This window comes from Anabas testudineus, chromosome 3, assembly GCF_900324465.2.
Source record: "Anabas testudineus chromosome 3, fAnaTes1.2, whole genome shotgun sequence".
NCBI classification, from domain to species: Eukaryota; Metazoa; Chordata; class Actinopteri; order Anabantiformes; family Anabantidae; genus Anabas; species Anabas testudineus.
In genome coordinates, this window is record NC_046612.1 from 22,214,641 (window position 1) to 22,494,005 (window position 279,365).

At 39.7% G+C, this 279,365-nt stretch overlaps 1 protein-coding gene across 2 annotated transcripts; it reads right to left on the bottom strand.

Moving 5' to 3' along the window:
* Window positions 1-45,587: 45,587 nt before the first annotated feature.
* On the bottom strand, window positions 45,588-198,756 carry ntrk3b (neurotrophic tyrosine kinase, receptor, type 3b). Of its 2 annotated transcripts, XM_026377627.1 has the most exons (17): window positions 198,279-198,756; window positions 171,549-171,623; window positions 168,755-168,826; window positions 138,446-138,514; window positions 127,295-127,449; window positions 126,522-126,664; window positions 125,024-125,165; window positions 119,468-119,764; window positions 119,008-119,022; window positions 115,570-115,625; window positions 110,671-110,773; window positions 78,227-78,415; window positions 67,606-67,736; window positions 65,164-65,336; window positions 62,945-63,188; window positions 51,717-51,875; window positions 45,588-48,644 (listed from the first exon to the last, which is right to left on the bottom strand). In XM_026377627.1, the coding sequence occupies exons 1-17, from the start codon at window positions 198,518-198,520 to the stop codon at window positions 48,459-48,461; spliced, it is 2,451 nt and encodes an 816-aa protein (XP_026233412.1). In that variant the 5' UTR covers window positions 198,521-198,756; the 3' UTR covers window positions 45,588-48,458. The 2 variants fall into 2 exon arrangements, with proteins under 2 accessions (XP_026233412.1, XP_026233413.1); XM_026377628.1 differs by lacking the exon at window positions 119,008-119,022.
* Window positions 198,757-279,365: the final 80,609 nt, after the last annotated feature.

Below are 279,365 nucleotides of genomic sequence, written 5' to 3' on the forward strand. Positions count from 1 at the left end.
AACAGCTGCCTTCTCTGACAGATCACCTGTGATCCCTGAGAGATACAGGAGCCTTTCAGCCCCAGTTTGAGATGTCACAGGAGGTGGCTCTGGCTGACTTTTTCACTGATAGATAGATTTTTTTACAAAGAGATGAAAGATTGAGCATGACCTGTGCCTTAAAATAGCCCTCTGACAGTATCTACAGCTCTATGATGAATCAAGAGAATTGTAGTAGAAAACAAAAATTATGTTTTGCAACTCCTTCATTTCATACAAGTATAACGTATGCATGCTTTGATCAGTTTGTTCCATATATTCATACATGTAGTGAGTGTTTACCTTTGTTACTGTTGCTATCCTGGTCCAGCTTTTACATTCTTGCACAAATGCAATTTCCAAAGAAAAGTACCAGAGAAAATACTTCTCGTCCTTGTGTGTGGCTGCTGTTTGGGGACAAGGGTTTAGCTAACTGGCTTCACTGATGGTTTCACTATGTTTTATGACAGTTAATGAAGAACCCCAGTCATGTTTTTTGTAGGTACAACAGTGTGATAGAGGCAAATCTGGCCCCCTCTTGTTGTCTTGAAGGTTATCCACCAAGGGAAGTGTCACAGCCAATCAGATCCGCTCCGTGCTCTCAGCACAGGTGACAGATCATTACAGTTCCTTACAATGACACCTCACCATCCTGCTACCGTTACTTAATTAGGTAAAAACAAATTACGCGCTGAGAGCTGTTCACTGAGCAGGAGAAAAACAAGCTGAAGCATTGTGGCTTTTCCCCTTTTATGCATTGTGTCTGCTTCTCTTTATTTCTGTTAAGCATGTCTGAGTTGGTTATGAACCGCTTATGACCAGTGTGTGTATCTTGAAGACATGAATTCAGCAAGCAGCTGTTTAACTGAGATCATTTTATTGTCTCTATATATATGTAGATAGATAGATAGATAGATAGATAGATAGATAGATAGATAGATAGATAGATAGATAGATAGATAGATAGATAGATAGATAGATAGATAGATAGATAGATAGACAGACAGATAGATAGATAGATAGATAGATAGATAGATAGATAGATAGATAGATAGACAGACAGATAGATAGATAGATAGATAGATAGATAGATAGATAGATAGACAGATAGATAGACAGACAGATAGATAGATAGATAGATAGATAGACAGACAGACAGACAGACAGACAGACAGATAGATAGATAGATAGATAGACAGACAGATAGATAGATAGATAGATAGATAGACAGACAGACAGACAGACAGATAGATAGATAGATAGATAGATAGACAGACAGATAGATAGATAGACAGATAGATAGATAGATAGATAGACAGATAGATAGATAGATAGATTTCAGCACATTCTGCAAACATCCTGTTCCACTTAATCCCAGAGGAACTCTAGATGTGGGTACTAAAATGAAGTTACGTACTTATGTGAAACATCTTTATCTTGCCTGCAAGAAATCTCAATTTGAACACAGAGTAGACTGGAAATGAAGGCGAACAATGCAGTTTAAGTTTTTAGACTGAGCTCTATTGGCGCCAATATCAAATTATGTGTGTGTTGCACTTGTGTTGCCTGAAGAACCCAGCTCTGGTGAAAAGAGAATCTCGGTGTATATACAGAGAGAAGAACAGAGAGACAGGCTCTGCAGGGGGAAGCAACGGCTGTGGAGCTTATTGAATTGAATAGTGACACACACATACAACAACTGCACAGGCCCCTAGAGGTGATCAAAGCACTCGCATTATTGATCAATGCGCCACATCAAATCTCTTCAAAGCAGATTGCTCACAATCAAGATTTATCACAAGGTATCCAATAATATTATCTCGTCAAGGAAGCTATCACAGGCCTTGCTGTGTGGATTAGCTAAGGTTGAGTTCATAACAACCTGCACACAAGTGGGTAAAACGACTGCGGCTGACAATTTTAAGAGACTGAGCCACAGGGTCTGGGTGAAACTAGCATTCATCTGTAGCACATCCAAGAAAAGAGACATTTATAGAGAGCACAGCATAAAATATATGACAGATTCCCTAAGCATGTATTTAGGCCAGGCATTCAGCAGTGTGACACGGATGAGATGAGAGGGAGGAATAAACAAAAGGAAGGTTGAGCGTAGCGCTGCTTGTGATGTCTGCAGGCAGAGCCGTGCTGCTCTTGAGATAAGTATCTTGAATGCCGGTTTCATTATGGTAGCAGGCTACTCTGAGAGACACCGTACGGCATGTATAGAGCTGTTCTCCACGTCAAGCCATCTAAATGTACCAAGATAGTGTTTCCATACTAAAAGGCGGCCATTTCCTCCACCCACCAGTGTGCCAGAGCTTTCTTGAGCTTGACAGCTTGAGGCTGAATATGCAGAAAGATGGCACTGGGCCTGTTTGGGCTGTAGTTTGGACAGCTGCCCCGACAGACGCTCTGCAGCCCATGCAGGTTTTGAACAGGAAGCTGGCCAAGCACTGTACAAGCTTCCTGAAAAGGCCTGTCTGACAAAGTTCTCCTCATATGGACGTCTGTCCTTATATTTAGCATATTTATTGTTTAGTTTGTGGCTCCAGAGCCTCAGACTGTGCCCTTGAACTTGGGAAACATTTTCGAATCATGCTTGAAATAGAATGGTTTATTGGATTTTGCAAGGTAATATTTGATATTCCATTGTCATCAGTCTTGAAATTGTAATCAACATTGATTAAGGACATGGGCCTGTAATTATGTTACCCCCTACCTCCATGGTTATAATATCCTTACTAATGGTGGCACAACATTAAGCAGAAGTATCATCTATTCTTCAAGACATTCCCAACATCTCTCATACATCCTTTTGAAAGGTAATCTTGTGCAGAAGTTTGATTTAGATCTACAGGGGCAATCATCCTGGTCACCTTCTGCAATCACAAGGCTGTGTCATTTTTCTGCTTTGAAGGGAGGTGAGGGATGTAGCGAGCAAGTCAGTGGAGCCTGCAGCCATTCTGCCCTGCATTATAGCAGCAGATATTAACAGGCCGCTGGTACCAATAACACCGAGTGTGAACTGTCAGTGACACGTTAAAAAGAGCAAATGAGCCAGCGATTAGTGTCACCTGAGGCTGTGGTGAAAGCACAAACACCCGGCAGGAAAACACTCGAGCGCCACAGATTTGATTACTGGAAACTGTTTTATTTTTTTGCCTCCACTATTCTATTGATGGATCCTAGTCAGGAGCATTGACATTTTTCAAAGTGTGTTTTTTAAAATGCTCAGTGAGCAAGGTAAAGGCCAAATAGCAAAGTTCTGCCAGGTGAGATGAATCAAAGAGCTGAGACGCTGCCAGATGTTCTCGGAGAACATTAAGGAGCCGATTGGATTAGTGAACGGAGCAGCTGGTTGCCCAGATGTTTCAGGCATGTGTTTTAAGGTGGAGCCATGGGCCTCAGTGTCTTTGATTAAAAAGTCAGTAGTTATTTACTCAAAACTCTTCAGACGGCTGACACTGCAGTAGACCATCGGACTGTAAAAGGGAAAAATGAAGTCAAGTCATGTTTAGCTGTAAAGTGCCTTCAGCAAGCCAGACAATCACTCCATGTTTTCAAAAGGACTCAAGCTGACAACAAAAAACACAAGAAAGTGCTGCAGAAGAAACAAAAATCACAAACGGAGAGAGCCGTAGCCTCGCAGTTTGAGAATGTGAGTTTGATTTCTCCCAGTTTGTTATTTTAATCCAAAGCTATGTGAGATATCTGTGATACCTGACGTGGACAGATTAACCTTTATCACATCCACGCAGCTGAATGGGCAAACTTAGACAGCTCACCAATACAGAACAAGCAGAAAGGGCATTTAAAGTGCTGTCTCAAATACCACCATCCTGGTGATTAAGCCCTTGCCTGTTGAGCCTTGCGGCTAGCCTTTTCAAATCAAGGCAATGTTAGTTAAATATTTTGCACTCCTTTTCTTTCTACTTCTGTTAGTCTAAGTGCCTTCGTAAGCCCACAGGACTTGACAATACTTCAAACACGGCAGCAAAGCAGCTGTGAAGGTCAGTCTCTTTGCAAGCAGGTTCTTTTTCATACAATATTCATCAAAGCCTAATTTCAAATGAAAGAGACATGACATGTAGAGCTTAAAATAGGGGATGTCAAATGTAAGAGGGTGAACGAAGAATGCTTCACCAGGGAGATGATGAATAATTCCTGTAAATGATATTATATTGTGTCACATAGAAAGACCTGTACACAAACCTGTATGTATATAGATGTTTACAGTATAAGTGAGATTTATACATGGTGAGAAATCCAGTTTGACTCAAATCAAAATGATCTGTAGCTAAGATACGGTTTGTCCTTCAGAGACAATGAGGTTATTCTGGTGCTTTACACTCTGGATTGAAAACATTTTCTATGATAATATGTCTTGTACCTTTCTAAAAAGAGCTGTACGCTCCCTCCTATTGGCTCCTTCCTGGCGATAAGGGAACTGAGGCTTATTTTATTGCACACTCTCTGGAGGTCTCCCTGGAATGCCAGCTAAATGCGTAAACTCTCAAGTTGTGTTTGAACTGGATTAGCTACGTTTGTGTTTGCAGTCCCATCCATATGCAGTGTGCCAGTAATTTTTACAGTCACACCAACAGAAATTCACTCCCTTTTTCTACCTTCTCTTAAATACCCAGTAAAAATAACCTCAGATGAAACTAGACCTGCACAAACCAACGTCCCCGAGGTTGTTGGCAAACTTCTTCCCTCCCAAAGCATATGGTTGCGAGCCATCTGCTCAAACTGCACCTGAAAGTGCAGAAACATTCAGTTCACCTCAAACTGAGATCTCAGTCTTTGCTTTAGTTCACCTGCATGTGTGTGTGTGTGTGTGTGTTTTCACCATCCACAGCTGTACAGTTTGCTATTGTTCAAGAGTGTCAGGATCAAACTCTGAAGCTAATGCTACATTATTTGGGACATTTTGGTGTAATATCGTTGCTTTAAAGGAATAAACTGGTGTAAAAAGTGTTTTTTATTTTGTGTTGCAGTTACAACATATTTACTCTATCCAAGTGAAGTAGGGTCATAACATAAAGGAGGCTTTATGTGTAGCTGTGTCTACTAGACTGATCAATATACACTTTAAATCCCCACAACCATAAGTATATACTACTCATACAAGTGTGTAAAAGTAAATATGTTTTAATTATATAGTGTCACTATGTTTTAAACATATCAGTTGTGTAACAGGTGTGTTAATGGCTACAGGGTGAGAGGGTGTAGGGTGCAGGTTACATCATATAGAACATTAACAGGGGCTGATTGTTACCCCCCCTGTTCTGTGAAGTTACAGCGTAATTACAAAACAAAGTGCTGATCTGGTTTCAGAACAATAACCCTTCAATGATGATACTGTAAGTTAGAAAAACAAAAGTTCATTCCTCATTTCCTGAATTACTTAAGTGGGTGCTTAATGTCATCATAATGTAACATAACGTGGTTTTGTATCTATAAAACTCCACCAACACAGTCTAATAAAGTCTTTTGTTTTCAGTGTTTTAGCTGTAATGAGCTGTATACAAGCGTCTGAAACTATAACGTTCAGTCCCGTCTGTTCTGCTGTTACTGCGCCTCTTCTGTTGAGCTATGACGTTTAGCCCTCGAATGTCCAGGCACAAGGCTGCTACAACACTAAATATTGGAGAAATAGCATTATTAGATTAAATTTCTAGTACCTACTGTATTTATTCTTTTATACTGCACACTGAATAGACGCCCCTGTTGGCTTTAAAGATGACTTACTTTATGACATCAAGGTCATCATCAAGTTTGCGTCCATTAACTTGGATCTACAGCAAGTAGCAGAGGTTGTTTCTGAGATTATACTGATTGAAATGTTCAGCTGCTCTAAATGGGTGAGTATTGGATTTCAGCCCTCTGTGCTTTTATTCTGTCTTTTCTGCAGCATTATCATAGCTTGCTAGCTAATAGCTAATAAATTAGCTATTGCACGCCATTTAAAAACATTCGCTCAGACAAGAAATAAAAAGCAACAAAATCAATTTAGACACATCCAAACACACAGCTGAGGGTGTTAAAGGAAAAATGAAGGGATGCATTCAGTGAAATGGCATTTAAAACATTACAAACTTCTAAATAGATCAAAGAAACCCCATCAGGTCCATAAATAATGGAATCAGCAGTCGTCCTATGAATTTTAAGTTGATATTGGTGAATCATATTGTCTCAGGAGACTTATCTGCATCAAACTTCATACAAAATATCACAAAAATGCTGATAATGAACATACGGTGGCAAGAAAAAGTATGTAAACCTTTTGGAAAGTATCAACAGTATTAACAAATATAATGTGTCTAAAGTAATAACACAAACAAATTCTGTTCTTTATTGAGAACAACCATAAAAACCTCACAGTGCGAGTGGAAAACATTTGTGAACCATTGCAATAATAACCTCTAAAAACCTCATTCGAGTCAGGTGTTGGGCTAAAATTCCTCCTGAATAATGTGCAGGGCTGCTCCACAGCTACAGGAAGCACCAGGTTGAGGTTATTGCTGCCGAGGGGGGCTGGGGGGGTGGGCAACCAGTTATTAATTCCAAAGGTTCACAAACTTTGTCCACTATCACCATGAGGTTTTTAATGGTTGTTCTCACTAAAGACAAGAAAGATCTGATTTTTTTGTGTTATTATTTTAGGCACATTATATATGTTAATACATAATTAGACTAAGATGAAGATCAGGGTTAGGGAAAACCATGGTTCACATACTTTTTCTTAACACTTTCATAAATATTTTAGATTTTCACTACATCTACATCAACATCTAGTTCAGAAACTCACAGCACTTGGTATAGATCAGGGAAAGCTTGTGGTCTGCCATAACAGAGAGAAGAATGTACAATTAAATTAGTCTCTTCACATGCAATGTGCTTATTAAACTTTAAACAACGTGACGATCTATCTCCAACTTTAGCTAAAGTGCTTTTCTTGCCTTAACCCAACCACACACTGGAGTCTGGAGTCAGGATGGTGTGCCAGTCCCCTGCATTACACGCTCTCCTTCCACCCCAACCAACTGTTGGCGCCCCACGTTCTGTAGCTGTAATAAATGACTGTAACACAAATCGTTGGGTAACAAGTGAGCATCTTTACAAGCTTGAAAAGGTTAGGCAAAGTGTTATCCCACCCACACGTCTGATTTAAATAGATTGGCGTGTTTGGTTACCTAATGTAGCTCTAGAAAATAGATCGTAATGAGCAGAACACATAGTAACTGCTTATTCATCAGTGCGGTTTCACTACCATGACCCACATGCAGTGCAGCTTCTTCTTTCTGTTCCTTTTGTCGTTCTGCTTGCATGGATCTAGTGGCAGCACCGCTGATCTGTCAGTCACTGACCTACTTTGAATGTTACCATACCATTCAGTGGTAATTATCAGGTGTAACTGGGCCAGTGAATGTGGGTCAGTAGAGTCTCCACTACTACCCCCCACCCCCCAATCCTCAGCTGCATACACATTTAAATGAGCAAATATTAGCAAGTAAGCATGTTAACATCACCATGCTAAAATTGATACCGGGCAGCAGCATGTCTGTGACTCTCTGTTAATCAGCATGTTCCAAGTTAAGCCAAATATTTCCAATGACCAAACCTGGACACCACTCAAACCAGTGCTGCGGGTCCAGTTTGGATCAAGCATCGATTTTAAAACCAGATGCTCATCTGGATCAAGACTCAAGGATGACATTTGTGTCTGGGCTCCGCATCAGTCATTTCGTCTGTGACCATGTAGCTCTGTGTTCTGTGTAAAAGACGACTGAGAGACAGAAACCTGGATTCAAATAATGAAGGAAACAGACATTAACAGAAGAACGACTACCTGAATGACAATGACATCACAGGCCAAAGAGAATTTATATAATTGAGGCTCGGTTGATTCAACACACAAACTCTGTGCCAGCAGGAAATAGGGCCCAGAGGCTGCGTACTGTTGGTTCAGGTCTGGGTTTGAGCAGAGCAGAAGAGAGGGGAAGCTGAGTTAATGCGCTTCCTAGTCTATGTAGAGCATCGCTCATTGATAAACATGGTCTGCATTCACTGTCTCAGAAAATGTCACAAATCGACGAGAGAGCTGACTCAGGAGCCCCGGCCACACAAAACCTCAGGTAGCAAAAGGACACGTAATCCATTTTAACACAGGGATTCAGAACTTCTGCATTTGGAAGACAGAACTGCTGCTTCTTTGGTTCCCATTACATTTCATTACCTTCCTGTGGCTGCTGATTCAAGAGTTCAGCCCGAGCAACGCTTAGTGCAAAGAATAAAGGGGAGAACAAAGGAGGAACGGGTGGATTCCTTTTTAAAGTCGTACTGCACTCGCAGTTTCTGCTTCTGGAAGTTTTGTGAAAGAAGAGAAGTCCAGACACTTACAGGACTGATGTACGGAGTGTGCTGACAATTAGACACAGTGGAGATGGCGGTGATGAAATAGTGACATAATACTGAAGCTGTAACGAGCTAGATTCTCATGAATATCAGTGTGTGTGTGTGTGTGTGTGTGTGTGGAAATTTTATTTAATGTGTAACTGATACCTAGAGTGTTTTTTCTACTGATTATAAATAATATGAAAGAACCCTAAATGTACCATTTTCCCCGCATTTACTCCAAAAGCTCATATTTTTGTAGTTTGTGAGAAATATGATTTTCAAAAAGTTGTTTACTGGAGGATGGTGTGTTGTTTTGTGCTCTACTAAACTGCAGTGTTTACCCAAGATTTGCAGTCAGAAGTGTTTCTGTTTGTTTGCTCTGGCAGCGCTGCTCAGCATTAGTTCTCTGGTTATCACAGTGACTCTGCAGAGTTCATTAATTGTTCCACACCAGAGGCCTTTGAATCACGTTGTCATTTTCTAATTTGGTTTAGCCTGTGTCGCTGCTTTTAGCCATACTTCCCCACTTTGTTTTCCAAATCTAATTAGAGATTGCATAATGAGCAAATGTAACAAATGACTCATTCAAATACATAATGAAACTGACAAAGAGGTGAAAGTCCTGTTCCTGGCACATTTAACAGAACACACTGAACAGGTTTTGACTGTTACCTAAGCTGCAAATATAACAGGGCAAACACACACCAATACACGATAAAAAAAGACACGTGCCTGTATAAACACGTCTGAAAAAGAAGTAACGAAAGAATAGTAGTTAGTTTTCAAACACTCACAACTTTTACACATGAAGACACATAAACTCACCATTTGGATTAAAGTTCCTGTAATAATGATACTGAAATGCCAAACTGGATTATTAATTATTATCTTTATATAATTATTAACTAATTATTATTGTTTTTGACACATCTGTAAAAGCTGACACAATAATTAACCCTTTGATAGTGGTGGTTAATGAAAAAGTTGCCACTGAATTTGTTAGCGGCGGCAAGTTTAATTAAAATTAATTAATTAAATTATGGAGTAAACACAACTCGTGCTCGATGTGCAAACTATTGCAAAACTATAGCAAAAATAAATCTGACTAATGTGTATTAAATCTGACCATTATAACATCAGGGGGACTATTATTTATTCAGGATTTATATATTAAAACATGTATGTTAAAGGGCTCATGGTTGGGGATCCAATTCACCCACAGACAAGCATTGATTGCCTCTGTAGTTTTACTAATCTTGCCTATGGTTGGCTCACCTACTCTCCTTTATTTATTTACTCACCTTTATATGACTGTACGCTGCAGCATCTACCCAACACCAAACCTCAGGCAGACGAAGCAGCAGAACACCACATTTAGCAGATGTTTTACTGTTTGAGACCAAAGACAAGGCTAAAAGATGAGTAAAAGTATAATAGATAACAAATACAGAAATCATTTAAAATAAGGTATACAGGTTTGTCATATGACCTGATCATGATGGTTGCAGATGAATCCAACATGTACGTTATTATTTCTTGAACACAGAGTCTGACTACAGTCCTGTATGTGTCCGTAGTCCTCACATGCTTTTGGAGTATGAAATAATATGGCCTTTACCAATGCCTAATAAAATGAGTCATTATATCCAATAAGCTCTTATTTCACTCTGTGTGCTTGGCATTTGAGTGGATCTGAAGAGGGATGGAGAAGCCCAGATATAATATGTAATAACACAGCATTATAGCAATTGGCGCTTTTAGCCATAATGACTTACGGTACGGAGACATTTTTGGCCAGTCTGTGGAAGCGTCCTGGTTCTACAGGGCTGCAAAGTAAGAATAACACCTTTTGGTGGATCAGGAGAAATGTGCTAGAGATGGAGCAGATTTTTTTTTTTTACATGTATGCACTTCTCTGTATAACTGTTATAGCACTTTAGAGTTAACTGCCTGGCTTGAGTACCTTGCTCAAGGGCATTTTGATGCTAGGAATTGAAAGCACTCCTCATTCACTTTCCGCTCCCAGATTTCCCCATCTGCTATTCCTCATTCAAACCTATGACCCTCCAATCATGCGCCTGCTCCTCTAACCTCTACTGCACAGCTGCCCCAATTTAGATTAAACATAATGTCCAAAATTGTCCCCTGCTGGGAGATAATCTAAAGTAAATTACCACTATCATCTCTATCAGTCTTAATGTGGTTTCATCCACACTACTGAGTGATATTATAGCTGTTGTTAAACGTTACAGTCATTAATGACAGGCCGTAACTCTCATTGTGCTGCTTTGGAAGCGCATGTATCGAACTAGATCATTTGTTATGCTCATCATCTCATCTATCACTTCCTTCCCGGAGCCACATGGCATTAGTGTGGGCTGTCTCGGCTTCAGAACAGCCAATTTAACACAGGCCGGGGAGACGGCTGACTGATACACCTTTATTCAATCACTGACTGACTGACTGACTGACTGACTAGTTGACATGCAGATGGAGTGCCTGACTGGCAAGCTGTCTAACTGGCTGACTAACTTTTTAAACTCCTTGTTAAGTGGCTGCCTGGCTGGTTTACTGTCTGACAGTCACAGCTGTCGTGCTAGCGGACTTTCTGTATGGTTGAGCATCCCACTGACTTACTGACTGGTTTGGTTAAGGACAGCAGCAGTTTGCTCTGGTAGGGAGCTGAGCCCAGACTAATTACCATCACAAGGCCAGGATACATGTTTTGGTTGGGTATCTCGATTCTTCGGGTCTCTCTGAATACTGATTACATTCCGGTGCGGGAGCAGACCTTCTCGCTGGCTTACAGATGAGCCTCAAGCCTCCTCTGTTTTGTTCCAACATCCCAATCCTCAGAGAGTGCAGGGATGAAAGACAGATAGGAAGGGGAGTAATGGAGCTGTTGACTTTGTTGTAATTAAAGAAGACAATGACTGAAGTTGTTAATCAGGCAGATGAATGTCTCCCGCTCTTTCCTTTGTGTATGGATAGGAATGCAGAACGCACTAAGCTGATGAGAGAATTACAGTTCTCTCACTGTATTAAATAAGATAATACAACATGCATCTTCTATCAGGATTATACGTCTCTGTGAAAAAATATCAATACGATTTGTGAGTCTACGACCAAAGAGTTAATAAACTATCTTGTTTTTATGGAATCTTGAAACGTTCCTCCACATGTTCATCAAGGCCCCTTCATATGGTCTGAAACGTAAGCACATGGTGTTTGCTCATTTGACATTTTTCTTTGGGGTGTGATCGATGCGCGAGAGTGTAGTGATTAACTGTCAGACATTTGCATTGTGTCCTTTCAGTATATCCCTCCAAAGAGAGTGGAGCCTGAAGCCTTGTTAACAGGAGATGGCTTAATTAGAGAGCAGAACCGGAGAGGGAATGCGATGATTTTTCATTTCAGCTCTTTCCACCTAGGTTTGCTCTGAGGGTTACCTCTGTCTTTCTCCTCCCTTCTGTAATTGATGCTTTTGCCCTTTCCAGCACCAGCATGGCTGCTCTCATCCAACGGGAGCCTGAACTTCTGTGTCTACCTGGGCTCCAGTAGCCAATTCCTCCCCTGCTGGTTTGAGCAAATGGTATCTAAAACTTGTAATGGTCACGATATTTGTATGTCTTAAGCGAGCTACTGTTAAGAATAATTGTTTAGGTTGAATGACATTAAGTGAAACCCAATATTATGAAGACTCACTGTGTTCAATATGAAATGAACTTCACCTGTTGACTGGATTTACCACAGAGAAGGACTTAGTTCTGCTCACTGGCTTGTGTGCGTTCCTCTGCCGACCATATTTAGAATCAAAATGTAACTCAGATAACTCTGAATTGCATTTGTGCATTGATCTAACCACTAAATTGTACGTACTGCAGATCACTGAGAAGTAGAACAAACAGAAGCAGTGAGGAGAGAGCTGAGTAGATACTGTAAGCCACAAATATGTCAAAAATAAGAAAGGCTGTGTACACAAGAGGCTCGGCTTTAGTTCCTCCTCATTAGGCAGCAACCTCCTCACAACAAGCACATCTGTATTTGGCTTTACAAAGACTTGTTGTTTGTTGCTGGTGGTTTTGGTGACCGCTATGGTATCGCTGGGGTTTAATATGTGCTGGAAACATTACCAGTAACAGCTGATCCAAGCCTTTACACTGTTCTACATATACAGTACGTGTCATTTAGAATCTGGGCTCGTGCACATATTAATCAGCAAAATCCTTTAATAGCTCCCATTCCCTTTGCTCGGCTGTTTTTGACCTCGGGTTACTGTAACATTTGGGTCAAGAAGTCAACAAGTGCCCTCATCAATATTAAGATACAGATCAGGTCTTGGCCTTGAAAAACAAATAGGCAGTACAGATGGAGAAGACGTCAGACATGACATTTGTGGAGGTCGAGGTGGACAGACATTTTACTGACAATGAAATTTTGCAATGACAGTAAACCATCTGTAAGACTAATCATTGATTTGAGATAAGGCAATGACATTATGTCTTGGACAAATGATATGCTTCAATCAAATATATCTAATCACTGGTTTAAAGACACAATCTCTGCTTTGCTCATGGAATATGTCGTAGCCCAATAATTTGCTATTACTGTAAAAAGAAAGAGAAACATCAAACACGCTGAGCTGAGAGACGCAGCACAGCACGGTGACGTGGACAAAATGAAGATTGTGGTGAGAGGAGAGGACGAGCGAAAAGGAGGAAGAGAGCAGGAGAGAGATAGGAATTGAGGAGATGTACTGAATCAATGTGCTTGTCACATCTTCATCCCTTGGGATCCATGTTTTTTAATCTAATTAGCCAGCCGGGTCTTTGTGCCTGTCTATCAGCTGTAGCGTCTCAAGGTCAGATCCTCCTTCAGAGGTCTGAGTAGAACACACTGCTCCTGTTGGTATTCAATTACAGCTTAGCCTCAGACTCTCACCCTCCACATCAGACCTCTCTGTTCAGCAAAGCATCCAGTCGAAGCTTTCAGTGTGTGTTCATATGCATTTGAGCTTCAAACACACACACACACACGCGCGCGCGGCTCACACTCTGATTACGCTAATGCACACTCAGTCACAGTTTGCAGGGAAATTTCAGTGTTGCACAGAGCTCTGCATGTAAATCTCAGTCAGGGAGTCAGTCAATTAGTAAAAGTATGATCATAAAATATGTCTATCTACATAAATCTGCATGTATGTCTGTCTGTCGCCGTAAGAAAGATGAATACATTAACAATTGATCAGCTTGAAAATAAAATAATGAATCACTGAGTTGATGTTTAAGGTCACGAGCTGTTTCGTCTGTGGCCTTGTTTTCCTGATCTTTGTATGTAAATCCATCCTTTCAGTAACATTGATCCACAGTAGCTGCTACTGACAGCGTTAAGACGACGACGGAGGGTTGACGTCCCATGTATAGTGAACGTGTGACTGCTTATTGTACTTTAGGACACATTAGCTCAGCCTCGGCGTTGCTAAATGAAGGATCACCTATTCTATCGATTTCACAGGGGCAAGGAGAGCAGCCAAACATCAACGCTGGCTCCAGTCTGGACTGGCACATCGATTTTACAAGTACTTCATACAACGACCCCCGCGGCCCCCCCACCACTACCCCTCTTTGCCAAGCTTGAAATGCATCATAAAACTGTTGCATGGAAGGGGCATTTTCTGCTTCATAAAATAGCCAAACAGAGAGAAGCCCCGTTAAACCAGACGGCTGCCACTGCTGGAGATGTGAGGCCTGTCACTGAAAGAGGTTGGCACCCTCAACCCTCACCAGGTTGGGAAAGATCCGCTATTACAGCCCACTAAAACACAATGAAATACGCTTAGTGGATCATCATGCAGCCCTTCACTCAGAAAATTTAATTAAACAGTAATCTCTGGAAAGAAAACGAGTTGCTACATTGTCAGACGGACATATGGGCACTTGTGAACAAAGAAGAAAGAAATAGTACATATAAACATGGCAGAAGAAAAATACATGGCACAAATAAAAAGTATAAATATGATAAATAAAGCAGAGCATCATATGGAAAATATACTAATGAGTAATTCAAATAGTTTCACATGTTTTCTACAGTATATCTTAAATACTGTATATAAAAATGCATCATTTACTGTTAAAATTAAAGAAATAAATGACTTAAGATCAATGAAATAATCATTTTATTAATTACATCCTAATCATTTCCTCTCAAGCTTTTAATCGCATCTCTTGATCTTTATTAACGGACCGTGTTTGCTGGGTTGTCGCAACAACTCATGACAATGCGTCTCATAAACAAAAGGTCGAAAGTTCAGTCCCTGCAGTAGTCGTTCAACAGCAGCGTGCTAAGTGTCCTTGAGAAAAACACTGAACCTGTTCACTGCTGTGACGTTTGTACATTTGAATTTATCGCGTCTGCTCTGTGTTAATATGGATCTCATCCGGTCACAGTCAAGTGTCGAGCTAATTTTTGTTTTTCTCCACCTCAGGCAGCAAAGTCCTTATCTATTATTCTTTCATCCTAACTTGAAAAATGCATTTCTGTATTAAATATGGGATGTCCTTTTCTCCTCTGAATTATAAATCTTCTTTCCTTGCATCTTTTTCTTTCGTCTGCTGGGTTCATAGCATCACTTTAACCATAACATTTTGTCTACTATCCTGTTCCCATTAATATTCCACTGTGAGTAATTTATCAGTTCTGACCTCTAATTATTCTTATCTTCGCCACTAGCTGCTCATAATAAACTAAATAATGTAAATATATGCAGTAATTAATATTGCATATATTACTATAATTAAATTATGTTTTTCCTGTTGTGACACTGGATGTTTTTTTTTGCAACAATAGCCTGGATTTATGGGGGTGGTGCTGAGTTGTGCTACTCCCACCCAAAGTTCAACCCCTCCCATACATGAACCAAAGGAAACATGTGTGCAAGCAAAAATAAAGAGAATTGTAAATGTAGAATAAATAATAAGGGAGTTGTTATGCAACACTTGCAGGAAGTTGCAAGACAGGACATGAGCAGAATTCTGTTGCATGTAGCTAAAGGGGCTAGTCGGCGAGAGCCAGTGGTCTAGCTGCTGCAGGAAATACTGACGGGAAGTTTCAAAGCTGCATGAGACATGAAGGGAGAACAGGGACTAGATTACAGGAGGAGAACAAGTGGAAACTGGCTTCATCAAAGTACAGTAGTTCACCTCTGGGATGCTACTTCTACATTTTGAGGCTGCACACGCTTTGTCACCGCACTGAATTTATATACATTCATACACACAGGATGAGTGTGGTGACGCATGGAGCAGCAAGTGGAGTTTACAACAGCGTGCAAACAGCAGAGAGAAGGAGACCAATAAAATGACTAAATTCTATCTCTGTATCTCTTGAAGTTATTTAACATTTTGAAATTTCTGCCTCAGCAGTGAGCGGTTGGGAAATGTGGCCCGGTAGGATGTTAAATCAGACGCACAAGGGTGAACGTTTATACCCGATCACTCTTTGCTTGTGTTGAAGGCTGCGCTAAAGTCACAACGTACAGCGCTCATTTAGCTCAAGTGATCAATTATCAGCCGCAGAGAAGCAGTTTTCAAATAATAAGGGACACAAACATTAAACGGAGAATTGTTATGAACAGAAAGCAAATAATAAATTCAAAATCTAAATCTGTGTTGGAATTATATCAAGAGGGTTAGGATCTCGTATCTCAGATGAGATACTGTTTCTAAAAGTTCAGGCTGGGTAAAAAAAGAAAACACTGGCCACAACAGAGGAAGTGGCACTGGGGTAGCACCGGCTCTTATTGATTCCACCTTATCAGTAAAATAAAGTAGAAACTTTTCACTATCAGCACCACTTTCAGATAAATTTACCAACAGTTGTAAACAAAACAAATTGGGGTTATGCAGAAATGAGATGGTTTTCACATCCTTAACCATGTTTTATAAAGTGGGATAAAAACTCTTTCACAAGCTCATAACGTACTCGAGGAAACCTGATTTCGTCCACCTCTACTCTGCTTTCCTACATTTGCTTTTACAGCTGTGAATATCATCATCTATCCATGGATGCTTTGCTTTTGTGGACTTAGACCTGACCTTAAGACGTGCAATAAAGTTTTACAGGGAAGCAGACCCATTCGCTGATATGGGAAACCGCAGACGGTTTACCTAGCATCAGTGTCTTTTTTTAACCCGTTTACTTTATCGTGCGGTACAACCCAGCAGCAAGATCACTGTACAACAAACGGGCCCAGAAAACAGAGAGGAGGACTCGCAGTATAGCAGTATATACTTAAGACATACACACAGTTTGTTCCACTCTGATCACATTATTGTCAAAAATACAATTACAGCCCTGATTATGACATTTCTTTATTTCATTAGTTCATTTCTGGCATCCATAATTATTTGCTCCACTGGCATATTCAGTCTTTGTAAGCAGCGCTCTCTACCTCTAAGGAGGTAGAGAACTCCAGTTGTTAGAACAGGAGCACACAAAGTGAAGCCTGAACAGCTGTGAATCACTTTCCCACAGTTGGTGATGAACGTCACCATAGCTACTTGCTATCTGGATGTTGCCTGGCAGTGCCAAAGGTCTCACCGGTGGTCTGTCTGACTCTAGCTGAGCTTCTTCAGACTCCTCTGTGTTGTATTTGTACTGTACTGAGACTCTGGCACTGAGGGGTGGAGAGGCTGGTGTTCCCAGGGTGCTTCCCAGTGCTTCTCCTCCTTTAATTTGATCCATCGTGTGAAAAACTTCTGCTTCTGGAGCTTCTTCTATCTCTGAGCAGGTCTCAAGGAACCAAGACAAGATAGAGTCGATCACTTTGATGCAGATTTGTCATCACCTGTTGAATATTTGCCGAGGTTTCGTACTGGTCCTACGGCCTCTTTTCTCCACTGTGTCTGTACAGCGCCGCTTCACAACTCTATCAGCTCCATTATTATGCCATTGGGTTCTGGCTTCTTTTTTTATATTTCTTTTCCTGCTTTGATATTTCGTCCCTTGATTTCATTCTAATTTGTAGCTTGTCCTGGCAACGTGTGCTGTGAAAGATTAGTGTAAACTCTTTGCCCTATTCTCCCCGTCAGTAGTTTTTGAATCAGCTAGTAGTGCAGCATCCCTCCTGACTGTGACAATCCTAAACGCTTTATCTGATTGTTGGGGGGCGGCCAGGTAACGGTGGTAGCAGTGACTTAATCTGAATGCTACAAGCATGGCCACGTTCACACATGACTGAATTTCTTAATTAGTGTCTCATTCAGATGCCTGTGCCTCTTTTCTCCACAGGATCAAATCACAGTGTTATTATGAGGTAAACCACAGGGAGCGAGGAGGGCTGGGATGTGCGGCCGGTCTCTAAGTGCTCTGAAAGTTACCGGCGCTTGATTGTTGTGGAACTTTCAAAGCTAACAGAAAATGGGTTGTTAAAAAAAATGGGTGAATAATTAAAGGGCCGAGCTTTCTTTCTGTAATCCATCCTGGTATTGTAGACCCAACTCCTGTACTGACTGTGTGCGGCTGAATAGGAGAGCGTCAGTATTTACCTCATGTTTTGACACAGTGGAGTAAATGAGAAGTGCTGCTGTGTGTTGTTGGGGTAGATCTGGTCTCTGCAGAGCTTTAAAATAAAAACCCTTCTCCTGAACTTGCTGGCTGACAGGTGTGACAACGTGAGCCAGAAACTGGATACATATTCATTTGCTCAGCGTTGAGTGCTGAAATTCTGAGTAGAAAAAAAAGAAAAGGAATAAACTTGTGTCTCCATTAATTTCTCATGGTAACTAAATATACCAGCAGCGTATATCCGTTCCTTTTTTTTTTTTTTTTTTGCAGGCAGCACTCTTCCTCGACCATTTCACAGATGACAAGTTCCACTTTAAAAACCATACTTGCTCAGAATGGGCATGTAAAATATATATATAGCGAGTCCACAGGTTACGCGTGCATCGCCATCAATGAAATATTAAAAACCTTTTTAGGTATAAAATCAGCTGCTTCACCTGTGGGCTTTTACGGCCACAGTGATCTCGGCTGGCTGTCAGAGCAGAGAAGCTAATGGAGATCGCACACGCAACACTACACACTGGCTTACGTACTCTCACGTTCTTCACGAACATTTCCTCCCTCTCTCTCTCTCTCTCTCCCTCTCTCTCTCCCTCTCTCTCTCTCTCTCTGCTGAAGCAGGTGGATTTTCTTTATTCCACTCAGATTGTCCTGCTTCCCAAAGATCCGGTGCCTGTTAATCTGGGTAACATCTGAGCCAGCACGACTCTCTTAGTTTGTGTGATAGACAGGGTGAAGCTCCTGCTCGAGGTATAGACCACAGCCTGGTGCTGAAACTTATCCCACTGAATGGAATGAACACTGTACACTGAGAAAGTAAATGAGGTTTTGTCTCTTGTTCCCAAGTTGTACTTACTGGTTGTGCTGACTGTACCAAACATACACAGTCAAATATTGCAATTAAAAGGGTTTGTTGACAGCCCATAATCAAACCAGAGATGACTAATGCAGCTGTTTAGGCAATCTGGTGTTCTAGATGACAATGCCGGGCCACTTTGTTTCTGTACACAAAGGCCGGGTAGTAGGTACAAAAACAACAACACACTGGAGGAGGCATCTGTAATTGCAGTATACTTACAAAATGCTACACTACAACACACTGACAGAATGAACTGAGGTGGCTGTGGAAACTTTCTGTTGGAGTGGGCAGACTCAGATTTATACTTTTAACTTCACATTTAATGTGTATTACTTCTTTCACATTTCTTTGGGATCATCACAGAATTATACTTTACTACATGTTAAAAATAGGTTCATTAGAATCGTGCTGTGATATTAAAATTACTTAACAATTTTCAAATCCTTATCTTTCCATTTTGCCTATACAGCACTTCATATAAACTACGCTATATGAATATAATAGTAAGTACAGTCCTTCCAGAACAAAATAAAAGATTTGCAGGCTGACTGGTACAGTAAGCAGCAGTGCGAGTTCAGACGAAGAGGCCTAGTGCTCACAACAAGTCCAGAAAGCCCTGAGGTGCCCTGGATGATAACTGACGGCTCGTGGTGAAGACGAAAAAACGCTCTTCAGGCAGATATTATATATATTGTATAATAAAAAGGTTCATTTAGTTGGGTTTATGAGTTTAAACACATCGTTAATCACTGGTCTACACCATGGCAGATTGTTTATGCATGTTTAACAGTCACGGCAATAAGGTAATCTAGATTTTTACTGCTCATGACATGTAAATATTGCCTCAGTCTGTCTTCCAGGCGTCTTTTTGTACGTTCACTGTAGGAGGTGAGATACTGTAGTAAGTGCTATCTGTGCTTTTGCAGTTGATAAATTAATGATTTTTGTATATTTTACCTGCTTAAAAATCTGAGAAATCATCTTCTGCGGTGCACTGGGAAAATGCATCCCATCCCTTGTAATCGTTTTATCTTTTAGTGTTTAGTGTTTGTATGCACGTCATATTTAGTGTATTCAGCAGCTATTGTATTTTTGAAGCTGAATCCATTTCATCAGTCACATCATATGAATACACATTTTCTGCTATGGAGGGCGCTCTCCACTAGAGCTATAAATAAACAAGTATTGCAATATGTGGGATGTAAATGTCCATGTCATCATGAATAATATGTTAAAACCTCTGCGTGAACAAGCAAAAACAAACTTTAGATGGACAGGGAGACGATTTTGTGGCTAGGATAGGATTCCTCCTTGTCACTGAGGTAAAAACCATGAGTCTGACCTCTGAACTGCACGAGGAGAAAGTGACTCCGCAAAGAGAGCAGGTCGCTCTCGCTGTGGGGCCCTGATGAGGCAAAATTATAATTTGCTTAAAAATTCAAAACCCTTATGTCGTATGTTCCTGCGATCCACTGTGGTTGTGTGTATTGATGTTGCACTTGTGTGTCCAGCGTGCACACAAAGTCCCTATTAGGGGCGATGACATCTTTAGCTTGACAGCCTTCAGTGATAGTCACCTGCTTCAGTTCACATGGGATTGGAGGTCACCTGTGGTCCATAAAAGACACAGCAGCAGAAAAACATGCCGATAAACCGGACTGTAGGGTTCTGTGGGAGGACAGGGACGGATCGCTGCGGCAGGGTTTGCTTTTATGTGGAGTTTAAAAAAGAGAGCTGAGCAAACAGGACGTTAGACAGAAACCTAATGACACGATGAATACAAGCTGATAAATAATACATTTCTAACACAGAGTGGTAGATTTATGTGTCATTGGGAGTCATTCGCAACATTCACACAATGTTAATGTAATCATACTTTATGAAAGATCCTTTTTACTGTATCTCAGAGTACGGCACGATTGATTAATTCACCTGTCACTCTTCACCAACGAGTCACTTTCGATTACTAATATTACAAGCATCCAGTAGTAAAAGGCGTCCAGACGCAGGCACTGTTCAAACTGCGTTCTGTGACTTGAAGCCACGCTCAGCGCTTGCTGTTGTGTTTTGTTTGTAACATTTGTGCAGATAATTGCAAAGAAAAAGCGGAGCGAAGGAACAAGTCAGACAGTATTTTCCTAATAAGGCTCTCTATCAGCCAGAGGGAGCTGAATCTGCAGCGGAAGAGAGTTCACGTTTTTATCTAAGAAGCGCATCTAATGACTCTTGGTATTTGCCTCGCGGCGTCATAGCAAATGTACGCCTCCCAATTCAATTTCAAGCACACTAAGCACATTTCATTCAATGATAATGCACATCAATAATCATTAGGGTGTGATACAGACCTAAATTATCCTCCGAAATCGGAGGAAGCCTATTGGTATGTGTGTAAGACAGAATAAAAATATTGTTTTTTTCTATTTATTTATTTAATTGAATTTATTTCTAATTATTTCTAAGACTGTTTACACTGTGGACATATAGTATACTGTACCTGACACACACACACACACACACACACACATCAGATCCAATTAAGGGTGAGCAGGCCTGGCATGACAACGCCTTGCTCAAGGACAGTTTGAAAGGAAAAGTTAATGGCGTTAAACAAAGCGCCAAAAAAAAAAAAAAAAAAAAAATAGAGAAAGGTGATAAATTTAATCTGCTTAATTGGTTCACAGATGTAATTTTATTTAGGCTGTCTATTAGCTTGATCAAACCAGAGGGTATTTTTCATGGGGTTCAATCACACACCACAGTAACAGGCAGCGGAAAGTTACATTGATACTTTACAACATTACAACACTTCATAACACAACATTAGACAAAAGGAATGATAATAAATCAAATAATAAATTAAAAAGCAGATACCTCGTGTGTCAGTAAAGGAGATGTTTGAATCCAACTCAACACCAGGTACAACTTCAACAATTGTGTGTGTGAATTAAATCACACATGTAAATACATACCAGCTATATTAAGTTAGAGGGGGCCACAGTCCTCACATCAAAGCATTGTTCAGCTGTCCCCCGTCTCTGTCCTCACTGCTTCCTTTCCAGAAGCACAGGCGAAGCCTGATTTTACCAAACAGAAGCACGATACTTCATGACAGCTCCTTTTTTAGGGACCAGTTGTTATGATTGCTTTATTCATTTTTAAGTCTAGACTAGAGCTGCGATATTTTGTAAAGAGTCATGTTGCACTTATTGTTTTTCGACACTATCGCAATTTGCTATTGTTAGATAATGAACAGAGCAATGAGTCTTCTTATTAAGGCAAAGGCACAAATGAATTGCAATTTTCAAATGTGTATTTCTATACTCAAACAAGGTATTAAGTCTAAAACTACTTTTAATTTCAGAAGCTTTTAGTGTGAATTGTTCTACAGGCAGACTGAATCCAAACAATGGAATTAACTCATTTACTAAACTCTGTGTGTTTTGAGAAAATACAAAAATAGTCAAGTTAAATTTTACTTTAATTTAGGTTTACCTAAAACAAAACAGTTTAATTAAAGTAATTTACAGGGTCAGACAACAAGGATGGATAATTGGTTGTTTTAGCCCCTTCATGTTTTATTCTGGTTACTGCGCTTCCCCACACACTGAATATGAGTTGTCAAGAAGGCGCCCTAAGAGTCAAATAACCTATACGTAAATCCACAGTTTACTGACTAAAAGAATGGGTTAATTACATTTTTGATTCAGGGCCAAAGTCAGAAAACCGTCTATCTATAATGTAACTGTCTTCACAACGTGTACTAAATTTCATGACCAGTAGTTGTTAAAGCTAAAAAAAAGTAAATAATGTTTTCCATTATGTGGAAACAATGAGTCAAATATAAAATATATACACATGTAAAATTAAAATAAAGTTTGTAAGACACTCCAAAAGCTCCATCACTTCCTCACCTCTGTCTCACAGTCAGTGTTTGTGTTCGTATCTTTATCAGCAATAAAAGGTGAGGCGACGTCACATGACTGCACAATATTAAAGCAGCACAGCAGACAGTCCAGTCCACGTCCCACTGATCGGGCTTTACTACATCAAGCAGTAGACAGAAGACAACAAGAAGCTAATGTGAGTTTATTTAGCAGGATAATAGTATGTAGCTGCATTTTCTAATTAGCTAATTAAAGCACTCAAAGTGCTGGATTGTCCAATTTGAATTCTAACCTCACTCGCAATAACCTTAGTAGTTGTAGTAGTTATAAAGAGAGTAAACAGAAGAATCAATATAAAACATGACTAGTCTATGTAGTTATACTTAGATATCAGAAACATTATATATGAACTAACGGAGCTGTGACATGGACTGATACTCTATGATCTGACTTATCAAAGAAATAATCCACGTCTTCATTTAAAGGCAATGGATTATTGTTAAAGCTGTGTCAGGTTATAGATCATAAGTCTTAAACCTTATCACAGATTTACAATTAAAGACTCCGAGTCTGAACTGCCCTTGTTGAAGTAAGACCTACAGTTCCTACAACACTACATCACCATTAGGTTAAGTATTAACGGATATGTACTGTAAGGAAAACGTGCTTCTTTAAATAACTCTCTCACGCCCTCAAAACATCTGGTACATCATGAAAAGGAGAATCACACGATGGTGACCATAAGCTGCTAAACTGTGAGAGTCTTGAGTCCAGCAGATATTACACTTACAAACTGCAAACAGTTAGTCCCTCAGTTCCCAAATGATTGAAAACTGTAGTACAAAGAAAGGTATAACCCAGTGGTAAACATGACTCTGTCAGGTGTAGACTTCGGTTTTACAGATGTGAATATGTTCAAATACATTTAATATCAATCAAATAAATAAATCACATATTTTAGCTTTTATAGTTTAGTTTATATTTGATATTGTGACACAACAAGACGAAAAGTCAGGGGTCACCGAGGTCAACAGAGTTCATCTTCTGGCCACCATGAACATCTGTGGTGAAATTCATGACATTGCTTAAAAAAAGCATAAACCTCATTCCAGAAAAATCAGGATATGATGAACATTTCTTCACCTCCACAGTCTGACTCTGTACAAATATCTGAGTGCAGAACATGTGGACGTGCAAGAAAACGTCCATCACAGGGCAATCAGTAACTACCTTCTCTCTGTGGGAACACAAAGGTGCAAGATTAGCATTGCTTCAAATAATTGTTGATATTTTAGCTTGGACCAAAGTGGATAACCAACAGAGAGACAATGTGACTCCTGCAGCCGCGCTGCCAGTGTGGTTAAAACGGTACAGTGCTGTCTCTCAAAACATTACTACTGCTAGTGCCGTGTATTCAGAGACAAAGGGTCATTTTCTGACTTGCCAACATTAGAAGCAATCAAATGTAAGTAGGTCATGGGTCAGAGGTGTTATCCACAACACTCAGAAACAACAAAGAAAGAATATTTTCCTGATTAACAAAGCAGGATGTGGATGACATTCCAGAAATTCAAGGAACACGGAGCGGGAAGAGATGTGATTTGAAGGAGAGTGGGGCTTGACTTCCCAGGGAATGAGGGAAGATTGGCTGACTAAACAAAATAAACAGTCATCTGAAAGGGTGAGATTCATAATAACAGAGGGAACCATACAATCCTAATATGAATTTACAACAGCGAGCAGACGGTGGGGGGGGAGTGTTTTGCTTCAGGATGCTTTGCCTGAGCACACAGCTGCTGACGGACACACTGCCGTGGGAAAAGAGGCAGTGAATGCAGAGGAAAAAAAAGTAAAGACGTCCACGCACCAAGACGAGCATAATGTGAGACGATTACTAGTTTCCCAACGTGTCTGTTATTTCTCTTTGAGTTCATTTTCCTACAATTGACATCCTAATTAATTGCAGCCGAGCTGATAGTAATAATTTGCCTCTTTCAAGACTGGGATTGTTTGAAATGTCTCTGGACAAATGTTTGATGCCTTATCAAGATCTGAGCTTTATGGCTGAAAATAATCCATTGTGTGGTGATGAAAGAGCGGCTAAAACTAGCGACTAAATAAATGGTGAGAAAGTGGCGCCGGGATGAATGGGATCGTTAATTGCGGGATTTTGTACGAAAATCCTTTTAATGTTTCGAGGGGAAATAATCAGTGCTCTAAGTGGAGCTCAGTACTTTTAGCTATATTTTCTTGCCTTTGCTGAAGTGCCTCTTCGCTCACCTTTAAAGATGTGATCATTGAATTTTGGTTACAAATATCAGATCTTCTCTTGGTTGTATAAAACCGCATCGACCTTGTCCTCCTCTCTCCACAGAATCATATCCCCTTATCTTCTCGTGCTCGCTCTAATATGCTCTTATCAGGGTAGAATAACTCATTTTCCTTTCTCACTACTTCAGTTTTCTTTTTTTTTTTTTCATTCACGGCCCTCAGTGCAATACAATAATGAAATGTATTATGAAATGAAGTCCCTGATTATGACAGTAATGTTCTTGGTGAAGAAGTGAAGCTTGTTGTACTCAAACGCTATAGATATGATACACATACAGGTTCAGTATGTATATGTTGACCAAAGACAAGCACTTAGGAAACAGACTTGAATTTTTATTAACTGTCACTGACTTCTAAAAAATGCCTTTTTGCATTTTAGATCACAGTAAGAAACGTCAACACTGCCTTTCCCTGTTTCTTGTGACGTCTTATCATATTCCTGCCGCTCTGAGACAGGTGTGTCACCCTGAATCAACGGGTCGCGCAGATCTCAAAGAAGCTTCTGCAGGATCTGTACTGTTCACTTGGTCTCTGTGAATCTAAAGCCCTTAAGCTGAGGTAAACATAGAAACTGAAGTGTGTAGAATATGGGGAAAAGGCCGCGGCTTGAAGTGCAGCATATTCTCTAAATCTCCAGTTTTATGATGATTTGCTATCAAAGACTTCGGCCACAGTCGTGTTGTTGTTTGTGCTTCAGTATCAGGTTATCTTAAAGAATAGATACGATTCTTGCAGATAGGTTGAAGTATGTCTAACGATTGGAAACAGAGGGGCACAGCTAGACTGGCTCTGTAAAAACCTAAAGTACATACGTTCACCGTATATCCCAGAACTCTTCAGATTTCTGGGCAGAACACTCTAAATGAAGGGGTGCATGAGAGACAAGCAATAAAGACATGAATTATAAATTAGAATACACACGATGAAATGTCCGAACATCTGCAGTGACTAGAAGAACAGTAGGTGACAGTGAAGTAGGTGGCAGAAGAATCGGTGAGAGGCTTGAGCGTAGAGGTTTGAATGAACGTGGCTCAGTCTCATCGTTGAACTACAGTAAAACTTCAATAAACTCATTTCATCTCATCTCAATACCAATTATACGTCATGACAGCTTACTTTACACTGTACTGAACAAACGAAGCGCTTGAAGACAACAGTTGGTAAAAACTCTAAACTGACTGAGCGTTGGCTTCATCAGCGGTCACAGCAGAAGATTTATGAATAAAGCATGGCAGGGTTAGCGACCCTCATTTCCATGACTACTGTTCCTACTGGCAGCGGCTGCCCTCGCTGGGCGGTGAGGGTGCAAAGTGTGTGTGTGTTTCGTGACAGAGTCATTCATCTCACTGACACTTGTCAGAACCCAGCTGACCTACACCCATACAAAGGTTTTAATGAGTGAATCTATAATGTGGCCAACCTCTGCCAAGGGCTGCTGACTGATTGGATGACCCCTCAGATATTTAGTCACATGACCGGTAATCATCAGGTTGGAGCTGTGGTCAAACAAGCCTGTCTTTCTTATGAAATCCAAATCCTTATTGAAGTCTTTATTACTACAGCTGAAACATTTCCCAGCCTTGTCCAGATCTTCTTTTTTCAGCACACAGTAAAGCCCAGTATACAGTAATGTGACACCTGTGTCGTCCCCCCCCCCGTCTGCAATAAAAATAGCTGTACTGTATGTGTGACTACATGAAAGCAAGAATCAATGGCTGTAAAATCTGAGTGTCACGGGGCCATCAGTGAGTCACATTTCTGTTTTATTTTGTGTTTTGTCACAAATATTCCCACTTGTTCGTTTTTTTGTTCCCATCACAATGAAATCTGTGAGAGGTGAGGAAATTCAGTCAGCTATTTCAGCCTAGCCAGAAAGGTCCTGGGGACTGAGAGACTGGCTGCCTCTTTGAGCTCTGAGTTGAAGTAATTTCAGTACGGTAATTTTCCCTTTTCTCTGCAAGCAGGTTACCTAGAACCATTCTGTCAGCTTTCTGAAAAATCCTCGGCGGGGGATTGCCAGCTATAAAGTGTGCATTAAAGAGATCTATCACGGAGTCACATCATTGACTGGGACTGGCACTGGTGTCCAATAATACAGTCTGCTTTCTCCAATTTCAAATGACAGACAGGGAGATGGGGACAATAAACACATTCTGCCTGCTCGCACACTCCCTCTCTCTCTATCTAAGTCCCACTCAGGCCGAGGCTCTCTCTTGTTCCAGTTTGATCAACAGATATATCGCTTCCACATCGAACACTGAAGGTTTTCAATTTAGCCGAGCTATGATTATATTTCTATTGTCATTCCTTTTTTTTTCTTTAAATCATAAATGTTGATGGCCTGTTTTGTTCTTTATTATAACTCTGCACTGTCCATAACCTCACTGCTGCTACTGATTTGCGAATGAATGTTTTTTTTTTTTTTTTTCACCATTTTAATCTTGCAGCAGGGAAACCTTCTGAAATGGGCCTGTGGAACATTTGTACGTGTGCTTCTATTCTGAAAAATTGATTTGCACAGGAAAGCACCAAAGAAAGGGCTCTTCCTTTCAGGTGAAAGGAAGCAGGCTTTTAGAGACAGGGTTTCTCTGAGAGCTGTGGGATTATTCCAGTGTTTCATGTTGAACGTTATCATGGGTCAGCAGACTGATGTGCTCTAAAGCCACCAATGCATCACAACACCTAAGCAAGGTCAAGCGCTTTCTCTGTGTCTTACCTACCTCCCCGTCTCTCTCTCTCTCTCTCTCTCAGCCCGTCTTCTCCAGTTGTAGGGAAATTTGTTCAGGAAAAAGCGAGATGAAATGTCAAGAGCAGAGTGATTGTCTGGGATAGGAAGATCCTAATTAACTCTCCTCTGGAGGAGATCTCCCACTACTCCTCTCACACTGCTTGTGCCTGTATGAATCTTTCATCTCATCCTCCTTGCCTTGCCTCCGAGGACACGGCTCTGCTTGCAAAACCAACCAAAGGACAGACGGATACAACAAATGCAAAGGTCAAAAAATAAACAGTTCAGCTATGAATGACAGACTCTCTCTTGGGTAGGGAAGCAGCCAGCAAAGCAATCCCTGCAAGACTAAATTCAAAACACAAATGAGTAGCACAGTAGAAGAACTGACAATAGCTTGTGGGCTGTTATTGAAACCAACCTGTTATTGAACAAATACTATAATGTGGTTTGTCTGGGTCCTGATTTATTGTATAATTAATATAGTATTTTGGGAATAGTGCTCATAATTCATATGATACATTTTAAATTTACTTTTCTCTCTGCAGACAAGAAATGCAACCTGAAGACATTATTAGCTGAAGACACATTATGAATTGTATTAAAATTAAATTGTCACAAGTGTAATTTTACTTATTTCTCTTGTCTGCGTCGGGCACAATGTGCCCTAGTTTTGTCTCTGGCCTCATCCAAATGGGTGACTCCCCACTCTCTGTGTTTCTCCTGCATGTTTGAGGGTCACAGCACTTATGTGCCAATGGGTCACCATTTCTTTTAGATCTAGGGTGATCACCTCAAAGGTGTTGTGTGTGGCTTGTACATTGGAAATTCCCTGCTCAAAGGGCCATTTTGTCCATTATCTACCTTTTTTCACCAGCACGTCTATCACATCGGGTCTCTGATACCATATACCAGGTTTTTTCTCGTCTCTGAGAGAGAGCCCCTGGATCACATCTGCAGGGAAATGGCTACCTCTGTAGCCTCTCCGACAAACATCAGTGGAGGACGCATTATTTGCAGCATCATGGGCCTCCCCATGTTGTTTTGTCCATTTTTATTCATGGGATGTGTTGTGTTACTCCCTAAGCCATGCCATGTTGGGTGCATTACAGGTGTAACAGGTTGCCCTTTATCTGCTGAGGACCTGCTTTGAACACCCGGCTGGCTGGGTTTCTGTTTTTGATTGTGCTGTGTTACCATCTGGAGTCTCCTGTGAAGTCAGAAGTAAACTCTCGGGTTCCCGCTTTTTGTGCCCAGTTCACAAAACCTTGGGTAACATTATATATAACCAATATAAGAGTTACATAATGTCTGTTGTTACTTTGCATTATTGCAAAAATAGACAGTGGGCACTAAAACAGAGTGATGGATCCTGTTCTAGCTTAGTTAAATGTTCTGCTCTTCTCAGACTGCTAGTTAAGATGTAATTTAGTTATTGAGGATATATGATGGCAGCTGACAGTGGAAGTTGGGAGAATTGTCTCTAAGCTAAATTAAGTGAATTGGTACCTACAGTAGTTGTAAAGCAATAATTAGTATTAGCTAAGAACCTAAAGTGCCGAGTAGATTAATGTTTAATGAGCCATGAGACACTAAACTTGAACATGTGACTTCATCAAGTTCTTATTGCTTTCACAAAACAACACAGTCGATAACTTACAAAACCAAATGATTGTGTTTATTATCAGCCAACTATGTAGTCATTCAATAGTACATCATAGCGCCATGTTTAAATGTTTCTAGGTGAACATCAGTGATGTTAATTATAATGCTAATGTAATACCATTAAAGTTTCCTTTCTTAGACCAGAAGCAAGTAAAGGTTGTTGTGTTATCCTTAGTGGGATAGGCCAGCTTCAGTTATTGACCTTCAGATGTGAGTGAAACCCTTACATCAGAAAGAACTGCCAAGTGTGTTGTTTTCGATAATGGAAAATGATGAGAACCAGGAGGTTTTGGATGCATTGAGGGCCCACAGAGGAGGTTTCCCCAAGGACAGATCATAAGCAGCCTCCTGCAGAGTTCAGAGATCAAACGCAGGCAGAACAAAACTTAGCACCTTCTGTATTCATGCACTGCACTGGACAACTGTAGCTACACCGTTACTACAGTATTTTTATAAGTGCACTGTTCATTTATTTCTTAATTAAAGAGGTTTGAATCCTCATTTTGATGTAGTCTCCCAGACAGATTATCTGACAGTTTGTCTAAATAAAAGCGTGGGTTAAAATCACTTAACTGCATTTATTGTGGGTGTCAGTGTTAATGTTTTATTCATGTTTTGCTGTTCAACATTCTATTCATCTTAAGAGTTCATTTAATTTCATTCATTTAGCAACATGTTAGTCACATAAATCCAAACAGATCTTTGCTTGCCGCAGGCTTTTGATAAAACCAATCATGTATTAACTTGAAAGAGCCCTTCATTGCTCAGTATATTGAAGTGGGCTGTATCGATAAAGGTCAAGTGCTTCACTGAAATGTACTGAGGTGCCAAGAAGTTATCCATCAAACAAGACATGGATGTGACATGCATGGTTAATCAAGGGAGGCCAGCCATCACATGTATCTTCTGGGTATTGTGTGTTGATGGATGGGAGCTGTACAGATTCCTATGAAACATATATCTAATATTATGATCATCATTTTTTTATTCGTATTTTCATCATCAGTTGTAGAAATAGTACATTGGATGGTATTAGAAAGACAGTGGAGTGGAAGAAAACAGTCTTATATGCAAGATTAAATGTAGTTCTTTTTCAGTGTCATAGGATTTGGGATGGTCTAGTGTGGATCTGCACCTGCTGGTAATTATTCTAAAAATATGCCGAGATGAGTCCTGATGAATGAGTCAGTTTTCCCTTGCACATGTTGTTTGATTCACATTAAGACAAAATAAACAGTAAAAACTGAGTAATTTACTCCTCAGCCTCTGGTCTGAGGTAGCACTTGATCGAATGAGATGCCGTCTGGAAAGCGAAGAGTCCTACACTGATGTTTATCGAGGAGGAGGATATTGAAACGGGAATAGGTTCTGTATTATTTGATTTTCTGACTGAGCCACAATTCCCCTCCATGGTAAAATTGCATTTCCTGCAAGTATGCATACTTTATCGAAATCTTGCCTTTCAATTTGTGTCAATGTCCATTTTTAAAGCAAACAAAGTTTGTACACTTACAATAAATGAAATGAAATGTCACATTTACAAATAAAGCTGGTATGGCAACGGATATTTAACAAATCATATTGTACAAAAAAAAAAAAAAAAAACACACAGACCAAACGTACGCAGAAGATGATATTGTGTAATATATAACTGTACAGTTTAATCACGTAGTTGTTTACCAAAAGAATTTCAATGCATGTTTTCCTACATTGTCGTCCATCATCAAAGTTCCTTACAACAAAGTTTTTGATTCAAATTTGAACCTGCACTTACCTTTTACTTTATCCCATGCAACCCCAGTAATTATTAGCATAAACCCTGTTTTCATACTTGGGCTGAGGAGGGATGTAAACAACTAATCTTATGGTGGCCTAAGACTTTTTGCACAGAATTTAACACAAACACAAAATCAACAAGAAAAAGAAAATATTTCTAATCTGGTAGGATATGCTTTAGATTGGAGAAATACATTTAAAAAAAATATATGCTAACATGCTTTTTTGTCTTCTAACACAGTGCCGAGTGCTTTTATGCTTGAGAAAACACACACTGCTTATGCTTAAGTAAAAAGGGATCAATCTGGGCCAATCCTGACTGTGGTTAGCTCTCAGTTTGAGAGATTCCCAATTGTCTCTGTGTCTGTATTCATTTATCTTAGTGAAATACCATCTCCAATTGGGACTAACTGCAGATGCAGTTATTTTGGCACTGTGCCTTACACTTCATCATGCTGGTTGAGCCCAGTTTAAATTAACTCGACTGTGGTGTATTTGGTCTGTTGGTGGCTTTTAGATTAGAGAGCTGCACAGGTGAGAATCTACCCAATTACCATCCACAGTCCAGCTGGACAAATGTGGATAGAAAAAAACTGTGTTCTCCCACTTTTCCTCACATACTGTCATTAAAGTGAGAGGACTAACACTACCTTATTGACTTAAATGCATCTGCTCCTGTGGTTTGTGTGTCTGTCAGAGATGTTCTGACCAAGTCAGGTCAATGTGATAGTAACAGAAGATATGCAGCGTTAAGTTAATATATGTACAGTGGCAAGAAGCAGTATGTCAACCTACTTACTTACCTGCCACACATGATGTTTTATGACAAATTTATGCAGAAAACCACAACATTTCAAAAGGTTCCCATACTGTTTCTTAAAAAAAGGAAAGTGTTATACCAGAATGGAAACTGATGTTTTAGTTTTGTTAAATGAAATTGAAATGCAGACTGTGCTAGTCTAAGCAGAGTTGTGCTAATGTTCCCACCCCTCCTGTTTCTGCCATCACTGGGGATCACTGTTAAGAATCTGCAGCCATGTTTCCTCTCATCTTTCTACCTCTATTTAATCTCGACCTGAGTGTTTGGTTTTTACAGTGAGTGAAGTGTGTCTTCTAAGCCTTTGTGAAGGAGAGACAAGGTTCTTTGGGTCCCGGCAGATCTGAAATGTTTGACGAGACCCGTTAACAAACTACACCTGAAGTCAGATCCTGATATGTGCAGGAAATGAAAAGAAATATGCTTCTCCATACATTTTGTAAAAGTTTTTTGCACTTATTTTGATTGTTTGTATCTGTATATGTATCACGATTAATTATAATAATGAACTGTTACTGAAAATACATTTCTATAAACCTTAGGCCCACACATACAGTAAGTCATGACCACTATATACCACTACTCAAAAACGCTGAAAGACATTAAAGTCTTCAGAGCAGAGGAAATGGGTGGTACTTTAAACAGAGGAAGAGGAAGTAAGGTAAAGCTTTCTCTGGGTGGGTAGCTCACTCACTGCTGATTAGAAAAACATTTGCATTTCACTCCTAATTATTGTCAATTCCTGTGGGGAGCAGATTTCCTGCTGCATCGGTGTCCATACCTGAATTCAAAGTGTAAATCAATGACATCTCAGTCAGAGGTATTGAAATGTTTATTTTTTTTCCTGTTGCAGTCCATCTTTTTACTTAATGAGAAAGGTGCTTTTATACATATAAACTTGTTTTAGTGCTGCTTTAAATTCCATTAATAATATAAAAGCAGTCTTGAAAAGTAGCTTTGGTGTGACAGTGATCATTTTGACATGGTCAGACAGCATGACATTGGCAACATGTTTTCCTAGTAGATCTGTTAGAGAACAATCCCTTGGGGGTCTGCTGATGTCCCTCTAACACTATCTGCTACACTACAGTCAGACAAGCAGACTAAGAAATCAACCAGGAGTATTTTCCCCCCTGATATCATCTCTCTGCTGCTCTGCTAGCCGCTGTAGCATTCAGCTCCTATTCAATACTCCATACTGCACATGCACAAACCACAAAGGACAAGAGACAGACGTGTGCGCTACATGCACGTGAAAGCAGCTGAATGTGAGACTCATCTGATAATCTGCTCAGAATGGTTTCTGAAAAATGTCCCCATGCAACTAACTTTAACCACAACGATGGGTTTGTTAGAAACGTAATAACTAACTGGCTAATGTTACAATGCAATTTATATTACAAAGGAATGACATGCTGAGTCTCAAAGAGGAGGTTGGGGAGAATGGCAGGTGTACAAAGCACACAGCTGCCACTCCACAGAGCTGAGTTAAGCTGCTTTCACATATGCACTCCGGACGATGTCTGAAGACTTGGCTCCAAACATTGTCCGGAGTTGCTTGTTCACACATCACAGGAGAAAGTCCCGCTGAGACATGTTCTCACTTGGGGGAATAGTCTGTTTGACTTTAGTGTTGGGTGACCCCTGGGCAGAGGGTGCAGGGGTACGTACACCATGAAACATGTCAGCTGTGTTTTGTTTACAGCACATCGAGGAAAAGCCAGTGACATGGTTACATGCAGCTGACCCAGGTCCACCTGATGGTTGCTGAGTCCATCTCAATGACCCAGAAGTTGGACATCGAATGTTGTCTTCGATCTGCCTGCACAGCCAGGTTACCATTACCAATAACAGCTCTAAGCAGGTTAGTCATTGTTAGCAATACCAGTTTATGGTATTTAAGGAAAATAGCAACTTGGTGCACAGATAGAAGTTGGACAGTGCTGCGTGTACAACTGTTAACCGAGACAGAATTTCTGGTAAACATTAAAAAGTGTCCAACAAACAGCTAAATGTAAATGACATGCAGAGCTGGTAGGAGTCAACACATCATTCAATTATTGTTTGGAGGTAGGAGATTAGTGAATGGTACATAACAGAAGTGCACACATGCTCAGCCAAATCACCCTGAAAAGAAAACAAAATGCTAACACAACCCCAGACAGAGAGAGTGATGAGGCTAACATTTAGGGATTATCACTTGTGTGTGTTGCTCTGGGTACTTCAACATCAACACACTTAGTCTCTTAATCTTCAGTCTGTACTCTGTCACCATTAGTGTCCAGTGCCCTGAAGACTGCACTGGTATAGAGAACATGCACAGGTATTTGGCCTCGTGCGCTGACGTCTGAGTTTTTTTGGGTTTTTTTTTTGACAACAGCCCCCAATTGCTGCCAAAAGCTTCACTTGAAAGCACCATCTCTCTTTTTTTTCCCCCCCAGATTATTTCTGAACTTAAGAAGGTATTGTTGCTTGTTCCTCACAATGCTGAGAGCTCAGCGTGTCTTTACCACTCGGAGAGCCAAGTTCTAGAAGTTAACGATATTTTAACTTTTAGAAAAGGAGTGCTACAAACAGGATTTCAGTAATCGCAGAGCAACAGCAGGAGCCACAACCAGAGTTTCCCGCAAGCATGTTGCAACAATTGCTAGACATTAAAAAAAAAAAAGAAAAAGAAAAAGGAAATGTGGATGCAGCTTGGCTTTTTATTTGGGTTCCATGACCCTGTCACTCCCCTTTCTGCAAACCCTCCCTTTCAAACACATGTAAACTGTCTATCTCATCTCCAACCAACACTCATCCCTTTGTACATCAGCATGTTTATTCATGACATGACTCTCACTGTGGCACATCAAGAGGTTGCTAGAGGAAGAGTGGCAGGGCGCTGCGAATTTCCACGCTGACAACATGTCAAAGGCAAGCAGACACAAAGGAATAAAAAATGCCCAAATTCAATTGCTGTACAAGGCCTGGGACCGTGCTATGAAATGAACACTCAAGGTATTATACTTGATATGTGCGGCGGCAGTACATACAAATCACCTCATCCAGGTGACAGCTGGAGCACTGCACATTTCGGAGAAATAAACACGCGCTTTTTCTCCGTCGCTGATTCGCAGAGACAAGCCAACATAAAAAGACAAGGCAGATAAAAGACGTGCAGAGCAACAATGTCACATCCTGTAGACAAATATGGCGAACCCTGGGACTCCACTGCCTGTGGCAGTGCATGCTGTCTGTAGCTTTAAGCTATGAAATCTTGCCTTAATTTGCCAAAGCAGGGCAGAGCAGGAGGCAGAACATACAGAGAGGGAGGACATATGACTCACAGTGGGTTTCAAGCTCCTGCCTTTACTGCATGTTGGTCCTGTGTTTGAACACGTAGAGTGGAGGAAATCGCTCTACCTTTCCAATGCTAATGGGGCCTAAGGTTAGACATGCTGAATAAATAATATGAAGAAAGTAACACCACCATGGCTAGGGAGTTTCTTCTAAGCTTCTATACATAATTCAACCCAAAAAGGAAAAAAAAAAAAAAGAGTCTCTTTTCTGGAGCAGAAGGAGCTGTCAGGTTGTTGCATATTTTCTTATTCAGCTCATTTTGGCAGTGGCAGAAAGCAGTATTATCTTTTCAACAAAGGGGAAGTTGGATTGTAAATTTCAATCTCTGAAAGAAGAGGGCAGTTGAGGATAAAAGATAAAGAATCTGCCTGAGTGTGTGTGTGTGTGTGTGTGTGTGTGTGTGTGTGTGTGTGTGTGTGTGTGTGTGTGAGTGTGAGTGGCGGGGGTGTTTTGGCACCGAGGAGGATGGCCGGCTCTGTGAGTCTGATGTGCTACTGTATCTCTACGGAAGGATTTACAATAATGTCACAGCCAAGTCTGAGAGTCACAGGAAAAAAGGGAAATTTGTAGTTAATGCAAAATCGTATTATTATGCTGATACATATAAACATATGTGCTCATGCACACACACACACACACACTCACACACACACACACACACACACATGCAAAATGAATGCGGGTAAAATGCTGGATTTACTGAGCTGTGAGGCTATTTGAATTTAGAGCATGTCTAATCTGTATATCACCCAAAGTATGAACCAGTGTCTTCACACCCATACAAAGTGGGCAGTTTGCATTGAACAAACACACACATACACACAGCAGGCAGAATATCTACCAAATGTCTGCGAGCTGTCTGAGGAATGATTGGTTGAAAATCCTGCTCTTAATGGACTATAGATCTTTAAAATATTTGCACTAAGACATATGAGCAACGACGCTCCACTCCAAAGAGGCTGAAGAAAGAGAAGAAAAGTCTTCAAACATAATCATCATTCACAGCCCTCAAGTTAATTGGGTCTTAATCCTTCCATCACACATCCATAATCCCAGATCAAAATGCTTTTATAGGTTGAAGGCCTAGACTTCTGCACAGCAATAAAGTTGAGCGGACATTAAAGACCGGCGTGATTAGACTGCAAAGTTTAAGGTCTGGTTCAGGTACATATATTAAAACACCAAAACAAAGGGAATAGTCTCTTGACATGACCCTACAAGTCAAAACGGTACAGTCTGAGGGCTGCAAGACTGATACGTAATCTACCCATCGTCCAACACTGACGGCAGATATTCACAGTAAACCCTTCCTTTTAGTCACCGCTAGAGTTCCTAACATAAAATGGGTTCAGTGTTGCTCGGGGGATTTAGTGTGACACTTCAGCTGCATGTCATTCACAGCGTGCGAGCAGCCAGTCAGCAGGTTCACACTCGAGTAAATGTAACACTGTTGTAAGATACCGAGTTCGAATTAGAACAGAGGCGCGCCCATGCAGAAATGTTAAAAGCAACAGCAGCGCAAAGTGGGACTACGCCAACGGTCTTCAACACAGTGTTGGAGAGCCCACATCAAATGTATGATTAGTTGATATGACTGCTTTGACTTCAGCCAATCAATCCACGACTCCACAGTAAATCACCCCAAATCACCAGAGCCTCTCGCATTGGCAGGCTGAGCAGCCGATCCCTGTGCCTGTGGTGTTTTGGCACAGTATAATCTCCATTCAGCTAATCAGGGTTCAGGCAGCATACTGTAGTGACAGAGCGCTTGCTGCTCACACAAGCTTCAGTGAGAGCCAAATGCTTAATTAACGACAGCACATCAACTAATACACGTACCAGTAAAAAAAAAAAAAACACAAGCAAAGCCAGGAGTCTAATTTTAGCATTTCCTTGTCAGGTGGGCCACCAGTATCACTGCCAACGACAATAATACATAATGCCCTCTGATATGAGTACATGTGTTGCAGTATTTGAGTGTATCTTCATTTAAAGTTGTGAAAGGCAGCACTAGCACTAGTTTTTGTTTCGCACATATTCAAAACAATACTATTATTTTTGTATTTGTTCAGTTGTAACACCACCAAACACCTCAGAAGAGAAAATCGTTGTGTTTGTTCTGCACTAGATTTAATAAATAAATAAATTATGTATTGCCAAAATGACCAAAGTCTAAGTAAAGTTAACTATTTGAACACTTAGATCCAGGAAAGGTTTGATTTTTTTGTGTTTTCTTGTTAAAATGAGGAGAGAAATCTGAAGGGAGGCCTTCCTCTGCACTGATCAATATAAAAAAAAAACCCGATATGCCTGATGTTGCAGGGCCTTTCCAGACCGCTTCCACAGAATCTTATAGACCTGAACAAAAAGTTTCAAACTCATCTCAAAATGTGTGAGGTTCAGCAATGTCAGCAAACCCACCTTGGTCAATAAGAAACAAATCAACTGGGTGTCCAACATAAAATGTAGACTCCAAACATAGATTTCTGAGATCTGGCTCTGGGATGATTGCTCATCACCATATTGACAGCTGAGAGTTATTTCATGGAATCTCATTGCCAGATTTAATACAGCAGTATTTGCAGAGTAAAGCCTTACAAGAATATAAACCATTAAAACAAACTGCAAAGATGTATGAAGTAGCTGCAACAGTGTCATTTGCACCTGATTTAACCAGTGAGGTCTGGCATGGCACATCTCAAATCTGAGGTTGTAGATTAACTCTGAAGTTGCATTAAGAAACCCAGATTTAATGAATTAAGGGAGGAGTGTTTCCAGTATTTCTGTACAGTTGCTGCTAGAATTTAATTTGCTCTTGTTGATAAAAATCACCAAAGCACCAGCAGAGAGATGGAAGAACAGATCAAACCAATCAACGTCTCCCTACACACTACAATGGTAAGCCTATGGGCAATTGAATGAAATGAGCTTATTAGAAAAATGTATTTTTTGCTCAATTCATCCAATAATGTGTCTGCAGCAGGAAACCATGAGGCAATGAGATAGAGGCCCACAACACTGTATGTCTAACAAGGTTTACATAACATAAGGTCCTGTAATCAGCAAGAGACATGACTAAAGGACCTCAGTTGAGTCGAGTACTCTGGATCCCACATTTCCTATACTACAACCAAAGCCTCCCAGTTGGTAATACAGGTTAGAAAATAGCTTTAAAGATGCTCACTACACATTTGGTGTGCAGCTTTGATGAAGAACTTACTGTAGGTGGTGACAGGTGCTGGTGCAATGTGTCCAGAGCTACGTAGACTGATGTGTCTGTGAAGCCCTATAATATTCATGCGGTCAAAGGGTTATGATCGGAAAAGTGCTGTAATCTAAATGTGGACTTGACCCTGTAAATGGTTATTGTGCAGGTATTGACTCGCAGCTGCATCCGCTCGATTCTTTTTCCATGTTGCACTTACACAAATCCTCCCCACATGTTGCGTTTTTCTAACTGTTGCTTCATTTATTCGAACCATAACCTGCAGATTTGAGCTTTTATGTAACACACTCTGTAACCTTGTTTTTAAAAGCACAGGACAATATTGTCATGATGTTTTATTCATGCTCATCCTGCTGAATGACAGATTGTACACTGTCCGTACTCAACATCCCCTCCTGAAATATCATTTTTGCAGCGTTGCTATGGCAACATGTTGTGCAACTTCCACTGTTGGACTCATGAGTAACTGAGAATATTAATTCAGTTTTGCATGTTAACATGCATGTTGTCTGTTGTAGGAAAATGGTATTTGGTGCACGGGTTAATTACCAGACATATGGTTACACTATGGAGAAAAACAAAGCCGTTCGTCTCCACGGAAATGTCTGACATGTTGCTCAACAAGCCTGTCACAGATGTGGGTGAGAGACATGGAGAGGGCTCCACGTCTGCCTGCACTCTGCCTTGTTTACAATAAAACAGAGGCCAGGTAGTCATCACACACACACACACACACACACACACACACACACACACACACACACACACACACACACACACTCCTTTCTGTTCTGATGATGGAAGAAAGAGGAATCATTCTTTTTATTGTTATCATGTAAGATATTATTCACTACAATAATACACCTCAACTACTCATTGGTTTTTGTAGTTAATCCCTTAATGTTCGGCTGTTCCTCATAATGGTCCTCTACCACCACCAGGTCAAAACTGTAATTAAACATTTTGATAGTTGACTGAGCCTCAGTTGTGCCTAGAGTTTAGTGGTAATAAGCAAATGTTACTGATGTTTTTGTTTTTAAAATTCTCAAACATTTAAATTTGAGGTTGTAAATGTATCAAAAACCACAAACTCAGCTGAGAAGCCCAATTATAGTATCACGCTGCTACCACCATGCTTCACTACAGGGATGATATTAGCCAAATAATGAGCAGTGGCTGGTGCTTGGTACACACAGTGCTTGGGGTTTTGTCCACAGCGTAGTGTAATGTGTGATATCATCAGACAACAGAATCTTTGTCCTCATACATTTAAAGACTGTTTGGCAAACTCCAAACAGGCTGTGACTTCCATCTAATCGCTTTACCATAAAGGTCTGATTGATGGAGTGTGTTTACCCAGATGTTCGGCCTTCTCCCATCTCTACAGAGGATTTCTGAAGCTCTGTTAGATTAGTTGTTGGGTTCCTCTTCACCTCCCTGACCAAGGTCATTCTGAACAGATAGGTAGAGTCCTGATGGTTCCAGATTACTTCTATTTTTACAATTACTGAGGCCACTATGCTTGTGGAACACTGTATTATATAAATGCATCTCAAGACGTTTTCATTTTGTCATTTTGTCATTGGTCGTGGCTCGCTGTGTAGACTGATGATGGAAAGAACTAAATTTACGACCCAGTAAAATGTGCAGACAGTAAAGTCGTGTAAATAGAGTATATTTCAGAGTGACTGTACAGTAAATGATGGGGTCAGAGCCAGAGCAATGTACTGAATGTCCTACACGCTTTTACCGTGTGACAAGAATGAAAATGAAATGAAAAGCTCCTACAGGAGCAGTCGAGGTAACATGAATTAGGAAAGAGTCTTTGTTCGGTCGAAAGTCTCAGCCAGCTTCCAAGCTTTCCACGTTCCTGCAGCAATGCTCCGATGACCATTTGATTGATGGGCCATGAAGAGCACTACCTGGGAGCTTTAGCAACCAGGGATTGGGTACAAGCTCTCTGTGTGCATTCTAATAAGACATCGACTTCCAGAGGAATTGAACTTACACCAGTGCAAGGTTAATCTAGATGTCAACACCTGCTGAGTCTGCAGCATATTGCCATGGGGCGACATCCCCATCTTTCCATCCACCGTGGAAACGTAATGTGGAAAGTGATCCCTCTCTCTAGAAGGAAATGTGGAGGTTGGTATTTCGGTGCTGCTCTGCATGTCTGTTCCTCCCGGCACTTTGGCTGCTGACCTGATTACTTGCTTGCTTCCAATCCACCGTGGCCACACTGCCAAACTCCCATCTGACATTCCCAGAAGCACTTGAAGAGTTCATCATTTAGAGGGGTATGAAATAGTTTGTTGAAAACATAAACATGTTACATTTATACTCTTTGTTAAAATAAAACAGTAGCCTCGACTCTGTGATTTTTTTCCTTATTTTTATAGTGCTTTGGATTGACACCTGTGCTTATTGGTGTTGATAATAATGACACATTTATTGATCGCTGTGGGTAAAAAACACTCTTTTTGTTGTTTTCTTTTCTCTGGTTGTGATGGAAATTTCCAAAATTCTACATTTCGTCCAGTACGTGCATGTGTCTTTTTCACTAAATCTCTTCCAGCACGTGACGACTCACACACAGTAGAAAGGTGAAACAAGGGTTTGAAGATTTAAGTGCTTCAGCAGAAGAGATGGGATACATGAAGGACTTCAGGTTTCATACAATAATGTAAAATAAGTCATCTTTAAGGTTGATTGGTGTCCACTACTATATTACTAACCCTTAGGACATCCACGGGGTCATAATTAATTAATTTTCAAAAAATAAATTATTTAACCAAAGTCTAATGTTATATTAACCACGTTCTGTCAGTTACTGTATTCACATCCAAAGGATGCACCAAACAACAACATGATTTCCTTAACCAGACTCTATGGAATTAGATCAAAAGTTTAGCTACAAAATGTTAAAGAGATAAAAACGAAGCTCGAAAAAACTAAAAGATGTCAAACGATCACAGTGGAATTGTCCTTTGTTCAAAGGCAGAGGAGAGATTCCTATGCAGACTCATCAATCTGATTTTTAAAGCCAGTTTGGTTTGGTGTGGTTAGTACTAAGCACTGGCACTTACCCTACGTAGCACTAGAGCGCTGCCATCGTTTAGCTTTCATGAGGGATTCAGTGAGGGAATTAATTTGTAATATACACGAGCAGTTGACATGCAGTGTGAAGTAGTAGTACATGTGCTTTTAATACTGTACACACAGTCGGAAATGCAGGCACTCAAGAGATGCAAAAACCAGCTAAAGCACCGCCAATGAGTATCACCCACTTGACCCTGAACAATTACTTTGACCAAACACCGTATTTAGGAGGCACCTGAAGCCACAAAATCTCATTTCAGTGGTAATTGCCACCCATTCCCCAACAGCGGATTCACTTAACCCCCAGAAACCTTCTGATTTCGCTCCCCTCTTCCCGTCACACTCTGTCTAATCCTTCCACCACACCACCTCTTTTGCATTTTGTCAAAATTCATTTATTTTCTACGCTGATCAACCTAATTAGAAGGAAGGCTCGTGGTGAAAATATGTCTTTATTGCTGTCATCATCAATATCACACTCCTTATCTGGGTCACTGCACACTGATTGGCTGTAAGGAAAACGGAGTGGAAATTTTCCATTTTGTTCAGAGCCTTTCATGTTTCAAATGTGCGCCCACTGGGGAATCGATGTGCATATTGCAGGGGTAAACAGTTAACAGGTCTTCTCTTCCCACTAACAACTTGTTGCGTAGAGAAAAAAAAAACAGATGCAGAAATAGAAAGTGGGCAAGATAAAGGTTAGGCTGTCTTCTGGGAAATGATGGCTCTATTCAATCACACTTGATAAGAAAGCCTGGGGGATTAGTCAAAGACATTCTCCCTGGGTGGTGAGAAGGGAGCTCTGGGTTCATGTACTCAACAAAAAACACTGTTTACAGTGCAACAGCACAGGAGACTGCTTTGAGGCAGAACAGATTATGATTTTGCAACTTATCATAGAGAACGAGGCATTTTTGATCAAACAGTGGAGAGTTTTGCATTCAAGGTCAAAACATTTGCTTACGTGTCTGCGGAAAAGAAAACAGAGAGGTATTGGATTATGTAACGAGCATCGGCGTCAGCGTAGCTCCTTATTTTGTTTGTAGAAACTCTTGATCAAACACGAGTTTGCCAACTCACCAAAGAGAAGGAGCAGACAACCCTCCGCCCCCTCTTCCTGTCCTTGTGTTTTCTATGAAGCTGCCACAGTTGCTGATGAAGTTCAATACCTTCTCATTCAGGGCGAGCTGACACAGCTGAATACAGTTCAGGATTATTTTGACAAAAGAAGACAAAACGTCTCCAGAGCAGAAAGTGAATCATTTCCTTGTAGTCACTTTATGTTTTTTAAAGACAGAGATACGGGTGAGTCAGATAGCCTGACTGAAGTAGTTGAAAGCAACTGCACTTTTAAAAGCAATTTATAAATGGTTTCGGTATATGTTTGGATTGTCACTCAAATGGTTGTGTTGAAGCACTTGATGCTGACAGGCACTACTGGACTACCGAGAAGCAATCAGCCTGAAAAGCAAAATGTATACAGAATATAAAGCAAGAGCTTTCACATCACAAACATGTGGGCCTGAGAAGGAAATGGAAATCAACATGAAGTTCGCTAAATGAATGCTGTTTGGCATCTGCAGAATGTATTATTAACAACATAACGATTTCCATCACATGGGTTTTCAAAGTTTGACACCCCACACAGGGAATCAATAAAGTTAATATAATCGGTTTCATTATTGTCTTTTATCTACTTCGCTTTGGGAAATAATCGAGCCCAGAGCCTTGACGCTACAGAAAGTACAAGATTTCCATGGGCAACATCCTGAGCGCTGTTTCCACATATTTTGGCACCATTAAAAGAATGAATAATTAACCAGCCGGAGTTCCTGTTTGGAAAAAAGACCTACAGACAACAATGAATGGAACTTGACACTGAGCCAACTCTAAAATCAGTCAGGTTCTAAAGTGTCTTTTCTCTTTTCTCTGACATGTTTATCCAGTTTTTTATTACAGGAAAGAGTGAGTCAGAGAGAATCTAAAAATATGTGCATGTGTGTTTGATCAGCTTTAACAGAGTTTTGACTATTTTAGCAATCACACTCTAATGGTTTTAAAGTACCTTATTTGTCTCTGTGAGCTGTGTGTCACAGCTCCAAATGCTAACTGCGACAAATTAACAGGTCAAACAGCAACAACTAACTTCCTGTTGTTTCCAGAACCCCTGAATACACCTGTCTGACGTCTCTGCCCCCACACTTCCTCTACAATGACTAACATTTGATAAACTTCTAGTCTACATCAACCATAATGTGTATACATTTAGCTTTTTCTTCTAGAGCTCAGTTAGTTGTCTCTTATCAAATATCCAAAAACTAGAATAACAAAATTCTCAGGGCTCTTCAGTAGCTGCCAGACGCAGCTCCAGTAATTCAGATTTACAGTAGTTCTCTGCCTATTCGTACTCATGTAACTGTTTGTGATGTGTTTACATTTTATCTAAGCTCTGTACATTTGTCAAGATGATGTTACAGTCCGCACTAACAGCACAGGGGAGTTGAAACTGGACACTCGACACACCCCAGACTAGACCACAAAAACAACACGTGCACACACACACACACACACGTAAAGCTCACAGGGGGAACCTCAACTCACAAAACACAGCGTAATTGCAAATCAATAAACAATTACAGTACCACCATCATAACACACTGCTCACTGACCTTAAATCCCTCGGCAGAGGGCAGCTAAGACAATAATGTGTCGGATGTGGTTTAACGTGGAGACTTGCCAATGAAGTATGCAGCAGTTGCAAAACTAAAAATGATTCTTTTGTGTGTTGACAAATGGCGTAAAAGTCGTTTACATTTCGTATTCACTCTAAAACCTGTGAGCACAAATTAGAGTACAATTTATTGGCATCTCACAGGAAGATGGGCATGAATTAGGTTGTGGGGCATCCTGAATGGTTAAAACAAAAATGCAATATCAGTCACAGGTAACATCCTCACATGTACAAGTCACATGCAAGTTCCTGGAACTGGAAACAGCACTACCTCGGCAGGGGTGATATCTTATTTTTAATATAGACTGAATCAGTCACTTTTGTGGACAACAGTGACAGTTTTGAGTTAAAACACAAACAAAAAAACTTAAAAAAGATGTTGATATTACCCCTTTGTAGCCCAGGATTGTGAAACATAAGCATCACATCCCCCTTCCTCCTCATAACGGGTGGAAATCAACACCTGCTAATTCTCCTGTTTGCCTGGCACGTGTTATGAGAAAGGATCAAGTTATTGCTGGTGCAATAACTTTCAAGGGAGCGACAAAATCCTGCTTTAAACAAGCATTTGGTGCTGTGCCTTATTAATTTGGATCACAGGTCTTTTGGCTTGTTATTTTGTAAGCAAGAATGTTTTTGTTATGAAACATGATGCTGCATTAGGTACCTAAGGTTTCTGTTTGCACTGTAACCATGAGTGACATAAATTAGCTGGATTACTTTCAATACTAAGAAAATGCCAAAACCATGGCGATTATGAAGAAAGATTTTGAAGTTAAAGACAGTGTGTGTGTGTTTTTGGATGATTTTTCTGGACCTTTTATCCTAAACGTTCTAAGACTAAGAATATGTGTAAATGACTTGTATGTTCATAACTGTTCAGTCACAATAAAAAAACACAACAGTCTTTCAAATTGTGATGCTGTCCTTCTAAAGCAGAAAACCACTGAATCGGTACATCTGTTGATCTGTAGCTGGTCCGAACCACTGACCTTAGAGAAATCTCTTGAGTTCATACATGAAGAGCACATAACACAAACTCACAGTGCAATTCACGCTGCTCAGCTTTCTAAGACATTTAGATGAAGACAAGATTTAGTCAAATTCACACACCTTTATAAGACAGGACAAAATGGAAAAAGGAGATTGTCTGATTGTTTGAAGACATTTTCTTAAGAGAGTCACATTAATACAAAGATCTATCATGGAATACCAGTATTTTATATACTGCAGTTGTTATACCACATTTTTATAATCTGTAACATGTGTACATGGTAATATGCCAACTTTGCTTCAAAAAGTGTTCAGTTAGTTTCATCCAAGGAAAGAAAAACAAAAGAAATCTTTTAAAACAATATTCAACTCACCATGAAAAGGATTACAATACCCTGCAAATGCTCACGGTCTGTGTCATAATGTCTTTAAGCGTTTATCTTTACCACAAGAGAATACACAAAAACTCAGTGCTCTGGGTAACTCATTGGATTAGATCCTGCCTTTCATATAAAATACTTGAAGTAACTGAATACTCATTAATGATTTACATAGTCCCAAGGAGAACAGAGACAACACTGTGGAAGTGGGAGAATTCATGTTGAGATAATGAAGAAAAGACGTGAAGAGTTCCACTCCAAAACGTTACATATCCACATACGACATAAAATAAAATTGTTGCCTGAGGTTTGTCATTCAGTGTCTGAGACATCTACAGGATCCACTCTGTAAAAATGTAATCATTTTCTCAACTGAGCACTTCATTACAAATGATTCTTTAGTAATATCATTTGGTTATTTTGCTCTGAAGCTTTTTGGGGGTCACGTTTTACTGTCACATTTTGAACCAAAACTCTTCAGGTTTTCCAGTTCATTAAATACTGTAATTACCAAAAAAAAAAAATGGGATGTGTAATACCACACAATTAACTGAACCTCTTCAATGACTATTATTTTTGATGTACCGTCCATAAATGAACACAGTTATTTACTTGCTTCAGTGGCTCCTCTCTGGTTGTAACGGAAGAGGTTTTTATCAAAGCAATAGACGGGTGGAAAACCTCGTCAGTGCCAAACATGCAAAGGCCACAAGTGCGAGGAAGAAGAGTGACTGTGTGTCATGTACAGCTGATGAGAATGAAATTGGAATAATTAAAAAAAAAAAAACACGCAATGTTTTTATTTTGTTCTAAATTAAATGTGAGGGAAGAAGCAACTATGTTTCTTTTCATGGTTTGTGAAGGGGTGAAGAAAAAACCTAAAGCAATTCTTCAACATTTTGGAAAATGCACCTGTTTACTCTCTTGCTAAGAGTTAGATAAGAAGATAGATACCACTTTCATGTCGGTTCAGTAAATATAAAAGGTGCTGTCAGCATCTGGTTAGCTTAGCTTAGCATAAAGACCCCAAACAGTGAAGTAGATAGTCTGGCTATGTACAAAGGCAACAGCTCACTAATTAAAATGTTTAGGGAACAAGAACGTTGTCTGGAAAACCTCATGCTGACTTTTTTATACTCATCATACTTTTTTATTTCTAGCAAATCTGTCACAAAATGCCTGCCAGTTGCTTCCGCTCTCTAACTATTTTAGAGATGCTTTAGATGTGTTGGTATAGTAGATGGATTTTGATCCACACTAGCTCTTTTCTTCTCGTCTTTATGCGAAGCTAACCATGTGCTGGCTGCAGCTTCATATTTAGCTGACAGCTAAATGGCGTCTAACTCCCAGAAAGAAAGAAACGCATTCTACCAAAGTCTTGTACCATTTTTTATAGTTTCTAAGCCTGTTTATGTAGCATACACATGTGTGACTAACAAATGATTTATATTCTAAGTTACATTTTTATTTATTTTTTTTTTTTTGTGAGTGAAAAAGCAGTTTCACACCAGAAAGCCTGAATATGACATAAAAGCGTCTCAAAGCGTGTGTATGTGTTTCAGAGGTGTGGTGTAAGACATTATATATCAACGCATTATTCTCGCCATAAAAAGCAAATGAACTGAAAAGTAAATCTGAGGTTTCGTTACCTCTTTGGAAAAGTGTCGAAAGTGTTGAACTATGGCTCCGAGTCGTCCCCCCATTCTCCATAGTCTCTGTGATTCGGTGTCAGTGGGCTTTTTGAACTGCATTCACTGCCATTCACCTTCACCACATAAGACAACTTACCAGCACTGACACAGATAATTCCCCAAAGAAATCATCTCTAGATTAGGATGAAAACAAATACCATAGCTTTATACTTTAGCCAACCACATCACAGTCAGAAAATGAACCAAAATAATGTCGGAAAAAATAAGTTAACATAATTCTGACACATAGAATTTTACAATATGTACATTATTTTTTAAATTAAAATAGATTTGTCGGTTGTCTGATTGGGTAAGTCCTCTATAGAGTGCTCCTTTTTTCCCCCCAACCATCCAGTGTTATTCCACAGGAGCAGAGTTTCCATTAAAAGCTCAGTGCCATTGCAAGTAAGGCTTCCATCGTCAAGTCCCTGCCAATAGTTTGTAGGTGACGTCTTCAGACAGGGCCGAGCCCTTAGCAACGCACATGGCAGGCCCTCCAACACCTTGACAAAAAGAAATAAATATAAAATATATGTAATATTTCTATATATATTCATAAAACCAAACCCAGGATAGATTTTAACTCTGACGTGTTCTCTCTGTAATATAATCACTGTGGCCATTTTCCTATTGCCAGCCCAGTCCACTTAGCTTCCCTTTTTTGTCACCACGTTTGTGTATTTTTGCAGTTCTTCAAGGAAAAAAAACATCTTCTTCAAATCTGTACATCTTATACCCAAGTAAACAAAATGTAAAAGTGCATGTTTTTTTTTTTTTTTTTTTTTTTTTTTTTAATACGGATTATCCACTATATCCAAAAGTGTTGCAGGCACTTAAGTCCTTCCCAAACGTTGTAGGTGTTTTTCAACAGTGGAGCAGGTTGGTTTGGTTATTCCTGGATTCCTGTGGGTCAATCGGTCTGTCTGGCGAGGAATGGGCCACTGAGGGCCACTGCTAGCCCAGGATGTCCAGGTAGACCGGTGTGGCTTTTCCCATGGCGAACAGGACCTTCTGGATGTCCTTAATGTTCAGTCGCTGCTGCGGTTCCCTCTGCCAGCAGCCCAGCATGATGTCGTACACCTCCTTAGGACAAATCCGTGGCCTCTCCAGAACCCGACCCTGGGTTATGCACTCAATAACCTGCGGAGTAGAGAGGGCAGTGGAGTGAGACAGTGAGACTGATTGCTTTCGTTTGTTTATAATGAGAAACCAGTGACACTGAGCAGACTGTCCTTTGAGGTTTGAACTAATGAAACTGAGATGAAAGAAATAAACAGAATGCATTCGCTCTTAAATTTGTGCAATATTAAAGGGGAAACAAGACTTTTTTCTGTTCTATCCCACAGCAAAAAACGACAATAATATTGAATATGTGAGGGGTGGATGTTTGAGATGTTGTTAACAGTGTGATTTGTTGGACTTGGATTTGTTGGCTCTAATTAACCAGATGACTCACAGCTGTTCTGACTATTCTGACTTTATTATTTGTGTCAATTTCAGCCCACTGTAGCTTGAAAATAGATATGGGTATATTCATGTCTAACAACTTGCTGCACAGAACCAATGTTTTTGGCATTGACTTTATACACAAGGCATTAATACCAGTAAAGGAAAACAACAACAACAACAAACATAGAAAGTCTTCCAGTAAGACATATTAAAAGACAGAGGAAGCACATATATTTGGTAAATGTGCTTCCCAATTGAGAAATGGGTTTAATAAAGGGCTAGGTTATGCAAAAAACCTGACAGACACACAAGCATCTGTAACATTGCTTGCTGCTTATCCAAACAGAGCCCACCACTCCCTGCAGCATCCCTGTGCTCTTTCACTGTAGTGATTGTTTTTTGCATGTGCTATTTGTATGCATATTTATATGTATTTGTTGTTTTTCTAGATTTGGAAGATTTCCTGTAATGTTTGTGCTTTCACTCTTGTATTTGCTTTGTCCTGCTAATGTAGGCTATGAAGGAGCAAATGCACATTTCTTTTTTTGCCACAAGTCTTTCTACAGTTTTCCCACGCAGCAAAACTTCCTTTTGTCTATCTTCCAGTAGCTGCAACACCACAAAGGAAATACTTTAAGCACCAAGCACAGTTATAGAGCATATGAATATGATTTGCATTCATAGTACTGTGTTTCTCAGCTGGGGTATTTCATTACTCTCTGCTGCAGATTGAAAACATGCCATTAGTTCAGCTATTAGAGCTGTTAAAGATGGCAGGAAGCTTCCAGAACCTTAGGAGAACAACAGGTTAAATGACTAACTTTGGCTTTTAATTAAAACTAATCTGGCTTTGCTTCAGGTTTAATTCTGTCCCTGACTGTGTGACTTCTGCTGACTGTGATCACTGAAGCACTATACAGCAAGGCAGCAATCAACTAACTTACATGACAATGTGATAAACAGCAACTGCTGAATAAGATTTGTGACTTTAAAGTTGACATTTTAAACAGCTGCAAATCTAAACTACCTACTCTACTGCACAATGTTTAACTGTACAGCAGATGATTTTTGGCTTTAACCATTAAGGATAGTTTTAAGATGAGATATGCTGGAGGTAAAAAGTACATATTAAAGAGATCTAGAGTGTAATTTGTATCATTTGTCTATACCATTTGTAACAGCAAATATTAATACATTTGCTAATAAACAAGGGAACATAATAATAAGATCACAGTTGGAGCCTGTGATCAACTACTTCTGTCTACCCACTAAACAACAGCAGGATGCTCAGCTGCAAGCAGATGTCTGGATTAAGATCATCTGCTTCTAAGGAGAAAGATGAAAAACACGCTTGACCACAAGTAGAGCAGTACTGAAGCAAATTACCTTATTAATTATACAGTTTCACCCTTTTGTATCCTCTGAAGTACAGACGCTTTGAGGTTGTTTATATCATACTGTACAATTTCGCTCTTTTCGTTTTATTCTGAACCTGTCTGTTCCAACTCATGGAAGCAACAATATACAATGTTAACTTCCACATATAAAAACTACGTTGTTATGGCTGCACCAAAGTGTGTACGCATCTTTTTATACACGTTGCCCCATAATTCATACATATTTTGTGGAAAGTCCATTAAAATATGATAACATTTTATGGGGTTTGCCAGTGTTTGTTACTATAGCACATTGCTTATAAACAGCAGCTGTGCAGCTTTCTATAGAAGAGAGGTGGAGCCTGTACAGCCCAGTGGAAAATGATACCTGTTTGAAACATGCGTCTGCTGCACACAGGTAAGAATTAGTTACTTTCACTGATGCCTTTTTATAATTATTGCTGCAATGAATCATTGCGCGATGTGTTAAAAATCTTAATAATATGCACAATGCTACAATCTAACACTCCTTGAAGACAGAATTACATTAACAGAGAACAAATGGTTGAGTTTTATCTTTTGACCATCACATAACAGTGCTCATCTGATTACACTGTCATAAGGTTACGGCAATGTAGTATAATCAGCTGAGCTTTTAATTTAGAGTGTCTCAAAACTCCTTCTGTACAAGATATATAGAAAAGTGGAAATCCCAATTTGTGTCAAGCTCAAGAACATATTGATCTTTCAATTGAAATACTTATAAGTGCAATGCACGCCACATGCCAGGTTATTCTTTTAGGTCAATTTAATTTTCTCAATATGCTCGCTTTACAAGAGTAATCCTAATTGAATTTTATTGATTCAAGCCTGAGCCTCCAATGAAAAAACAAACCAATCATGGGTGTTATGTAATGCAGCATCTTGTCTGGTGGGAAAGCGGCATCAATTTATCACCTCGTTGGGCCAGCGTGAGTCGCAGTGAGAGAAAAGAAACAACATCAGGCAGTAGATTAAGATTCAAAATGGCAATGTTCATTTAAATCTTCTATTAGAAAACTCATGCTTTCACTTTCGCTGCAGTAAAGGGGAGTGTTTCCCCACCCTCTGTGCTCTGTGAGTTAATTTCATCCTATTTCTTTCCTCTTTAATACCAGCTCCAGATCAATTAAATATACCATTTTTATGTGTTTTGTAAAAGACACCTGTGCTTGATTTTCTAAAATAGAAAAGCAGACATAAACATTTACCGCAGAATAACCTGGAGCTATAATTTTGTGTTTGCATGAAAGCCTGCGCCAAAGCCTTTGATAATATAAACACAATATACAGTTATGCGTGCTGTTATCTTGTGGAGCATTATCTACACGCTTCAGGCTGTTTGTACCTCGTTGTTACCCAGTTGAAACCAAGGCTGCTTCCCATAGGTAAAGATCTCCCACAGGATAACTCCAAAGCTCCAGACATCGCTTTCAGTGGAGAATTTCCTGTACATGATGCTCTCTGGGGGCATCCAGCGAATAGGTAGCATGGTATGTCCTCCAACCTGAGGAGAAGAGAACAATAGAGAGAGGAGGTGTTTTAATGCAAATGCAAATATGGCTAAAAGTCAGATTAGAAAATTGAATCATGAACAAAAAAACTCCCGTGTGTCTGGGGATTAACTGTCCTTGCATGTAATTGATACGATGGATTTACCTCATCTCATGAATGTCTGCTGTGCTGCTTGGGTTTTGACACTGGTGTAAGACAGGAAAACACTGACAAATCTACCACCTGCTCTGTACGTACTGAATCACAGGATGTGAAATGTTTTAGGCTACAACATTAATTTGATGAAAAATGGCTCTTTGCAGTCCCTTCTTCGCAACAACAGAAGATCAAAGTCTCAAAGCTGGGAAGCAAATATGTTCTAATCAGCTTCTAGTTAAGTTGGTTTCTACCAAAAGAACTTCACATGGCTGCTAATGTGACAGGACATTCGATGCTACATATCAACATGCTAACGCCTTGCATTCATTAAAAGGTTTGCATGAGCCAGGGTAACATCTCAAGCGAATATATCAGAACATGGAGTAAAGTCTCCCTTGCTATAAATCCTCAGAGGCTGGAAATTAATTGATTAAAAAAAATCATCCATTTATCATCCTTGCTCTCAACTTCCATTAGCAGACATTGTTTTAAGATCTATTTCCCATTCATGTCAGTGGCTGCGCTTTAATCATGTCTCTGATGAGCAGAAAGAGACTCATGGAAATGAGAAGAAAAGGTTTCAGCTCAAAATCATCTGCTGTGATTTGATGTGAAGCCCGCAGGTGCTGGAGCCAGTGTAGGTGGCACAGATGTTACTGTCTGCTAAACTGTTAATGTTCTTTATTTTCCACCGCCCAAACAATGACATATATAAGACAACATATCTTATATCAAAGGACGGTTGCTGTACTTTTTCCAGAGCCATGTGACTACTTTCTAAGCTGTTATCACATGAATGTAGTGGTCTTAATTCCCCAGTGAACAAAGATGAAAGAGTACAATTTACTATTGCATTTATTCATCTTGTATAAGTGTAGACTAATTGTAGCTGATCATGAAAACTCATTTACAACAATATGCTGTGTGTTTAATTGCCTGTCTGAATGTGTTCTTCTACAACACTGGAAATATAATTCAACATTTATGATATTTATCATATGGAATTTGCTGTACTGTCACTTAATACTGTCATTCAGCTTTTGTTATCAGTTTTTTGGCTTTGCTGATGTTATCTTGACAAAATCGCCAAGATAACAACAAGGTAGATTTTGAAGCTCCTTTGAGGCTTTTATCTCTAAATCAGTGGATTTAGAGCATAGACACACATCTACCATCCACCCATGCATCATTCTGAGCTCATTTTCTGTGATTAAGAACAACGACATACCAAAACCAGCAAACAACAACAACAACAAAAACAACAACAACAACATAAGCGTTTGAAAACCTCTTAGCTTGTAGCTGCTTTCAGTCTCATGCGGTTCCTCTGCTCTGCTCTGTACCTCTGAGTTACAACACAATCAGTTTCATTTAATTATAATCAGATCTTCTTCCAACTCCATTTACCAGCTCCAACATCTGTGTTCCTTCAGCTGTGACAGCAGGGTGGCATTTTAAGTATTGGGGGGGATTTCTAACTGATTACTTCCTAGTTCCTTAGCATGCTCATCGCACATTTCCTTTGAAAGTCAAACACAATGTGTTGGCTTGACACAGCAGATGGATTTTCTAGATGTTTTATATGGAAACACGACATTTGTCAATCTGCCAAAATGATCAGAACGCCCTCTAGTTTATGCACTTCATCAAATTTAGTTGCTGAATATGAGGCCTTTAGTTGTTACTTGTCCTTCATCCGTAACGTTCTCTCCTGGATTCTGTTACACCTGCTCTTCATAAATCCATTTGCAGGTTTCTGTTGGTCCTTTCTAAGTTTTTAGCTTAGAACTACCAGTAAATCAGGTTGAATCATTAAAACTACTCTGTCAGAATTTGATAGGAAAATTGGTATGATTTCCATAACTGTGCAGTAAATATAAACCTAGTGCTGACACTTAGCTTAGCTCAACACAAGACCAAGACCGGAAAAGAAGAAACAGCCAGAGACTGGGTCTGAATAAAATGGTCTCCAAGAAAAATCAACATGTTGATATAGGGGGTCACTTCCCTCCAAAATTATTGGAACAGTGAGGACATTTCCTTTGAAAAATGGTTGGGTTCATACCAAAGGTGCTATCTTCTAAGTTGTCTATTAGATTCAGACTTAAACACCTGAAAACAAAAGCTAACATTATGGTCTATTGTCTCATATTCATCATTTGATGTTAAATGATGAATTAGACTTTTCTGTGTACAGCAAAATTAAACTGGCCTCACTGTTTCAATAATTTTGGAGGGAAGTGTATGTAAGAACTGGCTGGCAGGGGCTTTTCTGTGAGAGCTATTCACAATCAACCCTGTGCTGGCCTGGGTTTTCTCTGGGTACTCTAAAGATTAGGTTGAATTACTGGTGGTTCTAAATTGCCCATAGGTGTAAATGTGAGTGTGAATGGTTGTCTGTTTCTACTTTTCTACTTGTCCAGGATGTACAATGCTTTTCGCCCAATGACAGCTGGGTTTGGCTCCAACTCCCAGGATAAGCAGTTAAGCTAATGAATGTACTGTATATGTAAGATCTAGCTTGTATGGTGCAATGGGTATTGATCAGTGATGTGCAAAATGCCACTTGAAAAAGATATATGTTGTTCTAGGGTACTTGAAGATTAATGCGAATTACTAAAGGGTTCCCTCACACAAACAAATCCACTCACAGGTTTTACTTAATGTGGTTATCGCCCAATGTTTACAGACTTTAGAAAGACTTTGCTTTGTATATGTTGTGTAGGGGCAGTTTGTAGCCCTATAAATGGTTCTCAGCCCCTGGCAGTATTTGCCCAGAAGCAAATGTTCTTCACAGAACCAAAGCATCTGGCAAGGTAGAACCTCATGTAGTTTAAAATTTCTTTCTTCACTTAGCCCTACAGTATAGACTGTTTGCTGCCAAGTGATATCACAAAACTGTATGCCTTTCCTACATTAAACATAAATCGATTTTTGTACACAAGCCTGGAGGTCAACTAGACCATTAGAGACAGTTTTCTACAACACCTATATGCTGACTGTGAATCAAAATCACACTCCATTAACCTCCATAATGTCCAACTTTTGGTCTTAGTGGTGTTTCAGCAAAACAAATGGAGGGTATCCATTCTCTTCTATTTCTCCCCTACCAATGTAATTTAATACAGTAGTTAGACTTTTTGTCTTTAACTCATTCATCTCTTTGAAAAAAATTGGAACTAAATAAATTGAATGCTTTTTAGAAATATGTCAGAGGGAATTTAAGATAATTAGAAATTGTATTTTATTTTAATATGTGTTATGACAAACCTGCAAATTAGTACAGTGCAAAGCTGAATGGTAAAAAATTAGGATAGAACTCTTTGAGTCATTCACTCTGAATCCTCCTGTCACTATTTAGCTTTGGTTTCCTGCCCAAGGGTATCTGAGGTATTACTGTAGGTATTACTGTAATTTTTTCAAACTACTACTTGTGGCTGGTGTTTTTATACTCAGTGGCAAGAAAGATAAAATTGTAATTAAGGTAAACAAAAATGTAGGTGTAGAGGTGTTTCAGTTAAGGTGCCCTTTCTCTACTTTGTCAACATACACAGTATTTATCGACAGTCTCAAGATAATTCTGTGGCAGCAAGGAAGCCTGGCAGTAGTTTTCTCTTGAGTGCTCACCTTCAACCTCACATGCCAGATCTCTACTGCAAGCTAATGGCAAAATGAACACAGAGTTACACCCCACCTGGTCTCATTAGACATGACATGCTTTAGTATTGTACACAACATTAAGCCAATATCGATGCTGGGACCAGTCGCCTCCGCTGTGTAAAATCTGTGGGCTGAGCCAAGCTAGGTGGGCTGAAAGTGAGGTGAAGGAGGTGGTGAGTTGTATACCAATCTGTACCCCTGTGGAGCTTTATAAGGATTAAACAGAATTAATTAAGTTCCTGTTAGTCTAAATGACTTATCTGAGGTCCACCCTGCCCATTGCACACAAGGCCAAACCTCATCAGATGCATACTAATGATTCCACCAATGCTTTCGCAAGGGACATTGAAACAGCTTGAGTCTGGCCGACTGTATGCTATCACCTTGGGTTTTTGTGACAAGTCCAGGGCAATTAGCTTGGAACATGGGAAAAAAAAATAGGCTGAACACATAATAAAAATAAAACAATTGTCCCTATAATTATCCTCATCTTTCTCACTCAATGTCATATCGAGAAGCTGGCAATGCTCTGCAGGGAGTGAGGAATGAGTCTGGGGCTTTTTTTTTTGTTGCTGTGTAAACTGGATTAGCGCTCTGCCTGTCCCACCGTGGCAGGGGAGTGATTGGATTAACGGCGTGGAGAGCACAGCAGCATGGCGGGGGGATAGATTACTGGCCCAGTTGGGCTCTTCGATGGGCGCTCTGTGGGCTGCAGTGAGCCCTGGGAGGCCCCAGACATCTTTAAGGGCCCTGATAACCATCTAGACACACTCTCTCCCTGCTCTAACCACGTTGCTATCTCTTCTCTCCCAGCTCAAACAGCAGCAAACACAAGTTCACTTTTAGAGGCTATGACGTCCATTAGGTTTCTACCTGCTGCGCTGCTGCCAAGTGGAGATAAAGTGGTATCTGCTCTCGCCGCTCCATGCTGGTGGGTGGTGAAAGTTTCTGAAGGTTTTCAAATCACACACACATACATTGCACTGTTGATATCACTAAATTTTTCTTTCATATTTTAAGTATTTAGCTCTCAAGAATGACTTGGACAATGCCATGCGTAGCTAGGCAGCTTCTTAGAACTGGTGCTGCAGCCTTTGCAACAGTCTGAATATGAAATTGTTAGCAGAAGACACCTGCAATGCTGCTAAATGATGTGTCTTCAAGGATAGTATATTTGGGACAACATTGTAGATGGGTGCAAACCTCATTATATCTGTAGTGCACATAAAATTACAGCTAGAATTCTACATTTTGGTAAATGTGTATTTGCTTTCTTGCTGAAAGTTGGATGACTGCTGGCTGCTATTTGCAAAGCTGTTACATAAAACACCATCAGCTGTTAGCTGAGTTTAGCAATAAGACTTTATTTAGAGGAAAAAGGCAAGCATAAGAAAATCAGTGTTATCTAATTTAAACAATATTTCATATTTACCTTTACAAAGATACAGTAAATATGAAATATTATTTATAAAGGTAAAAATAACATTGTCTGATTGTAAAGAACAATAGAGAGAGAAAGTACACTTGACCCAGTTAGCCTCTCTTGGGTAAATGAAGCCCACAACAATTACAATCATATTAACCTCATAGTTTCCCCCAAACATTTGAGCAGAAAATAGAAACAGTTTTAAGGACACCACCTTCAGCTTTGCGTAACCAAACAAGGACGTTCTCTTCCGCTGATGACCAGATCTGACTTAGTGTCGGGCATGTCTGACACATATCAGCACACACACTTAGTCAGTCACATTCTGTTTTTCTGTACAAATGAAACAAACAGGATGTAACAGATTTATTATGGAGGTTTAGAAGTGCACCTCCACCTTCCTTCCTTTTTAGGAAAATCATGGCTAGCTATTTGCAGTAAGCTAACCTAAAAGTCTGCTGAAAGCACCCTCATATTCACCAAATGTAGGCAAAGGTCTCAAACCTCTCAACAAAAAATCAACTAATCATATTTCTCAAAATGTTAAACTAGCTGCAAAGAATGCAGAAACTACTTTTCCTGGGCCCTCTAAAGTCACAATTGTCCCATGAGGTCTATGTTATCATCACCACCATTTCTGAGATTTATGACCTGATAAGAGAGTGATCATGTTAGAAAGGAATTCTAGGCTAGGAGTGAAAAAACAAGACCCATAGGGAAAGGCGAAACAGTTTTTTCATTCCTCCATCCAGCAGTAATAAATATGGCCTGTGCACTCATTAGCACCAGGCTGCATACAGTTTTAAGGAGCTTGTGCTTGATAAATAATGCAGCAGAGGAGTGTCTGTTTGATCCTTGAAACAGCAGAAACCTTGGGACCATTTTGCTTCAAAGCAAAGAAGTGCAGGTAAGCAGAGGCTTCCTGGCACAAAACGCCCTAAGTCCTTAAAAGTGAGTTATTGTAACATTGTTGGAGTGTTTGCTAGCCATTATTCAAAAATGTAAATTCTGGTTTCCCTACCCAAATGCTAAAGGTAAGACTATAATAATGATTTGACATTATATGTATAGTATATTACATTATTCACCCAACGGGATGGGTGGGACACCAGTACACCACATAGTGGATCTTTTCTGCCAAAACATACAGATGTCATTTCTGCCTAAATATCCAATCTTGCACTAAAACATTCAGCTTTGTCACTACAGTGTTATAAAGTTATCTGGAAGTTGAATCATGACAGCTGGACCTTTTTCATGTTGGGCTGATGCTATCAACATAGGCCTAACAAGAAAGAAGTCCATTTGCCGTGGGTCAACTTCTAGATAACTTTAATAACACTGGTATTGCTGGATGACTGAGGATCATCACAGACAGAGTGTTATTAAAGGTTTTTATGGTTGGGTTCAGACACTCACAGCACTTGATTAAGGTGTGAGAAAGATTATGGACTGGAATCAGCAAAGAAAATATACTTCCCATAAACTGTATTTAAACTACAATCTATCTCCAACTTGAACCAAAAATACCTTTCCTGCCTAAACCCAATCTGACACAGGGTTCTGGACTTCTGATCCCAGGTTTGTCGTTTGTCCGTCATTTTATAGACCATTCACCCCACTAAAGATCTCATTGTGACGTGCTTTCTGTTAATAAAACAGATTGACAGTGTTTGCAGTTTAGCTACATAGAAAATCATTTTTTGCTGGACAGATTCTTTTTCTTGACACAGGTCTATTTTACATTCAGACAATATTCTCACTCATCACAACCTCATTGAAATGACAAATAATGCTGTGTTATTGCTGAATGAAAACACTAAGGATGTGAGGAAGCCTCTGGAGAAAAGCCTAAAGACATTTTATATTGTCTAGCAAAAAAGTAAAAACTGTAAGCCTCTAAATATTACCCTCTGGCAGAAACCTATATCTGTTTAGCAGTTTTGTTGCCAGTTTTCTCTTAGAGGAACCAATGTCCCATGACAGAGTACCTGCAGCATTCAGAAAACTGAAATGGAAACTCTTCCAGAACTTTTTTCCTGACACCAGAAAATAGGATTTTACACAAATTACTAAAATTCAATTAATTACTTGATTAAATAGCAGATCAAACATCTGACTCCCAATTCTACATAGCCAGTGAATAATGTACAAATGTAACACAGCTTGATAAAAAAAATGACAGAAGGAAATGAGCTGTCAAGGGCCATCAAATATACTGCATATCGCATATTGTAGTACCAACTTTGTCCTGTATTACACAGGACATGCAATACAAAGAAACCTGTCATTACACAGTGAAAAAATAATAATAGACCTACAACTAATAATGGTATTTGAGACCTACGCTTGGCAGAGCCCCTGCATGAGCTACTCCATATGTTCCTGAAACATTTGTAGTAAAAATACACTGAGTCAGTTTCCATTCTCCCATCTTTAATGCATACGTGCCTTTAGAGCATTCACAGTCATTTACACCAACCTAAACATGCATAATTCAGTGCTTCACTCTCTGAACTCAGGAAAACATTACCTGATATATTGTGAGGCAGTGGTATAAAACACCTACATAGCAGGCACCAGTGCTGCTGTGCAGGTTCTGCAGTTGTCTCTTTTGAAACAACACAAAAGCATATTCAGTACAGACGGAGCAGGAGGATGTCACAGATGGATGTGATTTAGGACAATAGTCATTTCTTTCTTGAAGTTGTTCCCTCCTGCTGCAAAGTGTCTTGGGAGTCAGTGAGGGCAACAATCATCAATACGACTAGTCAGCAATGGGATGGCTGTGTTTTTGGCTTCTATTTATACTCTCTCAACACAGGGAAAGTGTCCAATGCTGTTAGGAGCTCCTTATCTCTGGGCGCTATCAATATTCCTCTGTGTAGGCGGGCAGTGATGCTATCAAAATGCCCAAACAGCAGCTTAACAATAAAGCGGAACTCACACACATACACATACAACACAACACGTCAAATTCAAACTGACCATGGTCTCTTTACAAACAGTTTTTCTGCTTTCTGCCTAATCCATACATATTTGCAAGAACCTTTCTCTCTTTCTTACTACAGTGTGTGATTGTGTGTGTGTGCCTAATCAGTAAATTATTCAGCCATCTAGAAATCCTTCAATAAATTCAACACTGACTTTGATAGAAGAAACCAACATTTGGGTTAAACAGTTTCCTGAGATTGACATATAGCTGAGTTGAACACTACTGCTGCAAGTTATATTGAATATTTTCTCCCCATGTTTTTATTTAGATTTAATCACACACATTGTTTTTGGATGTTGAGAACATGACCACACATGAACACCTCATCTGTTAAGTAAATAAGCAATTTAAAGAGCTCTTTTGATTCTGAATTTTTCATTTCTAATTTGGACTGGCCATGTTGATATCTCATCGTGTGCCTTTTCACTGCTAACTCTTTTGCTAGCCTGGGCAGGTTGTAGCATCACATGGAGTCACCAGCTGCTTCTTTTCATCTGTCAGTGTGGAGCATAATGTGCTTGGAGGTTCACATTATCATCCCCAGGGCCACCCTCTTCACACAGGCACCATGAGCAACCAGTAGGATTCTCTGATATCTGATATAGTGTCAAGGACATGATCCCTCATCAGCTTCCCACTTCTGAATTTGGTCTGTGGGGGCAATTGAAGCTAGATCCCTGCAGAGGTAGGTTAATAATTTTACCCCATACCACCCTAAGGGCATAGACACACATAAGTACAATACAAAACCCATCTTAATCTGCACATATATGTTGTGTTAGGTGTTACTGTATATTAAACTATTAAACTAAAACTATTGCAGCTTCCCTCTCTCTGTCTGCCTTTTAACAGAACGGTTAACTCACAGGAGTTATATATATATAAGACCTATAATTGTTCAGACAAGAACAATCAGCTGAACCATTTAATCTTCCAGCTGAGCTGTATCTGCCTGCTAAATTAGCTGTGACTTAGCCTTCAGAGACAATTAGCTAAAACTGTTCTTTGGGCCAAAACAAGGAACAACACTGAGTTTATGCTTTATTTGTCCAGGGAGGCACACCTAAACTGCTCAGCACATCCACAATCATACTGGTTTTCATCAAATTAAAAAGTAACTTGCTTTTGTTATTAAATATTGTAGAAGCCGTACGATTTGGGTGAAATATTTTTAGAATTAGTATAACATTCTCCAAAATTTACAAAAATTAGACAAATCAAAATCCAGGGCTCGAAAGGCAGAGTGCAGACATTAAAGCACACACCTGTATCTGAATCTGTGTGAAGTGGCTTGGTAATACTGTACTGTATGTGTGCAGCTGTTATCTTTCTCCTCTTTTATTAATTTTCGTACGCAGTTTTTGGTATAAAATATTATGTATCATTATGTAATGGAAATCAGTGTAATCATTCATTCATGTATTTGTTCATTAGGGGTCTATTGATGGCTGCCTCTGGACAACGTGCAGGGAGACAAACATTAGAAAAATATTGTCTGCAAAGAAACAATTACTACTTCCCCTCTGCAAATGTCTGACACTGCTAAAACAACATAACTATGTTATTTACCTCGACACAAATGCTCAGTCAAGTCAATTTAGAAATTAAGACAAGAATCTACTATTCATAAGTAAAATTGGACCTGAAGCCAACTTACTGTTCGTATGAAATGTACTAATATTTATGTTGCTTTAAGTTGCGACTCTGCTGTGATCAGAGATCTTTAAACAGAATAATGCATGACTGCTTTTAATAGAGTCAAGTTACTGATTTACTGTTTCCTCTGAAACATCTCCACCTCACTGCCAAGCTGACATTTTTCCATCCACTGAGGGCCAAAACTGTAAGTTGGTTATATTAATATTCACTCAACCATATCACCAACCTGCACCAAGGAACACATAGCACTGGCAGATAATTTTTCTTTCACAAATGAAACAGAATATTCAGGTTTTAGTGATACATACACCACACAGATGGTGTGCACGGTGGAGTAATGTACCGAACTACACTACTACAAACATCTCGTTCAAACCTCCTTACAAATTATTTTATGTGTGCAGGGCTGCGCGCCCAGCAGGCAAGTACTTCATGACTGCTGGCGTTGCCCCTAGCAAAGTCTGAACTGGGCCAGCTGTCACGCTGGTGAAAATAGAATCAGGTGCACCTAAAGTCATTTCACAAGACCAAGCTGTTTAAACAAGCCACATTTGTAGCAGCTATCACCCCATAATATCCACTTATTTATTCAGCAAAACAATTCTTCAATCTTAAGCCCAACTGCTACCACCTGATTTGTGGTGTTCAGAGTTGCTAACTGTATTAAACAGAGAAGACATGCATCTGAAGCTACATAAACAAGTCTCTAAGCTTCAGACTGGAGCCTCATCTCCTGCCAAATTACTAAACCTCTCTATTCTCGTCTGAATAAATGAGGGGTGATGTGGGGAGCTGGGGTAGCACTGAGGAGGGAGAACTATAAAAAAATAGAGGAGAGAGCAGCTCCCCAAATTACCTTTAGGATTGTTTTGGACCCAATTACCAAGTAAAACACATGTACAACTAAAGTCTGCCTTTTGTGATGAGACATGGTCTTTCATGTCTGTTTCAGGCGGAATCACTAATACTAATACTTGTGCCTTGTGTTACAATATGTGGGAAGAAACAAAGTGATGAAAACCCAAGGACAGAAAACTTGACTGTATTTGTTATTGACAGTATGCAAGTTGATTGTAGAAGAATAATGTCCAGTGTGGCAGTTGTTGTACTGTCTACATTTTACTGCTTAGAAACACAAAAACGCAAATCATATTAATGGAAAATAAGAGTCCTGAAGTCTTACCCTGTAGTAGTCACTGCTGTAGATGTCTCTGGACATGCCGAAGTCTCCAATTTTAACCAGCAGGCCATTGCCCACCAGACAATTGCGGGTTGCCAGATCTCTGTGGACAAAGTGCTGAGAGGCTAGATAGACCATGCCTGAGGCAATCTGGGTGGCAATGTGCAGCATCTGGGAAAGGCCCAGCTCTCCGTTGGACTGCAGGGGCTGGCCGTCAACCAGGATCATGGCATCTGGGCCGTGGGCTCTGTGTTACAAAGAATAATACTGATTCATTTAATGAACTAAAATTAATAACTTCCCTCATGTTTATTTTCAAGTGAAAATGCATACTTTTCTCTGATTAATTACTGTGTCTAGAAGTGGTACTGATAGGAAAATCAAACGTTTAACTGTGACACAAGAGAGTGGAGACATTAGCCACAAATGATCACACCAGACATAGTAAGGCTGCAGCAGGAATAGCCTTTAGTGTATTGAATTAAACAAGTGTATTTTTACTGTTTCTTAACGAATGACAACCTTTCAAGAAGAAGAGGGTGTACGTTTTTCTTTAAATGTCTCTCTTTGTGAATTTAGGAACCTTTAATGTTTGTTCAGCAGCGAAGACTACAACCTCATTACCCTTTTAATAAGTAACCCAAAGCTCCTTATGGAACCAATAAACCCTTATCCTGGCAGTATTGATGCCATTTTTTATACCTATTGAGAATAACTAGAATAATAAAAATAGAGTGTTAAAAATATTAAATTAATTGTAACCTGCAACCACTCTGGCAGCATTAATTGCAATGATAAACTGTGAAATGTCTGGACTTCTCTTACAATTAATTCTACTAATGTTATGAGACTTGCTTTTAAAGCTGTGATTTTGAAACATCCATCCTGTCAGGAATTTTAACCAAGTTTCAGGTATTTCATCACAGTACAGTAAGTCAGAAATTTGCCAGAACAAGTGAGAGCTCTTTCCCTACTTAGCATTTCTGGGTGACGATGATGAACTCATTTCCTGTGTAATTCCTGCTGTTCTCATCACCTTCTCGTCAGTGTGATTACAGACCAGGCACCACGCAGGGAAGACTACTGCTCACTCTCTCTCAGGCTGTCTTTCGTTTTCCACTTCTCAATTTTAGTGCACTTCAATGTTCTCTGCTTCAACTGCGTATATATTAATTCAGCTCCACTCCATAAGTAGTACTTTTTCTTACTGCGTGTCTTTTAGTCTCTCTACCTTTATTTGAATTCACGTGCATCTAGTAGCGGCTGAATGAGTACATGTTGCCCTCCGTTTATCTGAGGGTTGAGCTGGACCCTCATATCAGATCCTCTATTCACTCCTATCGATTCCTTGCACATTTCATCTGTTAAATGTGACCAACAGGGCCAATAGACCAAAATCCGTCACATCTTGCACCTTGCATGAAAGAATTTCATCATTCGCGACGCTGCCTTTCATTTCAGGAATGATTTCCCAACAGAAAGTCTTCATGCACTCTTGAATCTACACACATATTCACATTCAATCGTAACATGTCATCTTTTCAACTATTGCTCAAACTTCAACAATGAGATAGACCACACACATACACACACAAGCACACGCACACACACACACACACACACACACACACACACACACACACACACACACACACACACACACACACACACACACACACCGAGCTGCTGTTGTCAACGCACTTGAAATAGCACACTTCTATCCCAAACTCCTCCTGTGCACACTGACATCAACTCCAGTGAAGCTTCCCATTACAAAAGCATTTGCTGTGTCGGCATAGTGTTGCTTTTTGTTCAGGCTTATCAGAGGTCACTTCCCTGGGTACAGTCTGACATTACTGAACAAAAGCACTAAAGCATTCATGTTTGCTAAACCAGAAAACTGTGAAGTTGCTTAGATATCGGATCGGTAGCAGGAAGTTGACAAAAGAAGTTTAGTTTTCTTGGACTATTACTGAAGTGTTATTTTTACAGTACATGTCATCAGCGAGTTGGTGAACACTTCCTCCTAACAAGTCCAACCACTACCCAGAGTGCAAATGCTCCTAATAGAGCTGGCACACATACATATTCACACTGCAATTAGGCTTTCACCCACTATAGTTTGCTCGTGTCTGTTGACATGATGAATCTCTAATTTGCTCAGCTAGCACAAGGCTGGTACAGTAAGGTTAAATTGAGTGGACCTTCAGCGAGAAACTGACCTGAGGAATTTGTTGAGGTCTCCATGCTTCATGTATTCAAACACCATGATGAGAGGGTCTCCGTCTACACACACACCATAGAATTTAACAATGTGGTCGTGCTGCAGGTTAGTCAGCAATTCTGCCTCCCTCTGGAAGTCCTTCCTTGCTGAGAGATTGGGATCCTTCAGTGTCTGAAAGGAGAAACAGTGTGTGAGATTTACATATTTAACTGAAAATGTAGAGTCCAACCAATGTATGCTTCGCAGCCCACTACACAGTACAGTATGCCAGTCATTTGCATGACAGTATGTTCTAGTGATTCTAAATGTCAGGCAACCCCATGGTTTGTTTTTGTTATCATTATAAACAAAATAATAATTATGAATGGAAATTAATTTATTAACTCCTACTTTTTTATTCATCACTCCCTCTAACCCTTATTATGCCATTAGTAATGCCATCCTTTGTCCTCTCTCTTGTTTTTCTTTATGATCTAGTATTTGTTTTTGGCTTGAAACACTAACAAAGTATGTTCATTAGGTCCTCCAAATTTTCTCTGTGGTAGCCAAATAGATAGTAGTAGGCAATCCTGGTTAGTCATTTGGTTAGTCCACTGCTTTGGCCTAGTAAGTAAGTAACTCCTGGATAGATTGCATTGAAATTTTGTACAGAAATGTACGACCCCCAGAGGGTGAATCACCTGCTTTTCCTCTAGTGGCACCATGACCTTAACTGGATGGATGGATGTATTACCATGAAAATTGTTACACTATATTATGGTGAAGAAAATAAATTCACTATTGCTAATGAACAAGTACTGGCAACCTAAAATGAAGAACAAGCTTAAAGCTAACAAAGGAAAATGCTGGTTATGTGAGTAATCAGAGATGAACAGCTGATGGCTTTTTATTGTCCTGGTTGTGGATGATCCAACCATTATTTTATGCTTGTTTTATAGACCCAAACTGTCCTTTTTAGTTACTGCCTCAGGCTGTTGAAATGGCTGTCTGCCCACCTCCACGCCCACCCTAACCCACCATCCCCAGCACATGACAGAGTCAACACAGGAATAAAAGAGCTAAATGGGCAGTTTCAATAGCAGTTTTGAATTTGTCTAGATTAAACAACCCTTTTTCTATTGTTTTTTTATTATATTATACAGTAGGTGGATATGCATTATATCCACCTCATAATCCTGTATAAAGGCTAGGCTAATCAGAACTCTCTGCTTGCTAGATCAACTGTACACAACAATTGATCAGATTGATAATAGGATAAGCAGTGAGTGGCTTGAACTCTTTTGAGGTAGAGCACTTGTGAAATATCAAATCTTGATGGGATATCAGTTAACGCTGCAGGTATTAGAGAAAAAAAACAATAGCAGCGAAATTGCGCCTTATTGCTGCCTCTACAGTAGCAGGGGGAAAAAAGGCTCTTGACATTTCATCAGCAACAGGAAAATACAACAAGTTGCTTCTCTTGATCTCCTTGGCCTTGGGTCCTGCTTTCCCAGCCTGCTGCTGATGTTATTACAGATGGAAAGACCTTGGGATGGAAATCCATTTACTCATATGTGCTCCACTTGCAGTGAAGTGCTGGCAGTGGTTGAGATGTACGGCAGAGTAGGTAAAATGACCATAAAATTCTATTACCAAATCAAACCGCATTCCTACAGAAATGTTTCTTGTCTGGGAATCCATCCAAAACAATACTTTTAATGCTGAACTACAATAAATTGAGGAAAAGCACTGCAATGAATTTTCCTTTCGTTGACCTTTAAGTGGATTCAGCCTCTTCCTCCTTTATCACAGACAGGAGCATGGTCAGCTGAGAATGCATATTATACTGTGTTTTGAAAAGAAAGAGGTCACTGTAGAGGAAGCTTATTCTAAAAAACGTTAAATCTTTTGTTATACTTGTAACACTAAAGGGAGTCGAGCACTCCAACAGCTCTTCCACTACTCCTGTTGTCAAAATCAGGCTGGTTTTCTGATTTGTTGACTCTGTAACTTAGTGTTCATAATCATACAGTTTTTCATACTCACACTGGAAGCTGCCAAGCAGCGAGAGCGGCCACACACTGGTGCAGTGGTCCTAATTTTTTTTATGTTTTAAAACAAAGCACTAAGCACACAGGAGCAGAATTTAATACTCATCACTTACGTCGTATGTTAGTTCTAGGTAGGTATAGCACAGAGAAAAGCAGGAGCACCCGGCCCCAGGTATTGTAATAGAGCTCTTACCCACCAAACACGACACCCTCACTCTGTCTCTGTTAACTACAGTAGCTTGCAGAAAGTGACGACCACATTTTTAGCTGAACTAGGCCTATATGAAACTGGAACCAACCAAGCAAGAAAGCAAAAAAGCTCAGTTCCCAAAATGCTGAATAATTCCCTTAATGCTATTTATAACACACATTTGTACATGTGCACACACAACCACACAGTAAAGATGCACCTTGACAGCCACCAGCATCTTGTCCTTGGTGGGACTCAGGTTGTAACACTCTGCCAGGAAGACTTTGCCGAAAGCGCCTTCACCCAACTCCCTCTTCAGAATGATGTCCCTGCGCTTTATATGCTGGACAACTAAAACACAGACAAAGAGAGAAAGCGGGTAAAAAGAGAAGCAGTGAGTCATTTTTAAACCATTTGTCAGACATTAAGCTGTAGTACATTTCATGAGATAAAAGAAATTGTCTCAGTGTATGTTTTCAGAAAACCTCCACCCCTAAATGACCATTTTGTTATCTCTTAAATGTAAAAAGCACAGAGGAAGGAGACACTGAAGTAGGGCAATACAGATACAAGCAAAGAGAAAGAGAGAAATACAATGTATCGCTGTTACATTGCTAATAAATACAGCAGTGTGTGCTGCGCAGCGGTTGCAGCCTCTTTGTAGTATTTTAAATTCCAGTCAATATACAGTACCAAACATGCCATGCTGAATTAGAAGGAAGTGTGTACAAAATGATGCAGACATCTTAAATTCTCTGTTTGATGTAATGGTGAATCCATAAGAAAGCAGCATGAATATTTGAATACTTCTCTCAATGTAAGTGTGATACAACTGCAGCGAAGTGCTGAAAAAAGCAGTTACAGAATATGCAGCGTTGTCAAACGGTGTAAAAAATGTTTTATCTGACTTTGAAGCTACTTAAGAGAGAATGTGGGGAACATTAGGGTTCAAATGGTTTCAAATCTCTGAAGTGCAAATAAACTGTGAGATGACACTGGACCTGCCGCGCTGCTTATCTGGATTCCTTGTTTTTACTGCTGGCATTGAAACAACACAGGAGGACGTTTTCTAATGAGAACAGAATTGTAAAATGTCTATTTCTGAAAATCTCTGCAAGGAAAATAAAACAACTAGCAGAGCCGGGTGAGAAAAATAGTCTCTCTGTCTATCTCTATACTTCTTATTCAATTTTATCCTAATAACTCTCTCTATTTAGATTTGCAAGGTAATAAAGTCTGACCATTTTAACTCTCTTGCCTGCAGTGTTTGTGATCACAGAGCTGAATTGTATTCTTCTATTGATAAGCCAAACTAAACTGGCCAATCTCGGACGTTGGCCACACTCTTAAGAGACAGAGAGATTAAAAAAAAAGAAATAAAAGTGAGAAAAACAGAGGTAGAGGGGAAAAGAAACAGTATGTAGCCTGGTAGATATCATGGGTAATCTTTTCCCCCTGATACCTGCCAGGCTTGGTATAAAACACCTGAGGAGGTATAGGAGTTGTTGGCTGTTGAACAAAACCGCTTTGAATAAATAATGACAGCTTATAGGTTTACCATGAAAAATGTACACACAAACACACAACTATGGTACACAATTTCCAGCATCACATTTAGATAAGACAGCCCATGAATGACATGACACTAGAGAACACGTAGGCGGGCATCATAGCTGGAGCTCTACTGTATCTCTTTTAAAAATATGAATGAACTATAGTGTGAGGCATGTCACATGCTCAGCAACAGGACGACGTTATTACGGGTTAAATTAAATTAAAAAATTGGAATTAGATTAAAGGTGGATGTTTAATCTAATTGTTGTCCAATTCACCAAGTTTAATGTGTCCTTGGTAGACAAGTATGCTTTCTTTATCCAATCTCCATCTGTGCATTCTTTGTCTTTTTTTTTTAAAATCTCATTGCTGGTTGTATAAGTATCATAAATATGTCTCTGGGGACTCAAGGGCAAACAACACTATAGGCTATACTGTACACTGAAAACACTGATGTGTCTGCAGCTAGTGCTCAATGCTCACAGCTGCTGTCAATTCAAGCTCATCAGCAAACACAACTAGGTGGCAGCCTGAAGCTCACAGGCAGGTCACGGCTTCTTCAGTTTCTCCCAAAGGTTGATGCTGTTTAAACTCTTTCTGAAACTACTGTCTTACTATTTCCAAGTGACTAGTAACACCATGAGGAAGGTAAAGCTCATTATTAGGCAAGCTTTCCTCTGAATAAATGTGTTAGACTTTTCTATTGTTTTTGATAATTTAAGGAAGGCACCGACTAAACTCCTTACACACTTAATGGAGGATCACTCTTACTAAACCTTCATGCACACTGCTTCAATATGTGGGTAAATACAGAGCTTGACATGTCCGGTTTTGGTTGTTAAGCTGAGATCAGACAATTTCTGTTCAGTGGAGGGTTTTCCCAACAGTAAATTTAATTGATGTGCTATATCCAAGGTGTGATTGGTTGGTAATTTTCCTCTCCCTCCAGGTCACAGTTCATGCCTCTCTGCAGTCCCTCTCTCACTTTAATGCAACATGAACATTTGTTTGTTTATTTCTCCATGTTCACAAGGCCATCAACATGTTGAGAAGGTGATTCATTAAAAATGCCACCTGCTCCACTGGTGTTTCTGTCAGATAGTAACATAACCACTGTCTCTGAAAAGAGTGTTAAATTTGAAGAAATGTTCCAGTTTTAAAGTAGATCAGAAGTGTCTGCTGAAACCGGCAGCCAGTTTGCTGCTTGAGAGCCCCACCAGGGACATTAACACATCACAGCTGTCAACGCTTCATCCTCTAAAAATCCCCTTTCCAAGACTTAAGAAAAAAACATATTTAAGTTGATATACATACATTTTAATTCAAAATGTCTTCTGACTGAATTCCGTAGGCCAAATGTCTGTGACACTTTCTCAGTTGATAAAGAAAGTGATTTTTTTTCCCCCCTTGGGTCTGAAGAGTTTCCAGACTTACCTAACATCTATTCCCAGCTGAACCCTACTTCTCTACTATTGTTCTTTCTTAAAGAAATAAGAATAATCTTTAATTCTTTTCTATGCACTCCATCTGTCATGATCATCCAAGAATCAGTGTTGGACCTACTGTCGGTTACCTGTCATGCTGTTGATCCAGCTATTGAAGCTTATTCTACTGCTGCATCCGTCATTAAGTTTCTCTGGATGAGGTAGTTGGTGAAATGCTGAAGATTTTAAAATGTGAAGGTTGTCATCAATCAGATAAAGGCTCAGGAACAGTTTTAACCACATAATGCCAGAAAAGTAAAATATTTATTTTCACACTTTTTCCCAGAAGTTAGAATTTGATTCTTGGTAATATGTGATATTTCATAGGCAGATTTTGGAAATTGGAAAATGGCATCTGTTTTAATCCTATTTATCAGTTTTATCAGAATACCTTCACTATTTTATCTATTCATGTTTTCCTACTTCATGTTGTACTGATCACATACTATATAATGCAGGTATTGCGAACTGCTTGTAAAATCTCTTTAAAAGGTGTCAGTAGTTGAACACTATCTGGTATATTGCATGATACGTTACTGTCAGAAAGCTTTCAACATGTGCCTTAATTAAAGATGTCAAAATGTATCAAGAATAAAATAATAATTAAATGTAACTGAGTAGAATAATTGATGAACCAGACTAAACTACCTCATGCTCAACAATCTATGGACTCATCAGGCAGCAGAACTCTAGTGACATATTTGCATAAAGATGAACATTGCTGCCAACTTAGCAACTTTCACTAGATTTGGCAACTTTTCAAATTCATTTAGGATCCTTGTTTTAAAATGTGGCTATAGCATTAACAGACTGATACACTGGACCACACTGACAGACAGTACATCAACTTATTATGGTATAAGACTGCACAGGGATGTATTTTATATTGTCAGAGCAAGACCAACGCCAATATAAAACAGATCTATCCATCATTACATTGTGACTACACCTAGATGTTTACTTAGAAATAGATGTAAGTTGAGGGCTGAAGCAGACAACCGTTATTGCAGTGGAGAATCACTTTGAAACCTGCAGCAATAGAATTAAAGAAAATACTTCCTGTAAGTTCCTGTAAACTTAGTTGCACTAACATAATGCTATTAAAATAACATTTATAACAACATTGATCTACTGTTCTACGTCTCTTCCTGGGCAAAATTCATATTTAAAATATGTCATGTGTTTCAGATGTTAAAAAGTGAAGTACTGAATTTAAATTCATAATAATGCTATGTGACTGCGAAAGTGTGAGCCTTACTGCCATGATTAACAAAACAATTCTGCTTATCTCTTCAATTCTAAATTACCACAGAGCCGGCAGAGTCATCTACTGATCTCAGTATTTACATTGTATTTGACTAAGAAAAAGTGTAAAAATAAATTTAAGATGAATCATCCTGGAGAACTAAATCTATTTAATTTTACTGTATTTTACTGTCCCACATGACACTGACATTGACTGAATCACTTGAGATGCATTTCTCAGATTTCACACAGGCACAAATGGCTTAATACAACCTCTTTACATACTGTATGCAACAATACTCCCCAAGACCTGTAATGAGATTTTGATGTGTATAATTAATGAAAACATTAATGGAAGATTAAAATGTTCTTTTATGCCTGTCATTATGTTTTTCATACTCTCTTGCAGCTGATATAAACCTGTTTAACTTACTGTAGTGTGTCTATAATGAAAAAGGAAAAAGGTATTTGCAGCAAGTCAATGAAAGAAAATGGGGAGCTCTCCAGAGGATACCACTAAATCCACTACTGACGTTTCAACACTGAAAACCTGTTTACGTTTACATTTATACCAGTTTGCCTCTTCTTCCTTATTTTCTGGATGTAAATATTTTATCTGAGTGCACTTCATTCAGCTGCTAAATAACTTCTGACCACCTAATTCTCCCCACTGATGGGAATGAAGCAGCTATTATGGAGCGAGCCAATCAACACTGGTGTGGACAAGTTACTTTAACCTTCAGTTTCCTCTGCAGGCAGACTCAGGCTGCATCTTGCAGCCTATTTTCTCAGAGTGGCACACTGAAAAGCCCTGAGATTAAATCTCTATCCCGCAGCTCAGCATCATTCATTTGTCCTGACTCACCTGAGGCCTCGATGCCAGCAAACATTCTCCCTGGAGACACAGAGACAACACAACACCAAGATTTACTCAGCTAGTCTGGTCAGGCTGCTGGGGAGCACAGATGTTTGAAGGCTTTGTTCTCTACCTGTGTATGTATACGCATTTTACCCCAACTACCTGCCAACTTCCTCCAGTCAGAGCATGTGTGTGTAAGTGCACGTCTGTGAGCTTTTCTCAAGCTACCTGCCAACTTTGTGCTTTCATGTGCATGTTTCTTCCTCACAGGTGTGTATGAGAGTATTTTTTCTGCCTGAAAGCTTCCCTGAGCGTGTGTGAGGTGGGTCAATCGATTTCTCCACTGGTCACTGACAACGTGTCTTTTGTAGGCTTAAAGTTTTAACACTGCAGTGACACAATTGAATATAATGACATCGACACAATTAGTTCTATGTTTACTTTGTACATGAGTTATGATATTTCAGTCAAAGTCTACTCAGATTTTTCAGGTATGTTCGAAAACATAACACTACCACATTAGGTCAGTACTATGTAATATTGCCACTATTAATTAAAGCTGACTAAAACTCATAAATATCATACAAATGTTTACAATTGTTAAAAAAAGAAAATCTAAGTAGAACTATAAACACAAGGGATAATGTTAAAAAGATATTGATTTTAAAAGCAATACTATGCCCACACTCACTTGCAAATATTACAGGTTTTATCCTCTCCACTGAGATATTATATCACCGTGACTTACAAAGAAATCAAGAGAAAAATATGACAAAAAGTACTTGTATTTCTGCCTGTCTACAAAAAGAGCACCACAGGATGTTAATGGTTAGGTGAGAGGTAATCATCCAGCAGCTGATAGCATACAAAAAGCTCTCTGCTATTAAATTCAATGCAGCACAGAGGCTCTATGTCAGTTGGCATCGTTGAACAACTGTGACATGAACACCAGCATTTACTGTTGACTCTCAGTGGGTATCTCCTTCTAACCTGCTGGGACTGGCTCACTGCCGGATTGTGTTTCTGCAGCAGCGGCCATGTCTCCTACAATCTAGAGTCCCAAAATATTCAATATTAAAGCTGCACTATGTAATTTGTTTCTAGCATTTTCTAATAGTAGAAATATGCTCAAAATCTCTTTTTATGGTGCAGTCAAAGGTACTTTACTAGTAACACGTAACTTTAATACTGTCACCTTTTTCAGTAATGAATAATATAAGGCATTACAATTTTTTAAAATTGTAATATTATTACAGTTACTAATCTAAATTATGCCATGTTAGTACACTACCTCAGTGAAATGTTATTTCTTTCCTGGCAGAGCAGGTTTACACCGGCAAAGCCAAAAAGCTAAATGTAAGATGGATGAGGAGGAGACAGATACGGGGGTGTACAAAGAGAAGAACTGTGTTTGCTTGCTGCCTGAAGCAACGTGGTTATGTACTATAATAAAAAAGCCAAGGCAGACTAAATATTGTTTCCACCTGTCACTTGAGTTAAAGTTGTGGAAAGATGTGTAATCCTCATTGTTCTAATAAGCTGTAATCTGGTTGCAATTAATGTTACAGTGCAGTCCTTACAAAAACCTACTTGCTGTTGCAGTTCAGTTGTATAAAAACATAATAATTAGGAGACATGGTTGACAGTTGACATCTGGATAAAACTAGAAGATTTTTACATATAATACAAAATAATAACAAAATAATAATTGTTAATATATAACAATTAGTTACACTTCTGATCACAATGAAAGTCAGCCTTAACAAGGGTCACTATTACCTAATGTGTATGATTAAAGAAAACTAAAATGGCAGAATGATGAAGTAACATGTTGAAATAAATATTATTTGTTTACAGGTGTATTTAAATACGTTCTACTTTAATCAATATGTTATTTAATTTATAGTGTCTTATTTAATATTGAACACTAGAAGTGGCTCCATATTACAACACATACTTTAAACATACTGTAAAAATAAAAATCTATTTCCTTTTGACAGTGGTTTCTAACACAAAACCTTAGTGTTATTGCTGTTTTAAAGTTTAAGCATTAAATACACATTAGCATTAGGTACTTCACATTTGCTGCTCGGGGAAGGTTCTTTAAAGTCCTATTTGACATCTTTGAAGAGCTGTGTGCTATTCATCCTGAGCTGTTAGTCTCTGTAGATACATTATAAAATATGTTTTATTAAAGCTGAAAAGTACATTTATGTAAGTTTGCTTATGCTAAATGTAAATGTTCAGGATTTGTTTTATTCGCTTCTGAAAATGTGCAGCTGGATTCTCAGTGATAAGCATGACATTTTTTTTTAAGGCTCCATGAAAACGTGGTTTTCAAATCCAACTATAACAAGTCTTTATTGCCATGTTAATGCTTAAGTCATATTGGTTATCTGCTGTACGTGCACGCTTACCTCGACATACGTTCTTTATTTGTAATAAAAGGTTACATTGCTATCTTTCTTATTTCAAAGTTCTAGCAACAAAGAAAGGTATAACAGTTTTAATTGAGCATGGTCTATTTTTAGCTTTTAGCCACCTCTTTGGTTTGCAAACCAATTAAATGTGTCTGCAGAAGTATACATTTATGATGTACTCTTTTCATTGCTTACTCGTCAGTTTGTGCAGTTAAACTTTATGTGGAATGAGAAAGGCAGTGCTTGAGCATTGTCAGATGGGATTGTCTGTGAATTTTAATGTGGTTTTAGTCTATTTGTAGTTTTCATATTCCAGATTCCACCTGGAATCAACAAGCATCTTTTTAGAGTTCCTCTTCTGCTCGTTTCTGTGGTGAGGTGACTTGGGCCTCTTGAGTAAGAAAGTAAAGTAGGCAGTTTGAATTCACAACGAATGGCCAGTGAGGCCATTTCATACTACAATTCATGGAATCATAGCCTTGGAACATGATAACTGCCTTTCAGTCAATCTGCTCTGCACTTCCATGAACATGCCGAGCTCTTAAGCTGCCAAATTAGTCACTTCTGTCTCTGCTGGAAACATGCAAATCTTCAAAAACATCACCTTGAGCATAATTATGTCAGGTATACCAAAAGCAAAGGGGTATAGAGTAGTGGTTTGTCCAAGCCATGCCCACATGTGATATCCCTAATATCATGGATATAATGAAAGGCCACGTGCTATACTCCAACATCAAAAGCTATTGTCTAATTTTGGCCAGCGGGATGTGACAAATCCGTAATTAAAATAGCAAGCTGAGTGATAAAACAAAGCCACTCGCTGGGAGACAGCGGATCCAGCCAGATATGGATCTGTCATTAGGCTAAAGAATTGTCCTTTGCCTTTTCTGCCTTTATCTCCCTAATGCGGCTACATTTCCCCAGCATTGGCCTTTTTCAGCTCAGCCTGAAGAAAAAAAACCTGATCTCAACGTACATCGTAATGTTTAAGTTGAGCTCGTTTGTTTACTGCAGCTAAAAGTCAAGGCCACAATGTGCACTGTGTTTTTAAAAATGCCACTAGACTGACAACTATGTCAACACTTTTCTTGTAATGCCCTCAATCTTTCCACCATAGTTACGGATGCATGTGTACCGCTCTCTGGTTCAGCTAGAGGTCAAACTGCAATTGGATGATTTTTACTTTTTTTTTTTCCTGCAGTGAGATAATTGCAGAAACACCGTGTTCACAGCCAAAATACTGTGTTCCATTTTGCGTGACTGATGGTACAATATACATTTAGGATTAACATGAAGATCAAATACTCATGAATAATAGATCCAGTAAAGCACACTAGAATCACTGGTGGGCTTTCAGCAGCAGGCTATTTCCCATTACATGCTGCTGTTTTAACAGAAGCCAGCATGGCACAGAGCAGCAACATGCTGTCCTCCTCCTCACTGTTACTGTTGGAGCTGATTTCAGAATGCACACAGCCAGGCAGCAAGGAACACCATAAATTATCAAGAAGGCTGGTAGTGGCTGACCATCACATTAGTGAACTCCTGATGGACATAGGTTAGGAGAAGTGTGGCTGTGTTTAAATTTATGTATTTGTGTGCTGGTGACTCCTGCTGGACTGAACTAAGGAAGTGCGTGTGTGTGTGTGGCGCCGTGCCAGCAAGCTATTCTCTTGGAAAAGAAGCTTTCAAGTAAATGAATGAATACATTACAGATTGGTGGCCGAGCATCAATAACGCAGCCTTGCTGTATCTGGGCTGAGTGAAGCCCTTTGGTTGACATGTGAGGCTGCAAAAATGTCAGGCTGAGCAAGACTAGCAGGACAGTAGGGACCGAAAGGGACCCCAGGGCCACAAAAGGGGCACTTGTCTTAGGACACTTATAAAACCACAGAGGAGATGGAAGACAGTGAAATGACATATCAGCCAGTTCATTCTACCCACAAATCAAACTAAAGCCTGCATCCACATTTTCATTTTCACTGTTGTACACCTACACATACTCTAGATATACACAGACTTTTCCTTTCTGTGTGTGTGTGTGTGTGTGTCCTGAGGGTAAAGAATACATTCATATTCAGTGAATGATCGGCAGAGGCAGAAGCCGTTTGGAGCCATTTTGTTTTTCCAGCCAATGGCAGAAAACAGTGGCCATTATGACCTTGTGATGAATTCAAGGTTCATTTCCTACATTTTTCTTTTTCATGCATGCACACAGAATTAAATGTAAAAAAAGACTGAGAGGGAGAACATTATGTAAAGCCTCTATCAAAGCTGTCATCATGGACATGCATGGTCTGACTTTCAATTCCAGGTGCTCAGTAATCAGGAGAAAGTTTCATTTGTGCCTGCTGTCATTTATTCATTAGCTTGCAATCAGATCTCGTGTGCAAGGCATGAGACGTTATAAATCAGTCACCGACTGGTCATTAACTATTCATGTAATTCATAATACATAAGATCCGTCATTTATTTATCACCTCTAAATGGGATTTCCTTCATTTTCAGTGGCTCCTACTCAGAAATGTGTGCTAGCCTGACCTACGACCATCTTGGGAGTCAGCCCAGATGTAAACAAACTGAAGCTCAACTGACCAGGAGAGCCTGATGCAGAGTGCTGCCATTCAGATAGCAGACTACATGTGGGAGCTTTGACTAGAATCGTCTGGAAGGGAGGCAGCAGGCACTGGGCTGCGGCTGATTGCTGGCACAGTTGTTTTCCACTGATTCTCTTGAGCAGTTGTAGTAATTGTGAGTAATTAGGCCTTAAAGTGCTCATGTCTTTCTCCAACCTGGAACATGAGTCCCACGGGAGAGTGAGTAAGAAGGGGAGCGGGGTGTCTGCTTGAGCACCAGTAGCTGGTATACAGAATGCATCTTTTGTCTAAGCTGATCCTATATGAGGAACCTGGAACTTTGCCACCAGATGCTAAAACCTTATGATCACAATGATGTTGGAGATGACGCTAAATTATACTGTTGCCCTGAGGGGCCCAGCATTGTTAATTGTTAAAATGAAATAGCAAATTACACTGGAAATGAAATAGTAGGAATCGACCTCATAAAGTCCTTCTTTTGGTATGTTGCTATCTCATCAGATGTTGCACTTTTCTTTATATATCGTGGGAATTTCTGAAATGTATTGCAGTTTTAGTATGTAGCACATGCTTTGTAAAAAGGTCACTTTTTCCTTTCCAAAAAAAAGAAGGTCAAATAATGATCTCATGACGTAGTGAAGGTCACCAGTAGATATGAGCGTGCTAACAATAAGACACTTACGGGTGGCTGGCTTGTTGCAGTTGTGTCCATGTCTGAAGTATTGGGGATTTTCCACCACAGGAATACGAGTCATCCCTATGACAACCGCATCAGGACCTGCATCCAGAGTACAGGGGGTAATGATACCATGGTTGACATGATGAAGAGGACTGGCAGAGTCTTCCTCACCACTGATCACAGCTACTGGACCTGGAGGAAGTACAGAAGAAAGATGACTTAATTTAAAGTGTAAAAGTGAAGTTAACATGACTGTAACTGGTTGTAATGTAACGCAGTCCTGTTAATACAGTATGTGATCTCACAAGTTTAAAACCAATTGTAGTATGAGGTGGAAACTTGAGGCCCATGGTGCACATACTAAGAATGTACTTTATACTGTGATTTTCCAATGAGGAAAAATAATGCTAATTTAATTTAATTTTTAAATTTTCGAAGAGAACTTGTTTTTACTTCAACTTTTAAGTTGGTAATGGCACTTACAGTATTAACACTGTACGGTGCTGTAAATGACTGTGTTTCTATCTAAATGTACTAATACAAATACAATAATGATGATGAAACAACATACAACATTTCTGAGGGTGGGTGAAGGTAGTTACTGTACCTGCCTGCAGATAAACCGAAACAAAATAATAAAAACATAATGTACACTGATTTATACTAATCATCATAATATCAAAAGAACTTATTCTGAAATAGCAGCCACAGCCACACTTCTGGACAGTTTTGACATTTCTGTCCATAAGGAACAGCATAGCATTTAATTTTTAAAATATTATGTATTGAAGTTCTGCTGTAGCTCATGTTCACACTGTCTTTTCATAAATGAACTCAGAGTTGAACATGAAGATATACAGACTGACAGGAACTAATTGATGACACTTTTGGTGACTGTCAGCCTGCATCACCAGGGCTACATGGAGCCACATGGTAAAATCGAATTCTCGTGTCTGACAGTAGATCACGCTGCTCTTTACTGCGCCTAATGCATCTGCCAGTCTGTCTGGTGTCACAAAGAGCTTGCAAAGGAATGAATGTTTATTAGAGTTGTTAGCTGAGACAGCAACTAGAGAGCACAAATATTGATAACCAGATAGAAACATACAAAAAAAAAAAAAAAAACAACAGGCATGGTTATTACATTTTGGGTATTTCTTAATGAGAACCTTCTAAAATTCATGCTAGCATCACAAAACATAGCTAGCTGCCTGCGCTCACATGGTGACACATATGTTACCCATAGTTTGTTTTGATTAGCATAATTATAAATCCTTGTTATTTAACAGTTTATCTAACATTGTATCTCTAACCTTTTAGCATCTGCGCGGTTGTTTGAGTTAAATAAACCCAGCAAACCAGGAAGTTGTCTTGAACCAATTCAGTATTATATTATAGTATAGATATTAGTGTGAAAACAAGTCAGAAATCAAGTGGAGCTTGATTCTTTTTTTTAATCAATTCATTTACTGAACATGGGTAGTCACCCATTCTTTATTCACGCAGCTGAAAAACCAAATAACCAAATCAAAATACTAGTACAGGTTTAAATCATCCAGAGCAGCAGGGCCAAGATCTATACTGCGTAGATTTATGGTACCATACAGCACATACCTGTCAATAGCAACCGTACGTTCCTATCTTTAATTAAAATTCAACAAATGACAGGATTTTTACTGTCAGACAACGTGATCCAGTTTGCCTTTCTATCGCTGCTGTGTCAAAAGCAACACGGAGCTCTGACAACTGCAATCTTTAGAGAGGAGGGAGGAAACAAGGAGGGAGAGAGGGGAAACAGCAAGTGGATATAAAGTCAACAGTAGCTGAATCAGTGAAGCGCTGACAGTGAATCTGTTTACCCACAAAGTTCAGTCTCTCACACACCTTGACAACACAGTAAATAGTAATCAAGATCTAGTCATATCAAATTATAGACCCTCAGCCACAAGGGGGTTGGGGCAGAGGTGGGTGATGAACTGACAAATGTGAGCAGCAATTTATTTACAACATTTGAGTCATGCAGGAGTTTCAAATGTGAGCACCTGCTTTATTGGAAAAATACGCACAGCAGATCACAGGTCTTCACCGGGTCACTACCTGCCCAACCACTAGGGACAAATGGCACAACATAGCACTAAATCTCTGTTGACGCTGCTGACCCTCCACTCCACAGACACAAAGACATGCAGTATGTGCAATATAATATAACTTAAAACACACCTATATTTGAAATAAAATCATTACATAGAAAATCATGATAAGAAAAACTGTTAGGGAAAAGATACCTCAAAAGGATCCTAGCATTATGCTCTGCTTTTAATACAATATAAAATGGAATGAAAACCCATCTGATCAGACTCCAGTGCCAGATCGATGAGGCCTTGGGGGAACACCTGGCATCGCTCCAAACCACAGCACTCAAAACTACACAAAAAGCTGCCTCTTGATTCCTTGGGAGATAAAGTTGTTCTGAGGAGTGAAGGGGAAATTGGACTTCTTGACTTGAGAACAACCTAAAAATTGCATTTATGTTACCTGAGTGATGAAAAGGCCCAGCAGCCTCTGAGAGGGGTTTTTATCATCTGAGACATTGCCTGTGCACTGAACAGAGTTCAGCACTGGACTTTCCCCCTCCCCAAAGTCTGTCTGAACGTAAAGTTCCTCTCTATTAAACCAACTCTGATTTATTTATAGTACAATAAAATGAAATGGGCCAACTTTTGACTACTTTTCCACTCTGTTCATGTCTCATTCCTTTCACAACTTTTCTTTTAGTAGTAATATGGTTGATTATTGTAAAAGTCAGCCAGGTGCTCTGACTGGCCACTGAGTCTGACACAGGCCTTAGCAACAAACCTTTTCCTTTCTCACTAATATTCCTACTGCTCAAAACATTACTGGTGTGAAAATAAGCATCCAATTTAGATATTGGTACCTAAGTGTAACAGTAATTTTAAGAATACTAGCCATTTTGTCCCTTCTAGATTATTTTTTGGAGAACATTTTAAAAATCATTGTTTTACAAAGTGCTTTGCACATGTAAACAGAACACATAACAAATTAATTAATACGTTAATAATTGATGCATTAAACTAGAGTGGTAAAGCTAACAATCACACCTGGAGGCAAAGGACAATAAAAATAGGGAAAATTAAATCCATGACTGCTGAAGGATAAAAAAACAATAAAATTATATCACATAAAACTAGACCTGTAAATCATTTTTACGAGGCAGAAAGTTTGTACTAGTGCACAGATCCTAATAGAAATGGACTATGGCACAGCTGGGCTTTTATAGGTGAGCATCAGCACCCGTCCGTCTGCACACAACCTCCACACTACTACTGACAAATATTGTGGACAAAGCAGAAAAAGAATGTAATGTGTGCAGTCTTAATGCATTTTGAGTTTTCTCCTTGTCATAAAGTAGCCAGAGCTTCAAAGCTCATTTTCCAGTTGCTTCTTCTGCTACAGTTTGATTGGCAGAAAGTTGCACCTTTGTGACTAATCAAAATAAAACTGCCAATAAAGTAAGGAGAGCTAAACAACATTTCCAGTATTGTCTGTAGCTGAAATTGTTTGCATTTTTTTTTTTTACCTTCAGTGTGTTTCACTGCAGCAGAGAGTAAATTATCCGAGCACATTAATACTTGTCTGTACTCATATGAAGCTATCACCAGCAGCAGATTAGCATTGCTTAGCACATAGCTTAACTTAGACAGGAAACAGGGAAATAGTGTGTTTCTGGCCAAAGATAACATACGGGTCCCGTAAAGCTCATTAAAAACACATTATATTTCATTTGTTTAATCTGTACAAAATGTAAAACCTAAAACATTAGTGGATTTTGTTGGAGTGAGGCAGCTATGCCAGCTGTTACAAACCTTTATGCAAAGCTAGAGTACACTAACTAGGTGTACTAAATACCTTCATATAAACTTTATTTTATCAGGTAGTGTCCAGGTAGTGCCATTGAGAGTATAATCTCTTCTTCAAGTCATGGTCATTGCAGTGAAAAGGTAATAGTACCTAAAGCATTCCTGCTAAAGTGCGAATACATAGAAAGCTAAGTAGTTGTTGTATTGTGTATTGTAGGCAAGAAATTTAAAAAGAGAGAAGAGAGAAATGACATGATCTTTTCATTTAAGCCTCAGAAAGAAAGTGAAATGTACCTTTATAGACACACTGGTTCCTCACTTAATCTATAACCAGCCTCCAACACAACTGAAGAAATAAAGAATGTAAAGTTTCAACGGACACTGCACTACAAGCAAACAGTTCAGAGTAACACACACCAGTTTGTTCAGGGATTCTTTCTGGAAGTCTTCACTTCACTGTGGTGTGCCATCGGTTTAAGATTAGTTAAATGTCAATGCTCACATCCTTCCATGTTGTGCCAACCAATATATTTCAGCCAACATCCTTCTATTTTTTTCGGAAATATGTCACTACAGCTAAGATGAGTCTTCAGGAGACATGTCACTGAAGCTGGCATTACTCAACGTTCCCTCATATTCTGCAGTTCCAGATCCCGGCAGTGCAGCACATGTTTTATGTTTATATAAGGTGCAGATTGCAGGTGCATTAGCTAATTCAGGTAAATCAGTTGATCAAGTGTGACATTTGCATCATCTCTTTCTCAGAGTTTAGAAGTCAATCTAATTTACTCTACGGGAGCAGACACAGTGCGGCCTTCCCCTCCAGCGTTTTAAAATGGACTCGTTCATTAAGATATTGTTGAAGTGATGGGCCAGCTGATTCAATCTGTGATCCAGGTCTCTGTGATGAATTAAAAGAACACTCAAGCCTTTGAACTGGCCACCATTCAGACACAAGCCGACTTTTATCTCCAGGCTTTGTCACCTTGTATGCAATTGTAAATAATCACACTAAAGGTAAACGAAAACCATTTCAGCAATGCAAAAAAACAAAACTGCGAAGCCCCTTATAGCCTCGTGCCTCAGTGAAAATAGTCCCTAACAAAAACACTATTTAACAACTAGTTGTTTAATGAAACTGCACAGGAATTTTTTAAAGGCTCTCTTACCCAAACAAGGAGCCCATAGGTCATCTGTGCAAGCAGTTTATTATGAGTTAGGTTTTATTGCTAGGTGGTCTATAGAGGCTGTGTTGCTCATAAGGAAGTGGTGATGGACAGACTGACACCAGAGATCTTAGTTTGTTTCCTGTTTCAAATCATTATGACTTATGGCCGTAGGGACACACTTTCTGGAGACACATCAGAGTCATATTGAAGGGTAGGGAAAAAAGACCTGCAGTATGTGGCTTGGGGACCTGATTTTAAAGATTAGCACAGACTATACTGGAGCTGCTACTGTCTCTACTGACTACTGAAGTCTAATTTTAGGTGCTTTGTGTCAATGACATGTGTGCCCTTGCCTACTATTCACCTGAAGAGTGACATTAGATGTTCCTAGTATTTCTGGTCCTCATTTTTCCTCCTTGTTCACTGGTGCAGAAGTTATTTTTTACAATAGCCTGTGGGCTTTTATGATCTCAACTGGACTGTTTATGTATTCCAGCCCTTACTTCTCTTTTCACAGCATTTTTATTATAATTATTTGTGCATATACACCAGGCCAGACTAAAAAAACAGCAGGAGTGTTTGTGGAGCCACCTGATTATTTGGGCATTGTTTCTCTACAAATGAAAGTGAGTGCTGAAGGTGATTATTAGGACAAAAAAAAAAAGACAGCAGGGGACTCCATAGGGTTTTCCTTTTGGTGGGAAATAAATTGTGTGATTGCTTCCGTTCCACCTCCTTGTGGTAATTACTGCCCAGATTCCTTTCAAAGGTACAGTAGATAATTAGAAACTTAAAATGAACAAGCAAACACAGTAAGGATGACTTATTGCAACAACAGTTAACGATAGATATGAGACAAATCAAATTAAGATGAGGGCAGAAAACAAAGATAAAGGTAAACATCGTATTTTTAATAAAGGACTCATTTATTTACTGTCATAGTACTTTGACTGAGATTTCAGACATGCCAGCATATGTCTGAAATCTCATCTCATCTCATCAGAGATGAGTATGGTGACAGGTAGGATGCAACAGGTAAGCACGTCAGACTCACTCCATTTCTCAGGGTATCCCACTTGCAGCCTCTGGCCTGTTTTTATCTCCTGCTAGTGGTGACCAACTATGGCAAATGTTGAACACTATAGAACAGATGATATATATGGTTCTCTGCAATGGAGGTTATCAACAATTTACAGTTGCTCCACACAGGTCTATGTGCTCTCCCTTTATTGTGGTATAAACAACGGTGAACAGTGAGTGGAAGGACGGCCAAGTCGAGACAGAAATAAACACACATTTGAAATGTGCCATAAAACTATCATTCACTGTATCTGCAGCCACTTGTATGTCCTCTAAAATTAAGCATCTACACCACACCAAACATTATCTGCAATGACACAGCACTGAACCAATTACGTGTTACCAAACACGAGTGTGTTGCTGTATATCTGTGGTCTTGATGCTCTGAATGATAATAAAACAAAACACTGAGATTGTTATTCTGACTCTGTTCCCAGACTGCCCTATCAGCTTTTATATCTTTGACAACACATTACCCTGTAAGCTCCCTGAAGACAGACGAAGCAATTTTACACAAGTCTGAAAAGTGATGGAAAATGACATCATCCAACAGCCAAGCTGTCCTGGGTTCATTCCTTTATTTATGACTACGACAGAGTCAGGATGTAGGTCTTGAAACCTAGACCTACATTTCATTACTTGTTATATGCCTAAACAAACAAATTGAAAACAAAACATACAGCAATCTGACAAGATACTCAGAGCCACATAAGTTTCCACTCTCTCTTGGGTTTCATTGTTCACATGCATCTATGTAGTCAGATAGGGCCAAATGAAAAGCATGTGGTGGCTTTATTATGGAGAATAGTTTTCATCATAAACTCAACCATAAAGGTAACAGTGCAAACATACACTTGCAGTACAACACACTGGGTGGTTATATTTCTTGTCAGGCATTAGGATATAAAACAATTCCCAAAAGCTGAGCATCTGGCAAATGTTTTATGTCGATTCAGGTGGTGTAGGCCTTAAATGTTTGGCCACAACAGTGATGTAGATGAAGATTCAGCATGCTACCATGTCCCACCATCCTACAGGGGGGCAACATTTTAGAGGTTGTGCTAGTTAGCAGAGAATCAGAGAATAATAGTGGCGATAAGATTTGATTACTTCATTGCAAAAATGAAAAACAAAGACATGGTGAAAGTCTGAATTTACTTACCAGACATACATCACAAAAATGAATCAGTTCAAAGGCAGCACTGAACCCGAATGATTCCCTATTTATAAATATTTATAACTGTATGGGTAACTTGACAGACAGCTACTTCACTGTGCTCCCAAGAGAAAAAATGTTTTCACAGTCTCCACATGGAACATGAACAGTTCACTGAAAACAGACTCATTGTATAGACATGTGTGTAGCTGAGTAAGTAAAAAGTTAGCTCAAAAACCCAAGGACACAAACCCGTGTGTCTCTGCAAGATTCTGACAGGACATGAGAAACAATGCACCCCTTACTCTGTGTGCGCTAGCACAGGGAATCAAGAGTCGACAGCCATGCCAGGGGCTCCGTGAGGCTGTAGTGAGGCATGGCAGAAGGTTTTTCTTTTCTTTTTTCCCACGTAATTTTACTGAGAGCAACCTCTCTTTTGCAGGAACACCCTGATCACTGTTAACACATACTGGTCACTGAGCAGCGCTCCAGCTTTATAGCATCAGCATGATAACATGGTCACAGTGACAATGCTAACGTCCGAAAGGTAACGTTTGGTTGTTCTCAATCTTAGTTGTGTTTGTTAATACTTGCTAATAATGATCATAATTTATTTGCTGAGAATCTGGAATATTCTGAAATGTCATGGTAATCCATTCTGTCAAGATCAAGGTGGTGCTAAAAAATAAAGGGTTTCATTGTCTCAGGACAATAAATGTCTGTATAACATTTCTTGGCAATCCATCCACTGATATTTCAGTCCGAATGTTTACCATGGCACTATCTTAGCATGCTTACATATGCTAATTAGCACTAGATACATAGTACAGCTGAGCTACGTTACAACATATTGACTCAGTGCCAAATTTCATGGCAACCATGCAAGCTATCATATTGCCAACATCAATATGTGAATTCACAAGTGCCTCGATGGTGTGGCCAAATAATTTTTCACATTTCCATGCTCTAATTGTCACTCTCAACAACACAGTGTAACACTGTAGAACACGGCTATTTAGGTTATCAGCACTGCTACACCAACAGGTTTGTGACCTGACTTCTGTTTGCCACAATTTGCTTGTTTGGTGAGGAAGTCTCTTATTTTTAACTTCCTAATAGTGTGTATGTATTTTGGCCTGACACATGTCAGCTACGTATCTCAGTTACTGCGGCCTAATAGGGTGACTGTGCAGCACAGTTGATGAAACTTTCTATATCATTATTATCACCCAGTCCTATGGCAATCTATTGAAAAACTGTCAAGTTTATTTAGAATCTGGAACCACCTAAAGATTCATAATTTATCTTATGGGAACCATGTGTGAATTCTGTAAAAGATAAGCTTGTCAGCTACATGGTGACACCAGAAGAAATGTCATGGGAATCACTAAAGTCAATAGGATTTGTCTTCTGGGAACCATGAAAAGAAAAACTACAGATTCCATGGCAACTCTTAAAAAGGAAGCAAGGGCTTAGAATATACAAGTGAAAAGCTGATTCATTTTTCAAAGGCTTTCCCAGCTCGTTACGGAGGCAAGCACTCTTTTCAGGTTTAAAATGAATTGGCAGAAGCACATTAAGGTCATTGTTAGCTGCATTTTCTCCACTTGGGTGCATTCAGGTCCCATTTCCTAAGCGTTTCTTCAGGATCACTTACACACAAACACTTAAACAATTAAAACCCTGAGCCTCTGTGGGATCCCAATAAATCAGTTATCAGTGTTTCCTTTTATCTGTCATAGTTCTCTGCTTCCATCTTTCATGCACCTACTTTCCTTTGTGTTCTTGCCACCATTTCACGTATACAAATAAAACTGAATTGAAAAATTTGAATTGAATTATAAATTTATTTCCATTCAGCGGCCTTTGTTGTCCGAATGTCACACACATTGCCAGCTTTATCACAGTAATGATAAGAAAATAAAATGCCTCCTGATCAACAGCAACTGATCAAATTATGAATTCCTCTTTCAGTATGTTTTAGCGACATAACTGCTGTTTCACCATAACTTAAAAGCAGGCTTTAAAAAGACCCACATCAATTATTTGATCTCACCCTGTTGTCTCCTTCAGTCCCTGCCTCTTCTTCTGTCTTGTTTTTAGCTGCAGGGGTCAAAATCCTGCCTCAGTTCTTTCACAACTGCATCCCCCCGATGGAGGGTTCAGGGCCAAACAGATTTGTGGAGGTGGGAGGTGAGGGAGAGAAAATGATGGAAGAGGAGGAGGAGGGGAAGTGAATATGCATACAATTCTCTTTGTGTGTGTGTGCCTGTGTGTGTGTGTGCCTGTGTGTGTGTGCCTGTGTGTGTGTGTGCCTGTGTGTGTGTACGCATGTGTATAGGAGATCACTGTAATTACATATCTAACCGAGACACATGAACGCACATGCATGTAATCCAAACCTCACACTGCCCTGCCTAAGGCCACACAGTGCACACAGCTTTTACTGGAGAAGCCTTTGCACAAATTGATTGTATTAATTGCAACTCATTCATTACAACATTTTTGAAATACAACACAGTCTGCTAGAAATGGGTTGTTTTCTATGGGCATAATGAAGAAGCATTTGTAATTAAGATATTTGCCAAGTTGCAAACTGCTGCTATAAAATCAACAACATATTTTGTTTTTCCTACAGTATCCACTCTTTCAATACAGGGAAACAACTATAGCATGATAAACCACTGTTATGTTTATTTTTAGTTTGACGTTATTAACATGCAACCAAAACTCCAACTTTCCATTAAGCCTAATTATTATAGTTTTGTTGACTAAAGCCATAAATAGCTCTGTGTTAAAAATAGAGGAGCAGTCAAGATGCAGGGGGCTACATCAACACCATGTGGCCACACAGCTGATTTAAAAGTTTTATTTTTATTTTATTTTTAAACTTTTATTCTTGCCTGTTTATTTGATCCTTCACAAAAACAATCAAGTGCATGCGATGCACACAGTTCTGGTCGATAACTTTGAAGAGCATCTTTCTACTATTTAGGATATGCTTGAATAAAAATAATAAATAATAAATAATAATAATAATAATAATAATAGTCACTGTAATATTTTATTAGAGTCATCAGAGAGTAAAATTATTACTGAAGTAACTGATTTGCAATCAACCTAAACAGGTAGGACTTCCGTTCTGTGTTGTTTATGTACACCCCCCCTCAGAACCACTGAGCCTTGTGATTTACCATATAGACAGTGTTTTTAAATTTTATTTATATACCTTGTGCTGCTACAAGGGTGTCACTTTCATAATTACAGGACACATCTACACCCATACAGTTTTTCATTTGAGCTTTCCATCAGCAGCACAGATGTAATGTAGCTCACATCAGACATGAATGTGCTGATATAATGGTAAATATATCAAAGGATTGATAGCAACATACAGAGTACACAGAGTTTAAATTAAACTGAGGATAATTTTTTACTCAACCTTAGTCTCTATTCATCACATATTTACTGTAGCTATGAAATACTGTGCATGATCCAGGCCGTACAGAGTAGTTGCTCAATGGAGAGAAGGTCCAGCGGGCAAGCAGACAGGCTCTTTAAAATTTCAGTCAGACTGATGGCTTACAGGGGCAGCCATGCAGGGTGCATAGCAAGGGTTAGTTGTAACACCAGCCTCACTTCATTTGAACCTGGGCTCTGCAAAGAGGCCACTTTTTTACAGGTTTTTTAGTTTGGGTAAGCCGTCCATATAACACAGTCATGCCTTAAATTTCATATGCAAATGTCTTTAAAGTTGATGATTTCTAAGCTGTTAAATGGGTTTTCACAGCACCATGTACAGAATGTATCAGCTTGGTGCTTTAGCACGTGTGCAAACTGCACTTGAGATCATTAAGACATGTCTGTTAAAGAAGCCTATTTGAGGATTGAAACCTGAATTAAAAATCAGATTTTAAAACTTTTTAATCAAATTTAACCAGACTCCTTGATACCTTATGACATATTTATTCACACCATGTACCTTTAATTCAACTAATGATTAATTATCAATTCATCAGATCTCTACACAGCCAGAAATAAAAAAAAAAAGATTTTTGTTTTTTGTTAAAGAAATTATTCAAACAGATAAGTATTTATTAATATAGTTGTTAATTTATTTTCTATTTATCATTTCAACTCTACTTGTTATGGATTAGGGTTATTTACAGAGCACAAATACTTCAGCATAGAAAATGAGGCAGCAAAAAACAATCAACAGTTTAAAAAAAAATCATTTAAAATGATTGATTTGACTGTCTTTCTCCACATGGAAGCTTCATACGGCTCCAACATCCTGCAGGAGATGTCGCACTGGATGTACAAGAGCGTATAGGCATTTCAAACAAAACAAACATCAAAACTTCTCCAAGGGCGACTGCTGTGGGCGACACATTGTGAAACGGAACACATCATTACCCACAGCGGACTGTCAATCAGTGTCATGTGCATAGGGATGAAGTTGCTAAATTTAACTTTCCCTGTAGTCTGTGTGAACACATCCATGTCGATGTAAATACAGAGGACTGTGGACTTTATCTTGAAGATGTTGCATTGTGTGATTTTATATTTCAACACAAATCAAACAACTTTTTGAGCAGAGTTGGTGGAGATGAACTGGAATCCTTCAAAGAAACACAACATGAGGAAGACTAGTAGCAGAGATTCAAGATTGGGAGAATAAAGCAAAACTAAAATGTAGGTCGTCTAATCCGACTCACTGTGACTGGGGGGCACAAAGAAAAGAAGAAGAGAAGCAAACCAACTAATGCAGCCAATTAAACTTCCCCTGCCCCCACACCAAACTCTTCCCCCCCTCTAGCAAACACTTCAAAGTGCTGCCATCAGCGAATGGCAGTAAAGTGAATGAGCTGCCTGTAAATGGGCTTGGATGTTGTGGATGCTGAGGAAGGGGACTGTCAAATGATGAAAACAGCGCTCCCATGTTTGAGCAAAATGGGTGTCCAACACCTTCCACACAGAGGCAACAAACGGCACTGACTCTAGTGAAATACACCAATAAATGTAAAAATGCACCGACAATACAGCAGAAATCAAAAGCTTATTCAAAGGACAGCCATTTCTATTGATGACCAATGGGGTCAATGGCTGTTTTTATGAGTGCTTTGAAAGAAATGCTACATTATTAACATTGCGTGTCAGAATGTCCTGGAAGAAAGAGCAATCTCCCAGCGGGAGCTCTGAAATGACACCCTCTCCTGACGACCAAATCTGTGAAAGTACAGAGCAGCAATGTTTCCGTGAAATGGAGGTAGGCCCAGTGTAAGCTGAGAACAGCCGCATCCATGGGGGACAAGCAAAAGGAGAGATTTTTATTTTCCAGCTCCAGGTAACACTGTTCAAAAATAGCAGAAATAGGGCGGCTCATTACACAAAGTACATTTCCCACAAATCCCTTCTTTTACATAAAACCCTCAAGTTTTCTTTCTTTCTTCTCTTTTCTCCTCTGTCCTTTCAGAAATATTCTCTCTCTCTCTCTTTCTTTCTCTGTTTGCCTTCCAGCACCCAGCTGTTTTGTGAGCTGCTGGGCATTCGCAACGGGACGATTTCCACACCAATCTGAGCGCCATTTAAAATAAACATCAACAGAAGATGTCAGGGGGAGCCTGTGAATAACACCAGAGGCTTATCCACTTCCACAGATTTAAAGAGGGAACAGGAGCCATCCAGTTCCTTCATTTCTCTCTTTATATATGCTGTTTGAATAACCACTTTCCAGTCACTGCTACTTTGGCTGCATCCACTTTATGTAAACCAGAGAGGTCAGACTTCAGCTTCAGTAGAGAGGAGAGGAGAGGAGAGGAGAGGAGAGGAGAGGAGAGGAGAGGAGAGGAGAGGAGGCTCATTTCTATACACTGGATTAGCCAAATTGCACACTACAGAAGCTGGAAGCACTGAGCTGAACAACAACTACACAATTCATAATGAGATAGTGGACTTAAAATAACAAACCTTTTAGAGAGTTTTCCTTTTTGTTGAAAACACCCAAATGGTTTTCAAGAACAGAAAACTGGGTCAGTGCATGTTTTAAAGAAGGTCTGGTGAGTATGGAATAAATAATATATTTTACCAATTTCTCCAAAGCTACTAAGGGATCAATGAGCACAGCAGTTACTGTAACCTGCTGCATAAAAAAATAATCATCTTCTAGGCACCATGAATTTTTGTGCCAAATGAAAGGGTGATCCATCAAATCACTATTTCAATGTGGACAAAAGTGTGAGGACAGGGGATCAGGGGTTTTACTCTATCCACTGCAAAGCAGAGATTAGAAATTATTTTACTGCATTTAAGATGCATCTAGTGCTGATCTTTAACAATTCTTTCCATTTCTAGGCTGCTTTATTTATTTGAAGGAAGGAACCTGGAGGCTATAAATGTTAATTAGTTTAAAATCACATTCATTAATCATTTGGCTCAGCTAAGCAGCTACTGTATAGATACAATATTCTGTGGTGACTTGATCAGCTCATGTGTAGGAGGAAGGTTTTCAACCAGTAATCACATTTGACAAAATATTTTATGTTTTACATGTGGTGAATGACTGAGCACCATCAAATCAAGTAACATTTTGCAGTACTATGCAACATCTCTACTATCTTTAGTAGTGTTGCTCTTTTCCTATGAACATAAACTTTTGTTTATAATGTTAACAAGATTGGTGTATTTATTATTTTTAGAAAACCTAATCCAACTAGCACTGTAAGGAGGAACATATTATTCTGTTGCCAGTGAGTGTGAATAAGGACATCAGATAACGTATGTATGTATAATGTCTCAATACTGTATTGTATTGTATCCCACTTGTATTGTGGGATTAATCTGCAGCATAGTGACAAGCTCAGTCCAACAATGTGAAATGCCTCCCTTCTCCTCCCTGGACAGTTCTCCCTGACACGTGGAGGACAGCTTTCTGGCCCTCCTCCTCTCATTGTAATGGAGGTCGGATGCTGCTTTTCCGCGTTTCTGCCCACATTAGCATCTCCAGTTAATTGGCACCATTTGCTCAATGGCATTGCTTGAGTTTTTAAATTACTTTTACAATTGTCACTAATTATCAAGCTCGATGAGTGGAATTGGTGCAATTGGTCCCTAGTGGAGCAGAAACACAACAGGCGGAGGAAGGATTAAGACTCCGGGGGCAACAAGAGGAGCTGGCTAGCTGAGAGATACTGTACCAGCAGTGCTACATGTTAATCAAGAGAGGATTACATACAGATGGTGCTACTGTAGCACTACTTTGGCTGCATCCACTACAGAGATCACTCAAAGTTTTTTTTTTTTTTACTTATTCTATTTTTCATTTGTACAATATATGTAATTATTTGCTGACAAGCTGATTGATACAAATCAGCAGCGACTGATAAACAAATGTGCTAAAATTAAATTTCACTGAAACACTTTCCTTGTCCTCATTTCTTGCACACCTGGAGGTATTCAGAAATGTTGAGTACTTCATTATGACATGTACTGTAAAAAGAATTAAGACAATTCACTATTTCTAGGTTTCAAATCTAAGCACATTTGTTGCACTAGTCATGTTATTTACTTTGTACAAAAGGTCAAATGTCCTTCATTTTTTATCAATTTCCTTCAAGCACACATTCAGATAAAACCTATTTACTACTGATTCAAGTACTGATTTAGCTGCCTGTTATAAATATTGCTGTAGCTTAAGTTTCCAGATGTTAAGTGTCAGAAGTTCAATTAATCAATCAATCGAAGCAAAGAGGGGCTTTTTCAAAGTCAAATGATGGCTATATTGAAAGTTTCTAGGGAGCAATTTATGACACGGTCTTTTTGTGGAAACTGGATCAGTACCCTGCTTTTGCACTACAGATAACTGTAACATTACCAACGTATGCAACTTATAAGGAGGATGTGGTATCCAAAAAAATTCTTAATATTTTGGATCAGTGAGTCATTATAAAATGGTGACTGTTTCTGTATCTGAGTTCATCTTGTGTACTTAGCTAGATAACTAAGATAACTTGGCCGGATAGTGGAGTGATAAGATCACTGCCCTCCATGTGGGAGACAGGGGGTCACATCCTGGCTGTGACCTACCTCCAGCAGGGGTCCTTAAGCAAGACTCCCTTACGCTTACCCTGCTTTTGCATTGTACCTTGTATCTCACTCTTACCTTATTAAGGGCTCTTAAATACACTTTTGATGGCTACATACGTTATATGATGGTATTAAAATGTTCAGCTTTGTATGGACAAGTGTGCTTTCATTCAGACTTTTTCTAATATTCAATATTCAGCTTTTTTAGGCAATTTTTCATAATGGCAGAGAATCTTCAAATCCTCAAAACTGTGAGCTTTAACTACTTCAGCATACATTCAGCTACAGAAATCATTCAGCTATCAAAATGTTCAGCTTTTTAAGCACTTTTAGGCTTCCATTCAGCTATTTTTTATATTTATATTTCTTATGATATTAAGTTTTTTTCAGAAACCTTTTATAATTGATCTCTATTGGAGAGACTCTTCAAATTCTCTTCAAGCTTGTTCTCTTTCAGCTGTAACTAGTCCAGCATACTTCAAACCTACAGACACTATCCAAACTTTAAAAAGGTCTAAAGACTTTGAACTATTAATGTTCCATTCTGTTTCTGTTTATCTTTCACATCTTTTCCATAGTCTCAGTTTTCATGACATGATGTTTTTTGGCTGATTCTTGGTTTTATAATGGGAGTGAATGATGGAATGTTGGCCCAGCTACAGTGGGTGATGTCACCGCTTAGAGTAGAGAGGCCGATTTTTTTAAACCAAAATCTTTCTGAATAAACTGTCAGCACGGCCACAATTGTCACTCTTTTTGCATAATGTCTTCAAAAAATTGTAAGGATACTTGTCCTGATTCTGAAAAGCTATTTTTCTAAGCTAAAAGACAAAGAGATTTTTCTCTGTGGGCCTCAGAGTGATGAGAGTCCCCCTCAGCTCCACCGTTGCCCCCAATGGTAAATTCTTTCTGAAATTCTGGCCAATCAGTGGGGACCACTTCAATCGCTCAGTCATGTGACCACAATTTTCAGCCTTTTAGAAACAATCTCTTTTAGAAAGGTTTGACTCAGTCTAAACTTACTAACACACAGCTGAATCAGATCATGTGATCAAGATCAAAGCCATGTTAACATGAGCTCTGGCCAACTACTAACTCACACTGAGTCACTGGGGCAGCTGTGGTTCAACAGGTAGAGGGGTCCACCATCAACCACGAGCTCAGGGGTTCTCTAATTTGATATTTAACTGCTTCAGCTGCTTCTGCATATGTTCAGCTCTGTTTCAGCAACTTTCACCAATTCTTGGGGAATGAATTCAGCATTACAGTGTGCATTCACAGTGCAGTTTCAGCAGAAAATGCTTTTTCTAGTTATGTACTGGTGTTTCGGTTTGATAATCTCAGACTTATGAGCAAGTGCTTCTCTCCACTCAGAGTGACACAGTGACAAACAAGTGACATAGTAGCAAATCTACAGTTGTAGCAGAACTGTGGGCCATGCTGCTTATCTCAGCAGATGACAGGCATGCACAGTGCAGGCAACATTCAGTTCAAAGAAGTCTAATAATTGAAGCTGGAGCAGTTATCTGAGAGACTGTTTTGTCTGTCTTGTCAGTATGAGCTAGACAGTCCAGCCTTCTGAAAGGCCAGACAATTTGCGCTCCAAATGTCATGTTGTGAGAAGGCAAACATGGCCTGGTGGAGGAAGGCCAGAGAGACACAAAAGCTCAGGTTAAAGACGTGCTCAACCTTATCATGCAATTATTCAAAAAACTACTTAGTGTACAGAGTACCAAAAATATATTAGCTGCAACAGTTACTGGAAAATGCCAAAGATAAATAGTCATCTTCTGCAAAACATAAATCTTTGATTAAAAAAATCTTTTGCTTTTCTTGTTTTGCATTTCTTTTTCGTCGTGAGAAGGAAATTGGATTTTGCCCTCTGGCACAGCAGTAGGATCAGATTGCGGGCTGCAGTGGCGTGGATCTTATCTTAGCTGCCGCATTGGTCCAAAACATATTCCTGCCCCTCTCTCAGTGGAAATAGGCTTCAACTGTGTTTTACTGTTGACAGAGAAAAGGTACTGGATACACACAAACAAAGACACACATACAAACTGTAGTCTGTTTCTCCATTTTTCTCTCAGCGGGCACACATACTGTACCTATCCACATTCAATCTGTGCATGTGCGTGTGAGAGGGGCAGGTTGATATATAAATCTAAAGAATGCAATTTCTCACATGACCCAGAAAGTGCCTATTGCTGCGGTTGCCCCAAAGACACTGTTAAATCAGAGTCAGTCCCAGGAGAACACACACATATATACAAATGCTCCACAACACGACATGATGCACATCATTCATATGATGTGATGATTTTCAGTTTATTGCCTCCTGTGTTATCCAATTGCAATGTTTCAATGAAATTACCACCGTGTGTTTATGTTAACTTCAGTTTTACCTATTCATGCAAATGTTTTGTACAACAATACTTAAAATGCTCACAGCTGTCTACATCTATACCCGGCCTTACATCTATGAGGAGTGAAGAGATTTGTTTTTGAGACCATCAGCTGCCTCTGGGAAAAAAGCATTTGAACCGACTACAGTGAAATGTTCATCCCAACAGTCACAGAGGAGAGTCAGCAGAGTAGCCAGTTCACCCATTAACTAACACACAGCTGAGCCAGACTGTCAGAGCTCCCTTAACACGCTACCTTTTCCACTTGTTTTCTCTCTCTGCTCCTGACTTTTCTATGCTTTTTCCTCCATCGTTCCTTTTCTCCCTTTCTACCTCACATCTCCTCCTCGCTCTTTCCTCGCCATGCGTAAAGAACACGCTGTGCTCAGCAGAGTCTGTTGTGCTGTAGCACTGTTAGCCTGTTTGTTTAGCTCATCATCGCTATACTCCCCTGAGCTACATGGAGTTTATCTCACTGCCAGTTTGCTGCCATGAAGCCCGGACAGATAAATAAAGCCACTTTGAATTGATACAGCAAATACAGCAGTTCAAATGCAGTACTTCACCAACACTTCAAAATTACCTACTTGCAGCTATTAGATGTTCAAGTTTACAAAATCACTGTAACTGGAATAGAAAGACAAAAACTCCTCTGGGATTTTCTATAACTATATAGTTTCTCTAGATGACATACAGTAGCTTTGGCATCCGGTTACTATGAGGAACCTTGGAGTAAATCTGAACAGGATATAGCTTTTAACTCACACATCAATCGATTCTCTTGAACAACCTTGTTTTACATGTATAAAATTGTCAAACCAGAGCATCTTGTCTCAAAGTGATGCTTAAAAACTAGTTAATGTATTTTTCACTTCGTATAAGGATGCCCCAATAACAGTAGTGCTATGCGATGTATTTGTGATGTCCTTTCTGTATGTTTTTTCTTTTTTATATATATATATTTTTTGTGTAGATAACTAACTACTTTTGAAAATTAAGTTATACCCTCTCAGATCATGTTGTTTGAGAGAGTTTTTAATCTTAGTTTTTACCTTCGGATTCATATTTTCACTCATTCGAAAGACTGGAGTGCAGCCGCAGCTCCATCACCATGGAGTCTGCGCCTTTGTATAAGCTGATCTTACTGAGGACAGCTGGCATGAAGGGTTTAACATTGCCTGGGACTTGTCCCAGACAATGGAAGGCTGAAAACATTGTGGAGAAAATAAAGAACAGAGAAGAGCGATGTGCAGAGAGAAGGTGAGAAGATTTAAGCTGCATCTCCCCTCTCTGATAATGGGCAATGTGAGATCACTGGACAATAAGATGGACGAACTGACAGCTCTAGTGAGGAAGGGAAACATCTTTGCTGAGTGTAGTCTGATGTGTTTCACAGAGACATGGCTGCATGACGGTTTTCTAGACTGCAGCATTAATATAGACGGTTTCAGCACTGTGCTCTGGGACAGGAGGCGAGAGGAGAGCGGTAAGAGGAGAGGAGGAGGGCTTGGTGTTCTCATTAACAACAGGTGGTGCCACCCTGGTCATGTAACTGTGAAAGAGCATGTCTGTAGCCCTGACATTGAACTGCTGGCTTTGGGACTCAGTGCATATTATTTGCCCAGAGAGTTTTCACACACCATATTAATCGCTGTTTACGTTCTTCCATTCGCTGACGCTGCTGCTGCATGTTATGTCATTCAGACGGTCACCAACAGTCTGCAGACCAGACACCCTGACATGCAAATGTTTAAGATGCCTACCGCTTCACTGCCCTCCCCATAGGATCAGGGAGGGGAAGGAGGCTTACAGGAGGAAACAAAGCCTCCAGCATAACAACAGGGAGGTGTGGAGTTGCATTAGGACCATAACTGGCTACAAGTCCAGCAGCCAGGGAACTGAGGGAAATGTGGACGGTCCCAGTGTCCTCAATCACAACACACCAGTGGCTCTGACCTTGCATATTATGAAGGCTTTTGAGAGGATGATCCTGGAATTCCTCTGACCTCTGGTCAAACCCTCACTTGACCCCCTCCAGTCTGCTTATCAACCACAACTTGGAGTGGATGATGGCATCATACATTTGCATCATACATCGTACCTACACCCACCTGGCCCGGGCCCTTAGTGAGGATTATGTTTTTTGATTCCTCCAGTGAATTCAACACCATCTGGCCTGCACTGCTGGGAGAGAGATTAAAAAGCCTGCAGGTAGAAACACCTGGTTTTGTGGATCATGGATTTCCTCACCAACCGTCCCAGTAAGCCGCCTGCAGAACTGTCTGAAACTGTGGTCTGTAGCACAAGTGCTCCACAGGGGACAGTTCTGTCTCACTTCCTCTTCTCGTATACCTCACACAAACTCACAGAGTCCCACGTACTCGTGGACAGTTTTGTGGACTGATGTGAACGAAACCATCTTCAACTTAACATCAGTAAATCAAAGGACTAAGGAAGGACTTCAGGAAATCTGTGAGTCCTGCCGTCCTTCTCTGTAGACAGGGGGAGAAGTCGGAGGTCGTATCTGAGTACAAATACCTGGGAGTGTACTTGGACAACAAACTGGACTGGACAAAGAACTCATTAGCACTGTACAAAAAGGCTCAGAGCCAGATGTACTTTCTGAGGAAGCTCAGGTCCTTCACGAACTCTGCAGCACCATGCTGCAGATGTTCTATGAGTCTGTGAGTCTGTGGCAGACACTAACTGGCTCGGTTCTGGGGGTAGAGCTGCACCCTCTTTACCCTTTTCCTTATAGCTGAGAGGAGGATGCTGTCCAAACTCCTCTCAATCCTGGACAATCCCTCCCACCCACTACACAGCGTGTTGGCTGGACAGAGGAGCACGTTCAGCCAAAGACTGATCAACATTAAGTGCTCCACATAACGCCACAAGAGATCCTTTCTGCCTGTGGCCATCATTCTTTACAATTCCTCCCCCCTTTTATAAGGGTTGGGGGAACTGACAATTTCACATACCTGTTGTCATTCCACCCTGGACTATAATTATTAACCCATTTGTATTCATCTATTTTCAACCATCTTACATATTCTGTGTATATACTGAGTTCTCTGTATTGATGTTATTCTGTATTTATGTTAGTCTGTTTCCTTTCTGGTTGTGGTTCCCTTTCTTTCTGTCTGAGTTGAGAGCAACTGTAACAAGGTAAAACAATTTCCCTCTAGGATTAATAAAGTTTTGTGAATCTTGAATCTTAAAACACTGAAACACCCATTTTTATGTTTTTTTTTTTTTGTTAGTAGAGGGAATGAAGTATTATGAAGCAGAGTTAGAACATGTTTCATTAATAGGCATTCAGATCCTAAAGCACAGGGACACCAGATCAGATCATTCACTGTATTACCACATCACCTCTGAGAAAATCCTCACCTCTGAACAGGATTAATTTGTAAAATTTCACCTGCATACACTTTACCTGGCTTTGAGCTGGCACTGAATCAGAGGGCGGTCTGGCCACTGAAATTCCTGTAAGAGACCTAAGCACTTACTGGCAGGGAAATCCTGTCATCTCAACAGAGAGGTCAGAGGTCAGGCTCAGCAACAGACAGAATCTGATCTGAGTATAGTTTCTGTCTATTGGTTAAGGATACTTCAGCTGGGTGACACTAGATAAAGCTCCTTGACACCGTAACTGCTCTGACAGCCTAGTGAAATGAAAATGCTGCCATTGAGCTGGCAAGACATACAACCTGCAGTGTGTATTCAGTCATTGTGCCACACATAAACACATAAAGTGACAATGTGCCAGGAGGGGGAGAGTGATTGTTGCAGTGACTCCAAGCACAAGAAGCAACATCCTGACGCCATCTGGTTGCATCTAATCATCGCCAGTGACACCCGTTTAGCTGCTGTTCCCGAGCATCACAGATCTTAATGCATATTTGAACTCAACACACTCCTGGACTCATTACTAAGTGTTAAGGTGTTGCAGAGGCGAACAGGATAAAAATTGTACTGACCCACAAGACTGTGACCTGTAAAACTGACATAATGTGCTGCCTTTGAGGAACCAGTAATGACCTCTCATCGCAGTGTGACACACTCTCCATCTTCATTTCACACCCTCTTAGAGCAGCACAGATGGCCTTGGCATTTCCTTAACAGCCTCTGAAGTCTTTCGTAAGCCAGGCTGCAAATCTTGTGCATCTCCTGTTGCTGCTCACTGGAAAATATTTGAGAATTCACAATGAGGAGTGGAAGGCGACTTGTTATTAACATGGCCTTTGAAGGCTCACAGGTGTATTCTACTTGACCAAGTTTGTCAGAAGAGACCAGAGCAACGCTGACACGTGGCAGTAATCATTTCTTTTTCACATATTTATCCCACATTGTACTGCATTGCTGTGTACTAACAATGCTTTTCCATGGGTTAATACACAGGTTAATGAGGTGGGATGAGGCCACTGTAAAATGCTACTAAACCATCCAAGCAGGATAATTCGTCTTGCCTCAGAAGTGTCAGCTATTGCAGCTCCCTGCTCTTTAATTCATTCAAATGAATTTTGTTTTAATTGTTTTATCCTCGGTGCTCACTAACTCCATTAGTGTGGAAAAAGAGGGGGAGGGAGAGTAGATGATAGAGAGACACAAATAGAGCACTAAAGGAACAAGAGTGAGATGCAGAAAAATATTCAAGGAGGTTTACTTTGCGTATATGTGTTTGTCTGTGTCTGTGTGTACATGCTTCTATGAATAATTAATCCCCTAGTTGTGATTACACAACAATTACTCTCTAGAGCTGAAACTTTAACCACCCTTATGAAAGATGGAGACTTGTTCTCTATCTATAACACAGAGGCTGCATTCTGCCAGTCCCAGAGGTGTGTTAATGCAAACTGAGGAGAGGCTGATGGGAACACAGGCCACTGGGAATATGAGGAGATGGGAAATGCAGCTGATGGAAAGCCTGTTCAGAATGATCCTCTGCTTATACTGGCCTCCTGGACAAAGTTAAGGCAGGGAGTAAGTGTAGCTAGGTGGTTCATATACTGTACAACTACAATTTATACCCACAGATACAGTGAAAGAAATGTATTTCTTCCCAGAATATTTGATTTGAGGCCCTTACATTTTTCTAGGGGTTCCTCAGGGGCATAGATTATTATGATACAATGCACAGTGTATTTCTCCTGTTTCATAAATTATATTTATGACAGTTAGGTTTAGTGCCAAACAGTATGGTAACATTGGTGTACAACAATACCTATACAACTCTTACCTTTACAGATATGGTACAAATACCTTTCAACAATTAATATTGTCAAATTTTATACAGGGTTATAATAAACAGAAGATTAAGAGAGTATCATACAATAAGTTCCTATTAAACATGTGGATGTGGAATCCTTTCACTGTTTAATATGTATCACAGAAGACTGCTGTCACTTCATTTTAATATGTTGTTTAGACATGGTGTAGTAAATACTTTTTACCATTTGTTAAACAGACTGTCACGTCATCATTTGAAAAGAAATTCATTTCAGCGCAATAGACTGTATTTTATATCCTATGCAGCGTAGGAGTGAGTATGCAGCACCCTGCATACGGCTGTTACATAATATGAGCAGTGGCTAAAATTCACAAAGAAATATCTAGTGATTAGAGTGAGGGCCAGAAAAACACAGCATGCTTTTATTTTCCAATGTGAAAAAAAAAATAGGCAGGAATATCATCTCAGACCCTGAAAATCACCTTCCCACCTCTGAGTGGATGCTCTCTGGTGCAGCATAATAAGCAAAGCATCACCCTCCACAAGTAGAAAATCCAAACTGGAGTCATGCCAAAGGTTTCTGGAGGGGAACAAAGGCTTGAAATTTTGAGCTGCACAGGCTGGAGGTTTATGACTAAGCTACACCTCTTCATTCAGCCTGTTTCTAAGGCTATTTTTTCTGTGCAGTTTACTGTCTCTCCAGTCAGTTGGTAGCTGAGTTGATGTTGTAGCCTGCAGCAGTTAAGGGAGCAAATGTCTCAAATTCTACAATTTCAGCCATGCATTTTATATCTTTTTAGCCACAATCAGCCTTTAACATAAATCGTTTAATATTTAAAACAAAAATAAACAAACAAAAAACAGCAAGTAAAAACACATCCTGATGAGTGTGCAGCCAGCAGGGAACAGTCAGTTCTTTATTATGAGAGGTAAAGAGTGCTGTCCAAGCTGACTTCACTATGCTCCAAGAGACTCAGTCCCCAAATGTTCATTAACTTGGAAGAAACTCATCAGCACTATATAGCACAAGTCTATTAGAATGCCTCATGTAAATTGCAGAAAATATGAGCGCAATAATCATTAGCAAAGTCCTCCAGGATAGGGGATATACTGTATGGTTGGGAGGTTGAAGGAAAGTTCAAGGAAGAAATAAACGTGTTTACAATTACTCACAGAGATGAAGGAGATTCTCTTGTCTCTCGTAAAGAATGTGAATCTAAGCAAAAACCCGGATCCTCTGAAGAAATATGTCCAGCAGTAAATTGCTGACAAATGACTGTGGGTCTACTGTGTAAATAAGAAAAGAAATGCGGTGCTACCATGAGCTAAATAAAGGTGCGAAAATTCAAAAATGATTAAGCATTCTTCTCACTTCAACAACCAATATACTTGATTGGACTGGCATCGGAACAGAAGCACTGGCATACACTCTTCAGATTCACAAAATAATTTGTCTCAATTTGAGTTAAAACACTGCAGAGGATTAGGGGATTTTTTCTTAGATCAATACTAATTCAAACATGGAAAAGCAGAGGTTGACCCTGATGCATTTTCATAGACCTATTTCTCACCTGCCTCTTAAATGGTTTACAATGTATCTGCATTTGTATTTACTATAAAACTAAATGCTTGTATCTCTCCTACAGTTTGCTTTTGTAACTTTCCTTGGCTGGAAAAAAGGGAACAAAAATGATATTTTCTGAACATTTCCCCTCGGGATGGAGCCAAATTGCTGCAGCATCTTAGAAAGCCTGCGGTAGAAAAGAGTGGCCTCTTCTTCTGCCCCTACATCTGCATTCTGCCACATCCTGACATTTTAAAGATGCCATATTAAGCTATTGTTAAACTAAGAGAACTAAGGACAACCTTCTGAACTATTGATAGCAAATACTTAAAGGGAAGAAGCTTCCAAACACCCAGTCAAAGTGCATGCAAGAAGGCACTTCGTCTGGCCTTTTACTGGGTTACTTAACAATTCGTGGCACAGCAGAGTAGTGTGCAGCTCTGCAGAAAGACACTGAGAGGACAGAAGGCACTTAGCTATTAGCAGTCCATTGGTGACAGTCCAAAGTCCAAAATAAACTAAAACAAAAAATAGTAATCCTATTTGTGCAAAAGCAACCCCAGGTCACCCTGTATTCTATATCTATCCAGCACTACAACCAAACTCCAAGAAAAGGCAAGGCTCTCATGCAACTTTTAAGTGAGATAAATAAGTAAACAGATCATTTTTGTACTTTCATTTTTTCATACGAGGTGCAAAAAGAACTAAGGAAAGACACGTGAGATCATGCTGTGGCTGAGAGAGTGCAGGCTGCATCTAAAACCTTTTAGGGTTCACTAAAAGCGCCAGTGGTCTCTGGCTTCAGAGGCAGAGATAGTCTTCAAAACAAAAGAGATGGTAAAGAAGAACTTTATGTCCTAAAACTCCCTTCTTTTCTAGGAAGAGATATAACCAGAAACACTTATTTAAAAAAGAGAAAGCAGCACTTCCCGGTGCGCCTGTTGCTGTTTTCTTGGCAGTCCCCATCTGTCGCATGCGTTCGAAAGAATGAATTACAGTCAATTAAGATGACTGGTGCTATGGTAACTGAGCAAAGGGTAAACAACATTTGTGCATAAAAAAAAAGAGATTTGTGATCCGTATCTCTGTGCGGCTGCTGATGACGTAGGGTATTTCTTTCTGTAACTTAATGTTTCAAATGTAAAAACCTGAATTTGGATGGAAAAGATGGAATTGTTTTCAGTTTTAAATGTTTATGAAACCTGAGACAAAAGTTTTCATGAGAAAAACAAAATGTTTAAAAATGTTTAAATTAAAGAAAAAAGAACAACAATTACGTAGCAGCTGAAAATGCCATCAGTCCAATAGTTCAAAAGTTTAGAAGAAAAAAAACTGAAAAAAATGGAGGTACCTAATACTCTTCATAAGTAATGTTTGTCTTATGTAGGCTTACTTACCATATGTTACTATAAGTTAACATATAGTTTCTATTTGTGTACTAAGTTTCTGCATAAAATGACTATTTGTAATACATTTAATTGAGAGATTATAGCTAGAAATATATTTGACATTTGTACAAACATATACCAGGAGTATCTCTGAGACATGCCCGTCTGTCTGTAGACGGACATGTCTCACTGCTTGGCAGCAGAGCTCACTGGCCACTTGAGGCCAAGCGAAGCAGTGATGCAGTAAATATTGCAGTATGTATGTGTGTGTGTGTGTGTGTGTGTGTGTGTGTGTGTGTGTGTGTGTGTGTGGTGTGTGTGTGTATGTGTGTGTGAATGTGTGTGTGGGCGCTGATGATCCCCAGGTCTGGTTCAGGTAATGTAGCGGAGAGGAGGGTAAGCCACCCTGACATACACGCCTGGATCACACAGGCTAGCAGACCGCCGCAGGGTACGGTTTGTCTGTGTGTCAGTGTAGGTGTGTCTGTCACTATGTTGGTGGTTATCTTTCCAATTTACCTACATGTCTATCTTTGTGTCTAAAACCCTGACAACTGTCTGTGCTGGTCAAGTCAAACATTTGTAATGAGAGTGGACTGGCCAGTGTCTTAAAAATGTCAGGTTCAGTTCTTATACCATGAGCTACCAATCACTAAGAAAACCTCCAACCTGCGCAGTCGGAGCGGCAGCGTCACCTAAATGGCTAGATGGTTAAATGTGATTAAATGTGAACTGTGTCTGCTCACCTTGAGTCACAGGTAGCCTGCTCCCTGATCCCTCCAACTCTGCTTCATCGGACCCTGACATTTAGGTCAGTCATTTGTTTTGTTAAGCATCTCATAGTATTATTAGTGTTGAAGACACATTCACCCAGAGACTTGGGTGTTATTTATCCAACAGGCACATTAACCTGAAAGTGCAGGTAATGATTGTATGATTTTATTAATCAGTCTGCCAATTATTATCTTGATTAATCAATTACTGCTAAGCAGTTTGACCAAGATCTTGTATCAATCTGTATGAAAATCAGTCTAATCAATTGTTCTAAGCACTCAGTCATTTGATAAATTGGTATTTATCCAGTTTGTAAAGGACAGAATTTAGTTAAAGCATCCATCTTTTATCTGCTGGCCAAACACAATCAATGTTTCTAACATGAATGCTGCTCAGTGCCTTCCTCTTCTCCTAACGTGTTACCTCTGCCTGTGCACCCACTGTATATTTTCAGTCTAAATTCTGTAGTGAAATGAGCCAAAAATAGCGCCTGTATCATCTGCTCCTTATGTAAACACACAACAGCTGCCAACAAGCATTGTGGATGAATACCAGAAATACCCAGAATTCCCAAGCCCTATTGGGAACCTGCAGAATTAGTTCTAAAATTTAGATCTGGGTAAGTTACTGTACTGCAATGATGACGATGATAAATGTCAAATAAGAATGCAACTGGAAACATATCAAGTTTCAGTTTCTCTTTCTCTCTCTTTTTTTTTTTGGTCTGTTATGTTTATGTTTCTGCTGGTCCAGCTTCTACTGTGTTTTCTGAGTTTGCAGTAGGCTACAGTTTAAAAGTCATCTCTATTACATCTAGTTACACACCCACAATAGGTACCTAAAATTCAAAATGTATAGGCACATCCAACCTGGATCTCCATTTTTTTATCTTGTTTTATGAGAACATGGGGAAAGTGACAAAATGATGTATTTTTGTGGATATTGGCTGCACTTACAGAAGACATGGGGTAATTTTCTACTTGAACATAAGAAAAGATGACAGGGGAGCATAATACTTATTACTAACATGCTGAGTGTCTTTTTCTAAAGAAGCATTATTGATTCCCCGCTGACAAAAATCTGTGTGAAAGACACTTCAAAACTCACTGGTGTGAATCACAATGTGAAAGATGAGCTTGCTGCTTATGCTGCAATATATTTTAACCGGGAGGTAAAGTTGGCATATTGATCGAGCCCAACAGGTTATCTACACCTTGAGTCAATTTTCAAGCAAACACACACGTGCATGCTCACACATACACACGCAGACAGGCAAAGTAGCTTTTATATAACGACAACCACATAAACTGAGCTTCAGTGTATCAGTCAGAGCTGTAAATGCATGGACGGACCTGGTGGTGGGCCTTAAGATGCTAGCAAATCAAGTCAAGGTAGTTCACATGTGCGCGCGCACACACACACGCACACACACACACTTTAAACCACATAAAAGGAAAATAAATAAATAAATAAATAAAAACTGAGTTTTTATTGGATGCCCAGAAATGGCCAGTGATCAAACTCCAACAACCAAAAGAACCACAGTGATTTAGTGGAGCGAAAATCCATTATGGCTCCATCCAAAGGTAATGACTTCTTCAGGCCTTCCAGCTGATTCTCCAAAACAAGAGTGGGAGGAGAAAACACTCTCTCTCTCTCTCTCTCTCTCTCTATCTCTGTGACACACTCACACTTGCACGTACACATTGGACAAATCAGGCCTTTGTACAAAACACTGAGAGGTCCTGAAAGAGTCTACATTGACATCACCCCCTCTTCAAGTCTTTTGTACCTTCAATCGCTCACAGTGACAGTGGAGACAGCAGCATCTCTATTTAAACTGAACTGGGTTACATAACCACAGTCTGGTGATACAAACTACCACTGGATACAAAATGAGAAGAGGAACCATGCCAGCTCTAATACTGATATCTCTTATTTGACAATCATTATATGAAGACATAAAGCTACAGGGCAGAAGCAATATTAAATTTCCATCCGGCACACTATAGGTTGCAGTACATTCTCCATTTAACACTGACCTTTAAGTAAAAATGGAAAAGAAGACTAACATTATCTGCAGCTGTAAAGACTCCACCATGTGATTTGCTCAACCTTCGTTCTGCTTCTTTTTCCTGTGCTATTAGAGTAATTTCTAAAACCATTTGTTACCTTAAACAACACAGCTAAGCTCAAATTATTACAAGAAAAAAGAAATGAAAAAGCATGAATTACTAAAATGTGTTGCATGAGAACAGCAGTGCAGTCGGTGAGGTAACACTGCAGTGTTAAAAAAAAAAAAAAAAAAAAAAAACTCACAGTGTCCAAGAGGACTTTGGGCCTTCCCATCAAGGAGATAAATTACCTTCTTCATCGCTCCTGCTTGGAAAGTATGGAAACTGCATTTAAAGCACCCGCTCAGTAACAGTTGATTCCTACAATAATGGTGGGTGCTCTGAGTATTAAGCTCTCGATGCTGCCCGCACAGTGCCTGGCAGAGCCTGCAACACAGATTTCTGGTAGGCTGAGTTTTATTTTCATTCTCTAGTAAATTTAATAAAAATCTGTAAAAACAACAGGTTTTGGGTGGATATTTTAAATATTAAACTTCTCTACTGTTGTTAGTTGCCTGATAACATAAAAAAGGAATCAAGTTACTGCATAGCAGATGTATCATTAGCAAGCAGCTGTGGCACCAAATAAATCATATGTTTATAAACACAGAGGGTCAAACTGTGAGATGTCTTATTTGCAACATCTTGTGGTTATTATCTAATTTTTTTATCTAGATTTGTGACTTTTGTTTTTTTTGTGTCAAACCAGTTTGTTAGCACAGCTTTAATTTATATGATATGCCATGGCATTACAAATACGTCTGTAAAGCCTCATTAACTACTGTATAAGACTCATCCTTGATTACAGCCAGCTTTAGGCCAATGCAATAATTGTCACCTCTGAAATAATTACAGCAAAGAGTGTTTTACCGAGGTAAGTAACAAACTCTAATCCTGTAGAGTAGCTAATTAAGAGGTGGCAGAGGCTAATGCTGCTTTATAATGTGCTTAAGGTATAAAATAAAGAACATGCATGTTCTCCAGTGATGGGTCCTAGTGGCATGTTAGTAGAACATGTTTTAATTAGAGAAAAATGTCCCAAATATTAAAAATACTGAAAGAAGTGTCCTAAGTCACCCACCAAACTGAGCCAACATACACAAGAGAATTCTTCTACTCACCACCTGATAAAGTACTTGTACTGAACCTAGGACAGCTTTAGCATCAGCTTTTGCCTCTTCCTACATGCCAATGCCACAAAGATAAGCAAAACCTGGAGCTGACCTCATTTAAAAAAAGCTCACCATGATCACCCAGAGGACACTCTGTAAAATTTACATTTAGTCATTTGGCAGACGTTTCTATACAAAATGACTTAAAGTGTGGTACAAGGTACAAGGCATAAGCAGGGCAAGCGTTAGGAGGTCTTGCCTAAGGAGTGTGATAACAAAAGATCAGACAAAAATCAGTGGACTATTAGCTAACCTAGGCTACTCACAGTTATGCATTTAAAATGCATTCACAGTTTTCCTCAATCAATTTGGTCATTTCTTTAAAAAAAAACAAAAAAAAAATCACTTTTTTTTTTTTTGCCCACAATTTAGAACAATTAGTCTGTTTTGCTCAGCAGAGTAGAATTTGTCATGTCTTCAAGGAAGTGGCATTGTTTTAGGAATATGTACAAAGGAGTTAATGCAATTCTCTATTTATCTGAAAATATTGTATTTGGCTTTCTGATCAAAACTTATTTGTTCATTCTCCACAAAACTGTCAAACTCTTCACAACATACAAACATTCTTGCATTGTTTCTGGCATCACATGCAAAATGATCCATTCAGGTATCAAAATCTCTCATGCGTACATGCAGTTGAGACATGAAGAGTTTGTGATGTCTGGTGCAGGACATTGGGCCAATTACCTGCCAGGTAAACAAGGAACATTGATCAACAAATCACAATCTAGTCTGGAAGTATATAGAGCTTACTCCTAGCACAATCACTGTCATTTTTTAACATGGAGGAACCTAAAAAGCGGCTACATGATTGTGGAAGAGGAAAAAGAGGCATTAGAATGTGTGGTGGAAGGAGAGAAAGGAACAGGGGGAAGGGAAAGAGTCCCTGATGAAATCAGAACCACAGTTTTGGACCATGTTATAAACTATTGGCTTTCAATGGAAGAGGCTGGTCAGAGAGTACAACCTCATGTAAACAGGTCCACAGTGTCCTCTACTGTGCAAATTTCAAAGGGAGAAATAGGTAAATTACTGTTATTGCATTTGATTCAAAACAACTGAAATTGCATACAAAATATCTTATATAACATGCTCTGTTTAGGAATTGTACATGTTTATGTGGGACTGCACAATGACCCTATGCTGGTGCTAGAACAGCAGTATTCAGCCATTAGCAAGTTCAAGAAATCTGTAACATGGTCATCACCAACAATTTTATCGGGCTGAGCGAGACCCAAACTGCAATCATTAGTGATAACAATGTCTAGGCAAATATCAATTCTGTTAACCTTTCCACTATAGACAGAGTTTTGACAAAAAAATCAGATCAGGATGAAACAACTCAGGGTGCCATTTGAGAGAAATAGTGAAAGAGTGATAGAGCTGTGGTACAACTATGTTTAGGTAAACTAAATCCCATTAGCTTTACCAACCTAGTCAAGCACAACCAGCAAATCTTGTTCTAATACACTGGTCAATTCAGTACAGTAAAGAACAATTAGATGAACAAACATGACAGCATCATCAACCTACATAAAAACTGAGGACATGTTTAAGTTATGACATAAATAATTTCTAAAAACTGAATAAAGAAATAGACCAAGGCAGCTAACTTGTTGCACGCCACAGTACGTCACATCAGTCTGAAAAACAGCTGTTATATTTAACCCTTTAACTTCTACCATTCATATAACCTTTCATCCAAACCTAACCATTATATTTAAGTGTAACACCCTCTAAGTTCCTATTATAAAGATTTCTTTGTTTTGTATGAATTATTATCTATTACGTAAATGACAGCTTAATTGTTAATTTGTTGGAATTGTAATTATTTTAAATTCGTTCCACTGTGATATGATCACACTATATGCAGGACATCTATTCAATATGTGATCTGAAAAAAGAAACACAGATAATGGCAATTTCCATGTATATTGTCTGAGCCAAGAAACGCATCATCAGGATGTGAATTTAATAAACCTCATCAACATTAACTGTATCAAAGTCAATGTTGCCCATGACAATTTCTTGTACAAGACAACATAACAGGGAAAAATCACATTTAGCTATATTGGATTTTAAGTTATTATTTAAGTTAGGCTAAAATAATAGGCAATACCCTGAGAATTAGTGGAAAACCTTCCATAAATTTCAGTATGGAAGAAGGTGGGATTCCACCCCATTCTAGTAAGTTTTTTACATCTTCTTGCTATCCTTAAGCTTTTGTTAATAGTGATAGATAGATAGATAGTAACATGCAGTAAAAAGGAGGACTTCTACAGTAGCTGCATATGCGTATTTTCTAATGAACAGAGGTTTTAAAGAGAAGATTAGCTGGGAAAAATGGATTACGTTCAATGATGCAACTGGCAGAAAGGAGAAAGAAAATCTGTCTGCCTTTCTATCTGCTCTTTGGAGTATTTGTGTACACTTACCTTTCATACCAAATTTGGAGCGCCGGCCATATTTGTTGATGAGAACAAAAAGGACGAGGAGCAGGACGCATGCGAAGCCCGCCAAACCAACAGCGATGGAAACCTGGGAGAAATAAAGTGCTATGTGACTCACAGGCAGCAATCAGAGGGAATGTGTTCACATCATAATCCTTTCCAGATATTTTTGGATCATCTTAAATACTGCAAATCAGAGATTAATCCATTAGATTGTTACTATTGCTTTCTCATAGATTACAGCAGTCTGCAAAGTAAGATTTAAACACCTGCCATGATGTATTCCAGTTGACAGAATGTCATTTTAATGTGATTCTCATCTGCAGTCAAATTTAGTCAAACTGTGCAGCAGCTACTTTAAAGTCACTAATATGATGTATCTCTGAAGAAAGTGTTGTATCTGAAAAGTCAGGTTTATTATCATGTTTAAAATGTTATAGCTAATTTACTAAACTCAATTTACATATATGAGCAAATGCAATAAACAATAAACAATGTAACTACATTAATTGTTTATTGGTAAATTCTGCTTCTCAAAATCACTAATAGGATGTTATGTTCTTATTTTTATTTCCATGTTTCTATGTTGCTATTATATTTATCAAATCAAAAACGGAAATGAATTGAACTTCACATTACACAGTACATTTGCTTTTGACCATTAACCAGGATCATAAAATAGCACCCCATGAACCATTTTTACAGATGATATTTTGGCTTGTTAGTGCAGAAGGAGCACAGGTAAGTGGCAAGAAAAACTATGTGACCCTTTCAGAATTTCATGGATTTCTGCATAAATTTGTCTTCATCTAAATCAAGAGTATTAACAAATATAATGTGCCTTAAATAATGACACAAATTCTGATCTTTCTTTTATGTCTTTCTTGAGAACAACCATAAGCCCCAGCCCACCAACCCGATTGGCAGCAATAACCTCAACCAGGTGCCTCCTGTAGCGGCACATTGTTCAGGAGGAATTCTAATCTAATCTATTCTTCCTGCAGAACTGCTTTAGCGCTGTCATATTCTTTGGACTCCTCATGTGTGTGGCTCTCTCCAAATATTTCCATGGTATCTCTATTGGTTTGAAGTCTGGGTTCTGACTTGGCCACTCCATGAGGCAGATTTTGTTTTTCTGAAGCCATTCTGTCGTGGACTTGCTTTGGTGTTTTGTCCTGTAGCATCACCCAACGAGTTTCAGGTGACGTACAGACATTCTTACATTATCCTGAAGAATTTTTGATACACTTGAGAATTCATATCCCCTTCAATCACTACAAGCTGCCCAGGCCCTGATGCAGCAAAGCAGCATAAATCATGATGTTTCCTCCACTATACTTTGCAGTGGGGATGAAGTTTTTATGATGATATGCTGGGTCCTTTTTATACCAAATGCAGTGCTGTGTGTTCTCTCCAAATAGTTCAATATAGTTTCATCAGTTCACAAAACATTTTGCCAATACTGCTGTGGAGTGTCAGTGTGCTCTTTGATAAACTTCAGGCATTTAGCAATGTTCTTTTGAGTAAGTAGCAGCTTCCTTCATGGTGTCCTGGCATAGACTCCCTGTTTGGTCAGTGTTTTACGTTTGTTGTGCTCTTAGGGTCATTTTGACTGACCGCCCACTTCTTGGTAGAGTAGCCACAGATCCAAAGTGTCTCCATTTGTAGATTGTTTGTCTAATTGTAGACTGTAGATCCTCTGAAAACTCCTTTTCGTGAGGCATGGCTCACATAAGTGTATTCTTCTTGTGCAGAGCAAACTCAAACAGTTTTAGTAGTTGAAGTAGCTTTAGTTCACACCTACTAACTAATTTTCTTAACAAGACTCAAGGTATCCTTTTTCCACTAGCACTACAAGTTTTTTATGGCTGTTCTCAATAAAGACATGACATATCAGAATATATTTGTGTTATTATTTTAGGCACATCATATTTGTTAATAGTCATGACTTCGACATGACATATTAATGCAGAAAACCATTAAATTTCAAAAGGTTCACATACTTTTTCTTGCTACTGTATGATAAAGAACATTAAAAACAGCTCCATATATTACTGTAGATCTTGTGCATGTTATTGTGCGTGTTGGCTCACTGTCATGGCTTACAGGGACACTTCATGGATCAGAGACCTGTGCTTTTCCTGCTGTGAGAGACGTCTATATAGGCACGCAATCCTGTCAAGCTTTCTGTCTACATAGGACTGTCACAAGAGAGGAACTGATGAGTTTATTTGCCTTTCTGACTCCAAAATGTACAAGAGCAGAAATATAGGGATGTCCATTTTCTGTTAATTTGTTCTAACATATGCTGTATTAATGCTTCAAATTACAGGGGTCCTAAGGGGCTTCCCTGAAAAAGACACAAACTCCCTTAAAAGCCTCCCATGACACATTTCATTTAATAATAGTATGTCAATGTTGTCCATTAACTGTTTCCACAATTACGTGTTTTTTGTTGTTGAATAAAGTCTTTCCCGCATCTCCTAATGGACTTGAAAGAAGGTAAGGTAAGAATCAGGGAAATTATCGTTTGAGCTGTGCATTTGTGAGAACCTGTCCTAGAGTAATCACTTTTGTCAATGATGATTTTTTATGATTTTGTTATGCGTGTCTATTTCCAAACTAAGATAATACTTGTACTTGTTTTTAAAGCACTTCATAGTCTTGCACCATCCTATTTGTCAGATTCTAGTGTATGAACCAGTACGTCCTCTCGCATCCTCTGGTGCAAGTACATTAATTGTTCCAGAGTGCAGGAAAAACTGCATGGTGTTGTTGGAACAGTTTGCCAGAGGATCTGGGAACTAGTGAAAGGATTGATGTCTTTTATATGCAAAAATGAAACAGGCTTTTTTAGCCTGGCTTTTGATCAAAACATTTTATCGTTATTATTTATGTGTCAAATTCATTTGGTTTTCTATGTCTTTGCTGTAATTTATTTTTGATTTAATTTTAGTTACATTATTAAACATTTCTCATGTGCATTAATCCCATACTTTTATGTTTTATTGCCCTAAATTGGTGTCTCTTGTTCCTAATTCTGAATTAGCTGTAAATCACTTTCAACTGCATTTATTTGAAAGTTGCTTTATATATAAAGTTCAATTGATTAATTGATTGATTGATTGATTGATCAATTTTGTTTTAATAAGACTAACCTAACTTAGGAGCTCTTGTTTTAGCACGATGCACACCATTGTTTGTTGTGTATCACCTGAGCGAAGCTACAGTACCCAGTTTGGCTTGCTGTTTGTAGTTCCAGCCCTAACTCAATTTTCTATTTTTTTTGTTCCAATCCACAAACAAAAATTAGATGTCAGGAAAGTGAGAGGTCAGTGACAGTCAACAACTAAGCGACAAAGAGGGATAGAGGGAGAGTGAGGGAGACACTGCAGACAGCTGTTTTAGTTCACTGTGGTTAAAAACATGTGAGATAAATAATGCTCAGCTCTTTTGCACAAGTGATGTGTTGTTGTTAAAGGGATGTGTATAAGAAGCAGAAAGATGTTACTTTTGCTTTGTGATTTTCTATTTTTTTTGCTCTGCTTAGGCTATTAAACGTCTTGTGGGGTTCTTATTTTGTTCCTACTGTCCCTATAGGAAAGATTACTACAATATTAGCTGCCTGCAGTAGTAATAGGCAAATGTGTTTCGCAGTAACCCTTTTATTGACCACACTGCTGCACCCTGAATGCTATCAGAGTTCACATTTTGAACTTTGTTCTGCTCTTTTTTGGCTTTGTTGAAGTTACACTACAGCAATCCCATCCCAGACATGCCTGCAGAGATTTTCTGCCAAACACATTGATTAGTCTGTATTCTTAAAGCATTTTTACTTGTCAGCTGCAGAACTTCTACTACAACACTGTTTCTTTATTAAAGTGTCTTCTGCATGGCTCATCACATGGTGTGATTGACTTTTTGCTGCTTAAGCCTCACTGTTGAACCACTTATTTTTTCACCACCATATGGAGCTGGTGTAAGCTTAAAGAACAAGCCAGGTATAGTTGATGAAGTCTGCCCATGAGACAGAAATCAAGCAAGCACCAGAATTGTGTGGTACTGTAAATCAGACACTGTTACTGTAAACTGCATGTATGTATTGCAGGAATAAAAAAGTCTGACAGGCATAGTAGCTTTAACTATGAGGGCAGGGCTAAGTGAACTATCAATTAAACTGAATGTTTCATCCACAGCACATTACGCTGATGTGTGTTTATGTTTCCGGTTGCCCCTTAACAGTAGGTGTTACTGTAAATCACAGGCCTTTCACAGCAGATATTTGTACTTGTCATACCATGAGAAGCACATGTGTGATTAATAACACTAACAAAGGCTCAGCTCCATTTAGTTATCCTACTAAGCCATGCCAGTGATGTGCATAACCAGGGAATGGAACTGTTCCCAAGCAATGTCTGCAGCCATTATTAATGTTATTAATTTCACATCTGCTTTTCCTGCTATGATTTGTCAAAGTGCCATTAAAAAAATTCCATTAACCCCAACAGTGCTTGTTTCTATTTCTGTCTTTTGAACTACAGAGGAATAAATCACCAGAGTTGGATTAAAAAAATGAACAGAATTTCCCATGTTATGCAATATAAAAAAAACATCACCCACAGCAGGATAGTGTTACCACCATCAACATCATTAGTGTCCAAATATACAGCTTTGAAAGATGACTGTAGCAGTGTTTGAAATGTTGTAGTCTTTGTGCCTCAGTGCTGCAGTTTAACACACAGTATAAACCTCTACCAGAGTCTTTGTACATATAGAAAGCAGTTTACTGTAGATTTGTGTTAAAAGACACCAAAGCTCTATGTTTAGTCCAGGGGCAACATCTTTGGCAGCTGTTTCATCAACATCATTAGGGAGAAAACTCACCCCAAACGTATCTTCATCTGGTCGTCCTGAATCACTATCTGACGGCATCGAAGGATCTGCAACACAAAAGCATAAACCAGGCATCAGTGACTGGGTATACGAAAAAAGCTTTAATGGTTGTGGTTTACTCCCACACTCACTTACAGTAAATATGAAATAAACTGAGAATGTATCATAGTTTTTTTATGGGAGATACAAGGCTATGGATACGCTAAAATAAGCCATTTTTTCAACATGGTATGATTTAATTCTACTGTATGAACCTGTTTGTACGCCCATTAACGTTAAATAAATGTAACACTTACACTGTTTGGTTGTGCATTAACCCGTAACCTAATGTGCTCTATTGTGTATATAATTGAGAGCATATTTTCAGTGTCTATACAAAGCCAAATGGTTTTATTAATGTTCTATGGCGGGTCTCATCGCTAGTTGTAAAAATATTTTTTTGTGCTTTCCTCATTTGTGAGTCTCTCCTTTTATTTCAACTCCTGATGTTTTTCTGAGTATTGCATAAATGCAAAATCTCTTAAAGTGGATTGACGTAAACAGGAAGAACCTTGCCTTTCTGCTCTTTTGTGCCATAAAAGCTTAAAAAGAAATGTTGATGATGACTGCATTTTTATATCTTGAGGCTGGTAAAAGGCTTTCAATTAAAAGTATGTATAGCTTTAAATGCACACTCAAGTCTGACACTCAAGTCACAAGGTCCTTACTGAAGCCTGAAATTTGCTACTCACTTTGGTATCCTGGGCCCAAGCCTCACACATACAACAGAAAAGACATTGCGGACCTTTTTGTTTTATTATTATTGCAGAAATGTATGATGAGGCTCACACACGCACACATAGAAAGACACAGAATAATTAAAACAAACTGCCCTGGAGCTGAATTATGCAAACAGAAAAACAGAGAAGAAGCCCATACAGCCAAGAGCACCACATATTAAATAAGGTAAAATTAAACCAGCGGAAAAATCAATTGAATCAGAACATACTCAACACTGTTATCTAAATAATCTAACTGGGAAGTTAGATTTTTTTTTAGAGCTGTAGCCTGCTGGACACAAGTAACAGGACTCTAGAGTGTGCACAAGTCAAATTAATGACTAAAGAGCATCCTAATTTCAAATTCCATGATGCTAAAATGTTACATGTAGCACTTCTAAAGTGTGCTGGGAAACAGCAGAGCTTTGAGGAGTTGAAGAAGAATATGACATGAGACAGAGGCGTGAAACAAAATGAACAGGGAAACTCCAGTCCGAGGCCTCCAGCCAGGACATCAGAGAGTAATTGTGGGCAAATTAATGGCCACATGGTAGACTAGCTGCCACTGGCTCAGACACACACAGTACACCAAAGTGCACTGCTCTGTATGTGACTGGGTGCTCTAACTACCATCTCTCTGTCCCTCCTTTCCAGCCGTTATCCCTCTTTCCTCTCCTCCCTGTGCCCTTCTTGCTCCTCAGCAGCATTAGTATCAGTCAACTTGTCAGTCTCCCTTCTAGAGCTGACCCCCCCACCCCCCTACACACACACACACACACACACACACACAGCTGCTTCAGTGTTTCACATTCTCATCACCTAAACACCTCTCCCTCAACTCTCCCAGAAGGTGAGTGAGTGTATGTTTGGCAACAAGGAGTGGTTGGTCACTGAACGCAGCTCACCGCACATGCAGTCAGCTTCCATCCATCTCCATCCCTGGCCGTGTTGCAGCTTTATAATCCATGGCTGATTAGAAAGAATAGCCTCATATGGAGATGGAAGAAGGTTCTGATGAAGGTCAGAGATCAGACCAGCCCACTCTGTTTAAGCCATCAACAATAAGGCTGCCACAACAGCCTGAGGCCAAACCACACATCGCACACAGGAGATTTATGATGCAGTGTGGGCAGGGGCCAAAGCATTGTTCCAGCAATATGACTGCACTTGCCGCTTCACAAGCGTTCACACATCACCAGTTAGCAAGGCGGGAAACCAGCCTGTTTTCACTCAAGTCAATTATTTAGGAGTTAAAGAAGCAGTATTATGAATGCTAAGCTGCTGACAATATTCCCACTTTTCCCACAGACAATTGGATGTCCTAAAATCTGGAGTATTCTGACAGCTTAATGTTAAGGAGTTCCAACCAGTAAGCTCTGCTGCAAGATGTACCCCCATCTTTCTTCTCTTGATTTCCTCTGTGGTATAAAAAAACATCAATACCAACAATTTCTGGAAAACCAGTTTTCAAAGCACTCCCTGAGTAGCAATAACATTTTAGCAACCCTAGCTGGTTAGTTACAGGCTGCCCGGCTTTGAATGTTTTCACATTGTTAGCTGTGTATATGAGACTTGTGAGAGCGTTTGGGCAGTGGTGTGTTTTGCACTTAACAAAAGCTAACACAGTGTAAAGAATTGATTAAAAGGTGATTTTATCTGCTCTAACATGAATCACACTTATTAGCTCATCCGGGTACCCAGCATTACTTTTAAGGTTACCCTACATTGTTTTGTGGGTTTATTAACACATTCATTGTGAGTGTGATGATAACATTAGCATCTCTATCTTTGATTTTATTGGTTATGGGGACATTTACACTCCAGCAACCCCACCTAACTTTAATTGAGATGTTCATTAAATAGATTGATTGTGTTACAAAATACAAATAATACATACAACCTCTGTTTTTCTTGTGTTATTAGTAAATATTAGTACAACAATATCATATGTAAACACCAAGTGCCCATTACAAATAATTAGTCTCACATACACTTTGTTTTTAACCTACTCATGGAAATCTCGGTAGCTAGCCCAATATCTATCTGGTATTTTCATCTTGGCTATCTGCTGTCTTCAAATGTGCCAACATATCAGATGGAAAACTTGATGGTTTTGTGTTCGAGTAGACTAAACTGTCTACCTCTGTCTGTCTGTCTGTCTGTCTGAAGTAAAAGACTTAAACATTTCTAAGAATGTCTGAGTGGTAAATCTGCCAGTATTATCAGCATGTGTAGCCACAGTAACTCAACCTGGCAGGGCTCAAGTTGAGCTGCTTACAAACCAGTGGACTGTGGTTGCACAAGACACCTCACAGTGAGAGTGTATGAAAATGTATGGTTGTGAATCTCAGTATCGTTCTAGTTTGATCTGAAGCATCAAGTTACCCAAAATAAAAAAAGGACAAGTAGACAAGTACCTTCTTGTGTATGATGGACACGTGAGCTACTGAGTAGCCGTTACCCTGCTTTGGAGGCCTGAAGCTACCTTAGCAGCAACATTGACAACGTTTCATAAACTTCAACACAAAGTGAACAAATTTCTCCATGGTTACAGTCCAAACAGTGATAGCACACCAATAAGTGATATGTTCATGTACACTGAACAAACAAACAGTAGAAAAGCAAAACAAAACAAATTTGCAGAGTTAAATTCAGAAATAGAAACACTCACCTAGTTCCACTATGTCTGAAAAGAGACAGAGACAGAGAAAGTCACGCTATGTCAATAATTGGCACAAGGTATTAACCTTGGAATATTAACCATGTGGAGAAATTTGCCAGTCTTTGTGGTTTATGCCCCCTCCATGTGAACTCAGGGTGAACTGCAGAAGAACAATCTACCTGACTGAACTGTGGGCGAACCCTGGCTGGTAGCCAGTGAGCAGGGATCAGCTACAGAACCTGCATCCTGAGGGAGATTTAAAAAAAACAAAACTAAAAGCCCCCTGTGGTTCTTTCGCCTAGAATGGACTGTGTAATTCATACAAAAGAAAGTAAAAATTGGAAATTCAGCTGGTTATATATAGATTTGTTCCAATTGTGATGCTCATTCCCAAAACATGTGCCACGCTAGCGGGTATATCAGTGCTTCTATCTGCTGAATTGCTTCCAAGCAGAAATGATCTACTAACCTTCATCAACAATGTCCATAAAGTGACCATACACCATCTTGGTGACCGTTCCCAGGGGATTACTGGCCTCTAGAGTGTAGTTGCCATTGTAGATGTGCGTTGGGTTCTGGAAGATCAGACAGCCCTCTAGATAGTCCTGGTAGAAGTCCATCTCAGTTCGGATGTACTCATTCTGGAGAATCTCCTTGTGCTCGTGGAACCAGCGCAACTTGGGGTAGGGGTAGCCCCGAACCGTGAACTCGATACAAGTGTCATGGCGTTTTTCAGGCTCAGCCAGTCTGAGGATGACTGGAGGAACTGCCGTAAGGAAGAAAGAGAAAATAACAAAATACGTAAAAAAATGTCTTTAGATAGACTGAAAGAGTGATTTGAGCACAGGTCCAAAGGTCCTCCATTCCTTGTTTAAACCCTTATTATTTTGACTCATTTTTGCATTAAACATAAATATTACAATGACCTTTACATGTTGAGAAAGTTTCCCAACCCTTAGGCTGATGAAAACCTTTGCTAACTCTAACCTAAAAAATGCAGCAGCAGACTAAACACAAAGCTGTTTTGATTTGCTCTGGAAAAGATGGCATTTATAGGAGGCAGGTTTCTTGCCTGGGAGTGGCAATGACCCTTTTACTCATTTACTGTGTATTATATTGCAGCAGTCCACAGGATGGCGAGGACAACAAACAGACATAGGGACATCTCTTTCTTGACTCCTCTGTATAAACAAGCACAGAGCCTCAGACATGTGGCAATAAAACTCTGAATCCACAATGATTCCAAGCTGAGAGGCAATTTATCATTTTAATACCATCAAATACATTTCATAAACAATTCATACACTGATTTGTCTTTGAGATGAGTCAATGTTGCAGCTACATCATCAAAAGGAAATATTTGGCAGACAGCATTACCTGGCAGTCTCGCTCTACGTCTGTTCGTCATCCCACCACCAAACCTTCCCCTCCCACTTCCACTGCTCACATACATCTACACACACAACACACACACACACACACACTGATGATACACTATTGCATTGTCTCAATGAAGCCTTCAATTTCTATAGGCATGTGTGAACAATCCTATTTATATAACTACATCTGGGTTTTGCGTGTGTGTGATTATGCTGTCTTTCAGACAGCCCTGCAGCTGCGCCAGTGAATCCCCACTTGTTTCATGCAATCTGCAACTGAAAAGTTCAATTTGGAAAAACTGAACAGCTCTTAGTCACAGTAGTGCTTTGAGCAAAGTATTAACACCAGAATAGCAGCATGCTAAGATGCTTATGCTTAGCAGGTATCATTTTTAGCATAGCTGTTTAACAAATGCTAATTTCTACTAATTAGGGGTACATACAAAGCCTAGAACGATGCAAATGTACTTGTACTTTTTACCTTTTTATTGTGTAGTCATATTTAAAACAGTAAAGAGGCCCATGGACTTTGGATTATTACATTATTACAGTTTACCTTACTGCCTTCTTAAGGTCCACCTGTAGCTTTGACAACTAGCTTTAAGCTAGCAGTATCTGTGAAACAGTAGACTAAAAACCTTACAAAATAACATAACAAAAATGTAGTTTTTTGTGAACAGATATATCTCCTTTTCAGTTAACAGAAAATACTTGTAACTGAATATTTTATGTTCACTTCTCACTAATTGAAACACATAAACTCCTATATTTGCACTTGCGGCAAACCAGCTGCACATGGCTAATTACCATAAAACTACATTTGCTAATTTGCTTTTAGACTAGTAACTCCCAACTCTGTGTTAGCAACACAAACAACAACAACTGAATTAACACACTAAGTATACAAACCCAATCCTTGTTCTACCTGCATGTCCCATTCATTAACGAGCAGCCTTTAAACTTCACGTTAGTATTTTCTTGAGCAGCTCAACCACAGACTTTAGACAGACTATCCCCAAACTAGCCACATTTACCAGGTGGCAACTTACTGCTAGCATTAGCCAGCAACCCCCAGTGTATATTTATCTGCATTGCAGAAAAACATGCAATTCATGCGCTTCACTGTTCATCCAGAACACTTTGGTCATCTACTGTAGCTACATGTGGGTGAAGAGGACACTGTCACTGAGCTGTCTAATATAAGCATCACTGATTGTGTACTGTGGATAGCTTACAGTGTACATCAAACCAGCAAAGACCTGAATACACGTATTAGCTCTTGAAAGCCGTGGTTTCATAAGTTACTTTAGTGATACTGCTCCTGCTAGACAATAGTGACAATGAAGTCATTCAGCTGCACTAAAGGCTAAAGCATGTCTGTGTGCGAACATGCTGGTGTGGGGGCGTCTGCAGAGCTGTGATTTGAAGCACAGGAAGAAAAGAGGAAAAATAGAGATGAGAGAAAAGAAAGAGGGAGAGACGGGACGGAGGAAGACGGGCATGAAGTGAGGGCGGTCTACAGTGAAGCTGCACAGCATAAAAACACACACACCAAAAGAGGAAAAAAGGAAATTCGCCTGTTGATGGACAGTCAGGGATCAGTCCATTTTCCCCCTAAGCAAGGCTGTCAGTCCAGTCTCAGTCAATACAATACAAGTCACTGCCATGTTCCATACTGGCCTATAACAACATGGTGTCCTTGTGGCGCTCATACAGATGACAGGATTTGATAACTACGTGCCTTTGATCACAGAGGACATTAAATACAAGGCCGGCAGATGACAGGGAAGGCAAGCGTTTCATGGGACATGAGTGGCACCGTCAGTGTATAGGTAGAATCTCAGGACATGTACCGTCACACCATTGTTTTTTTGTTAATTACTCATAATTACTTAATTTATAGTTATTGCCTATTAATATAGTCAAAAAGACTTAATGTCTTGCTCTACCTGTAGAGTTACCTAGGACTAAAACTGCTTACCCAGGTGTTACTAACAGAGACATGCATCTTGCCTATAAGGAAAGGGAAGGCACATAGTACGTTACTGTATGTGTGTACCCTCAGTACTGTAGAGCTGCTATTGTTCTCCACAGCAGCAGAACAATGGGTCTGCAGAATTTGCATTGTGGTTAATTACAGTTTCGCTAAAATAGGGACCTCATCTTTGAATGCAGAGAATGTTACTTGACGGCTGGTAATTTCGCTGTCAATCAGATTACTCCCTAATCAGAGCAGCAGTTTAAGCCATTTTATGACATTTCCAGAGACAATAGGCTGCACAGGGGAGGAAATGTAATTACTATCAGAGCATGTGGTGAAAAATTAATAAGTTAATTTGCAGCACCAGCAGAGAGTGTCAACAGAAAAAAAAGATGTACATCCATAGTGTCCGTGTGGAGAAAGCCCTGAAGACTAGATGTAGCAAAGTCAATCTGTCATTCTCACATGGTCCTTAGCAGTTCTACTGCAGTAGGGAGTGTTTGAACTGGTGACAAATCTCCCCTGTCCTTTAGCGTGATGCATTGCAAACAGCCACAATGGATTGTGCTCTACAACAGCATGCTTGCTTCAAAGAGAAAAATGTCAGGCACCTTTGATAAATATTGACTTTGAATACAGTTTGTCCCAAATCTGCCCAGGGCCAATCTATAGGGTAAACCTATGTAGGAGTTGATATTTATACTGTAATTCATGGCCTGGATATTAGAGGAACAATTCTGATGGTTACCAAATCATTGCTTTATCATTGCTGAGGGTTATATTTTTTTTTCTGTTTTCTTTCCGCTCAGATCAAGGCTGAGCTTTCATGTGGGTTGGAGGGTATATTCTTGCTAATTGGATACATCAATTTCACTTGGTTTGTAACTGTGCAACACCTCATTGCATTCTAAATGTACCTGCATAATTTGGCTGTTCTGCTTGATAAAGGAGGGGTGCTTTTTGTCCTGTTGTAAATTATTTTGTTAGACTGTTAGTGTCATTAATACAAGAGGTAAGTACAGTTGCTAACAAACTCTGTCCAAGCTGCCATTAAAGATATCAGGCTAAGGAAGACTGCAGGGTCCTTGGCTTCCAGCGTTCATGCTGTGCAGCTATATTGTAAATAAGTATTTCATAGAGAATGTCTTTTTCTAGACTCATTGATTTATGCTGCCTGTGTGGTTAAAGTTAAAAACTAAAAGTCAGTGGCAACCAATCATGCTGTGACTGATAAGAATCATGCTACAGAAGCTTGGAAATATTCAGCAAAGCCAAATAACATCATCTAACTAGTGTACCGCCTATTCTTATGTTATTCAGTCTGTTCACACATGCTGATACATTCAGTCTAGATGTTGATATACATATATAAAAAACTATCATCAGGACTGCATTGCATTTCCTGCAAAAGCATTTGCTGATGCAAATAGGCCTACGTGCTATATGAGCATTACTTTAAGGGGACAGGGTTGGCACAGGCTGTCATACATTATTACCTCTGACTGGAGTCAGTTCTTCACTATGGTGAGTTCAACTCACAGTCAGCATATAGTATCTAGTTTCTTAAATCCCAGCCAACCCAGCCAGGCCAGGATACTGCAATGTGCTTCACAAACAAATTGACTGGCAGATGACTCACCATGACAATGTCAAATACATAAATATCAGCAAACGTGAATGCCAGTATTACCCAACTGTGATGCCTTCCAGTATACTGTCTATTAAATGGAGACACCAACGTGGTAATATGTAACAAATTATGTCAAATCTTACCAAACCACGGCCGACCCCAGACGAGTTGATGGCCTCTAATGTGGATAAGACACCAGCTCAGTGGTCAGCAACAAGATTTGATTCCAAGCAATCACTTCACCAGCAGGATTCACTGATTAGCACTTCTAGTAACAGAGCGGCGTCAGAGTGTCCACGAAGAATAGGCAAATGGATCTCATTCCCCACACACATAACTATTCATGGTCATAAGGCTGACGTTGTGGTGGCTGAATGGATGATAAGTCTCCTGCTTGATGGAACTTGTTGCTACATTCAACCCTGAACCAGCAGAATAAAAGTAGTGTCTTGACGGTTGTGGAATACATTCATTTCATGAGGTCCATACATCCATGTCCATTTAAAACTGTATTTTTAACCTATGTCCATTTAAAACTGTTCAATAGAGTGGATGATCATCAACTGCTGTCAAATAAATAATGTTTTTTATGCTTGTTTGTTGTTGTTGTCCTTGTGATATTTCTGTACCACATGTGCACACCTTGAGCTAAGCTACTGAATTTAGTTTTTAAGCAAAATGCATTTGGGATTCCTGAACCTTTCCATTAACCTTGACTACATAAACAGCTATTAGGAGATTAGATAAACACATTAGTCAGAATAAGCAAATATTTTATGCCAATATACAGTACTTACCTTCACATAACATGGCAGCATTAATATGAATGCTGTATCTAAAGCTTTATGAAGTTGTACTTATGTTAAGAGAATATTGTTTTTTACTTATTAATATGTACATTCAAGCAACAGGGGACACAAGTTAGAATCAGGTAATTAGTATATTAATAGGTAATAATGATTTTAAATGCAGCCTTCACCTCACCTATCCATACTGTTTCCCTAAAGGTTTTATCACAGGAAAAATCCAACTCACACTGTACGTTGAGCTGGATGGAGGAGTTGGTCATCCCCACCACATTCTCTGCAATGCAGGTCAGTTGGAAGTTGTTATCATCCCGGCTGATGTTGAAAAGCGTCAGGTTGATAGAGTGAATGTTCGGCCAGTACACGTTAGACTAGGGACAGAGTGGGAAAGGCACAGAGAATGAGGCATGTTTGAGATATACTCTACAATTATTATACAGACATTATATTACTTGGGTTTGAATCTTTAATTACTTAATTAAAACTACAGTTAATTATTCATCGGTTGAGGTCCTGCTAAAAGAAACACAATAAAGTGAAGGAGTACACACTAGGAGTGGGAATTAATTACTTAGGTGATTTAGTCTGGTCTTACTAGTATATAGCTAGAATTACAGGCAGGAATGGAAGGAGTGATTAACAGCTTTACACCTTTGGCCAGCCAAACACAATGCTTATGTTTCCCTTCTTGCCTTTGCTTGGCCAGGTCCCCAACTCTTCACTCATCCCGATGGGATAGAGTATCCATCTACCCTAAAACATCAAGCCTGAGGCTGAAGTAACTTTCATCTGTAAAGTCACTGGAAGCATTAAAGACACAGATGACAAATTCAGCAACACGGCAATTTCAGAAACTGCGGTTCCCCTCTTCTCGCTGTTTATCTCTGCTGTTGTTGTTGTCCCTGGGGCCTGTCTCAGGGAGCGAGATTAGTGGGTGAGCCAGCTCAGGCTCACAGGCTTATTTTAAACAGGGCGAGATCACCATGGTAACCTGTGCTGCAAAGCTAATCAGAGAACTACAAAGAAGGTTAAGCCAGTTCTTTGAATGGGAATAAGTGAGTTAACTCAATTTGCTGATGATTTGACTCCAGGTCCTACAATCCGACGGCGCTAAAGTCCGGGATTATTCACAGTTCCTATAGATGAACTTATTTTCAGATAGAAATGTATAAATATAAATCTATACTTTATAATTAAGAACATAAAATGAATGAGAAACCTAACAATCCCTTGACATGATATGATTATCATGACTCATTTAGACAACCACAATAATATAAAGTGGGCTCCCTTAAAGAAAAAGCTCTATGTTAAGTTACAGCTAAAGACTCCACTGTCCAACTGCATGCTGGGAAGATTCTCAACACATCTATGCCACTGCAATCACATCGTCAGCACCCAACCTCTCATACGAATTCTTAATGCTATTTTCCACTTTATTTCAAAATAAGAGCAGAAGATAACATTGTTTACCATTCCAAATCCTCAGACTAATCCCAGAAAACTAGATTATTTTCTAGATTAGATGGATAAAAATTAACAGAATTATTTTAGACCACAATTAGTAATTAGTAACCCACATCTGAAGAACAGAGTCCTGGACTTGGACAAAAATGCAGCAAAAGCTCAAAAGACAAAGCACAAACCCTGTGTTAACATCAAAGGAAACTAATACTTATTAGTTACTTAATTTTAAGCGTGTGTGTGTGTGTGTGTGTGTGTCTTACCAGGTGTGTGTTGATAGAGTGCAGGCCACCGACAGTCCAGTCCACTTCAGGCAACGGTGATCCGGATCCATTGCAGCTCACCGTCACATTGTCGCCTTCCATCACCAACACACTGCTATGGCTCACACTGATCTCTGGTAAGTCTGAACACACACACACACACACACACACACACACACACACACACACACACACACACACACACACACACACACACACACACACACACACACAGTCATGTTAATACAGTCATGTCCCTTCCTTTGTATACATATTTTTACACCTAATCAATTAATCACTTTTCATTTATGTAATAAAATTAGAACAGAGGAAGCAATGAGCCACACACACTCTCACACACACACACACACATTAGATGTCACAGGGATGAGTCACCACCAGGAGATAATACTGCAGAGTATACAGCCTCTGTCAGAATCAACACACAGCTCCTCACATCAGATTCACCCTCTGAACTCTGTCACACCTTCTCCTCTTCCTGCCTCAACTTGTCTCCCTGCTCCTCTTCTCTTTCCTCTAATTTACCTTTAACCCTTTCCCTCCTTCTCATGCTTTTCCTGTCTCCCTCTGTCAGCCATTCTCCTCTGCACCCTCCACCTTTTTCCCCTCTCCTAGAGAATGCTGTCCTCCTTTCTGTCTCTTCCCTCCCTCCCTGTGCTTTTTCATTTCCTGCTTTTAGAAATGCAGATCACACTTTCCCTCCTCGCCTCCTCCTCCTCCTCCTACTCCTCCTCCTCCTCCCCTGCTCTTACCACAACTGTGGATGTACATGTTGTGCAGTCGTATCTTGGAGGCTCCGTTCCTGCAGTACAGCTGCTGCGTGTGGAGCCCGGCCTCTCCTCTCTGCTGCCACAGCTGGATCCAGCGGATATCACAGCCGCAGTCGAACACCACGCCGTCCAGACGCCTTGAAACACAATAGAAAAACGATGTAATAAACTGTCTATTTAACTTAAGATACAAACAACAGATGCTTTCCATACACTTATCTAGAATAAAAATACACGAATACCAGCTGCAATGATACGGCTACAAAATACAAACTCAATGCAGCAGAAACAGAGATGTCAAAATCTGACACCTACATTACCCACACTATGACTTCAACAGAGTTTGAAGGGTTCATGTCGCCTCCCGTAGCAGACATGGGGAACAGGAGTCTACTCACTTTTCTCTAATTCCACAACCCCAGACTCTTTTCATTTTCAAATGACATGACATGAGCTTATTCATCAGCTTCACAAGGCTTTATACAACTTTTTACATTATACATTATACAATACAATGAATTTATACAAGTTTTTTTATAGTAATGTGAAGGAGTCGTTGACATTCACTATGCCAAAAAAGTCTTACACTGGACATTTTATGCAGGATTCCCAAGAATTCTTGTTAGAAACCTCAAACCACCTACTTCACATATGAGGCTGAAATGGAAGCGATAGACAGAGCTTCTCTCAATATGCATGCAAGGTTTCCCCATAGGCCAAATATTTTTTTCATCTACACAATGAGACATAAGACAGCAACGTGCTATACTGCAGATTAGTGCAATATGTTCTGTAGACTAGTTTCATGAATATTCAAAAAAGAGATGTTATTGTCTCTGTAAATGATTCCTTGATTTGACATGTTCACATCAGAGCTAACAGCAGCATCTGTTGGCCACTAGTCACAGCAGCTTCATTAGTAATGGTGCAGCTTCATTAGTAGTGAGTTATTTTATACCTCACACATACAATCCTCACTCAGTAGTTGGCACTGAAGCTGATCCGTCCTCTGTTGTTGTTCATTATCACTGCTAATAATATCATTACTAAGGAAGACGCTACGATAAACACAGATACAACAGACACAAGTTTTGCCATGTTTTAAAAGAGTTGGATTTAAACAGGTCAGCAGACAGGAGAAGAAAACAATCAAAGCCTACACTGTGACATTCAAATGGTAGGAGGTCAAAGGTCAAAGCAATATTCTAGCTATCCGTTATATCCAGTCTGTATTAATGGCGGGCAGGTATCATTAGGTTCCTCTTTGCATTCATTTAGTTCTCAAAGCTCAGTGCAGCACCGAGCCACATTATTCACCACTGTACGCCACTTCTGCATTTTGCATATGTCCAATTTGGAGGCGGTGATTGGCCAATTTTGTCAAGATGAATGCCTGTCCAAACGTCCTTGACAGAGGTCAATAAGATATTGCAGAAAGCATGAATAATGTATGTAGTATGTCCACCAAACTGAAAATAATGAGAATAGATTCCCGCAGGTGGATCTCTCTTATTATCAGGTGCTCACTGGATCTGATACTGTAGTTAGAGCAGAGCCTTTTCATATTCACTATTTGACAGCTTTCCCCCCTGAGCTATCTCATACTGCTAGAAGGTAAAGAAACAACACTAAGCCATTATGAACTCGTTTGCTCTTTGATTACTGCAGAAAACCTATCCATCTTGTTAATGATTATTAGCAGTGATTGTGTAGTTTATGATGTTTAAGGAAGTGTGAGGTTTGTGTGTCTTGTACTAATATTTTACTCAATCAAAGCAAATTTATTCTCAGGGATAAAAGAGTCAGAGAAAAAAAAAATATAGTATAGTATATAGTCAAATGAATGAATTAATTAATTTTCTTCTGATTTCAGCCATCTGAATGAACATCCGATATTTATTTAACTCCTATGTATTGTGGAGGACATATAGCTACTGTGATAAGGAAAATCTAAATAAATAAATTCTGTTAAATGTTTTTTTTTTCATGGACATTCCTGTGTCTCTATTAGTTATATAATTATCACATATAAGTTTCCAGAAAACATACAGTATAGGTCATTATTAGGGAATTAGGGACCCATAAATGTAAGCATTACCATTTCATTTCCATACATAAAGGTCTAAATATTGTTTTAAAGACAGTTGAAGTAGAAAGAGGAGTGGTGTAATGTGGAGTATCTTGTTCATCTTTATTCATTTTGTTGGCCTTAATGTAACAAAATTTAAATATTTCTAGTCTAAAAATACTGGAATCAGGCTAAGTTAACATTTGAGAATGCCACAATCTGAATCACCATTAAAAATTAAATATCACACAGTAACTAACAAGCAAAAAAAAACCAACTGAAATTAATGTAAATGTGCGTTCAGCGACATGTTAATGTTAAACTTATTAACCTTTTTCACTCTGCAGACAGCTCCTTACATGCTGGTGCAGAGAAAAACATTCACTGTAAAAGGTTTTTTATTTAATGCTGAGCAAGGTGAACCACAAGGGATCAAAGCTCACCACAGCAGGGAGGCCCAGGCTTTCCCACCTTATACTGTAATTATGGTAATTGTTAATAAGAGCATGCATTACCTCCATACATTCCCTACTATTCCCCTGGGTGAGGCTGATCAGTGCCAACACGCTGCCACACCGATACAGAAAAAAGGTGACAAACGCAGGGTATCGCATTTAAATACGAGAACTGCTGCCCTGCATTTCAAAACGTGTGCCCCCTGTGTGCACGGCACAGTTCACTTCTACCAGCTAAACAAGGTGGAAGGCAGCAAAAGAGGAACACAGCAAACTGACAACTGCAAGATGATGCATGTCTGGCGGAGAGCACATTCAACTTAGAAATGAACAAAAGCAAACATCAGTGTGACCCCAGATACAGAGAGCTAACAGGATGATGTTTCCTTGAAGCTGGCTAACGATCCACCCTGCTACTCCAGAGGAGAGGTAATGATTACCACCAGAGGCTGTTTTTCTGGGAAATGTACACACAGGTGCTTTGGCTGAGGAGCCGTGGATCACAAGCAACAATAAGCTATATACCGCACAGTTGCTCACACGCTTTGATCTCAGCTTGAATACACTGCTTCCTCTTTTTATACTGTTGTCAGGAATTATTTTAGCTTTTCAAATCCCGCGTGTTTAATAAATTGCCTTATTTGGTTTATTTTTACCACAGTATCACAGATCCTGGGTGTGACTGTGTGCTGCGGGGCCTGTTTCCTGAGATGCCTGGCTTTGTGGTAATAACACAGAAAGATGTGTTGTTGTTGTCACTCCTGGTATTCTGCTCGTCACATCGGTAGTCACTTCTACCACAATACAGTACAGCTAGATGTCAATGCACATTAATAAGACAATGCGTTTGTGAATTTCTGTAAATATGAATCTGTGTGAATCTATTTCCAAGTCATTGAAATGTCAAAGTTCTCTGCTGGGAAACGGTGGATTTCTCCCTTTGGGATGGAAATGAGTTACTGCTCCACATGAAGGAGTTAAATTGTCTTGGGGTCTTGTTCAAGAAGGTTAAAATGAAGCGTGGGATTGACAGGTGGATTGGTGCAGCGTCAGCAGCAATGTTGATGATGAACTGGACCAGTGTGTTGAAGAGTTAGCTGGGCCATAACATGAAGCCACGAGTCTCCATTTATATAATATTTCAAACGCAAAAACATGTGACCAAATGTGAAATGATGTGAGCAGTATGATGATGATGTACAAGAAGGGTTGTTTCATTGCTTATATAGTGTGGGGAGATTCATATACCATTACCAGACATTCAGCATTACATTAACAAGTTGAAATCATCCGTTCCCCAGCTACAAATCACTTTCTCTTTTCTTTTAAAACACTGTACCATTGTTCTAAAATGCTAATATTAAAGGATGCATCTAACTAGGGATCACCAGCATTAAAATTAAAATTGCAAACAGTGTTGCTCCTTAATTTCCTTTTTCTTTTAAATGGATCATCTGGTGAGGATGCTGAGCTTTAGTCTAGAGATGTGCCTCATTCAACACTGTCTTGTAGAAATTAAAACTAAACAGCAAGCGCACAATAATCCAATATTATGGTTATGTTCTGATGTAAGAGAATTTTTTAAATTAATGAAGCACTGCATTTATTACTGGAAACCAAACTGCAAGAGAGTGGTTAGGGTGGATGGTGTGTGTGTGTGTGTGTGTGTGTGTGTGTGTGTGTGTGTGTGTGTGAGCAGCTAACCAAGTGCTGTGAATGTCTACATCCAATCATAAAACAGCTATAGTGACAAAACTGGATATTTTATTGGAAGATCGGACATTTTGGTGGAGATGAAAACTGGATGACGCACATCGTTCTAGATAAGTTCCTCTCAGCTCCTCTCTCTGTGTGTTGTGTTTTGTGGCGTAGTTGTTACATTTACATTTGTTAGAGGACTTTTGGTGACCTTGCCAGGAGGCACAGGTTACCATGGATACAGCATTGATTGTATATGGCAACAGCTAACCTGCTATTAGCTGTTAGTCCTGCAGAACATACGGTCTGATCCTGGAAGAAGAGCTGAAATTCACCAGGAGCTGAGGAGGTGGAGGTGTGCAGCAGGAGAGAAGTGCTGAGAGAAGCTGCTGGGACGAGTCATCTGCACTGATCACGGACCAGACCGGACACGGCTGAAGGAATTCAGTGGTGATAAACAGACAAACAAGGCGCTGCTGCCATCTGACTTCTCAGTCTCCATCACTTCCAGCAGACTCAAGTAACCTGGAGAAACTGATCTGCTTAATTTGTTAACTTAAAGGACCCTGTCCATTCATTCCCACAGACGTTGTTATCTGCTGTAGCTCACCTCTCTGATTGTATAATGCTATTATTTTATATTCTGTATCTGTATGTTTGTACTATACAGACTTATTCTCTGTCTTTGGCTGGAAGTAAAATCTGTTTTTCTATGTACACTTTATTGATCTGCTCACAATTAATGTATTTAGGACTTGCTATTTACTTTGCCAACAAACAGTTTTCTCTGTGCATTAAAAGGAAACATAACCCAGTTGTGATTATATTCCGAGAGAACTTATTGTGTCAGCTGGGAAGTAAAAGTAAGCTGCAGAAGTAATTATCAACAAACTACTTACTGTAATCTTACTGTCACTGGAAACTCCACGTGTGTTGTGCTGGAACAGAAAACCTGACAGGCATAGCAACTTTTATTGCCTGTTTTTTTTTAATCACATCTTTCAACAAGTTTCATTTGTCCTATCTTTGATGAAAATCACATCTTTGCTGTTGTGTTTCTGCACTACACCTCCCATACACCACTTGTCACTCAAACGCCATGGCCAGTCTTGTCATTATTATTATAGCATGGAAAAGAGCTAATCTAGCTGTCACGCCATTAGACTGGCTTCTTGAGTCCCGCAGCAGCTGATTGACAGTCGGACATCTATTCATAGGCAACAAGCTGATTAAACAGATGCAGCCATTGCTCTCATTTTTACTGCATGTTTGCTACAGCAGAGCTGCACCGCTGCGCCACCGCTGTCAGTAACTTCAAATACAGCTCAGTTTTAATTGCACAGCAGTAAGCACAGGGGGAGATTAGCATTTAATAAAGAATAGTATAAAACAATCAGAAGGAATAAATGTAGAAAAAAAAAAAACAACTGAGCGTTGACTCAACCAGTGTGAAATTCAGTGTAAGAGCTATTATAATATAAGAATTTCCTAAATTTGCTAAACAGCTACTTTTTACAGCACTGCACACAGTGTGTATCATTGCTTCACCACACTCCTGGCTGTTGCTGGACTGGCTCCTTCATTCTCACGCTTTATCTATAGCCTAGTCATGGATAAAGTAGCACACTGTGAATAAACAAATCACCGTTTTTGTCCCATCATTGCTTTTCCGTAAAGCTACAGCCACTTGGCCGGTCAGCCTCCCTGCAGGCTTTCTAACTGCCTGACTTTTTTTTTTTATTTTTTTTTTTCTGTTTTAAACTGCTACAGAATAATTTGTCTGAGGAGCCAGACCTGACTTTTGGCTTATCGACAATGCCACCTGCACCGCAATCATGTAGAGGAGAGGGAACACCCGAGTCAGGTCAGGGAAGGCTCCAGGTAGGAAAAATGGACAAAGTGAGAAGGAGCTTAAGCGCATTTTTTTTCTTTGGTGTCACGGATTTTAAGGGAATCGTTAGATACTTTTGGAGGTTATTTTTAGAGCATGGGTGTTTTGAGAGGTGCTTTATGCCAGCATTCACATCAGGGGGATGCTATACTGCAGCACATTTCATGGTGAGCTTCCTTTATATTTACCGGTTTTAGTTAATTCATTTCTGTTTTGTACCAGTTACCTTAATTGTATATTTTATACATGGTTGACTGACTTAACCACATCCTTTATGAGCTGTTACACCCAATATGACACAAAGCAGCTCTCAAAAAGAGCAACTAAACACAGGTTGCTACGCTGCCATTTTAAAGAAGAAAGTTCCACTTTGTCTCGAGTTACACAGCTGTTTTCAGCAATTAAGCTCTGAAGATCTACTGCACGGCACAGGTAGTTAGTGACTTGCTAGTGAACACAGTGGAACTTCAAGCAGGTAAAAAGCCAGATCTTTTCAAAGAGTTTCTTGTTTTTTTCTTTTTTTTTTTTTTGACTCAACAGTGATAAAAGGAGGAGAGGAAAAATAAATGCTAATGCTGGTTCTGGATGTCTGCTGCATTTGTACAAAGGCAAATGCTTCAGAAGACGTTTGCCATATCTGCAAGTCGTGTGTTGTCAGCCTGTTGTGCAGCTTCCACGCTGCCTCAAAAAAAAAAAAAATCTGTGAAGATTTAATTGACTGCTAAGCAATAGGCTACAATAGCTCTAATACACACAGAAGGAATCCGCTGTTTATCTTTGTCGGCCTTCACTTTCACTTTTATTTCCTAAACCTGGTTGACTCAGCAAAAATCCTATTTACTCAGCTCGGGACCCAGGAGCTGCCCATTTTAACTAAAGCCCTCTAACTGAGCGCTAACCATTATTATTCCGGGCCAAATGCCTCGCTCCAGCATAACTCAACACTAAGGCCTCTACTTTCATGCCAGTGCACACCTGGCAGAGTCACAGACACAGGCAGGTGCAGGTGTTGTTGTTTATTTGGTACAGTTTAGTAATGTCATGGCTTCAATAAGGCCCTGCATGAGTAGAAGAGTGTGCACTGGTGCACTGGTACATGTGATATTACTCATGGGGGAGATGTTTCATATTTATTTTTATTATATGTTGTGTGTGATACTGTAAATTCTTAAATAGTTAGTGGGCGCCTTATTGACCTCAGATACTGAAAACTAGGCTTTTCTTTTGGGTTGGTATATGTATTGATTAATTATTTATTTATTTATATTTAATAAAATCATTTCTGTCAAGTTGATGGGAAACACACATGGTGTTGATTTACAGAGAGGGTTTTGAGCTGGTGACCTATTTCATGTGGAGACCACCATCCCCAATCCAGCTTTTTCTACCACGTTTAACATTTTTATATTCCCCTTTCCCCCTTTGCAAGTCACTCTTTGATGTTTTGGACCTGTCTGTGTAAATGCTGTACGATTTAGTAAGAGTTTGCCCAAAGTGCTATTGGTCCCTAATAAAATCAAGGTTCAAATTTAGTAATTTACCTGTCATAGAGTCATTGGAAATGTAATGTTTAATTCATTCTAATCCACTGGCAGTTATATCAGAAGATTAAAGGTTTGATCTATTCATATTGCATCCATATTCATAGAAAAACCCATTTTGCAGTGAGAGGCGTAAATGTTTGACTTTGCGTCTGCCCCTGCTTCCCAGAGAGCCGGGATTAAAGAAGCGCTAACCGAATAAGGGGATTCGGGATGCACGTTGCCTCAGGCAGATCGCTTTAGTTGCTAAAGGAGGAGGGCATTTTCCTCTTTTTGGGACCAGACAGAATGAGCTTCCTCGAAGACGGTGCTATTGGTAACTGCCTCTAACTTTGCTTCAGATTCTCTCCAATAATATCACCCTGGAAGCCACAGAGGCGGATTTAGCATTTAGCCGCCCTTTTCTCCCCACTGCCTGTCTCAGGATTGCGATGGCTGGGCTGTGCAAGATGCTGCAGTAGCTCGGAGCTTTTGGCTAAAGGGCACAGAGACAAAGAGGCAGAGCCGATTATCTGACTCATCTGACTCAGGCGGCACACAGCAGACGTCTATTGTAAAGCTTCAGTGTGATGTTGGGGCCTTTTCACAGGAGCCACAAAAGACTTGAGATTATTGAGATTACCCTGATAGTATTGTCATTGTTACTGATATTAAGATATTGCACGAAGTATGAAATATCTGCGCAACCAACCTGCAAAAACAAGCAACTGTTTTGCTGTACACTTTTCCAGGACTGATAAGAAGTGGCTGATAAGGGAAAAACACACTTGACATACATTAACTGACAGGAACTACTTTAGTCTCTTCACTTTTAACTATCACCTCATCATACAAGTTCAGTTCAGTTCAGTATTCAGTATTATGTTGGTGATATTCTTTGAGCCCTGCTTTGTGTTAAATCAACTGAATAAACAACTCTTACATTCTTTTTCTGATGAAACTACATGGGTATTTAAGTACTTTCTTGTTTTACCTTTTTGGTCTGCATTTTTAATATGTATAAATTATCCCGTTCTTAATTGTAGTTCGTGCCTACATCACTTCCCCCTCACATAAAACTTGCGAAAGCAATTTGAGAGACTCTTCAAGTACGACTGGAATAAAACAATAGAGCCTAATAAAATATACAATGGATTAATCAGTAGAAACATTGCCATTGTAATGCCCCTGAAGGACCTACAGTGTAATTCTAGGCTGCATTTTCTACTCATAGCAGGTCGCTGTCACCGACGAGTTGCTGCTTTGAAATTGTTCCGCTTTTGTTGCTAAAAAGAGGAGCACAATTACAACAGCATTGCCTAGAGTGACTGAGATAACCTGGTGTAGTGACAGCATCATGGCAAAGGGCCACGCTCTCCTTTCGTCACATAAAACGGAAATTATTTCAGCTGGTTTGATCTTCCTCTATTTACATAATATCAGTGTGGCTCAGCAGCACGGGTGGGCACTTATTACTGATATGGTATTGTGTATTATTCTAATAATTAAAGGCAATAGCCACCCGGTGAGCGGGCTTCATTCAGCGTGATTTAGTGATTGGCACTTACTAAGCTAATGTGGTTTGGGTGAACACGTAGACACAATAAAGAGAGTAATGATGTCAGGGCCACGTCGCAGACTTTGCCCATGATAGAGTGACTCATTTCCTATTAGTGAGGCCTGATTCCACATGGCTTCCTTCTTGCATAACGCCTCGGCCCACGTCTTTGCCGCCACGCCACTCCAACTGACACCTCTTAACCAAACACACCAAATGGAATAGACATAAACCCTCACTCCTCATCAGCATGCACTGCAGAGGCATCACCCTGGCCCTGTTTTTTTAATGTAGAACAACAAAGACACCATTTGTACACATCTAAAATGGTTGCTTAAGTAGAAATAGGATTGCACATCACAGCAAATTGTGCTCTGTGAGCTGTACTGTTGATCTGGGGGGAAAAATGCAATCTGTGATGCAGAAGTTATTTTAGTTTATTGCTTGTGATGTAGTTGTAGTATTAGGTTGTTTAGGCTGGAGAACTTGTCAGCACAACAGCGGTGTTGTTGTGCGAGGTGCAAACACTGATATTTTACTTGTCCCAACAAGGTTACGGGTTCCTGCATGTCCGGGCATTGAACCCGTAACCTTCCAATGACAAGCTCGCTTGACCACCACTCCTTGATAGCACGTTTACGTCAAGACAACAAAATCAAATGCTGCTAAATGTTGAAGTATGTGATGTCACTTTTTACTAAGTGATCACCACCTGCTTCCAACCAGTGAGAGGAAAACACAAAGACAGAAACGCATCATGTAAAATAACCCATTGGCAGATTACTCTTAGAACAAAGATGATTAAGAAAACACCTTTTCAGAGCCTTTGAGTATAATTTGGAAAGCTATATACATACTAGTATATAATGTACCTAAGAAATGATATGTTTAAGGCTGAGACAAAGCTGCAGCAGCAGCAGCAGCAGCAATATGAGAAGATAAATGCCAGACTAGCTTACACAAAAGCCCAGTTGGACAGCTGGTAAGACAACAAAAGTACAGAACTTCTACAATCCAGTGAAGAATGAAATTCACAGCCCAATAGCAGGCACAATGAGGGATTCACAGACCCATCTGCCTCTGATGAGGGACCATAGTGATATAACACTTGTGTAGCACTGGTATGGGGTCTAGTGTGAAATACTTCCCACACAGGACGGATAAGAATGAGTGTTCTGTAAAATTGGTGGGTCCTGAGAGTGCGAGGGATAAGTCTCGCTCAGGATGACAGCGTAAGCTTAAAGCCCCAAAAATGCAAAACTATAGTGTGAGTGTAAGCGGGGCTTTCCCTGTGCTCTGCTGCCTTTAGTGTACAGCAGCAGGACTACCCCACATCAGCATTGTGCTGTGTGCTCTCACAGGACCTGCCCTGCTTCTACCTCTGAAAATAGCACAATAAGGAGGCCTGCTTGAAAACAGTCTTATCATATTGTGCTTTACCTCAGCTTTATAAGGCAGGAGGCGCAGGAAGCAGCGCCAGTGCTCAGGGCACAGCAAAAAGGTTCAGATGATGGACAGTCCTGACAGATGTAATGATGTGTAAATTACAAGCCGGTCGACATTGCAATGTTCTCCCCGGTGGTGATAGAGCAAACTCATTTCATAAACACAATGATCACTAAAATATTCATAGCAGACAGCAAAATGGGGTCAGACTCTCTCCTCCTACCAGGCCATTACACTTCCTTTGTGTGCGTTAATTAAGTCAACAAATGAGTTATAAGATCCCAATGCCACTATACCGCCTATAGGTTCAGTCTGCTTCCATGTGCAGAGACAAATTAGGGGTTTTGTACAACAAAGACAGGAATTATATTAATAACGGCACGCAGTGAAAACAGTTTGCACTGAGGCAGATAGTGCAGAGAGAGCGCCGATAAATTGCTCTAAAAAAATACAAACCAAAGCCAAAGAGAGAGATCAGACGAAGGAGGAAGACTTACAGCTCGGAGATTTGGAGGTGCTGGAAGAGCTGCCACGACAGTGTGGTGAGAGGATTCTTTGACAGGTTTCTGCAGAGAGAGAGAGAAAAAAAACAAAGATTCAGGTAAATGAAATTATTGTATTTCAATTATTTTATATCTCTTGCTTAATGACATGTCTGTTCTGTTATAGTCCATCAGTGTTTCAGTCTGTTCACATTTTCACATCTCAACAACAAATCATTCTACAGTGTTTGGATGTATGTTTAAGATAAACTAAAACAAAATGTAATCAAATTCTAGTAAAAAGAGAGCAGAAGGAGCATTAATGCAGGCCTGTGGGATACACAGGCCTGCATTAATGGCTGAAAATAAGGCAAAGTCATATTGACAGAAAAAGGGAAACAGGCCTGGTTGAGTGTAGCTCTAGGGCTCAACTAACTCAATAAAAGAAAGTTGACCGCTTTCAAGTCAAATAATTCAATTGACTTAGGGAACCCCTACGGCTCAGGAAGCCACTAAATTCAATAGCAAACAGCCAGAGACTAGCATGTAATTTGGCCAGAGCCTTGAATCCGTTTAAATATGAACATCATACATTTGTCTATACACATATTAAGAAATACAACATCTCTTAACGCAGCAATTCGTCAGAAAATACACTATCAAATTCTATTATCAGTCCAAGTGGCATCGACGTAGAGCATGATATCATCAGAGAGAAATGAAGGAGAAACGTTATGTGTGTGTGATCTGCTGTTTTCTTTGATGTGCACATTTGCGTAATGACTCACACACTTTTCATATTATTATCACTTTGAACACAACACCTGATATCACAGCTCACGATGTGAGGGCAGCGAGGAGTCATCTACCTAGCCGCACTAATTGAAATGACACAGGGGACGCTGAAGCATAAATAGACTTTATTATTCTAAGAATGATCAAAACATTATGCATCAAAATATTTTTATAAATATAAGTATGACATTAAGAATAATAACAAAATGCCAACATGTAACAGAATAATAATATAAAAATAAACACTAATAAATATTATTTGTGTTTCTTCATTTATAATGCTTCTTAAAAATGCTAATGAGTCATTCTACTGTATTTAGTAGGTTTTGTATGGGAGACCTATTAGATATTTCTATAATCAGAAGTGTCACCATGGCAACAAGAAGCTACAGATGTTTCAGATCTTCCTTATTTCGTCAGATGTCACACCTGCAGTCACACATTCACATGCAAACACATACAGAAACACACAGATCTGCAGAAACGTGCAAACGCAGAAACCTGCAGAAGTCACTCACACACACTGGTTAAATATTGTCACCTTGAAATGTGTGCTGGTGTGAATACACTGCTGCTCTGAACACCGGTGTGTGTGTGTGTGTGTGAGAATATGTAAAGATGCTGCAAGAAATTTCACCTCCCAAAGAAAATCTGTGGTCCAACAGGGACTGTATTATACACTGAAAGAAAACATTAAAGAGAGAGAGAGAGAGAGAATGAGATGGTGGGCGAGCAAACTGCAGCTCATTAGGTAATGTGGAGCAGGGCCGCTCAACACTTACGTCAAATCACACACCCCGAAATAGACATACGCTGAGACCACAGATCTGCAAATAGTTGTACTTCAAATGACAGACGTTAAAACAGACGCGTTTAAAACCAAAGACCTGCAAATGCACATATATTAGACCACAGAAGTCCAAACCCCCAAGCAGGAGCTTGGTTTTATATTTTATTGCAAACAGTTTTAGATTGCACAGATGCCCCAAATAAATAAATAAAAAACTGGAACCCATAACAGACCCCTGGAGCCACATTGCAGACTGAAGGAACTACCTCAATAGACCTTTCTGGTCTATGGACAAACACCAGAAGCCCAAATAGCAGGTTGCCAATGCTGGCCTTCAATGATTGTAAAACTACAGTAGTAAAAGAGGCACCATTTGATCTTTTCCAGCTGAACAGGAAGCAGATATACACACGTTGAAGGTATCTTTGCAAAAACAGGAGTGTGCATTAAATGTTCATCCGCTATATCATGACATAAACATGATACCGCAGTTATATCTGTAGGACAGATACCACAAGCACACAAGTAGCTTATAGTTTAGCACATTTAGGCAATGTTTTGTTTATGCTTTAGATTTTGTTCTCACGACACAAACAAGATACCACATGTTGATTGTTGCCATTGTACAGATCCAGTCAAGCTGTTTTCCCCCATTTCAAGTTTCTATTTTTTAGCCTGTTGCTTTTGATTGTTGGTGTTGAACTGACAGTTCTGGCAGGTCTTTATGAAATGCTTGTAGAGATGCGGAAATTTCAGTTTACAAATGTGTCTAGTAAAATAGTTACAATTTGTAAACGGCATTAAAGTATTAATCCACATAAGCCTTTTAATTAAGTGACTAAAGTAAACGTGTGAGGGGAGAGGAGCGGAGCAGCAGAGAGTGAGACCTCCTTCACATCCCTGGCAGGAAGTGTTCTCTTTTCAAAGGTCATCCTACGTATCTCCACAAGAAATGTCAGCTAAAATTGGATGGGGAGGGGGGGGGGGGGGGGGGGGGGGGGGGGGTAAATGAATTAATAAATATATAAACAAATCAGCAAATAAGCCATCAAAGCTGAGGGAATGCCAAAAGACAGGAGGTGAGGTAGGCCAAGCGCTGTGGAGAGGGGGGGGGGCGGTGATTATTAAATTTTAAAAATTAGCGATGTAGAAAATGAATCCATTTATAAGCTAGGCAGCTCTGGTACCAGGACTGAGAGGACATAGTCTTTACCACCACCTCGCACACACACACACACACACACACACCTCCACTGCTCTGACTAAACTGTGAAACAGACACAGCATCAGCATCCACACAACAGCTTTTGAGTCAGCGAGCCACAAATCATCTCCGCTGCTTAGACAGTGCTCATTTGAATAAGGAATTATAATTATGAGATTCACATGAAATTTTCATTAGGTTGGGGCAGAAAATACGCGTTACGGGGACGGATGTATCTAGGTGTTAATATTGATGACAGCGCTGGCTCTTCAGCCAGAGGGCGAGGAAGTGAATGCTAAAGTGAACCTGGGTGTTTGCTCCTCTGCAGAGGAGGTGCAACTCCTCCTCCCTCCTTCTTTAATAATTCTGTTTGGCACAGATGCCACTGGGAGGGTTTGGCTACTCGAGAGGGTTGGCTAATTAGTGCAGCATCACTGGTAGCTACTGTCTGAGTGTGTGGGAGCTCTGCAGATTGACATTCAGGACCATGCAGAGGAGAAGCAGCCAGCCACTGAGCGCGGCGCCGCAGCGGATCAGCAGTATGGACGTCGTGAAATCTAGTTGTCATCTGTCACGCCGAGGAGAAACTGCAAATATTTGCTGCAGCAATACAAACTAATTGCTTCTTTTTTTTGTTCATTTGCACAGCATTTTGCTACTTAGAGAGACATATTTTCCTGGAAATGTCTAAAAGCTCCTCATGTTATGACTAATGTGGATGACTCTGAGCGGCAAAAAACAAACCTTTCAAAAGTAAGATTTTAAAATATCAGGGGTGTCAATCTTGAAAGAAAGTTGTTTTTCTCCAGTCTTGAAAAAGCTGACATTTTAGAGTGAGGAGCTTTTCTTCTAGCAGCCATGTGCAGCTTATAAAATAATACTGCATTAAAAAATAAAAAGGCAGAAGTAGTTTGATCTAGGCCATCTCTTGTGTCAAACAGAAAACTAGCAGTAACAACAGTGCTGTTTAGAAAACGCAGCTTTAGATTACAGGAGGGTAATTGCAGTATTACATAAAAGAAAAAAATATATATAAAAAAAAAAAAAATCTAACCTGTTTCAGGTTTAATACACATTAATTCTGCTCGTCTCTGTCACAGACTGACGCAACACAGCGGTGAGTCAGCCTGCAGTCAAGTCCTCATTCAAGTTTTCACTCATCCAAACACCCAGAAAAAGATCCTCTTTACTGGAAACCCTCTCTTTAAGAAGACCGAGTGAACATCAGCGCGCCGTTTTTAAGATGAAATGTTTTGCCATGTATTATTCTGCAGTTTCTGTGCTTATGTTGATCCAGTGCCTAAAACATCAAAGCCATTTCTGCTTATCACCAAAGGTATTCCCAAAATAAATAGCTCCTCATTTACCGAGGCTGAACTTACTACAACCCCCTTTGGCTGGAAGGTGACAAATAAAAAGTTAACTCCACAGTGAAAAATACAGGTTTAAGCTACTAATATTGTCTGTATGAGTCTTCGTGACTCCAACCTTCTGCATGTCGCTGCCTGATAATGCTAAAACTTATTTCATGCTTTTCATCCCACCCAATGTAACTGTGCATCTCATGGTCCACCGATCCATCCCTTCTTCAGCTGAAACCTACTCCATGCATCCTGCCTCAATGCACACAGCAATAGAGTACTGAATTTGTGTTGATATGCATATTCAGTCGGAGCAGCAACGCCTGTGTCACAGGCTGAAAATGAATATTTCAAATATCGGAGGCTTCTTAAGCTCCTTTTGGACTGGATTTATTCATCTAGGGGAAAGAGGGGAAGGTTTTAACATTACCTGCACTGGTCAGAGACTATTTAAATACACATGTGGAGAGTGTGGTGGTCATTTTAAACCTACACCTCACCTCCAATTACAGCTCTGATTATTATGGAATAGCAGCGTCAATACTTTCTTCCCAACATCCCTTTTTTTATGTTTAGTCTGAATTAGGCTTCAGTTGAAAATATAAGAAGTAGGAATATGAACATGTAGAAAATAAAACTTGCTGTACTGTACAGGTTGTTTAATTATATTCTCTTTTATGACCCTTAAGGTGTTCTACGCCATCTTATTACCCCCTTTTGGCAGCACACATGAACTGTTGAATACTAAATAACTAACCCTGACAGTGTGAATGTTAAAGTATGAGTTAAAGTAAGCACTTCATCAAGGTTACATTACTTTTGTCATCATAGTTACAATAATAAACACATGGTGAAGGTGAAGGTTACAGAACAACTGTGGTATACGATGATAGAAAAACATCATTGGCCAGGAACCGGAAATGAAAGCTGTCCAATTACTGTAGACCAATTATAACCAATTATATTACTTCCTAGATATAAAGACTTTGTTCCTTTATATTGTTTCCTGACCTCTCCCACAGCTCTCATCAGTCCAACCACTACACTAGACGGCTTTGTCACTTGAACAGTAACAGGTCATTTTTCCGAGTTAGTTGTCTAGTGCGGAATAAAGCTTGACGGATGATCTACAGGTGTTATTTTACCTAATGAGCCAATAATAAAGCCTGCACTGTGGGCGTCTGCAGAAACTGACAAGCTGTTAGGGACCTTCTCAAAAGTCACGCAAGTGGGCTGAGGGAGCTTTTAAGATGTGTGTCAGCAGCTTTCTTATTTTAACAACTGAACACATCTTTACATTCACTATACACTAAATCTACTTCCATTAAATAGACAGCCTTCTGTTTTTAGAATTGTCCATTCAACTAAGCTGCAATCACAAATACGTTTTTGTCGAGAGCATAATTGCAAGAGGATTCAATTTTTTATTAACATAACGATCGCATGTTCATAAATAATTAAATTATTATTATTGTTAATTTAAAAAACTGAAACCTACAGTAAACCAAAGCACAATCTTTCTCTAGAAACATGATTTTAAGCAGACATGGTGGAAAACTGGCCAATGCACTTTTAATCTCCAGTGGGATCATTTGAACATCTGTTATTTACTGGTAGTTTAGACTGTTTTTAAGTGTGGTTCAAATATGGGGTATTTCATTAGTCTAATAATGCAGGAACATAATTCATATATTTTTTTTTTTATAAATGTAAGAGGATGTGTGTAAATGTCAGTATTGATCCTCTTACATCAGTGAGAAAGTTTTTTCTAACATTGCTAATGTTGTGTTTTAAGGCTTGTTGCACTAATTGTTTCATAATTAGTTGTGTAACATTTCTTTCCCACAGCTTTAAAATGACTTTTGGTCTATGTTGTGATTTCTGTACTAATTACATTGACCTCCATCTGTTGTCTTTGACCTTGCAGACTTTTTATATTCCTTAATGATTAATGTACTGTTTTTGTGTGCATATCACATTTTAGAGTTAGCTCCCTTATCCAACAACTCAACAAAACAAAACTAATTGATTGTGTTTTATTAGTTCATATTAGTTCTTAGTTTTTATTTTTATTTGTTATTTTTTTACATATTATTGGGTAACTTTGTCAAAATATCTGTGCTAATTCTGTTATAATTGGCATAACACCAAAGTCAGTGTGATCGAAAGGCTTATCTTACAGCTAGGAGATGAAAAGCTATTTAGTTGTTCTTTCTCTAATCTGTATAAAAATATATTAATTTATGTTTTAGATGAAGAAATCCAAATTATTTTGTATTTGTAATTGTTTGTTTATATATTTTATTCAACCTTCATTGGTAAAAGTTAAAGTATGAGGTGATTTATTAGTGCCAAATTGTGAGTCATAATTAAAAATATTATAATTTGTAGCACACAAAATCAAGTTTGTCTTTTTACACAGTCCGCTGATTACAGATGTAAACAGATGTAAACTGTGTCTACAACAAAAGTAACAGACAGAGCCCGTGGAGAAATGTTGGAGGTTAGTCCACAGGTAGAGAAGATTCACGAATCCTAGCTGCTAAACCTTCAGTTCCTTCAGCAGAGAGATTATTAGTATTAAACACATACTCTTGATGCAAATATTTATGTTCAATGCTGGGCCCTATAAAAACATCTGGCAACAATCCAACATGAAGTCAGACTGTAGGTGATTTCTGCAAAAGAATCCAACACAACATGGGATGTAGTGACGAGTGTGCTTCAGCGAGGCGCGGTGCGCTTGTACGGTTTTATTGATAAAGGAATTAGAATGAATGTGCTTAAATCTCCCTCCATAGGCAGTTCAATCACTGAAAATACAAAGCGTGGGAGGGAGTTCCATAAATTGAGTTGGAGGTACCGTATGGAATTCATTTAATCAAAACAGCCAAGGAGAAACTTCAAACAGCCACTACTTCATTTTAAGAGAGAATATTATTCGCCCTAAATCTGCATCAAGCATAGGTAAGGTTGGCTCTGGGGAAGAGGGATAAAAATAGTCGATTGTTTAATCTCAGAGAAATCCTCCTGGTTGTGGTGTATGTGTGCATGTGTTGTGCTAATCTCGCAGCAGAATTCCTCTCATCTGCTTTTAAACCTGTTTATTCCGCCTCCAAATCCAACTGGGTTAAATGACGTGAATCTGGATCCACTATCAAAGTACCCTTTGGAAAGGTATCCCACATAACCCTCAGCTATTCTAATGAGTACAACTGTTGTGATGTACAGTATAGAATGGTGTACTATAGTTTTAGTGAGCAGCTCCTACCCCCCACCTGGAGTAAAGCATATGGGACCCACATGTGAACACACCTCTCCCAACGTGGCATATAAGTGCATTAAATGTCAATTAACTTCGAACATAATGTGATAGTGATGACGTGAACTCTTTTAAAGCCTCCAGATAAGTATGACTTACTATACTGGTGCTCAGCTACAGTAAATGCTAACATCCATACAATGACCACAGACCACAGCATCACAGACCAGTTTTAGGTTCAGGCTTCACAACACTAGGGTTAAGGTCAGGGAAAGGTGTGCGCTGGGATAATAGACAGAAAACATGATCTTTCTCTAACCTCAGTACTTCTCTTGACTAAACTCAACCTCATGCAGGTCTTCAGTCTCAAGCTGCGGGTCTGCAGCTTATAAGCCCTGCACGGTATACACCTGCCATCCAGCCCAACCACCACGTAAATGTGGTGTTTCAATTGTTCACAATGATCAACATGATCATTAGGCTGGCTTCAAAAATGGAATTGTGGTTGCAGGTTAGTTGCGTAGGATTGTAAGTAATTATGTGTGTATGAGATTCTTCTGTCTGGAACAACAGCAGCAGCAGCTGGTGCCGCCCCATGTACAGTGGTTATGAAAGTATTCACACATTTTTGCATATAAGGCCCTTCCTTTCAAAAATGATAAACTACCCGTTCATGCGGGGGCAATTGATACCTGAATCATTCAATATTTGAGAAAAGATTATTTTATCTTCAGTCCAATAACTACTCTGTAAACAATGGTGACTCGTAACATTAATAACAGCCTGTAATATCTGTTTCATTCCAGCAACAGCTGTGAATGATGAGGAATGATTACTTTTAATAAGGGCTTTATCCTGTCTTTTCAGTATCTTTTTAATGAATCCTGCTATCTGTATAATAACACCAACAAATTAGTTGCAGCATTATTTGGCTGATTTTAATCCCTAAAAGGCATTTTGTGCTATTCCTGCATGAGGTGATAGAACTGGGCAGTAGCATGAATAGAACAGAGATGACATGAAAATGGATGTGAGCCGGCATTAAGGCCCCTGCACCTCACACCCAAGCTCAGTGAGCCATTAAGTCAAGTTAGCACTGTTATTGTAAAGACATTACTAACCGGGATATATCCCCGTAACATCAACTTAGGTCTAAGTTTATCTGTGTAATTAATGCAAGACAATATTGTTCACAGTCATCTGTCTGTGCTGCTGATTGCGAGGGAGATGTGAGTCACGTTCCGAGACACATGAGAACGAAGCCTTTAAGCCAAGACTGTGATTATTTCTCCAGATAGGGATGGAGATGTTAATATAGACTGAGTAATGTAATGAAAATTGTCATTAATCTAACGAGACAAGTTGCAACCGGATGGCTACTGGGCTGACAACATTGCCACAGGTAGACCTGAGCCTTTTAGCCACAGTTCTGATCGTGGTTGTTAATTATGGAGATGAAATAGGCACTGAGCCGAAACGGAAGAGCTGCAATGCAAAAAATGGCCTTTTTTCTTCCAGGAGCTAAATGGTGAGAACAGAAATGTTGGTGTAGTTTTCTGATGGTGAACCACTGCTTGGGGTTCCAAGGGAGAAAAGTTTGCTGCTTGTTCAGCTAAAGGTACACACTGCCAACCTGTTCTGGCCTGCTGCTTTATGAAATGCCTCTTGCCGAAATCGATAAAATGCTGGAGTTGATTAAAACACCAATAAAGACACCCGGGAGTATTTTTCTTCAGATGACTGCAAGAACCTTTTCAGCCTCTCTTCCGGCCTTGTTACAAGTGCTTTTTTCAGCAAGCAAGCAACTCAGCAGAGCATGATTATAGTTTAGATTAAGGTACGTTCAATCCTCGTATTTGTTTGCTACATTGGAAAACATCAGTTTAGTGGGAAACTATTATTAATGAGGACGTATCAAGATTCCTACAAGGTAAAAGTGTTTAGTGGTTGGCTTCCAGTCGTTTCTATCCAGAACATACACATGATGACAGTCTGGGGGAAGGAAGTTAAGATGATTGTGTGCTTTTGGCACCTTCCCCAACCAGAGTTCCATAAATCCTTTGCTGTGAACCTGACCATCTGAGTGCTTTTTTAGTCATAATCCATAGGTTTCGGGGAAGCCATCGAGGCATTCACACAGCCTGCATCCAAAGCCACTGCATCCTGGAGCGTTAAGCCAGACCACAGTGCAACACTGGGTTTTTTGCTGCATCCTTCCCTTTTGTCCCAGGGACTGGATTAAACATTGTTTCAGTTAATTAAAACACTTTTTTATTGAGCCACAGGCTCAGGCCTAGTTTCTCTGTTTCCCACAATGTTTCTCCCCACCAATAACAGAGACAACAGCCATGGGAGCTGCAAGAAAATGGACACAACTCTTTAGAGCACTAAAGGCTTGTGCAATCAATGCCATTATCATCTAGATGCAGAGCAGTGCCACTGTCAGAAGCCGCAGGGTGAATGATTGTAGAGCTCCCCGATTTTACTGCAGACTTGTTGAAGTGCTCAGACATTCAGGCAAAAGGAATGGTTTTGAAAATGTTACATTTCATTCACCTTTCCCATCAAGGGTTAATGGGAGTAGTCTGGGAGCAGATTATAGGAATCTACTGTGTTATTAAAAGACTTTCATACTTTTATGGTTTGTTAAAAACATCAATACACCAGCAGCAACTTTATCTCTAATTATTCTAAGACACTATGAGAAGGTAAATGTATGCATCAACCACTGAGGACTGTTTCCTCCATCAAGAATGCAATGACACTGCTTTTCTTCCTTCTAACAGCAGAGTACAGTAGCAGAGCATCTCATGGCATCTTACCATGTTGTATGAGTATTGGTTACTGTGGAAACCAGGAGACAAATTGCAGCAAATACTGAAGTACAGCTGGATAATTCAATTTGTCTAATCAGTTCCAGGAGACAAAAAACTGATTGGTTTCTGAGAGGAACAGACAGATATAGCAGAAATAAGCTGCTACTCATTACATCAAGCGTTAGGTCCAGACGTACACTGCACATTGTTTCTAAAGGCCGCTGTTTTTCTATTGCTTCTATATTAATACAGTACCACGAAGGATGCGTCTTTTCAAAGCTCCTGCTCACTGGGCTCTTGCATATAAAATGAAAGAGCCAGGCAGCTAGAAAATCAGTGATCCAGGATGTCAGGTGAGTACATGTATTCTTACAATCTGGTGCATGAAATGAGGCCTGTCTCCATTCATTTCTGTTTCATTAAAAAAAAAGAAAAAAAAACAAAAAAACAAAACAACAACAACTGAACAACTGAAGAGCAGTTTCTCCTTGAGAACACAAAAACATTGGCCTCAAGGACACTCAACTTTCCAACGCCCCACTTACTTACACAACAGTGATGCAAATTTATGGAAATGCAGGTAAGGGTGTGGGGAATGAAGATTTACTGTCTAAGCATATTCACATAACGTGTTGTTATCTTAAAGCAATGGCCTGCCACCCACACCTTGACAGCTACTTACACACACATAACATGGAGATGTATGGGGAGAGCGCAGGATAAGAAGCTGAGGTTAAAGGTCGTCCCTACCTGAAGGAAACGACCGGCAAACATGAAACTATTTTGTCATAACTGAGCGAAAACAGTGGCATAAAGACTCTGATTGCTTATGAAAATATTTATTTACAACAGCTACAATCAATTTAAAGTTATAAAATCTGCTGTTCTTTCAAACACCTTTTAACAACACCTCCTTTCTACACACTGTTAAAGTTTTGACTAATAGTGTAGCAGAACTGTAGGTCTGTATTTCCGCATTAACTCCACAGGAACTCTCTCTGTCACACCCAGAAAAACTAAAACAGCAGAGCTACATCAAGTTCACAGGGGACATAGTCTTAGCTAAAACTAAATGATCTAAAGACGTTACCCTCTAATATCTGTAATTAAAATAAATATACACTGTAATAACCTAAATATTGGTGATTGAGTTAGTTGTCTTACATAATAAAATGAGTAAAGGACTTCATCATTGTGATGGTGAAATGAAAGCTACACTCCAGGTAGCGTAGGAGCTGTTAATTGAGTCTAGTGGAATTTTTGTAGTGTGGTTCATCAACTATAATTAAACAATATATTTAAATATATCAATATACAATACATTGTAATTCTGTGTATTAAATCCATTTCTATATCAATATGTATCTAATAATTACCATTACAACAAGTCCGAACAGTGCATTTTTCACATTACTGCATGTTGCCCTCAAATTCCCTAAAGGTTCGAGATCACATGTTCTATTTACACTTTTTATTAAATGATTAATTTTACAAACTGTGAGAGGTGGCAGTAGTGACACATGGCCACGCAAGCTATTAACACAGACCATTGTAACAATATCACAGCTGGCTGGAAATGAGCCACTGTGAGTTATTTCTTGTGAGGCAGCATTTCTGGAATTCTATTTAAAAGAAATAATCATATTAATCCAACAGGAGGCATTTTCTAAAATTCACCAAGGAACTGCAAAATGAATAATATTCCAGAGGCAGTCAATTGGAAGTAATTACATGACCAACTCCCACAATAATGCCGAGAATTGCTCATAAAAGCATAATAAGAGCAGATTAAAGTGGCTGAAATAACTCTGCATGCTCGTCATGTCACAGACTGACTGATGCCAACGGAAATTTAAATAAGAGCTGTTTAAAGGATTTTATTAGCACACAGTGAAAAACAATAATGATTATTGAAAAGATGACAGATAATACCAACATCAAAGTGACTCGTCGCTGCTGCCAGTCAGTTGATGAACTAAAATAAAAAAGTGTCTCCTTGTGGATGGTCAGTTAATTTAACAAGAGGTTTAAGTGAACAGCAGCTGTTTGTCAGCTCAGACCGAGTTGTCGTGTCTAACGTCTGCAGCCTCTCTGCAGAAGAAGCAAAGCGCAGAGGCTGTGTGCTGAATGAGAATGATATATTCAGCTGGTTGGACCTCGTGTATCAGAAGCATACCCCTAGCAGGTGACATCCAAATCATTCCCGCTCTCCTTGGCAGAAATGAGCACGGCGACATTCAGAACATGAAAAACAGCCCTACTGCCCAGCCAGAGATTTTCCTCCCGGCTCGGTTACACCTGGCTCCACTCAGTGGGCTGCACGTTGGGCCGCCTCCCTCCATTAACCTGGAGGATCCATTTATCCTTTCATCACACTGCACTCCTGCAACAATAACACCATCACCTTGCCATGCATCGCACATCAGGGCAGCTTTGGCCAAGTGGCGTCTTCTCTGCGTTTCCAGTAATGAGAAATGGTTTAAGAAAGACGGGAAGTGGAGGTAATCGCATCGCAGGTTTAAAGTCCTACTGAGCGCAACAGGGGCAGAGCGGGATGAAAGACGGGGGGGTGTGAGATGAAAAGACTTGACAATGACGACATCATCTATCAGGAAATACGACACTGAGGCAAACCACCTGAAACTGGCAACTTCTCACCCTGACTGCTGCTCCAGAACAGCAAAGCACCACAGTAAATAAAGTCCTGTTTACCTCTTGTGCTATTTTATGCTGTGTTAATAATGTTATTACACAACAAGTAGAGCTTTAAACTTTAAGTGATGAATACTTGATTAAACATTAGGGGCTTTAGATAGTCGTTCATATTATTTAATATTTTACAATAAAATATGAGATTGCAATAAAGTTATTCTGTTAAAATGATTTCCAGTTGGGTACCTGTTGATAGGTGGAGCACTACTCAGCCCTTTCCTCTTGTTCTAAATGTTATTTTGCTGTATACTACTTATTTAATTTGTGCGAGTCATTACTCGTATAGAAAATGACTGACTAATTTAATCTACCTCTTCCTGCCAGTTTTATTGGTCTGATTCAGTGGTGCACAATGCTCCACACATCCAGTATAAATTAAATAACACTGCACACAGTCTATTTTCACTCCGGACAATTATTTTTACTGTAATTTGAATGCAAATTACAAATCAGTCGCTCAACTGGAGCCAGCCGAACTCCTCAAAGTTTAGCACGCGGTAAATGTTTAGTATGCTTCTTATGAGAGATTCCCCATAGGGTTCAATCAGCTATTTAACTGCAACATATAGAACATTAACTGATTTACAGCACAGTGATGCTTCTCTACAGCCACTATATGATGCTGTAAAATTAGTCTGGGAACCACACAACTGCCACAATTACATCTTTAAAGAACAGGTGACTTAACACAACTTTTATAAGATTGAATTATCGCATGTAAGCTCTCACAGAGCAGAGACTGCTGAAGTTTTACTCGAGGTTATTACCTATTAAATAACATCAACCATAAGCAGACATAGAGCTGCCTAAAAGTCCAACTGCAGCAGCCCCCCATGTTGCAGAGTGCAGGCAGTCTGCCAGTCCTCCTCAGCCGAGGGTCTGTCTGGTGCAGGGGGCAGCAGGTTGCTACATCACCACCTCTCAGCTAAGAAAGTGTTGAGGTGGTTATAAGGTAAAACACCAGCTTGGATGATTGCCACTACCTCACAGCAGCTCTCAGCATCTCCCAGCATCCCCTCCACTGTAGCTGTCATGCACAGCCACCTGGGGCTGCCATCTTGACTTGTTTTGACGAGGCTGGCTGAGCGGAAGGAGGAGCAGGGGCAGATGGTAGCGCTAAACTGGCAGGGGTGACGTGGCTGGCATGGAGCCAGGCATCCCAGCGAGTCTCAGACAGCAGGAAGCCACCTTGACCCAGCCGGGGCTGCCAGGGTCTTAATTCCCATCACTCCAGTGGAGACACAGGGCCACGGGCCATTCAGACCCGGTAGAAGCAGCTCAGGCGGGCCGGCCTCCCAGCAGCCCCTAGGTCATTGGCTAGCACTGTGCCAAACACCCTATTAGGGATGATTTTGTGCTTCTTGGCAAAGGTCTGTATCTGTGCCTCTAAATGCAACAACCTGATGACTGTAAGCTTACTAATGGGATTTTTGATGAAGAGGAGGCTGAGAGAACAGGAGGAAAACACCATGATGACCTTAAACCTTAATAAAAGAAAAAAGAAGCAAATTTCAATACATTTTGGAAACAAGACCGATAGTTTACTGCTTCCTACGCATGTGGCTCAGTCTTATAGCACTGCTTTACGCTGCTGCTCAATGTCGATGCTAACGTGCATATTTACATGTATATATATTCACATCTTACTACAATAGTACATATTCAACAGTACGGAAGGCCTCCATGGAAGCACAGCACTGTATTACGATGGCTGCAAATGTAAATTTTGGTTTGACAAACTTTGATTTATCACTTTTCACATGGAACGTCACAAAATGATGTTTGAGCGAGTACAGAATAAAAGCGTGAAGGCAAATATTTGTGCTGTGAGTAGAATCGCTACAGCCCTTCCTGTTATTTGCCTGGGGAAAGGTAATTAATAGACGTTGCAAAACCAGTACAGTTAGACGGAGAGGAAAATTCAACAGTTACTGATTCTTGTCAACCCTTTCAGATGTATTCCCATCAGTGTCTATATGGTAACCTACTGTAAGAAAAAGAATGGTTCTCACATGGTTCTTCAAAGAACTAAAGATTCTTCATTCTTAGCTATCCAACGTATTTGATGGTGGGCAATGGCACGAATATTTATTATAGTCAGGGTGTGAATTATACTGTGTTTTGTATATGTGTATGTGTATGTGTGTGTGTGTGTGTGTGTGGAGGGGGGGCTACTTTCAGTTACTAAGTACATTTAAACATTTATTGCACTTACATTCAAACTTTTTTTTTTTTTTTTTACTGAATTATTGCCATTTTTTTGCTTCAGGGCCTATAAATAATACAAAATATTGTATAATCACAAGACTCTTTGTTGTGAAATGTACAAACCACCCAGCAGTAATTAAAATTGTAATTATTAGATTCAAAACATATGATGAAATATTGCAGCCCATAAGGTTTTTAAATCAGCTTCATCGTTACCAGCTATGCTGCTTCATTTATATCATTTTGAGTTGTTCTTTTTCCCCTCGGTCTTTTCTATGAGCAGGATTATAAACTATAACAGAGACTTCATTGTGTCAAATTATGAATTCATGTGTTGAGCATCTATAGGATGAGTCAAAAGAGCAAAGAGGGAAGCTGCCTCAAGCTGTAACAGATGAGCTGTGAGGCTGGATGTAATATCACACAAGAACACCGTTCGAACCAGAGGCCAGAGCCGGCCTCTCCAGTACCAGTTAGCCAGAAAGCCAACTATGAAGCCAACAAATGCTATGCCAATGTTTTACTCTCCGCTGACATGACATAATTAAAGTGCCATAGCCTTTCTTTAACTTCTGCAGATTTAATTGGATCATTAGCAGAACAGATTTAATTACAGCCAGAGCGAATGGTTTGAACTAATTCTGCACCTGGAAAACTTGGTCAAATATCAAACGCTGAACACAGACAGAGCAGTTTGTCCATAGGACTCTCTACAGACTCAGCTAAACAAGAAGCTAAAGAACCTGTCAAATAGAAATACTATATTAACCAACATGTATCATAAAACCATGACAAGGGTCTCATTCTGTTACATTTAAGCAAAACCTAAATTCTGCATCATCCATTAGACATTAAGTTCACAGGGGGGAAAAGAGCCTGTTTCTGCTGACAACAGGTGAGAGGCACCGTGGACAGGTTCACATTCACATACAGACAGTTCAGAGTCACATTTTAACTTAACCTGCGAGTCTCGGGACTGCAAGCACAAGTAAAGGACATGCAATGGAAAACCCCCGATGTGGACAGTGATAATGATGCACAATGTGTGTGTGTGTGTGTAGCACAGTACACTCATGGTGACATTTATGAGAGAAGGCTCTACTGATTATCAAAGGGTTCAGTGAGTCTTCAGTTGTGATTGCTAACATCACTTCAGAGTCTTTTAGACATTTGGAGAGAGGCAGGGCGTTAGCACCTCTGAAAATTATCACTCACTCGTGCTGTCTCATCTCTGTGGCTCAAATGAGGCTCGAATACAGGGTTTTTTTTTATTATCTGTGAAATGTAACAGCTCCTGTGGAATCTCAAACATCTGTACACTCTGTCGAATTCGAGGGCACACGTCATTATATTGGACTGAACATTTTGTCATGAGAACAACATTCACACATGCTGCTAATCTATGTTATAACTAACCGCTAATAAATACAATTGAATTTGGTTAATACAACGCTGTAACATTGAACCAGGAAGTTGGCTCTGGCCTCTCTGTGTGGAGTTTGCTTGTGTATACTCCAGGTGCTCTGGTTCTCTGGAGATCAACCCACCAACGACAGTCGTCGATGACTTGCTTTAAGTCCACGTGTGGAAAATAAGCTTTAAGCTGATTAAGGACATATGATGCTTCTTATCTTTGTGCATTATTCTTAGTCGTGACAGTTCATTTTGTTTTGTTATGTTGTAATTATGTATCACAAATAGGTCCAGGAGCTTTCGAGGTGATCCAGATTTGCTGAGCTCTGTCACAGTCCATCAGGAGGTGTTGTTGTGTCTCATCTTCATTGCAGTAAATCATCAGACACTATTTTATTTTAACATAGCTGCTCTGTCTGGAAGCCGACAAACACTGGACATCTGTGATACTCTCTTGAGATATTTTTGTTTTTTAATACTTTTATTATCCTTTTCCCCTGTGTTCCAATTATTGTTTTTTTTAATAATTAAATATATAAGTATATGCACAGTTATTTTTTTTAATAGGAACTGTGTGGTGCTTTGTCTTTTCTTTTTGCCACAGGGAGCAATCTCCAACCCAGACACCATTTCCAGAGATGGCAGCTGATATGTTTTTAATAAAAGCAAATTTGAAATTGTAGATCCAAATCAACAGCCTCTAACTCTGCCTGTTTTGTTTTGTTTAGTGTTTTTTATTTCTCTTTTAGTCACTTGTCTGGTTGTCTCCCTTATCAGGTCCACACACCATCTAGCTTGTTCATCATTCTGTTATTTGGAGGCAGGTAGTCTAACATATTTGTTTTTACACTGTTTCCCTCACTATCTGTTACAGTTTCCCACCTCTGATGATGATAAAAATAATAATGATGATGATGATGATGATGACTTGTTCGGTCTGATACATGACTGTTAATTTAGAGCTTTTAAATGATGGCATAATGCGTTTAAAAGCTCATTGAGGGATTCTGTACACCTGTTATTTACACTTCACAGCGGCAGTCCTACCTGCGCCCACCATCTAGAATGATCTAAATTAACAGTGAAAAGAGCCAGTCATTAATTCTTCAAATATCAAAACGAGAGCATTTTAACCAGTAAACATTTTGTTGTTGTTGTTGTTTTGCCAACTCACCAAATTAATGTTATTTAAGCACAGTTGAGTAAATGTGTCACAACAGTTGTCATCAAGTGCAACAGCGCATAAAGACTTGTTGATTATGTAGGGTTATAATCAAAATCACCACTCTGGCATTTTGAAAATTATACTCTTTCAATTTGTCATTTGGACTTTAAACTGTTAATTGTTCAGTCTTACTACAAATAAGATGATTATGCCCAGACTGGTGCTGCTAAAATGCAGTTGTGTTTCACCAATGCATTTTGGGAACAAAGTAATTTTTTGCGCAATGTGTTATAAAAGCTGAAATCTATAATTGTGCGAACGTCCTGAAGCAGAGAATTGTGGCGATGGAGGCAGACTGTAACTCCTCTGCTTGAAACAGTCATCTTATCAGCCTCTCTGGATACACAGAAGGGAAGAAACCTTATTTCCTTTTTCACATTATCAAAGTCAGTCTCCTCTATCTGTCTCTGTCACAGGGAAAATCAGCCCACAGCCACAGTCTCACAGCACCTCACAGCATCAATGTATGAGAGGCCGCAGGCTTCATCCAGAGGACAGGTGGCGGAGCCACGTGGCTGGGGAGCAAAGCCCGGATTCTCCCCTCTCTGCAATCTGCACGGCTGAAATCATCATCCTCTTGTCCAAATACATCGGAGGGTTCCTCTCCAGTGTCGTTTGATTGACAGTGCCTGTGTCGGAGGGTTCGGCGCTGTGTACACCGAATGTCAAGCCTCGGCCAGACAACTGTCTGTCAGGTTGGAGAGTGAGTGGCGAGTGATGTAGGAGGATGGACCAGGGTGGAAGTAAGTGGAGGGAAGGGAGGGAAGTGCTGCCTCAGGAATCAGAGAACCTTGTCTGGCCTGCGGGATTTGGCTGCCTCAGAGCAGATCTGCTGCCTCTCCTCGGGCACTGACAGACACACCGCTCGCCAACGCTGTGAGAGTGCAGCATGATGATACTGCATGTTCGACCCCTGCACCACAACCTGAAGGCGCTCCATCATCTTGGCTGGGAGGACAGAGGACCGCAGACAAGCTCCTGCACACCAACTCAAACCAATCTTTCACCAAGATGAAAGCTACTATTTTTAGCTGCTCTGTCAGCTCAGGTAAAGAAAAATGTTGTCTCATTTTCCCCATTGGTTGTTCATGAGATCAAAAGCGACGTCAGAAAAGCAAAGGCAGCAAGGTGAGGATGCAGTGAACTGTCAGTGGGAGGTTTCAGCTGAAGGCAGCAGGAGAAAGTTCAGTATTACAGACGCTATTGATCCGGCGACGCCAGTTGACATGGAGTCCCATGAGACTGACTGTCCTGTAGTGCAGATTAACTGAAGTCATTATTCCTGGGGCTCACCACGACCCACAACCACCCACTGCCGTCTCAAGACCAGCACAGCCGTCATAAAGCATTAGGCTCTGTTAGAGTGCTGTGATTATGGATGTAAAGATCGCCCGCACAGCCTGGCCACTCTGTCTCTCTGAATGGGCCTCGAGGTGAAGGCCTCCTTCTCCCTTAGTGGTGCTTTCATGCCTAATTTCTCTTTCTCTTTTTCTCTCTATCATTATCTACTGTAGCCTGTGCCTTACAGTTTCTAGCTCTTAATATTTCTTTCTGTCTGTCTTCTTTCACAGCCAATTTCTCTGTTTTACTGTCAGTTTTTCAGTCTTGATTTGAGCCCGTCTCTGTCTGTCTGCTCTTCTTTCTGCGATTTTCTCTCACTAACTCACTCCTGTGATCTTGTATCAAAGTCCACTTTATTCTCAAATAACCATCTGACAAATTAGAGAACAGTGAGCAAGGCATTGTTATACAATGTCCATGCAAAATATGCCAGGGCATTTCATAGCTATGCATCACTCCCGCATTCATTTTGGGGAGGTTGACTGAGTGAAGCAAGCAAGAAAAGTAATTAAGATCCTAAAGAAACACAAAGTAACACACACACACACACTCAGACACACACTGGCAACCTCTAGTAATATAACCTTAAAGATGCGACTAGTGATTTTGGACCAATATGGAGATAAAAAGACTCCAAAATACAAACTCACAGCAACTTAGATTGTCTTTTTATAAGCTCAGACATTATAGTTATTGATTCTGGTAGGACTGCACTCACCAAAGGAGTCAGAAGTTGTGAGCACTTAGTCTTTTTCCAGTGCAACAAAGGATTTTAAGTGACATTTTCTATGTGCTCACTTTCAAAGTTAAGTGAATTACATGGCTTTATTGTTTGGCTGCCTTGCAACCTTTTCATCCAAACATTTTCGGAGGTTCAAGCAATGTTGTGTTCCCACAGCCAGCTTTCACTTGGACTACTTTGAAGTACAGTGCTATCATAACCAGTTCAAAAGATGACCAAACCAAAAATGAGATCCAATTTGTAAAAACATGCGTACTCATTGGGGTTCCTCTTTTCTGCACCATTTTTCTTGTGTCACAAGGAAAAGACTTTATTCTTGGTTTGGTTAGCCAACTGCTAGATGCTAGACTTCAATTACTCATTAACTTCATGCTGGGCTGATCAGCTTGAGTAAGTTGTAAGAGTGTTAAGTCTAGAAACATGCTCCCTGCAGAGGACCGCAGCTCCTCTACAGTGTCCACTGTCCGCAGTAATCAGTGTTCACAGGAGCTCTCTAGTGGGCGCTGTGGAGTGCATCTAAAGGACCGACAGACGAAGAAAACTGTAAAAGCCAAACGTGACAGTTGCCAGAAATGTATATATTTACTGAATTGAACCATGCTTTATGTAAACCTCATACAGCACAGATGCTGATATCCTTGCTGTTATGCAGTTTTTCATCTTTAAAAATGCAGAAATTATCTTTAATTAATGTATTTCTGATGAGTTTCAAAAATGGGAAGCCATGTCAGGCCTAATCCCTGTTTTGTGTATCACAGTACAAAACTCCTCCATCACTTGACTGACTAGTTACCAGACTTTTGTTTGTGTGTGTGTAACTTCAGTTACAAGATACATCTTCTCGTTTGGAACACACCTCCAACACTTTTAAATACAGTACCAAGAAACCAACCAGTACCAAGTAAGTCATATTTTTATCGAGGTTATGAAAGTCACTGTCAAAATCACCTGGACACTGTTGTATCTGAAATAATTACTTTAATTTAGTTTTTTAGTACTTATGGCAACAAGAAAGCAAAATTTATCCTGATCACATTCACAGGGATAAAGCTACATACTGTATTTTCCTGTGCAACAGGTGAAATCCATCACGATGTCAGAGACAATAAATGAAATTTGAGCGTTTTAAATTGCAGTGGGCCATTTCTTCTAGCAAGTCAACAGCCTACAAACAGGTCCTTTAGGCTTTTTACAATGTCTGCCTGGGCACAGAGCTCATTCTATAGATAAATACAACTAGTGTAGACCTAGAGCATGAACTCGTGCACTCCATTCACAAGCGGAGAGTGTCCCAGTGGTCAAACTGTGGCTGATAGTCGGTGGGTGAGCAGCGGAGCGTTTCTCCTTGCAGTCCACACAGCTAGCAGATACCAAGCTCCATGACACCAGTATCAGAGGGTGGCAAACCTCTGTGTTTGTGTTTACAGTGAGATTAGCCTCACACACATCCAAGCACTCGAGCATGAGGACTGAATGTAAATTTGAACTCGGTATGAATTTATAAATGTGCCGATTCAATTTGAACTGCTTGTTTACTCTCCCAAACCTCCACGTCTGGGAAATAAGCCTTGCTATATGCACTGTTTAACTGGCGCATCTAATGTGTTGTTCCACTTTTTCACGAGCAGTCCCTTTTTTCCCCGTAATGGTAAAATCCATTACCCCCACTCCCGAATAATCCTCCCCCAACTCCTAAGCCAACCAGAGAGCCAAGGAATGTGCATTATCAAACAGCAGCTTGGTTCACCTACTGTAGCAACACAGGAGCTGGCACAGCAACAATGCTTCTCATGGTCTGTTTCCCACACTGAAGAGTGATTTCATGTGGTGCATTGTGGGCGGTGAGGTTTTGAAAAATGGTGGGGGTGGCCTACTATACAATCTAATGTTAAAGGGAGATCCTGAAGTACCCTTAAACCACCCCACCCCCCTCCTCATTCCAACACAGCAGCTATCTCCCACAGTCACATGGCTTCAGCAGAGCAGAGCGGCAGGCTGGCCTGTGGGAGGGAATCAAGTCCATGCAACCTTTACCTGCACAGCAACGCCAACTTCCAATTTAACACACTCGGAAAGCAGCAATGTGCCCACACAGAGGACGGTGGGCAGGAACCGTTAGAGTGTGATGTCAGTCGAATTACTGTTGATTCAGGGATGTCAATGCAAGTATAAGCATCCAGTGGCCAGCTAAATGCGTAACACGCACACAACGTACTAATGCATGTATTTTTAATTGAAATAAAAGGCATTTTTCTCTAAAAAGGTCCAGCATGAGTGTAGGAGGAAGTCCTCCTCCAGTGCCATGCTAAATCGAGAAAGGATAGGATCAGGAGAAATAAACAGCCGTTGTGCGTTTCTTAAAGGATCAAAAGTCACGGAATAACTCCCACAGACGCAAAACACTTAAAGTAGCACACAATGCTGGATTTACTATCACAGCTCTGTAAACGGTTGAATAGCTGCTGTTGTGTATTCTGTATTGCTATAATGTCAGAATTCCAAACACGCAAATGAAACTATTTCCTCTTTTTTCAGAGAGCGCTAGGCATGGGTACGTATCAAAGCAATTGTATTTTTATTTGTATTCTTTGTCTGTTCTCTAAATTGTTCTGCTGTTGATTTGAACCTTCCCTTCTCCCCTTTACTGCTTTTTAAAAAAGAAAACTGTTGCTGGTAAAATGTCTGTCTACCTTTCTTCCATTGAAAGTTACAGTATATTTACACTAAATACATTTGTCCCATTACATTTTTCTTGACTCCTTTCCTCAACAGTTACTGTTGAGTCTCCCCTAAATGCAGCGTGTCCCTGTCTGTTCTTTCCTATTATTCAGTTTTTGTATTGTGGTTTTCACATTTCTTGACAGTTGGCCCTGTTTTAGTATTTTATTTGACATGTTAACCAAACCATTTTTATTATCTCCTATGAATTTCCTGTTTTTCCCGTGTTCTTGTGCTATTTCATCTCTTTTTTATCTCTCTTCTTTTCATCCATAACGTTAATGTCCCCCACACCTCCTCCGACAATGCAGGCAAAGTTCCACTCGCCAGTCCAACCTCCCTTTGACAACTGCTGACCTGCTGCCATCTTGATTTTGTATTTGCAGCAGTGAAGAACTATAGTGCTATAAAACACTTTGCACATTGATTTCTTATGGTGAAATTCTTCCATCCTTTTAAACTCATGCCTCTTTGAGTCTCTACATTCGGTTAGGATGACCTCCAGCCACAATCCTGGGCCCTACCTGCTTTCTGGGAGTTTCGGCTAATTGCCTCAAACATGAATAGAAGATGCTTGACGCAGAGAGCATATCTGGGTTCAGCATTCATTTACACCTTGGAGATCACCACTTTATTTTTAAATGCCCATTTTCGATGGAAGAAGTGACAGACGGCACATTAACGAGACTGCAGGTGTCACCTGTTTCAATTGTTTCAATCTCCCAGTCAAGCCACTACCTGAAGCCAACAGCCTATGTGAAGGAGAAGCTCTTAGGATGAAATGAAAGTCTATTTTAAAGAAATGCGAAAGAGAAAACAGAGGTCTTAAAAGCCTCAACAAGGTAAACAGAGAATGGCCCGACTTCTAATTAAAGGTAGTCTCAGGCTAGCTGGCCAGATGACCCAAGTATGAAAGTGACATTTAGCAATGAAAAAAAAAAAAAAGAAAGAAAAAAACACGTAGTCGGGAAGATTTAATGAGAGAGAGTTTCTCTACTTCCCTCTCCTTGTGGGGAGTGACCTTTCCGACTCCCAGATGACAACGTTCCCTCTAGATTTATTGGGCTTCTCCCCTAGCTGCGCTGGAATAGAAGAGAAGAGTTGCCTCACCATCCAGACACTGACCTTTAATTTGACACAGGCAGGGACAAGCACGGTGTGCGACGCCTGGCTGACCAGCGGCATCAAACAGAAAACCGGACACAATGTTGTCAGAAATGAGTTGAAAGCCTAAGACCTTGTAGTGGCGCCTTTGTTCATAGACTTAATTTCCACCTGGTGCTTTGTGTCCAGGATAAATGTGCGTGAGATGAATGTCACAGTAGCAGATAAAACAGAGGAGTCACACCCAAACACATGGACGGATCAAAGGGAAGAGGCAGAAAAGGAAGTCGTTGGAATGATAGTGAAAGGTCCCCACTTAGCTGGTGGCAGCCATTGTCCTCAGTGTTAATCAGTGTTAATCTCGTGTGTCAAAAAGAAAGAAAGAAACAAATATATATGATGAGATACATTTTTCCCTCTTCTTGGTGCATTTGGAATAGATTATTTTTAGGGGTAAATTCCTTTTTCGACTTCTCTCATGGGTGTCACCACAGCAGACAATCACATCTTAATCCAAACTGGTAATCTCTGATCTTATTATTCCCATAGTCCCACTTTCTATCTTAACCACCTTTTCTACATTATTCCTTTAAGGTTCAAGCTCGTAGGTCACGCGTCGCAGTGAAGCAAGTCAGGTTATGTAAAGAGTCAAAGGTCAAGTGCACTAGAGGTATAAAGAGGAATAAAAATGTTTGTGGCTGCATGACCACACCCACAGCCTAGGTGAAAGTGACCGTGTGCTGCTGGTGCATCGTCTTGCTCTGTGTGACCATTTGTCAGTGCCTGCCTGACCAAGCAAAGTCATATTACCCAGTCTGAGAAGCTTGTACTGTAACTGTGAGAGCGTGGGAGAGACTGAAATGGAGCAGGCTATGCAATGACTAATAAATAATAATGACTTAATAATAATAAAACGTACCCACTATAGTCTCATAGCCTCCCTGAAATAACACAATTCATTCATGTAAAATAAATCTCCAGAGCAGCAGTACTCACGATCTTGTCTTTTAGATTGGTTATCAATGCAGGATGAAAGAGCTGCAGATTGAACCTTCAGTGGCACCAGTTACGTGCACGTGCGGGTGATTTAGTAAATAACTTTCTTTAGGAGATTAAAGCTTTCCCACTGTTATATGAAGACATCTAACAAGTTCTCTCCTTTGTATCTCCAGTATCACATTCAGTGAGCAAGAAAAAAAAGAAAAACTCCTGAAATCAATCAATTAAATCCCGACACAATGACAATTTGCTTCAGGCTCTCAAACAACATCTGCAGGAACATCAACAAATCAAATCCAGAAGGAGACTTTTAAATGTACTGTTGAAGGCGATGGTGTAACAGACAGTGTCTCTGCGTCTCTGTTACAGATTAATTTAATAAGCCTGGTATGATTTCACCTTTTTTTTATGCTTTTGGAACTGAAGTGAAACATAATTGAATAGTATGTATTATCAAGAGTAATTTCTTTATTTTACATTTATTTATTTATTTTTAGGCGAAGGTTTTTTAATGGCTCAGTTGGACTAAAATTACTTGATCATGTTTGTTCAAACCCCCCCACATGGCCCAGCCCTAGCCACAGGAACAATGATGTAAGGGCTCAGTGCATCACTAAAAGTCCAGTAACTAACAGTGACAGTAAAATTGTCTTATTCAATGACAGATGCTGCACTCGCACTTTTCTTTATAAATGTTTTCCCTATGCTTCAAAAAGTGATTTTTGGTGTAACAGAAAGAAGAAAACACCGTTTTTATGTGTTGTCTGGGAGCTGTAGAACTGAGCAAAGTTCACGGAGTAAAGATCTGGGTGTGAAACTAAATATGGAGCACAGACAAGACTGCTCGTTTACAGGTCTTGTAATCACAGCAACCATTGATGAAACTGTGAAAATACTCTACACTGAGTATGGTCATCTTCTGTAGCAACACTCTAAACTGTTACTGATTGTTCCTTTAATGTCCCCTTACGGTACTTAAGTGGTCCGAGGCTGTTTCATCACTTTCTCCAGCCACAACAACTGGTGAGATGGGGTTTGCATCTGAGTCACTGGTGCCACTGAGACAAACACAGTAATGTGTGTTTACTTGATGAGCGATGTTCTTAAAGACAGAAATCCTACAGAGACATTCTTAAAGCAAATTGCTTGACTAGAGAAAAGTTTCCGCATTAATTTTATTGAAATAACTGCAGCTGCAGACTTTGGGTGATAATTTAAAAGTGAAAGTTAAGGTGGTAAAAACAGATTTTTCTGACCCTATAAAGTCAAAATGATGTTGTAACAGCAATGAGTTCTCCTGTCTGACAGCCCACACAGTAAACTCATAACCTTTAGAGAATGTTATATGACTATATGCAACTTGAATATTAACTTAGAAACAAACTGTTTTTTAAGCTCTTACTTATTTATTCCATTTTGTTATGTCTTTGCTTATTATCCGACTCAAACTGTATCCACTAGACATTAAAACAATTAGATATAACATGTTAATAAGATGTTTTGTACCTTAGCACACAGCTAGGCTTGCTGACAGTGAATTTCCTATTCCGTTCGGTATCCATATGTGGTTGTAAATATTTGAGTCTGACAGATAGACTGACAACCTGCTCAGGGTGTACCCCGCCTCTCGCTCACTGACAGCTGGGATCGGCTCCAGCCCCCTGTGCAACCCTTAACAAGATAAGCAGTAAAGATAATGGATGGATGTGTGGATCACTGGTTGTCTTTAGAACTATTTGGCCTTGATGCTATTGAAAACCTTTACTAGCCTATATACTGTAAAAAGGTAACATCACAGTGCAGTGGTAACAGGAATCAGTGGGATTATTCGTGACTCCAGAGTAATTTAAGAGTCTGTTTCTATTTATCAGGTGGGAGTGCACAGAGGCGATCAGGGAAAAGAGAATTTTGTGATTTTAGCATTTAGATGGAAAACGCTGTTATGTTAACGCTACATAAAGTCTGGATAATACTTTACAGTTGAAGTGTCCTTTCCTTACAAACTTATTTCCTGCTTAAGCGCGTCTCTACCGATCAGTTCTGTGTCATGTCTAGTTTTCTGTCTGGATGCAGCGACCTTGATCTTTGACCACTGACTAGTAGTCATGGTTACGTAGCTTCTTTTACTGTTAACACTAATTGACTCAGCAGCAGCAGGCGTTTAAAATGTAAATACTTTGACAGTTTGTTAATTTTATGTTTGCATCTTACAAGAACAAAGTGTTGCTCAAACATGTCATGAATGTATGTTACACAAATTTAAGGGAGTTCTTTAGTCTGGAGCTTTGAGATACTTCACAATTCCCTCATCTGAGTTGTCTAAGCAGAAAATTAAAGATGTGTCTTGCTCAAGGACATATCAGCAGGATATAGGAATACTGAACACACTGCATTAATTACATCTCTGCATCTTCTTTATTCACCAGCATGCTGTAGCTGCTAGTCTCTCAGGATCCGCCATACTTTAATTAGGTTTGTTTTGGACTCAAATAAAATGCAGGGAGACGACAGAGGTCACTTTATAATGACAGCACTGATGCTTTGACAAGTGCTGGTAAAAAAAAAAAACACAAAAAAACTAAAACTGTATTAAATATAAAATCTAATGCACCACATACAGTACATGTTTCAGTCTGAATATCTGGCTGTTTGTTTGGACATTAGTTTGACTGAAGCTGCTGCTTGGAAGCTAACGAAGAGAGATAGACTTTTAGAGGCTGTCCTTTTTTGCTGCACAGTTTGCATAGTTGGACAAGCTAAAGGTTAGGTCAAATGTATGCTTTTCCCAAGAAAATGGTTCAGTTTATCAGTGTTACAATAAAGTCTTATAGAATAAGGACTAACGGACGTTAGACTAAGTGACACTATCTCGTATAATAAGTTTGGCTGAAGTAAATGTCTCCAAATGCAGTAGAGCAGGAATCGGCTGCTAACATTAATCTGACAGCATTCAGAATCGGCTCCCACACAGTGGATTCAGTAGTCATAACATCACCTGTAACCCCCAACAATAATGTTGTAAGAAATGCTGCTGGCCCTGCGTGGAACACTTCAGGTTTCTACTTTAAGGAGCAAGCTTGTAATCCAGACACTTACATTTGAGCAGATAGACAGCCTGTGCAATGAATTCCCTACATTTTTGCAGTTATATTTCTATTTTTGGAGAGGATAAAAACTCCAAATGCTTTTTTTTATAGTTTTATTTTATTAGATCATATTCAGTGGAAGGGTTCAGCCAATGGTAAATTGTCAAGTGAAGATATGGAGCTTAACAAGACGTAACGTACAAAACAGCGAGTGAGGTTTAACGGAGGACACGACAATACTACAAGTGGTTAAGAGGTTTATTTTAAGAGGCTCAGGTGGGGGAAGAGGGAGGAAACAGGAAAAAGCAACTGGTGAGCGGAGGATTCTGGGAAATGAAGTCAGGAGCAGGGGGATGACGAGAGAGTACAGAGGACTGGGTCAGCAAATGTCTAGGAGATGCTGGGTAATGAAGTCCCTGATGCAAGATCAAAGGCAGGAGAGCGGTTAACATGTGAGTAGGTGAGTGTTTCAAGACTGAGGGGGGGGATCTACAACAGGTGATAAAATGACATCCACTCTCCCATCAGAGTGGGAGAGGGCCAGAACGAGGAGTTACAAGAACCAGGTCTGAGCAGAGAATCGATGGTCAGAATGCAGGTCAGGTCAGGAACAGGTATGAAAATGACTGGCCAGTGACTTCATGAACCACGTGGAAGGAAGGAAACAGATGCAAGAGATCCTGGTGATTACAGGTGATCAGAGAGAGGGCGACGTCATAAGTCCAAATACGGTCAGACAGGAAGTGGCTGGGGAGCAGGTGTGTGGCCAGGTGTGAGCAGGTGGCAGGACCCGGCAGGGATCACGACACCATGTGTGGTAGATGAAGTAGACTGATATTAAAATAACCCTGTGCAACTTAAGCATGAGACTCGAAATCGATGCACTCTTAGAGCGGAGCACCGGGAGAGGTGAGTCACACAGGGCTTTGATAAAACCTCCTCACATGGATTTGTGAACATATTTCTAACATTTGGAAAATGTTACATACTGTAGCTTTAACTGAAAAGAGTGACTGGGCTCAGTGTTAATTACATGGGATCAGTGATCTCTGTGCCGTCTGCGGTTCGGCCTGTTTTGGCCTGGACATGTGAGGGAAGGAACAGCGTCAGTTCTTCTCACAAAAGAGAGCAACCAGTTGAGCGTCTGATGGGCCGTGCTTTGAGCAGACCTGTCTGACACAGACATCAATGAGGTCGGCCTTCTGAGGCTAAGCTTAGGCATAATAATTAATCTTCTCTGACACCATCATCCTCTGTGTCACCTAGCAACTGCCCACCTGCATTAACGAGACCACAGAAGAAGTCTGTCACAGACTGTCAGTCTCTCACTGGCTGAATCTACTGAAACTCATTTGATGTACCTTTTCTGTTTGGGCCAGCATTTACTAACCTGTTTGAGTATATATTGGGGATCTTTAAATGAGAATCTTTAAAACAAGCTTTTATTCCAGGTTCTAGCTTCTTCTAGTAGTTCTTGCACTACTAATCATAGACTAGGAGTTTGAACTTCACACTCTAATTTACCACAGACGAGAGCAAAAGACAAACAGAGGATATCATCACTCATCTGATTCTTTCTCTCCCTCGTTTTTGATCAATTTAAGTCTCCTACAACTGCACAGAAAGTGTGTTTAGTAAGAAGGAAGGAGAAAGAGGTGGGAAAGTTACCGTCGTCTGTTTTCAGGCTTGTGTTCGAAAATTGATCCTCCGGAGAGAAAATTAAACTGAAGGCACGGTTTAAATATCTTTCATTAAGTGTTGGTGAGCTCAATTAGCCACACCAGTCGCTTAAAGAGACAGACGTGGGTCACCCAGATGCCCAAAATCAGCCCATCGGCTTCTCACTAACAGACGGGATTTAGTTCTCTGGTGACAAATAGGGAATTTACAGTGCTATGATATCCTAATTATGAAGCACTACTAGCCAGTTCTCATTCTCTCCCCCCCCCCCCCACACACACACACACGCTGTGCAAGGCGTACACATTTAAGCTTAACAGCAGTCATCCTCAGACGAAAAGCGATACCAAACTGCTTCTCAGTCGACAACTGGAAATTGCAGATGTCAGTGTGTTCAGGTAAAAGACTGTGACTGAGTTTCTCACCGTGTTTACTCCTGGAAAATTGGGGAATAACAGGCTGTCATATGGTGACACATCAGTCTTTGTTAAAGAAATTACTTTGCTCTTTGCCCAGCTCTCTGATGTGCGGCCTCCTGGACAAATTGACCATTTGGCGAGTGCAGACTAAATGGAACTGTGTCTTCTGCATGTCGCTTTACCAAAGCACAAAGAACCGGGGCAGATAGGAATCCAATTATCCAAGGCAAATAATGGATGTCTCATTTAAGATGTGCGGCTGTTGCGACAGTAATGGCAGCGCCACAATTTTCTTGAAGCCAGTCTCTATGAAATGCATCATCTTCTGCTCAACACTAACTCCTCTATAGCCATTTACTACATGCTGTCAGGCATAACCCATCATAATAAATCTTTAAAATCTAAAAGACACAGGAAACATGGTTGTCAGAGATGGAATATTTACTCACATGTAGCGTAGGTGTGGGTTCTGAGCGAATGCCCGCGCCTGGATCACTCTCAGGTTGCAATTCATGATAGTTCTGAAATGAGCAATGATAAAATACAGGTGAAACTGAAGAAACAAAGAAGTGTATACACACAGTAAAAGATAAGATAAGATAAGATAAGATAAGATAAGATAAGATAAGATAAGATAAGATAAGATAAGATAAGATAAGATAAGATAACACTATATTCATCATTTACTCACATGTCACAGCAGAGTCAGAGTCAAACTGACGTTAAAAGTAAAACAACAGAACTAAATATAAAATACAGAGTGCATCAATAGCATAATAATATTATACATACATAGATGATCATGTAACTACATCAAGGCTATTTTGATCTTTTTTTCTCACTTGCTTTGTCTTGCATGTTGTGCGTGTGCCTTTTAGTTCCTCATCTTGATATTTACTCTTTGAATCTGCTTTGTATAAGCATCCTAAGGTTTTTTTTTTTTCTTTTCTGGTTAAAAATATTCAGGTATTTAGGTTAAACTAAAAATACACAAAATGGTGTCTTCATGGTAAAAATACTAGCTTTTTGTCATGTCTGCAGAAGTTCACTATAACAATAGTTTTGTACCCACTACAGTTCTTCTTATTTTAACTTCTTTCTACATCTATATACCCTGTGGAACTAACACTGAAATGGAGAATTCACTTTGAACCATCATTTGATGGACATTTTGTGGATCTGTAAAGCTATTGCTGTAAAGCTAGTGAAACCTCTGATTAGAGCATGCATTCGAGCACATCCCCCTCACTGGTTAACCTTTCTGAACGGAAATATCTGTGAAATTAAACTAATCCCGATTTAGCTGGGGAACCTGTGGAATCCTCTCAAGGAGTGCAATAATTCCCAATGTCCCTGTTTGGGAACCACTGTTCTGGGCTACAATGGTAATGACTTCTAATCTTGTAATAACAGTTGCCACTATCCAATGAAGTCGCTGACATCATCGACAACCGCATCAAAACACAGTGTGTTGATTATATCCAGCTCCTATTAAAAAGTCTGAACACACGTCTGCAGTGATTGACAGGCATGTGAGGTTTTTAGGAAATTACAACAATAATAATCAATTCCTAGAAATGAACAAGGACTGGCAAACTTTGGTTATAATCCACTCGGCAGTAGTGACTGTGGCAGTGATCACTCAGCAACGAGCAGTGATGTGATGTTTGCTGTCTTTAGGTCTCAAACACATTTTGGAGACTGGACTGAAATATTTTTGACATTTAGTGTCATTGTCATTTAGTTTTCTAAACACAACTTAGAGACTTCAGAACTTCATCAAAATATTTTTACATGCTTTTGAACTCCTTTTTTTTTAATACCTTGGCTTTGTTATCAAAAATATCCACTGGATTAAAAACATCTACTTGAATATGTAAATGCCAGAACAGTGGTAAATGACAACTGGCAGCTTTCTAAAATTATAGTTACAATTTTTAGCCCACAGTTAGAAAAAGCTGCATTCTGGTTATATTGTATAATTTTCTCATTGTCAACAATAAGAAAGACGAGACGTGGGCCTACCAACTCAGCCACCATCACCCCTATTTCAGTTGAGCCCCATAATAAATTCCCTAAATTATGCTTTATATGGCTTCTTCAAAACAACTTAAAATAGTAATTAAAAATAAAATAAACTAATCTAACTTGCATGTATAATATACATATGCTATGGACAAGTCTGTAGACTGTTGACGGGCAGTGGTATATAACATATTTAATAAGTTAATGTTTGAATTCAGTAGTGCCTCTTTCTTATTTATTCTGTGCATCTGTATCCTACACATGAGTTCAAATGCAATATAAGCTGATGTACGGTATCCAGGAGTAACTAGGGCTGATTCTTCCTTCTATACTGCTCTAACAGCCCCACAAGGTAACGGCCCTCCCTGGGAATGCCTAAATACAGGCAGAGGGGGAGCCAGTGTCCCCAGACAAGGCAGCAGGAGAGAGGCAGTAGTAATGAGAAAAATGCTAATCTAGTGGTGGAGATATTGCACTTTGCCTCCCTGATGAAGGATCAAGAGGATCAGGGGAGAAGCCAGCACTGACTGTGGGCAAAGGGGAATATGGTTCTCTGCAGAGAAAAACAGAGAAGATATAAGGAGGCAGCATCTGAGGGAGGAGCAGGAGGAATGTAAAGGATGTGGCATCATACTGGAGAGCGGCAAAGCAGGGAAGGAGTGTTAGGAGCTGCTTTAAGAAGTGAAGGGATGAGGATTTTTTTTTTAAATGACTACAGCAGGGACCCCTAATTCAATTTTCCCTGCTGCTTTTTAGCATTATTTGATCAGTGGCTAAGCAAAGCGGAGGGGATGTTCCACCAGCGTGAGACTGTCAAGAATTGGAAGCTTGTTTAAACACTGGCTTGTGTTAGGATCTGAACACACCCTTCTCTCACTCTTCTCCCTGCACAACCTAACACCTTGTCATCTCCTCGGAGAATTAGCCTGGATTGTGTCACATTCAGACAAGCATCGGACATTAAATCCTAATACGTTGCTGGTGATGCTGCAGCCACTTGTTGTACTGAGCTGCATTACAGTGCTGCTATCACCCCTAGGAGAAAACGATTGGCCTCTCAGCAGGAAGCATGCAGACAACCTGATGGAAAACAGGGATTAAGAGTGGTACAGGTTCCACTGTCCTTTTCCAGCTCTGCAACACAGTAGGACTAAAATACAGTCAAGTGTTTGCCACTTGTCTCCCCTCACTCCGCACAAGATAACATCAGATACTCACAGTCTTTGCAATCCAGTGTAGAGCTCCATATCGACATCTCTAAGAGTCTGCAATCCAGTCCAGTTTTCTATGTGTCTGTAAACAGAAAGAAAGAGAATAGTAAATGAGAGGTTCCTGCTCATCCGAGGAGAAAAGGAAAACAAACCTGGAGACAAGATGAGTGAAAACTTTTCTTTTTTTTCAGTCCCAAGTTGCCAAATAACTATCTGTGTGTTGTCAATGTTTTTGAATCCATATTCATTTAAATTGCAATTATTGGAGCAGTTCTGACAGAGCGCTCTCTGCTGCCCTCTGATAGATTTAATTGCCAAGAGGCGGCTTCTGAAGCTTAATCTATGTGAGGGGAAGCGCAAGGGGGACAGACCAAATAAATACCGCAGATGACTTTACTTCTCCTAATACTATCAGACCCCCGGAGAAAACTCTCTCTGTGTGGCGCGATGAAAGAAGTGAAGCTTGTGTCTTTAAATTAGCATTAGGAAAAAGAGCATTTGTAAATGATTTGTCTGTTATGGATTGGAAATGAAACAGGCGACACACGTAGGGCACGCGGGTTTCAATTAAGCCGTGGGAAATGAGGAGATGGAGCAAAGGACATGGCGAAGGCTTTACCGCTTTGTTTTGGACGGAGGAAAACATTATTAAATGCTAAAGGGAATTTTTGTCTAAATGTCAAATTTCAAATCAGTGCCATGAACATAACAATCACTGAGAGACAAGCTAATGTTTTTTGTTTTTTTACATGGCAGGATGTCAAGTGAGTGACTATAAAGCAGACTATACACACACAGATTACACCCATATAGACTCCTCCTTACATCCACATTGGACACAGAGGTCATAAAGATGTTGCTGTCTAAACCTCCTATCTGCATCATCGTTCCGTAACGGCTGGGTATTCAGATAGCATGTTGTGTTTTATGACGACAGCGGGAAAATAACATTCCTGCAATTGGTTTTGTGAGCACATCCTTTTGGCTCCTGTGCATCTGGTCTACTATGATGAGGCAGCATCTGAAGCATCCTGTTTATGTGAGCGCTGCACTCCGGGGTGCATCACCTGTTTCTAGTGGAGAGGAGGAAACAGGTCTGCCAAATTTAACCAGTGCTGCTAGAACCCCACAGCGCATGATTTTATTGTTGGCTACTGCGCTGCCAAATTTTTATGAAAGCCGGCAGGTGGGAGCAGTTAAACATAAGAGAACATGAACATGAAGCTGTTTCTGGATGTTTGTCCAGTAAATGAGTTTTTAAATTCTGATTACACCTATAATACCAGCAATTCGGATCATAATGTGAGCTGAAGGACGGGAAGTTGAGCTTTAATGAAAATGTATGTTTGCTTTAGTTCAACCAGATTTAGTTTCTCCTTAGCTCGTCTGTGGTCACACAGGTCTGTTGCAGTTGTGATCCACATTGGTTTACACAGTATTCATATCTGGTTAAAGCTACATTGTGTGCCTTTGTTCAAATGTGTTCTTGTTGTGGAGAGGTGCTGTTGAGGCCTCCAGTAAAGTCAGCCTCACACAACTGGCAGCAGTGCAGAGATATTCACATCTAAATAAGGTGAGCAAGGCTCGTCCTTCTGACCAATCAGGAAATGTTAGTGGTTACTGCTTGATGAGAAGGTTTTGCAGCATTCTCATATATGTTATAATTTGATAATGAGCAATACCTACAGGATTATGCAGAGCGTGGCAGAGAGCACAGCAGATGGTGGAAGAGCTTGGCAGTGCAGGGAGGAGGGCTCAGCAGAGACGAGTAAAATGATTCTCACGATAGCACTTGCTTAAGGTGCATATTGTAGCTTTAAATACATATGTATTACACTATGCACTACACTATATCAGGAGCTTTGTTTGGTCTCAACAGGGACACAAGCGCCCCTGCAGGCTCCTAGGCACGAATGGGGCTTTTGTTTTTAGTCCAGTTCTTTGGTATTCATCATATTGATGCTATTACTCAAAACAAAACTTAGTATCTGTGGTATTGATGGTTTAGGGATAGATCTCCCCAACCATTATTGGAAGGACATTTGTGACATCCAAAATATTCTTGGGGACATGCCACTACTGTCCATATGCAATACAATAAGATCACAGTGCATGTGTTAAAATCAGCAGGGCTGCTTTTTCCTGTCACCCTAAATAAGGAGAGAAACAGCTCATTTCAGTATAACTTAAGATATTATATATATATATATATATATATATATATATATATATATATATATATATATATATATATATATATATTATTATTATTATTATTATTGCATGTGGCCGACACTTTAGAGGCTACTTTCACAGCCACATATTACTTACTGATGTAGTTTGGAGGAGTAACACATGCATGGTCACCATAGAGAAGCAGAGACATTTGTATATGTTCAAAATCCAACCACAACGTGTTTAAAAATCTGATTTCACTGTCTTGAACACTTGGATGCATTACACTATTGGACAGCTGTCAAGTGTACAAGTGGTGTTAGTTGTATGCAGGAAAAATGGAGGACAAGCAAGACTGAAACCAAGTAAAATATCAATAGGACTGCTGGGTGCACTGCTGGGTAACATGTAGAGTAACACTGGTAACACAACCACTGTTGCATAAGCCGACTCATACTGTGGATAGTCCATTATTCACATATACAATCAAACAGTCATGCTTTCCCTGTAAAGGCACTAAAAGCTGACCACTGCATAAAAGCAAAATGTCTGTTTGCGATCACAAATTCAAAAAGTGCTGCTGAAAACGTGTGGCAGCTATAAGCGCTTCACGCCAGCAGGGTAACATTGCTGATGTTGAGATTAATGTTGAACTGAAAGCAGCTGATTCTGAAGGCAGGAGCTGAGTCATTAATGCGACCAGCGAGCAGACATGACGGATTTCCCTTGCGAGGCTCTGCTTATTCACAACACTGTTGCTCCAGACTCAGACAGAGAGAGCAGGCAGAAAAAGTCCACACACCAGAGTCTCATGTGCTATATGGTTATTGGCAACATAGGTGGGATAATAGTAGTCCAAAAGTAGAAATGCTGTTGGAATAATATAGTTGTATTCACTGTAGGTCAGAGAATACAGAAACAAGAGGAAGTTTAAATTACTGACTTACTCACTGACTTACTTACAGCTGACTTACTGTGGCGCTTGATTCGCTTCATTCAATTAACACATTTCAACACAAGGACTTAGACAGAATAAGAACGTGCACCTGTGGAAAGACGCCACTAAACCACTAAACGGCTGAATCCTTGTCAATTATCCAATGAGAGGCAGATCTTTCAACAATAGATGTAATAAATACAATAAATCATACAAAGAGATGGTGGAGCACACTTGCTGCAGCTCTGGGCTCCTTAGTTTGTTGTTCCTGAAGTAAAGCATAAAAATAAATAACAATTTTCTTTTGGTTTATAACTTCATAGACTCATGCAGATCTATTGGATTTATTATCTGTTTAATCTGGAATTAGAGGAGTTTGTATTAACCTCCTCGGTGAATGGAGAAGGCCCTTTTGAGTTTATCATTCCTAAAACTTGCACATGAAAGGAATAAATAGGATATGAATTCTGCTTGTTTTGTTTTGTTTTTGTTTTGTTTTGTTTTTTTGCTGGCTTCTTCCATTTCTTTTTTTTTCTCTTATGAAAAAAAAAGAAATGGAAGAAGGCAGGCATTCTTCTTTACAAGTATGTCATTCTATGAAACTGAAAAATCAATAATATGAAGTTTTAGCTCAAATTTGACACTTGTTCACCTTATTGACATCACACACACATGAAAACCTTTTGAATCAACATACAATGAATGTAAGCCTGCTAAACGGTTGTCCACATCTGCAGAACATAAGAAACCATTTGTACACGTGCCACCATATTAACAGAGCTAATGTGCTGAACCACATCTTGTTTCTACAACATCTTAGCATTTATTCACTTGGTGCGCCGTGAAAGTTTGACACTTTTATTCTGTTTCTGTCTGCGCTGGGAAAGGTTTTACAGCAATTTCCCTTCTACAGTGACAAAATATACAAAGCAATATGAGCAGCTTGCATCAATGGGACATAATCTCAACAACATTGTACAGCCTAGTAAAATACTGATGCAATATTGTGATATGAAAAAAAAAAAGTCTAATTTATGGGAGCACAAAATGTTTTCATTTGCAGCACGACTTTATGCTCTGTGATATAATTTAGTACTATCCCCATTTTCATCAAGCTGCTGTCAACAAACAGCACAGAGGAAGCAGGCAACACCTCCCCGTGGACCTGGGCACGTTGTCTGCTCAGAACCTTTGATTGTCCACGGCACATTGAATATGCATGTGGATTAGACTGCTGTGAAAAGATGGATATGAATAACAAAGATGCCATGATAATGCAGAGCCATTCAATCTGTGTCCTGTTATTCTCAGATCCTCGGAGGATGCACATATAAAACGGAGCAAAAACTAAATCAACATAATTCAAAAAGTAATAGAGATGCTATCGTTTTACAATTCAGGCAGTCAAGTAGATACTCTCATCCGGACTTACAATGATAAAGACAGTACAATAATTTTGAATTGCTTCTTTGTCCAATTGAATATAGCACAGAAGAAAGGAGATCTGAGCATAAGAAAAAAGGGATGTGAGGTTTTTTTTTTTTGTCTTGACAGCAGGATTAGAATCAAAGTGTGTCTCTTTGTTATTTCTACCTCTTCTCTCTTATCTGTCTTTAAAGTATTTGCTCTCTGTATTTCCGATGAATCGTGTTTTCTTAAAGAGCTTTCTTAATTCATTTGCGTTCATACGGCTGAATTAATACCTGTCGTGTACAAAGGAAACAAGCACAATACAGAACAAGCTGTATGTTTGCTCTCCAACATTAAGAGTCTACGAAATTACAGCCACCTTCCATCTGCTTTGTAAAATGGCCTCCAACACAGTACGGTCTGAACTGGGTGGCAGAGTGATTCGGTGCTCGAGGAGAACACCCCGAGACCAAACAGAACAGATTAGATCCCAGCAACAGCCATCTGTTGTGTTGAAGTGGCCCTGGGCTACTCACTAAACCCCTACCTGCTATCTTGTTCTGTGCTTCTGTGAATATGGGCAGTTCCTAATAGGCAAACACAAAACAGTACAGGCAGAATTTGAGAGAAGTGTACCAGCTTGAACATCAAACTCAGTAACATTAGACTAAAATCCAATGAGAAGCTCCCTGATCTCTGGTTTTGTAATTGCTAATGTGTAATGATAAAGATATGTGGCCACTGTGGTGCCATTTCAAGAAACGCCTGCTGCCATAGAGGGGCTATTTCAAGAGACGCTCAAATGGATCATCTGGAAGTTTAGTCACGGCAACGGGACTTTCTGCTTGTTACTACTCACCTGAGTAGCGTCATCAGTCTGAATGGTTGGAAGATGTGTTTAGTTATTTCCAGGATGAAACGTGCTCCATTAGATTTTGGTTTGTCTAAAAGACAATGGACGTATGGCAGCATTATATAATCAACTATATACAGCTGTAGGTTTTAGATCGATTGGAGGCATCTGAACATTACAAACCCAAACTGACATGTTAACACCCTGTAAGGTTGCTATGGCTAATGTGTGTGATATTTACACATCCGGCAGGCAGGGGGCGACACCGATATTCATTTGGAAGAGTTTTTCCAGTCCACCATGTAATATAAGTCTTTTTCCTGCACATCGTTCACTAGATGGTTACTCTCTTTGACTTTCTACAATCTGGTGTTTGGTGGGTTTCAGTGTTTTTCTTTTGAGTCAGTTCCCTGGAAACAGCCGCCTACTACAGCTGGAAACTATATCAACAAGTGTAAAGTAAGTTGGGAAACCAAAGCAATGAGCTGAAATTCATTAAAATTCTTGGTAGAGCAGATTTAAACACAGAATTATTCTGTGTGTTTTGTTTGATCCATTTCATCTAAAATATTTCACGCACGATTAACATCAAAACATTGTGCAGCAGGAATTTTGTCCCTTATGAGCTTCTGTATGTTAGTTGTAGTATAGTATGTAGTAGTACTGCATCTTAAGATACGTCAGTGTTGAAAAGAGATTACGTAAAGATGTGGTGATGATGAACATGATGCTACGCTATACTAAAGCATCCCCTCAGTTGAAATATGTGATAATATAAAAACAAGATGCATGTTGCTCCCAGTATCACAAACACCAATATCTCCTGTTTCTTGGTAATCTTCTCTGATTGTACCCATTGTCTCCAATACTGCTGTCTGTCTGTGATTTACGACTTTGTTGGGATGATCTACAACACTCGCACCACCGCCTTAATGGGAAAATGTTAAATAAAATAGAATGTCTCTGGTGTGTTCCTGGGATATTGATCTACATTCTGCCTCCGTCTCTGTTTTCATAGAGGCAGAGCAGCACTCTTCCACAGCCCAAACACTTCAGAGTGGGGACGCAGTGGTGAAGTAGCACTCTTCTAGATTAAAGCACACGCCTAACATCAATCAGATAACCTGTTTTTCTTTCTGTGTGTGTGTGTGTGTGTGTTTTATGCATGGCTCATAAGTGTTCGCAAGCTGCATTGTAAAGACGAGGCAGGAAATATGAAAAGGACACAGAGGAAGTAGCGGTGATGAAAAACAGAGGAGAGGAAGCTATTTCGCTCTACATTTTTAGCAACTAGGCTGGAACAAGTCATCCTGTAAACCAATCACGAGGGACATTTGACATTCAGAGCTGGTAAATTATGATCTCTCAAGTTTTGCTCAGTGCGACCTCTGTGCAGATGCAATCACACACACACACACACACACACACACACACACACACACGTAGACAGGTGTGCCAGCTTCTGTCCTTCTTTAACTGGGAGAGTCTAGCAATGTGTGCAGTGTAATGGCAGGTGCTGTGCATATGAAGGTTGGAGTGAAGAAAGGTCTATAACGTGCTTGGCGCTCTATTTTCATCCCTGAGTCTGCACCCTCAGTAAGTCCCTCTTTGATAAATACAGGTTAAAATAAAAATATAAAAAAAAAAAAAAAAAAAAAAAATGGACCCACTGCTCTTCTTCACCACATTTGTACTAGTACAATGTGAAATTGTGACCATTTGTCAGAATTATATTAACAGCAGACAGCGTGTGCTGGAGAATATGATATCAATATAAAAGTGACAGGCAAAATTGACCAAATCACAGATATATTAAAAATGATATGCCCTGCATGGAAACTGTATAGATTCAGCACTAAGAATAAAGCCACATTATTCCAGCAACTGCAACTGATAATCCATGGGCACAGACAAGTGGAGAGGAAGAGAGAGAGAGAGTTGTCGAACAAAGGGACATCAGTTCAGTACAAAAAGAAGAGATAAAATAAAAGGAATGGAATTTCAATTGATTGCTTTACTTATCAGTGGTTTCCCAGGGAGTGATCCTCTAGAGGACAGGCAGTTCAAATTATGGAGTGATCAGCCAAACAGTTCCTTCTACTGAGAACTGGAGGTCTCTGTGTGAACGTTATTTAGATAAGAAGGACATATGCATGCTTCATAGTGTACAGCCAAATATCTCTGCACATTTTGCACTGCCTTTACAAGCCTTTGCCGTACTCACCGCAAATTACAAGAGCCTTTTATTTCTCACATCTATTAACAGCCTTCTGCACTTTTTTATTTTTATTGTCCAACAGTCCTGAAATGAAACCTATTCTCATAGTCCTCTCAGAGAACGGTGCTGTGTTCCTGCTGCATTGTCGAGCCATGGAAAACACATACACAGTCCCACAATGTCAGACCATCCATTTTGTTTAGAGGGCTTTTTTATATTCTAGTCATTACCATAGGCTCTGGGCTATTATAGCAACTTGTATTATTGTGTGTGCACGATTGAGGGATTCATTTTCAAAAATCAACATCAGCTAAACTATAGTATCTTGACTGCATTGTGAGAAAAATAACTGTGAAACCCAAGTGGATATGCAATTTTTTGTATCAGGGACTCTGGTGATTTAATTCTTTTATTCCGTGTCTAATTTGAAACTCTAAATGCAGCTCTACACAGAATGAAAATAACTGTCAGCCACTTAACCATTCAGTTCACTTCTCATGTGTGGGAGAGCTATGCTGTACTGAAGTCATGCCAGAGCCGTCAGCTCAGAATGTTTTAACACTGCTAATATTCCCAGCCACAACGCCATCCCGCAGCTGCCCCCCGACTGTTCTGTGTCACCAGTTTGCCGATGAACCCCTGGGTGGAAACTACCTAAGCCTCTGAGTGTCACTGCTCACTACAGGCTCAGCCAATCCACAGCAGAGATTTGGCAGGGCTAAACGTTGTGGGAGCATTGGTCCGTGTGCTGAAAGGTATCAACGCTTCGCACATGACTAAGCTCAAGCGTCTTTGCCCAAAATGAAAATGACTATAATTAGTATGCCATTTTGCCAAGTGTCATCAGGCTATGATCCTCTCTGGATTCAGCTAACTCCATACTGGAGTTACTCAGCAGTAGCTCAAAAAGCAATGGATCTGCAAATCAACGGATGTCATTTTCAACACTGTATACCTCCATCTGTGCAGGATAATAAGCAGAGTACATCAACACTGTCAACCCACAGCTATCATTACGCCATTAAATGTTCTGAATCTTAAATACGGGCCATTTCCAAAGTGCAGTAGCGCCCTGTAAGTGTCTTATTTATAAATTCTAAAATGTATGTATAAGATTTAGAGCAGACAGTCTGCTTTGTTTTCATAGTAACCGAGAATATAAAGCAGCAATAACCACATGAGGGCAGCAGAACAAATTGTAAATATAGCAATTAAAACCAATATGTTCGTGGTTACCCACACAAGAGACACACACACACACACACGTTCACAACATTAAAAACGATAAACGAAGATTCACTCTGCTTTTAGCTGTGTTTGCCCATCACTAGCTGCTAAATGCTCCACTGTGCATTCCAGCGACATGCTACAATTTTCTCTGTGTGCAGTTTGGCGTGAGTAGGTAGCATGGTGGTTTATCACAGCTGTATTGCTTCATGAGAAGTGAGAACGGGGAGAATCGGCCAAAACTGCAAAGTGGAGGCCGATAAAGCCAACAAGTACCATATTTTACATATTTTCACTGAGCTATTATTTATATAAAATAATGATGTGTGTTAACAACTATTTGCTTTACAAGTGTATTTAGTTTTTGCAAACTGTGTCACTTTGGAATTGATTGGTGAAACTCAACAGAAGTTTTGAAGCACTTCAGTCAAAACGTCAGTCAAAATAAAATGAGCAGGGCTGATTTCAGGGACTGTCTTTTACAGTTGTGAACAAGGAGAATCATAGATGAAACAAGACCAAGTCTGTTAGACCAAAAGAGAGAGGCTTGCAAGATTCAAAGCATTAATAAATAAACAAAACACTGAAAGAAAGGAGCAATTTAAACCTAGATAGGAAATTACTTAAAATAGAAGAGAAAGAATCACAATGATCGTAAGCACAGGTAGATTTTCAAATGCTTAAGTCTACGAGAAACTAGATAATAGAGGGCACATCTTCCCATTGAAGACCAGAACAAAACCTTAGCATGATTCAGAGGCTTTCTGCTGCTGTCAGCGCTTATACCCTGAAACTCTTCTTAGGGGCCCACTGTCCTGCCGAGCACGATAATGTTTAATCAAATAAGTAATCGTACAGCACTGGACCTCCGCCAGAAATGTCATACTGCATGCAAATGTGCCGGACCTCTAGACAAGATATATGCAGTGTACTTACATTACAGCCCATCTTGAAACATGTATCATCGTTGGTATGATATCTATCTGATTTTGTGCAAACTGTCCTCTGCACACACAACCTGTGAAAATATGGGTATTAATTATGTAATGGAAGGCATTGTGCAGTGAGGAAAAGCAGGAGAGTGCAGGACACGATAGGTTAGGAGAGGACAGGATAGGATTGGGTAGGGTAGGATAAGAATGAGTTTTGTAGCATTGAATAGGATATAGGTTTGGATAGAACATCATGGGACAAGATATGATAGGACAGAGTAAAATAGGATATAATCTTAATAATCTAAGATATTGTGTAGGACTGGATATAGGATAGGATGGAAATCGGATTGGGTATGGCTACAGGCTCCAGAGTGGGCACATGTGGGTGATGGGGATGATTGCACCTCGCAGATTTGTACAACCGTCTTCGCTTTATGATTAACCTACTTATCCGTACTCAATCTTAATGTTAACAAGACATCACATCCCATATTCGACCACTTCCCTGATGAAGTGTCTTTGAAGTACAATATTCCCTATTGTCTTATCTTTGATGTCAAAGCCATTTATCACCACAAACTACAAAGGAAAGCAAAGAGGTGCTAAATGTCTACCACTGCGTGGAGAGGGAAAGTTAGCAGCAGAGAGAAACAAAGATTTGCAGAGAGACATATTGTGCAATGAGCTGCATTTAAGGGACTCTGATTACAGATTACAGTCCCATCTGTTGTGAACGCTGGTCACACTGTACATGACAGGCAGCGTATTTGATATGGGATGCATGCATCTGCTGCTGTCGTTCCTGTTCAAGACACCTCTCTGAAGGCCAGTGGTGCACAGTGGGACAACTCAAGTTCTGCGGAGACCAGTGCGCTCGGCTTACAGCATGAGGAGTGGATTAAATGTTCTGTGCACGTCCTTCATGGAGCTAGTCCTCTCCAATTTCAGGATATGATAAATCTGCAGCTGAGGGGCATCTCTCCTGGAGAATTCAATTAGGTAAGAAAAGAGAAGAGGATCACAGTGATATTAGAGAGCTGATCGGAGAGCTCCTCAGCCCTCCCAGTAATGAACCGCTCCATTCCTCCACCGTGACTAGATTGATTTGACTAGCCCAGCTCAGAGTTCATCCTCTTCTTAAAGTCACTCTCAAAAGGCTGGGTGTCATTGTGGAGGGGAGAAGTTTTGAAATTTAGAATTGGATTGAAGTTTGACTGAAGGTTTAGATGGAGGGCGGGGGAATGAAGTGCCTGTACACTGCAGATACCTGCCAACATGATAAGATAACCTTTAAGGGAACTTTGTGAACTTTTCAGATCTGGCTAGACTTGATGGATCCTTTGGACCCCACCCCTGATCGATAACACTGCGCTGTAATTACTTCACGTCTTGATTAATACTTAGATGTAATGACTATTCTTGGGTTTATTAATGAATACAGGATGATCTCAATGGCTGTGAAAACTACTTAACATTTGTGCAACTTTATATCTATATAGTGTTTTCTGCCTTGTACTCCACTGTATTGATTTCATAATGTATATAAATTCCGCTCATGTCTCTTTTCTTTATCTCATCAAAGTTTAGATCAATTCACAGTCCTGAGTCTCGTGGATGCACCTAATTGTACAGGTTTAAATAGTATAATTAACTTTAATAGTATCTGATAACAATCTCTATTATGAGATTATGTGGCAAAGGCGCAGCCATTATAACAATTATGAAATGGAGAAATTACCTGGGTTAAATGTGTCTTTATTTTAGCCCTACAATGTTTATGTTGTGGTCTAGCTTGTACTATATAACATTTACTAGATAACCAGCCAGTGCCAGCTTGTTTAACCAGGTTTTCATTTGGACCTTGCCGGAAAAAAATCTTCTTCAAAATGAAGCAATTAATATTTAACATTGACTTACAAAGCTGAAGAGCCAACATTTTAACATTCAAGCCCTTTGTCATTAACAGTTGCTAAAAGCTTTGCCACACGTTTGAAACACGTTTGAGCCTCTGCAATTTTAAACATTCTTTTCTGAATGCAGAAGTCCCATCTTGATAGAAATTCTGGACACTTTAGGGGCTTAAAAGCTTATCCAGGTGAGAAAAAAAAAACTGTAATTACTGGGTTCGGCTTGAGATACACTCCGCTGCACTCCATCGCAGCATTCTAGTCTAAAAGAAGTCTGTCTCTATCTTCCCAGTTCACCATGAAAACTGACATTTAAAGTTCCTTCCACTTCTCTGTTCAGTTTTCATTTCTTTATCTGGCCGTTCTCCGTCGCCCGTTTGGCTCTATCACACTTTGCTGTTTAGATGCTCTGAAGTTTGACCTTTTTATGGGGGTTTGTTATGTTTGTGGGCCAAAAGAAGAATTAGTAGTAATGTAGCGATATGTCTGAAATAAAAAATATAAAATTACTTTCCAGCATAATGAGGTAATGACAAATGATTTTAAAATGTATCATCAGCAACATACCTTTGCAGCTTTCCTTGTATCCTTAGGAATATAAATATCATAGGGGTTTTTCTTCTCACTTTGTAGTGAAAAACTCAGCATAAAAACAATTTGGACTACATTATATATGGTCTGCAGAGTGGCACTAAGTCATACACGTGTAACACAACAGTATTTGTACGACTTAGTACCGCTCTTGTGGCAATAACCCAGAGATACAATGATCTGGTGGTAAACTGAAAGCTGTCATTAAATGTTGAACTAGGGTAACATTAGCAAATATTAGGTTTAGTTCCTTAAACTAGAATACAGTCCCAATGATTTTATTGCCACTTTCTACACTTCTTCTAGCAGTTGTTCCGATACTTGGTGCAGTAGTCCAACATTTACTCAGTGATTATAGTAGAGGGTGGCTGCAAGACATTACAATAATTGGCTAAAATGCTTAAGACCGGTCATTTGAATATGCATATGCACTCGTGATAGATTTTACATCTAGTGCAGGTGCAGACTGGCCATCTGCTGTAGGTGGAGTGTTCCCAGTGAGCAGATTGACCTGGGCACAGGAATGATGATACAATGGGAGAAGATACAGAAAAGAAAGAAATGTGATTCTATATTACAACTCACTCCAATCCCCTGGGTCTGGAAATAGCCAATTACACGGAATAATAATATGAACAATATAAATGCTGATCAACATAAACACAAACATAGATACCGGAGTCCACCAGACCTAAACCTGATCCACCATGGTTCACACTGGTGCAGTATTTGCTGCCTATTTATAGTTGGGTGCGCCACTTCCTGAATTGGCACTACACAATGGCAACATGCTGCTAGTTCACAAGGTGCAGGTGTAATTTCACAGGATAAAGATCTGGTATGATCATGTGTATGAGAATGTGAACTGCCTGTATGATTGACTATTTAAAAATAGCATACAGTATCTGTCACTGCTGTACTGTTTATGCCAGTACACCATTATTTCTTGTGTCAGACAGTTATCCCAACAGGTGGGCTTCATTTTGTATCATCATGTGAAGTATCACAACACTTTCATCAAACTCAGTGTGCATGTTTTTCAGATATTGTTTTTCTTTTTTTAAATAGCACACAAAAATTAAGGGTTTTATTCTCTTTTATTCTTTGTTTCCTTTTTCTCTGAAAGCAATATTCAGTCTTTTTTGGCACTTCATTCACAATCATACAATAGCATTTTACAGCTTTTTGTAATAGTAAACTGAGGTGGGTGCCAGAGAATGGAGTGGGAAAGAATGTAATTCCAAAAGAAGGAAAAAGATTTAAGAGTATCTATCAGTTATATATAGATATGCTCAGTTTGTTAAGGAGCACGGGGGCGCAGGGGGTATTACTTTGAAAAAAGTGCAGGGATGCTCTATAATTAGACAAATATCCTTATATAAATGTCTGTAAGTGAAGTGAAGTAGAAATCAAAGCAAACGTGAAGCTGAATCATCTGTGTGAGACTTCTCCACCTGATTCTGTGCTAATTAGAGCCCCCGATGCATTTAAATTTCATTACGACACCTGCAGCAAATGAGCAAAGGTCACGGCTGGTGCTCGATGCAGCCACAGTGATATTTAGTCGTGGAGTGATATTTAGTCAAGAACAACAGAATGCTATTGTTGCGAGAACACAGACGCTGGTTAACATGGCTGACGGTGAGTGGAGGTGTCCTGTTTTGGGAAATAAAAACATGGCGGGGTGGAGGAGAGGTGCTGAGACAAACAACACCAGCGTCTCCTCAAAACAAAGGATCAAAGACTTTTGGTTTTCAAAGGTTTGAATTATTCAAAATGTCATCTCTGGGGAAGATGATTAAGATTAGAGATGGATCTACACTATATTTGCCAGGGTGAATACAGGTACGAGCAAATTTAAGAAGACTGTACAGATATGGGTAATTAACACCTTATATAACCACGCATGTCCTTCACCAAGACAGGACTAAATCATCCAGTGGACAAGTTCTGTTAACAACTTGAACAACTACTGCTCCACCAGCTGACACTTCTCATGGACTGCTAGTACCGTAAAAACTTTCATAGCTTAAAATAATAATTAAATTTAAATTAAACAATAAGATTTTAAAGGAATAATTTAGATCATTTTGGAAAAATTTGCTTATTTACTTTCTCGTGAGTTAGAGACATGTTAAGAGAAAATTGATGGATCTAGGAGTGAGTTAGTTTAGCATTAAGACTGAAGGAAGAGGGAAAAACATTCATAAGAAACCTTGGAAATACTTTCCTTTACATTCTGGTTTGTGCATTAATTAAACTAGTTAAATAAAGAGTTGAAGGGAAATTCATATGTGCTGTAGATTGTTGATCTTTGGTGTGAGTCAAACTACTGTAGCTGGTTTCACCTATTTCCAAACTTTATTCCAAGCTAAGCAAACAGGCTGCTGTCAGTAGGTTTATTACAGGCACGAGAGTGGTAGCAATCATCTCATCAAACCGATGGCACAAAAAGAAAGCAAAGAAGGAAATTTCCCAAAGTCACTAAATTAGATAGACCAACAGTTAAACCATCTGCAGTTTGTTCTTTCATTACATGGAACCAAATCTGTTCTTTTTTGTGACAAAAGAATACACAGCTGAATGGATCCAGATCAGTCAGACATTTAAAAACCCACAACTCAGACTCCACAGAGGAGTACTGGCAACTAGTGGCGTTAGATCTCTTAGATTTGCCCTAACAATCCAGAGCAGTGACATTTGAATTTACTTAACAATACACAAGCACTAAAAAAACATCTATAATTCTATGTCTCAGGCTAATCAATAAACATCAGCGTCCTCAGTTTTAGTGAAACGCCAGCAGAATAAGAAGCCTTGGAAAGTTCTTGTTAAATTCCTCCATGAGATGTGAAGTGCAATAACATCTGGTCCTCGCGTAGTACAGTTTTCACACAAGTCTACAGTGTCGACCAATTACCTCCAGTAGGAAGGATGGTAGTGGGGAGAAATGGAGCTCAAGGTTGTTGAATATTTGATTTGTTTGCTGTTTTTCTTCCTGCTTCCATTTAAGTAACTGCTTCTCTCAGACACACACGCTTTAACACACACACACACATACACACGCAGTATTTTAACTAAATGAGGGTCCGGGAGTCCACTTGTAATTTATCCAAACAGAGGGGGTAACCTGAGGACAAATCACATCAATCTACCTCAATATGCAAAGAATAAGCAACTGGCTGTCACCCTATGTATGTTTTGCAAGTGCTATTGAATGTATGTTGAACAAAACCCATAGAGATACACACACATGTGGATGGATTTGAGAAGTACACTGGCTGACATTGGCATAAGGGCCAGACTGGTGTCAGTGTTCCTGGTTCGAAAGTCAATCACATAACCAGAAACAGTTGTCAAGTAGAAGAAAAAACTACAAACAGACTCAAAAGAGAACCAAAATGACTACAAAGAGGTGTCACAGAGACACAAAGCAAACACTAAGGGATGCAAAACAAAGAAAAGGAGACACAAAGTGACACAAAAGAGATGCAAAACAACAAAGAGATGCAAAGAGACTACAAATAAGCTGCAAAACAACCGTGAAGAGACACAAAACAACTGTGAAGAGACACAAAACAACTGTGAAGAGACACAAAACAACTACAAATGATGCAGTGGTCATGTTGTGTGTAGAATGGGTGAGGAGGGAGGGTGTCTCCATAATCCATCTATGCACCTTAAATTATTATGTATTAAAAGTGGAATAATTACTTAGGGTCCTCAAACTCTGCCCTCAAAGAGACCTGAAATCTGAACATTCAGTCACTGACACTCCTACTGCCTCCTTTCCATCCAACTATCTTGATCTTTCCAGTAACAATAAACACATTAGTGAATGCTTGACAGGTGATGGCTTCCTCTGGAAATAAGAAGCCTCCACAGTTCACGGTGTCAAATGTAGACAGCTTCTGTCGCAAGTCACTACTCTTCACTGATGTGCCAACCAGTGTCTCCATCAAAGACTTGTCAGAAAAGAGATGCCGGTTTCCCTCACAGAGGCTAATTTAGCTTAAGCACCAATTTGGTTTGACTCCCAGAGGTTCCACTCATGCTACTAAGTATGTTGTTGTTGTAGTTGTTGTTGTTGTTGTTGTTGAGCTCTGTTGACTCTGTTGACACTGACTCACATAACGCGGGTACCTTGTGTTAATAATAAATTATACCCCAACCTCTGTGTTTCTTGAAGCGCATGAAATATAGGATGATGAAATTAGGTGAAATCCCCTGTGCCTCGATTATGGCTGTATAATGTCAAAATTTGTCAAAAGTTTGTGTTAGTGATTCAGCCACTGAACTGTGGACTGAAAATATTTGAAGTCATCTCTTGTATTATTGTCAGTATTAATTGAAAAGTATAGGAAAAGTACACAAATACTAAAAACGGTTTACTTTGCATCACATTAGATAGTGCCGTGTAGAATTTGTTCCAGGCTTTTTATTATAAAACGTATTTATTAAAATCACAACAATCTCAGCTGTTAAATCACCCCTAAGATCAATCTTGAAAACAAGCTTGACAGACAACCATATGTTGAAACTTCCAATTTCACAGCCTCCTTCATCCCCGAAGAACAAACAAAGTGAGTCACAGCAGCAGCTACAAACAATGCAGTCATTCAGCTTCATCAACGAGGCCTCATTCTCCCAAATCACTTAATATTTGTGGTATCCAGCTGAAGATTACTAACCCACACATTAAAAGCCGCAACATCAAAGTCGCTGTATTAAGAGATTCTGTAAAGGATGCTGTTATAAAGCAGGTAAGACTGATGACAGCGGCTCACGGCTGCCAGTTGTCATAGTAACAGTAACCCAACATGCTTTCAAACATACGAGGTCAGGAATAGCTGTGTGAGCAGCTATAGAGGCTTTATCAATGTAAATATAATAATAATAACAAGACTAATAATAATATTTAGCCCATGAAGAGACCGACTACTTAAAAGCAGAATCGGTGTGTGATGTAACAAACTTGCTTTTTGTCACCGAAAACTTAAAATGAACGCTGTGGAGCAGCTAGATTGTTTCTTGTGTTGACAGTGAACATGCAGTTGTGGCTTTTATGCTATTTCTTCGCAGGTTAAAGCGACACGCTGCAGTCTTCGCTGCTGTACGACCTCAGGGTGACAAGCTACAGCAAATCCCCATATTCAGTATTTAATGCTAAGCTAACTGGCTACAGCTTCATATTCAGCAAACAGATCCTGAATCTCTCAGCAAGGAACCAAATAATTGTATTTCACTTCAACATGTATCCTCTGCATTTGCATTTGCAACACAGCAACATAAACGAGCTGCTGTTATTTGCACATACAGTGCAAATATAGGCTCATATACTGTATGTGACATGTGACATATACTACTGTTGCATGTGTGGGTGGGGTGTGCATGAGAAAAATAATCACTATGAAGTGATGTCATGGAGACGATATAGAATCTAAATTATAGGAATGAAAAATATGAGAAATAAGGCTGTTTTTTATTTAGCGCATTAGAAGGAGGTGATATGGGAGATGTGATTCAGCAGGAGTAGAGGGTAATGCCAGGGCCTCCTTAAAAAGATGGAGAATGACTCCGGTATTCTGACTAGAGTAGCAAGGTCACTGTATGAACAGGGAGCCAGCACGAAGGAGAGCCGAGTCCCAGAGGGCCATTTACTTTTAATGTGTTCTCTTCTGCCTCGACACAAAGATCTGTCGGGGTCTTAAAAACCCCTCCTGGTGCTCTCGACTCCTGTATGGCTACCGAGAGCCATCGGCTCACCCCAAATGATCAGTGAGTACGGCTAAATGGCCTGCCGGGTCCATAATGTTTTGATATAGTGCAATATACACCAATAGTGCACAGAACGGAGCAAATACAGATATCAGACCATTTGAGTTAATCAATAAATTGAGGCTGCTTTGGTGCTCAAGGCTGACATATATAGCTTTCTGTTTTATGGGAAATGTGAAGCTACATTTATCCCGTCCTCACCGTTGATGATGTTGACGGTCAAAAGCAAACTGCCAGGATATTCGAGCCATGAATTCATTATGAGAGTTTACCACCAAAACACGAGCGAACATATTGCCTCACACTGCTCTCACTTGTTTGTACAGATGGAAAACTGATGGACGGCCGAGGGCAGCTCGCCGTGCTCGTGTTTGGGTAATGTGCCGCTTTGCTTTGTCAGAACAAAGAAATGCCGAAAACACAAAGCAAGTATTTTTCCAGTTCACAGCTTACCAAAGCCTGTGACCTTAAGATGATAAAATTAATAACAAAAATAATTAGAGTAATCGTGCAAGGCTGGGATAAGCTCCAGGCTTCAAATAACCACTGAACAGAAGCCATTTGAGGTCACACTGAGGCTTGTTGAAAGGAGTTTCTGATGCAGGCAATGACAAACAATGCAGGACTATACTGTGATAAGCAAATACTGTAGTTGAAAGTGTGTTTAAAGCTGAACTATGAACTTTTGTTTTATAATAAGAAGATGTAATGCTGGCAAATAGCATCCATACACATGCATGCTCTTACTGGAGAACATGGCGGAAGCTTAGTGACAACTGAGAGAGCTGCGTTATTCACACAGCTCTGCCAGTCAGCGCTGACATGGAGGACAGTGCGGTGACTCATCCTACTTGATAATACATGATGATTGATGTTTTTTGAAACACAAAACATCCTTCATGAATACCAAGCAGGAGCTTTGTTAGAGAGCGAGAGGGAAAAGCGAGAAGTTGGGGTTTTCAGTGATGTCTGGTGGGAGACGACACACGCTGATGGACACGGCGGCGGTCAGACATACAGCCTCACCTGGGAGCAGGTTATCTCAGAGGAAATTAACAGTGAGTGTGTGTGTGAGTGTGAGTGTGAGTGTGTGAGAAAGATGAACAGACAATGAGAAACAAAGGAAGGAGAAAGAGCCACTACCATCACATAAACGTCTTCTGCTATGAATCATCCATCAATAACACACAGAAGAAGGAATTAGTTATTATGCTGCTTCAGTGTGGATCCACTAAACCTACAGATACAATGTTTAAACATGATTAAGTGAAATAAATCTTTAGTAAAACCTTACGTTACCTCATTAGACCCCAAACCATGTCTCGTGTTCATCAGTGGATATCGAACAGCAGCAGTTACTGCACAATTGTAGCCGACTAGCATTCACAAACTGTAGCACATCATGAATTCCAAAAATCCAGTAAACAGCATGCATGTAAGTAGATGTAAATTGATTGACTATGCACAAAGGAGACATTTGAGTGAGGCCTATTTTATATTTTTCCATGGCACCATGGAGCGAATTGTATTTTAACTAGGTGGATACATGATTTTGTCTGCTACATTGTATCTCACAAATTTGACATGATAAACTGTTGAACAGTGCGGCGACACTGACTCATAATCTGCTGTATAAAAGCAGAAGCTCAAATAAATGTCAGCAGAAAGCCCCTGGAATGCTGCTGCAAGGCTTTAAAGGGTTTTTCTAATCCTGGCTGAAACAGCAGAGCCTTCAGTATTTTTCACCCCTCGATCCTCAATGCATCTTTTGATTATTAAATGGGGGGGAAGGTGCTTCATTAGTATGCATCTTTTAAGGCGCGAGGGCCGCCTGCAGATGCAGGAGTTGAGGTGGTGGGGGCGTGGGAGAAGCTGGGTCAGTCACATGTCTGGGACTTCTCACAGCATCCCTGCATGCAGAGGATCTGAACCAAACCGCCACTCTCTCCTCCTAATTCTCAGATGGCAGTCGTGACCTACTTTCTACAAAGAGGGGCTCATGCAAACTTGATGATATGCTTATAACAGAGGAGCCCGAGTTGCACTGCCTGAGGTGAACCTCGCAATGTGGAGTCAGCAGGGGGTCTGTATGGCGAGGACCAACTCGCAAGACGGGTGTTAGCAACTCTGTCCTCGGTGACTAAGCGACATTAGTGGTGCTGACACCGACGCAGTGTGAGATGCAACAAGGATTTTGAACATTGTCATGCTCACCTGGACCCCATTAGACAAGCACTTCATTTCTAAGTCATTTTATAGCTTAAGACAGGCCAATTATTAATTTATGAATCCGAATAGCTCTCTTATAGCACTACAATGACAGACATAAAAAGTGCCCTCCTTGCTTCAGTATTAACTAGTGCTGCAGCCACTGCAGACATTGCCTTTCGAAATTACTGTACTGTAGTCACGTTAGCAACTGAGTAAGCAAAAAGGTATGTCATCTAATCTCATATCCTGCTACTTCTTAAAGGCCCAGATTAGGGATTGAGCCATAATAGAGTATCGTAAACTGCAGAGTGCCAAATGCTGGCATCGAATGCCTGGCCAGATGCCTAACCGTGCTCACTTGTTGTTTGATTATAAAGTTTGTAACCAAACTATTCTTTTGGGCCATGCGTCTTGTGTCTGCTCATCTTCTGATGCTTGATTTAAGAACAGACCAGACCTTGAAAATAAATTTCGCACTTAACCAAGAACCACTCAAAAGTCCTTGCTGCATTTATGCATCAATCAAGCTGATGTAGCAAACAGTTGCTGTCTACTGCAGTCTCCTGCTGCTGCTTACCAAACCATTTTTTAACAATGATAGCGTAGACTGGTTGCCAAACGCTACTTTGGCACAGACAAAGCATGTGTATTAAAATGCTAACGCTATATTGGTGACCATCAAATATCTCAAAATCTCACAAATCTACTTACCAACTGCAAGTGCTGACAGTAAAAAGATTATTCAAAAAGTCAATGAACTGACCTGTTTCTGAACATTTTCTCTCAGAGCAGAAGGAGAACTGCAGCAGTTGTGCAGTAAGATTAATTCAGAGTGTGATTCTTATCACATATCTAAGGCTGATGTCAGACAGGTGTGAAGCTCTGAGCTATATTCCACGCGAGCAGCCAACGCAGTGTAAGTGAAGTTTACGTATAATTTATTTGTGCCTTCAAATGATACTAACTGCAGATCACACAAAGCAACCCAGCAGGTCTGTAAAAACACATGATCCCTTAAGAGTGCAAAAGGAAACTCAATAAAATGAAAGCAACAAAGAGAAAATGCCAACACGACAAAGACAAATAAAACAAGAAGACGAACAGATACCAGAGAGCCGGGCATCAGAAACCCACACATCAAGAGTTCACACAGCAGAGTCGAGAGAAATGGATAAAGAACTGGTGGGAGGGAAAAAATAGATATTAAATATATTATCAGTGAGGCGGGGAGTGTGCTTCAGTAAAAATGAAGGAAGAGTGCATGTGGATGGAGAGGGATGCACGCTTCCCTACATCCATCAGACAGCTCAGATTAGGGGGTGGAACGAAACCCTTTGACTGGGTTCCAGCTCACTGGGCTTGAGAAACCCTGGAAGTTGTCAATTACTATCCCAAAGATATTAATCAAATCATGAATCTAAATATCTGCCATTCACTCAGTCGGGGTTACATTATCAAATATTCAAAAATGACTTGATTTCTTATAAGTCTCATATTGAGGAAATATAGAAAATGTCCCCTGGAAGGTTTTATGTCTCCATCGGTGTTCTAAAACCACGGCACTCTCTACTGAGCAAGGTAAGCACTGAAACAATGAATTCACCTTCAAGCAAAACCACAAGGCAGAGAAATACATGTTCTCCAGTTTTTACAGAAAAAAAATGCTGTTCACATTTAACTAATGCATTTTCCATTACTCACTCCACTTTTTTGCATTTATTTTGCGCATACATTACTTCATTAATGTGATGCTCCATATTAAATACAAATGAACATTAGTTTAGTCATCACTAGCAAAACTACTCAGGCTGCAGCATAGATTAAAAGAGGTGGTATGGATTAGAAGAGGTTTTTTTTTTACCATATTTTTTTAAGCAAGTGCACTTTATGTAATGAAGACTGTCCCTCCTGATGATGTCATCAAGGTTATCTTGGCTTGAGCATGAGACTCCAAACCTGCTCTGAATCAGTTCTGACTATTGGTTAAATTTCTCATATCTCGCCTCAGGTCATTCACTGTAAGAGCAATACTAAAACTGTTGTAATGGCCCTTTAAATACACAGCCCAAATGTGCACAAGATCTATTTCATTGTGGGTTCACCTGATCCTCCAGCACTTTAGCAAAGACTCTCTGAACAGGAAATACAGCACTCCACAGTTTCAGTCAAACTCGGTGAGAGTTTTCTCGCCTGTTCCCATTCAGAAGCCTTACGCAAGATTTATACGCCGTAGCAGATATAATACACACACAGAGTACTGGATGTGGGCTGCAGTGTAGTTTTAGGAGGTGGAGAAAACACTGATGCAGTAATATTCAGTATCCGAACCTGGGGACACTTTCAGCCCACACAAGTCACCTGAGCAGACCTTGGAAACGTTCCTGTACGGAACAAGATTCTTTGGCAGCATCTGCTAGCTGGCAGGTTTCATATAACATGTGTAGTTGAAGGTGTCCAAAGGTCGATACTTTTAAGTGGTGCTGAGCTGTTGTCGATTTCAACAAAGAAACTGATTTGAAGGAAGCAGTGTAACTTATATTAATTGTTGAGTATGATGTGGCAGATGGATTTTATTCAATCATAAAGTCATCAGTCAGATGGGACAGCTTTGATTTATCCCCTATCCTATCCTGCTACAGTGGATCGCAATCTCCATCCCGTGACCGTCGGAGAGGTCAGAGGTCAGGGTCTGTTACAATATAATTGAGATTTAAAAATCATCCTTGGTTCAGTGTCAATGAAATCCATCCCGAAGCTATAGCTTCACTTCAAAGTGTGACTTCTAACATTTGAAGTTGACACCATCTGTAAGTAAAAGATTAATTATGATAAATATAACATCGTGATGCATTTTAAAGGATCGCTTAAGTCCTTGGAAATGAGAAGACACAGACTTTCTTAGACTGGATTTTCAAGATTTGAAAGATATTAAATCATAAACTTCAAGCCATATTTGGCAAAGTAGATAAACACTAAACCATTTTAGAGTGTGGAGTGTGTTTGTTTGCAGATAAACAGATGGCAATTTTACAAGTCCACATAAATCTCTTTGACTAAAGAAAAGAGTTGGCTTTAAAAAAAAGCCAAAACTGCTTTTGGAGGAGCATTGTCATTTCAAAGGCAAATAGAAGACTTTGGATTTTTTACATTTATTTGTGATGAGAACAATGTGCCCTAATGATCTGCCATAGGATGCCATCTGCCATTGGATGTAACTTGCCTGGTTAAATTTGCACTCGTCTGCTTTTCTCATAATGAAGTCTGCAAAATGCCCACAGATCTCAACATTTCCTTGTAGCTGGGTGATAGAAACTTTTCTCTGAACTGTGTTGACAAAGGTATTTTGGAGTGATCATGGCGCTTTAACACAATCTTGGACTATATCCCTATATAGGACTCCCCTCTGCTCGAAAATATACTTTGTTTATAGTCACATCATTTAAAATGAACGCATGTGCAGAGTCTGACACTAGAAGCCTGCTTCTCCTGCTTACAACACAGTGTAACATGTGTAGGTGGAGGATGTGCATGATGCGGTGACATCACAAAAAGACAGCCAATTACTGTATAGTATGGTACTTATGCAAGCATGATGTGGAAACTTCCAGCGCACAGCCCCTGAGAATGGACTTTTTAAAGTAGGAGACATTGTGTGTACATTTTGAAAGCAAAAATATTGATATATTATATTAAGTTTTTTTTGGCTTATGTATATTTTATATCTGGAGGGAGCTTTAAATAAAACTGACAAGCTATAAATCCCGATAAGCTTATGATGGAAAGTACACTACAGTGTCATGATCTCAGCATAAAAGTAGTGCAGTTTTCCTGGGAGATTGTGAGACGTAACCTAATTTTTCAGAACAAGACAATCCGGATATTCTGCAGAGAAGTAACCAAAGATTTTGGGTGAGTCTGGTATTTTAAAGTCACGCAAACTATTATTTTATACATAAACATTATCAAAAATAAGATTTTTATATATACGCAAGTGGAACAGCTGAATGTGTCTGTAAAAGCAGAGTAGAGGAAGAGGTACACAGGGCTGATTTTTCCCTGAATCCATGCTGCATTTAGCATTACATTGACATTTAGCAATAGGGTGATACGTGCACAGACTAGTCTGAAACCAGCAGATCTCGAGAGTATAATAAAGGAAAACAAAAATGAGGCCAAGCATCTTCACCAGAGGTGGAAACGCTGATTGGATTCAGCAAACAAACATGCACCTGCAGTCAGAGCCGCACGCATCCACACAAACCTGTCAAATGCTTCAGTGTTTTTAAGAATCACGGCGTGGCCTTATCTTATCCACTTCAAACAGTGATGCTCCTTGTGATGAATCTCTAATGCGAGAGAACTGGAAAACTATTATCTGAACTTGGCAGTTTTCTTTGGCTGGCCAATCCTCCCACAGTTCCTGCTAGGAGTCCTCGTTTTCTGTCCCCAGAAATTGTTCCCATCTCTGCCTGTTTCCCTCGTGATGAATGAAATAGGCTTCTTGTTAGCAAAATGCACGCCTTGAACACCTGACAAAGAAATGGACGACCAAGGACAATTTGTACTCTATGTGGTCTCAGTCACTGACTGCTCCGTATTACTATGGATACTGATATTATGTTTTCTTTCTTGTTACCCAACTAGCGTGGAGCGTTATTTAGAGTCAACTCAACGTATTGTGCATTTATAGTATAGTGGAAATGTTTGTTTGCTCTCGTTTTAAGCTAAGATAACTAAGATTAACTACTAAACGATGAAGTGAACATGCGTTTGCACTCTACAAATAATGATCTCTCCATGTGAATGTATAAATGGCCGTCTGATATCTAAGCTGAAGTGACATTGGGCCGTATAGCCTCTGTTGAGCTGTCATTGAGCTGCTGGTGGCGCTGGGTGGAGGTTGCTGTCCATGCTGAGCAGCAAGAAAACAACCAGCCTGCTGGCAAGGCGCCATGAAATGCACAATTAGTCCTGGGTCAATTGCATTAGGGGGTTCTCAAAGGCAAAAAGGCAATCAATGTGTGACTTTGTGCTTATTATAAACTCAATTTTGACATTTTGAAATGAGAATCCAAGAGGTAGATTATTCTACTGATGATCCCAATGGATAAGAGAAGAGATAAATGACTGGAATGTGAGTGGAGCAGGTTTTACAAAGAGGAAATCTTTATCTGAGGGTTACGCGGGGGTCACTCTAATCACTAATACTGCGCTGTGGCCTCTGACCCTTCATCTCTACACGATCCTTTGCTTGTAACGTTGCTGGGCTTAAAGGAGACACTCATTGTGTGCCTGGTTTGACTAAAAAGTCTCTCAGATAAAACAGTCACGTAAATGACTCCACTGCTGGATGGAGCACTAGATTCCCAGTGTTTGGAGGGTACCAGGCTACCCTCTAGTGGCACAGGGAAGCGATGAACCGTGTCACAAATAAGTAGTTGTCTCCCTCAAACAGATAACAGGGTAAACGGGATACTAAAACGGATGGGAGGAAAAGTCCTTTGTGGCGCAACACGACGCGCAGGAAACCGTGCGGGAAATTCCGGCGCATTAACGGGAGCTGTTTACTTTATATGCAAATCAGCTTCATCGACACCAGGGCTCTTATTTTAAGGCCTTTTCTTTCTTACTTTTCAAGAAAGAAAAGCTTTGATGTTGGCAGGAAGGATCGATGCCAGAGAAGGAGGGAGGAACAGAGAGAGAGAGAGGGAGAGAGAGAGTAGGCAGAATGAAAATGCACTTGTGGTGGGTGTGTGGGTGAGGGTGGTTGGAGTAGCTGCCGTCACCATAGCTCCTCTGGTACCCTGCTACATGTCACTGTGTGTAGGGGACAAAAAAAACGCCACAAGTGACGTTTTGAGCACCCCTCTGTAGAGCCCCGCATCATGTGGACGTAATAAAGTTTGTCGGGTCGCTTCGGTCCCAGGGGATGCAGACTGAAATGTCTGGTTGACCTTAGTGCGCCGCTTATTTCTGTTTCATTTAGCACAATCTGTCGGAGCAGTTGCTGAACATGAGGATGGGAATCAAGTGAATGGGTGATCTGAGCTTCTCCGCAACATCCTTCTGTCATTTTGGCCGTGTAGGCCTGCGGTGCCGCTGCGGAGGAGCAACTTTATGGACGCACACGCGCACGCACACACACGCACACGCACACATAGGAAAGAAAAAAAAAATCCGACATTCACCATCACGGTTGAAGATCAGGGGGGTTTGTAGCCTAACAAGGTTTCAAATGATGTGTTTGATTGTGCGAGGGAGAGCGAACGAGCCCGTTCAGCCTCCATACAGGAGCGATTACAGAACATGGTTGTGTCATGAACGGCTCATAAACAGAAGGATAGAAGTGGGAAAAGTCCCCGAATACAAGACAATCAGTCAACAAGTCAGATCAGTGCACAGGAAGCAACAGACACCCTGGAATCACAGACGCCTGACTGAGGACGGGATCAATTCATGATGGAAAAACGCACGGCGGAATCCGCATCTACTTACATGGACGTGATGTTTTTGAATAACTCTGCTATGTCAACACTGGTCCCATTGTTCCCAGGATCTTGCAGGGCGAGTAAAGGGAAAAACCTGCCGTTGTCGGACTTATTGCAATAGATCTCTGTTTGAGAGCAGCTGCAGGTCGGCGGGCAGTCCAGCATGGAGCTCAGATAGTCCTGGAAAACACTCATCAGAAACAAAACCCTCCACCAGCAAATCCGGATCGAATGAAACCATAGATCCATGTCTCCGGGCAAAGAAGGGGGAGAAGAGGTCCCGACGTCCTCTGGGTTAGAACAGAACAGGAGAGAGGAGAGGAGGAGAGTAGGAGGAAGGAAGTAAGGTGGAGGATGGTGGTGCGTCTGTACAGAGGATGCTCTATGTGAGCGTTTCTGCCGTGGATGGATGCTGTAGTGTCCTTGCGCGTCAGAGACTGGGTGAAAAGGAGGGGGGTTAAAAAAGAAAAGACGCAACAAAAAATAAAAAGAAAGAAAGAAAAAACGGAAATCAAAAACGAGGAGGCGAAATAAGGTGAGGCTCCGGGCGTCTTTTCAGTCTAAGATGCATGGTGTTTCCCCCGAATACCGTGCTGCTGATGCCGCTGTCTCTCTCCAAGCAGGACCAGGACGACTGGCTGAGGAGCAGAGACAAAATGAGAAGTTGGAGCATCAAGTCCCTCCTACCGGCTACGGTCATACTGACACCTGCAGAAACCGCATGAAATTAACAGACTGTAGAAATACCTCAAATATACAATCATACATGAATATGTGCTTTTCAAGCTGGAACAAACAGGCATAGTCTTAGTAAATATGGTTGAGCATGTGTAAATACACACATAATTAGAAATAATGTCAATAAAATGGATATAAAATAGAGTAGCCTAAATATACATGGACAGATTATTGAATGGGTCTATCAGGCACAGACCCAGGGGCCTCAGCACCAGCTCTCTGGACTAAGACATGTTAGCAGCATATCTCTAGTGAAAAGAAACAAAAGCACATTCACATGTAGAACTACCAAAAAGATTAAAAACACAGATAGGGGCCTTTTTTTCTTTGAAATCACTCCATTTCAACTGTAGTAAACAACATACTGTACAGTAAGTTTTTATATTTAGCTCTGTTAGTGTAGGAACTGTGTGAAATAAGAAACAATGAAATCCACAATTACGTAGACATTTTATATAATAGAATATGAATAATAGTTTTAATAGTCAGGTCAGAAGTGTTTGTGATGTCACTTCTGTCCTTTTTTACCAACATACTACGATTACTGTGCAACGCTTCTGTGAGTTATGCTATGAGACATTATTTCTGTCCCATACTGTATTTCTCACCTTCATTAGATCCTAAGGCAGCTTCATTTTCAGTAACAGCTCAGTGTAAGTTATGAATTGTTTCAAGATTCATTTGATTTAAACAGAAACTTTAGTTAGCATTATACAGTATTTAAGAGGTGTTTTAGTTGTATCACCTCACTTCACCAGTATCTTTATGTTGTATCATATCTTTATGTTTTTACATTTTGTAAAAATTATAACGTACAATAATACACACTCAGTCTGGGGAGCAGCCAGTGGGGTGCCACCTTCCTCCAGATTCTGTATGTGGCTCTTTGGAGAAACATATTATTATGGTTATTTATTTCTATTTTCCCCCCAAAAAAACCAAACTTACCTTTAAATTTGAGATTCATCCCTTTTCAGACATTTTCAAAATGTGCCCCCTTCTCTGAGCAGGTGTGAAATTGAACATCTACTGACGTCAGCATGGTGAATGACCCGTGCAGCAGCTGTTTGGATGTCTCCTGGTTTGTTTCTGTAAGATTCTGATCTTGAGGAAACATCAGTTTCAGTACGAGGAAATTTTAAGTCAAAGCAGTTTGGAGACCAGTTGACATCACCTTAAATTGATGTTGTTCCTTCATTATCAATCAGAAAGAACCCAGCAAAGCACCATTTGGGAAAACTGTACTGATATGGTATTTAATACAAAAAACCCCTTCTGTAATAAAATAATATCCTATACTTATATATATATTTTATACTTATAATAATTTACTGGAAATAAACATTGCGTGTGTCTTTTGCCTCTGCGTTGTAATTCTACACTTGCTATTTGTATCTTACAACTTCTGTATTGATGTATTGGAAAACATTAAGTCACTTTTTGTTCCCTCTCACGTCTTCAGTGGTGTCTACCTATTAGCTGTTTGCTATTTCATTTGTTCAGTTCAGTTTTCTTTATGGAAACTGGTCCATTATATAATTTGCCCAAGCGTGTTCATTCAACTTCTAACAGAAATAAAGCTAATGAAATCTGAAAGCCAATAAAATAATAATAGTTGAAGAGCAACAGTAGACGGCACTCAGTGGAGTGGATAGCCACGTTTTGAGGATTGTCATGTTGGATTTCCACTAAATGTTGGTGTTCTTTTTATGTTGCTGCATGTTGTGTAAAGCTTCCTTTTCCTATGTTTGTCCAGTACGTGCTGCATGGTGACATTCCTGTTAATTGTTTTTAGTTAATTATATAATCATTCAAGACCATGAGTACTCGGTATCCAATCATTTTACTATTTTACTAGTACTACACTTGGTTTTGTAAGATCTTGTAGTTGTTATCAGTATTTCAATTTTAGCATTATGCTTATTTTGCTATATATTTATAAATCATTTAAGACTAGTTAGTTGTTTGTTTACCTATTTATTTTATTGTACATTATTTCTTGCAGCATATTAATTGCATATTATATATCATTTTTATTGAACAAGGGAGTGAAGGTCAATCTGTGCAGGTTCTATGAGATGCCATGTGATATGGTGGCTAGAATGGGGTTTTATAATTCTTTATTTTATGTATTTTAAATTATTTTTAAAAGAATTATGTCACATTTCATCTTCAGTGAAGTTCACCTGAGAGTTCCATTTGAAACATCTGTGTGTGTGTGCATTTTGTGCAGAGAGCTAGCTGACAGCCACCTGTCATAGTCCTTCTGACCTAATCCAAGATGAAGTTTCATTTTTTAAAAACTAAACAGATGTGAAAGCCCTTCGAGAACACTCTTTTCAAGTATCATCCGGAGTGCTATCAAAATGTGATTGGCTCCACAGACGCCACCTGGTCCCTTGATCCCATGCTGAACTTTTATTTGTCCTTGTCTTTGAAATATTTTCATTAATGACGTCTGAAATCATGAAAGACTTTAGACATGACACCTCTCCATCTACAATGAAATTAGAATGAGTGGAGCCATCACTCCCTTGTTCCATTTAACTTCTAGGGGACATCACTAGGTTTCAAAATCTACCATGCTATCTTCACTTCACCTTTCAAACTGGCTGCCATCATTGTGGCTGTCACCCACCTCTCTCTGGGAAGGCCAACCAGAATTCAGACTAGCAGCAGCCTGGCACCGAGCCTCAGTCTTACTATATGCAGCTCAAAACGTGATCATATTTAGTTGACGGTCAACTGTCTGCAAAATCTGCATTGTTTAAAACATCTGTTTGCTGTGACATCCACCTCCCTTTAATTCTTCTCCAGTCAATCAGGACAACCCAATATAGGCTAACTGTAAATCCTTCAAAGGGTCTAGCTGAAGATGAAGGGCTGCATGAGTTGGGGAGGACTAATTAAGTGGAGGATGTGTTCTGCCATCTCTCCAAACTGAGCGACTTAAAAGACCACACTCTCTCACATCTCTTGCCTGCCAGAGAAAGGAGCTATAGGGAGGTCTGTTATACAGAACCAGTGCAGTGAATCCACCTCAACTTGAGCAGAACATGAAACTTCCCGTTACAGGCTTTCCCAGCTGACTACTTCTACAGGCTGAGGTTTGTCTCTGCACAGAGTACATGTTCAAGAATCTAAGATTTAATTTAATTTAACAACGCGTTAAGAGCAAAGAATGTAGAGAAGAAGTAGCAGAAATCTGCACATTTAAAAAGTGATTTAAGTAAAGTAAGGTTATTTAGGAACATTTAAAAATGGTTTTAGCATGGTTACCCAACGAGATGTCACAACAGGTATCACAGCTTTTATGTATTTGCATGATTTTTTTTTTTTATGGTTTATAAAACACAGAATTCCTGTCCAAGTGTAAAAAATAGACATGTCTGCACTCCAGTATCTCTAGAGACTTGTAGGCTTAGATTGCGTTTTTAATAATTCATTATTAGGTCCATACACTTATCTACTTGATATGGCAAAAAAAATATTGATAAATAAAATGTTTTAAAAAATTATAAATAAAATGTTAGATTAAAAACACAGTAACAGAAGATCGCAGTACTACAGTGCATCCAAAAAATATGTACAGCACTTAACTTTTTCATTACATTTTACATTTTTTCCCATTTCATTTCATTACATTTTGTAATGTTACAGCCTTATTCCAAAATGTACTCAGTTCTACAAACAATATCCCATAATGACCACACAAAAGAAGTTTGTTTTAAATCTTTGCAAGTGTATTCAAAAAACAAAAAAAATCAACTGTACAGAATTATTCCCAGGTTTTGCTGTGACACCTAAAATTGAGCTCTGGTGCTTCCTGTTTCCACTGAACCTGATCCTTGAGATGTTTGACTGGAGTCCATCTGTGGGAAATATAGTTGATGGGACATGATTTGGAAAGGGATACACCTGTCTATATAAGGTCCCACAGTTAACAGTGCACATCAGAGCAGAAACCAAGCCATGATGTCCTAGGAATTGTCTGTAGACCTACAAGACAGGATTGTATCGAGGCACAGATGTGGGGAAAGTTACAGAACAAATTCTGCAGCATTGAAGGTTCCAATGAGCACAGTGACCTCCATCATACATAAAGGAAAGAAGTTTGGAACCACCAGGAGTTTTCCTAGAGCGGGCCGTTAGGCCAAACTGAGCAATCGAGAGAGAAGAGCCTTAGTCGGGTTACTCTCAGAGAGCTCAAGCGTTTCTCTGTGGAGAGCGTAGAACGTTCCAGAAGAACAACCATCTCTGCAGCACTCCACCAATCAGGCCTGTGTGGTAGAAAAAAGGCACCTGAAGAACTCTCAGAACACACAAAACTGCCCAAAGTAGGTGTAACAAGCTTGAAGCTTTATACTCAAAAAGATTTGAGGCTGTAATTGGTGCTAAAGGTGATTCAAACTAAGTATTCAGCAAACACTGTGAATATTTCTATACATGTGATTAGATTGTTGTTTATTACTAATAAATCTACAAATATTTCAAACAAACTTCTTTCATTTTGACATGATGGGTATATTGTATTGTTGAAAACACTGAATTTAATACATTTTGAAATAAGGCTGTAACATTACAAAATGTGGAAAAGGCTAAGTGCTGTAAATATTTAGCACTGTCGATACACAGATTTAAAGAATGAATGAAGCTTCCAAAGCTGTTCCACTTGGAAACTGCACACAGCCCCTTTCTCATTTTGGAGGAGATACACATATTGATCTTGCTGCTGTGTGATGACCACAACTGTTAAATAAAGTTGTTTGCCTCCCAGTTTAGTATGTATAGGAGCACGTTTTAACTGCCTGCAAGTCCACAGCTGTCCATATGGAGCTCTTGTCTTAGATCTACATGTTGTTAGACACCACGCTCAATAGACAGTCTTAGTGTTCTTTGGAGCCTTCCTCACTTCATCTACCTCCAGCAGGTCCTCTGTTGCTTGAACGTGTGTTGTTAAATTGAGTTGAGAGTCTATAGAAGAAGAATAACACTTTCTGTACTGCTTCTGTTAGAATTTATAAAAGTCAGGTCTGTCTGATAGCAGATCTATCCAATGCCACATTTTTAGTTCACTTTTAACAGTTTTTCACTGAACAGTGCATGTCAGGAGTCAATAATAGGCTCTTATCTAACGTTATGTAACTTAAAAAAAAATAACTCTCAATATTGAACAAGTATAAGTTTTATTCATTACATAATATGATTTAACATCTTAAAATGGGAAAATGATCCATGTGGTCATACAGGGTGACTTTCCAGGAGGAAGTATGGCGACTTTTCTTGATGCACTTTCTGGCTGATGCAGTCATATTTTGGGTAAAGAATTGTCTCTCTGATGGGTATGGACAGCTTGTGAACTAATGGGCCCCCGAGCATAGAGAAATAAAACACTCCATTCTAGCTAGCATATCACATGGTACCTCATGGCACCTGTACAGGTTGACCTTCACTCCAGCATGAACTAAATAATTGTTCATGCTGGAGATGAAGACAGGCTGTCAAAATCCTCTCCAAAACCATCCTGCAACTATTTCCAGTATCAGGTGTTCCACACCTTTTATTCCTCAACAGCATGGGGCACACTAACATGTCCAGTGGAAGTCAATCAATATGGTTCATTACTTCCCCCCAAAATATTAAGATGTTGACAATAAATTATATGAAGAACTGCAAGACCTGGTGTCAGCCACAGTCAAGTCAAGGTGAGGTTAGTTACAGTAAAGAGTACAGGTTTATAGCAGAGATATATTAAGAGAGCTGGGACGATGCCACCACTTGGTGTTTTGTCAAGTTTCCCCCAGTGGCCACTCAGTGTGTGGAAGAAAAAAACCCTCTGGTCAAAAAGTATTTCCTCCATGCATTTTTATATATTTCCTTGCTGTAATCATTTCCCCGTAAGACGATATCTCTGCTAGAGATGCTTCTATGTACAGTAAGCAATCAGAGCCCAGGATGCTCATTCTGATTGTGGCAAAACAAGGCCTCGCTTGAACTGTCGGAGTGGAAGTAGGTTATAGTTCCATCTGGTCAAGATCAAATTCCTATCAAAGATATAGTCAATTTAGATATTGCATTATGAAGATCATAATTTGTTTAAGGAGATTAAGAAATCCATTTTCCTGTGTTCCTCAGGACTAATGGAGGAACTTATCACATTCAATCAGTATAAAGTCTAATGTGTGCTCATGGAAGAGAGGCACTTTTTGGTTAAGTGAACTTTGTGCGTCATTCATTTCGTTCCTGTTGCCCTCAACTCTACCACTGTATATCTTGTCGGTGTCTTGTGTAACTAGTTTTCAGGGAGCAGTTCTGCATTTACAAACAATCAGATGTATGAAACCTCTCCGGCTTATTGATTTATTTTCTATTTTATTGCATCTCTGAAGGACAGATTGTGTTCAAATTTCATTTATAAAGTAAAATACCTGCCCTCCAGTTGAAAGAGATGAACGATTAGTGACTAATATTTTATTATATGCACTGTTTGAGGGAATGAATGCACTATGAATTGGTTTTTGAAGAGGCAACTATATTTAAATTATAAAGAATGAGATAACATCTTTTGTTGCAGTGGAGATTGTTGTATTTTAAGTTTTCAAAGAGAATGAGAGAAAAAATTAAAGCAAGTGTAAAGAGATGACAGATGAGAACTGAGAAGTATGAGAGTGGGAGCGAAGGAGGTATGAATAAGACAGGAGAGACAGAGGAATAAACATAGGAGTTTTTTTTTTTTACCCCATCTTATCTTCAGAGGATGCAACGTACACGGCCAGCAGTCCAAAAGCTACAGTAAATACACCCCACCTCCCTCTGTAACAGCTCCTATAGTTTCTCTGTTTTCACATCCGTTCAGCTCCTGACATTCAAAACTGTTCCACACAATTAGTCAAGGTGCATTACACACTGTCATTCTGACCTGAGATTTATACCCCTCAGTGCCTCTGTTGCGCAGCAGAAGAAGAATGTAATCTGCCCTGAACATTGACAATTCATGTTTCTTGGAGGAAATAGTGGATTTTATTATTTTTCTCTATGTGGTGCTTTCATATCAATAAGTACCACAGTACTCATATGGACCAACAGTGGTTTTAAAATCTGATGCATTTGCACAAAACCAAATACTGACGTGACTCATCTGCCCTCTTGGTCTCATAGGAACAAAGTCAATATGTAATCATCGTCGCATTCAACCAGAGTACCTCATATTTTTCATCCAACTACATCTTTAGCTTAGATAAATACAAGTAATCCTTTTCTAAACACTGCCTCTCTAAAACCAAAAATCACAGGAGCATCATTTTAGGATTTCAATTTTTTTTTTTTTTGAAAATTGCTTTTTGTTACCACAGTCAGCCATTGTATTAGACCATATATAAATATAAAATCTTAAATTAACATGTCATGGAGGACACATTAGTTCAGAATATTTAAGTGCAGCTGAGACATTGGTGGTACGGTATTAAGTAAAGTGTAAGTACTTTAACTATGTACAGTATGTAGAGTGGAGTATTTGTGAAAATGTACCTGCTAATATTCCACCGACAGTAAGCTCAGTAAAGCTTTTTACCACACTTAAGGGACAAAACAAGAATTTCTATATACAGTTCACATTAACATAGATTATATTGCTGAGCCTTGTATTGCACTTAGCATCTTAGTTTCTCCCCATGGGAGGGCAAAGGTGCCGTTCTTTAAAAGTGTTTCTCTTCCAATCACAGCCACTGGGAGGAGGAAGACGCTGGGGGAATGAGTCTGTGTCCATCATCTATATTTGGAAACATTTCTCTTTAGCTCCCACCCACCTACTGTACAGTAAATAAAGGAGCGGGCTGCTTTGTAGTGGTCATTCTATACAATGTGCACAGTGGACACCCCACCTCCTGTATGAGAAAACACAAACACACCACCACCAATCAGCTGGTGCCCAGTGGATTTGAAAATTATTAGAAATCCACGGCCTGTTCCTTTGTCACCAACCTGTGGTCCCAGCATGGATAGCAGCAGCATACAACTGACAAAAGCATGACTGTCTCAGCCGTCAGCCTCGGTTAAATGAAACATCAAGGCACCTCTCTGCCACCAACTGATTAAAAATGGATTAATCAAGTTTGGATAGGGGCAGAACAGTATAAAGATTCAATTTATCACCCGAGCCTATTTAAAATGTAATTACATCACAGGCGTTGATAGATTTGAACAAGGCACAAAGGTTTTTAGATGTTTCAAATTAGCAGAGCCTCGACACTGCAGCTCCGTTCACTCTGTTTAGGCTGGTGACAGCAGCAACGTCCTTGCTGGGCCTTTTCCTGACAGCTTTGGAGGAATTAAAAAATGTGATTCCAACAGGTTTCAAAAAGAAAAATAAATGTGAAATTCTCCCTGTTCTACTTGTGTATGTGAACAATAGGTAATTAAGACTAAAAATGAGCTATTGTCCAGTGTTAATGTGTTTATAATATATCTCAATCAATTTGACAGTGACAAAGATTCAATTCCTGTTCATTTGAAGTTTGAGCGTTGCCGACACGGCAGTCAAAATCCTTCAAATTCAATTCCTGTTTCTGCAGGGTCTGGGCTGTTCTTTAAGCTACCTGGAGGCGTCTGCAAAAATAAATAAAGTAACTAATGAATAACAAGTGATTTCTAGATGGCTCGCAATTAGCTCACTGGCTGTGTGATTGGAGTGGAGAGCTTCCTGCAATGGTTTAACAACGAGGATTTGCGAGTACAGGGTTGTGCATTCAAATCCGTGACCCACTGGGATAATTTGTGCCGGAAAAATAGGAGCAAAATGCCCTCGTCGTACACTCGTCTCCTGTCAAGGTGCATTAAGCAATGTATTTAACATCTAAATGACTCAGCTAGCAGTGAGCAGTGAAGGTAGTCATAAATAAAACAACTCTGGTCACACAGGTGATCCAGGTGTGAAACTGTTTTGGAAAAAGGATACGGTTGAAAAAGAGCATGGTGCCTAAAGGACCACTAGATTAAACAAAAAAATGTATATATAATATATATATATATATTAAAAAAAAAATATATATATATATATATATATATATATATATATATATATATATATATATATATATATATATATATATATATATATATATATATATATATATATATATATACGTGTATGTATGTAAAACACATCAGATACTGATATGGTCTCTGTGATGTATTAGTTATGAAAGGATGCCACAAATTTAAATTAGCAACTTACAGAGTGCTGAATTCAAAGACACCCTGAAGATCTAAGTGAAAAAAGGACGTAGCAGCTTAGTATATTTTACTGAAATTTCATTACAGCAACTCAAAATGGTAGTCAGTACTTTATTTGGCCCCCACGTGCATTGTATGGATGATTCCCAGGGGTATCTCCTCCCAGATTTGGTCCTAAGCATCACTGAGTTGGACATTCTGAGGTGCAATTAACCAATCAACCAAAACATAATGTCCTAGGGGTGTTCTATTGGACTTAGGTAAGGCGAGCATGAGGGCCAGTCAATGGTATCAATTCCTTCATCCTCCAGGAACTGTCAGCGTACTCTCACCACATGAGGTCAGGTATTGTTGTCACTGTTGTCACCAGGAGCAACCCAAGACCCACTGTACCAGTGTAGGGTCTGACACGGTGTCCACAGATTTCATCCTGATACCTAATGGCAATCAGGGTGTTGTTGTCTAGCCTGTAGAGGTCTGTGTGTCCTTCCATGGATCTGCCTTCCCAGACCATCACTGACCCACCACCAAACCGGTCATGCTAAACTATGTAACAGGCAGGCAACGTTCTCCACAGCTTCTGCATACCTTTAATGTCTGTCACATGTATTCAGGGTGAACCTGCTCTGGTCTGCGAAAATCACAGGGGCCCTTCTACAGCACTGTCCAGCTCTCCTAGAGTAACTGCCTGTCGCTTGGAATCTTCTCTGTGCTCCTGAGACTGTGCTGGGAAACCTTCTGACAATGGTATGTACAGTATTAATTTGCCATCCTGGAGGACTTGGACTGTCTGTTCAACCTCTGTAGGGTCCAGGTATCGCCTCATGCTACCGGTAATGACAATGACCCTAGCAAAATGCAAAACTAGTGAAAAAACAGTCAGAAAAGATTTAAGTGGCCTCCACCTGTAAAACCATTCCTGTTTTGGGGGTCATCTCATTCTTGCCCCTCTAGTTCACCTGGACTGTCATCCCCAAAGCAGCTGAAATTGATCAAAACCCCCCTCTCCCACTAAACTGACCCGATTAATATCCCAGAAGATTAATTGACGTTATGCTAAACTCTGATTAAAAAGTGTTCGTTCCTTTATTTATTTAATTATTTATTAGCAGTGGCAGCTTTTAAGTTTGTGTTACATAATGAATAAAGTTAAAGTTATTGAAACAATGTGTTTGCATAGGTGCAGTACAGCTGGGGATTTAAATTACCTACCAAATGTGTCTTTAATAAAGGACATTTGTATAGTACAGGTAATCACAGGTTAATGACCACAAGCATCCAAGTCCTTAGTAGGTTCATGTACCACACAGCAGTTGCTTGGATAGGGTCAGGATGGACTGTGAGACTGAACCTGACAAACTCCGTTCAAATCATCAGTCAACTTTGAGTTTGGACTTGAGGCAAAAGCATCTTTAGTTAACATTAAGAAATGTTTTTGGTTAGATGTATTTTTATTTTTATATAAATACTAAATGTGTGTTTTTACTATTTGAACAAGACCTGTATTTTTTTCAAACCATAACCACATATTTGAGGGTATTTGAGTTTCTGTGATCTTGTTTTTTTTACAATTTTCACAGAATTGATGAATCCAAGTGCACACAAGAGCAGAGATGGTAAGGTGACAAAAAAGAAAAAGGGGAAAACAAAGCTAAACTGAAAATCACTCTTTACAGAGGAAATAAACAATATAATACTAGAACAAAGAAAAGAACAAGATTGAAGAGAGGACAAAACTAGGAGACAACAATGAGGAGGAACAACCGAACAAGACCACAAGCAGGAAACTAACATGAGCTTGAGGCTAGGAAAAAACTAGAAAACGGCAAACCAGAAACACAAAAGGAGAATCAAAATAACACAATAATGTGCACAGTAAGGCAGGGGAACTGGCACAGAGCGTGACAACATAGAACAAGAGAGGATCTGACAATGTATGACTGTGGGAGAAGGGAATATATATGGAGTAAGGCTGCAGCCAATTAGTCAATTGACTGCAGTTGGCATCCAATAGGAGAGTGTGTGTGTGTGTGTTTGTGTGTCTGGCAATTTTGATGAATGATTTTTCATCCAAAGATGCCAAAAAATATATGATCCCAGCTTCTCAAACATGAGAATGTGTTTTTTTTTCCCATTCATTTATTATAACGAGGGTTATTGTCACTTATACAACATGTTTTCAGACAGCAGCTTCAACAAGCCAATGAGTACATAGCAACCAGCCACAGCTTTAAATCCGCCTGGTGGTTCATAATATTGTGGCAGAGCCAGCTTTGGCATTCTGATGCAGCCCCGCACACAAACCAACAGGTGGTTTTAATGTTGCAGCAGATCAGTGCATAAGCATAATAATTTATGGAGACGCTGACATTCTACGTAAATGTTGTCGAGGTGTGTCTTGGAAACACTGTACTTGTAATCACATGTGCAGAACAGAGGAGCTGCATACGTACGTGTTGCATCGCAGTACAGTGGGATGTATGTTACACAGTATGCAAGAATGTGCAGTAGTGTCCTTCTGCCTGTTCACACATACGTCATGTGCGTTTGCTCATTTGTGCACAACATGTTTGAACCTGTCTCCTCTCTGAATCTGGACCATTAACACAATGCTGAATTCAGACTTAATGCTCTAATGTGCTAAGATGGAAATCCTGTATTCAACTGCCAGAACCAGCTATCCAGTTTATGAGATGCAGCAGAGCGATAACTGGTAGCCAAGCTCCCCTGTTTGTTCCCAGCCAAGTGGGCCGAGCCTGCTGGCAGCCACACTGCAGACAGATAATATTCTTATTATGTACACATTCCCACTGCGGAATGATTAGATAAATGTGAGCGCATGTGTGCTGTTATTGTTGTTTTAATTATTCATTGGCTATTTCTATTTCTCTGTGACTTTCCATTTTATCTCTCAGGATCTTATATTTTTCTTCGAGTGAGAATGTTATGTCCACGGCATGCCGAGTGAGCACCAACACACAATGAGTCAGCCACACAAGTCGGTGCCTGCCGACTTTTATCGACCAATTACTCCCAGGGTCATCGTGGTGTGAGCAGGCCGACTGAGTTGTCAGCAACGCCACTGAACAGGCTGTGCTGTGGTCTGTGGCTGGGATTGAATGGGGATGAGAAAGGGGAGGTAGGGTGTGGGGGCCTTCTCCATTGTGTTGAGCTGACAGACCGCTGGACAGCTCAGCAGCCAGGCGGCGAACATCAGCTCCAGCCCATGTTCCGCAGCAGCGGCAGGTCACTTCCAGGACCTTGAGAAAATAAGGGAGTCAGACTCCATTTGTTTTCTGTCTCTGTTCCCTGAGGAATCAAAGGGGAAGACATTTCCAGCCGTCCCGCCTGACTGGGTTCCACTCACTTAAGAGGTCCGTTTTCGCCTCGCTCCCTCCGAGCTTTGTTCACACATCCAGCAGACATGGCATGTGGGACAGTTGTGGCTTAGCTTGGCCAGAATTGCAGAGGGAGAAGGGGGGTGGAAGAGGCAGCGCTGGCAGAGGCAGCTGAGAGGACAAACCGTACTGTGGAGAAAGCATTATAAAGGCCAAGGACTCCAAATAGAAAACAGACAAATTGGCCGAATTAGTTTGTTTTAGGTGTGTTATGTGCACTTCACAGTTACTTCTTTATGAAGTCTTTTCAAACACAGCTTTTTAGATTTTGCCACCAAACGTTTGAATATTGAAAAGTGTTAAGACTCTCAAATAACAATTTACACACATCTGCTACTACTGCTTGTGAAATTTAGAGTTTTGAGTCTTTCTCCTATGAGGCGTGAAGTGGTATAGAAATGCATCAAATGTCAAGTGAAAAGTGGCACTTGTGCAATGATTAGGAGTATCAATTCTTAGAAAGTAAAGTCAACTAGAGTCACAGTGATTACCATGTCACAGTGGGGTTTAGAGAGGCAAGAATATGGATTCCATCACTTTCACAACACTTCAACAAACAGAGAGCAACAGGACGTGACAAGTATGACATGCATGGTGTGAGGAAAATTCATTTGTGTATAGAGGTATTTCACTGTTTAGCCTGCGCCGTCTGTCAACAGCTGAGAACCAGTCTGGAAGAGCAATGTTGCATCCTGAAACAAATTATAGTGCAATTCTCCTGCAACCAACAACCACTCACCAGTCCTAGTGTGACTTCAAAGAGCCAGTGGATAGGTACATACGGCACACAAGGCCCAGAGGCGGAAGAGGTTAAGTCACAGTCTTAGTGTGACGAGACTGTTTTTAATTAGAATATGGCTTACTGCAAATTAAAGGGGCAAAAAGTCCTTTTCAGACTAAATGAATTACATTCACCACAAGGAGGACTTCATCTTGATGCTTTCATGGGAAGCGTTTATCCCCTCAGGTTTATGTAGAATGTTCAGGTCGAGTTCGGTATTAGCAAAATGTAATATAATGTAGGCCGTCCAAATTTACTGGAAGAAATCAGTAACTGTACATTTGCACAGTCTCCTGACGACCAATAATAATATGTATATGCCCAGAGGTCCATTATCTCATAATGTGTCCATTAAAGAACTATTTTGATAGGGGGACCTGTTGGGACAGCGTGTACGCAGACTGCACAGTGACACATCAACACATCAGCAGCAGTCGCTTAATCCACCGTCTGTACATGTATTTTTCATTTGCTCGTAAGTGCAAACAAGCGATTTCTAAAAATATCATAAACTAACTTTTTATGCTCGACTAGAGTGGAAAAGTAAATACAAAAAGCAACTCGGTGCAATGAAAACAGACAAAGCAAACAAAACATATATATAAAAAAATATAAAAGTTGATGTACGTGGTGATTAAGCATGTGGCACAAACATGTAACTTGGATGAAGAAGAGAAGAATTATCAGATTAAAGCATCATAATAACTGTGTATCATCACACACACACAAAAAGTGAATCATGATAGTAACACATGCATGGAGGTAATCTTACAATTTCATTCAGATAATCTCACTATTTGACAACAGTCCCTCCCTCTTTTGGTCTACAGTCCGTCAGAGGACTTCAGTATTCATAGCAGTGTTTCTATCACCCCTGGGCTACCACACCACTACTAATTTACTTTATGTTGCAACCAGTGTTTTGCTAGAGGGTGAAATGAAGATCTTACAGTATGAGAGGATATTTTATTGCACTCACATTTGAGGCATCAACAGTATAAAGCGGTGTCTAACCTCTAACCTGCCGGTTTAACACTTTCTTTCTTCTAGGTTGTGGTCCTACCCGAAACATAGAAATATTTATTGCATCTAATTAAAGGTTTCCGTATGTCTGTGACCTCAAGCCTTGTACTCTTTCCTTTTAGTGTTGGTTATAAGAGTGATACATATTCTTGTTGCACTTGTTGGTTTGCTGTAATAAAGATTAGAGGATTAATGTGTGAATTTAAATTGTAATTGTTTTTGCATGAACTAATGCAAATGCGTGCTTGCAAATAAAGCAGTGACCTGGTTCTCTCTCAGCTTGTACCTTCAGTAGTGTGTATACTGATGTAGCATTGCAGCAGGTGGTGTCACACACGCTTACCCGCAATTAGCCCCCTGTGTATCGAGATGCATGTAGGCAACATACAGCCTCTCAGCAGTAGTTATTTCATCAAATAATGGCTTGTCAGTCTGAAAACGTGGCTATTTGATTTGTGATTTTTTTTTCTGTTCTATCTACACCAATAGCACAATCATTGTTGATTCCTATCAGAGTACCAAATGAAAAAGTATCATTAACAAAGGAGACTGATTGATACGAGACAGTCTTTCATTATCCTGGTCTATATCAGCTACTGATCAATTATCCTCCATAGACGTGGAGTAGTGCTGTTCACTAAATGTGTCCAACCAAAGGGAATGAAGAGAATAAATAGAAATTACAGCCTGGACATGAAAAAGTCATGACCTTATTCATTCAGAGGTGAAATGACTTCTTGTTGCTAAGATAACCAAAATTAGAGCCTAATAGAGGCTTGTCACAGCGTGTTCAGATAGTACTTAGCCAACAGTTTAAACATACATGCCACCATGTTGGAGGAGCAACAAAAGACTAAAATGCCTGCTCCCTCGTGCTGTCTGCTAAATTAAACTCTTCTTCGATGTGCTATTATTGCCCAAATGTCTTGAATCTTGCCTTCACTAGGGAGATTCGATTTTAGTTTCATTTTGATTCTTTTGTGTTTTATTACCTGGGTTTTTATTGACATTAGACTGTACACAATGTACAGTTCTGCACAGTGTGATGACATTTCCTACAAACGGCAATTGATGAACACATTTGAGCAAAGAATTAACATTCTCAATCTCGATAATACAGACAGTTCAAACACACACACATATTCCATATGCAGAGACACACTTACTTCAGAGAATTTTCACACATGAGTTATCCCACAGGACACAATTACGAAGTCCTTGCATGTATCTTATTAAATTTACGACTCGGCTACATAAAAATATTTTGAAATTTGAAAAAATATTTTTGATTTTCTTTTTTTCATTAATCCAAGGATGTTGAGAGAGTTCCTACTACTCCATTCATGAGGAGTTTGAGGAACCTTTTTTTCTGCATGGGGGTGGAAAGTACATATGACAGTACACCATTACTGTAAAGCAAATGACATAGCTTGATGCAATGAATGCTGCGTGTGACGACATCACAGCAGAAGCATGGAGGGGATGCAGCCCACCACACGACTCTTCCCCCGCTGTATTGCCAGGGAAATGTCAGGCGTGAGGTGGATGAACATCTGAGGCCAAACAGGACAGGTGCAACGTGACTGCATGTTTAGATTTTGTGCTTCTATACTATATATCTGTTTCCACACATTACTGCAAAGGTAAATACTGACAAACCAGCAAAACATTTTGAGAAAGTCACTTACATAATGCTAACGGAACATTTCATTTAGACGAGGTTGACTTATTCTCCTGCAAAGGGGTCCCACTTGTTTTGGTGGCCTCCCTCACTTCTGCCTTCTGGCATGGTCACTCAGTTTTTGAGGACGGCCACACACAGGTGCCATATTCCTTCCATTTATTTATTTAGCAGAACCTTCGAGAGACAGGTGTATTTATACTACAGTCCTATCTTCATTTAACTAGTTGTAACTGAGTTCACCAGTAATAATGCAGGTGAGTGAATACTTAAACAATCTCCTATTTTCATTTTAATATCTTTAATTCATTATTATCACTTAGACTTGTTCTTTGGTAAATATCTATCACAAAAGCAGAATTATATCCGCCATGATTCACTGGCATTAAAAAGCAAAAGGTGAAAACTTCTAAAGGGGTGAATTCTTTTTATATTGTATTTACTGACACAAGCTGGAGGCTTTGTGTGAGGTACAGCATGAGCTACAGATTGAAGCCTTGAGAATGCTAGTGGTGTTTTAAGCCTTAAATAAAGTTCAAATTCTATGCCCCCACAGAAAAAAGCCTTATAAGAAGTGTCTATACCATGAACTACAGATGTTTTTTTAAATATATATATATAAAATAGCCTATCTGACATTAAGAAATGGATGATTAATCCTTGATCAATGTTTCAGAGAGCAGAGAGAGTGTATTTTGTAGGTTTTACAGCTTCCTTATCTTGGAAGATCAAATCAAGAGCAGTACTCTTTTTGCCATAACCTCTGAAATGTCAGCTCAGGTACCTTTATGACCTTCTTTTTTATCTATCTTGATCCCCTAAATTGATACTTTTTTATTTTGCTATATTGCAGGTACTTCTTGTTGCAGGTGCAGATCTCACACCTGTGTCAAGGCACCCTCTGACCTCTGGGCGACTTCTGCTCCTTACTGTATGTGTATTTTGTATGATCACTCTTATTCTCTGTTTTGAGATTTCCCCATGACCCTTCAAAGACCAACAGGTGCATGTTTCTGCAGGAACCTGGACAGATGTGGTGGGTACACAGACAGTCGCTGGGACAGTTTAACATTGTCCCATGAAAAACACACACACACACACGGCATGTACACTTTCACAGTTGAAATATTCCCACCATTTTCCTTGATTTAACACACACTCAAAAATCTAAAATCCAATAATAGATGTGGGTTAAATTTCACCCAGAACAGCCACAATGTCCAAAAATGTATTATGTAAGGGTTAAGAGTCAAAGCTATTGAAAAAATTAGTACTTAGCTGTAATTTGTGTAACCAACCAGCAGTTAAACACACATTAAACAGCACAACTCATCAAAATGAAATTTACACAAGGTTATGGTTTGAGGTTATCTGTTGTTTGTGTGATGTACTGCCTCATCCGGCTGTGCAAAAGACATTTTTTAGTTTTTTTTATTATTACTATTATTATTAATTATCAATTTATTTATTTATTTATTTTTGCAAAATCTGATGCAGGATTCTTTGTGGTTGGACACGGCACCAAAAAAAAAACAGGCCTTCACCTGTACAGTAGTTCAAACCTGTGGCCAGACAAAACATTAGATTCAAGATTCAAAAAAACTTTATTAATCCCAGAGGGAAATTGTTTTGCCTTGTTACTCTAGGGATGAAAGGACTCCCAGATTTACTGAAGTCCATCAACAGCACTTTTGATTTACTGATATTCAAGATGGCAGGACTCTGAGTTGTACCTGAAGCCTGAGGTGTACAAGGTGAAAAGAAAGAGAGCACCTGTGCTACACAACACAGTGTCAGACACACAGTTCTGCAGGTGGACGTATTGGGACGTTTGGTGAGGTAGTCGATGATCCACAAAAACAGGGGAGTGTCAACCTGCATGTTTTTTAATTTCTCTCCCAGCAGTGCAGGCCAGATGGTGTTGAATGCACTCGAGAAATCAAAAAACATGATCCTCACTACGCCCCCAGGCTTGTCCGGGTGGGTGCAGGTGTGATGGAGCAGACGTATGATGGTGTCATCCACTCCAAGTTGGGATTGATAGGAAAACTAGAGGGGGTCTCGTGAGGGTTTGACCAGACATCGGAGGGACTCCAGGATCAGCCCATTAGAAGTCTTCATAATATGTCAGGTCAGAGCTACTGGTGTGTTGTGATTGGAGGATTCAGCAAATTCAGCCATGGTTACTTAACAAAATTCTTATTTTCTACAATAACTGCACAACTATGGGATGTTGATGGTTCGAGAGGATCGTTGTTATGACAAATCAACTAAGATTGTGGTGAAACTGTGTGGTGGCCATAATTCCTAGAAACACTGACCCAGTAGGTTAAACCATGGCCACAATAAGAAGCACACAAGCAAACACGCCTCCCTAACCTTCATAACAGTAATGTGTACACAGCAGAAAGGCAACACACACTTTTCCATTTCACACATTTCAATTTCCAGCTTGAAAAAAGAGTTTAACATGATACTGCCAATTTCTAGAGACACAATTATGTTTAGAAAAAGAAGCAAGGAATGAAGCCAAAGCACCTTTCCCATAATCCACCTTTTCTTTCTTTTTTTTTTTTTTTTGTGCGAAAATTGCTGTTTCTTCATTTGTACAGCAGTGCCCATCCAAGAGAGATGCTTGTTCAGCAAGAAGGCGAGGCAGCAGTTGGAGTGCGACATGGAGACAAGCAGACAAGGTGTAATCCATAGATAAACACTGACAAGGAGCGGGCAAACAGGAAGCCTGCAGGAGTAAAAGATGGGTGTACCTACAATACACAGCACTGGCCAGCCAAGTTAAACAAGCCAGCTGGAGGTTGCTACCACAGCTCCATTTGCATTACATTTCACCCTCACTGTTGATTGACATTGAAGGACCCTGGCAAGGATGAAATACAAGTCCACATTCCCTGAGGAGCAAGGGCATGTTTCATAGCAACAAACATGGTGGATTATTATACATTAATAAGCGTGGCATCTTCCCAATTGCACAATGACTGATGTACAGCGATAGATAGATAGATAGATAGATAGATAGATAGATAGATAGATAGATAGATAGATAGATAGATAGATAGATAGATAGATAGATAGATAGATAGATAGATAGATAGATAGATAGATAGATAGATAGATAGATAGATAGATAGTTTGCTGTCTTTCTGTATGTCTGTGAAAACAAAAAATGAATTCAAGTCTTTAAATAGCTTTTTTTTCCCCCAAGTCGGCAGCCATTTTCATTTTGCACTAGCTGTGACTCTGACTGGATAAGCTAATCAGCTCTCGCCTCAGGGATTACATTCCTTATCGTATCTCTGCCACCAGTCAGGTTAAGCATGCTGCCACATTGTAACTCTTTTTAATAAAGCTCCATTTTAAATCAAGATTTGGGTAAAGCCACCCACTCAGTTAATTGGTTTCTATTATATTAGGAAGGATTGTATGGCAGCCAACTCTGTAGGACTGGCTTGGGCTAAAGTGCGCGCAGCTCTGCTGACTCACGCACAGAGACCTCACAACTCCAATATGCACCATCACTGAAAAGTACTTGGAAACTGCTTTAATGCACGCCTGATAAGGAGAGTGCAGAGGGCCTGGCTTTTCTGTGAATGTCGTTACTTGGGTCACGGTGACTGTGTTGATGGATGGTATCAGCTCGCCTCTAAATATTCAGCCCAGAGGATAGAAACACTATTGGACACCACCTGTCTCAAGGGGACATTTTAGTTTTGCCATCCTGGAGTCATATAGGCATGTTGTTTTTGTTTGTTTGTTTGCTTTATTGGCTTGGGGCCCTCATCCAGTGTGCACTGTTTGGGTATGGAGGGGATGTTTTCCACAGACCAGACACTCAGGGACTAATTTCTCAGATGAAAGTCCCAATTACAACAAATAATCCTTGGTGCTGCACAACAAACTAAATCCCATTTATTGTAATCATTGATTAGCAGGAAATTTCAAAGACTGATATCTCAAGTTAAACTATCATTTTTAGTTATATAAGGCAGCAGACAATGTTGTTTGGCATTAGCTGAAATTGCCATCTATTTCTATTTGTCGTTTTGTGGTTTTCTATTTATGTCAGCTACTGGTTGAGTTTAAAGCTTGCAGTAATACCCTTACTGCAAATATTGTTGCATGTATGAAGCAAAACCAAACATTGATTTTGCCTAAAATAACAACGTAGTAACAGCTTTGATGGAGATTTCACAATATTGAATTCAACAGCTACCTGTTTGCTGTGCAGATAAGTGTTCAGATTAATAATTCTACCACAGTTTGAGAATACCTCAATATAAAATGAAGTTACTGCTGCTGTGATACAGGCATAAAGTGCACACAGCCCCTCTAAATTTGATGAGCTATGCTGTGTATTGATCCTGAAAGACAAACTTGTTTCTACACTTGTTTGGTCAGTGTGATTGAGACGACATCTGACAGCTATGATGTGCAGGAGCTAATGCTGTAATACTGAAGGAGAAAGAGCTGACATCCATGTTGCATCTGACGGAGTTTGAACTTTGACATTAGTCAGACTACACTAACATATTATACACATACATGTAATTTGAAAGGGCTTTGGTCCTTTCTTCCTTTTACTTTGACTGTTGACTGACATGTCAACAGCTGTTTTGCTGTATGTTTGTTTGTCCTTTTTTGCCTGGATGTAAATTTCATCTGAGCCACAGTCAGCAGCAGCTTTTTATGCTATTCCCCACCACAGATTCAGCTCAATATACACAGTACATAAACCTGGGTTGACATGCAGTACTTGCTGAGCACTGAGTGTCACTATTACTATTTATTACTACCATTTATTTACCATAGTAATAGTATTGTTGCCACTGATGGGTTAGGCCAGCTATGTATGGGTTCTGTCTGCTCAAGTCCATTTTTAATCAGCAATGTCAGACACAACTGATACAGGTTTTGTGCATTAGTTTCTCTTATGTCAAGTATTTATATTCCTGCCAGTGTTAAAAGACCAATACTAGTTTTATTATATCTTGATATGTGATAGCAAATGTTTCAACACTGCGATGTGAGTGTAAACTTTTCTTCACTTCACAATGCAGTTTTCCAGTGATTTTATTTCTCCTAGTCTTGTCTGTTCCTGGTCTCTTTGATGCCAAGCAAGCTTATTATTATAAGCATGACATGACAATAACGATAACATGAAATTGTTCTATATCATCAATCATCACTGCTAATAGAAATAGCAAAAACATTTGCTTCTCCACAAGACAAAGGACGACCTTTATCATAAATACACAGGAAATGCAAGATCTGTGTTACTGATGATAATGCTGACCATAATCATTCATCAAAACAATGTCTGCAAAAAAACACACATTTTTACAATGAACTTATGTAGCAAACACAACGGTGCTACTAGAATAGCATTTCCCAAACAGGGAAGTTGAAGAGTTGTATTGTGGGTAATGTAGGCTTCTTCCTGATAAAGGAAGAAGATGTATGGAATAAGATCATATATCTCTGATTTTACTGCATAAGCTTTTACATGGTTCAATAAAGGTAAATAAATCTAATCCTATATTTGGTAGACACACTGTTGGTCTCTTTAGCTGCTTTACAAACAATAGCAAAGAAAAAGAAAATCACAAGCTTTTTCTTCTATGACTATTTTCTAAATAGGGCATCAAACTGGAGTGCAGGTATGAGGTACAGTTGTGCTTGTACTGTGTTCAATGACTTGCTTGATTATGCTGTTCCTCTGAGATATGGGAGGTGGGAGGAATAATCCAAACATTAAGAAGCTCCTACACAAATTAAAAGAGGCCTGTCACTGAGTGCTTGCCGAATCACTCTTAATGGTTAGACAAGAACAATGAATATAATAAAACATCTCTAATATATGCATTATTGCCTTAAACTCCCAAAACAAATGAAATATATGTATTTATTATGTATCATGTTATATATGTATTACTGCTTCATTTACTATAATAAATGGTAACTAGGAATTGTTTGAAAAGAGTTTGGTAGGTTAAAGGTAGTATCACTAGAACTTGAGTCTTTAAAGGCCTGAAGTGGTAAAGGCTGCATTCACCTGATGGCTCTAAGTAAATGAGAACTCTGCTCCATCACCACCTATCAAAAACCTCTAACACTTTTGTGAGAATGAACTGTTTGCCTACAGCAGACAAATACCAAGCCACGTTGAATAGGGCCATTAGCCACGGTAGCAGCAACATCCATAACGGGCAATGAACATTTCAGACTTCCCTGAGCATAGGTAGTCAAGATGAATACTTTTTTTTACTGAGTTGTTGTGCTAAGCACTTGTAAGCTTCTTCACACCTTATCAAAAATTTAACTACACATTCTGGCAAAATCTTGGCCTGCTTCATGTGTTCTCCTACAGTGTTGGCACTGTTTGCTGACAGTGAGAACAACGTGGAGCAGGTTGAATGATCATAGTAATAAAGATATTTTTGTTTTCAGATCTTTGATGCCGTTTTCAGAAACCATTTTAAATCCATAATCATTATAATTTCTGCAAATAATCTCTTGAAACGAGTGGAACTGATCTTGTAAAGCTTTGACTTCACTGATACGCAGAGCAACTTTGGTGCAGAATCATTAACAGCACACAAAATATTGAAATGGAAAAGTGTAAATTGGGTTTAAGTGTAGAACGTAAACTCCTCATGGCCCACCTACACTCTCTAAGAAATCATATTGAGGTCATGAGCTGAGTGTCTTCAACTGTGCGGATTTGGCTGGTAATCAAGCAAATCCTTTTCCACTGCAAACCCTCTTACAGTGATAAGTGCTCTTTGTACTAAGGAAATAAAAAAGAACGTTAGCGTGACAGAAAAATGAAAGAGTTTAATATTACACCAAACTCTAAATAAACAAAATCTATTTTAAAAAAACACATCTGTGGTGGGGAGTACCAAACTACCTTCAGCTAAGCCAAAAAATCCTATTTGTCAGTCATGACAGAGGAAGCAAAAGACAGGTCTCACTGTCACCTGTCTTGACACCTCCTCCATGAACAGCTGAGGCTTGCAGGGTGGACGAAAACAAGCTGCGGGTGCTTTTATCATAGTCTGCAGCTCCTGCAGTCAGTTGTTGCTTTTAGCAGAAAATCTCTAACCAGAAGCAACATTTGAGTAATAGAGTAACACAACTTTACATGAGTAAAGATGGACAAGATGATCTGGTGTTGGAAAGGTTGAACACATCCTTCCTGGCACACGGGGTTTTCATTATCACGGTGTTCCAAATGCAGCTTCAGGGAGTAACCGAAATATCTGTAACACCACCGGCATCTCTCTGCAGAAAGAGCATTCTGGCTGGTCCACTACACACATCACTGGTGCCAAGGCATTTGAAGCACAGCTCATGAGGATAAGCTATTGCCAACAGACCAGAGGATGGCAACTAATAAAGTTTCAAGACAAACCTGTCCTTGGCTAAGTTTTTGTTTCCGCAGGTAAGGAAATGGGGTGCAGAATGCCTTTTAATTATGAGCAATATAAATCCACCCAGGACACTTAGCTTAAAGCTGCACTAACATTTCATATCATAATTTATGTGTAAAATGAAAAAGTCGCTCTTGTTAAACCCACAGAGAATTACCACCCGAAGTCGTATTTCCCCAAAGCTCTACTAAGTGTTACACTGAAGCATTTTAGCTACTGGAACTGGAACTTTACTGTTTTTGTTCTGATTAATCTCATCCCACTATTTTTCCTGTTTCTTGTCTGACTCATAAAAAACAGTAAAGACTGGTTTTGATTTTTTCAGTGCAGCAACTTAAAAATAATGAAAAGAATTGATACTCTATTAATCCCCCTGTGGAAATTTGTTGTGGACAGACAGCTGCATTTACCACAGTTATGATGAGTATGTGGGTTATGATGCTTGGATGTACTTGGATGTCTATGGTATGCCAAATAAAAAGGTAATGCTCCAAAATGTTATCAATCCTGATTCAGGAATGACCTCGGGATCAATTCATCTTTTAGTCAACATCATTTGTGTATATTTGCCATTTTTAAAAGTGTAAAACAAGTCCAACCAAAGCAAAACCGTGTCTATACACAACAATTTCTGACCAAACATAGCTGAAAACAACAACTCCTGAGAGAAAGTCCATTGGTTTGTTGTGCAACCCGTCCACCCCAACCTCCTCCTGACAAAGCATGCAATGTTCATTGCAGCCACTAGATATCATCAAACAGTAATACGTATTGGTTGTTTTTTGTTGCTGTTACAAATGACCTATAAAGTTGTATTTCTCCAAACAAGGCTTTGGCTTCACTAGCTAGATAAATACCCCTGAACTTAGTGAAGCTAATCAAGTGATTGCTGTTTCTGACATTGCACACACAAGCTGTGTTTACAGCAGGGTGTTGTGGTGGCCTGAACTAATAATAGTAGCCAACGCAGTACATACTGTATATTACATAACAATTAATGCACTAGAAACAGCATAAAATCAGTGACATGCAGCTTCAAACTTAGATACAGTACTAGACAAAGAATCTTTTCTCTGATCTCTGATGATTAGCCAGAAAGCTAGACAATTAGAGAAACCACACGTGTCATGCACCCACATAACTGGGCTCAAACAGTGTCTAAAATAAGATGGAAACATTTCATTAATCTTAAGAATTGTACTAGATCTGTTTATTCCTGCTTTGGATTTTCGATGCCACTGGACCATCTGGTTGCAAACATGTTGGAAAGGTGATTCATGAAAAATGCCATCTGCCCCTCTGGTGCTTAAGTCTGTATATTGTTGCTATTTCTGAATTCAGCGCTAAGCATGACAGATTCCTCACGAACGTGTGAGTTTCCCACCACCTCCTCTTTTAAAATCTTTAACTCTGCTGATGACAATTCTGACAGTCGTCATATCCACAAGCCAGTGTGAAAAAACAGTACAGGATGTGTTAAATGTGTAATACTGGGTTAGAATAAGTAATTTCATCACATCGGTTTTCATTTGGAAGCAAACAAAAGCCAGTGTAGGCAGGTAACCACCAAGGCCACAACTGAATGGTAGAATGATATCTCCAAATTTGGTGTTTTTAGTGAGCTGAGTATAGTCTGGACATGTCTTAAGCTTTGAGCTTAAAGCTTCATTTTTAAGACTTTCTCATCTTGGAAAGGGAAAACCAATGTTATAGTTTTGCCTTTGAGACAGTGACATTCCCTTTTGGCACGCTTGATCTCTTCTATGTGATTAATCCATTAATTTTTTCATTGGACTTCTGATGAAAGTCAGACTTCTTAGTGCTCTTTACTTTATGAAACTACTGACCTTCCCTTTTTCGCTCTCCATGGTAGCTATTAAGTTCTTTTCTTTGTTCAGTGTAATTAAACTGCTGCATTTTACAGGTGCACAGTTAGTGAGGTACCACAACAATCACTATAAAATATGAGTGAGTATATACTTGTTATCTACTTTGTGTCTGGTAATGATGTTCTATGTCCTTTGTTTTCAGGTTTATAAAGAGCCCAGGGAGCAGTGGGAAAGAAAAAGAAAATCTAAATTTAGTGCTAAATTGTGTGTGGATTACTAAATTGTGAGCACAGATTACTGAATTGAGAGCACCTCAAAATGTAAAGTGCCTTGAGAGGATTCTGTTGCGATTTGGCGCTATAGAAATAAAATAAAATTGAATTGATTCAAATTTTTAGGTATGTCAAAATAAATATTATTAATCACATTTTATGGTGCCCTTTGACTGGGTGGGTGAAGAATAAAACAGCACGTGAAAAGTACTGTAGGCGGTGCTGTTTAAATTTCAGCAACAAGGAGGAATAGAGAGCAGCATTTACTAATACAACAAAACCAAGCATCAGAATATACTGTCAACTAAAGCAGAGCACCATATAGTCAGAAAAACTATATGAGCAGAACAGTGGGAAGTACACATGCTGGAGCTGCTGTGGGATTCTAGTCCCAGTGGACAGAGCTTATTTGGCTAGTTTGTGTATTAATACTGGTGACTGTTTGTTGATCAGACTTTTCTGAAGCCACATCACAGTAACACTGATTTCACCACTAAAACAATATGTTGTTCAGGATTAAACTCATTTAAATAGTTTGTTATCTTTTTGTCAATCATTCAGTCACATGATGCTGACAATCACTGTCACATCAGGTTCAAATACAGTTTGGAAGTCACAGCTTACATTTGTGCCACTGTATGTGCAATTTGTTGCCGATTGTTATGTGTCCGTGTATCCAGCAGCAGAGCAGTGAAGAACATTTCAGCAGGTTTTTAATAACTACAGATGATTATTTGTATATTGGATGTTAGTCTGGCAGATTGGAGAAAAAACTGTGGTGTGCAGACAGTGGTAAGTGTGCATTGTAAGTATTATTGAGACAGTGTGTATAAATGGAGTAAAGTCACCACACAACACTTAAGTCTGACTGACAACTGAGCTGCTGTCATCAGAAACGGCTGTCACTTCAGATGACAGTTTAAGAGAAAGGACATCTCATGTCTCTAAAAACAAATTTCCTTGTTTCCTCTCTCCCTCGTTTCCTTCCTTTTCTATCTTTATTGGGAGGAACCAAGACACAAGGAGATGAGGGAAATGTCAATGCATATAAGAGACTCACGATGCTCCCCTGGAAATGGTGTGCCATCTGGTGTGCCATCACGAGGGACATCTCAATTCTTTTATTTCTGTTCGAAGGTTGCCTGGAGGAAATATGAAAGAGAAAATGAGAAACCATCCTTCACTGAAGTTTTTTTTTAATCAAACCAACACCCATTATTAGAAATCTCTTTCTGACTGAACACTGCAGCCTATCAATGATGAGAAATCATCATTCATGATTTTTCTTTTCAGTTTTGGTTATTTTTGTTGGTAGTTAGATTCAGAAATATTTACATAGGTTCTACTTGCCCTACATTCTACACAACAATATTTCTTGAAATATTCTTATCTTGGCTCTGTGATAAACTGGCAACCTATTGACCCTCCTCTCTCCCAGTGACAGCTGGGATAGGCTACAGCACTCCTGCAATTTTAAAAGAAAAAGCGATCATAATAACAGATGGATGGCTAGATTCTCATCATATTATTACTATAAAATATTTTGACAAACATACAGAAATATTTCACATTCACTTTTGCCATGTTCTAAGGACATTAGAATGAGACTTCAGATGACAGGACAAAGGAAAACATGACACATTTCTATGAAAATGTGTTGTCTCCATTTTTCTCTCCAGTGCACTTACTCTCAGCGGTTGATGCTAGACACTTCAGTACTTCATATGTCTTCATGTATCACCCTTGAAACCAGATTGTTGTACACCTCAAGAGTGTGCCAACGTGAAGATGAAAATCTGAATGCAAAAGTCATTTAGCCTTTTCCTAAGATATTGGGAAGATGGAAGTACATCATTAGTTGCACCTAGCAACATGTCCCACACTTTTCTCCAGCTTCTTCTTTTCTACACTTTCACACCTCATCCACTGGCCCTGCCTTGCCTGAGATACTGCTCTTGCACTATCTAGCAGCCTCTTCTTGCATCCTAACACTGCCTCCCTTAGGTTCCACTTCACCCCTGCTGAGACACTCTGTGACTCTATATCCCTAGATTCTGACAGCATCCTCCCCAATCTAGCTTGTGCACATTTAAACTCCTTTGTTACGCTGCTTATAGGGAGCTCCAAAATCACTTTTCCACACAGGTCCACGCTGCTAAGGTAGCACTGGGCTCACAGTAACTTTCTAAGTGCTAAATATTCTCTGCCTTTTAAATAGGTACTTCACCACAGTCTGAGTTTCCCTCGAATTCTCGACATCTCTATAATCTTAATGCCATCCACTGCCTGCTGTCTCAGGCCTTTGGTCCTGCTCTTTGTCACTGAGAGCTGCATCTTACCTAAAATTTTAACTAGTTTCTCTAACTCTGTTGGAATTGCTTCATCATCTATATACAACCTACTATTTAAAAGCATGTCCTTTAGGTCTCAAACATTCTTGGATTTCTCTGGCTTAACCTTCCTCATAGCCCGGCATTTTGGTACATCATACTGTGGTAGCGCCATGTCATTCATGTACGCCCCTATGCTTGTTAAGTGCTGCCCTGACTCAAGCCTCTCCCCTCCCACAACCCATTTAGATGCCCTAATAATAACCACCACTGCCATCGTAAAAACTAACAGTGAAATGCCATGCCAACTGCAGCCACTGTGTTGCAATCTCTGCAGTTGTGAAACATAGCTGGATATTTCATCACTAACGCGTTTGCTAAATCTAAGAACGCCACATGAAAGCCTCTTCATTGCAGACTGAATTTCATGCCAGAGCCAGAAAAAGCTGCATTTTTGCATTGAGTGATCAATAGGGTTATAGCTTTGTAGGTAGCCTGACAGCCTCAGCGCCATGTTAGGGAAAGAAATCTTACCTTCTACAATGAAAAGGCAGATAGGTCAAAACTGCCCTACATCAGAGTTTTAGGGGTTGATGTAGAACTTGCTCAACAACCATCATCAATACAATTTCCACCTCTAGTAAATCTGAGCAACTAATATCTACCTGATTGTCCAGATGAGAGTCATAAAGCTACATGTAGCTCTAACACCACAGCCCTATCTTTAACTTCTTGCCATAATAAACAATCCCTTGGTAAACTTGTGAGATCTAAATAACCACTTGCCTTACTTCATTGCCAACCTAGCCTAGCTTTTAGGTCATTTTGCGGCAAATGAATGTCCTCTTTCTCGCTCTCTGTAGCCTCCACCCAGCACAGTGTCATTTTCAGTCATGTCGAACTATCTCCTTCTGCCACCTTGACTTTAATATCTCTAACGGTACTTTTTCTACTGTTCAAACACCAGATCTTTTCGCACTATATTTAGAAATAAAATCTTCCATCTTCTTTAACCATTTTTTTTAACAGTCACTTTTATAATCTTTGTACACGCCATCTTATTCATGACCAAGGACCTTTTCATTGTCAGGAAGGAGGACACTGAACTGAGGAACTCCCAGGCTCTGTAGCTGAGGCCTGAGGCAGAGCAGCAATAACAGAGCAGTAGGCCTAGTCTTCATCAGAGCAACAGTCAAGGTTCCTCCTGGGTTCTTTGATGTGGGCGGCTCTGAATAACCATGTGGGTGGACTGGAAATATGTTCATTAAACAGAACTGCAACTACTTTGATCTGAAGAGAAAGAGGGGGGCACAGAAAGAGTGGGACAGAAGTAAGGGAGCTTCCGTATCATTTATAAAAGTTGTTTTGTTTTTGGTAGCTTTACTTATTACTTTCACAGCATTTCACATCTAATTGAATTACTTACTTTACATGTTCCTTAAAGAATTCTCAAACTCTAAAGTCAACACAGAATAAAGTGACTTTGATCTAAACTTGGTGAACTGTTGATATTGTACAACCAAATTTCAGCAAATTCTCTGTAGTTTCAAACTGTAGTAATGTGAAGTGTAAATATTTTCAATAAAGACTGAACTTTAAATCTTTAGTAAGTATTATTTTACAATGCAATTGTGAGCATTCACTACCTTGACCAGCTGACAAGGAGGTCACAGCAATACTATGACTGGTTAAAACAAGTTTATCTTAAGAGGGCAAGCAGAAAGAAGAGAAAACCAAACAGGAAATAGAACAAACAGGGCCAGGGGATGACAGTGATCGAGCAGGGGGTACTGGGTAATGAAGTCTGGGGGAATGTGAGGCAGTAATGAGTCGGGCTAGGGGACTGGAGAGCAGGGAAGACAAGGGCAGGCAAGTACACAACAAAGCAAAGCAGAACTGAGGGAAAGCGGAAAGCACAGTCCAAGGAGGAGAATCCAAAAATCAAGAGTCAGAGGGAAATAACAAAGGACAGAGTAAACAGTGGTCAGATCCACAGTCCACCATCCAAAAGGCTAGTCAGAGACAGAACAGAGTCAGAGGTCTTTGCAGACTTACAAATCCAGAGAATAAGGCAACGGTCACGTCCAGGGTCTGATTAACGATGCAGACAGGTCAGGAACAAATGCTGGAGAGTGGTTTCTGTGAGAACCAAACAGCACATTCTGACTGGGGAGGGAAGTCAGGGAGGTGTCTGAATAGAAAAGGAAAACACCAGTGGAACAGATCAGGTAACCAGAGCAGAGGAGAGTGGAGAGCGTGGACAGGTGAACCAGATGAGTATTCAGAGTGAGCAGAGGGGAGAAACAGAGAACAGGAAATGGACCATTTATGACAGGGACAGAAAACGGCTGGAGAAGAGGGAGACAGGGAGAGAGAAAAAGACAGGAGGAAAAACATGAGAAGGAGAACGACTGAGACGGGAAGTGAGAGACAGACAGGGACAATGACAGAAGGGAGAAAGAGAGAGAGCGAGAGCAGGAACAAGAAAATAGTAAAACTGGGACAAGGACAGGCAGGATCGTGACAGCAATACTGGCCACCCATTTACTGTGTAGCTGAATGAGACACTAAGCTCCTACCTGATCAATTACATAAAACAAAAGACTAAAATGTGACCTTCAATAATGTTTCCTCAAAACCTTCAAAGAAATTGAATTGAAATTTTAGTTGAGAGAAGTTCTGATATAACAGCATGCACTGTGACAATAACAATGTTAGCTGTGCGCTGCTGGTGCATGATGCAAACTTGGATTTTGCACTAAGGCAGCAGTGTTTGAATGTTTTGAATGATTTTGAGGATTATTTTAAAGATATGCAACAAATATGATTTGGAAATATTTAAAAAATAAACTTACATGTGTGGACCAATTAATAATGGGCCATCTGATCATTCTGAGAAATTCAACAAATCCACAATGTTAAGGCCATTTACTGACTGGCTCCCCATTGATGAAACATGCATGAGATGTTGTGTGGAATGAACTTGAGGCAAGAAACAAATGTTTAACAAATAGCTCTTGATTTAGTGTTGCGTGAGAGAAGCCTTTTGACTCCTTTCTTCAGCTTTCCATCTGGGAATGAGTAATGTGTTAGCACATTACGAATTGAACTTGTGAAATTGTGTTTTCCTGTAGGTGCAGAGCTAATTATTCTCATAGTGTAAGTAGTATTTAGTAGTTTCCATGAATAATGTTCCAAAAATATAATATTTTCTATAGTGTTTGTAGATTCTGCTGTGAGGGGAGTGGGAGTGTGTGACTGCTGTGTCAGGAAAGTTTGTACTGAGTGAGTTGTGTATGCCTGAATGCCGGGGAAAGCTGTTTGCTTTAGTTGGATTTTCATTCATCAGTGATCAAGGACACAGAAAAAAGTGCTCTCAAACAAAAATCTATCTGATTGGCATTCATTGAGGAAATATTATTAATATAATAATATGTGAACACTGGATCAAGCACCTTTTGACAGAAAGTCATAGGTCATAGGTTTCAGTTTCTGACCTTGTTCCTCCTTGTTTGTGCCTAGAATGTATAAGATGACATCCAACTAACTAAAAATCCTCCAGAAATGCAAAACAAATCACTAGAATAAAATGGTGAAGACGAATTAATCTCAGCAGAGAGAGAACCAGATATGATGGAGAGTTAGAAATGTGGCTCTGACATGAAGAGAGGGTGAGTGATAGTTTGTCAATGGCTGAATATATCCTGAATACACCAATTAGAGCAAAGCGCAACAAAGGAGAAGGCGTGTGTGTGTGTGTGTGTGTGTGTTAGGAAGGGATCAGGTGGAAAAGGGGTCACACTCTTCTCTCTGAGATATTTACAATCCAGGATGAAAACCCTGACCACACACAACACACACACACACAAAAAATCACGTCCTCCTGATTTGGGGCCTGCTGACTTGACAAAATGAAGCAGTCTGTCTCTGCCCCTTCGCAGTGTCAGAGAGCAACAGAGCCTGGATTCATCATCACCTGAGCGGGGGCGATAATAAGAAGCCTCATCTGTCCTTTCTCCATCCTACAGATCATTATCATAATTCTGTATTAATCAGTGCCGCCTCCGCTATTCAGCAGGAGAGATCTAAAAATGACCCAAAACTCTGACTCTGCTCTCATAGAGGGAGATGTGAAGGTTTGGGGATGGAGTAGGTGCTGAAATATCCCAAGGATTGTGATCCCACTCCTGGTATAAAAAGGGAAGCCTTTGATGTGCCGATGGAGTTGTGTTCTAATGAGGCTCGTTACACAAAGATCTGTCCCTGCCAGACTAGTGGTGGCATCACAGAGTGGCAGCCAGCCTGCTAAAACACTCCTGCTGTTCTCGGTTTGTTCATCCAAGCTCTATCACACCCGGCCCAGTGCCACACTTTGTGGCTGTACATCCACAGTTTCAATTATTCATCGGCCTACAGCACCTTGCAAACAGAGACGTGATGCACATCAGCTGCTGTTAGCACTCTCATTTCTAAAACAATTTTATTTTTTACCTCATACTGAACCTTTGTGTGAAATGTGTAAAAGACTCTTGTGTATTGTAAAATGCGTGAAAATCCTTTAGATTTTATACTACCAGGTATTCACCATGCACTGTAGTGCACTGTAGTAAGTGTGCATGTACAGTGTACTTGTCTAATCATACAAACAGCATCAGTGATGCCTTACCACTCCAAACATTGTAAACATGTCTTTCAAATGACTTTTCAATTACACGGATGAAAAAGTTTTACAGCATAGCACTTGTCTAGTGCCAAAAGATGTTTTTAGGTTATATTTATGGTCCAAAGCCAAAAAATGTATGTGGAACTTAAACTTATCCCTTGTCAGGTAATTAGTTTATTAGTTTTATTGAGGAATCCTGTGTGATTCATTATTACATTAAAAGTATTTTTTATAAATTATATAAAATCAGTTGTTCTTTCTTGTGCTTAATGCCAACCGTTGGAGACAATAAAATAAAGTGGTTGAAGGAGGCAGAGTTTTAAAACATCCTATAAATATACTATGATCCAAACTGTCACAAGTCTGAGTCACTGATTGAAAAATGTCAGCGCTATTCTTAATGCATGACACATTTTAGTTATTTAAGGATATGTCGGAAATACAAGCATCTGTCACAGCATACATTTTTTTATGCAAATACCTCTGTATGGCTGTTGTCAGACATGGAATATGAAACAAAGCAGGCTTCATTTGTCTGTTCTAGTGAAGGCTTTCTGTCATTCAGACACAGGTGCCTGTATCGTAAATGTTCCTTAACACTTTGTTCAGACATGACAGGACCTTTGTGGGAAGTGCCACAAAGCTCAAGCTCACATGATATCTGGCAACTGGTGTGCAGGAGGGATTGGTGGAGAATTGCCATGAGTTGGAAAGAAATGATATTGAGGATGAAAGCAGTATTTACTGCTCTCATAGGATGAATTAGTGATGATTTGTAATTGAAGCCTTAATTACTACCTCTGCCTCTCTAGTGAATCTCCTATTAAGTCTTTAATTCTGCTGCCTGTTCTACTGTATAATGTCCAACAGCTCAGAAGCTATGGCCTGACGCTTGTTACTTGGCCTGTTTGATCAGATGTGTGGACTGTCAGACCTCTAGTAGCACTGTGGAGCAATGTCTTTTCGTCAGAACCGCAATTTGTTTGGATCGTGCACATAGACAAAATCCTGCCGTTGGTTTTAAAGTATTACACTGATGGTAAAGCCAGTGAGCCATAAAAAGCAGAGACGACATTTGTTCTTGTGGGACTCATAAAAGTGACATTGCGGCAATCACCAGTTTTTTTCATACCTGGTAAATACCATAGGATACCACGAATGAATTGTTCTTTTCTCATAGGTACAAATAAAATTTATGAGTAGTGTGCTCAATACGTCACTGAGTGGGAGTCATGCACCGTTAGTTCTGACTCTCTTCACTCTTTCGACCCAAATTAATTATAATGTCTTACTATGAATCAATTCAAGGTTTCTAATACAGGAAACTAAACACTCAAGATAAAGCTAAATAAAAATTATCATTCAATTTACTTAGATGTTTTCTAGATATTAATTTTATTGGGAATGTGTTGGCAGAGCAACTTAGCTTTTAGTAGTTCTAGCTCACCACATAGCTGTTATAACGATAAAACAACATAGCATGGAAAAGGACAAGTTGTGGTAAGATTGCCTTTTAATATTTAATCAGTATTATGGAGTATTAGAAGCATTTACTACATAAATCAAAACTTACTCCAGCTGATTTTGAGTCTCTGAGTTGGACACTTGCTAATTCAGAATTGATTGGTTATAGCTGTAAGCCTGTTTGAAGTTTATGGCCCTTGTTTTCTGTATTTTCACAACTCTACCACCTCAGATCCCTGAGGTTAGCTAACAGTATTTATATCCATCTTCCATCACTTATCCGGGGCCGGGTCGCAGGGGCAGCAGTCTAAGCAGGGATGCCAAGACTTCCCTCTCCCCAGATACGTCCTCCAGCTCCCCAGGGAGGCATCCCGGGGGCATCCAAAACAGATGCCCAAGCCACCTCAGCTGACTCCTCTCAAAGTGGAGGAGCAGTGACTCTACTCAGAGCTCCTCCCTGGTGACCAAGCTCCTCACCCTATCTCTAAGCATGCGCCCAGCCACCCTGTGGACAAAATGTGCTGATAACACCTTGTTACTCCAGTTGACTAACACACTGACAGTGGAGTAGAGAATATGTTAACTGTTACGTTTCATTACTACATCAAGTCTAGGAGGCCTTGTAGGGTATTGTTAGAAATCCCAGGTCCTCTGACAACAGGTGAGTTGGAACAAAAAGTGTGTGTGATATTTACAGTAGTCTGTCCAGGGTCATTGAATCATTCAGTGCTGTTATCATCCACAGTTTTCAGCTGGGTCCTGATCTAACACATCACAAATCTGCAGGTACAGGACTTTGGTCCTATGAACCGTACCAGTAGTTGTCCATGCATACCCAATGTGAATGTGTGAAAACAATTTTGTCTTACACCCACACAAACATGTCTGACCATCTAAATAGACTGTCTCTACTGTAACATTTTTGCACAGTATATTAGATGCCTAATTTCAATAAGTTAGTTAGTTGTTTGTTTTATGCTCTGAATCAAGCTATCAGAGAGGAATGCCTTCAAAAGTTGCCCAGCGCATGCACCACCAAAGAGAAGCAGTCACATTTTATGTGCTGTGTTTTTCCTACCATATACAGCAGTGTAATAGTGATGAATAATAATGCCAGTTAGTTGAATTAAAACTCTGCAAAACATTTGTAGCCTCATTTATTGTATGTATAAAGTGAGTAAAAAACATGAAGAAACACAATGTCCAGCACTGTGACCTGATATTTTATGGAGCCTGTTAATGGTTCTCCCAAAGTCTGGTTGGCCATGACGAACACGAAACTGTGTACAGTAGTCCCCTGATAGCACACCGAGTAGTCATTGTGACTCGTGCCTCAACCAACAAGTCCTTTTCACACCTAGCTTCCACTTAGATGGGCTCAGGAACTGACTGCCCCTTTCAAAGGTCAAACAAACCAAGAGGAAGATCGCCTGCATCTGATTCTCTGGTGGCCCCTTCAAGCAGTGAGCTAGTGCTGTGTAGCCAAGGACATGCTGTAAAACCAGTGAGCGAGTATTCATATAGACTGTGCAGGCACAAACCCATAAAAATGGGAAGAAGACACTCAATTGGACATGATAAGATACATTTTTGGTCTGTGTATGTCTTTGATTTCACCACTACATCGACGGCAGGGGATATTAATTTTTTTTTTCTTTTTTTCGTTTTACTACCAAAACAAATAAAAGGAAAAACATCTTCAAATCAAAATATTGGCTAGTTTAAAAAAAACAAAACAATATATAATTAGATTACTGTATTTTCTAGACCATAAGTCACGCTTGTTTTAGTCATCTAACTGATTTTGTGACTTATACTGTGAAAAGACTTAAATGTGTGAATATGAAATAACTGTCCATAGACAGGACTGGACTGTTAATCTTGCACAGCGGGCATTTTGCCGATGGGCCGAAACATTTTTGGGCAGATGTAATTATGATTTTTGTAGTTATATATATTATATATTTTAGACAGCGTCGGCCCTTGGGGCACAGACAGTAACTCAGTGGGGTTTTCTGTACTGACACTGTGATGATCACATCTCTTGCCCTCCTTCCCCCTCTTCATCTTCCACCCTCCTCCTCTGTTTTCTGAGTCCATATTTAATTGGACCATCTGAAGGGATGGTGACTGACCAATGAAAGTGGGCCACCTAGGCCAAAAATGCCATGGCCAATTTTTTAGCCCTGTCCAGACTATAGGATTCACAGTAAACCATTACACCAAGTGTAACATAAGTGAAAAAAATAGAGCTCTACTAAAAATTGCAGCTGAAAACAACAATTGAGCAGAAGAAAGAAAATTTGAAGAGAGTGAAAAACTTGTCAGGGACTGGTGCAAAGGAGAGGCAACTCTTAATGCTATAAAAAAACAAAGGTAAATTGTTATATGTAAGCTCGATGGCCTGAACTAGAGGAACAAGTGTACAAATGGGCCCTTGAAAAGCCAGTTGCTGGCAGAGGCCTATTAGCAGTGCCTTTACGTCTCCATGCCCAGGTAATTGCCAGCGAGGTTAATATTAATGATTTTGCTGCTGGACCTTCCTGGCACTACCACTTTATGCAACACAAGCACTTGTCAATTAGACCACAATGTACCTGCAACTGCCACCAGACTTCCAAGACAAGGTGGACAGCTTAAAAAATAGACCAGGGCCCACAAATGTGTTACCCATATATCCCCATGAGGTGTTGTGGAGAAGGGGCAGAGAGGCCCGAGCACTTTGACAACTGGTCATGGGAAGTCAATCTTCACAGTGGTATTAGCCTGCTATGAATGAAAGAATGCAAATGGTGTAGCATCCCCGTCGAATTAAAAGAAACGTGATTTACTGATGGTCTGGTAGTTTTTATTCCTTGGCCTTAACTCCACAAACCAACGTAAGAGCTAAAGTAAAACAAGTACAATCCATTAAAATAATGTCATGATAACTTAAACAAAACATAATAAAAACTTTACAAATCCGTGAACAAACCTTGTTTCCACTTCGACGGGATCTAAACAAAATAATTAACTAATTACTATAAGTAATTAGCGCCTTCCTTGCTCCGTGTCCTTGTTAACCTTCATTAGCTTGCCGTGCGCTAGCGCCGTATAATTACCGTCTACTTACTTCCTTCAATTGACTCTTCAAAATAAAATGCCCAATTAAACAGGAAATACCAAAACAAAAGCATTCGACAAAACTAACTACAGCAGAACAATTAACACTCAAGTATTTGCCTTTGAGGTCACTTACAAATGGTCATTTTTAAACTTAACACAAAAAGCCAAATTCCTATCCTCTGTTGTAATGACAACAAACAAGGAACATAGATATGGGATGAGGAATCAATTTCTTCTAAATATGCTACTTATTGCTGCTGTGTCCAGCTTATGTTCTATACGCTAATATACACTCAATAACAGTTTCTATTATTGTGTTTTGGGATAATAAAAAGCAATTAGTGTTGGTGTCTTGTGAAACAAATATATAAAAAAAAGGAGCTTTCCATTCTACACGGCCACTTTTGCTCCACATGACTGATACTCTGGTGCAACTTTATAATTCAGAAAATATAGAATTCGTTTTTTTACACGTGGCTTTGAATAAATGCTATTTTATGTTCACAGCAAGAGAAATAGAAATACTAGCATTTTTGTATTTTAATTCAAGGAACAAATTAACCAAAATATAATTTGACTTTAGTGAAGAAAGTATAATACAAATTGACTATTTAATTTTTCCCTTTGGGTGGGCTTTCCGCTGACATTGAACAGATAATAGTTTTTTGATTGTGTGTGATGTGTGTGTGTGTGTGTGTGTGTGTGTGTGTGCGTGTGCGAGTGTGTAGTAGTCATGTATTGAATTACTTACATCAGGCGTATCATATCTCTGCACACTGCGACCCCTATTTATTCGGGGTAATTTGACCGAAAGGTTTAGTATCTTACAGTTACATACAACCACACCTGTAAATTGCCCTGTACAACCACAGTCTGACCTGTAGCCACTATGCAGATCCAATGCAGCTGGGACTAAGGGCTATGATCAAGGACACCTCAGTGTGCTTCTAACAATATGGTCTGAACTCTAAAGCATATTTTACAATAAACGTGCAAAAAAAGGAAAACTTTGCTTTTACACCTTTCAGCACCTTTTTTTCTTAATGTGTAGGATATGTCAATACATTATCTCTATTATTGCTCCTACTTCTTATGCACCACTGTCCCTACAGATTCAACATCTAGCTAATGCATCTTGGTGATATAATACTGAATCAAACTTCAGACAATTTGACCTAAATTCAGCTACGACTCTGCTTGTTGATGTATCCAGTGTTTTTTTATTTACTCTCTTTATGTCTTACGTTGTATGATTAACTTGCTGTCTCACACAGTAAGGCACTTAGACTGAAAATGGGTCCAGTTATTTGTATTAGGTGGTACTGTATACACGTACTGTATAAACAAATGCACAAACATGATTCAAACGTCTAATTTATGTTTACACTATCTCTATCTTTATCAATTCCTCTGGTATCTCTGTGTGTATGGACATAAACTGTGCTGAGTGTGTGACATTTTATTAACACTTCAAAACACATGCATGCACACACCCAGCTGGATGCTAAGAGGTGTTGATATAGGTTACAGAGGATAGGATTTACCAACAGGCTGATGATTACCCCCAATATAACCCCTCTAACACATACACACACACCCCATTAAACACTCCTACATCCCAATCCATACTGAGAACACAGAAATAGATGCCAACTCAATGTTAGTGTTAGTTAGTGTGTGAATTTGACTTGCAAAATGTAAGTGCCATAAGATGACAGATAGAATTGTGACTGGAAGGCTTATACAAATATACAAATTGTACAAATGTACAAAATATGGATATTAACACACAGCACTACATCTGGCGTAAAAAAGGCACAGTATATCATTATGACAACATCATCCCAACTGTAAAGTATGGTGGAGGAAACATCATGATTTGGGCCTGGTTTGCTGCATAAGCTGCTGCTTCCCAAGTGCATCAAAAAATTCTTCACCATAATGCGAGAATGTGTAAATCTGACTGAGCTGAAACTCTGTAGCTATAGAAGGTGGGTGATGCAAAGTACAATGAACCAAAACACCGGAGCAGGTCAGCAATAGAATGCCTTCAGGAAAACAAAATCCACCTTTTGGGTTGGCCAAGACCTCAAACCAAAAGAGATGCTGGAAGGCTCTCTTCAAGGAATGACTTAAAGAGAGCCACACACGAGACGTGGGGGGAGTTATTATTTTAGGCACATTATATTTGTTAATATTCTTGACTTACATGAAGATCAGATCACAGAAAACCATGAAATCCCCTTGTACTTTTTCTTACCACTGTATATATAAATCTCTGGTGCATGTAGACACACATCAAGTTAGTGCACTCCCTCATTTATTTTTAAAGGAAACCAGTCCTTGATTGGCACATTCACAATTTACACTCAAAATGACGTATTATCGAGTTGTAATGTCAGACTCTACCCAAACACCACCTATGACAATCTTGCTCAAAAAAATCTTGCAGTCCACTGTTGTTTTTCGTTACAGCAGACTCAACAGTAGTAGCAGTGGGCAAAGCAAAGACTGTGCTCACTTGTTGGATGTTTGGGAGAACACACAAGTCTCTGTTATTCTTCCCATCTCATAGTGCAAGTGGAAAAAGTATGTCAACCTTTGGAATTAATTACTGGTTGATGCTTGCTCCAGTGTTTTAATTCATTGTCCTGTTGCTGTTCATTGTCAGGATGTCCTAGAGAAATTGTGTGAAACTATTTTTATAGCAGCAGTGGATTGGATGTTGGTAAAGAATGTTTATCTCTGTGATCCTGTTGCTGTGTGTGTGTTACGCGTCTCTGTAATGTAAATATGTATATTTGTTGATTCCAAGTTATTTAAATTTTTTAATTTCTAATTTTGAATTTTAATACTACTTTTCAATCCTAAAAGATCAACTCTTCTGACTATATGTCTTCTGACTTGAATTGATGAGTTAATTGAATATTCTGCTGACTGTACACTGACTGTAGTAAATATTTACATTGACATTGTTCACTACAGATAAACAATTCAATAACTTGGTGCCTTCTGGAACCCTAAATTTGTGCTCAGGTCCACTGGGACTCTTTGGAAATTATATAAAACAGAATCAATATTAAGTGATTTGTTCAGATATTGCACTTCTGTCACACAATACCACACAAAAACTCAATTCTTTATCAGAGGTTACACAATGAAATAATCCTTGTAGGCCCACTCAAACCCGCCAAGCTAATCAAAGTTTCTTCTACGGGACAGGTCCTCATCAGTGGCAATTCAAGGTATCCAACAACGAAGTGACAAACCACACAATTGTTACTCATACTACAAAATACAAGCTGTGTTTTTTTCAGTAATTTGTTTCTGCACAAATTTCACTATTCAACATGTAAATCTGATGGATCTGATAGATATACTGCATAGGTCTGGGCAAAAGTGAAATTCAACTGACATTGTGTACAATACATACTATTTTTCATTTATTATACATTTCAATATACCCTCCCAGCTAACCCACATCAACCTCCCTCAAAAAAAAAAGAAAATAGCCCCAGGTAATGTTCACTACACTCTCACACAGTGGCTAATATGGAGCAAACTAACACCTTTAGGCAAATGTGATGACTTAGGTGTGTATGTAGACATACATAAATAAATACGCTGATTGAAGCATTATATATATGTAATATGAAATCATAATAATTATATAAACTTTCAAAGATGTTATTGTAGCTTTTAATATGTGCCTGTTTGACTTTTACATTGAGTAAACTAAAAATCAAGCTAACTAAAAACAAATCCTTCAGTAACCTTTAAGCTTTTAAACCATTCTGAATATAAAGCAGTTCTCTGCTGATAAATTATGCAAGATGTGTAAAGTAGATGCATTACGTAGATCCCTATTGTTCAGACACTCTGTTTAATGAATAGACTATTATGAAGTGCCATTACCTGAAAGCAAAGCCTTCCCTAGTGTCTTCTCCTCCCCTGTGCATTAGTTGACCAGAGCTGTTGTGTTGAGAAGGCAGGGGCTCTGGCCTGGTTCTGACAGTCTAATGTTCATGCTCAGTAAATTGTGTTGGAATTGCTCCCCTGGGAGACATGAATGTGACAGTGGTCTGTTGGGTTATACGTACTCGTTTATAGACAGTATTGTGAGTGTGCTTGCCCTTTTCCTTTGGATAAGGAATTAATTATTCAACGGGAGATGAAGAGTGCGGAGGAGAAAAGTGGGGGTGTTTTGTACACAATAGATTGTGAAATCTTTTTAGGTGTCAGTAAAGCTGAAATTAAGGCATCAGGATAAATAGGAACTGTGGAAACTGAGGCGCATCTTCATTCTAGATTAAAATATCCTTGTATTACTGACTTCAGGACCACATCAAAGCCAGTCACGGAAATTAAAAATGCAGATTTCATGCCATAATTTCCTCAATCTTCATTCTGTAATAATAATCAGTAGCAGATCAATCCCCATCACCTGTTGGGTTTTAAAGACTATTCATTTCAGCAGAAGCCTGAGAAGCTGCCGGTAGTTCTCTAATGTTAAAATCAGTCTAAATCCGTACAATGTAAAAACATTGGTCATCATCGGTCCATTCAAGAAATGCAGTGACATTAGTGCTCTGAGAGGCTTGCCTCACATGTTAACTCTTTATAAAGCAAGATATAAGCATTAGAGGTGATCCAATACCAACGCAAAGGATCAATATTGGGCCAATCCATGCCAGGATCAGTATTAACAAAAATAAAGCCAATCATTTTCTTAACTGAACTCTAACATGTTGTGTTTGTCTCTAAGGTGCAGCCACCTGCTGCATAGGAGAAATAGAAATTAGAGTGTGTAAAATGTAAAAACATGCTGATTTTGGCAACTTCACTTGTATAACTTTGATGCTACTCAGCCTATCTGTAGCAAATAACAATGTACTTCCACTTTCAGCTAGACTACATATTCAGCCATTTGTGTCATTTAGGAAACTGAAACACCAATATTCATGGTGCTTTTACCTCTGTTTTGGTCTCCACCAACTCCTAGTGCCTTATCTGTTAAACACTTAATTCAGCAGCAATTAAGTGTTGAACAGCTAGTTGCTACTTGTGTCTTTGTGCTATTTGGTGTATAGTGAGTATTTCACACAGACCTGAAACTAAGGATGCCAAAATGACATTATGGGTGAAAAAAAAAAGTTGTAGGCCTGAAGGCTAAACATTGAGCTAAAACTCACTCTAAAACTCTGTTAAGCCAAGTGAATCTGCAGATTGAGCTGATATTTTTCTGTAGTTTGTCACTAGAAATGACCTTTTTCAAACTATGTTGAAGTGTTTTCTTGTTGTCATTTGATACACTCATAAATTGTAAAACATTATACAAATTATATCCAATTCAAAAGCTTCAATAAGCCAATGCTGAGATCACAATGTGATGAGCTAACCGCCAATGAATAAACTGCCCATAAATTACTAAAATAATAATTAATTATGCCATTGCCACAAACAATCTTGACTTGTTTGGACATTACTCTTCATGACTGCCCCTCCCCTCTGGAGCAGCACTCATGCACCAGCAGGTCATTTCTTGCACCAACAGAAAGTGGTAAGTCGCCAACAGTAGCATCCTGCAACAACATGGATGCCAGGAACTGGGTTGCAAGGAGGGGTGGGTGGGGCAACTGGATTTGTGGGTGGCAGGGTATCAGATGAAGGGCCACTGAGACCAAGGGAGGTGAAGAAAGATAAAAGAAAGGACAAAGCTGAGAAGGAGGAGGTGGTGGTAGGGTGTCAGAGGAATTGTACCGCAAGGTGCAGGAGAGGACTATAAATACAAACCTGCTGCCAGCACGGTGGGCAACCTCCAGCCAGGTTGGAGTCGTTTCCATAGCAGTAAATGCCATTTATCTAATGTATTGGCCTATTACGATCTCTCCTTTATGTGATCCTGCTGAGGGATCCCCTGCAGTCTCACAGCAGAGCCACAGACGCACAATTGATTGGGGACTCGTTCTATTTCTGCAAGCAGACCCTCACTCATGCCTCTGCCTTTTGCTCTTCCTTTATCCCAGCCCTCCCTCCTATCTGCCTATTCTTCTTTCTCCCTCCCTATATCTATCCGTCTTCCTTGGCCAGTTCCTCTTTTTCTTCCTCTTTGCCTCCCTCTGTCCCTTTGCCTTTTTCTGCCTCTGTCTCTTCAGTCTCTGAGGACTTGCTACAGGCGCATTGTCAGGCTGCTCTTGCAAAAATCAATAGTATCATTCTAATTCAAACTGATATCAAAAGGCACAGGGCCAGCAAAGCAAACCATTTCTCTGTAGACTTATCATAAGCTCATGTTTTTCCACGCCATTTATTTTCTGCCGTTTGGTCCCTTCAATCCCCTCTTTACAGGACTCCTCTGGGCTTCACTCGGCCAGCATATCTGAACAGAGTTTAGATGTTACATTTAACGCTGACAAATCTGGCAGAGTGGCCATGAGCATCCATGAGGCCTCATTTGTGAAATATCCCTTTCTGTCATAGGTACCCCAGATATTGGCATACATAAGCAGTTCTGCAGCAACACAGGATAAGCTTGCCTTAAATGTAATTTTACATTTTCATAAGCAAGGCCAAGAATAAAACAACTAGAAGCCTAATTTCCTATGAACAATGCAGGGGGGATGGGAAGCATAATGTAAGGATGCATTAAGCACTCATGTTTATTCCATTTTAACTCAGTCAGTATCATTTGCTTAACATAATTATTGCAAATCACCAATCTCTCTCTCCTTCTGGCTATACCAAACCACTAATGTTATTCCACACTCTCCCAAAAATGCACATCAGCACAATTTGCCCAAGTACAGAGTCATTTGTGAAGCTAAAGTGCAGTTCAGTTGTATGAGGGGTTTTTTTAAGGCCTTGAGGTGCTGTAACAGTTCAATATTAATGAGATAATTTGATCAATTTAGAAGCAACACAGACATTTTGTGGCTGGATAATTTACGGTCCATATGGCTTGTAGTTGGTTTACCAGAAGCAGTTTGGAAATGCAGTAAGCTGTTAGATAGTTTGTAATGGGCAATGCAGCAGAAGAGCTCTCTTAACTACTCTTGTGTTAGATGCCCGGGATTTACTGTTTTCAAAGTGTTTCACAGAAACAAACTGCTTATGGAAGGAGGTGGTTTTATGTTTCTCTAAATTTCTACCATTTCTTTAAGCACTTGCAGCGCTTCTTTTAAGTACACCACATTACTCCACCTGTTTCAAGATACTGTCTTGTATTCTTTGAAAGCAGTGAACTCTATTACAAAATGATTTGCAGCTAAGCGATGCAGTTATTTAGGGAGTAGTGTTCACAGGCAGTCACATATAATTCATTTTATGTAGGTTGGGCGCAGTAAGACTGTGCCACCTATTTGTCATTGTTTATATGTACCAAGTCAGCCTGACATTCGGTCAGTACCAGTTTGTCACACTGAGAATGTGCAAGCTTTAAAAGACAGTTCAATCAGGGGAGACTAGCTCACTTGTATAAAGTGTTGTTGAGAAAAATGAAGATTTTGGTACAGACTCCATCTGGGAATAATGACCTTTTTTTCACCATGATTGCTGAGCAACAAAACTATCAACTCTTCTATTCAAAATGGAGTCCCATTGGTGGTGGTTTGATCAAATTGGATTCTGAATAAAAAGAAGTAATACAGTGTTTGTATTGTGTTCCTTATTACTGCCTTGTAATAAACTGGGTTATGAGAGGAAATCAGTTTAAGGAGTTTAAATGCATCACAATGAGCTGGTTACTTTACACTGAGCTAGTCAATGATCATATTTCTTTCTTATTTATTAATCAAATTTGGAACCAAGACAGTCTTATTTTAAATCAGTGATGTGAGTCTGTGGCCTTCTTGTTGGAACAGTTGGACTGTCACTCGCAGTGAGAGGACAGGCTGTGTCGTGAGAAAGCACAGTTTTTTCCTTACAGTGTCTGGGTTTTATCAATGCTCTACTGTTCAGCTGTAGAAATGGACAGATTTTCATGTATTTATCAGTTTGGATTTTAGTTGGATTTTGTATAAAAATTATGTCTGGAACAGGGACACACCACTATATTTAATTATTTTAAAACACTACTGTCTTCGAGATAAATTCCTGTCTGTCTCTTTGTCCTTCGTAAACATACATAACCTCAGTCAAGAAACATGATGAAGTACATGTCAGTGGTGTTTCTCAAGCACTGGTCACCCACACAAGCATCTTTAGTTTTTCTGTCCACAATTATCCATGTTCACCGCACTACATATATCACTGACCTTATATGGCCTGCCCACTTTTTCAGCTACAAAAATAAGCCAGTGGTTTCTGTTAATGTCGGGCTGATACTACCAGCCACAATAAGCATCAGTCAAAAGTTGACTCTATAAGTTCACACTGCATTCATTTCTCTTCATTTCATGTGTGTTGAAAACACACATTCTCATTTTTGAAGATCGTCTTTATCGTCTGACACCAGCATATCCACCACAGATATAGACTGAAAAGTTAATATCTGTTACATTAGGACTGCAGCTGTGGCTTAATGTTTCTCTGATGAAGTAAGGCAGTAGCTTAATTTAAACAGGATTCTCAGAGACTGCACAACAGATTGCTGAAAATAAGGATGCTAACGAAGAATGATAAAAAGAAGGTCAGGAGTTTGAGTCAAGCTCAGCCTGAACACACCTACACGTCTTGGGAGGTCTAATCAGCCAGGATAATTAAATACTGCAAAAAGCCAGTAATAACCAGTTTATTTAAGTGCATGTAATCACAGTGAACAGTAGTTATTCACAATAGCAAAATGCATAACATAAATAGCAAGGTCAGTCTTTAAAAAAAATACAGCGAGAGAAAGTTGAAGCATGGCAGTACAGAACATAACTTTTATGCTCAAATACATCACAGAAGTGAGAAGACATTTAATGAGACACGGTAGGTGTGCAGGAGGCATTAAATCTGAGTTTGACTCTGAAAATGTGTTAATTGGGTCCAGACTAATGCAATACCTCCAATATTTAAAATATTTTTCTCAGCCTTTTATTCAGAAAGTATTGCTTTTTAAATTGATGAGGATTATTATGTTCATAGTTACTTTTAATGAAAAAAGATTCTTAGCTGGGAGAACGGATGGCAATTCCATTTCTCATTCTGTTGGTCCAACACTGACTGAAATATTTTTTAGTGGTATAAAGACATTCGTGGTTCCCAGAAGATGACTGTGGTAATTCCATTTCAGCAGTTTCATATTATCTACTTCTAGTGAAATATTTTGACAACATTTGGATAGACTGTCATGAAATGAAGATATTCATGCTGCCCAAAGGATGAACTCATAGTGTTGCTACCATGGCTGTAGGCTCTTGACTTATTCTGACTTATTCATGCCCCATATCTTGTGATGTATACCTTACAGAATGTGTCATTCAGGGACAATATATTGAATACTGTCTAAAATATAGTGTGTTTCACTGTATAACTCAGAACAAATATCCAATTATTTTATTTAAATAAAGCGAATTACTTTAGTTTACACTGAAACCAATTCTAAGAGGTAGCGCTCACTAGTTAAAAGTCAAATAAGAGAGAAAGGGCCATTCACTCATTATCATTCCACATCTTTATAGCATCTTTATATGTGGATAAAGAAAAATGTAGGGTAGAAATCATTGCATCTTTATTACCCCCTTCTGAAAACATCAACCGTCAGATAACACATGGGATTTTTGAGGTTATAGTGAAACTATCCATCAGTTTCCCATTTGATGTGTCAAATGAAAAAACTTTATCTGCTTTTAAGAAAAAAATCTATGATTCTAAACTAACATTTACTTGTCTAGTTTTAAAGTAAGAGAAGGGTTACATTGTTCCACATAGGTTAGCAAACTGACTTTGTTTCAAAGAAATTGTCTAGACTGTGAGTCAGAAAAGAAAAAAATCAAAACACAAGAACCTGTCTCTTTCTGTCCCAGAGTGATTTGATGCAAATTAAAAACAGGCTGCCAGTTACTCTTGAATATTAAGGGAAAACGATGTCTGAGAAATCAGTGAAATAATGATTTAAAAGTAAAACAATAGATAAGAAAGCTGTCTGGCTGTTTTCTCAGGGTGTTCTTCAGGAAGAATGATGGCTTGTGTGGGTCTTTTTCTCTTCATAACTGCTGATTTTCTTTTCTCAGCCAAACTAGTGGCACAGGCGAGGCGCGGAGGAGAAACAGGAAGATCATTAACATATGAATTTACTATGTTTACTGTCAGGAATAATTAACATCTCAGACTTAAAATGTCCCTGCAACACACAGAGGGCCCTTTGATGCATCAATATGAAAACAGAGTCACATTGACAGGGTTGGACCGATAATTCACTATTCACAGGCAGCTCCTCAACTCCATCAAACAAAGTGTTCAAAGTAAACACTTTATTTTGACATCTTAAAAAAGCAATTTCTTCACTAATGACTACTTCACTTTTAACTTTTGCAATCATTTTTTCACTCAAGATAATTCAATAAAAACAACATGCAGCCACCAAACTATTTTCCACTTAAGTTAAACACAGTTAAAATAGCTTAACTTCATAGAATGTAGGATTTGGTTAATTTTATGTTGGTCCTCGAGATACATCAACATGCTACTAAGAAGAAGTGTCAACAAGCCATCAACAAGCTTTTGCAAGGGTTGACTTTGGCAAGGCTTTTTCCAGAAGCCTTCTCTTTTAATGTATGTTTGGGTTTATTGTCCTATTTGAATACTCAACTGTGTCCAAGTTTCAAGAACCCTGATGTAATACTCCCTATTCATTATTTTATCCACTCTGTGCAATGTACCAGAACTTACTAGCAACATCACAGGCCCAGAGCATGATGCTACCACCACTGTACTTTACGGTGGTCTTGGGGTTAAATGCCTCACTTTACGTGCCCAAACATACCTCTTGTTATTGTGGCCAAACAACCCAGTATTTCTCTCATATGATAAAAAAAGCTTTTTCTATGTGCATGTGGTCTGCTGCAAACTTCAAGCTTTGAGGTGTTATTTTTGGGTGAGGGCCTTTCTTTCTAGGGCAGTAGCCTTCTAATCAATGGCAATGTAAAACTGGCCTCAGACCTTTAGACTGTGACACTGGCAGCTTCAAGTTCATGGCAAACTTGTGTCTTAGTGGTTACTGGATTGTTCCTGACTTGTATAAATCTATCATGTTCTTTCTACAACAAGCTTTTTGAACTTTGCTAGTTCAACTGTGTGTTGATCATAAGCATAAACACTAGGCTACTGTAAATTTGTTAGTTTTTATTTGTTGTCCATGAACAGTTTTCACCCAGTCATGCCCAAAAATAAAAATATAAGGTTAAACATACTGCATTATTTAAAAATAATTTATGGGCATAAAGAAAAGCTACAAAAATATATATCATTACAAGAGATTTTTGTACTAATCATTACTGAATACCAACATAAACACACAAAATACCATAAGCTATTTACCAAGAACAAAAAAACAACAACACTCACAACAAAAACACACTCGCAGACTATGATACAGACAAGTGAATCAGTGACGATAAGTAGGAGCAGACTACACAGCACAGAAGGGACAAATACAAACATCAGATACAGATTTCTGTTGGCACTTCTTGCAGTAACTAAAAATGCAATGATAACGACAAAATTACATGTTACATTTCTCTAATCACCCAGAAGTGAATTCCATCTGTGTAACACTCCAGATTTACTTTTCTTGCACAGCAGTGATGTGTGGATCGATCCTAAATCGTCAGATACTTCTGATCCCAACAATTCCTCTTCTGGAATCAACTCTCAAATTAAAATATTGAGATCTAAACCCGGTCATTTTGGGTAAACGTATATTTTATTAGTCTAATGGGCAAAAGTAGAAAGTAAAGACGTTGGATCGAACTTACAAAATACAACTCTGTACATGCATGATCCTCTGAGAATACTGTTTACATGTACCGTAAACATTTGGCTTAGTAAAAATACAAATGATAACTTTATAAAACAACAGTCTGAAGACTTCCATCAGTGAGTCCTTTGCAGTTGCAGGCATTATTCAGATGCAGAGAGAATGTGTAGCTATGGTGACCTTTGTTACTGACCGTGGGAAAGTGATTAACGTCTGTTTAGTTCTATAGTCTATCATGTCTAACTACAATTATATATTTATACATTATTTATATAATTATTTTATGTAATTTTTACCCACCACCTGAATTTCCACCTTGTGGGAAGACAAAAGTTTTACCTTACCTTACCTTACAATTTCAGTTTGTGTGTTTGTGTTCAAACAGGAATCCCCCACATTTTTAGAACTACAGAATGCCATTTTTATGGTCATCATGATGTGACCAATGAAATAAATAAATAGCATGATAAACAGATATATAAATAGAAGAGTAGCAACTTTTGAGTTTTCCAAGAATAAAGTGATCAGGGTGAGACCTTTTGTCAATAACAGAAGTGGCAAGCTCAGTAGGTATATCTTTGCCTATTTCTACATCAGCATCTGAAACAGGTAATAATCCTGCAGCAGTCATCGTTTAGTATCTTGCAAACTAATATCAGCATATTTCATCAAATTGTCACCGCCTAAGAGTTCATATTTGGATAAAAAAATATATCTTACACATGATTGTCAGTTCTGATGGCCTTCATTTTTTTTTTCCAAAGTACTTGCTTATTTTTCTCAGGTATGTTTGCTTTGTTTGGCCACTCTGTGGTACTGAGGATGTTACCATGTGGAAAGAAATTACGCCAACACATAACTTGAACTCATCCATCCAGCATCACGTCTGCTGTCTTCTCTGCCTGCAGCAAACCCACATCGATGTTAACACTGAGTTAAGCAAATGCACATTTTGTCAGAGGAGTTTTCTTTCATTCCATGAACGACAACATTAGTTTGTGAGCACTTTGATGCTCTCTTCAGGCTGGGATTAAACTAAGGAATTAAATGTTGGAGTCGCTTGCTGTGACTCTACGTTCCTTTTACCTTAAGGTTAACACGAAGACCTTCATCATGTGTTGCACGACAGACCTTCTTCAAAACATTACCATCTATACTCCCAAGTGCACAAGTGACACACATATTTAGATTCACATAAAAACTTAAGCAACCACAGGAGTGACTATTGGAGAAGTCACCACACTTGAATTTCGTGGCAAACTTCACTCCACTGCCTGTGAGAAAAATAGTTCCTATATATTAAACACGTTTTCATTTTTCTGCCACAGAGAGCTGCTTACAATGAGGTCTCACAAGAAGTAGTGTGAGATATTTGAGTTTAATGTGGGAACATTTAATTCTATCTGCAAAATCTGATAAAGAAGAGGCTGCAGTGATGGATGTCTGTCTCTCCAAGTACTTGAGTATCCTGCCACCCCTATCAGCGCTATGAAGAGCATTAACATGATAAAAGACTCCCATCTGCACAACAAAGTGCGCTGCTGTGATACAACATTATGATCTACACATTGTCATGTTTAAGACCGCCAAACGCACACATTAGATCAAGGAGACACCCTGAAACAGATTTAGCACATATGGGACATTTTTTTGCTATTATTTAGTGATGATGTATGGATCCATCCAGTCTCCTAACACATGTTTCTGAATCCTTTTAGATCAATCATACCTGTGCTGTGACCGGCTAAAGGTGTTGTCCTGGGCCTGTGGGCTCTGCAGTTGCCATCTGTTTGGTTTCTTCTTAACCTCTCTGCAATTTATTAAATGAAATAAGCCCTTGCCCTTTACAGTGACAGTCTAATATCCATCCCTGTAGCACTCTATTCATACTTACAGATTAACTTGGATGGCTCAAAGCTGTAAACAAAAAAAGAACATAATCTCTTTCTTTCACTAACACAAAAAGATGTTGCTTTAAGAACCATCTGGCTGATTGGAGGCTGTTGATGATGACGGAGCAATAAAAGATGATAACCAATCACACATCATTGATTGTTTGCCATATCGTTCTCATCAACGATAACTTAGACAAATAAAGCCAGGCTACGCTCTGCATCGCTGGTGATTTATTGAGAACAGCTTTTAAATTGGCATGATCATATCCAAAAAAAAAAAATAAATAAATCATGCAGCAGCAGTTTGTCAGCGTTATGGCCGTTCTAATGGCAGCAAATGTTTGAGGCTACTGTGCTCCCGCAAGCTATGTATGTGCACAAGCAATAGAATACGTATTAGCCTGCAATGTATGTGCTGCTGATGAGCTTTCTTTTAATGGGTCCGACAACAGCCATACGCTGGTTAATCGATCATCTGCAGCTCTGCCGGATGGTCGTGACAGCTTCCACAGTGAAGCTGCTGTTTAACCTGCAGACCTGCTGTTTAAAACCTCAAGTGGACATAATCAGCAGCCCTGCTTATCTCTTCTTATTCTCTCTATTTCACATCTCAAGTAGTGCGTAAATGAAGATTTAAGGCTCTTAATTTATATATTTCTATACGTAACTTATACTCGTGCAGTGTTGTGTGTAACTGATGTACTGTTTACCAAACCTCTGATCCATAAGCAAGACTCATCAAACTTAAACCAAATCTTAACCAGCAGTTGTTGGTTAAGATAAACAACAATCAATTCACAAAACTCTCCCAATGCTGCCCACAAACTGAGGAGTGCAGTGCAAAAGACTACCATAATAACCACTTAACACCAAAGGTACACCAAAGAATGGATTAAAAACACTTCAAAATTAAAGTAAGCGGAGACAAAAAAAACAAACTGAGCTTGTAAAAAAAAATGGCTCAGGCTTAAGAAAGAGAGCAAATGACAAAGATTCAAATGAGCCATTTAGAAGGAACTTAGTGCCAAAAACAATCAAGCTAATTAATTACAGCTTCGTCTCTGTCCTCTGTGGGTTGCACAGTGTCATCATGTAGCCCCTGCTAATTTATATAATCAATTACTTTGATCTAACACTTACATTTGTCACTTTTGATATGCGTGAATGCTCAGTCATTGTCACCACACCGAGGATGCTCGTTCCTGACCATCTTAATTATACCTGCCTACACGGTTGTAGTTTATGCCAGGGAAGCGCTGTTGATTTGGGAAAAGAACTCAGCTACGTGTGTGAATTAGAAGGGATGCAGCAAAACCTTGGTGGTGGAGAGATGCCTGAAACCAAAACACACGACATGCTCTGTGGAGTTCAATGCAAGCAACCATTTAGTGTGCATGCAATTGCTGTGATTATGTGGTGATTGCGTTATGTAGATTACACACCTGTTATGGGTCCTCCACAGGCAATTTGTGTTTGACTGAGAGATGAAAATTATTGTCTGACTTTGATTCAGGTTTAGTTAAACTTTCTTTTCAACACACTAGGGGCCAGGCTTTCAGAGCCCGTTTGAAAACCACAATTAGTAAACCATTAGAGAAAAGATCGATCAATACGTAATCCTCCTGATTCCATGTCTCCCGTATTAAAGTCTTACTATTAGAGCCATACATTTGTATTTTAAAGTTAAAAACAGAATGAGTTTGAAATCTAAGATCAACAACATTACAAGTATATACAAATACAGGGTACTAAATAGCCTTGTAATATTCCAGGGACAGATGTGCTATAAATATATAAAGAAAGAGAGCAAAGGAGAAAGGTAGTTAGGCTATTTTTCAGTGAGTTAGAACAAGGAGGAAGATGTGGGTGGGGGTATGAGATGCAGTGCAGTGATTCACTGGTTTGCTGACCTAGTTAGGAAGAACTTCAGCATTTGTTTCAACAATTCACCCTGACAACCAACAATATGACCAGCTCCAAACTGGTCATACAGTAGACTTGGTTGTCATGGCTGTGAGTGTAATAATGTTCTCCGTCTCTGGGTTATGATGGATGGAGCAAGGCCAGATTTTGCCACACAAACATACACACACATACATGCAATCACACACCAATATGTTATTAACCGATCTTTAAATGTTTCAATCAAGTTTTTTGGCTTCGATTCGAACCAACTGCTGATTCATAGAGGAAAAGCTATGACTGGTCTTTAACTAATATTGCATATTAGTGTTAGTTAAAGACCAGTCTGAAATGTGTTTCACTCACATTTTACTGTAGTGAGTCGAGTATCTCTCCTTACAAGAGATTCTTTTTGGCCTGTTGCCAAGTTAATCATAAAACTAATGTTGGTGGCACCTGATACGACATTAGTCATTTTAACTTGTGGAAGCGACACTCGGTGCCAGATAAAAATGGGAAGTTGCTGAACGTTTTGAACACTGCTGTTTCCTAATAAATGATGAGCACAAATAATAGATTCAGTAACAGATTTGTTAGCTCAGCTCAGCCTTTTTCTTTTTTTTTTTTTTTTTTTTTTTGTGCCAGGGCCAGACAATTCATTTTTCACATACACAACATCCTAATTTTCACTTGAGTGAAACGCTTGAACTGTAGAGCGTCACAACATTATCACTTTGACATGACAATACAAAGCCACATGTGGCAAATGTACACATTTTTAACCCTGACATCACTCTTATCATCTTGGGAAATCTTTAGTTGATGCTTAAATGTACAAATGTATGAAACATATTTGTATATATATTTGTATGGATGAATGCATTTTTATTTAATTCACTCAAACCTCTATGTAGACCTCTAAATATACAATCATTAGTTAACAAACTAAATTATATTTAGTAAATATAAACAAATTCAGAGTTTGATGCCTCCAACATTTAAAATAAAAATGGAACAGAGGTATAGTTACAACCGCGTTACATCAAATTTCCTTTTATCTACAGTTTTTAATAGTTTGGAAACTGAGGATACTAATACTAAAAGCAAAATAAATATTTCTCCATTGTTGCTCATTTGCCCTTGTGTGGTTTTCCTCTTCACAATGCGCCATACTTTTTCAACAGAAGACAGATCTGGTCTGCAGGCAGCCCAGTCAAGCACAGTGTGTCTACCAAGCTGCACTGTTGTAGCACAAGGCTTGGCATTGTCCTGCTGAAACGTCCACTGATTTCCTGGAAAAGACATCTTGATAGCAGCATATGTCTCTCTAAAATCCCTATATATGCCTCTGCATTGATGGTTTGTTCACATATGTGCTAATTACCCACAATGTGCACACTGATGCACCCCCATATTATCAGAGTTTTCTCAAAAATGAGCTGAAATGTGGACTCACCTGACCACAGAAAATGTTTCCACTGAACCTGTAGGTTCATCTGACAAGAGCGCAGCCACAGAGAACTCAGCAGCCTTTCCTTGCATAACCGTTTCAGGTTGCATTTCTGGATGTGGCAGCAGACTGCGTTAACTGACAACAGTTATGGGTACACAGTACTTGAGCCCATGTGGCAATTTATATCATAGTACAAAGGGTACAACCTACTAATTATGGAATCATCCCAATAAAGGCATTACTTGAAAGTTGTAGAAACCTTTCAGCCTTATTTTGCCCAACGATTACAAACTTTACAGTGTATTGCAGTCATTCAACTCTAAATGAGCTTATATTTACAGTATACAATGATGCTGGTCAGTGAAAATATTGATAATAATGAAGATTCAACCAAAGTGACATATCCCAGATTTTAGTTTTTACTGTATTATGGAAAGGGTCCAAACTTTTCTGGAAAATGGGTTTGTAGTTAAAGCAAACAACAAAGATCTGAGTCTAATCAAAAGGAAAAAGATGTAACAGAAAAATAAATGATTCAGGGTTAACGTGTCCTAGAAATGGAACATTTTTAAAAGTATTGAATCAGGAGTAATTCTCAGAGGCACAAGATGTTAGCAAGCAATTACTAGCCCCCATGAAGAAATACACTGTAAAAACGAGCTGCTAGATAATGCAACTCCCTCAGTTTGATGTTGGATCTCTCTGTGTTAGAGGAAGGAACCAAGTGTTTTATGAGTCCAGCTCATGTAATAAACTAATGTGTGTTGTAAAAGTCTTCGCAATAAATATAGTCTATCAGATTTCAAACTTTCTAAAAATCACAGCCAAGTCAGCTCTGTGGATTTAGTGGAAAAGCTCCATTCCCCAAGGACCTCTGTACTACACACGGGGCATGATGTAGTGCACTTGGGTAAGATTGTTTGATCTAGGAAGACAAAAAGAAAGCAACTGAGAGAAGGGTGTAAGGTTGAGAAGGAAATGAAATCTAAATAAAGAGAGGAAAGACACAACATTTAAGATTAAACTCGGACTGGGACAAAATACAGAAATGTTAGCATGTATAAAGAAAATGAGATCGAGTTTGGGAGTTGAAGGGAATTACAGAGTGTTGTTTACTCTCTCTGCCGTAAGGGCATGATGAAATATTGAAATATTGAACCAGATATTTTGCATGGCCAACAGGCTTTCATCACTGCAGACTCTGTTCCCTATAATGAGGCCAGAAAATATTCACTCCTATGGTGCAATGAAGACAAGAATGACTTGAAAGATGGACAGAACAAGTGTGGCCATTCAATGGTCTGGATCCCAATTTTGTGTATGTGCATGAAGGGAACTTTTCTCAATACAGTTAAAGTATTTTTAATCCAACAGTGTCAGAGAGTGACCACCTGTCTGACAATAACAAGTTGAGTTTCTATATAAATATAAACATTTTCTGTCATCATTATTCATGTCTATGGTCAAACCCACTTATTAGCTTAATGTCTTTCCTTGGCATTTCCCTGAGGCAACCAAAACGCCAGTGAACACACAACTACACAAACAAGCATCAGTTCATATACTACACCTGTCCACCCTCCCACCAGGTCTGACTGTGATAATGGTCATTGTGAATTTATTTGCTGAAGAAACGTTTGAAGGCAACAGTGCATAATCGCATCTGATTACAGGCAGGGGGCAGTGGGGTCTGCTGGCAGGGGGACGAGACATTTGCATAAGGTCCCAGGGCATATAGCACAGGTGAAGAAGCCAGTCATTTAAAATGGACAGAGGTGCAGTTCATGCCTCTGGATGCTGTGGTCGCAGGCTGCATAGCAGGAAAGATGGATGAGGCCTCGTTAAGCCCTCGTCTGTTACATGGCTCCTATAACAAATGAATCATTTTCTTTCATAATACAAATAATAATACTTTGTCCCAGTTGTACCCTCCCCTTGGTCTCCAAATTGGTTTCAATATCCCTAAAGAAACTTGTAGATGTAAAATAACTCCGCTGTAGGAGTAAGAAACTCAGAACTGAAACCATATTTAAGGACAAAAGCGTGGAGGGCACCCTGTTCATTGCCCTCTTGGAGAGTTGTTTCCAGTTTATTTTTCTTTTGTGCATTTTTGTGCCATTCACAGTGTTATGATGAGCCTCAATGCCACAAGCAGGGGTAAGAAATGTCTATTTAGAGGGGGAGGACCAAGTTTTCTACTATAATATGTTTTACATGTATATTGTGGTTTACATCATAATTAAAAGAGGACACAGCCAAGCAGTAAGGGTATAAAATTAACACTCAAACAGAAAAAAAACTCCTTATTATAAAGGTTGAATGGTTTATAAAAGAATAGCTAAATTAAGGAACAAAGGGGAAAAACAGGACATAACACATTTCCTTCTTTCTTAAAGTAAATGTTAGTTCTGAGGCTGTCAGCAGCGGAATAAAGGCTGAAAAGGAATATCACTATCTTTTTAAAGCTTGAAAGCCTTGCATCTTGCCTTCATTTTGGACACACTGCAGCACAGAGAGGGATCTTTGATTTAACCCACAGTGCAGTGTGTTCCCGTAGTATAAACAAGATAAAATAAAAGTGTGAATAACTGACTCAAATTCTGCAAAAGATTAAAAAAAAATAATAATAATGTATTTCAACACTGATCCAGTCAGCTGCAGAAACAACTGAAAAAAAATACACGTGACCTCTGTTCAAAGGAATATTTACTTTGAACAGAGGTCACATGTGTATTTTTATCAGCTCCTAAGGTATGATACCAAATGTGTCCTTACGTGTGTTCAAATGGCAAATAAAGATGGCTTACTAGTTTTAAGGTACTTGCTTGCACATCCACTGCAAAGCAGTTGATGGTATGTTTACAAATGATGTTGCCAGAGGAAGCATGTAGAGAAAGAACAGAGAAAGAAATTGGGCCAAAATTGTCTCTCAGGGAATTGCTTTTAAGACCTAAAGACGAGAGCTACAGAGCAAGTTGTGTTTGCCAGTTGGAACACTTGTCTCTATGTTTAGTAAAACTGTAAATGTCTAAAAATTACTTGCAATATCTGTTCAGGAGGAGCCACAGCAGTTACGTGGAACTGGGAATAGGAATAATTGTATTTAGACAGGGTGGTGCTTTGGTATTTGATGAGACAATGAACTACGATCTGAGAAGTCTGTTTCATCTTTGAGTGGATCTTGAGGTAAACAGCAGAATTGCATTTTTTCTCCCAGTGTTACCTCATCAGCACTCTTCTCCTACACCTGTGCCTCATTGTCTCCGCCCCACCATCTCTTAAACTCCTCTAACTTACTGCTCCCCTGTCAGTCTATCAGCCCTTTTGTGGAACTCACTTCCCCCTCCTGCTAGATCTACATCACTAGATCACAGCGCAACGCCTATATTATTTAGTTGCTTTCTGGATCAGCCCAGCGGTGGGAACGGCAGAATGGGATTGAAGTTTAAGGAAGGTGTTCAACTGTGCGGTTCTATCCAAAGATGCTTCTCACTACCTACTAAAGATACAGGGCTCTCGCTCGGTGAATGAGTAGGCTGTGGATTTCCGCACCATTGCTGCAGAAGTCGAACAACAATGCCATCTTTGATGTGTTTCACCCTGTCCCTGACCGTCAAGGATGAATTAACCACACAGGACTTACCAGAGACACTAGATGAGCTAGTGAAGCTGATCTCACCAAAGCCAGGAGGAGGCAGGATCATAGAGGTCATCTGTTTGTATTGCAGCTCTAGCGGACACTTTTTCAAAGACTGTATGGCAAAAGATCAGGCTCACCAGAGGCAGTGAGAGTCGTGCCTTTAAGTTGCTTTCTCCCTCACGGCCATTGACCCTTGTCTGCTCTTTGCCGTAGTTTTCATTGATTCAGGGGCCGATGCAGATCTCCTAGATGAGAATGTCGCCGTAGGGCTAGGGATGACCTCCATAAGCCCATTCAAGCCGTATCCATTGACAGTCAACCCTTGCTACGATCAGACACCAGACCCAGCTGTTTCCTATTATAATGTAAACTTTCTCATAACTAAATGTCCTCAACTAAATGTAATCCTAGGCTACCCGTGGCTGTGCAGGCATTAGCCCCACATTGACTGTCACCACTGGCATCATCTTCATCAGACCCTATGACTGTGCCATAGACCTTCTCACGCGTCCACTCCGATGTGGTTTCTGATCGGGGACCTCAGTTTGTGGCAATGTTTTGGAGAGACTTCTGTCGGCTTCTGGGATAGCTTGAGTTCAGGTTTCCATGCACAGTCTAATGGACAAACTGAGCGGGTAAACTAAGAACTGGAAAAGTCCTTACGCTGTCTTTGCCTGCTACATGAACCAAGTCCCCTCTCTGAATAGGGTATGCCCACAATTCGCTTCCCTCATTCACCACTTGCCTCTACCCCTTCCAGTGGCATATGGTCACCAGCCCCCTCTTTTCCCATCCCAGGAAAGAGAGTCCAATGTACCACCAGTGAAAGCTTTCATCCATGGATGCAAGTGGACGTGGCTCAGAGCCTGGAACGTTCTTCTTCGGACCTCACAATGCTATGCCAGGTCAGCTAACAAGCGTCGGCCTCTGGCCCCAGAGTATGCCCTGGGACAATGTGGGGAAACCATCTCTTGACGTCGTAGGCCCATTCCCTGTTGCCAAGGTGGTGAACCCAGTTGCTGTTAATCTCAAGCTCCCCAGGTCCCTACAGATTAATCCCAGGTTCTATGTCTCCAAGGTTAAGCCAAGACAAGCTCACCTCCTCTCCTGCTAGATGTACAGATTTGCCTCTTGCCTGCTAAAGATAATGTTTTTTCTAGTGATGCTTTAAAAAGGGTTGGAACAATGGCTATCTCTGCTAAGTATTTATGTTAACCCATCTAGTAGATGAATCAAGATCTTCTAGGCACTATGAATTTCACTTTAGTTAAATTTCAAACACTGCAATACTTTATCAATACTTAATGTCATCACATTTTATCCTCTGGGGACCATGGCATTTAATGGTAATCCAACTAACACTTCTTACATTCTAAACACAAGTGATGGACTGACCAATCAACAGACACAACACCACCATCCTGATACTATAGGACTAATAGATATAGGCGAAATGTAGTGGAGATAAAATTCAGTGCAGACAATGTGGATTTTATCTGAGAGATGCTTTCTATGTGACATACCCAAAGGAATTGTTTTCTGTTCTTACAGGAGAAAGAGAAATTTAGGTTGAGGTACTGCAGGCTTTGTACTAAACTTAAAACATCTGCCTAGAATGCAGTGTCAGCCTAATGTCAAAAAAGTGAAATAAAAGAAAAGTAATGTAAATGATAGTGGGGAAGAACTTTGGGTTTAATAGTACAGCACAATGATTGATGGTTTGATATTTCAACTGAATCAAAAAACCACAAGCATCATGGGGCCATTAGTATACAATCTTCCCTTCTGTTCTTCAGCCCTGTGGCACTAACAACTTTAAGGATTTGTGAGTGCAATAAAGAGACCATAGATTCAAGGTAATTTGCTCCACAATGAGGTGAGACCCAGAGCGCTCGCGGAAGGCTTGCTACAATGCCACAGCAGTTAACCTATTCATCGGTCAAAACAAACAAGCCTCACCGTCAACTTTTATCAGCCCCCTATTTCATAACCTTGGCGCAGAAATAAGAGCCACTCTGAGTGGTTTATAGGTAGACCATGTTGAATGCTGGGAGATGGTAGTCTGCTTGAGCAGCAATCGCTCTGATCTACAGCAATCTATTGATTCACTGAGCTTGTCCGATCAATACAAAAGAAGAGAAGAAGGGAAACAACATTAGAGGAGAAAATAGCCTATTTAAGGAGCCTGATGAGTGGAAGAGGGGGGCTGCATACACATTTTCATAGGACAGGTACTGTCCTATGTGGATTCTGCACACACACGTAGGGCTAGATGAAAGGAAATGCATTTTTCCACAAAGACCAATAGAAAAGCTCTGTACTATTTCCTTGGGAGTGCCAGGAATGTAATGAGAAAACTATCAGAGGGAAAAAGCAGTGGAGGGGCTGGTTTGGATGAGATATGAGATGAGGCAATGAAGCATAGCCAGCACGCTGCAATTGAGTCGTTTGTGTTAGGTGGACATTCCAAAATGCGTTACTGCACCAGCTAGAACAAATCGGGTCTGTCAGCTCTGCATACAGATCGCTTCATACTGGGCAACAGGATGGCCAAGTGGATAAAGAGACTATAATTGTAACAACACAGGTTTGACCCACACAGCAACCAGCACCTCCATTAATAGACACATGTTCTGTCAGCCCAACCCTGAGCTTGAAAATTATCCCCCTCCTTCTGTCTATGTCTCTGCAAAGGAACATCGTATCATGCCTAAATTGTAACAGACAGATGCTGGATGGATGAGATATTAAACCAGCGTGAAGAAACAAGTGGGGAGATTTCTGTGCATCCACAGACAGAGCAATCAGATAACAAAAGGCAAGAGTTGAAGAGCACAAGCTCATGAATAAATCTTTTAATATGTGCAGCAGCTAGGGTTGCAGGATATCAACACGGTTTGATCATAGATATATAAAGATGGGTTAAAAAGAAATATTTCTTCCAATAGGCCCAAAACAACAAAGAAACCTCCACAACTGTAACATGTAGAAGAAAATGTATTCAACAAAAAATCTCAACATAAGATAAAACACTGTTTTTAGTATTCTGTATCCAAATAAAATATTGAACAATATTAAAAACACCAGCATTGTCACCAGGGAAGAAAGCAGATTGCATGTTTTTTTTTTTCTAGACCACACAAAGCTTTTGTTTTTGTTCAGCTCCATCCTGACAGCAGTTTTAAAAACCCTCACCAGACCTTCTTTTCCTAATTGGCTGTAGGTGACAATTGTCTGTTTCAAATTAGAACAAGTCTGACTTTCTATTATCAAACAGTGGCACTGCTGTCATCCTAATTTATCATCTAGGAACTGCTACAAGGAAATTAAATTTAGGAACAAAAATGTTTAAAGTGCAAACGTTTCAATAGCTTGGCAGTATCAACCTTTAGTGTAAAGATCCTCCCAACCCTCCCAACAACTCCCTACGCCACGCCACCCACAACCCTCCCCTGGGCTAATCACTTCCTGTGGAATCGCTGGGATCAGGGTATTTGCTCAGGGTGAAGTAGATCACAGCAAATCTTTCATGTCAAATTCAGCTTAAGTGAACTGTGACACACAAATGTGTTGACCAAAAGAAATCCATCCAGCTAAGTGCAGTAAAAAGATTTTTCCTGTAGCACCTGCAAATTGTGGCTGGGGCAGCTATGAGGGCTAAAAATGATTGTTGGGGCCGAAATAGCTCAGTTGGTAGAGTGGTCGTCCATCGAGTCTAGAGCTGGCGATTTGCAGCGGACTCTTCTAGGCTGTATATCAAAGTAAACAAAGACTCCGCCCACTGAGGCTGCACAAGCCAGTGGTACCAGTGGTGCCAGTGCCGGTACTGAGTCCATGTCTGGTGACAACTCTGTAGGGCTGCATGAGAAGGGGCATCTGACATAAAACCAGTGCCAAATAAATTTGTGGATCATGATCTGTTGTGGCCATGAGGCTAACCTGAAAACAAAAAATTTAATCCAGACTGCTACTGTAATGATATAAATAATTAATGGAAGTAAGGATACTGTGCCAAAATAACACAAGACCTTTTGGCAAAAACAGAAACTGCAAGTGAGATGAGAAATACCTCAAATATATTAGTTCAGTTGTTGTGTAATAGTGTTTGAGTGTTTAAATTATTGCCCAGAAAAGATCTGCCACATGATTCATGTCATAACTGTGACATTGTTGGCAATTTTACTTTGTGTATTTAAAGTATTTTCAGGAAAATAGGCCTAATGTCTCGCACAGTCAACTAACATTCCAGTGTGTCTTATACCAATGCTAGGGGGTAACTTTAGCAACAGTGTAAGGTGCCAAATTACATCGTAAAGTGCCAGTGGCTGACTTTCTTGGCGTAAGAACAGTTTGTCTTATTATATGAAATGTCTTAAGCTTGTTAATTTTTTTGTAGACTGACTACAGACAATTGTAAAAAGTATTGAATTAAATATGAAACAAAGATTTGTTGGAAGAAACTGGAGAAATCTGGCTGTGGATGGTATTTGCCCAAGAGACAAAATTTTATTGAAATATCAGTATCTGCATTGTAAGTGTTGTAAGACTGCAAATTCAAAAATAAGAGTAGGATCATATTCTCTGGCCCAGGAATCAAGACTTTATGACTTTTCCATATAAATATGACAGTTTTAGACCGAACATGATTAAAAATGTTCAAGACTCCATCTGCTTTAGATGAATATCAGAACCTGCCTGCATCTTTCTCTCACAGCGTCAAAAAGGCAAAAACAGAATACTACCAGGACAAACTCAGCAACACCACTGACACCAGGAAGCTTTTCTCCACTTTCAAATCACTCTACAAACCCCCTCCTCCTCCCCCATGCACCTCTTTCACTGCCAACAACTTTGCCACCTTCTTTACTAATAAGGTGGCAGCCATCAGTTCCCAGTTCTCTCCTTCAAATAGAGAGCTTCTACTAACCTCATCTAACAGCACATTGCGCACCTCGTTTGCCACTCTGACTGAGGATGATACATCCACCCTCCTCCTCTTAAAGCATCCTATCACCTTTTCTCTAGATCCCATCCCCTCCACTCTCCTTCAAGCAACTGCACCCACACTAATCTCAGTCATTACACAAATCATTAACACATCTCTCACAACAGCCAACTTTTCCCTCCTTTTTAAGCAGGCCCAGATCACCAGTACTTAAGAAACCTACTCTTGAACCTTCCCTTGTGGAAAAGGGGCCAAAAAAGTATCCCTTCCTACATTCTAAGACCCTTCAACGAGCAGTATTTATTCAACTGACTGACTTCCTTCCTTTCTAGGAATGACCTCTTTGATGTCAACCAATCTGGCTTCAAGAGTCGTCTCTTCACAGAAAGAATATTGAGGAATCTGTGGGCTGCAAAAACTGTAGCTCAATCTTCTGTCTTAATCTTATTTCTTCTTTATTATTTAACCAATCTGCAACCTTAAATTTCAATCCACCAGATCCTCCTTTCTCCACTCTGGTTTATGTGTCACTGGTACAGCTCTGGCCTGGATTAAATTTTATTTCTCTGGGAAAACCTTCAAAGTATATTGGCAGGAGCAAGTTTCTAACTCCCTGCCTCTCCACTGGCATGCCGCAGGGCTCAATTCTTGGTCCTCTACATTTTTAATCTATACTACATTCCTAGGTTCCACCATCCAATCGCATGGCTTTTCCTGTCATTGCTATGCTGATGACACACAGCTCTTTCCCTCTTTTCAGAGAGCTCCACTGTCACATCACGCATCTCTGCATGTCTCCGATATCTCTGCTTGGATGAAAGAAAGGCATTTTCCACTCAACCTCTCCAAGACAGAAGTTCTGATCTTCCCAGCCAGACCTTCAATGCAGCACAATAGCCACTCTTCAGATTTCAGCACTGGCTTCCTGTACCTGCATCAGTTTCAAAACTGCGACCTTTGCTTGTAGAGTGGTCAACTCAACAGCACCTGCCTACCTGAACTTTCTCATGCAAGTCTACAATTCCTCCAATCCATTGTACTCTGCCATTGAATGATGTTTAGTCGGCCTCTCACCTTACCTCAAACAATCCCAGGCTAGGATCTTCAGCTCAGTGCTTCCATGATGATGGAACGATCTACCTACCTCTGCACACTCAGCAGCCTCAATTCCAGTTGTCAAAAATCAGCTGAAAATCTTTTTTAAAAAAATCTTGCACTTAAACCTAATCAAACAAGCAGTTCCTCCTAGAACACTTTACATTGGTGTTCTCTTTGGCTCAGCTATTTTTTGCTTGCTTTGTACATCACTTGTAAGTCACAGTGTGTCACAAACCTAGGATCTGACTCCATTGCCAGAGACCACACGACACAAGAATATAAGAAATGAAGGTTTATTAACAATAATGATTGTAATGGATGAATAACAGGGGTCAGCAGCTGAACAGAGCTGTCAGGTGAGTATGGTGGTCTAGGAGAAGAGACAGTAGGTCAAGTCTTTGGCTGGATCTTGGATAATGTTAAGGAATACTCACTGAAGTCTTGGTGAGGGGTGGTCGAGTGGCAGGGAGGCGTAAACCAGATAGAAGACTGCGAGGTATCGTAAACTGTTGAGCGGTGAACCGGAAGAGGTGGTGGCTGTTGACCAGTGAATATGGTTGAGCTTCCAAGATGGCCAAAAGGAGAGTGAAGCACGTATTAACTGGAGAGTGAACTAAGTTACACAAGCACAATCAGTTAATGAAACACAATGTGAGTAGGCAGTTTTCCAGATATCCAAGGTCAAACACAAAGAGTCATCCAAACAGTAAAGTCCGTAAAGCTAATCCAACACAAAGACAAAACAGGGAAGAAGGCAGAGGGAAGCAGGAACAGGATCCGGTGCAATACTATGAGGGGAAGGAGGAGAGAACAGGTCAGGCAGAAAACACTCACGGTACCAAAAGCAGTATGTCTTCTCAGTCAATGTGGGACTATGTGGCAGGTAAGTAGGGAAGGAGTGGAACAGGTGTGGATAATGAGTAATCAGATTCGTGAGGCAGGGAGGGGGAAAACCAGAAACAGACACACAGGAAGGAGCTGGGATCGATACACAATGGAAAAAGAATTGTTTGCAAAATGACTAAATTTAAATGTAAATGGGAAACATCAGTTCTAAAATGTGTGCATTTCTTACAGAGATAGTTTAATACTTTAATATGAACTTATCAATCAATCAATATTATTAGTAACAAAAAAAAATATTTTTCTTCGAATATTTTTGTTAATGTTGCGACAAATAATAGAAAGACGTGTTAGGAATAGCTCAAGAAAACAGATTTTATGACGCTTTAAAGAGACACCGTAATTTAGAGGATGTTCTTTTAAGCATTTTGGAATATCAACAAGAAACTAGTCCTTTAACTAATGAATTCATATAGCTTAATCCCCTACTTTAATTCAAAAGTTTAGAATTAAACAAAATACCTATGTCCTACTAGTTCTTTAAGAAAATGGTTTTATTTTTGTATGTGACATGTTGATTATTTCATAAAATACATGAGTGTGAGAAGATGTTTCTTTTAAAGCAATATTCCAAATGTCAAGGACTTGTTTTTGGAAGTTGCCAGGCTTAACAGGTAATGTCTGTATGCAGTCCCTTAGTATATGCTGTTAGTGTTTTGAAAATATAAAGTATTAAAACATCTGAGTGCTAGTTTAATAACAATTTCCTCCTCATATACTCAGTTTTACATTTACAAATGCATTTGAATAAAAATGAGTCAGTAGCTGCACACCTCCTCCAGTGAGCAGGAAGTGATAAAAGTGGATAAAAAACATGACTAAAATTTGTAAGAGAAATTATTTCTTCTGGAGATTTACTTATCTTCATTCCTATACTGTATATGTAACAACTGTTTTGTTGTCTATTGAACAAAATTGTCATTTTTCATACCTATTACAGTTTTCCTTCACTTTGGCCCAGTTCTCAAATGAGTACAACCAATTAGAACAATTGTCAGAGCAATTAGTCCGTCATTCACAACAGACAAGAATTTGTCATTCCCTAAGGCAAATTGCATTGTTTTGGTACATGTGTGCAAAAGAATAAGGACAATTTTCTACAATTCTCTCTAAATGTGCAAAACATGCTTGTTTAGAAAAACAATTGACAAAATCATTAGCGAGGCCAGACATGTGCAAAACGTTTACCACTATCTATAAAAATTTGCACTTGAAGCTTATTTTCAAGTAACAAACATACTGTATCATTCATATTTTTAACACAATTGAAATGATTAAATTTTAAATTTAGTAAATCAGGAAGTTCAGCAACTATTAGGCATAAAAATGGTGACATTGTTTTATCAAATAGTTCTGGGTAATCTAGAGTATCTAACACAAGTCAAATATCTTTAGAGATGCAGTATATGGGCTGACCTTTCACAAAGCCTGACTCAGTTGTGAGAAAACAATATACTAAAAACATAAATTTACTCTTTCAGCACATAAAGTAGCAAGTAATTTACAGTCTGAATTTAGAAAAAAGAGTAAAATGTCAGGGTGTGATAAGCAAGCCCCCAGGATCAGCACTGCACTGATTTGCAAAGCAGACCAAAAAGCATTTTCTCCAGAGACTGATAATGAAAAATGAGATATCTACAGAGATGTTGACACAACACCTCCAACTGCAGTTTTAACTTTACTGTGAAAGTGTAATCCATTGATTTGAGGTGGTCTTTCTGTTGAACTTCCTCCAAGCCTAAAAAAAGTGAAACGTAGTGAGTTTCTTGGTATCATAAACCACAGTGTAAAGTCTATAGAGCAAACAGGAGCACAAGGGTGGGGTCAGCCTACACCCTCTCTGCACAGCTGAAAGTGTTTGCAGCTGCACAGCTTTAAATTAGGCCTTTATTCATAAGTGCGAATTTCATCCCTATAGAAAAATTCCTCTCATGCAGAATGTGTTTTCAATAGTGTTGCAGCTCAGTAGCACATATAGAACATTTAGAAAGAACACTTGCAATACACTGTGAGTTGTCCCGTGTAAAGCTTAAATTATTGAAGCTGATGTATAATTAAAGCAGCCACGCTTAAAATCAAAACAAAGAATCCTCCCTTCACATCACACTAACACTGTTCACTGGAGAATCGGTGGAAACACTCAGGCAAACGCTATAAAATCCCATCCAGCATTTTTTCTGTCTAGGATGTCGTTGTCAGTTCCAGTTTTATTTCTCCCTCAGTAGAGAGTGGCACTGTGTGCGAGGGGCCACATGTCTCCATCAACAGCAGTCAGCTAGCACTCAGAGTCAGGTGGTAGTGAGTTCAGGGCTGTTTTTTTTTTTTTTCATTATAATGAAAATAAATCAACACTCATTAAATATCTGAAATATTAAAATAAATGACTTTTTTATACTTTCACCAATAGTAGTCAAGTTCTTCATTGGAAAAATTAAAATAATACTTGATTACATTGATTGGATACTCCTTCTTTTAGAGCCAATGAACAATGAACTTAAGTTAATGCTTTCTTTTGAAAATCAATAGCATTTTAGAGAACTATTAATATGGAGACTCGGAGACCTGCACAGAGTCGCAGTCATCGAAAAAATGAAACAGGCTTTGCTGTAAAAATGAAGTCACACCTGACACAGAATGACTCTGTGAGCGTCCAACTCAATGACACACTGCCGTTAATAGATTCACATTAGCTCAGAGGCAGACTTTTTTTGGTTTGAAATTGGTCTCTCTCACCAAACACTCCTGGTGCAGCAGCTCGTATTACATGCCACCCTAATAGCTCCACTGTAAAACGCACAATAACATTCCAATTTCACCTTGCCCAAAAGCGTTACAGTCATTTTTCATCATTCATTAAAGGTTTAAATGCTCTAAAACCCCCTCTATTTGACATTTTTACCTCCTTACACAAAATAATACAGAGCCTGAAAATGTCTCCCATAAAAGTTTAAAATATTACATATGAATCTACAGCAATTAGCTCTCATTCTGCAATGAGGGCCTCCATATTTTACACTGACTGGGGACAGTAGAGATGCCATTGTGTGAGGATCTCATTAAGCCACTAAGAGTTTCGCTCCATCTAAATCATATGGCTGACACGTCTAATAGGGTCCAAATAAAGTCAGCTCACTTATGAAGCAGTTAATGTGTTCAGCAGCAACTCCAGTTGTAGGCCTGTGTTTGTGACCATTACACTGTTCAAGACAATGTTTCTCATTTTTCAACATGCTACAGGGAAAATCCTCTTTACTGCAGTTAGGAGTAAAGTGGAGCTGCGGCTCTGGGCACATCTTTCAGCACGCACTGGGAAAAAAAAAACCTTGGCGGCAACAATTTTTTTGAAGTATAAGGCATTAAACACATTTGCCTAATCTGAGCAGTGCTGCAGCTGGCCCACAACAAAATCAACTCATACGGCCCTAATTTCACTCTCATCATTTCACTGCTAACAGAGGAGCAACAAAAATCGACTATTCATCTCTTTCACATTTATTAGCATGACTGCGTCTCCCAGCTGTCCCTGTTCGTTTTTAGCGAGCACGTCTTCTGGGAGAGATTTCATATGTTGTTTTACGAGCGTGTTAATAACAAGTGGCCAACAAGAACCAGGGACATACTGTACTGTAGAGGCTTCCTTTCAGATAAGGTGAGGGCCCTCAGGAGTGCTAGCGTTTTCACAGGGGTGTCCTAATGCAATAAAAGACATAAAACAACATCTTCCAGAGACACATTAACACAAGGTGTTAAAAAGAAGAGAGATTAAAATAAAGGAGGCTAAGAAGAAAGGGGTCTTGGTGAACAATGGACTGGACATTTTCTAGCTAAGTGAATTTGTAAGTAGGGTCATTGTTTTCATGAGGCAGAGATGTGCCGTGTATTTGTTTGCAACATTCATGGGTGTTTTGAAAAGTAGGTTAAGTGAAAACGAAGGTAATGAGTTGACAAAGTAAATAAAAAAACTGCAGTACAACTAAATAAATATAAATATAATTTATTGATGCAACAGAACCAAACATATTTCAGCCCATTTCTAGTTTAACGTGGCACCTACATTACCCAATAGTGTAATTCTTTATAATCAGCATTAGACATTATATCAAAAATATATATGTTTGAGTAATAAGTTAATTAATTGTGTTCTCCTCAGGTGGTCATCAAGATGTTCTGTCCACCTGATACTAAACCAGACTCTTAGGAAAATGTAATTACCAGAAGAGGTGACTGACATTTAAGTGGTTTTACAGACACTACTTTTTTTTTTTGAAGAATCTCACAATGACATGGTGACACGAGAGACTTTCCAGCTAGCTGAAAAGTCTGTGAACTCACAAGAGTCAGTGTGTCCATCAGCTGTCATGAAGGCTTGTCAGAGTGCCCTTCACTAACCCACTGCATCCCTTCTGCTCAATTAAAGACTCCAGACAGAAGTGTTTACAGTAGCTCGCAGTTAAACGAGTCTAAGTCACAGTATTCAGACATACGACTATATTTTTAGTAGCATTATACTGTAACCTTTTAAGGTAGTATGGGGAAGATCTCATAGACGTCTGTAAAAAGTGCATTTTATCAGAACATTATTTTAATCAGAAATAGTCATAAAAAGTCAAATGTTGGTGCTGTTGCATCAGTCACAGTCACTGGATAGGTGAATATGGGCTATATTTAACACTCTGGACACGTGTAGCTTGTTGCTACAAATGTACTTTCACCTAAAAATCATATGAAAGGCCAATGATGATGGTGATTAGAAGTACATACTAATCACTAATCTACATAGATTTATGTTACACATATATGAATACATATGCACAAGTATCTACAGGAAAGACTTTTCAAGAATATGACGTTACATGTTTTCTGAACATATGTACTACAATTGTTACTGCTGTACTGTGGGGTTGGAGATCAAACAGCACACATTCACATTCCCAGAGACACATTTCATTGCATACGATATGTCGCTTTGAGAGGAGACCTTTCTCCTCTCGCTCGCTCATCCCCACTTATAGAGCCTCATGATGCAAAAACTGCCCAACCGAGGAAGTAATTTCATTTCGCACTGTCTCCTCTCATCTCACTTTTCCTCAAACAGGTGTAATAAACTTGACATGAGATGTGATGATTTTTCCTCTTTCGAGCTCAGTTGCTAATATCAAAAAAAAACTCTGGGTCAATCGACAGCTGTGTGACATTTCTGTGTCACTCAATTGAGGAAAAGCATTGAAATAGATTTATGGGCGCAGAGTGGAATCTTCACACCCGAGGTTTTTCACTTATTTTAAGAAAAAATATGATTTTCAAGACTTACAGTAACATTACATTTGCCCCCACCCCTTCTCAATACCTCCATGCAGCTTCACACTCCATAGAGCCCCAGCTCTTAGGGCCCAGTGCTCCATCGTCGTTCATCATCCTGATGTGGGGAAAAGGGAGATTCACATTTCCTCAGGGCTGGAGCTGTCAGCCAATGGTGACTGATGGGCGGGGTCACGACAGGGCACCTGGCCCAGTGCACACAGCTTGTCAAGGGAGCACGTCAGCTCCTCAACTCCAGCCTGGCACCGCTATTCCTTCTACGGAACCAACGGTCTGAAGCACAATATGCATCAAGGTGACTGAGTCGCCTATAGGAGCTTGCATGGGGTGAAAGATCTCCATCAGAAGACTGATTCTTGTTAACAGCAGTATACTTTCAAGGCAGCAGACATGGCGGCAGCATTGGGAGAGTCGTGCAGACACCCACCACTGGGAGGATGACACATACAAACACAGACACTGATGCTGCTGTTGCAATACAGTAACTAAGCAACAGGAAACCTTGCACACTGACCACTGACACATAGTAATAGAAATATGGGTTAGCATCCCTCTCTCTCTCGCTTCCCTTGTTTTTCTGTCAGGCCCAGCAGATGTGACTCTATTCCAGACTCAAAAAGAGCTGAACAAAGCCTCTACCTCCCTTTCCTCCACCTACTCCTTCTCTGCAACAGTATTATACATCTCCTCTTTCTTCTGTATTCTGTACCTCCCTATCCTCTTTCTCTCTTGTGTTACACCCCTTCCTCCTTCTCTACAGGGACTTACACCACCTCTTGTACTAATTTCCCATCCTCCAGGACTTAAAATCTCCTCTGTTCCTACACTGTTCCACATCTCCCCCCCTGTTTCGTACCTCCTTCTACACTCTTTCCCAACATTGCCCCACACCTCCTCGTCCATCTTCATAGTATTCTCCTTCGCTGGCTCCACTAAGACTCATGCCACTGCAGCAGACAGGTGTGCATTTCACACACTATTTGTTTCCCTGTTTTGTCATTCTACCTAGCTCGAGCGGTCATCATTAATAACCCTGGTTCATCTCACAACCTGTTTCTGTGTCTCCAGGCTGATGTTTCCTCCAGCCTGTTGGCAGCGTTGCCAGGTTTAGAGCCTCTGGTGTGCACAGAGATGGAGACACACAAGTAGCTAAATCCAGACTGCAAACTGTGTAAAGCAACATAACGAGCAAAGCAAGCCTTCAAAATACCAAAGGAGAAGATGATATTCTCACATTCAGCTCTCAAAGCATATCATTTAAGAGTGTAATAATCAATTATGTATATATAGATAAACAGATAGATACTGTTGAAAGCAAATCATAAAAAAATAACAAAAAGCATATTGTCAAGCTGCAAAATCTTCTGGAAGAAAGTCCTTTGGACAGATGAGACAAAACGTTTTGACAAGGCACATCATGTTCACAGACGCAAAAATTAATCATACAAAGAAAAGAACACTGTGCCTACTGTGAAACATGGAGGAGGCTCAGTTATGTTCTGGGGCTGCTGTACTGCATATAGCACAGGGTGTCTTAAATCTGTGCAGGATACAATGAAATATCAACGCATTCCAGAGCAAAACGTGCTGCCCAGTGTCACAGGTCATAGTCCTCCAACAGGATAATAACCCAAAACACAGCCTAAAACACCCAAGAATGGATAAGAGCAAAACATTGGATTATTCTGAAGTGGCTTTCTATGAGTTCTGATCTAAATCCTATTTAACATCTGTGGAAGGAGCTGAAACATGCCATCTGGAGAAGGCACCCTCCAAACCTGAGACAACTGGAGCAGTTTGCTCATGAGGAGGGGGCCAAAATACCTGTCGGCAGGAGCAGAAGTGTCATTGAGAGTTACAGAAATCTCTTTCACTTTTGTCTCAAAAGGTTTGTGCAACAAACTATTAAGTTAAGGGTACCATCATTTTTGTCCAGGCCAGTTTCATTAGTTTGTTTTATAAAAATGTTTCTCTTGAACCACAACTAAAAATCAATGTCTGCTTTTCATGAGTTAATTTTTAGTCGATTCTTATTTATTATTACTTTTGTCAGTTTCAGGTTATTTGAACTCTGTGAGTTTTTCTTTTTTTAACAGAAAGGTACCAACGTTTTTCCATGTCTGTATATTAGCTAATTAATGGTACTCTGTAATGACAAAAATAATACTAACACTGGCTTTTGTCTGGTCAAAGCGATCTCTGCAAGCCGGTGTCATCTAATCAGTAAAAGTAAATGTAGAGTGGCGTGGAGTGAAACACCTCTCTACAACCACAAGTGGTTCAACAAAAGCTGATTACACATCACTGAGTTTTAGTTATTTAAACTTTAGCTCCTTACAACTGTTAATTAATTGCATATTGGATATTGGAATCAGATTCAATGACATACAAACCACAGCTTCAGAGAGGACACTGTAATTCTCCCCTGGATTTCAATATGTATGTGTGTTTATCTGTGTTAGCCCCATAATGGACTGACAGGTCACAGAGGTTGTTTTTATTTTCTCCAAATAATGTGCACTGGGACACTCTCTAGTCAATAGTGTGGGCTAACACTGCGATTTGCTGCCAACCTTTGATTGTTTTTTCTCCTAATACCATTTCCTGCGCTGGGCAAGGTTCCCCCACGGCCACGACAACAAATACAATCAGCAGCCTTAAGTAGTTTATTTAAGGTACCGTATATTCACTTGTGGCAATTCTGCACCTCCCACACAAGGACATTAGTTTCCTTTCAAGAGAGGCTTTTGTGATCCTCCGGACTATTACATAACAACGATTTCAAAGTTTTAAAGGCAAGGAAAATTGCTTATCTGATTTGTCATGACTGAAGCCAGACACACGAGTAATGTATTTCCTTATATCCGACCTCATTTCCAGCTGCACTCTTTGCCTCAGGCCTCAAATTAACAAAAATCTGTTGCCACACCCTGTGCCACTGATTCACAGAAGCACAGCCCGATAGTCAGATGCGGAGGACATATGTCGCCTTCTTTTATCAACTGTTTTATGACAGCAGCCTTTCTTCCCAGTTAATCTGCACTCAGACACTGTTGCATGTTCTTTGTTTCCTTCCTTTTTCTCTTCCAGCCTGCTCCCTGACGCCTTCCTCCGTTCCCACTGCTCCTTTCACTTCCTCTATCCTGGTAATACTTCACTTCATGTGTGCTCTCGTCATTCTTTCTCCTTCTTCCTTTCACTTTTCATTCCCCACACATTCCCTCTTTTTAGCCATTCTTGCCCTCCTCACTTTCTGCTCACAGTCTGGTTCAGTGAGGTCATGAAGGGATCTGTGTCCCTTGGCCTGTGTGAGGCAGTGTCCGGTTGGCGTAATTATGATGGATGGAGTAATTTCCAGAGGCGCCTTTCGCCAAGAGGGTTGAGCCCACCATGCTTTCTCTCAGCTTTAATGACTTTTTAATAGAGCTCACTCCTAAACCTACATCACAGAGTGCCAGTGAGAGTCACCAACAAATCACTGCTGTTAAAGCAGGTAATGGCACAGCAGGACATGGGTGGTCCAGGCTTTTTAAAAGCAACTGACCCCTTATGTAACAGCAGCTCCCCGTTTCGAGGTCCATGCTCGGCTGGAATCATCAGAACGATTTGCCTGAGGAACCAAAACTGTCAAATCTGTGAGGAAATAAAAAACTTAATGAGTAAAAAAATAGGAAAAATTAAATATTAAATATAGTAACATGTGGAATAAAACTAACTACAGTTATTGACATGATGAACTGTTGTACTGTATATTCTACAGGCGCAGTAGTGATGTGATTTTCATTAAGCAATAATCCTATAAGATTTATAGAGAAGGATTTTATAAAAACCCATACTGTACCTACACTGTTAATATTAAACTATTCTCTGTAAGATGTAAATACAGATTCTGTGTCTGATTCATTTCATACCTCAAGTGTTTTTTTTTTTTTGTATTTTGGTTATTTTTGAGTGTGTGGTCGGGGGTTGAATAAGAAAAATCTAGGAACAAATGTTTGTTTTGAGGCACAAGCACTTTTGAAACTGAAATGATCTACGCTCTGTACTGTCCTTGGATGCCTTGATATAGTTTTGGTCTCAGTGTCAGATCAATTACACCCAGAATATCAGTACAAACACCTCCTCACCCTTAGAGTGCAAATGTAAATATTACCATGATCAAATTAAGTGGCTCAGGAATTTAACCCAAAGTATTTGTTTACATTAAAAAAAGCATAGAATATATCATTGATACTGCGCAGGTATAGAGGATGTATCTTGATATTGATTCTTAAGGAATACCCTTTTAAAACAACTGTATCACCTTCATACACTAAACCATCATTCACAGGATCTTTGCAAACCATGTACTAATGAGAACTAGTGTGTGGGTATACAGCAGCAGCAACAATAAACTGAGCTGAAACAGACAAACGTGTGCTCTTTTGTCATGGACGCTTGACACTTGCACATGCCTCTTGGTACTCTTACTGCTATTACGCTCTTCATAAGACATAGTCATTTTGAGATAATATTAGATTTGTTTCTAATACTGTCTCATAGTCTGTGGAATACGATGTAGCAGTAAACTGAAACCTACACTAGTGGCGAGCGCTTAGTTGTCAGCTAATATCTGCAGGTAAAATGTCTCAGTGCAAGTTACTGAGTCACCACCTTGTCACTCCTGATAAATTTCTTCAATATAAATTTTAAAATCAGTGCACCGCAGTGCTGACAAACCTTTCTGTTCTAGGGGGTCTTTAAGACTTGTATAGACTCAATTAGGTGCAGTGTCTGACATCAGCTTTTTTGGTGGAAGTCACAATTTACTAAATTTACTGTAATCGTTTACTCCACATTATCCACATCAGGTTTGGTTTGCTACTGTAAGTACTACTATAATGTAATGGAACTATTTTATTTTATTTCCTTGACCAATAATTTAATGATAATACTGCCCAGACATAAAGACAAGTGTACTTAAAGAATTGAGATTCTCAGTGTTCTTAACATATGATAAGTGCCAGATGTTTTGAATATGACATCTGTTTTTCCACAGACCCCTACAACCATGTTTACACTTGGGAACTGAAGAACCACTAGCCACTGAGCAGCTTTATGGGAAAAATTACAAGCTAAATGTCTGGCTCTAGGTGAACTCGGCAACTGATGAGGTGTTGTAACATATCATGGACCCCTATGAAAAACCAAGGCATAATCGACTGAAATAAATAAACACCAGTACAGGGACTTTAGCTCTGTCGACAAACTGAGAGCTTGAAAAACTACCAAAAGATAAAAAATATTTGGATAAAAAGTTGGAATATCACAAAAAATATAAACAAGTGCCCGAGTCAGTGAGAAAAATTCACAGGACAATTGCAACTTTCAAGCATTTAGAGCTGCAGCTTATCAGCTACTTGAATTCTGGACAGCACACAGTCTGTGCTGAGGGACCCGAATTCTCAAATTGTGTCACTACACATGATTTGTCTTTTGTTGCGCTCGTTGCTTTGAAGCTTATTGTATTTTTCAGCTGTCACAAGACTGTTACAAGATAATAAACAGAGACAAAGAACTTGACAACAGAAACTTCCATTTGAACAGCTTCGGTGTCTCTTTCCTGTTTCTATGCACATCACGAGCTGTCAGTCCTCCAGTCCAGCAGAATGTCTTCTTGCGGGAGATGTACAGTGATTTCACCGTTCTCTTAGAGCTGCTGCTTGTTATCCTCCTGTCTCTGATTAAACACTGTGAGGTGAAAATGTCTTGTTTTGCCTCAGTAGTCTCAGCAACTGCTCTTGTTTTGGAGGCCTTTGTCTTATCTAGGCTGATATATTTTCTCTGAAATTGTGAATCACCCATTGCTGCAACACCAAGAGTTTTGTCCCTATAGTCAGGTCGGCATTCGTTTTATGAAATTATTCCGTGACTGATGCCGGGTGTTGGTTTTGAACTGTCTATTTTCAGTTTCTTTTTTTTTTTTTAAGTCTGTTATAAAGAGATGCTGTCCTAGCCTGAGGTAGGACACACTCAAGTGTGATTCAGCAGAGAGGGAATCAATGAACTCCTGCAGTGGATTCAAGGCCTCCTTCATAGGCTCTGACACATCAAGTGGTCTTCTTGTCAACACCGAGCAAGACGACCTATTGTTGCTTTAGTATCATCTTTTGATGAGTGTCGCACCTGGTTGGTGACTCTGCCACCAACTGGAATAGAGGTAGGTGATGTTCTTCCTGTTCAGCAGTAAGAAAAGACATCCATCATAGTTTTGGCCAGACATCAACAGCCCATTTCTCTTTTCTCTTTGTCTGCTTATTGAGGAAGGTAAATTCAAATGTAAAATAGCATCAAGTCAAAATAAGCAAAATGAATCATTTCGGAGAAGGCGTAACATTAAATCAAATATAATTTGCCCTCCTGAATTGCATTTGGCTTTTAAACACTGCATTATCATTTTTGCACCGATTCATTCTTTCAAACTTAATTACCATTTCTATTGTTACCCTACATTTGGAAATGAGGCAATGGAGCAGTAAGACAGGAGACCACTTATCAACTGCTGAGTGCAGAGCCACAACCCAAAGCACAGCAGTCGGATAAAGATGTTAAGTGGGCTTCTCTAAATTTGTCCCAGTGTCAGCTGTAATGCAGACTTGTCGGTCTTGACTCAGCGCCCAGGGTGCTAGAGCTGCTTGAGTTTCTGTCCAGACGTTTATGCACCTTCTCTGTTTGTGTAATGATTTAGTAGGACCCAATTAAATGGCCATAGATTGCTCAAAAGAATAACAAAGTTTATTGTACAGGAGAGAAATGTGCAATACAGGCCAAGGCTCCCCAAAGAGGATCAGCGGAGTGGATCTGGGGAAGAGAGGAGTATGATCGTCAGCAGAATGAGGAGATGAATAAGTATGAGACGACTTACTAGTAAGTGTTGGCCAGGACATAGGAGAAGGAGCAGATAATGGGAGTGATACCAGGCAGCATAGTCTCAGGGAGGAGGTTGGCGTCCTCCATGTGCCAACCATTGCAAGGAGATCACCTTGATGTGGAAGTGAGTACAAAGTAATAAAATAAAAGGAACTGAAAGAGATCTCTTACAAAATCAAGAGGGAGAGCAAGGGTCCGAACACAGGTAGGCTGTCTATCACAAAGGGCAAAGGCAACAGGGTTGAGGATTAGGAGACCGTCTTCAGGGGAAGGAGATCCTGTACGATGTCTAGACAAACCATTCCAAGGTGTGCCACGATGGGAGGATAAATCCTGAATTATCTGGGAAAAAAAGCACACGGATGTAACTTCCGCAAATCCCGATCTCTTGGACAGAACCAGACCAACCCAAGAATCTGAGGCGTCAACCTCCACAATGTTTTGTCTCAGAGGATCAGGGAAGGTCTTTTAATCCCTAGAAAGCCTTATCAGCAGTTTAAGAGAACTGGGTCTTGGCAGAGGTTAGCTGATGTAAGGGAGAGGCAATGAAGGTAAACCGCTGTATAAACTTCCAACAAAAGTTAGCAAAGCCAAGAAATCTTTGTAATTGATTATGGCTTTCGGGGGCTGGTCAGGACAGGGCAGCTTGGACCTTAGTGGGATCCTTCTGAATGTTTCCGCAAAGATGACAAACCCTAGAAACTGAAGAGTGGGCTTGTGAAATTCACACTTTTCAGTTTTGACAAAAAGTTGATTCTGGAGCAACTGCTGTAAAACGGTTATGTCATGGTTGACATGCTCGGTCTGAGAACGGGGAAGATCAAAATGTCATCAAGATAAACAAAGACAAATTTATTCAGCAGATCTCCTAAAACATCATTGACCAAGTTTTGGAAAACAAGTCCATCTGGGCTCCCTCCAAAAGTTCAAACACTGAAGTGTGAAGAGGTGGTGAATTTCTGAGTTTCCAGTCCAGGTAGGCAAAGTAATACACTATCACACAGGGCAAAGGCAAAGCAGAGGTCCGAGACAGAAGGTAGGTCAAAACACACATAAGATAAATCAGGGCAAGAGATGTACAGCTTGAGAGAAGAACAAAGTCTTACAAAGTGGATTAGGAAGGGCTTTAAAAGGGGAGGGGAGAGCAATCAGGAACAGGGGAAAGTCACTACGGTGATGACGGTAAGCTGGTCACTGAGGGAAAGGTGGAAAACCAGACCAAAATAAAAGCACAGAGCGGGAAGTAAGAAACCAGGATCAGGACAGTTTGTACAGAGAAAAATCTGAGTAGAAACAGCAGAAATAAAAAAAAGAAGAAAGAGTTTTTACTATGGAAACAGGTATTTTTAACAGCTTCTTGAATCCCACATTTCCTACGTGTGTGTTGACACTGTGTCCTTTTGTGGTTTAAAGGGCAACACAAGAACAGATGTCCTGATATATGACTCAGCCCGAGGGAACCATTACACATATACAGGCTTCGACAAACTATTTGTCCGTTCAGTAGTCACAGTCTTTATTTTGAAGCCATTTAATTAAATGGTTTTCTAGGCAGCATTGTCGTCAGCATTTGCTATTGTTCTTGTTAGCTAACAGTTCACAAACTGTGCAGCTGGAAAAAAATAACGTGACTGCTCTTTAAAATTTCCAAAATAAAAGTTGACACCAGCGAGCCTCATGGTGTTTGGGATATTTTTAGTTCAGTTTAACTTTCTAAATGATTAACAAACAAGTAAACAATTACTGGCATATCAATGTAACAGGCTGATTTGTCTTTAACAGTAAGAATTCAAACACACGTATGATGATTAATTTCAACTTTTAACTCTTACTGTTAGAGAGTGCTCGTAGCATCAGAGCCACTGATTTAATACGGGTCTGAAAGATGCTCACTTGGATGAAAACTGCTGCTCACGTGGCGTAGAAGACCTGTAGCTTCCCAGTTTGCTTCTGTATTGTAAACTTTACTCCACACGTGTGTGCTCAGTTCACTGACTTTACATTGAGATTCCTTCACTTAAGGGAATGAGACCTTTTGTGTTCTGTCTGAAAACAACAGGACATCACAGACTGCACAATCAACACTGATTCAGGGACCATTCTTAATTGCTGATTGTTGATATTGTATCACAAAGTACACAGACATATCTGGTATATACTGTTTGAACTAGACATGTCAAATTTTATGTGAGGCTTCATCGGTCCAGGCTTTCGTTGCTGCCGGAGCTTGTGCTCAGCTATGAAGCTGTGGCCGTGCCATTCGTTCTCATGCTCCATTGGTATTATGACTAATTCATGAGGTATTTTTTTCCCCTGAATGTTATCAGATGGGCCCCATTGATTACTTATCAATATTATGTTATTTTTACTGTTTCTATTGACAGTCTCATTAAGTGCAGCATCACTTTATGCGCTTTTTGAGCTACAAAATTAACTGGGGTTGTCTCCTTAGTTCTTTTCCTCTTCGGTTTTCTCCACTTGTATTGTTTGCCTTCATCTATCATCAGTGTGCTCCACTTCCTCTCACCATACTCTGCTCCTCTTAGCCTCCATCATCACCTCCTCCTTCACATCAATCTGTACACTGCATCAGGCCCAGCACACACAGGTTGGAGTCTGTGTGACAGACTCAGGCCTTCTTTCACGTGAACTGATTGCTGTTGGCCTCGTTTTGTGGCTTCACCGTGTCACCATTCACACCATCCCCTCCTTGTCATAAATATCTCATGAGTGTGTCGTCGTCTCCTCCTGTCACCTACACGGGGACGCAAATAAACCACAGCCATTAACTCATGCATAACTTACAAGTTGAAATGCTCTTTAAAGCATACATAATCACTGTGGTCAAGCAGCCCATAGTGACCCGAGACAGAAAAGCGGCTGGTCAGCAAATTGGCTCGGCCCTCCACCTCCTCTCTCCATCAGCCCTTCTCCTCCTCACCACCACAGTGCTGAGCTGTGGACTTGTGGCCTGTAAAGAGGTTTAGGTGCAAACAAACAGCCCATTTAGTAGCATCTCTCCTCCATTTAGGCCGTCATTACGGCCCTCAAGGCCCTGGCTCAGCACTGAATTATGAATTAAGTTGTCAGGAGAGCCTCTGCTTATGAGCTGAGGGGGTCATTTAAATTTAATTTGAAAAGGGATTCTGTTAAGAATGTATGCTCAGC

Bases quoted from the DNA above. Each gene is read 5' to 3' on its own strand.
- ntrk3b (XM_026377627.1), bottom strand. From the start codon at position 198,520: ATGGATCTATGGTTTCATTCGATCCGGATTTGCTGGTGGAGGGTTTTG. The intron at 126,665-127,294 runs GTAAGAGCAGGG...GTGTGTGTTCAG, and splicing joins CATGTACATCCACAGTTGTG to ACTTACCAGAGATCAGTGTG. The intron at 67,737-78,226 runs GTAAGTGTCTTA...TCTGTGTTTTAG, and splicing joins CTGCAACAAGCCAGCCACCC to TTGTCCAGCATATAAAGCGC.